The sequence below is a fragment of the Lissotriton helveticus genome, chromosome 1_1 (assembly GCF_964261635.1).
Source record: "Lissotriton helveticus chromosome 1_1, aLisHel1.1, whole genome shotgun sequence".
NCBI classification, from domain to species: Eukaryota; Metazoa; Chordata; class Amphibia; order Caudata; family Salamandridae; genus Lissotriton; species Lissotriton helveticus.
In genome coordinates, this window is record NC_136057.1 from 1,602,966,453 (window position 1) to 1,603,254,810 (window position 288,358).

At 46.2% G+C, this 288,358-nt stretch overlaps 1 protein-coding gene across 1 annotated transcript; it reads left to right on the forward strand.

Moving 5' to 3' along the window:
- The first annotated feature begins 47,215 nt into the window (after positions 1-47,215).
- On the forward strand, positions 47,216-194,037 carry PRR13 (proline rich 13). The gene is made up of 4 exons (XM_078687745.1): positions 47,216-47,321; positions 113,050-113,110; positions 113,911-114,413; positions 191,783-194,037. Exons 2-4 carry the CDS (start codon positions 113,092-113,094, stop codon positions 191,816-191,818), a joined length of 558 nt encoding a protein of 185 aa, XP_078543871.1. The 5' UTR covers positions 47,216-47,321; positions 113,050-113,091; the 3' UTR covers positions 191,819-194,037.
- Positions 194,038-288,358: the final 94,321 nt, after the last annotated feature.

Consider the following 288,358-nt stretch of genomic DNA (forward strand, 5'->3'; position numbering starts at 1 on the left):
CTACAAAATACACAGGTCTGTCTTGTACTCGGGCGGAAGAACATGAAAAGTATTGGTTCCTTTCCTAGAACGAGCTGAGCCCGCTTCTCACCCCTCTGGTCTGGCAAGGTTGTCGACGGAAGGAACCTTACCACACAAACATCTGCAATAAGTGTACTACAAACACGGAGCTGCATGAGTGCTTGCTTTGCAGCAAAACAAAAAATCAACTGAAGTTCCATTCTTGCAAAGACTCCAGTCTACCCTCAGCAATTTATCGCAACAGAAGCTCAGCACAGATAATATATACGATTATGTAATATATGCAAAATTTCTATTGAGTATTGTGTGACACTATGCAGTGTTTCAGGTGGCGATGATTTCCGTAAATATATTTTTGACATAAGTAGTACCTTTTTATATCAAATAAATGTGGCCAAATTAACAACGTTTTGCATCGTTAATTTCGTTTTAGCATATTCAGCTCAACCTGCATGTTTCGATTCCATTTCTCATGCAGGGCGTGTTGTTTTTTTCTCTTCTCTAGGAAAGATACTTGGAAGAAATCTAACTGCAAACGCAGCGTTTCAGCAATCAATTGCCCCGAGAGTTAAGCTGAATCGGAAAAAAAGAGCTTTTTGCACATCCAGAGATCAGAGCAATAAACAAGTGCACGCAACATATGGCCCCAGCGCGCCTTTAGACACTGAGGGTGGAGGGGTGGGGGAGAGTGCGGCCGAGAGCACACAGAGTGTTTCCCTTGCGTTATCGAGCAGGGGCACCATCCAAAGCTCGCTCCCGCAAGGGAATCGCCAAACGTGCACATGTTGCTATTGAAAGCAATGCAACGCGTGCACGTTTTTCGATGAAAAAGCGAATTGATTACAAGAGGTCCCCTATGCAGCGCGCTGCATATACAAGACCTAATGAGCAATAGATCTCATATAGGCGAGAGTTATTGGCTTTGTCAATGCTTTTCTTTTGCATGTCTGTATCCTGGTAACCGGAAGCATGAAAGGTAATGCTCAGCAGTACCGGGAATAGAACTGTGGGCAGTGTAGTCTGCATTAAGGTTTCAGTACCAGCCCATCTTGTAATTAGCGGACAGCTGAAGACCTTTGACATTATTGGAAACTTAATGACATAATTTCACGCAAGTGCAAGGGGATGCCATTGTCAACAAGCACTGACAAAGCCAACAGGTCTTGTCTATGCAAGATCTATTGGTTTTGTCAAAGTGTTTTCTTGAGCCATGCTGCACAGCAGTGCAGCCGCTGTGCAACATGGCTGAAATCAAAGAATATAAAATAGCTATTATGCGGCCAACACTGCCCATGTTAAGGCGCCTTCTATTTATTTTTACTTTTAGCCATGTTGTACATCAGTTGCTGTGCAACTTCTGAATGATATTTTTTTTTAAAGCGCTATGATGTAGCAGCGCTCTGCATCACAGCTTTTTATTTTTACGTTAAGCCATGTTACACAACAGCAAAACATTGACAAAGTCGATGGATCTCGCATTGGGTAGACCGATTGGCTTTGCCAATGCTTGCTCTCTTCACTCACCAATTGTGTTGTGGTCTTTATGTGGTTTCACTTTTTTTGTCAATGAGGATTGCTGGACATTTAATACTTTGTCCATAAATTCCATCCTGAGGCTACTCTGTAAGCCATACATAATGTATGTAAACAGCTGTTGTCAAGAGTCAAAAAATAGGCCATGCAAAACATTTCTTCCATATGATAGTAATTAATGTTGCCAAAGTTTCAAAGGACTCCATTGCCCTAGGGGCATAAATGTCACCGCATGTGCGAATTCTCCCTGGGAGATGGAAATCTGAAGATTTGACTGCACCAAGTGTCACACTGAGTTATTTCTGTGCATAGAGTCAGTGAGGATTGGCGTTGTGTACAAGATGAAAACCTACAGGTATATGTGAAACAGATGAGATAAAAAAATAGGTGTCATCTTTTGAATTTTGGGTTACAAATTATACTATCAATCATGCCTTACCCATAGTTTATATGTGGCTTGATTTGTAGGACACTGTACTTTGTACAATGGCCCTCACTAACATATGTTACATGGTGGTAACAGGTAGTGATGTAAACTTATTGGTCCACTCACTGTACATTTTAGGGACAACTAATAGTCAAAATGTAACAAACTACATACTGTTAATTACATTGTGAATGTAATGTCAGTGCTGGAGACTTAGGAGTTGTGGTGCTGACCTAGTGACGCTAAGAATGTTTAAAAATGTAGTGGTCATGATCTACTGTTTACCAACATTGTATCATGATGGGTAGCGTGATGCTAAGGTAATATACTGCACACTCATTCATTCTCCATGTTGCATATGTGATGGACTCAGACCGAATAATTGTAAGTATCTGTGTGGAGTTGTGTTCAGGAATCGAAACAATAAACACATGCATGTACATGTAGAGAAAAATATATTGTATCTGTGTTTGCTGCTACTCATGTGGCAGTGTAGCTATAGGTCTGTCCCACATACACCATGGTGCAAGTCTACCTGTGTAATTACCTGGATTGTTTATGCTCAGAAAGGGACTCCTTCATGCGTCCGACTAAAAAGTAGAAGGTTGTTTCGATTTGTTTGTGTGATGCTGGGATCATCACACATACAAAGTCTAACGTTCACCTATTATTATATGTAACTGTCTCGTGAATATTTCCAGGAAGCATGATAGAACATTGACAAGGAATGAATGGCACTGTTTAAGATGTACATGGTGAACATACACATCTTGTATGTAATTTTCTATAAGTCACTTCCTCTGTTATTCTCATTGATTTCTGGCCTAATCGCGGAGTCTACACCCTGTGTTCCGAGAATCTGCTTCACACGCAGGGGCGTAGGTCCCGAACTCGGGAAGTAGACACCAGAATCGGGCCGAAAAGCATTGAAAATACTTAGGAAATGACATACAAGAAGTTGAAGGCAGCCATTTTGTGTCCATCCTGCTGATCTGTACATCTGTCCTGCCCCCAACATGGTTGAGGGATTTGATGACAAGGCACCCTGCTTCATTGAGTTTGAATTAAGGTTCTGTCTGAGGGTGTGTTTGATAACTACCCTCAGGTTTCTTAGAGCCCAGTTAGCCAATTGAGTAAAGCAATATGTATGGAAATCTGGTATGATATTGCTGCATGCTGCAGTGCAGTGGGTGTGTACCAGCGGCTGGGCAGGATGTGCGGCAAGCGCTTGGAGGACCTGCGACACTGGGCCTACAGCAAGGCTTTTTTATATTATCCCCACATAAGCCCACTGTACAGGAGGGCCCTGAAGACAGCCTGGCCGACTCTCCATGCTCAGTGGAAAACTTTGAGCAGCAGAGAGCTGGTAAGCACATGAACTGCATATGGGCCAGATGTACGAACAATTTTAGCATGCAAAACGGGTTAACGACCTGTTTGCACATGCTAAAATTGTCATGGCCATGTACCAACACAATTTTGAAAGTCGCAAATAAATTGTGACTCGCAAAAAAGTGTTTAGAGACTCGCTATTTGGAAGGGGCGTTCCCTTCCAAATAGCGAGTCTCAAACCCATGTACTAATGTTTTGCAACCGCAATTGCGGTTGCAATACACTCGCAGTTACTACCTACTTCAAGTAGGTGGTAATGCATTTGCAACTGGGAAGGGGTCCCCCAGGGGACTCCTTCCGCTTTGCAAATGCATGCTAAATTATTTTTTAATGGCAGGCAGTGGTCCCAGTGACCACTTCCTGCCCTTAAAAAAATGAAACGAAAACATTTCATATTTTTTTTTTAATGCATTCCGTTTTCCTTTAAGGAAAACGGGCTGCATTTGAAGAAAAAAAACCTGCTTTATTTAAGAACAGTCCCAGACATGGTGGTCTGCTGAGCCCAGCAGGCCACCATCCCTGGGAGGGCCTGGCATTCCCAATGGGCTCGCAAATTGCAAGAGGCTCATTAATATTACTGAGCCTCGCAATTTGCAACCTCATTGGGAACCGCAAACAGTGTTAAATACACGCTGTGAGTGGTGAGGGAGATGTACCATCATGTGTTGTTTCTAACCTTTCACTTTATCTAAGTAATGACTGCAAAACTTATAAGATCTATGCTTCAATGGATCTATTAGGATGCTGTTTTCTGAAGGAATTATGGGACTTTCAGTTTTTATAACACAATTGGGTTGATTTTCATTATATTTGCATTTTTGAGAAAAAATTCTGTTGCAAAATCATAGATTAGTGAACTAAGGTCCCTATAAGGTCCCTATAACGTTTGTATGCTTTGGTGAAAGAATGGACTTGACAATGTCCATTGTTGGTATAGTAGTATTTGTGTGTAGTATGCTGTATCATGCATGTTTTTTGTGTGTGTTGTTTATCATAACTACTAAAATTTAATTGTAAAATAAAGTAAAGGCTGACATTGTGTCACTTCTCTCGCTCAAAATGATTCATACATATCCAGTGTGTAGGGGGCGTGGCCTAACATCGTGGCTGGCTAGTAGTGTTTAACAGGAGCTCCTGCCCCAGGCGATCTAATCCTTCCTCCATCCTTGCATTTCGGTTGTCAACTCGTGATAAAACTGCGGAGGAATACCCCCCCAGTAAGCAGAGTAATTCTTGGGGCTGCCGATGCCGAATCGGGGAGAAAAACTGAGTGAAAGAGTTGCAGCGAGGTGGCCTGTCTGTCCACATAATGGCAGTGCCTGACCCTCGATTCCAGTAATTTCCATCCTAACAGAGCTTCAGCAGTGGGGGAGCCACGACCGGGGGCCCCGTGCCGAGTTGTGCCCCCCTGAGTGGGCAGATACTTGCAGTGCTGAGTGGCGGTGTCGATGGCGGAGCCAGGCTGGGGCATCTGTGGCCTGATCTTTGGTGGTATCCTGTGACCCAGAGGTGGTGCGAGAGGAATCCTGGGCCCCAGCTGGTGGGGCCGACGCCGAGGGCCCACGGTGCTGCCCTACAATGGTACACCAAATTAAAGTGTTGTGAAGAGGCGGCCTGCCTGTCCCTAAAATGGCAGTGCCTGCCCCTCGCATAGAATAACTCGCACTCGAGGGAAGTCGGAGGAGCTACGTGTGACTGGTCCTGGGTCTGGGCAGGCGGAGACACCCTTGAGAGGTGCGAGCGAGACCCTACCACTGGACGAGCCTTGCAAGGTCCCCTCCATATGTGGTAGTGCTGCCCCACCGGATTTGCCGCAACAAATGACCTAAGGTACAACAGGAGAGTCCCCAACCATAAAACAGAGGGAGTGAAGACCACCTGGGGTCGGACTCCTCCAGTGTGTGGCAGAAGTAATCCCCACCTCTACAGTAAGGGAAGAGCGCAGGAGACAGTGGCGCAGAGAGGCCCCCTGAACATGACTGCATACTCCTGGGGGCCTGAAATTGAGGGTTCACGTAGAGGCTTCAGGCCGGGGGAGGACTCTCTGACATAGTGATCCCCCCCATCAAAAAAGGAAGTGCAGTGGCACATACCGGCACCCCGGGACTTGGAAGGCAAGGGGTAGACCGCACATAGAGACACCCCCTCAATACAGTGGCCGGTGCAGAGCTTGGATATACGCCGGGCCCGGAAGGGTAGTGCTGGGTGAGTTGTTGTCACTGAACCAGGAGGGAAGAACCGTTCTGACACCGTAATAGTGGCTTCCAGATTAAAGGGTCCTCTATAATCCCGTCCCCAGGCTGCAAGAGGGAGTTTGGGATACGGGCTGTGGCTGAGCATGTTTGCAAAGACAAGCTGGCAACGACAAGCCGACAAGGGGAGCGTAGGCCAACAAGATCGTGCAGTATACGGTGCCAGGCCAGACGACATCCGACCACGTGCTCAGAGACCCTGGACAGGCGCAGCATCACGGGACCATGACGCAAGATAAGGCGGAGATCATAGATGCTATTAGAGATTCTAGAGTGGTGCTAGAAGCAAAAATGGATATTATGGCAATGGATATCAACCACTTGCGCCTCGACTATGGAAAAGTGGCGGACTGAGTTACCACCACACAAGGAGAGTTGGGCACGATGTGAGGGGAGGTCCAGAGGCTGCGCACGGACGTGGCCACGCTCCAGGAGCAGTCTGCCCGTTTGGAGGAAAGAGCCGAAGACGCAGAAGGAAGATCGAGAAGAAATAGCCTCCAATTTCTTGGATTCTCGGAAAAAGCGGAGGGCCCGGCGATGGATCTGTTTCTCGAGCAATGGATAGGGACGGCCCTCAGAAATATCAGACTCTCTAAACTGTTTGCTCTAAAGCAGGCACATCATTCCTTGGGGCCCCTTCCGAGACCGGGAGCACTGCCTAGAGCTATATTTGCTCGTTTATTCAATTTCAGAGACAGAGATATAACTCTGCACCATGTGCGTACTCGTGGCCATCTCAAGTTTGAGGATCGAGACATTCAGATTTATCTGGACTATACCAAGAAGGTACAGGACCTTAGGAATGATTTCCTGGGAGTCAAATGACGACTTAGAGACCGCAACATTAAATACAGCCTAATTTTTCCAGCCTGGCTTTGTGTGCAGCATTGTGGCGGGGTCCATTTTCAATCTACACCACAAGAGGCCATAGACTGATGGACTCAGTAGGTCTTGCCGAGCACGACCAAAATCAAGGCTGGAGGGAACAAGAAAGGATGTCTGGATGGCAGAAACGCCAATGTCGAGGCACTGGAGAAAGAAGTCATATGCCCCAGGGGGCACCTGAGATAGGTCGGATACTAGTAGGCCCGGACGACACCCTGCAGACCGACTTGGAGGAGATACCAACGCACAACCCCTCTCTGCCTGGTACAGGAGATCCAATCGTAAGAAGGGGGGTCCAACCGGCTGAACTGAAAAGGTAACCCTGCAGAACAGTGGAACTATAACAGGGAGTGATGATGTGGACTGATACAGACTCGCATATTGTAAGTATGGGAAATAGCAGAGTGAGGGAATGGCCCAGATGCTGGCTAAATAAACAGGGGGGGGTATTATTGGTAGTCTGCGGCTGGTATGTGCGGACTCGTGTGATTGAATGCTGCGCAATGATGCGTGCAGCCTGTTTGTGTCTCATATGGAAGTGCCACTTCTAGAAGTGTGCCTGTCTGTGCAGTGAATGTGCTGGCGTGTGATTGGCTGGAGCTGGCTGGGGTGCCAGGCTCCATGAGTCATGATGGGTCTGCCCGGTGGTGAGTGTTGAGATTAGCATGTGTGATGTGAGGGAGTGGTGCACCTGGGACCTGAATAGGGCTGGGCTTTCCCCACACAATGCTGGCTCCGCCCCCTGTGGTGCGACTGATGACCCTAGCCTGCCTGGTGAATGGAAAGGGTGGCTGGGGAAAACAAAGTACTCCAAAACCAGCTGCGACTGGTTTCTCCCCCACCCTGCACCTTCAGACAAAGGAATTTACTGTATAAAAAGGGGCTGTGTCTCCTTACCAAATGTTCTTGTTTCTGACTGGAATCTGCCAGGGGCGTGCTGCTGCTTGGGCGCAGAGGAAGGCTTGCCTCCCTGGGCCCTGCCCAGCCCCTGGATGCCTTGAATTGCTGGAGGAATTTCCTTTTCTGGGAGCTGCTGTGCTCCACCTTTTATCCTGGACCTCTGGGACCCATTTTTCCTTTTTGGAAGTTGCCAAGGATTGTTGTAGCCTTCCTGCACCTCATTATGGGGATTGGGCGCTTTGATTTGACCTCCCTGGGAAAGGGAGAGCTTGGGGGCTGAGCAGCGCGGCGCTGCAGCCCTTCCAGAGGGGATCCCCCTTGTAAGGATTCCCCCCTCCTCTTTGTGCCTCGCAGGTGCCCACCCTGCATTGTGCCCGAGTCTCGATATATTTTTATACACGGGTGCCCACCCCGTTTATGGGTGCCTTAGCGAGTGCCCACCTCGCTTCTATGCTTTATTTTAGTACCGAGGGTGCCCACCCCTCCTTTCTGGCCGAGAATCACCGCCTCGACCCGAGCCGCGTTAAAAAAATGCCAGCAAAAACAGGAAGTCAGGTGGCCGGGCGCCTGGAGCGGGGCGGGACTTCCGCTTGCTTCCAGGAAGTCCCGCCCGCTGCCGCGCTGCCGCGCTGCGATTGGCTGCCCGGCCAGGAGAACAGACTGGCTGCCTTAGAGCCCGGAAGGCTCCACACATGAAGTCCCGGTCCCGAGATGGGGGACCGGGTGAAGAGCGGGCGAAGCGGGCGCATGGTCAAGGCGGGGCTCCCATGAGGAGAGAGAGCCCCGCCGAGCGCTACCGCCGCCCAAGGGAGAGGAATCCTGCCCGCAACTGGATAAGTGCAGCCGGGTGCCGGTGTTGGGCTTGTGAGCCCCCGAGTGGGACTCCGACGGCGGGAGCATTTCTTGCGGGCCCCCGAGGGTCCTGGGGGCATTCTTGTGATTCCGAGTCCCCCGAGAGGGACTCCAACGATGGGGGCTTTTTTATTTAAGGAGCTAGGTAGCTCCCCGCCCCCCATGAGTTGTTTAGAGCCCGAGAGGCTCAAAGGGGGCATTTGTTAAAGCCCACAAAGCTTCCAGGCGCATTTCTCTCGAGCCGGTCGAGGCTCCAACGATGGGGGCATTTCTTTCGTTACGGAGCCAGGGTACTCCCAGGCCCACATTATTTTCAGAGCCTAGATGGCTCCTGGGCACAGTTGATTTTCGGGCCTAGGGGGCTCCAAAATGCACCTATGTTTCTTCTAGAGCCTAGAGGGCTCCAAACCTTTTGCGCAGTGTTTTCTCCAGAGGGCCAGTGAGAGCCCTGTCACAGTTTTGCTGATCCTTAGCTGCCCAGCAAGTAGTGGCCAGCTGCACCGTTTAGGTTTCTTTCTTTTAGGGACACATGTACTTTGGACTTAGGAGTGAGGCGCACTCCTTCATCCCTACCTTGGCCCTCCCCAGCTGCGCAGCACTTAGTGCCAGCTGCAGCGTTTAGGCCCTGTTCTGTCTCTGTCCTCAGCTGCCCAGCAAGTAGTGGGCAGCTGCTACGTTTAGGTTTTGGCGCTGTGGCACAACCTGGACTTTGATGTAAGTTCTGTGCTAATGTAATTTCTGCTAATTGTTCTTTGCTGCACCTCTAAATGTGTTTTTGATGCGTTATGTGCCTTGTTCTTACACCTCTGAATGTGTTGTTTATGCATCATGTGTTCTCCTGTGCTGCACCTCTGAATGTGTTTTGATGCATCATGTGCCTTGTTCTTACACCTCTGAATGTGTTGTTTATGCATCATGTGTTCTCCTGTGCTGCACCTCTGAATGTGTTTTGATGCATCATGTGCCTTGTTCTTACACCGCTGAATGTATGTTTATGCAACATGCGTTTTGTTCCCATGCCTATACCCCTAAATGTATGGTGATACTTAGGTGGTTGTTTTCTCCTAGTACAGGTGTTTCTAGTGAGGTCCTGGTTCCATGCGTGACATTCTCCTAAGGTGGTTAGGGTTGCGTAGGTGGTACTTACCTCTTACCAGTGCTTACTGGTTGTGTGCTACATGATTATTTGGTGTTTAACTATCTCCAAGGGCTAGATACTGAGCTTGCCCCCTGACCAGAGTCCCAGGACTAGTGGACTCTATTGTGCCTTCCCTGACAAATTGCTGGGACTTGTCTGATCTCCTTGGGCCGCTGGGGCCTCGCCTGAAGTGTGCCTCGCTCACTCCCCTGCAGCTCGTGCCTAGCCGCCCCCGCCAAGAGCCGCACCGCTCCTTGTGAAGCCGTGCTCTGCTCCGCCTGGGCCGCCCGCATCCTGCACCTCGGCAGCTTGTGCCTGGGCCGCCCTCATGCCTCGAGCCGCGCCACTCTCCTCTGAGCCGCGTCCGCTTCGCTAGGCCGCCCGCACCCTGCCCCCTCCTCCTCTGAGCCCACACCTTGGTCGCCCCAACCAAACGCTTGTAGCGCGCGGGTCGCCACCGCCCTCTCAGGCCTACTGAGGAGATCACTCGATTATATGTTCTATGTTCTAAAATGTTACCTCTAAAAGTACTTATTCCTGACAGTGGTCCAGGTGGCCCTGTCCTGTACAAATCCTCTGTAAATTCTGCCCGTGCCTGTTGGCACATTGTGAAGTGTGTGTTTCTATCTAATGAGTTTTGCAATACAAAGGCTATTTTTACATATACCTTGTGTGGAGTTCCTTTTGTGGGGGGCCTTGGATGTTGTTGCTGGTGGGTGCGTGCGCAAATGCTTTACACATCGCCTCCGAGATAAGCCTGACTGCTCGTGCCAAGCTACCAAGAGGGTGAGCAAGGGTTGTCTTGGCGGGTGACTTCCTTACCCTGACTTAGGAATGGTGGTTTCTGCCTGGCTTTGGCGCAAGCCTTAGCCAACCAGAAATCCCATTTCTAACACCCCTATTTGTGTTTTTTTAGGTGTACTGCCTTGGAACTAATAGGGTTTTTAAAAGAACCCTCACTCTCCTAACTAGTAGGTGACATGCTTCATCATTGGGTTCCCACCCTGGTCGCCAAATGCTTCCAGGTTGTGCTGAGATGCCTGATTACAGCGGAGCTGGGTTTTTTAAGGGAGAACAATGATGGTGAGTTAATTAATGAAAAGTGCAGTTTTAAAATTGGCTCAAGAATTCCAATCAACTAGACATAAATAATAATTAGGGAAGTCTTGCTCAATTTAAAAAAATGTAAAGTGGAGGATATATGTGGGATATTAAATTGATCCAACGTATCCTCAAAGTGGTCTATGGTGTTTCAGCCATTTTCTAATAGTGCCTCTCAGGGTCAGAATGGCTTTTATGAGTACCAAAAGGAAAGGGCCAGCATGTGCGCTAAGGCATGCAGGGAATTTGTGAGTGGATTGTACTTACAACCCACTGATTTATCAGGAATATATCTTCCTGAAAGAGATTATGAAAAACAGGCAGTGGTAGTGATTAGAAGAAGTTATAGATGAGGAACCAGATAGGTACCTTCCCCTCTGGTTGCTTAATGTGACTAATTTGTCACATTATATATCACACATCTTTTTTAGCGTTTATAAAAAAGAGAATACGTATGTATGAGTATACAAGATTTCTGTTTCATAGACAGACCATACAACCAGATAGTGTCTCAGGTACACATACAGATTGGTTGTTTTACGGACAAGACATACAGACAAACAGTATTTCTCATGAGGATTCCAACATAGAGACTGTGCTTACTATTGTTGATGCGTGTCTAGGCTTATCGATAGTTCAACATTTATCTAGACCGGATATTGGGAAAATGTGCTCTATTGTTAGAGATAGTACTTTTTTGCTCAGGTTACGTGCATTAATCCGACATTAGTTTTGTTTCCGTTGGGCCAGAGAAAATTAATTTCAAGGGGGTTCGGCACTAGCGTACAAAATTTGGGCGACAGCGCTGATCACTAGTATGTTATAAAAGAGCTCATTCATCACAGTATTGTTTCTATTTTTAGGAAAATTTAATAAGAAATAGGAACGGACTTTGCGATGGTAGCCTCTTGCTACCTGCGATAGGCCAAGGGGGAGGACCCTCTAGTCACACTCAGTAGGTTTTAAAAGATGAGAAAGCCTTTAGTCAAGGTCAGTCTCTAAGATTTTTAGGTTTCGCCTGGCGTCGGAGCTCCTAGCTCCGCCCAGGAGAAATCTTATGTCCCTACAGTGTAGGGCTTAGTCCCGCCCTCTGTTCCATTGGCTAGCTCCATAAATGGAGGCTAGCCATTGGAACTGCGATCTGTCCGTCATGGCCGGACCAGATTCGTGGGCGTTCCGGGGATTTTTACTCATCCCGCCCCTTTAAGAACATCATTGCGGCGGTGGGCGGGTTTACTTTTTTTTTTCTCAATGTTTGTTTTCGCCATGGCGGCCGGGCAGTAGCTTGTTAAATACTGAATGTGGAACGGGCTGTTCGTAGGGGCGCTGACTCTGCTTCTCGTGAATAAGTAACCCGCTCCCCATATCAGCACCTAAAGATAACTTATTTTGTCACGCTATCCCTCTTTGGCAATTACATGCAAAAAACCCTGAGTCAGAAATATGAGAAATCCAAACGTGAGTCTTACCTTCCACCCCGGGCAAAAGACTTCAAATATCCGACTACCTCTCCTTTGCTTCAAAGCATAAGCAGCACAAAAAGAGATACCATTCCAGTGAGGCAACCAATTGCAGGTTTGGGACGGATTGACAAGCGTGCGAGAGGTCATTTGTTGGTTGAAGTTTCAAGGAACCCTTCTATTGGTTAGAATAACTGACCAGGCCCCGAAAAAAAGAGGGCACGCCCATTGCCCAAGAAAAACTGAAACCGTCGCTTCTGTTGCTGCTGCAGAACCAGAAATGGCTGCTCGCGGCTCTCGGAGGTAGAGCGTGGCGTAGTCAGCCGTCTGCCGTTGGAGTCTGTCCCGGGCAGACACGGACTCTGGGACAGGGCGCTATTCTTCAACAAGAGCAGCGCAGTGCGAGCCACCCGCTGCCCTGTCACTGTCAGCAGTGCTCGTTTGCCAGGCACGGGAGGGGCGTGTCACTTGAGGGGTTGCCAGCAACATGTGAGTTGCCCGTGTTGTGTGATATTTGGTATCCACGTGGGATTTTGTAAGCCCTGCTCTTCGGCAGTCTTCTAAGCTCTGCCCTATTGGCCAGCTCAGTAAACAGATTGTGCCCAATGTATACAAGATAGGGTGACCAGATTTAAACAAGCATTTACAATGCAACGGTTTCGCCTTTGGAAAAGTTAGAGCTATTTGCAATATAAATGACAATGCCATTTATTTATCTGTTTTCAAAACCAACACATAAATACAAATTTTGTCATTTACAATGCCAATAGCTCAAACTTTTCCAAAGGCGAAACTGTTGCATTGTAAATGCTTGTTAATTAGGCTACCCCCGTTGTTCTTTTTGCCTATTTACTTCATCAAGGCACCTCGCCCACCCTAGTACCTCCTTCGCCTCGGTTGTTCCGCATCTTGGGGACTACCTTTGGAGGCTATGCTTTTGTGTGAGATTTAGTTTCTTGCTCCATGGTGATTACGTGTGCCGGTGCTTGTCTTGAGTGGGGCAGGGTTTGACCCTTGCACCCGTCTGCGTGTTATGTGCGAGACATCATCACGTGTCCAGTTCATTCCTACAGGCGGCTTCCGTCTAGATTTAGTTTTCGTGTTGTCATGGATACCAGACTTGATTGCAAGGTGGCAGCATTATGTTACACTTTCTGCAAGGAATGTATATGGTTACAAGTACTGTTTCTAGGCTAATCATAGCCTATGTCCCTATTTATTCACATTGTATGTTATTAGGTTGTTAATATTAAGACCACACTCCGCTCCGATTGTTAGCCAACTTCAGCAGTTGGTTTGACTCGTGGCAAAATGTTTATTCACATTATTATTGGCTTATATAACTGATGTCAGAGTACATGGATGGGCAGGTATCGCATAAGATCTCGTAATGTTCATTCTATATCGGTTTATGGACTTACTACTCCACGATTATTGGTCAGTATGCCACATGTTTAAAAGTGTGCAGCGTTAGGTTTTTAGCAAATTGGATTTGTTGTTTCTTTTTTCATATTGACAGACAAATGTTTTTTATGTCAAAATACGTAGTTGGGCAAGCATCTTATAAATCCAAATTATGAGTATTCCATATCTGTCTATCCACTTTATCCTTGATAGTGTGAAAGTGTGTACTTAACAGAGCATGACTATTGTTTCTGCTGTAATCAGGTGTTGCAGCACACCCTGGAAGTATTTGGCGACCAGGGTGGGAACGCAATGATGAAGCATGTTACCTACTAGGTAGGCGAGTGAGGGTCATTTTAGAAACCCTATCGGTTCCAAGTCAGTACACCTAAAAAACACACAAATAGGGGGTTATAGGTATAGTAGCAAACCAAACAGGAGATCCATTCTTATTGTGTTATTGTACTAATTATTTGGGAAGAGGAATGGGTCTAGCCTTCTTGCTTCTCACTCTCTGATTGATGTTTAGACATACTAGTGCAGCGCACAGTTGTGAGAGAAAACTAACTACAATCCTTATAAAAGAATCCATACACAATAACCTCTGAACGTAAGAACACATCCCAGAAGAGTACCACAGGGACTACCATACTGAATACCCCCTGAGATACTTAACCTTTACACATACCGTGACAGTACCAACAATGACAGACAACCATGGTCTCACGTTCACAGATGATAATGTGGAAGAGATTCTCTCAGGCCCACCGTTATTGGCAGACCTGAACTGAACGTGACCCACACTATTGCACAGACAAAAGATGGGGACACTAACAGAACAGAATAGAAACAGAATCACAAATTTGCTAGCATTCGCGACAAGAATTTGCAATTCTATTAAGGACACGGAGGCGAGGATTATGCTTCTCAAACTTTACTGCATCAACACAGCAGCCAATGAAAATATATTATTTTCTCAAGTAAACAGTAAAATTACTACATTTCCCATGAACACCATGGTTATAGGCACGCCCCCACAGTCCATAAGAACCCCCAGCGTGCACATCACATCCTCTTTCTTTGAGGCGATAAGTCCATAACGTGAACCAAACCAACAGTCCATAACATGAACCAAACAATCCTCCAACGTGGAAGAAGAACTTCAGGTCGTCATCTCGACGTCAGTCGTCTGTCAGTCCGACTTCTTATCCGATCCTGAAATAAAGGAAACAACACCACCGTAATCCTTGCATAAAAGGGTGGGTAAGCTTAATACATACAGTACATTAAGCCGGGTGGGATAATCCTCGCCTCCGTGTCCTTAATAGAATTGCAAATTCTTGTCGCGAATGCTAGCAAATTTGTGATTCTATGGCAGGACCGGAGGCTTCAGATTATGCTAGTTTAACGCTGATTAAATACCACAGAAGTAATGTCTCCCACCGGCTTGTAATAAAACGTCTTAAACGTTGAATCAGAGGACCAATCTGCACAATGCATAATATCTTGGATACTGGATCCTAAACCATATGACTTGGACGCCATCGCGCCCCTAACTGAATGAGCACCAAAAACATTTGTATCAACACCTGCTTCCTTCATAATGAACCGAAGCCATCTAGCAATAGTGGCAGCCGCCACTGGTTTAAAGGGCTTCTGAATAGCAATCAATAATTGTGAACAGCCCTGCGGCCGCAAGGCCTTTGTACATTCCTCGTAGGTCTTCAAACAATGGACCACACATAGTTTTTCATTGTCAGGAAAAGCATTATAAGATATATGTCTAGACATTGTTTTAGTACGACCTGTAATATGAAAAGAAACCCCCTCCGGGGTAAACACTCTACCTGTTACGTCGAGAGCTCTGACATCTGAAGATCTTCTGCAAGAGGACAGACAAAGCAACATGGCTAGTTTAGCCCACAATTGCTTCCTGGACAGGAGAGAATTAACCGGCCATCTGTCGAGCAAAGAAATAACCACCGAGACATCCCACAAACCTGAATATTTGGGTTTGGGAGGGTTGGCCACCCTGATGCCTTTCAACAACTTACAAACAACCGGGTGCATGCCTACTGGTCTACCATCCACCAGGGCATGCCCCGCCGAGAGGGCTGAGCGAAAGTTGTTGACTGAACGATACGCTAGGCCACTTGCCGCCTTCTCGGAGAGAAAGTTCAACACTTGGGGTAATCCTGCCCCCACGGGATCCAGATGTCGTCCCACGCACCAATCCACCCAGTTCTTCCAGGCAGCGGAGTATCGTTTCCTGGTGGAAGGTGCCCAAGCCTGCTTGATAAAGTCAGCAGCCTTGTCCGAAATTCCTGGCATTTGCCACTGTTCCCTGAAAGCCTCCATGCCATCAGGGATAACCTGCCCTCCAACAGCAACGGGTGCTGTTCCTGACGAGGGCCCTGCAACAACCACTTCAAATCCGGCAGTAGCCGGGGGCGGTCGCAGCTCCACTGTAACAACTTGGGAAACCACGCTTGTGATGTCCACCACGGAGTCACCATGACAATTTCCGCCGCTTGCCGTATCACATGAGTCATTACTCTGGGAATCAACAGAAAGGGGGGAAATGCATACTGGGTCCCCTCCGACCAATCTTGGAGAAAAGCGTCCGTCGCTTCTGCCATCGGATCCGGTCTCCAGCTGAAGAACCGGGGAAGTTGATACGTCAACCTGGAGGCGAACAGGTCCGTCTGAAAAGGACCCCAAATCGCCTGTAACCAGAGAAAGACCTGGGGAAGCAGCTTCCAGTCGCTGTAATCCCTCAAGTGTCTGGAATGCCAGTCCGCCACTTGGTTGGCCTGACCCGGGATGTACTCCGCTATGACTGAAATCTGGTTCTGTAGACAGTACTGCCAAAACTCTTTGGCCATCTGGACAAGAAGAGACGACCTCGTGCCGCCCAACTTGTTGATATACCTCACTGCGGACACATTGTCCAGGCGCAGGAGGATGCAACATGATGTCTGCTTCGGGGATAACGTGCGGACCGCGAACGATCCTGCCAGTAATTCCAAACAGTTTATGTGAAGTTCCAGATCCTGAGACGACCATCTGCCGCCTGTGGAAACCTCTCCACAGCGCGCGCCCCAGCCCCATCTGCTGGCGTCCGACTCGATTACCACATCTGGTCGCGACCCGAAGATCGCTCTGCCGTTCCAGGCATCCACGTGGCCTAGCCACCACTGGAGCTCGTGCCGAACTTCGTCCGTAAGCGGAACCGAGTCCGTATACGAGAGACCCTTCTGAAGGTGTCTGATCTTTAGACGTTGGAGGGCTCTGTAGTGCAAAGGACCCGGAAATATCGCCTGAATAGAGGACGCCAGGACTCCTACAATCCTGGCCAGCGTTCTGAGCGAGACTAACTGCCTGTCCAGCAGCTTCCTGATCTCCTTCTTCAAGTCCCTCAACTTCGCCTGTGGAAGAAGCAGCTGCGCCGTGAGGGAGTTGATCGTGAACCCCAGAAAGTCTATTACCTGAGTCGGGGTCACTACTGACTTCGCTAGATTGATCACAAACCCCAGTCCTTGTAACAAGGAAGTAGTCATGGTCAAGTGTTGCTGTAACACTGACCGGTCCTGCGCCGTGATCAGAATGTCGTCTAGGTAAATGATCATGCGCACACCCCTCTCCCTGAGGAAGGCCACCACTGGTTTCATTACCTTGGTGAAACACCAGGGAGCCGAGGAGAGACCGAAAGGAAGAGCTAAATACTCGTACCACTGGCCGCTCCACTGAAATTGCAGGAACCTGCGGTGTGGAGGAAAAATCGGAATAGAAAGATATGCATCTTTCAGATCTAATCGCACTAACCAATCTCCTTCTTGTAACAAATCCGCTAACATGTGGATACCTTCCATTTTGAAATGGTTGTACACCAGATGTTGGTTGAAATCTCTGAGGTTGAGTACAAGTCTGTTGCCACCTCCCTTCTTTTGGACCAGAAAGACATTGCTGGCGAAGCCGCGAGGGCTTCTCTGGCAAAGAGCGATCGCGCCCTTCCTCAGCAAGTCTGCCACCTCTGCTTCTATAAAACTGTGATCTAGTTGGGAAAAATGGAGAGGTGGCGGGGGAAACGCTTGCGCCGGAGGAGAGTAGAATTCCAGCTTGAATCCCTGAACAGTCTGCAAGACCCAAACATCCTGAGTTAACATTTGCCATTGCCGCAGACAATGCTGCGTGCGACCCCCCAAAGGAAGAAAAGACACATCTGTCAGACTCACCGGAACTTTGGTGGGCCTTGAAATTCGCCCTGCTGTTTCCCGACTGGAAACGGCCCTTGTTGAAGCCTCGTCGTGAGGGATAGAAGGTTCCTCCGCGGGTAGAGTCCCACTCGCCGCGGCCGCGGCCAAAATCCCCTCTCTGGGAGCCTCTCTGGAATCCTCGGCCTGACGAGCGACCCCCGCCTCGCCCGGCCCTGTTGAAAACACCCTGCGTGAGGGCGCGTTTAATACCACTCTGGGCCTTATCCAATGCGGTGAAGGTGCCAACATACTTGGTGACGTCCTTCACGAACCTGTCTCCGAAGAGACACCCACCGGCCAGAGGGCCAGGTTCAGCTTCCGCCAGCTCCGTTAAGTTGCTGTCCATGCGCATTAGTAAGGACTTGCGCCTCTCCGAAGAGATGGCGCAATTTGCGTTACCCAGAAAGCAAATGGCGCGCTGAGTCCACTCAGCCAAGATGTCCGGATCTACAGGAGTCGCACCCTCTTTGGCCGCTAAGGCCATCTCTAGGATCTTCGCCAGGGGCCCAATGACATCCAACATCTTGTCTTGACAGCCTCGCCAGGCCCTGTCAAGCCCCCTCTTAGGGTCCTTCGAAAATTTTTTCAGGAAAGTGAGCATACTGGCATCTATCTCCGGTGTGTCCGCGACACCGTCCGGAATATCCGGACGCGGACATTCCGACCGCAGCCGGTTGCGCACCTCTCGAGGAAAGCTCTTACGGAGGTGGCTGTGAATGTAATCAGACACGTCCGCTGGCGGGACCCAGTCCGAAGACCGAGGGTGGATGATGTCTGAAGGGTCAAAGTGGAAGGCCTTAGGGGCCCTGTCCTCCACAGGTTTAGAAGCCGGTCTGGCCTTCTTAGGGGGCGGAGGATGCTCCTCCGAAGTATCAGTATCGGTATTGGTATCAGTGTTAGTGGTGGTGGTATCCGTGTCCACCACCACGGGACGTTTACTTTTCGCCTTGCCGCCAGAACGTGGCTGACTAGCGCATTCCTTAACCGGAAGGGAAGCCAAGGACTACGCATGCGGCCACGACTGGCGCTCCTCCGGAATTGAAATAGAGGTAGACGGAGCATCGCGCTTCTGCTTCTTGCGTTTATCGTATCCATGACGCTTCGCAAAGCCTTCCAACTGCTTACGAATGGGGCGCAGGGCCACTGCGAGTGCTTGCTGCACAGTCTGAGGGACCTTCGTCTCCATGGCTCTGTCAACCGAAGCTTGGACCGAGGCATCCAAAGCTTCAACAATAGTATCCTCTAGAACAGCGTCCTGCTGCCCTTCATTAGTAACCTCCCCATCTGCCTCTTCCTCCTCAGGGTATTTAACCCACTCCTCCATGGTATCAAAATGGCACTGAAATATAAGGGAATAACCCTGGCAGCCTTTGGGGGTGGTGGGGGGGGGTCAGCCCACTGCACACAACAGGTAAATATCACACAAACTGTACCCAAACCCCCTCAGCAAAGCTGTAGTCAGGAAGGCCAGTGACCAAGGTCCTCAAATATAGAGAGCGTGTGCCCACTCTGGACTCTCAATTATCCCACCCTGCACAGGTGATCCAACAAGGGGCAAGCCGGTGTGTAGAAAGCGCAAAACGCGCTTTCCAGGAAGCCAGGGGGACGTGCCGAGGCGCGCCGCCCAAAACGCGACCAAAATACTACTAAAACCAGCCCAAATGGTCAGCGTCCTTGGGCGCGCGCGTCGGCCGTGAGCCACCCGGCCTGAACGCAGGGCGCATTAGGGAGCCTCCGCGCGCCTTCAGGCAGCCGGTAACGGGCCCCAGTGATGAGCGCGGATCGCCCCTTGCCGGTCAAAGACCGTAGAAAACACGCGCTGACAGCCGCGCTCTCCACAACGGAAGCAGCGCGCTGACAGGCGCTCGCTCCAAGGCGGGAGCAGCCCCTTGTAGAAGACGGCCCAAGCAACGAAGCGCAAGGTGAGCGCTCGAATCTAGAAACACAGAAAATCACAAATGCACCAAAAAACGAATATAAATGCCACCAGGGAGCACCCCCGTCCTCAATTCAGAAGCGGAACCACCCGCATTAGGCAATCAATCCAGACTTTTCCCAAGACACCCCCAAAGAGACAAGCAGAGTGAGGGGACAGGGAAGTGGCACTTAACTCTGTCTTGAGCAGCAAAGAAAGAGGATGTGATGTGCACGCTGGGGGTTCTTATGGACTGTGGGGGCGTGCCTATAACCATGGTGTTCATGGGAAATGTAGTAATTTTACTGTTTACTTGAGAAAATAATATATTTTCATTGGCTGCTGTGTTGATGCAGTAAAGTTTGAGAAGCATAATCTGAAGCCTCCGGTCCTGCCATAGAATCCGTACCTTTCTACATGGGGTCATCAGGGGCAGAACGCAGGGGCCCCCTTCGCAGCCAGCAACCACTTACTTCACTGTGTAGTGCAACTACTGCACTGCTTTGATGTTTAATATACACCATCGTCTGCCAGGAGGTGGTTCTGGTCGCTCCGGCCATCCAGGCTGGCTCAGCTGTGCTCTCAGTGGGGCGTTTGCAACATTGTTCATTTTCCGCCCGAGACAGAAAATTAGGTCATAACCTGGGCTGTGCGAGCAGGCGGAAGTTATGTTTGAAAGTTAGTTTCGTTTTTGAACCCGCCAATACTCGCACCACCGCCTGTCTTATCACGGTGCCCTGCTGTGACTGACCGGACCAGGCTACTTGGAGGCTCCTCATCGAGGCCGTTGGTCTAGCAATCACTCTGGAGACCGATGTCCACCTGCCCGTGGAGCCGCTGCAGCTGCTACTATTATGCTGCAAAGGCAAATTAAACGGACGGTTTAGAGGACACACATGCACAGCACTGCTGAAATTCGAAGGCCAGGAACCACGCTGCCAGACAGTCATCCACCCTTCAAAGGAGGTGTGCTCAGAGAAGGATGCCAGCCACATTCATGTGGAATAGCTGGCAAGGGAACAAAGCCTGGCCCTGGAAGACTCGGTCCATCGAGGTCAGGTGAGCTTCAATCATCTTAGATTTAATGCTATTATTATATCTATAGTGTGAACGCATGAGCCAAGCAGTTCAGACCTCCTGCTTATTTGTATCATAGTGCCCAGTGGGCTACAGCTAATATGTCTCACTTACCACTTACTTCATGGCTATGTCATTTTTGGTTAAACCGTGTGTTAGTTAGGCACAATTACGTACCTTGCCATTTGATTGGCAGGGAATATTCACATAGTGCGCAGAGAATCCACTTTGCTAGGAAATAACAGTCTGTGTTTTAGAATAGCGATGTTGAAATTGAGCATAATTGTTTTCTGAACCAATAATAACAGACAATTCTGGGGGATGCATAATTGTATAGGCCACATATCTGCAAAAGTGATTCGGATTAATTGGGCTGTCTTTTGGGTGCATGGAACTAAGTCTGCATTCAGTGCGCTGATTCACATGCGTGCAAGGCTCAAGAGGCGGCACACAATTAAAAGAGGGGAGGAGGTTTTCTTGGAAGGAAGATTTTATAGTGTTGGCTTTTGGCTGCTCCATTTGTTGTTGTTTTTTTGGTGTGCCTGTTGCAAGTGCAGTACTTTCCCAAAGTATGCATGTTACTGTCATAGGTCCTCATATGCGCTGACTTTCTTTGACTGTTTCAGGGACTATTAGGTCTGCTGTGCAGCGCCAGGTTTTACTGTTTATCTCCCTCATATAATTACTAGGCCTGGGCGGTAAATTCCGTTCCGCTCGTGGAATTTGCGGAATTTGGGTAATTTGTGTTCCGCGGAGAACGCGAAATTGCCCAAAAATTCTGCGTTCCGCGACTTCGCGAAATTGTTTGCTTGTTCGCGTTCACAAAATGGGTGTTCACGAGATATTTCTCCCCGAGCATGCAAACACCGATTGCGAACAGTAAAAAAGCATCGCGATCAAGCACTTCCGCGTGTTCGTGGAATTTCTGCGTGTTCACCGAGATTTTTTACCGTTTCGCGTAACGCGATTACGCAAATTCCGCCCACCCCTATTACCAAACCTTGCCCGAAGCTTAAATGAGGGAGTCTCTATCTTGGAAATCAGTGGAGTTAGCGGGCTGCATCTTTCTTTTTCCTTGAAGCACCATCTGCCAGGTCCGAAGGATAGATCATATGACCAGTCAGTGAGTGGGCTAATTTCAATTGGCTGTTTGTGGCTAGTGCACCAGGTATTACTGTTGATTTCCCTCATAATGTAACAAAGATTACTTGTAGCAAGCCTAGATGCATGCAGTCTTTCCTATACATTGCAAAAAACTATAGAGCGTGTCTTGACAAGTTCAAAACTGCTTTGATTTGCAAATGTGGGCTCATTTTAATTTTCTAGTTTGCTAAATGGGGGTCACTTTTAGTCTGCTGCCCAGGTTTATTTTCTGTCCCAGTGATGCCCTGGAGTAGGGGGTGTTTCTTTCCCAGTCTGACTGACAGACACAAGTGAGCTCTCTGATAGCTCAGGACTGGACTGTCTCCAGCTCTTCATCCTATATTACCCTACTACGCCACCATTCAATTTTTTAGCCATATTGTACTGAGAGCCCGAGGCATGCTTTTCTTAATCTCAGTATATTTTCAGACGGACTGGCCTCCAAAATGTACTTGGTGCCTGCTACATAGTGTCGATCCACTATTGATGTCTTATCAGGCTTAGCTAGTGGCTCACAGCCCCCTGCAAACGTCCTTCTAATGTGACCTCATTGCCATGAAAGGCTTTGCCGCAAATGTTTTACAGTATGGTCATCTTATAAAGAGCCTGTAGCTTAGTGAGATTTCATTTCAGGAGTTTTCTATTAGTTTCAAGATATCTTTAGAGCTTCTCATTCTTCAAAATATTGTAATTTCTGATATTTAGTCTTTCAATGCATTTCATTCCATGGTTTTACTGGAGAGAAAGTGTCACTCTAAGTGTCATACATCTGGCAGCTGAATGTTACTCATAAGTATATTGAAACCATTGAAATGTTACACATAAGCAATTGCAAAACTTGGCAGCTATAACAGACTGTGCACATCAGAAATAAAGAGGCTGAACATTGTGCAGTGCCTCAGAAAGGAATGTGTGCTGGTGTATAAGTAAGAACCACGAACTTCAAGAAAACTATGTTGTGCACTGGTGCTTTGCATCAATTTTAAGATTTTAGAGTTTCTCGCTGCTCAAATGGGTGTAATTGCTGATACTTATATGTTTCCCTCGTCTTCATTGCCTGATTTTGCTCGCGAGAAAGTGTCACTCATAGGCGTTGAATGTCACTCATAATTCCACTAAAATTATGAAAATGGCACACATAAGCAATATGAAAACTTGGCAGCTATGTTTATACTGTATTTTAGCAGGGCACTTTGCAAAAATTGAGGGTGCATAATTCAGGAAACATTGACAATTAGATGTGCGATTTCCACTGGGGGCGGCTGGTTTGCGGCCGTGTCTGCGCGGTCTTCACCCTTAGGTTGGAGCATACTATGGTGGGGCTAGTCATGCTCATGCGCATGCCACTCTGCGCAATTTAAAATGCGCTTGAGGTGTGAGGAGGCTGAGAAGGACCATGCGGCCCAGGACGGACTGGTGCGGCCTTAATTTAATTGCCAATGCTAACCTTGCCGGTCATGGGTAATTGCCCAACCCATAATTTCATTGGTTTAAAAGGTTTTCCCTTTTGTCTATAATGCAATGTTATCTTGTTTTTTATTGTTTGTGTTCGGGCATGATCATTACCTGCTGGCTGCCACTAGCGCGCCTTTAGATTGTCTTCTGTTCTCAGATTAAAACCGATGGAAGCTCGGCCACGGCATAGAAACTCATTGCTGCGCTCGAAGTTTGGTGAAGGAATAATCTTCACCAGGTTTTAAATGTTTTTCATTGCGATAGAGGGTTTTGGTGAGGAAATAAGGAAGGTAAAAGGAAACACATTGCAAGTCGTTTTCCTGTGGCTGGCGAGGCGTTTTTCCTTGGCTGATTGCTTACTTGGAGGGAGCCCAATGCAACTACACCCCTGACAAAGAGTTAAACGCTTAGAGAAGTAAAACTGCATTATCAGAACATACTTCAAACAGCAAATATAAATGGAAAGCATTTTTACAGGGCTTCTACATCTGCGTCAATTTTCCCTGATTAGTAATTAGAGGACACGAAAAGCAGGAAGTCATTCTACGAATAAAGCAATACGAACTGGTTTACAGATACTATTTAGTATCATGAAGAAGTTATAATGTGCGAGGTGACCTTTTTTCCCAAAATGTGGGTACAGTGCAGTGTGTGTTAACAGGCATATGCCTTCCTGTACTGCTTGGTCTCATCTGGCCCCCGTATAGTTAAGGTTCACATGCAGTGCTTAATTTGTAAACAATTAGGTTCCAGGGCCCTTGCCAGAAGGCTACTGCAACTTAAACTATCCATTGTTGCTGCCAATGACAGTACCAAGACAATTACTAACCCTCACACTTTTGCAGGTATTACAACTAATAATATTCCCGGCCCCCAAAAGCTCAAAGAATGGCTTGCGTGGCAGGTATTAATCATTGCTAACGTGTTTTCAATTAATGGCCGGCTGCTGTTATGGTCATTCCCATTTCAGCCTCCTGCTCTGCCATGGGGAAGGCGGTCATACCTGTAGGTGCTGACAATTTAGTTCTGGTGCTGAGCACTGGAAACCACAGGCTCAAATTAAGCACTGGATTCTATATTTCGTTTTTCACAGGAGAATGTATATTTAAGGGCTCATTATCAGTTGCTTATATTTATTTAGTAGGGATAATTTAGAAACACATAGCATACCCTTTGAGAACACCAATGGTAATGGGGTGACAGCTCTGGGTGATGAGAAATCACTAAGCCAGTGATTCGATTAATTAGATTATCTGGGTAGGATTAATGTTCACATTTGACCATTCCCCACTTGCTACAAAGTAGGGGCATTTAGACAGACAAGGCGAAAGTTGCTTTTCTGCCGGAGTGTCGTAAAGCACAGTGCCGTGGAGTAGATTGGGTTGTTATGGAGTGGCGTAGAGTCATGGAGTGTGGTATAGTAGAGTTGAGTGGAGTGTCATGGAGTTGCATAGGGTGGACTGGCATAGTGTTGTGGATTGTCATGGAGGTAGTAGAGTGTCCTAGATTGGAAGGGTGTAGAGTGTATTAGAGTGTCATATAGTTGAGTATTGTAGAGTGAAACAGAGTGTCATAGAATGCAGTGGCATTGAGTGTTGTGGAGTGGTGTCAAATGGAGTGGCATAGAGTGTGTTGCGCAGGGTGGAGTACAGTGTTATAGAGTGGTGTAGAGCGGAGTAGATTGTTGTAGAGTATAGTGGCATAGAGAGGAGTAGTGTAGTAGAATGAAATGGCATAGAGTGGAGTAGTGTCGTCGAGTAAAGTGGCATAGATTGGCATGAAGGGTAGTGATGTAAAGTGGTGGAGTAGACTGGAGTGTAGTGTAGAATATAGTGAAGTAAAATGGCCTGAAGTGGTGTAGAAGGAGTAGAATAGAGGGTAGTAGAGAGGAGTAGTGTTGCAGAGTAGCATAGAGTGGATTAGAGCATCATAGAGTGGAGTGTTGTAGAGTTGATTATAGTGGCCTAGAATGAAGTGGCATAAAGTACAGTGGTGAAGAGTAGACTGACAGAGTGCAGTGGCTTAGAGTGCATTGGTTTTGAGTAATTGGCATACAGTGAAGTAGAGTAGAGTGGTGTAGAGTGGTGCAGTGTAGAGTGGTGCAGAACTGAATGGAGTGGAGTGGTGCAGAGTAGACTGTAGTGTGTAGCGTGGACTGGAGTAGAGTGGAATGGCGCAGGTAGTGTCATAGTGTGACGTAGAGTTGAAAAGAGCGTCAAAGAGTGGAGTGTTGCACAGTGGAGTAAAGTGGCCTAGACAGAAGTGGCATTAAATACAGTGGTGCAGAGTAGATTGGCATAGAGTGGATTGGTTTGGAGTAAAGTGGTATAGACTGCATTGACACAGAGTGCATTGGTGCATTGGTGTAGAAAGGGTGATGCAGATTAGAGTTGTGCGGAGAAGTGCAGAGTAGACTGCAGTGGAGTAGAGTGCAGGGGCATGGAGAAGAGTGGCGTAGAGTTTGGGCCATCTACGCAGTAGTTGTAGTGCTCAGCTGCAGCATAGGTCCACCAGTTGCCTCATATCAGTCCTGCAGCTAGGGGGGCGTGGCTTGGCACGCAATGGCGGCGGCAGCAACTGGGTAGAGCTCCGTCCTGAGCTTCCCTTCCCTGGGCCGATTATCCGCCAAATTTAACCCAAATCGTCTGAGACCTGAGGCGGAGCGACATCTGGCCCCCCACTACATCCTCAGAGACTTTGGGGTACATAGCTGGTCGAGAGCCGCCCCGGCGCTGCCTGACAGTTCGTGGCCGTGTGGGCGGCTCCCCGACCGGCGTGCGCAGACACAAAAGGCTGCGGTCTATTTCCCGATGCTAGGCCCACTGGTGCGGCCTGCACGTACCATCGGAGAAGCACCCGGCGCCACGAGGACGAGACCAGGAAGATTGACCCCGTGGCCTGGGGACACGCCACCTCCGCTTGTGACTTGCGGCGCTGCTGGCTGGCCGGTGCGGGATCCGGTGAGGAGGAGGTTTCGCAGGAGGGGGAGAAGGGGCGACAACCGGCCCTGTGAGGCGGCGGCCGCCGGATTGTGGGGGGCTCGCGGACGGAACACTGCCCCCCCCCCACGGTGCTTCCGCTGGGAGTGACTACACCCTGAAGGCGGGTGCAGACCTGCGACGTAGTGCTGCGGCCCCACCGCCTGCCGCAGCGCCCATCACGCGAGGCCCCGTTGGCGCAGAGACGCGGGATCAGCTCTAGCGGACAGCGCTACCCCCCGAACCTTCACCTGGCGACTGCAGCTCTGGACTGGACACCTCCCGCTGCCCTGCGCGCTGCCTACCTGCAGCGGAGGCCTCCCCCCGCCCCTCCGAGGTGCCGCTACTTGCCCCTCGCTTGATGAAAGACTGCCGCACTGCTACAATAAAGCGGAGATGACGCCGACTAGACACCGGCAATCGACAAACCAGCAGGCATTCTGACGCACTGACCACCCCACTGGAGCCTCACTACAACACACTTATCGGTCGGGGACTTGGAGGTGCCGGGTGGAGGAGTGCCACGCCGTTGGCGCTGACGTGATCTGCGGCCGGGGGTGGCTGCCTGGTAGACAACACGCTATCATCCCACGTGTCTGACTCTAGACGCAGTGAAGCGCCGCGCACGTGAGGACCATCTGCCAGTGAGCTGCTGAGTAGACTGATCCCTGGTGAGGTGAGAGACCTGGGCTGGCGAGGACGACAAACGATAGCGCACGGCCCGCTGACAACTTCCTGGGCAATTGACGCAACCAAGGTGCATCACGGCGCAGACGAGGGTGCTCTCCCTAACGGCACGCCTGTGCTTTGGCCCCAGCCGCTGCCACGCGGCCCCCCCTCCTTGCCTATTGCCCCCGTTGGGAGACCGCACGGACAGGCGGAGTAGCGGCATCGTCCACTCAAGCACTGGATGTGACATGTCGCCCCCAAGAGTTCTGCTACCATAATGCGATTAGCGGCGAGTCACTGATGCCTCACACCCTCCACCGCATTTCTGACTGAGGAGCGGCCACACCCCTTTGGACAATGTTCCGGCATAGCCCATCCTGCTACTCCCTAACGCGAAGCAACACAGGTACCCTACCGACGCTCCCACTGCGTCCGGGGCAGACCCCACGAATCGAGGGAGGACTGAAGACCGAGCGGAATACCTGCCCCTAAACTACCACAGGGGCTGCTCCCTGAGACCTGCTTCCCCTGTGAACCACGATCACTCACACGCGCCGCCTTGCTCATGTCTGGAGGAGTGAAGACACGCACCGGAACCGGCGGAACATCTATAAAGGGGAAACAGGCCAAATCGTCACCCGCGATGGATACCGATGTAAAATCCAAACTGGACAGTATGCTGGCTGTGATGGAACGACTGGAAGAATCTCTACAACAGACCCACACCTCCTTGGAGAATAAGATCGACAGTGTGGCAATTGATCTGACCCATCTCAAAGCAGACCACAAAAAGCTACAAGATCGAACTACCGCGCTGGAAACTACGATGGCTGACCTGGGGCCTCGAGTGACTCAAACAGATAAACATGTTCGTGACCTCCTCAACAGGGTTGAATTTTTAGAGGAACGTGCTGAGGACGTAGAAGGACGGGCACGAAGAAATAACATCAGACTGGTTGGCATACCGGAAAAATGGGAAGGAGCGAACCCTGCACATCATGTAGAGGTGTGGCTAAAGGACCTCTTGCCGGAGGGAACACTATCGCCGCATTTTGTGGTGGAGCGAGCCCACAGGGTGCCCACGAGACCCCTCCCTCCGGGATCTAACCCAAGACCGCTGATCTTTCGTATACTCAACTACAGAGACCGCGACGCTATCCTGCGCGAGTCCAGGAAACTAGGGGATGTCCGAATAGACAATGCCACGGTCATGTTCTTCCCAGATTACACCATTCAGGTGCAACGGCAGAGACACTCCTTCTTAGCGGTAAAGCGCAGATTACGGCAAACGGGTCTCAAATACTCCCTCCTATTCCCGGCGCCCGCGAGTGGTGGCGCAGGATAAAACGCACTTCTTTACTAGCCCTGAAGAGGTTGAGGCTTGGCTGGATGGAGGGGTGGGGGAGGCGCCTCGACGAGCGCGAGGTACTGTCACAGCGGTGCGCTCCCGGGGGCCAAGACGGCGACGAAGGCACAGATCACCGACACCCCGCGATTCGCAGGACACGACGGCCCGCTCCCCACCAGCGGAACTAGTCCTACAGGAGCAGCAGGATGCGCTGCGCAGGGTGACGGAAATCAGCAGCTCTCCAACACCATCCTCTGGCCCACATGCCAGTCCGCACGCTTTCCCCAGCGACGACGAAGCAATCTACGGCCTGCCAGACTCCCAACGGTCCGCAGACCCACCTGAAGTCACGCCACAAACAGTGGAATAGCTTGGCCGAGGAGGGGCATTCTGCAACTCTCCAATCACTCATGCAGCGGTGACTGCCACACATGCGACCCCCCTGGTTACCATGAGGTGAGAGTCGCTTGACGACAATGGACGAAAGGGGAACCCCCCTTGCTCTACATGGAATCGTGTCGACGGAACACAGTGAGTAACGCTTTACAAGCAATACTACCGCTTAAACTCTGTCATTATGACCCCATCCCGCCTTTCACTGCGGCGGCTGCCGGCCTGGCGATCCTTGGCCCGGCTTTGTCGGAGGTGGGTGCCACCGCACAGACTTTAACGCAAACTCCTACAATGTGCGGTTACTCTTCCTCTGTGGCGTAACTGCTGATACCTAACAATGCTTGTTAGATACCACCCATCCCACTCCGGCCCGGGGCGGGATATTCCTTCCTTCACGAACATTATTGTTGTGTCGCTACTGTGCCACTTGCACACCACCCCCCTAGAACTGTCAAGTTAGTAGCTTACTTTGACTCGCTTGAGTGTTTGGACGGCAGCATGTTACGCAGCCGACCTTTTGGTATTTTTTATTGTTTAGCCTCTTTTAGGCTTCATGTTTTCCATTTTACCTCCACCCCTTGGACACTGCCTGGGTTGTTCCTTGATGTGAAAGCAGCTATGTCTGGTCTGGACAAGGGGAGGGTGCCGGGGGATCAGTGGGGGACCACACTCAGGAAATCGGGACTGGCTGACACAGGTGACTCCTACACAAGTGACGATAATGGCTGAAATTAGGATATGTACATGGAATGTCAGGGGTATGCATACACCAGCGAGACGTTACCACATTTACTCTTATTTGAAGCGCCATAAATTTCATGTAGCACTGTTACAAGAAACACATTTAAATAAAGCGGAGGTGTGCGCCCTACACCGCAGATGACGCGGACAACTTTATGCCACTGAATATTCTTCCTTCGCCCGCGGGGAGCTTCTCTGGGTCCGACCTGGAACCCCATGGGCGGTCATGAACACACATGTAGACCCAGATGGCAGGTACGTGATAGCCCGTGGTAGACTAGATGGACAGCCCGTAGTAATGGCCTCGCTGTATTCCCCAAACACTGACCAGGGTAGTTTCTTTACCTGCCTCTCGGCGGAGCTGGCGACCTGGCACGGAGTTCCATGGATCCTGGGGGGTGACTACAACTGCGTCCTAGATGCGGCTCTAGATAGATCTTCCCCACCCCCGACCAATGCACCGACACATGCCGCCACAAAAGCTTTGATCAACTGGCCTACACAGTGGGATCTGCACGACGCATGGAGGACACGTAACCCAACAACACGGACATATTCCTACTGGTCGGGCGCGCATGCCCTACATGTGCGTTTAGACAGGTTCATGGTAACCACTGATCTCCTCCCACTAGTTGCTGACACACAATATATGGGCCGCACACATTCGGACCACAACCCACACACTCTGGCCATTGCATGGGAACGTCCACACCCGCCCATCCCCACCTGGCGACTCCAGCCGGACCTCTTGCTAGACGAGACTTTCCGCGACTCCCTCCTCACACAAACTGCCCAATACTTTGAAGACAATATTGGCACGGCGTCCTCACCCCAGATCGAATGGGACGCATTCAAGGTGGTGATTCGGGGACACTGCTTAGGCACACAGGGCCACATGCGACGACAACTGGAGGGTGACCTGACACGATTAGAAACTGAACTACTGGACCACGAGCGAGACGCAATGGGAGGCGCCGGCGACCCCCTGACGGAAGCAAAAACAAAGCAAGAACGCCTCCTGGAACGTTTGCGTAGTCTCAACTTCGCTGCCCACTCTGCCCGTACACATCGCCAGGGCGACAGACCTGGCAAACTGTTAGCCTGGCTGATTGCAAGAGAAGACCGCATGGCCCCAATATCGGCGATACAAATAGAAGGGAGAGGGTTACTCTACACGCAACGCCAAATACATGCAGCGTTCATAACCCACTACACAGGTTTATATCGCTCCCGGCTCAATGACCCACATCCCGACATAGCTGAATATCTCTCACCCTTGCAGCTGCCTCATTTGACGGCGGCGCAACAGGACTACCTTGGAGCACCACTTGCTCCTGAGGAACTCCGGGACGCCATTTTCAACCTGTCGAACGGCAAATCTCCTGGCCCAGACGGCTTACCCGCCGAATTTTATAAGGCTGGCCCGGACATACTCATCCCCCAACTGTTAAAGATGTATGCTGAAGCTGCGGAAGACCTCTCCCTCCCCCTGACGCTCAATGAGGCTACCCACATTTCCTTGCTCAAGCCCGGCAGAGACGGTGAACAATTGGGCTCTTACCATCCCCTGGCCCTCCTCAATACCGATTATAAAATCCTTGCTTCCACCCTGGCCCGGAGACTGGCACCCCTGGTACCGACCCTGGTACACCATGATCAAAATGGATTCGTTCCAACGCGCCACACCTCCTATAACATCCGCCGCCTATTCCGTATACAGGAGTATGCATCACGCCGCTGGCCACGCGCCGGGTGCCTGGTGTTGGACCTAGAGAAAGCATTTGACTCGGTGGAATGGCCATACCTACGGGCGGTCATGGACAAACTTGAATTGGGGGATGGCTACGAGACCATGGTTGGCTTATTGTACCGTAGACCCACAGTTCGTGTCCGCACTGGCACGTTGCTTTCCGATTCCATCGGCGTACCGAGGGGCACCAGGCAAGGCTGCCCCCTATCACCCCTGCTGTTCTCCTTGGCCATGGAACCCCTAGCCGCAATTCTCCGGACCAGAGGTGCGGAGTGGGGAATACCGATGGCGGATGGCCTCCATGTGATATCATTGTATGCGGATGATCTCCTCCTCTATGTCAGAGACCTGACCGATGTCCCGGGGTCCCTCACCAACATTTTCCGCACCTTTGAGGAGATGTCGGGCTTGAGAGTCAACTGGGCTAAATCTGGGGCCTATTCCTTTGCCCCGGACGTACCTGAGAGTGACATATACATCGGTGGCGAAAGGCTACGGTGGTATCCCACGACATTCCGGTACCTAGGAATCCACATCTACCGTAACCCTACAGATATCTTGGAGGGGAACCTGATGCGAGCGCTCGCATCCATCCGGACACAAATTGGATTTTGGAGGACTTTGCCCCTGAATGTGCCCAGCCGGGTAACACTGGTGAAAATGATAGTCCTGCCGAGACTTTTGTACAACTTTGCTAATATCCCGTCCTATGTCCCCAACTGGGTGTTCCGGGACCTTGAGGTCCTACTCAGCGGCTTAATCTGGAATGCGGGCCGACCGCGTGTGGCGCTGTCAAAGTTGTATATGCCCACTGACTCGGGGGGTCTGGCGGTTCCCAACATGGAGCTATACTATCTAGCGGCACAGATGCAGTGGGTGTCGGGGTGGCTGAGTGGTAAAAACCTAGGAGACACCGCCACGGACGTCGCCGCCTGGTCTCAATTACAAGTATGCTCCCTGTTTCATCCACTGGCCCGGACTCATCAGCCCCACAGATGTACCTAGCAGTGGCGCACAGGTGTTTTCTGCGATGCCTACGGCTTACCCGAGCGACAATACCATATGCCCCGATACTCCCTCTGCTGGGCACCCCTATGGCGACGGGGGTACTGACGGACGCACTGCTGGACAGCTGGTCCGCCGCGGGCGTGGACACGCTAGGGGACCTATACACTGATGGTGCCCTTCTCCCCTTTGCGAACCTTGCGGAAGATACAACCCTCCCGAATGGACAATTCCTATTGCACGCGTCCCTCATCCGCACGCTGACTGCCGCCTGGGGTGACATGTCCGAGGAGCTGCCAACACACTACTTCATGCAATACCTCCATGTTATGGGCAATGGTTTCCACATAGTACATTGGCTAGCGCAGGCCCTCCTGATTCACACACAACCCACCACCGCGCAGTTGAGAGAGAAGTGGGCCGCGGAGAGAGGGAGGGACTGGACGGACAAGGAGTGGGCGACGGTGCTGACTGGACCGGTTAACATCCCACGTAACCCCTGATTCAAAATCATACAATTCTACATCCTACACCGTGCCTATCTCACACCGCACAAGATAAATAGATACTTTTCAGTCACAGATACTGCCTGCAGACGCTGCTCCCTGATAGGTGCAGACCTCTTACACATGCTCTGGCTATGCCCCAACATCCAGCCGTATTGGGATGAGGTAACAGCGCTACTTACACACTGCACTTACGAACACGTGCCGAGAACTTGGGAAGCCTGCATTCTGGGTCTATACAAACGCACAAAGCTAAACAAGGTGCAGGCCCGGTGCTGGGACCTCGGGCTGATCACGGCCAAACGACTGCTCACCAAGCGGTGGAAGGCCAACACACCCCCACATATATGGCACTGGTACATGTCCCTCACCAACTGGGCACGAGCGGAAGGCACAGTCTTGCGACGGGAGGAGACGGCAGGACTTAGAAAATTCCCCATTGCACAATGCTGGGACGACATCCTCCTATCCTTCCAACAGAAATGCCTGGAACAGGGGATCACTTGAAGGGATCCGTATCTGACCCCCACACATCTGCCAGAGACACTGCGGAGGGCGCTTATGCCCGCCGCTACCCATGCCCCCTCCCTTCCCCCCCCCACCTGACAGGGTAATACAAGCTGGGACCCACGCCTCTATATATCTGCCATACTGTGCACGATGCACTACGCCTCGCCAGCGCACCACCCGCGCCCCGGAATGCCTAAACCACGTGCCCTACTATCAGCGGCAAACCGCCTATCGCCCCACCCCCACCTCCACATACCAGGCCCTCACTATACAACCTGGACGCGGCCACCCACTGACTGCACTTTACAGACGTCACCAGGGTGCCCCTATGGTGGTACCCCCGCCTATACCAACCAGCTAATTACATGATGCACCCCACTCCCCGACCCCTAGACCTAAACAGATGCTGCAACACTGCCCCCTTTCCCTCAAACACATAGGTACACCCACCCACGCTTTATCTCCCCCTCGTACATACCCCCCCCATGTTAAGGTTTAGATGCTTATTGATGCGCTGGTCCTGTTCCCTGACCGGGCTCTCTTGATTTTGTTAACAAAGACATTGTACGCGTTACAGGAATGACTTTGGATGCCATATTCTGGCCAACATGTCAGCCCCCTCCTTTCCCAGAGCCGACAAAATACAGCAACGCTAGAACACGGCCAGAGGGGAATGGCTGCCGCGCACACTACCTGAGGACGGGCAGATGGATCCGGGTTGTGTTTTCACAAAACCGGCTATCTTGCTCGAACCACCGTCACTGAGAGACGCCACATACATAGGACCACTGAGAGTAACAACCATGACCGTGGCGGCCCTACCAAACGCTGCCGCCGACACGAGCTTCTCCTACTAGGAATAGTAAGCTACATAGACGCACGTCCGTTAACGCACTTGCGATATTGCATAGCACTGCTCTTCAACTTCAATGCCCCACATCCCCATGGGAGTAGAAACTTACTGACACACTTACCCATAATATTCATTCATGGGAGCGGGCTGTTATCCACCTGACGACAATGACGGAACACCACCGTTGCTCTACAAACAGATAAAACCTCACAGGCCTGTTTACTCATTGAGATATGTGGTTTACTGAATGTAAGTGCTACAAAGAAACACATTACGCCGCCGAACCTCAGGGTTGTCGGCCATACGGCTGTGTTCACCTGCTGATATTCCATATGGTTGTTGATCCACGCGGCTGGCCCCGAGGGGTTGTAAGCTGTATGCTGTGTAAGATGCATTTTGTACAATAAAGGTCTTTAAAAAGAAAAAAAAAATCAGTCCTGCAACTAGGCAGCCTGCCTCATAAATTAAATGGTGCGCTTCTGAGGCTCTCAGTAGTGAAGATGGGTAGGCCCTCTCGCCTGTTTACCAGCCCAGCATCATCGTCTTTGTTTTAGCACATTCTGATGACCAAGTTATAGATAGAGCTACACTACTATAGGCGCAGCAATTACGTGTTATGTTACGTTATTTATGTTTATATACTGCATTCTATGAAAAATATGGCCCACGGTCAAAATGCCATGTCTGTGCTTAGTTGGATTTAAGCAAAATGTTCTATTTAATGTGTTATGTTGGACGGTTGTGTGTGTTCCATGCTACTGAAAAGTGCTCTTCGGGGCCACATTGCAGCCAGCTGAATAGTATATCTGCTATGTGGGGGGTATGCAAGGTCTGTCCAGTGCGTTCTGTTCGATGCTCGAATTAGTTTTTTATACTACTTACAATGCTCTTGGGAGTTGCGTGCCATCCAGCTATATGGTATTTCTGAGCTATGTGCTATATAAGCTCTACCCAGTGTGCGCTATTACATGTCTGCGTGTGATGTACATTATCAAAAAGTGTTGTTGGGTGCCACAGTGCACCACAACAGTCAGCTGTATGCTCTATCTGAGGTGCACCGTCAACATACCTTTGTAAACTGGTTACAGAGGCTTAGTTTTTTCTGGTTCCAGTACCCCCTGGGCCCCCACTCTGCCTATTCCTTGCATTTGAAATGTACATTTACTGCTGAAGTTTGAGAATGCATTTCATGAAAAATGCCAGCCATGTGTTTAAAGAGCCTGGAAAGACCTTGTCTTATGACTAAATAGGGTTATAAATTAAAAAGTATGTATTCATTTGTAATGTGACTTTTCTGTCTTTGTTCCCTTTAATTATCAGTCATGGATCTCATTATTCAGGCAGCCCTAGAACACAATAAAAGTTCTTTCTATTTCTATTTTCTGTTGGAAGTAAGCACAGATCCGTGCTGAAAATACAGCTTTTTGTCGGTGGGGCAAGGTGGTAGGTGGTGGGCCAGGCCGCTGGGGGGGCCCCTCCATGTGCTTTGCTAGGGGGCCCCCCTCAAATTTTGTTACACCACTGGGGGCCATAATGACGGAATAGTTAAGAGCAAGCCCAGCACCAAGAGGGCTAATAGATATAAATGCCCCTAGAATTTTCTTAAAAGGTCCAGCCTTTTAGAAAGGATTGGGCGCAAATCGCCTGCCATTGCACTAGAGATTGGCTTATGTTGAACAGCAAAACATCTCTGAGAAGCGATGCTAATTGAAATACAACTCACTGAAACAGATTTAAAAACCACAATCTATGCACACAAAAAAGAAACTGGAAGAAATTAACGAAGAACTGAAAGAATACAAAGACTACTTAACCCAATCTAAAATACAACATTTTTAGAAAGATTGAAAGAAATTTGCCTTCGTGAAAGTCTACCCTTACTCTACACCAGATTTCACCACAATGGAGAAAGAAGGCCATTCGTCAGACAATTATACCTCGGAGGAAGGGACCTGAGATACAGGGAGTTGGTCCAGTGACAATGACAATAGGAATAAAACCAAACACAAACAAAGAGGAAGAAAGTGGCAACAACTATGGCAAGGACAAAACCTATACCTTAAACTAATGGGAGCACCACAACAACCATTTTTCCAACAAGCAATCCCACCTCAATACTTTGGATTGGGCGCACCTTTCCCTAGCACGGAGCCTAACTCCTAAAAGAAAAGACGCTATTATAACTAACAAAGGCGACTTTCTCCACCTCCAACAGAAACGTGACAACAGAACAAATCCAACATACACATGAAATTCATTCCTCTACCCCACTGCGAGAGCCGTCATGGAGAATAAACTTCAGGCCTACAGAAATCGACTAACATAAGAATGAAGCACATAGGCCCTAAGCAAAATTCACATAAACAAACAGTTTTCCTTAAGCATTTCTAAATCATCATGTTACATGAGCACATTTGAATGCGCAAATCATTACTAGCATTCTATGCTTTTCACACATTTAAACTCGAGTTGCCACATCCTTGAGCAGCTTTAATCTGGTGCACGTTTAAACTATACATTACATTATATTACAAATGAGCAACTTCGTTAATCAATTGCAGACAAAACTTATAGGTTACATCATTCAAAACACAACTGCCACGTTATTTCTTTACATGGTACATAATAATCCTAACATTTCAGGTTCACATGTTATTACCAAGTACATCCCAATGACCAAATGTTAATGCAACAAAAGAATAAATGTAGGTGCAGACTACTCATGAATATGATGCACCCCTACAAATGAAAGAGCACCATTGCGCTCCATCAGTCGTATGTATACAATTTTGAGAGCAAATACATACTACATAGCAGAAACATACACAAAGAAAATATACAACTTTGGCAACGATATATAGATGACATCCTAGTGCTATGGAAAGGGGACACGTCATCAATACATAACTTTTTAACCTGGATCAATACATGTGACCCCAACCTAAAATTTACTTACACAGACAGCAAAGAATCCATCACTTTCCTAGATGTCACGATATACGCGGAGAGTGGAAAACTAGAAACAAGAACCTATCATAAACCAACTGATAAAACCACAGTATTGAAATTTGACAGCTTTCACCGAGTGCCCTCCAGGAAAACCTACATTATGGTCAATTTCTCAGACTAAGAAGTAATTGCTCAAAGAAAGCAGATTTTATCACACAAGCAAATGAACTAAAATAAAAATGACAGCATCCCAATTACCCAGAAAGAATCATTTAAAAAACCTGCAAAAGGGCAAACAATCAAAACTGAGAATACCTCCTAGAACCATCAGTCAAAAATAACAATACTATACCTCATATTAACAACCTAATAACATACAATGTGAATAAATATGGGCATAGGCTATGATTAGCCCAGAAACAGTACTTGTAACCATACACATTCCTTGCAGATAGCGTAACACAATGCTGCCACCTTGTAATCAAGTCCGGTATCCATGCCAATGCGAAAACTAAATCTAGACGGAAGACGCTTTTAGGAATGAACGAGACGCGGGATGACGTCTTGCACATAACACGCAGACGGGTGCAAGGGTCAAACTCTGCCCCACTCAAGACGAGCACCGGCACACGTAATCACCACGGAGCAAAAAACTAAATCCCACATAAAAGCATAGCCTCCAAAGGTAGTCCACAAGATGCGGGACGACCGAGGCGCAGGAGGTACTACGGAGGGCGAGATGCCTTGATGAAGTAAATGGGCAAAAAAGACAACGGGGAAGCCTAATTAAAAATCTTAGAGACTGACCTTGACTAAAGGGTTTCTCATCTTTTAAAACCTACAGATTGTGACTACAGGGCCTACCCCCTTGGCCTATCCCACGTAGGAAGAGGCTACCATCTCAAACTCAGTTCCTTATTACATTTTCTTAAAAATAGACACACTGCTGTGATGAAAGAGCTCTTTTTTAACGTACTGGTGATAAGCGCTGTCGGACAAATTTTGTACGCTAGCGCCGAACACCCTTGAAATTCATTTTCTCTGGCCCAACGGAAACAAAACTAATGTCAGATTAATGCACGTAACCTGAGCAAAAATGTACTAACTCTAACAATATAGCACATTTGACCAATATCCTGTCTGGATGTATATTGAATTATTGATAAGCCTAGACATGCGTTAACAATAGTACGCACAGTCTCTATGTTGGAATCCCCATGAGAGATACTGTTTGTCTGTATGACTTGTCTGTAAAACAACCCATCTGTATGTATACCTGAGACACTATCTGGTTGTATGGTATGTCTATTCAACCTATTTAGGAAGTCAAACGGTGCGAATCGGTAAATTCGGCCGTTTGCACTTCCTAAATACGTTTTTGGGATGCATGAAACAATTCGCTATTTTTTGCATTTCTTAAAAATGCAAATGCAATTAAGGAATCGCATTTGTGCGATTCCTTAAATACAATGCATCAATTTGTAAAAAATAGCGAATTTTGAAATTGGAAGTGCAAATTAACACGAGGTTGACCCTCGTGTTAATTTGCGAAAATTTTAAAAAAAAAAGCAAAAAAATGCATTTTTTAAACTTGCATGTTACAGACACACATGTCCTTAGGACATGTGTGTGTGAAACATGCACTTGAAAATACATTTCAGGGGTGCAGGGGGGGGTCCTTTGGACCCCCCTCTGCACCGTTGCAATGCATCAACAAATTGCGAGTGCAAAAAAAAGAAATGCAAAACGGCATTGATTCCTATGGGCCTCTAGGCCCATAGGAATCAATGTAATGCCATTCCTTAATTGCGATTCGCAATTAAGGAATCGCAATTTCCGAAAATTAAGAAATCCTAAAAACTTTTAGGATTTCTTGATGCAAAGGATTTTGCATTTCCTAAATAGCGATTCCTTAATTTTCTCTATTTAAGAAATGCAAAATCCTAGATTGATGCATGTGGGGGTATGAAACATAACTCTTGTATGATCATACATGCGTACTTTCTTTTTTTATAAATGCTAAACAAGACGTGTGAAATATAACGTGACAAATGAGTCATGTTAAGGAACCAGATGGGAAGGTACCCATCTGGCTCCTCATCTATAACTTCTTCTATTCACTACCACTGCCTGTTTTTTGATACTCTCTTTCAAGAAGAAAAACAAACTGTGATTTTCCTGACAAATAGGTGGGTTGTAAGCACAATTCACTCACAAATTCCCTGCATTCCTTAGCGTGCATGCTGACTCTTTTCTTTTGGTCCTGACGAAAGCCATTCTGACCCTGACATGCACTATTAGAAGAAGCCTGAAACATGTAGACTGCTTTGAGGATACTTTGGATCAATTTAATATCCCACTTAAATCCTCCACTATCTATTTCTTAACATTGTCCAAGACTTTCCTGATTAAAATGTATGTCTAGTTGACTGGAATTCTTGAGCCAATTTTAAAACTGCACTTTTCACCAATTAACTCACCATCACTCTTCTCCTGCTCAAAAAAACCCAGATCTGCTGTAATCAGACATCGCAGCAAACCATGGAAGCATTCGGCGACCAGGGTGTGAACCCAATGATGAAGCATGTCACCTACTAGGTAGGCGAGTGAGGATTCTTTTAAAAACCCTATGGGTTCCAAGGCAGTACACCTAAAAAACCCTGAATAGGGGGTTATAGGTATAGTAGCGAACGAAACAGGAGACCTGTTCTCATTGTACTATTGTGATAATAACGTATTACATGGGACAAGAGTAAAAATCAAGTAGTGTCCCTTTATGAACCATATCTGAGCATATGGAGATGGGTGACAACAGGGATTTTTGAAACACACCGCAAACTGCTAACAAATCTTCCTATATATTAGACTATGAGCATTATATAAAGTTATATGTAAGTGACCGTACCAGGGTCTACAATCCGCCCAGTGTGTGGTGCCTTACCATTTGTCACACCCATACGTGCAGCAGAGGTCACTGCAGTATCTGTTTTCTTGGCCAACGTCACAGGGCCTAAAAGGATATGAGTATAATGTAATGATCATTCTAGTTGACACTTTATAACCAACATATACTAGTTAAGATCACACATGTGAAACAAATTATAAAGTTTAAAAAAATATCAATAGGTTATTTGATAATAATTTAGTACCTGGAACCCGCTTCTGGGCATATTTACTTACCAATTTGTGCAAGTGGTAGTAGTTCATCTGCCCCATGACGTTGCCTTCCTGCAATTGCAGGAACATCTGCTTGAGTTGGTGGATCATCTACTCTGGCTGTATGTGGAAACAAAATGAAGAAGTCATCAGACAAATACAACAAATGATGACTTTAACTCGTTCCGTGCGCTAGACGGCCCCCGGCTATTCAATATCACAGTGGGTGTGGGCGTGTGCGGAGGACGGCCATGGGCCATCCGAAACACGCCCCCTCAATAAATCACCCGCACCTCGGCGGAATTGGCGCCGTGGTCAACGGGTTAAACATACTTACTTATACATTTATAATGCAACTATGATATTTACTAATTCATTCACAATTTCACGTGCCTGTCACAAAACGTAATTGAAATCACCAGCAGAGATGGTCAACTGTTTCTGAAGAAGAAATTGGAAGGTAAAATTTGAAATTTTGCACAAACGTAAAGTAATTGGGCCAGATTCACAAAGAGCCTCCACAGTTGTGATGGAATCTTCGCACTGCAGTTTCTCATTGCGGAGATTCTGTCATGAGTGCTGAGGCTCTTTGTGAATTTGACCTATTGTTTAACCATCACAAATTACCTGACATCACAATAAGGTCTGTAAAACAACAGGAGAGAGAATGGGATTTCCACTATGTGGAGGGGAATACTCCTGGTCCCCTTAATGGTCAAATAAGCAAACTATAGGAGGAGTACCACCACAAGACCTGTCAAGGTCTCAGAATGTGGGGAGAAAACTCCATAAAAAAGGAAATTATCAATTTTTAGAAGACCCCTCACTCACCAACCTAGTTGGTGACATGCTTTATCATCGAGGTCCCACCCGAACAGCTGAATACCATCCGGGTGTGCTGCGACGCCAGACTACAGTGGAGCGGGTTGTTTTTTTTGTGAGTGTAGGTGAAAAAGTGAGTTAAAAATTGTCCAGATATAATTCGCTCGAAAAAAAATTCTTCTGGAGCTACTGGACAATGTTAAAAAGTTGCTAAGATACTTGTATCGGTTTAATTGACCATTAGTATCTGTAAAAGGTGGAGAAATAGTGCAAAATAAAACGGTCTACATGTTTCAACCTGTATAAGGAATTGCCAGGTTTTCGTCGGGACCAAGTGTGCGTGACCTGGGCGGTGTACTCACGCTAAGGTGTACCCAACCCTCGATCATAGGAACCCAACCGTGTACAGTGGGTGTCCTTTCGTCTAGTATGAGAAAGGAAAAAAAACCTGCAAAGACAAAAAATACAATCACAAGCAAACAAATTACGTGCCTGTAGCACAGTGTCTGGATGGTCAAGTGCTCCTTGCTCTCCCAGTGTTGTGTAGTATGTAAAGGTGACGAATACACATTTCACATTTCACAGTGTCTGTCTCCTCAGAAGAGAGACAGTTTCAATTTACAATTTGTGCATATTATTCATGTGACCGAATATGTCACCTCAGGAATAGCATAACATCCACTCTTTCATTGGTTATAGTGGGTGATGGTGCACAAAGGGCAGGTCTTCAGTCACAAGCAGCCCATGCAGTAGATGGGGTTGAACATTGGAAAAGACGTCCTTCTCAAGTAGTGTAAGATGGTTACGGGTTCCACTTTGTTCACCAGTGAGAGCTCAGGTCACCTCTATCCTGGAGAACTTCTCATTCACGAGTTTCCTCTCATCCCGTTACTTCTTTTTTATGTCAGTGATGGTACGGACATCCTCCTCCACTGCATTAGCCAACTGCGGCCATAGGGCTGCCATCTGTGTAGGACTGGTGAGGTATGGAGGTAGACCAAAGAGCTTTTTGTAGTTCTCCATTACAAATTTGACTGTCATTAAGGGTCTTCTCTGTGAAGTTTTTTACCCTCCTCACATTCAATATGACCCTTGACAGATGGGCACAACAAGGCAAGGTGCAGAGCAGCCAAGTCAAGAATGTGCTTGGAAAAAAACACCTTAGATGTGTGCTCCTTTTATGTGGTTTGCAGTGCATGGGTCGCAGGTGGCATTAATTGTCTGCAGGTATATGTAATTACACTTTCCCCTCCCCAAGTGCGAACCTTCGGTCCTGAGTGCGGAGGCTCCGCCCTGTGTGTGGAACTTCCGTCTCAAGTCAGGAGATTTCGCACTTGGTGCAGAGGTTCCACCCCAAGTGAGGAACCTACCCAGGAGTAAAGCTATTACGCGTAAGTCTCTTTGTGAATACCCAAAAATAGTAAAGTTAGACTTTTGGTCTAATTTTGACTTTTGGTCTACATTTACCTTTATGAATCGTGCCCTGAATGTGTATATGGTAAAAAGTCAGTCTGCAGTCAGTGCTGAAATAGAATGGAAAGCAGCTTGATTCTGGTTCTAGCGGCTATTCTTGAGCCTGAACAGAGACCGAAGTGCTCCCAGTAAAATTCTCTTTTGTGTCCAAATAATGCGTGCTGACATTAGGTGACTGCGTCCCTGCAGGTCCTTACAAACACTGTTCTGTTTCTAGACCTAGACCTCATGATCTAATACTTTCTGGGTTTGTAGTCTTGTATTTATTCCAGCAAACTAATTTGACTAACTCCTGAAATCAATGATTTCTAGGTCAAAAGCTCAGAACTTCATACATTGTGTTCTTAATGATCTGGAGTGCGATGGTTAACCCAGTTGACAACGGAAAACATTCAGGGTCGCAGGCATGTTCAGTTCCCTTTCCCATGTGGCGCTGCACCTGCAGAAACTGGGAGGTCTTAATGGTCTTTTTGACTTGCATGATAGATAAGGACTTCTGCAACAAACCATTAACTGACTGAGCTATAAAAATATTTTTATCTAGATTTTAACGTGTGTAATGGAAGCTGGTATGCACAAACCATTTTATGTAACTGAACTAAATTATTTTTTTTAACCCGTGTGAAGGATAGTCGCTTTGCTGCAAAATCCTGGGCTGTTTTTACTTAAATTGGACTATGTATTTATTATCTTTCACTGCTTTATAATGGGTCTTTTTTAACCCTATTGAAACTTCTGTTTTATTATCTCTGTCTATTATGATTGTTTATCGAAATAAAGACTTTTGAATTGAATTGAATTGAATTGACTGAGCTATCATACATGACATAGAATATTATATCTATGGCTGGATGTTCCAAATAATAATTTGCGCCTTACATCAACCATTTCAACTATTTTATGATTCAAACCTATGATCAGACACAGACAACTCCAGCAAGGGCAATCCAGCCAGCGCATTAGCCCCACTCCGCTAGTTATCTACCACTATTAAACCATACAGTAGAGTTCGCTGCTGCAGGTACCTTAACCCACGAGTTATCTTAAATTGCAGCCAGTTCGTGACTGGTGAATATAGAAGAGCTGCAGTCTCAATTGTTTAATGTTGTTGAATACTGAAGTGGTAGAGTAATTCCTAAAATTACTGTCAATAAACAGCTCTTAATGACTCCGCCCCTTTGCTGCTGCCAACCTGAGCCCTCAATTTGTTTAGTTACCACTCAAAGTAAATGTTTTCGTTTGTTTACACAGTCTGCAGTTAAGAGCACTAGAGGGGAAGATGCAACATACTGGACTCCACATTGTAAATGTATGCAAATAAATATGGCATACTTTGTGTTGCATGCAAAGAGCAGAGTGGAGGATGGACCGGGAGGTGATGTCAGTCATGACTAGGAGTAGCGAGTAATTTGTGCCCTTATTGTTAGGCTATTATGTTATACCAGGCCTATATGTTCTTTTGATCCCCTTATGTAGAGTGAGCCCGTCCTGCGGGCGATCACAGAGACAGGGCTAGCGGCTGGGGCCCTTGGATGCTTTTTGGACATACAAACTGACCAAGTTGTCTAAATCATAATACTGTGCTATATAATATAATTATTCTATTTCTATGTTCTTTCCACTCACTTCCCACCAATACTCTTTATGCTCACTTCCTCCTAATGTTGGCAGATTATATTTACGCCATTAGTTTTATTTGCACATCTCAGGTACACACCATTGTAACGTTTTCTTTTTAGGTCTCGCCTGTCAATGCGCATGCGAATTGAGCGGAGCGAGACTATAGGGGCTTAAACAGACTTTAACTAGACTGGCGATTTGATGCAGTGCATGTGCGCTTTTAGCTCAATGCGCAAGCGCAATGAGTTAAAATGCACGTGCACAGCATCAAATCGCCAGTCTTTGCCATCTGTTCCCCCTCCCCAGCTGCCAGCACCTCCCCTCTCTCTCACGGCCGCCAGGCCGTGTAATTTTGCTCGCATTTCACACAGCCTTGCTCGCATTTCTCCTCCCCCTCCCCAGCCGCCAGCACCTCCCCTCTCTCTCACGGCCATTTTGCTCGCATTTCTCCTCCCCCTCCCCAGCCGCCAGCACCTCCCTTCTCTCTCACCGCCGCCAGGCCGTGTTATTTTTTCAGCCTCCCCTTTTTTTCAGCCCCTGTTGTGCCGCCCGACTTGTTTCTGTTCGTTTTCGCACCTCCCCTCTCTCTCACGGCCGCCAGGCCGTGTCTCCCTTTATTAATTTTATATGAATTATGTATATCTGAAATGATTGCGGTCATTTTCCCAGCTTGTAATATATGTGTAGAAATGCTTGTAAATGGATCTGAAGAAGCCCGTTGATTACCCTCGCCTCCCTCTTTTCACTCTTGTCCCTGCCATGTTTCCTTGCCTTTTCTCTCACACTTTCATTTCTCTCTCCTAGCTTCGCCCATTTCTCCCAATCACTCTCTTCTCTCACACCTCGCTGTCAGTCTCTACTTTCCCGCTCCATTCCTCTCTTTGTCTCAGTCCCACTTTCTTACTTTTTTCTCTCACTCAAAATGTCCTACTTAGTAAATCATTTATTTCTGTTACACTTGCTGCATTTCTAAATAATTTTTTCTGTTTCTCAGCCTCACTCGTGTCCCACCTTCATCTCTTTTTGCTCCCTTCTCCCCCCACTTTCTTTTTCTTTCTTTCTCCAATCCTCTCTGTCAGTGTTTCACACATTTCCACTCTATTATCTTTCATTGTCTAGCTGAATCGCCCTCTCACTTTATCTCTGCACTATCTCCATTATTTCCACCTAGCCTTCCTTCCCCGGCTTGTGTCTTCCCCCTGCCCTCTCTTTCATATCTCCCGCTCTGTTTCACTCTCCTCCATTTAGCTCACGGTCTCCCGCTCTCTACTTCTCCCTCTCTTGACAGCTCGTTCTGTTACGCTCTGTCCTTTCATATCGCATTTTTCCCTAATATATCGCTTTCATCTTTCTTTTGTCACCTTTCCCATGTTTTCTCTCTCTGTCGCTACCCCCTCTCTCAGTCTTTTTTTATTTCTCTCTGTATCTACACACAACCCCTCTCGTGCGGTTTCTCCGTCTGTGAGCATCTGTTTTCTCCCTCGTCTCTCTTCTATTTCTCTCGATTTCTTTTCCCCTCTCTCCATCTCTCATCTTTCTATCCTTCCTCCTCCTCTCGCCCCTTCTCTCTTTCTTTGTTTCATCCCCCCACTTCTTCCACTATGCCCACTCGTCGCTCGCTCTCTCCCGCACTTACCGTTCCCAGACAAACCTGACTGTCCGCCCCCGGGGGCAGAGGAGCCCCCGGGCTCTGGAGAGTTTAGGAGCCAGCTGTAGTCATTTTATGCAAAGGCTCTGCTGAGAATCTGATAGCAGCTTATGGCCCCCGCTAAGCTCCCTCGGGCGCTGGCCATTGTTTCCTTAACTTGCGTGTTTATCTATATGTAAAAAGAACTTTCTAAATCAAATACAGTATTCCATTTTCTTATGTATCCAGCGATGTTGGTGTTTTTGTCGACTTTTAATAAAAGATGAGTCTTTTTTCATTCGAAGTAGGGACACGTTTATGGAGACGGTGCAAAAATCAGCAAATAAGCAAATTAGAAATAATGTGGCCAAAGTCAGGTTTAAGTTGCTGGGCTCAGTGCAAACTGAGTGGAGCAGCAACTGTGGAATTGTTGGATTCCGTTGTACATAGCAAAAAGGGGGTGTGATCCTTGCAGACGTGTCTTGGGAAGTACAGTACAGGCTTGTGGCATGTGGACAAGCGCGCGCGAGAGCAGGTGCATCTCTATAGCTGTAACATAAAAACACATTTTATCAGCACAAGGTCGCAGCTGATCAGGAGCCCGTCACGAAATATCTTCCATTCTCTAGCCTCCCCACTTGACCCCCCCCACCACTCTCCCACTTTGTCCGTCCACCACTTCTTACAGGTGCCAAAATATGTATCCGGGGAGCCTCCGGCCTGCGCATTTCACCCGGGGGTCTCCAACTTGTAGGCCACCGGTGAACCCCGTGAGGCGGGAGGTGGTTATATACCTATGCTCAGCTCTAAATGTAAACAGAGACCCTCCCACACACACACACACACACCACCGCCACAGTGCCCGAACCTCCAATGCTCGCAGCCTCCATGGTCCAAACACACCAAGCAAATCTAGAGGAGGGAGGTTTTATTTTGAATGACTAAGTGATGTGGCAGCACCCTCTCTTCAGTGTTGCATTCCAATGCTATAGGTGTCACATTCGCGAAAGTTATAACTATTGGCATTGTAAATGACAAAGCTATCAATTTAGCTGTTTTAAAAACCAACAAATAAATAAAATATTTGTCATTTACAAGACCAATAGCTCCAACTTTTCTAATGCGAGACCTATTGCATTTCCAATGCTTGTTGTATTTAGATACATGTATCTGTTTCGTATCTTGTACGTAATTCATGTAATCTGAAGTCATATAATGTAACTGGTTCTATTGTACAGCGCTCTGACACATTCGGGTAAAGTATGCGCAATATAAAAACGAATGAATAAATAAATAGGAATACGATCCTTCGTCCTGTGGCAAGGGAGGGCATACGGTCGGGCACTTCACACCTCTAAATGAAGTTAGTCCCTATTCTCCATGAATTGTGGCAAGTTAGTGAGCATGGTTAGCACATTCAAAACCAAATTATGCCTTTCTGAGGGAGCGCCTGCTTCTGCCCCTCTTTCTTGAGCGACTGCCGACTGGGCTCAGCAGCCAATCAGCTGCAGCAGCTCCACAGAATATCACAACAACTCTTCCGGGATGTGCTGCAAGGGTTGGTCTCTGACGGACGCCTCCGCTGTCCAATAGTTGTCCAGAAAGAGATCTGACGTTTCACGCCGGAGGGCGTGGTTCGAGCAAAGGTTGCAGGAACTGCTCTTCCACTCTGCAAAGCCTGTGACCAAGCCTGGAGGGACATCTCTGAAGGTGAGCAGCGTCCCTTATTCTTGTGTACTGTGAAAAAAGGTGTGTACTTTGGTGCGTTCGAATGAGTTCCGTATGCTTTGAGGGGTCAATTTCTTTGCGAGTTTCTTAGAAGCTTAGTTTTACATTTTGAGGGAAGAAGCTCTTAAATTGCTGTTCATGCTGGACTTGAAAGGGGGAGGGCGCGGCCCCTTCTGGATGCCGTGGCAATTACGAGCGGATGTTGGGCACACCGTTGTCACGAAACAGAACTCTGCTTTACGTGCTCCTGTTTCGTCTTTCCTAAATTCTACGATCATGACAGAAATATAGCTCGGTGGGTTGGGTTGGTTGCAGTAAGGAAGCTTTGGGAGATATGGGACAAGATGCGGCGTTATGGCTAGAGCTGCCATCACTTTGGACCTGGGGAACCAGGTTCGAGACTCGGCGTCTGCTCAACATCCTGGGCAAATCATTTAATCTCCCCATGCCTTAAAAACAAAAATCAATGTGTTCTTGAGTCATGGAACTGGTGCTCAGTAAAAGAAAACTGGTGCTCACGCTATGCAAAACTGCAATAATAATAATGCAACTGAAAATGCTCGTAATTGAAACATCAGTATTGTCATTATTTTGCAGTACCTATTGTAATAATCCATTCGTTATTTAATAATTTCAATTTATATATAACCCTCTAGACTTTAACACATACTAAGACCATGATGCTCGGAAGCCTGGCGGTTAATTGTAGTTCAAACAGACTGCATAATAACTGCCTTCTACTGCTTGATCCTCCTACACTCACACAAGACAGAAACGTTATGGCTCGTGTTCATCACCCCTACCAGTCCATAGCAATAAACCGCCTATCACCAATTGAACAACATGGAATAACTGAAGAGATCCATCACATACCACTGGTGTAATTTAGCCTAGCACTGCTGTCCCCGACCAGTTACATTCTAAGACCACATAACATTTCAAAATGACAATCAGATTTGGGATTTTGAGACAAAGTCTATCCCAGCAGACCTCTCAACCATTACTCCCTTCCTCCATCTTTGCCTGCTTAAGACCATAAACCTTTTTAAACAAAAAACCTGGACAGCCCAATGAAATAAACAGTTTCCTGTACTGCGATCATAAGTAATAGCATTTGGGACCTGCAGGGATGTTTGAAGGTTCCAGCTTACTGAAGATAATAAACTGCACTCCTATCTCTACACTTCTTCATTCATCACACTGCTAAGTGCTGTGGCCAATAACCGCACCTCGGTGGTCACCATGCATGGCATGGAAACACTCCCCACATAGGTTGTAAACAAAGACAACCCCTTTCAACTAAACACCCTACACGATGTAGTATACTACCCATGTAGACAATTGCTTCCGCCCCTTCCCCCCACCCCACACGCGCAGTAAGCGATATATGAATGTTACCGTACAGTGGAAGGTTTATGTACATGTTTCATACTTGGTCACAAGTACCACGCCTAATAGGATTTAGCAAGCTCTTCATTTCAGGAGTTCCAGGCGAGGAGGGATAGCTCAAGGAGTCTCAACTATGCAGATAGGGAGTTCTGGTACCAGTGACTTTGCTTTATGTATGCCGCTTTTGGTCAGCTCTATCACTTGCAGTTTCCCCGTTATACTCTTAATTACCCATAAGTGGAGAATGGTTGAATTAAAAAGTCCCAACATGCACTGTGTACTTGTATAGAAAGAAAGTGCCAATGGTGACACAAGTGATGCGGGCTGCTTGACATCTGCGCGTTATTGCATACGCTGCAGAGATCTGGGAATAGCCTGCAGGCAAAGTATTTAAATCCAGATAGGGGCATTTCAGTCTTTTGTTCTTCTCAAGTAGGTAAAAGAGAATAGATATTTTCGTGGTGTTCCCTTAACTGCAATGGAGCACAGTGACACTACTGGTTGATAATAATACTAAGTAAGAACACGATGAAATGATGTCCAAAAACCCCACCACTGCTCTCTGCTGCTTTTCACGTCATTCGCTGAAGGCTCGTTGGTTACAACTGGCGTATTACAAAAAGAACAACATTTATCTGATCTTATCACACTGAAAATACGTGGATCATTATTTACATGTTTGTAAGAGAGTGTGGCATGTAGTATGTCACTAGGGTGGCAAGTAGTAGACCAGAGTCTAAACCGCGTTTTGTCGCTGCCAGCTCGTTAGTGTTATGGGGTGGAAGGTGGAGGCGAGGCGGGTTAGCTGAGGTGCAGTGAAGCTGTGTTGAGTGCCCTAGAGATCGGAGCGAGAGTATACCTGCTACTCAAGGGTGAGCTCACCATATCATGCTATGACGTAGTATTATGAAACAAATTCAGTGTCTACTAATGCTTTGGGCCTGCAACTGCGACCGTTGTGTAGTTTGTTTTTTTGCCAAGTGGTGTGTATAGGAAACTTACAGCTCTCGGATGCCCACAGTGGGCTTTTTAATTTCTCCATTCTTAATAACCTAAACCCCAGTGCCTCTGCTCTGCCTGGTGTCCTTGTGCCCCTGTCACAGAGTTCTAGTCTTCCTCTTCATATGTCTCATGAGGTCTGGCACAAACCTCCATGCTTCTAAAGTTGAAACTATTGTGTTGGGTTGGATAAGAGGGCGCAAAAAGAGCTAATATGATGTTTGGTGTGACCAAAGGGCACTCAACTAGAAGTAAGATAACACTATTTCAGCCTGGCACTGGATAAGTCGCTGTTTTACACTAGAAGGCTGGATGAGTGCACAGTCTCGAGGAGCGGCGAAAGGCGGCAGTTGCTACTATAGGCAACTACTCTTTTAAAGGCAGACAGAGTATAGTAGAGGGCGTGGTACATGACGTGTGCCACCATGGGTAAATACCAATTGAAAGGCAGAGAGGCCCCACCTTTTGGCCTTATCAGATATGTTTGAGTCACCAGTTTTTGACATAGCGTAGGGCTTACGGTTGATGTGGGTGGAGACGGAAAAAGACAAGAGGGCATTAGAGAAACTAGTATTAGTTCGACATATTGAGGCTACGGATAGAGAGCACGAGGCAGAGAGAGGAAGGAACTGGCAGAAGACAGAGAGGCTGCACTGAAAGATTGGAAAGATAGAGGAAGGTCGGTGCACTGGGGAGAGCAACTCACCGTAAAGAAGGGAGGCCAAACGAGGAGGGTCCAGAGAGATGAAGTGGGAGAGTAAGGCTTTGAAGCAAGAGTATTAGTGGTTAGGAGGAGAGATACGTTGTGAGAAACCGTGCAGAAGAGAGTGATGGGATATGAAATAGATTGTATGGCGACAAAGGTCATGGCTTGTGAAAGATGATGAGATGAAGGCTATGGAAAATAAGGTACTTGAATTTCGAAACAGCAAAGCTTCAAAATGATGGATGGTATGCCCTGGAGAGAGTTGACGTTTTCAGATGTTGAGGGCGAAGGCTAAGAGCGAGACCAAGGTTGAAGGAAGGAAAAGGGGTAGAGGAAGATTAAGTAGGGGCAAGGCATGAGGAGAGACCATGCACAGGATTTAAAATGTCATAAGATCCATAGCATCACTACTTCATGGACAGCAACATGTTAATAACATGTTAAGAAACTGAAATTGTAATTTGGTACATCTTCCAAAGATATATGCTGTTTCCTGTTATGGTCAGAAATTGGAGAGCTTGATCAAGTATTTAATTGGGACATTGAGTCGACAAAATGGACTCCCGACTAATTCAGGAGTAGCTGTACTGTGTATGAGACCCCACAAATTGTTGACCCACACGTGTCAATAATTCATGCTGGAATTATATTGTTAAAACAAAAATTGTTTATTTTCCACCTGGAAACAAATCTGGGTAAAAACGATAATGCCAAGTTCATGTGATACACATGAAGTACTTTACTTAGGATAAGTCAAACATCCCACTGGGACATACGACTTAATTGAGAAGGATCTTATTGAACATTCATTTGCATTTTATTTTCAGGATGGAATTATGCCCACAGTGAAAATATTTTGCTCAAAACAGTGGTCACTTTTTTTTAGGTCGAAGTCGACCAGTTAGTCAAACTGTCTAGTTTGCTAAAGACATATTGCGGGCATTCAGAAAGCTTCCCTGAGAATGCAGTCCGCTCGTTGCTTACCATTGGCTTTGTGGTTTGTTACTCGCATTTCTGGATTTCTATTTGCTGGCTTCATTTGTTTTAGGCTGTCAAGGGTAAGTTTGTTTCTTCCAAGGAACTAAGCCTTTTCACACCAACTCCCCTTGTATTCTTCCACAGTGCTACTTTCTGTAAACAGGCCTGTAAATCTTGTTCTTTTCTTGACACATTTGTTGTGCATTCAAAGACAGAGGTCAAATGTCAAGCTTTGCCTTCAGAGGGAGCTTGGTGTTTACTTTTCTTTCTCAGACTTTGGATTTACGTGACAATCTTGCTGGATACGGGGGCAAGGAAAGGTCTTTTTTTTTTCCGATACCACTTTACTCTCTGTCCTTAGACTCTATGCCACTTCACTCTACCCTGCACCACTCCCACTTCACTCTACTCTGAAACAATCTACTCTATGCTTCTGCACTTTATGCTACTCTACTCTAAACCACTGCACTGTATCCCAGTGCACGGTCCACCAATGCACACTACACAACTGCACTCTGTCACCGCACTCTACTCTGCACCACTGTACTCTACTTCAGTGCACTCTACACCACTGTACTCTACGGCACTCTACTCAGCAGCACTGCACTATCTGCCACTCTACTCTGAAATCACTGCACTGTACGCCACTGCACTTTGCATTACTCCACTGTAGTCTGCGATTCTACTCCACTGCACTCTGTGCCACTCTAATCTGCACCACTACAGCCAGCACCACTGCACTCAACTCTAATTTGCAATGCTGCATTGTACGCTGCTGAATTCTACGCTGCTGCACTCTATGCCACTGCACTCCACATCACTACACTCTGCAACACTCTACACCAGTATACCCTACTCTACTCCATTGTACTCTACTCTGCACCACTGCACTCAGCGCCACTTTACTCTGCCATTCTGCTCAACATCACTCTACGCCACTGTGCTTTACACCACTCTACTCTATTACACTCTACTCTGCAACACTGCACTCTACGGCACTGAATAATGTGCCACTCTACTCTGCGCTACAGCATTCTATACCAATGCACTATATGCCACTGCACTCTGCGCTGCTCTACTATGCATCACTCCACTCTATACCACAGCACTCCACTTTATGCCACTGCACTCTATGGCACTATATTCTACTCTTCACCACTCTCCACCACTCCTATTCACCACGCTACGACCCTGCACTCCATGCCACTGCACTCGGTGTCACTCTGCTCTACTCCACTCTGCACAGTGGGCAAATCCATTTCCCTCTAGGCTTTGCATACGCTGGACAGTTAAATAGCACATGATGTGTAGTTAGATTTGCAGCTAACAAACATAAAGTGCATACAGGTGAATAAGCAGCACTCCTGGTAGAGCCCCATAGTGCAGTGAACAACCCCAGTTCCGATGTGTCATAGCAAAATAAAAATTATAAAGTTTTTGCAAATTGCTGGAGCGAGAGGTCAAGAAAAGATTCATAAGAGGGACGATCCTTAGTAGTCAGGAATTGATCTGGCAGCCTACCAAGAGAGAGAAACTACGAAAAAGACTGGTGTAGATGTACTCTCAGTAACGATTTTTTCGCTGAAGCTTGGAAGTAGCTCTCAGAGAGGAAGGTTCTGACCAGAAGGATCCAAGGTCCAGTTTTTCAAACCATTGGTTGGCGTGTTTGAACCACAGGAAGGTGAGGTCTTTGTCGAGGGCTAGCAGTTCCTCAACTGCCATCCGGTATGGCCTCGCCTCTTCCGTGGTCCAAAGCCTCACCCAATGAAGGAGGAGCCTTTGTGTAGCTACTTCTTGCCCTCTTTTTAATTTGGCATCTTAAAACATTGGTATTAGGGGAGTGCTCAGTAGAAGGTGGAGTAGTGAGTACACAAACTTATTTTCGCTTATGGTGAAAGAATCTTGATTAGTGTATCCCCAAATTTCCGCCCCGTACAAGGCAGCTGATTGGGACTTTAAGTTTTTATAGAGTTCAAGTGCTGGGAGTAAGGTTCTCGAAGCTGTTCCCTGCAACCTCTTGTAAATTGAAGAAGCTTGGTGCTGGATCACAACCTTTCTCTTCTCTGTGTGGAGACTATGACAATTTACTATTGAACATTATACCCAGGTACTCAAATCTAGAAACTCAACCTAGTTTTAAATTTGCCAGAGAGATGACTTGCTTAATTTTTCATGCAGCCTGACAGTCATGAATTTAGTTTTCAAGATATTAATCTCGAGGCCCTTAGATAGACAAAAAGCATTACAAATTATCAAAAGCTGCTGAAGGCCCATCGGGTCTGGGAAATTATATTTAAATGATTGTTTATTGTCTGCAAATTTTAAGGAATCAATTTTCTGAAATAAACTTTATAATAATCCTCCAGTCTGCACCATTGCACTCTATCCCACTACACTCTACTATGTAATACTCTAATTTATGCTGCTGCACTCTACGCCACTATTCTCTGCAACACTCTAAGCCAATGCACTCTACTCCACTGTACGCCACTCTACACAACTCCACATTATGACACTCCAATACACTACACCCTGTGCCACTTCATTCTACACCACTCTACTCCACTCTTCGCCAGTCCACTCTACGACACTCCACACTAATCTCCTCTTCACCACTAACGTTTAGCCATTCTGAACAGCAGCCAAGCTGGTGTACAACCTGGCTAAAACACATTAGCAAAGCCAATAGCTCTTGCATAGTTGAGAGCTTGTTATTATAGTGTGGAGACTTTCTAAGGACCGAGAAGTTTGGTAAGTTACTTATAAACGGTATGTTGTTGTTGAGTGTCTTGATACACGTAGAGCTACAGTTCCAACAGTGTCTTAATGCATGCAGAGATTGTTCTTCTGCTGATTATGGAGTATGAGTATAGGCCTTCAGGTTTGAGGTGTGATAAAATCAATGCTCTTCTGTACAGGTTGGCATTGGCACTGAGAATGTCGGACTCAGAAGAATCTCTTCAGCCCAAGTTCAGTAGTAGGATTTGTGGATCGCTGGCAATCCGAAGGACGTTTATTTTATTTTACAGAGTTTTATATAGCGCGAACTTCAGAGTTCTTTACATAGCACCAGTTGCATTACATGAGGACACATTCATTTTTAGGTCTCGCTGGCGTTGCAGCGCGAAGCGCTGCCGCCAACGAGACTTATTGTCGCCGTGCTTCCTCCCAAGGGAAACAGAGCTGGGCACGAGCCGATCCAGACCTAGGCACGAGCCGACTCAGGTCTGTGAACGCACGGGAACGCCAACGTGCGCGCTCACGGCGTCACGCTCCTGTCCTCCCGCGTCTCTTCCGAGGCGCGCTCCAGGCCGACTTGCGGTGTGTGTGCTCCAGCGTTTCTGTGGCCGGAGGTAGACGGCATGTGGTAAGTGAGGGCCGGGGGGATTTGTTTGCTTGTTTAATACCTTTCCTTTAAGGGTCTGACTCCCGATCCATGGCCGGGATCGGGTTATCATTTGTACAGCTTGGTCTGTCTCCCAGTGCTCACCATCTTCCCCCGAATGCTCCGATTACTGGCAGCGGCTCGGCTTACATGGCTTCATGTGAAACGGTCTCTATGCAGGGACCTTTAAAGCATGGTAGCCATGCAGATGAGCATGTTTCTGTCCCTCGGCCTTCGAACTTCCTGCTGATACGGGGTCTGAGGCCCAGTACAAACTCCTCTTTTCCTGACTGATTTCATCCCTACCCTTCCTGGCCTCTCCTGTTCCACACAGCGCTTTGAGGCAGCATAAATATGCGGGTAAACACTATGCAAACACTAGCACAGCAGGCATTCTGTTCCTTCGCTTCTTTAATCATAACCACCCCGTCCCTTCCCTCTACAGTCCCCTTATTGCTTCTCATTCGCAGAGCACCGGCACTTCTCAGAAACAAGCAGGGGCTCTAGTTTTCTCTCTGTCCGTGAAACAGACGCAACTATTCTTCCATTGTGCATTTTCAGTTGTCCTGGCTACGTTGTGATCACTTTTAACTCTACATTGCCAACTTGAGGTATCAGTAACGTTGTTTCCCTGCAATTGTGGTTTGTGTGTATGTGGATGTGCGTTGCTTTGTGTGTGGAAGTGTGTTTTAGTGGTGTTTAGTTGATGTATGTCTGTACCTGCATAATATATGAGTTAGATAAACCATAGTGTGTGTGGGAATTCGAGGTTGTGTGTGTTTGTAGGACAGAGGAAACAACGCCCTGAGGTTACAAACAAGAGGAAACGGAGAGCGTGGTCAGGCTCAGTCTGTCTTGTCGCGGATATCAGTCTTTAATGGGCATATTCACAGGAATTGTGGCACTGGGCAACACAGGAAGCTAGGGGCGTACTTTGGTTTGTTGATGCATGTCTGTGTTTCTCGGTGCCTGCTTATGTGTTTGTCGTATAAGAGTGTGTAAACACTCACGTTCCCATGTTTAATTTAACGTATTCATTTCTATTGCACATAATATTAGGTTAACATTTGACGAGTCTGAGTAAGACAGGGTGTGAAAGTGATGGCGCAGGAAGTTACCTCGCTTTTCTGTACACTCTTTACCCTGTGCCGGAGATATAACATCATTTGAAAGGGATGGAATTATTTGCAAGAGTGTGCACTAATCGTCTGCCATCGGGCAGAATTTGTATGCTTTGTTAGTGGCGTTAGTTATTCTTCTCAAAAGGAAATCTTTGGTTGAGAACAAAACTTGTAAGCGATCAGGGCTGCTCTAACGATGCACTGCTGGATTTTAATTTAGTTTCAAAAAGGGGGTGGTGATGGACAGAGTATCTGAGTTAATCAGAACACTCCTACCCAGTCAACAGATCAGGGCTTGACCCATCACCGTTTTTTAGCTCACTGCACCATCCCAGTTCAGAACCTGGCTATATGCAAATTAGTCTGTCCCTGGCCCAGTGCATCATGGGAACAGGGCAGACCAAACTACCAAGCCAATTCTTCACTGGAAAGGAAACAAGCTTCCGGGGACCGGTTTCTGGCATTACAGCCGTCTTCAGCCCGGCTTGCTTGAATCCTGATGGTGCAGTGAGCAAGGGACTCATGTCTGAGCATACCCTTCCACACTTATGGTGGCCAAAATATTTTCAAAAATGGGGTGGTGATGGACAGAGTATCTGAGTTAATCAGAACACTCCTACCCAGTCAACAGATCAGGGCTTGATCCATCACCGTTTTTTAGCTCACTGCACCACCCCAGTTCAGAACCTGGCTATATGCAAATTAGTCTGTCCCTGGCCCAGTGCATCATGGGAACAGGGCAGACCTAACTACCAAGCCAATTCTTCACTGGAAATGAAACAAGCTTCCGGGGACCGGTTTCTGGCATTGCAGCCGTGGAAGGGTATGCTCAGACATGAGTCCCTTGCTCACTGCACCATCAGGATTCAAGCAAGCCGGGCCGAAGACAGCTGTAATGCCAGAAACCGGTCCCCGGAAGCTTGTTTCCTTTCCAGTAAAGAATTGGCTTGGTAGTTTGGTCTGCCCTGTTCCCATGATGCACTGGGCCAGGGACAGACTAATTTGCATGTAGCCAGGTTCTGAACTGGGATGGTGCAGTGAGCTAAAAAACGGTGATGGATCAAGCCCTGATCTGTTGACTGGGTAGGAGTGTTCTGATTAACTCAGATACTCTGTCCATCACCACCCCCTTTTTGAAATTATTTTGGCCACCACTAGTGTGGAAGGGTATGCTCAGATGTGATTCTCTTGCTCACTGCACCATCAGGATTCAAGCAAGCCGGGCCGAAGACGGCTGTAATGCCAGAAACCGGTCCCCGGAAGCTTGTTTCCTTTCCAGTAAAGAATTGGCTTGGTAGTGTGGTCTGCCCTGTTCCCATGATGCACTGGGCCAGGGACAGACTCATTTGCATGTAGCCAGGTTCTGAACTGGGATGGTGCAGTGAGCTAAAAAACGGTGATGGATCAAGCCCTGATCTGTTGACTGGGTAGGAGTGTTCTGATTAACTCAGATACTCTGTCCATCACCTCCCCCTTTTTGAAAGGATTTTAATTTAGGCCTGCTTTTTTAAGTAATGACAGTTTTGATTGATCTATTTGCGAAAACCAACTGGAGTTTGTGGAGCCATGTTTTATTTTTCTGAAGAAAAATTTAACTTGCAAGTATGAAGTGGAGAGATTGCAGGGGTAGTTTGCTGAGACATCACATAGGCTGTAACGGAGGACATTACAAATACATTGAAACAGGTGGGGCTAAGGTCTAATGAGTAATGTGTTTTGTGTGGGAGGAGAGAGGGTTTAGCCATTGGGTTTAGAATGTGCAACGCTCTTTGTCATTGCCATCAATTTGGCATAGTGTACACTGTCCAGTAAGAATAGAGGTGTGCCTTTGAGTGAGCCTTCCAGGCAATGCCCTTTTACGTTAGAAAGCCTGTATGTTATGATACTATCTTAAAATTATTGTTTACCGTGAGAGTTTGGTAAGTATAAGTTCTCAAAGAATTATATTGGCTGAAGTTGTACAGCCTCCTAAAGCATCTGAAATAGTCCAGAAAGGTGCATTAGGTGGACGATAGTAGAGCACACTTTTAAGGCATGAGAGAAAACAGATAAATATATTTTGCAATAGTTTGGAGCCTGATGAGAGAGGGCTGGTAAGTGGAATGGAAATATTGATCAAACTTGTCTGCAGTAGAGATGGCTCTGTAATTTCCTCCTGGTCTGTTGATAACTTTGACAAGCATTTGCAATGCAACAGGTCTAGCATGTACATGATTTTGAGCTATTAACATTGTAAATGACATTGCCATTTATTTTCTTTTAAACAAAATAAATGAAAGGCATTGTCATTTACAATGCCAATAGCTTAAACTCGCCCAAATGCGAGACCTATTGCATTGCAAATGCTTGTTTTTGTAAGGCATGGGAAGATTAAGTGATTTGCCCAGAATCACAGGATGTTCAGCGTGATTGCTGAGACTCGAACCCAGTTCCCCAGATTCGAGGTCGACCGCCCTAGCCGTTAGGCCAACTCCTCTCCCTCTCCCTGTTGGACAGTCTGTCGATTTAACAGAACTAACCGATGATTCTTGAATGTTTTGGAAGATACTGGGCTACATGAAAAGGATTCTCTCTTTTTTTTAACTGCATGGAAAGTGAAGCCACATTGTTTTCAAAAACAGGTCTGCTCAAATATAAGGTAGTGTTAAAACATACCAAAAATCCAGTTATCATATGTTTTAGTTATATTAATTGCGTTTGTATAAGATATTTTCAAATTTGTGTGGTCCCAAGGCGTTTTTGGAATCTGGGCTCCATTTATGGTGCTGGGATTTCCAAAATAGTTTGTTTAGTCAGATACATAGTCTAAAAAATGATGGCCTTAGCATGTAAAATAGTAATCTTTGCACCTATGAAGGGATTAGATAGAGATATTGGGATAGAGAGAGAACGGGATAAGAAATGCTACAACAACTCTCCACCATGCTCACTCATCAATGACCCGTCTTTATCGGATAATGATTTTGCTACATATGTTTCTTAAAAAATCTCAACTATAAGATTCACCCTGTCAACACTGTTTATGCTCCACCTCCTTCATCTTTCACCCCAACCCCACTCATCTATACTCATACACTTTGGCACAACATTGTCCAGTGAACTAATTCCTTTAACATGAGCCATTCAATTTTCTTATCATCTGATCCTGTCAACCCTCAAACTTTTAAACCACCTACTCCCACTTCCAGAGTTCATCTGTGTAACTAATTCCGTTGTGTCAGGCCAGTGTTCAATCTTTTTCAAAATAATACTGCTAATCCTTCTTTTCTCAGTTAATGCCTGGTATCTCAACACCCTTATTTTCTCCAAAGGTTTGGAACTTTCGCTGTATCTATCCTCTAACAAAGTACTTCACCCCTTCTCAGAACAGAACATGTACTTTCTAATGTATCCAACTTAATCACCACTGCTCTTCACAATTGCCTTTTGTCTACCCTCTTACTTCTAGATTTACCTCCTACATTCAATACTTTAGATTATCCTGCCCTACAACACTGTCTGAACTTGCTAAGAATCATAAGCTAGCCCACAAATGGCTACCTGTTACCCTTCTGGAGGCTCTTTTTAAGTTGCCCGGTGTTCCAAGATATTGATATTCGTTCTGTTTTCTTTGGGCGCACCACAAGTTGCTTTCCTTTTCCTTCCATCTTGTCTCGCTAAACCACAACCCTTGTTTGGGTTCTCATTCCTTCTTTATGCTGATAGCACCCAAATATGCTTCTCATTTCTTAGTTATTCAGCCAAGTGTTCAATCTTTTGTACCTACCTTTCACCAATATCCAGCACTGGATGTCTCTACCATCACTCGTATTAAATTCTTCTAAAATGTAGGTTCTGTTATTTCCCTCCTCATCAGCATCTGTCTATCTGACCCCGACTACTTGCACCCACTGCCAGAACCCTGGGAGTTATTTTCAATTCATTTATGAAAATGTACATTACAAACTCCCAAGACTGCGGCTGACCCTTAGTTCAGCACCTCAATCCCTGACCATAGGTATAAATGTCCTGTGCATACACTTCCGAAGTCTACCGCAATTAGACTCCACTGGAAACCAGATAATGGATTTAAAAAAAGTGGAAGGTGCACCAGGAAAAGAGTCCAAACGCTAATTGGCAAGTCCTTTAAGTTCCTTTTTATTTCTTGTAGTAAAACATGCAGTCAAACATCAGCCAACGCGTTTCGTTCTTTACAAAAGAACTTCTTCAGGGCAATAGTTAGCAGCTGTCCTGTCTCATTTTAATCACAAAGGTATAATACCCTGGTTACCACTCGGAACCCCACAGTGAAAGTTCCGGGGCAGACATGGTCAGTTACAGTAGTCCATATTGATAGTTCACAGTAGTCCTGTTTGAGATTGAATAGCGAAGGTATAATAACCGGATAAAAACCGGAAAACCTAGTGTGTATAGCAGAGATATTGATCGAAGGCTGTCCCATCTGGGGGCCCCATGTGCGAAGTTTCACTGGATCGATTCAAGCCCGCATATTCCGCAAAGGCTTTGTGATGTCGGTGGCCAGTACCGCTTTCAGAATGTCATGGGACTGCCTTCAATCAATATCTCTGCTAAACAAACGGGAATGACCTTGTAATCTTCGCCTTCGCACAGGGTTGTAACTGCCTCTTACGCTCCTTAATTGTGACTGCAGGGTTTTCCAGTTTTGAACCACTCCACACTGCGCTCTACTCCACTCTGCACCATTCTACTCTGCTCTTTGCTAAAGCACTTGGTGAAATTCTACTCTACACCACTGCACTATTCGCCACTGCACTCTACACCATACCACTGTAGGCCACTCCAATCTACTCTGGACAACTCCACTGTACCCCAATTTCCAACACTGCAATTTATGCCACTGCACTTTATGCCAATAAACTCTACGCCAATGTACTTTACTCTTTAACACTCAACCCTAAGTCCCTGCACTCTGTGCCAATCCACTGAACGTCACTCTAATCTCCACTGCACTCGATACCACTTTATGTCCTTAGACTTTGCGCCACTGCTTTCTACCCTGCACCACTCCCACTTCACTCTACTCTGAAATAATCTACTCTATGGTACTGCACTCTATGCTACTGTACTCTAAACCACTGCACTGTATCCCAGTGCACTGTCTGCCAATGCACTCTTAACAACTGCACTCTATCATCGTACTCCACTCTGTACCACTGTACTCTACTCCAGGGCACTCTACACCACTGCACTATTCAGCACTCTACTCTGCAGCACTGCACTCTACGGCACTGAATTCTGTGCCACTCTACTCTGCAGTACAGCATTCTATACCAATGCACTCTATGCCACCGCACTCAGCACTGCTCTACTCTGTATCACTCCACTCTACACCACAGCACTCTTCATCGCTCCACTTTATGCCACTACACTCTATGGCACTATATTCTACTCTGCACCACTCTCCACCACTCTACTATGCACCACGCTACGGCCCTGCACTCCGTGCCACTCTGCTCTACTCCACTCTGCACAGTGGGCAAATCCATTTCCCTCTAGGCTGTGCATATGCTGGACCGAAAAATAGCACATGATGTGTAGTTTCATTTGCAGCTAACGAACACAAAGTGCATACAGGTGAATAAGCAGTACTCCTGTTAGAGCCAGATAGTGCAGTGAACGACCCCAGTTCCAATGTGTCAAAGCAAAATTTAAAATATAAAGTTTTTGCAAATTGCTGAGCGAGAAGTCAAGAAAAGATTCTTAAGAGGGACGATCCTTAGTAGTCAGGAATTGATCTGTCAGCCTACCAAGAGAGAGGAACTACGAAAAAGACTGGTGTAGATGTACTCTCAGTAACGATTTTTTAGCTGAAGCTTGGAAGTAGCGCCCAGCGAGGCTGGTTCTGACCAGAAGGATCCAAGGCCCAGTTTTTCAAACCATTGGTGGGCGTGTTTGAACCACGGGAAGGTGAGGTCTTTGTCGAGGGCTAGCAGTTCCTCAACTGCCATCCGGTATGGCCTCGACTCTTCTGTGGTCCAAAGCTTCACCCAATGAAGGAGGGGCCTTAGTCTAGCTACTTCTCGCACTCTTTTTAAGTTGGCATCATAAAACATTGGTATTAGGGGAGTGGTCAGTAGAGTAGTGAGTACACAAACTTATTTTCGCCTATGGTGAAAGCATCTTATATAGTATATCCCCAAATTTCTGCCCCGTACAAGGCAGCCGATTGGGCCTTTAGTTTATAGAGTTCAAGTGCCGGGAGTAAGGCTCTTGAAGCTGTTCCCTGGAACTTCTTGTTAATTGCAGAAGCTTGGTGTTGGATCACCACATTTCTCTTCTCTATGTGGAGACTGACAATTTACTATTGAACATTATACCCAGGTACTCAAATCTAGAAACTCAACCAGGTTTACAACACGCTTTTTAAAATTTGCCTAAATTTCCTACTCCTTCTTGTGAAGCTGGTGACGCTGATCATTGGAACTCTTATAAAGAAGCCTTATCACGTCTTGCTAGACATTATGACCAGGAACCAAATATTATGTTGGAAAGACACCATTTTTTTAGGGAGAAAACAACGCAAAGAGGAGTCGGTGGAAGAGTATATCGCGGAATTGAGAGTTTTAGCATCAACCTGCGAGTTTGAAGCTGATCTAGAAATTTACATTTGCGATCAATTTGTGTTTGCTTGTTTCTCAAAGAAGATTCAGGAACGACTTCTTAGTTGTAGGAAATCTTCTCTTCAAGAAACAGATCTATTGTCACATCTAAGGTTCTTCAACAAGAACAATCTATCAATTCTTTCAAGGTTTCCACACAGGATGTTACTATCTCTGTTAATGCTGTTTCTGCACATAGACCAACTAAACAGTTTGTAAAAAAAAGTAATACCCTTTGTTTTAGATGTGGAGCCAAATCACATTTAAGTAATTACCCCATGTGTCCTGCCATTGGAAAAAAAATATTCTTTGCAAGAAGATTGGTCATTTTCAAGGTCTATGCAGATCTGCAAAGAAAACTACCAGAATCAATAGTGTTAACTACTCTGACCCGATTAATGACTGCTCTGATCACTTTCAAGACATGGTAGTTTCTATTGAATGTAATTCTATTTTCACTCCACAATGTGTCAAAGGTCCATTGGGAACGGCATTGTTTGATAATATCGAAATTCCCATCATGGCTGACTGCTTCTCCCATAACCATTCTTTCAGATGTAATGTTCCTCAAAAAACGTGAAGGACCTATTTCCTTATTCCCAACGGATGTCAATCCAAAGGCCTTTGGCGAGTTCGATATAGATATGTTAGGTTATTTTAATTATAGACTTGAATGTTTAGGAAGGTCCATTTTTACAAAAGTGTATGTTGCAGTTAAAGGACGCAACATCATCGGTTGGCAAGATTTGGCGAAAATGGGTTTGCGCCTTAGACCAGGTTCTGACAATCCCATTTCTTTAGGCGATCCTCCTCAAGCCTACATTCCTGCTGGTTCCAGAAAGGATTGTCATCCCAAAACAGACTGTTTATCTCTCACAGACCACTCGTCTGACATTAAAAAGGTTCTAGATAAATTTCCAAATTTATTTCCCAAAAAATTAGGAACTGTTGGAGGTTTCCAACATCAAATTAGTTTGAAATCTGATGCCCAACCTGTTGTTCATAAGGTACGTCCTGTACCTCTTAGTGCCAAAGATGAACTAAAATCTGTCCTTAAAACTTTGTGTGATGAGGGTGTAATTGCTCCATCTGATTTCTCTGAGTGGGTTTCTCCCATTGTTATTGTTCGCAAAAAATCTGGTGAGGTCAGATTGTGTGCAGATTTGCGCATGTTAAATAAAAACATACTTTTTGACTCCCACCCCCTTCCTAAAATCCATGAACTTCTAGGCAATTTGGGAGGTGCACATTTTTTTTCACTCATTGACCTTCGGTCAGGTGCCTCTGACAGTTGATTCTCAAGAGTTTACCACTTTTGTTACACCTTTTGGTGTCTTTAAGTATCTTAAATTACCCTTTGGCCCGGCTTCAGCAGCCAGCGTTTTTCAGAAAATCATGGACAATCTTTTCAAAAACATTACAGGAGTTCAGGCCTACCAAGATGATATCTTGGTATGTGCTGATGATTGGGAGACACATTTAAGCAGGAATGACAATCAAGGTTGAGAAATGCAAATTTGCCTCACAACAACTAGAATATTTGGGTCATACACTCTCTTCCGAGGGTATCAAGCCAAAAACTTCCCTCATTAAAGCTATTAGCCATGCCACTCCTCCGAAAGACAAAGATGCTCTTCGATCTTTCCTTGGGCTTGCAGAATATTATGCACGTTTTGTAAAAGGGTATGCCCAGACAGTTGAGCCATTGCATGCTCTTTTACGCAAAGGTGCAAAATTTGACTGGTCTGAGGAAGTTTCTTTTTCTTTTTCTCAAGTAAAGAAACTCATTGTTGATGCCCCTGCTCTTCACCCTTTTCATGACTCATCAAAATGTTTAATTATGGTGGACGCTAGTCTTACTGGATTAGGAGCAGTTCTTGGCCAATGGGTCTCAGGCAAGGAACACACCATAGCTTTTTCCTCAAGAATGTTAAAACCTTCTGAAACTCACTACAGCACTATTGAGCGTGAGGCTCTTGCCGGTGTTTGTGCCATAGAAAAGTTTAAAAATTACATTTGGGGACGTGAATTTGAACTTTTCACTGATCCTAAGCATCTTACTCCGCTATTAACTGGTAATGGTCTTGGAAAAGCATCATCTAGGTTGGTTAGACTTATGTCTAAGCTTCAAGAGTTTCATTTCGTAATAAAACATATTTCTGGAGGAAGAAATTTCAGGGCTGATTGCCTTTCTCGCATAGCTTTGCATGATCTTTCAGAAATTGAGAATTCAATAGACACAGAATGTGTAATTGAAACTCTTGATGCTATTGAATCATTTTCTGCGGTGCAAAAGGGGGCGTGAGGGGGGTGGTGATGGACGGAGCATCTGAATCAATCAAACACTCACACCCAGTCAAAAGATCTGGGTTTAATCCATCACCGTTCTTTAGCCCACTCTGCCACCCCAGTTCAGACATGGCTATATGCAAATCAGTCTGACCATGAGCCTCATGGGAACAGTCCAGCCCGAACTGCCAAGCCATGCCTTCCCTGGACCGGAAACAAGCTTCCGAGGACCGGTTTCTGGCATTCCAGCCGTCTTCAGCCCGGCTTGCTTGAATCCAGTGGCAAAGTGAGCAAGGGACTCACGTCTGAGCATACCCTGCCACACTTATGGCGGGCAAAAGGGGGTGGTGATGGATCATCATCATTTTCTAGCATCACTGAAGAATCCTGGTAAAAAGCGCGAGAGAAAGACGAGAATCTCAAACTGGTCTTGAATTATATTGTTAGGTTGGCCAGAAAATAGGAAACCTTCCAATGAGTTGAAAGCATTTTCCATGGTTGCTTCCGAGTTATCCCTAGTCAATGATCTGGTCATGAGACATGATTTGTTTGTTCCACCTTCTGATATCAGGAATGATATCATTAAATTTGCTCATCAAGGCCATTCAGGAATATCCAAAACTTCTCAACTCATTAAGTCTTACTATTGGTGGCCATCCTTAGACTCTCAGGTAAAATTTCATATTGACTCTTGTCCTGAATGCTTATTATCTGACAAAAAATGGAAAGTCATCAACACCGCGTTACATCCTGTTCCTTTTCCTACAAAGTTGGTCTTGATTTTGCCGGACCCTATGATTTGTTACCTCATGACATCAGGTATATAATTTTGTTGTTTGATTATCACTCGAAGTGGATTTATCACATGCTTTGTGATGCTCCCACTTCTACTAATACCATACAAATTTAAAAAAAAATCTTTTCTGTGGAAGGATCTCCTTCTGTGTTGGTTTGAGATAATGGACCCATTTCATTTCTCAAAAATGTACTTCATTTCTCACTGATTGCGATGTGAAACACTTTAAAGTTGCTCTTTACTCGCCAACCTTTAACTGCCTGGTTGAGAGAGCCAATAGATTAGTTAAAGATGCCATTCAAACTGCTATCTCCTCTCAACATGATGTCCAGGATTTTCTGGACTCGAAACTTTGGTCTTACAATATCTCTCCGCATTGTATCACAGATGTTTCCCCATTTTCTCTTTTGAGAGGCAGAACTGCTCACACCAATTTGTTTCAAAATTGGTTAATTAACAAGCATGTTAATAATCAATGCAACAAGGAAGTAGCATCTAGAGTTGTTAATAAACAAACTATTATGAAATATCTTCATGATGCAGGCAAACACTTCAATTCGACACACCTCAAGGTTGGTAGTTGGGTTCTCATTAAAAATCCTAAAAAGACACCAAAGGGGTCTTCAAAAGTTTCGCCACCTGTTCAGGTTACTGGTGTCAGCAAAGGGGCAGCTTTCCTTGGGGAAAAAGGAGTGGTGGAATCAAAGATCGCATGTTCACCTTTCTGACACCCAAGCTGATTCTTTGATTTAAGCTCTACAGTCAGGATTTACATGATTCTGATTGGATTCATTTTATTCATGATACTATTCCTGATGATGAAAATGTATCACCTAGATTGGTTCGCAATTTACATTCCAGTCTGGAAAGTGTCTCTGACACCAATTCTGTGGCAACAAATAATGATGCACTTGTCTCATCTGATTTGAAAACTCGCTGTAGAAAGTTACCTTCAAAATATAATGACTGTTATGTCTTAACATTTGGAACATTTTCTTTCTGTAAAAGTATTCTTCCTATTTTGCTTCCTTCTTCATGTTTGTTTCATTTGTTATTCAGTTTACTAATTGCAATTTGTATTTACTTTATTGTAAGGGGGTAGAAGTTGTAATATTGTGAGTGTTAACATCCTCGTGCTTCAAACCTGGAGCGAGGATGTCCTTCAACGCTTTGCATCTTTTGTACCGTGTTCCACGATCCGGTGCTGAACGCGGCATGCCAGGATTCCAACAACGTTAGTCAGTTGTCGGAGATCCTGGTATGCGGCGTGAGCGTCCGGTCGTGGGTGCAGTCGTTACCGGAATTAAAGAAGCCTAAATAATCTTTATTGTAGTCCAATAGTCTTTTTATTACAGACAGGCAGATAGAAGATGCCAGCTTTGAAAGGACAAAAAATACTCAATACATTATTTATTGTTAATACTTTTTTAATATGGTCGTTCAGTTGTACATAATGCTTTCTTGGAGATATATACGTTAACAAAAATGCTTCTGACACTTATTATAACTTTTCAGCATGCTGCAGACTTCTGTACAGCACAGCTTAAAGACATAGGCAAAGTCAATATATCTGGCTAAACACTTATAAGGTCTCAAAGACTAGAACTATTGGCTATGCCAATGCTTGTTTTGTGTGTGTGTGTTTGAGGAGTGCACATGAGTGATCGGGTTTTAAAGCGCTCTGTCCTCCGTCTCCTGTTGCCTCTTTCCCCCTCCCAACCCCAGCCAGATTGCCCTCGCATCTGAATGTAGTCCAACTTGTATATAAGGTTCATGATTTAAAACTAATAATGTTTAGGTTAGAATTTAACAGTCACAAACGGCTCACTCTGCACATTATTGACACACAAACTTGAATACATTTACTTTCAAAATATTACATTTTTAGCTACTCCTACATTAAGAAAATGCTCCTAGCTTATATGCAAAGAGCGGTGCACACACTCTTTGGAGTTTTCATCTATCCTCCTTATGCCAACCCCTTTAGTTTGTGCTCCTCCATTGGTATTTTATTGTGTCTTTCACTCACACGTAAATGCTGCTTTATCTGGGTTCATACGTACAAGGCGCGCAGGAAATCAGTCTTAAAGCAATAAAGATGACTCCGGTCTTCCTCCCCTTGTGGGCTCTGGTACAGCCTGACCCCTTCTCGCCCCGACAATCTACTTTGCCCTCTAATGAAATTGCTGCTCGTTTTTTAGGTCGAGTAATTCATTACTCGAAACCTATTGTGTTAGAAAAAACTCTCTGAACAAGCGGCTTGCCTACAATGCATTTTGTGCACTGGAGCATGAAGCTTCCCCAGGCGCGCGCTTGGCCTCGCGCACCACCATCAAAGGCTTCTGCTCCCCCTCACGCACATCCCATCCCCATATGCTCCTTTCCTCCCTCCCACTCGCTGGCTCCCACGCCCCCCCCCCAACCAGGCTCTTGAAGCGCGACGCTTCACCAGCGCTTCCCTCCCACTCGCTCACATCTCTTCTCCCCCGCCCCCCACCCCCATCCGACTTGTTTGTTCTTTGCGGCCCGGCCGTGCAGCCAATGCTTGTTTATCTTTCTCACTCTTGGTATTTCACTCCCCTTTTAACTTCACTTGAATTTCTCGCTTTTATCTCATCGCCTTTCTTTCCTTTCCTCTGGCCCTCTTCTCTCTCCTTCTCTTTTTTTCCGCCTCTTTATACTTTGCCATTTTATGAATACGAAAAATGCACCGACATGAACAATTTCATAACAGTATCGCGTTTCACATCGAGCCTGTGGCTGTGGTTTCTTCCGCTGTAACAAAGAGATGTTCCTGCCATTACCCAATTTAATGATACGTCATTTATCGCCTCGTCTGGATGAAAGGCCGACATGCCGTGCAGAGCTCGGACCCGGGCCTGCAGGTCGCACCAAATGCCCTAATCTATTGCTTAACTCACCGAGCCGCCCAGAAGTAAACGAGTTACCACTGGCCTAGAAAAATATTCATTTTATTTCTGGCATTTGAAACCGACGGAGCTACTTCAGCCCTCCAAAAAGTAATTTAATTTCTAAACGTAATCAAGCTCCGTCTGGTCTTTACCAGCACCCAAGTTATTTCAGACTTTTATATTTTAGTTACTTATGTCCTCTGGGCGGAAAATGTTTTTGTCTGCCCTTTTTCAAAGTATTTACTTTCCTCGCTGACCGTTTACGTTTAACTATTATTTTTTTTTTACTTTACGTTTTGTTTTATCAAACTAACTATAAGGAAGACCCGTTGCCACGCTGGAATTGTGATGTTCTTCTGAGAAGTTATGTTCGTGTTACTATATTTTTATTAACCATTTCCACTCGAATGATTAGGGTGTGTTGGCAAATCCGAGACCAGAAGCAATATTGTGACATCACGCTCTAATCTCATCCTCTGTGAGGATGAAATTGTGTTCATTACGTGATCTCTAGCTGGTGGTGTGGATAAATTCACCGGAGCAGTGCAGTGTTAATAAGACGACGTGTCCCTCTCGTGTTTTTTAACAAGATGATAACTACAGCCTTTGGAAAGGGCTCCGAGCTAAAACACTACTCAGGCTTCAGAGCAACGTGTTTCTCTCTGTCTTGTGAAGTGTGTAACCCTTGCACAGCGGCTCGCACTGACATGCATATTATAGCTATTGTTAAAATGTGGTAATGAGGGTTTCTAGAGTGCTAAGAAGAGAGGTCCCTGCACAGGGAATGACAGTGTGAAACACACGAGCATCCAGCCAAGCACATGATAATGGGGGGTACGTTTATTGTGCCTTTTCTACTTTTTTTTTTATCTTTCTCACTCTTGGTATTTCACTCCCCTTTTAACTTCACTCGAATTTCTTGCTTTCATCTCATCGTCTTTCTTTCCTTTCCTCTGGCCCTCTTCTCTCTCTCCTTCTCTTTTCTCCGCCTCTTTATCCTTTGCCATGTCATAAATACGAAAAACGCACCGACATGAACAATTACATAACAGTATCGCGTTTCACATCAAGCCTGTGGCTGTGGTTTCTACCGCTGTAACAAAGATGTTCCTGCCATTACCCAATTTAATGAGACGTCATTTATCACCCTCGTCTGGATGAAAGGCCAACATGCCGTGCAGAGCTCGGACCCGGGCCTGCAGGTCGCACCAAAGGCCCTAATCTATTGCTTAACTCGCCGAGCCGCCCAGAAGTAAACGAGTTACCACTGGCCTTCAAAAGTATTAATTTTATTTCTGGCATTTGAAACCGACGGAGCTACTTCGGCCCTCAAAAAGTAATTTAACTTCCAAACGTAATCAAGCTCTGTCTGGTCTTTACCAGCACTCAAGTTATTTCAGACTTTTATATTTTAGTTACTTATGTCCTCTGGGCGGAAAATGTTTTTGTCTGCCCTTTTTCAAAGTATTTACTTTCCTCCGGCCTCACTCTATCTATTGGCCTCACTCTATGGATCTATAGCCCTTATTCTATCTATCGCCCTCACTATCTATCTATCACCCTCTATCTATCGCCCTCACTCTATCTATCTATTGCATCACCACAGCATCACTCATGAGCACCACAACATCACTCGGGGGCACCACAACATCACTCGGGGGCACCACAACATCACTCGGGGGCACCACAACATCACTCGGGAGCACCACAACATCAATCTGTGCAACCATTCAACAACAACAGGTTCAAATATGTTCTCTCAATGTTTCAAGCTTTATTACAAATGTCACAAAAATATATATATTTTTTTTAAAGACCTTTATTGTACCTTATTACCAGTACACAGCATTAGGCCTACAACCCGATGCAAGGGCCGGCCGCAAATTAAATCCAAATTCACATTCCAATCGACTTGGCAGAATAAATGTCGGTAAACAACAGCGTATTGTTACAACAAGTCAACAGTAGTAATGAATGTCATGAATTACCATCATATAGGTTACAATCAGTCTCATTTTGACGCATAACACAGGAACAACTAAGTACCTCAACATCCCCCCTCCCCGAGAGCCCAAAGATCAAGCAGGTCATCAGTCAATTATGTAGCATAGAACAGCAGAGCAAGGTGAAAGTCATTCAAGGCCTAAAGGAGGTATCATAACAATGAGCAATCTGGCTATGAAGTTATACACAATGCAGAAGAGCTCTGCAATGGAAACAGACTTACCACAGAAATCTGAAGGCGGGTCTAGAAGCTACCAATGCAGCCCTACTGTGGATACCTTTCTGATAAGCAGACGCACCCTATGTCATTCACACAACTCGATATTGGTCGTCCAGACAGTCAAATCGCCCATTAAACTTTCCAGCTTCCAGTCCCGTACAGTGTGGGACACTTCAATGATCATCCTGCTTAGATAACATATATGCAGTGTAGGGCCCCCAAACATCACGTGGACGCGAGGCTGCAGGTAACTCTTCATAATAACAAGTCAGTTGATCTCGACAATATGCCATGTCCTGCAACCATTCTTTGATAACTGGCGCTCGTCTTCCACCCCAACAAACAGCCACCTTACGCTTAGCAATCTGCAGCGCCAGTACAACCAGGCGTCTCTGGCCAGCCGGTACTCCAGAGGCCATCCCCAGTAAACACAAGCGTGGGTCAGCAGCAATTGCAGTTGACGTCATTTCAGAGAGTGCCGTCGTTACAGCCACCCAGAACTCATGCACTCTTACACAACCCCAAGCCAAGTGGAGAAAGTCAGCGCCTTCCAATCCGCACCTTATACAAACAGACGATTCTCGTAGTCCATACTTAAACAATTGTACAGGCGTGTAATACCATTGGTGTAAGAACTTATAGTGGAGTAGACGTAAATTTCCATTAGCTGCAAACCCACCAGTCGCAGAACAACATTCAGACCACTCCTCATCAGTCAACGGTTCAGTCAAACAACCATCCCATCGTGCTTTAGCAGCCACCCCACCTCCACCCTCATCTTCTTGCGACGCCCGATACAGGCGCGAGATCAGTTTCACCCGATCCGTCGTTGTATATAGCAACTGTAAGGCACCCAGCACCGGCGGTTCATCCGGGAAAGTAGGATAGAGCGCACGCAGCGCAGCTCGCAGCCAGACATAAACACATGTGCCCATTGTTGTATTAGACACTCGTGCCACCATATTCTGCAACGGTAGAAACCAAGCACCCGGAAAAACATCACCCATAGTGTGTATCCCGGCATCCTGGAGTAGCTGTAAGGCTCCCATTTCACTTGAAACCGATATATCGGTGTGATACAGTAACGGCATTCCCGGGGCAAATAGCGGCAGCCTATGCGAACGCTTGCCTAAGTTCTCCCACGCCTTACTTGTACATTGTACCGTATCTACTTCCCCTTTGTCAAACACCGTATGCGTATTCACGATCATCGCCTTTAAAGGCAATGGGTGTACTGCGCTCGCTTCTAGCGCTACGTGCGGTGTGAATGGCGGCGCCGACAGCCAGTAGCTAGCAAATGAGCCTGGGCGCATAGATAATATAGTCGCATGTCCGGCACCGCAAAACCTCCTAGCTCATAAGGCTTAGTTAATATGTCCCATTTCACACGTGGCTTCTTCCCGGCCCACGCTAACGTAATTAACAAGGATTGCAACTGCGCAAAAAAATGCGACGTCAGAGCGATGGGCACATTCACAAAATAATACAGAAATTTTGGAAGGACCACCATTTTGATCAGCGACACCCGGTCAGCAAACGTAAGTGGCAAGCGAATCCAGCGGGCCACCTGATCCTCCAATTTGGAAATAGCCACACCATAGTTTGCTCTAATCACCTCTTGGGAATCCCTGTGCATCCAGACCCCCAGGTAACGAACAGGTTCCGACGCCCATGCCAGTGGAAATCCCAATGGAAATGGCTGTGTGACATCTGTAAGAGGCAGCAGTATGGATTTATCCCAATTTATAGATAAACCTGAGAATTGTCCAAACCTAATGAATTCTCGCTGTATGCTTTCCAAATTTTTAGCAGGTTCCCTCACATACAAAACCATATCGTCAGCGTACATCGATAATGGCAGGGATCTGAGAGGGAAACGCAGCGCAGCGTCCGCATACCTCTGTCTTAAAATGCACGCCAGAGGCTCCATCAGAATCGCGAACAGTAAGGGTGATAGAGGGCAACCCTGCCGAGTCCCCTCTTCACTGCAAATGGTTCAGACACATGACCGTTCACCCGTACCCTCGCCATCGGTTTGGTGTATAGCAAAGTGACCAGGGACGTAAAGAAAAATGGTACTCCCATGCGATGCAGTATCGTGATCATATATCGCCAGGCAACGGAGTCAAACGCTTTTGCAGCGTCTAGAAGCACTGCTACCGCAGCGAGATCGGGTTTAAGAAGATGTAAAACAGCAAACAGCGCTCTCAGATTATGTGTTGTGGAGCGAAGAGGTACAAACCCGGACTGGTCCGGCAGCACCATATTCGGTAACACAAGCCGCAGTCTAGTCGCCAGTACCTTGGCAATAATCTTAACGTCCGTGTTCATCAAGGACAGCGGTCGATATGACTCGCATCTATCCAGTGGCTTGCCCGGTTTCGGCAAAGCCACCAGCAATGCCTCCCTCATCGTTGTTGGTAATTGACCCTGCTCTAGGGCTTCTTCCAGTACCATCGCCAAACGAGGCAGTAGTAAATCAACATACTCCTTATAGAATTCAGACGGCAAGCCATCCGTTCCAGCAGCTTTTCCATTCGGCAGAGCTGCTATGGCGTCTCGAAACTCCCCCTCCGTGATGTGTTCCATTAAGAAATCTTGTTGTCCCTTGGATAGCCATACCAACGCAATGTCTTCAAGATACTGCGCTATCACTTCCTCCCCAGCCGTCTCTCTATATTCATACATACACTCATAGTATTGCACAAAGCAATCCAGTATTCCTTTCACATTTGTCACGGTGGACTCACCATCCCTAATTTCCTGTATACTACAGTGCTTAGCCCACGGTTCCTTAATTCTGTCCGCCAGTCCGCGGCCCGGACGGCCTCCCTCGCCATAATAGCGTGCCCTGGAACGTTTGGATAGAAATGTAACCTCCTGCTCTGCTAATTCGTTATACTCCGTGACTTTCAGTCGTATGGTCGCTAATGGAGAGTCATCCGACTGTTGTTCATGTTGTCGCTCAAGGCTTAACAACTCACACTCTAGCCTGTCCATGGAACCCCTCAGTGACTTGAGCACCCCCGCCTGCATTCCTATGCACGCTCCCCTTACCGTCACCTTAAAGGCTTCCCATACCGTTCCCATATCATCAAGTTACAATAACTTTTATTTAAGTATTAATTATTTAAAAAATTAAAAGCCATTGTTATTTGCAAGATCAATACATCTAAGTCACGTAAATACAACACATATTGCATTACAAATGCTATAGGTGTCACATTTGCGAAAATGAAAACTATTGGCATTGTAAACGAGAACGTTACTAATTTTGCTATTTTCAAAACCAACACATAAATAAAAAAGTCATTTACAATACCCATAGCTCAAACTTTCCTAATGCGAGACCTATTGCATTGCAAATGCTTGTTTCTGCTTATTTCCTCTGTTCACTTCTTTGACCGTTTGCGGTGCAAGTTTCTGGCACTTGCACAGAAGATGGTACAGCTCATACAATACCCATAGCTCAAACTTTCCTAATGTGAGACCTATTGCATTGCAAATGCTTGTTTCTGCTTATTTCCACTGTTCACTTCTTTGACCGTGTGCGGTGCAAGTTTCTGGCACTTGCACAGAAGATGGTACAGCTCATGAATCCTTCTGACAACCTTCTGTCACATACAGTAACGAGTGGGATCGGAGATCTGAAGCCACCACAGGTTTGTTCTGGATTTCTTTGTGTCAGCTCTAACAAGCAGCCAGGATCCGCTTCCTCCACACTTCCTGTTTCTCTCTGACAAGGTAAATATGGGCGCCTCGCCCCTGCCTCTGGCTGCAACTTTGACTTTGCCCCCATTTGAATCTTTCCAAGGTTCTGAAGTGAGCTGAAACTGGATTTTACAGTGGAGTGCTGCCTAAGAAAACAAGCATTAGAAATGCAATAGGTTTATCATGTTATTGAAGTTCAAGCTATTTGAGTTGTAAATGGCAATGTCTTTCAAGAATATAGAGATATGGAAAATATGCAAGGGATAGAAAAAAACTGAGCATCCCCGGCAATAGCTGTTATTTCCCCAGCCCATCCCCCAGGCCTTAACTACCGGAAGCTTGAGAAGGGGAGAGGCAGGGGCAGTGAGTTAAGCTATTTAAGGAGCTGCTTCAGACCAGAATTAAACCTGTCTCTTTGCCAACTAATCTTTAACATGACATGTGCGCCTACCGTCCACCTCCTGTCTCCGGAAGCCGGCATGGACTGGTTGGGGAATGGGTGGTAAAAGCTAGCTGATTCGGTGGTTGCCCAAGAATCACCAAATGAGAGCACCTGGAGGGGGTGTGTTGAACTTCATAATCCTCAAGCTGTGCCAAGGAGAGCAGGTCGGATGAGGGAAAATGGAGGGGCAGAGGAGTGGGGGGTCGGTCGGTCGGAAAACATGGGTCTGCAGCAGGAAAGGTTTGTACCGTGGGCAGAACTTCACAAAATTCACAAGCTTTTAGAAGTAACACATACTCCTTTTGTTATCAAACATGCTAGTCTGTGACTCTAAAAAGGCACTTTGATTATAGTCGGAGGGGTTGTGGAAAAGTAAATTTTGCCATGTTCTGTGTCCCTACGTGTTCCCCATGTTATGTTATATGTGCACGATTAATATGCATATGTATTCCCCATGATCGATTAAAGACGCAATTACAGTTGTGTCCATCTCTAGTATGCCAGTTCCAGTTCTCGTGAAAGCTACGAGTATTAGGCCTATGTAAAGCTACGTTGCCACGTTTCTCAGTGTGCACGTTATTTCATTGTAAAGTCCCCGTTTCTAGGCCTCAAAAGGGCCCGGACTCAGATTCAGCTCCTGTCTCCTGAACCCTCGCTGAGGAGCGATACAGCCCCCACCTGTATCCCTGACCCTTCACTTACTTCCTGCCTCACAGTGCCCGGCTCGGCCTGGCTCTGCCTCCAGTCTGCCAAGAGTATGTTATGATTCCAGTTATCAGTCCAGCTCTCCTTCTCTGCATTCCTAAGCTACTGAATCGCATCAATAGTTTCAGTCATCGTCTAGCCTTTACGTCTCCATGTAAGAGAAATACTGTATTTATGGTCATTTAATATTCCTCAACACACACTACATGTAGAATAATGCATGCACCAGTCTTAGTGTCTGTTAGCCTTTACCCTGATAACTTTTGGATTCTATCAACATGTTCTCTAAACATCAGATACTAGATAGTGTTTAGGTACATGTCGCTCTGACTCTCCAGACTTTAGTCTCTCCTTCTAGCTCAGAAGTCATAGCCCCCAGCTTCTCCCTGGTAACACGTCATTGCCAGTTTGCGCGCACCACTAGGTTAGAGGTCCCGGCTCCTTAGGTAGCCCCCTCCATGTTTCCGCCCCATTTATGACATATTCTGTTACGTTTACATCACATGTCCATGTACACGCCTCTTGTTACACCTACTTTCACCCTTATCTTTCGCGACTGTTATAGGCCCTGCCCACTGTTACGCCTACTGTATGTATTGTAATGCAATTGTTTTAACTATATATACTTGTGCACTGTTATTAAAAAAGTTATCCCTTTAGCGCGCTCATTCCAGCTCCTGCCCGACAGCTGTCGGGGCCCCCCTGTTGGCTAGCCATCCCAGATCTTGCCCGTGCAGGTTGTCCTGTTCCTGTCCTTTATGCTGTATTAAACCTGCAAACTCCTACTACCTCGAATCTTGACTCTTATTTATTGAGCTATCTGTTATTGTTATATCCAGTCAAAAATAGAGGTATTATTTATTTATTTACCACATAATGGCGCCCGAACAGGGACTTGCCCTTTCCCCCACGCGCCGGTGAAGCCACGCAAGCCCCCTGATCCTCTGCAGCCGTGACGGAACCATACCGTGCACGTGCAGATATTTCTGCTTCAAGTATCCCTCAGGCCCACGGAGGAGACGGAGGTTGCGGTCCAGCATCCAGACGAGGCGGTGGAGGAACGCGGCGAGTCCCGACCAGAGCCCAAGCCGAGAGTCCGAGGTATCCGGAGGCCCACCCGTAACAGAAGTCCGAAGTTCGTCCGTCCGGCGTCATAGCAGTCCAGTCCAGTCCGAGGCCTTCCGTTCTTGCTGCCCGGTGAGTACCGTTGCTGGGGTAGTATCTAGACAGGGTCAATTGCATTGTCTCTGGTCCGTGGGTTTGGGTACGCAGATCCAACACGAAGTATCCACTTAGGTGGATGCGGGTCCTGACGTGTCTCTTTATGAGACCGGTAAGTTTCGTACTGTTTCAGCAGTGCATCTAGTTTCTGTTCTAGTCCGTTCTGTTCTCGAGAAATTCATGTATTCTGTTTTCAGTATTCCAGGTAGTGTTTTGTCCGAACTGTTATTTTAAATGTCATTCATGTATTTCAATGTCGTGGTATGAAAGTGGTGTAATCATCGTGTTCATTGTGTATTGTATTGTGTCTAGACTACAGTTCAGTCATGCCTTTGTTTTCCAAACTACGTCAGTTAAAAACTAGAAAAGGTCTGTTAGAAGAAGCAGTTCCTGTCCCGCCTAGGGACAGTCCAGGTCATTTTATGTATCAAAAGCATGGCATAAGTGCCATATTATATCTAGATTTATGGGTGGAATACACCAAACAGTTAGAAGAAAAGTATAGATGGCCCGTATCGGGTACATGGGATGCCGAGTGCATCATGCGAGTAGAAGAAGTATTATGGAAAAAGAAAGCCAGACAGTCACAGAAAGATGCCATCGAGTTATGGCGCAAAGAATCTCATAAAAGAACCGAAAAAGAAATCAGAAAGTCAGAATTAAGTAGAGAATCCTTAGAAAGAGCCCAAGAAAGGGAATTAATCGAAATAGGTGAACGAGTTAAAACCGAACAGTCAGACAGGCAGAGAAATGCCCTTATTAAGGGTATGTATCCTCTTCTTGCCGAGGGCTTGCCAAAAGCAACCCCGGAAGCACCATGTAATTTTCCGCCACCCTTAGTTCCGACCAAGCTACGTCACAAACAGACCGCAGCTGATATTTTTCTCTCGTCCTATTTGGACGACACAGTCCCAGAATATGCAAATCCTGTTCCGCCAGCTCCTGTAAATAATGTAAATCCTGCTCCTCCAGTCACCGGGGCACCTGTTGCAGTACCTGCTACGGTACCCCCGGTCCAGCCCGTAGTACAAATTCCCGTCACATCAGTCACTCTGCCAGCACGAAGAGTATCAGTTGACGATTCTAGTATAGGGGCCGCAGGAGGAGGTCCTCCTGGTACCCCGCCGCCAAATAGACGTTTAGGAGCAGTCGAGTTACATGAACGTGCGTTACAGCGTACGCCCAAATTTAAGTCCGTTGCAGAAATCAGGCGAGCTCTTACTGAATGCTGTTATGATCCAGTCCCAGGCGAGGATAGCATGGTTATATATTCCGTACGTATAAGGCAGGTGTCCGAGTATTTGGTCACCCTACCGAATATGAAAGAAGATCTAGACAGAATGTATCGTTTCATTCGTACAGGAGACGATCCAGAAAGTATTGGTGAAGTCATGTCTCTCAGGAAAGCTGAGATCCAGTTCATGTTATTAAAGTTTCTGATCAATTGTTTAATACGGGAACAAGATTCCCCGACTAAAGATCCGACCGAAATGAGAATTCTGACAAAGTGGAGTGATAATATAGCCGAGGGTAAGCACAAGACACTCAATAGTATAGAGAGTATGTACAAGAAAATACGTAAAGAAATAATAAGGTTACACGAACAACGCAAAGAAGCACAAGTAAGCGAGAAAGAAAATGACTCTTCTACTGAAGAGGTAGACGACGAGAATCCCGCCAGAATAGCGTATGTAGGTAAATCTAGAATTCCAGACCGACATTTACGCCTAGAACACAAGAAAACTGTTCATCTTCCAGCACCAGAACAAGGTTCTCTAGAACAAGTATTTCAAGCTACCGATCAAATTCTGAAATCACGAATCGGTTATAGTGAATTAAGTACTATGCATGAACAAGAACTAGCCCGATCAGCAGTCCGATGGATTACTGATTCTACCACTTTTCCAGACAAAATAGTGGCACAAATGTTTCTGAAACTGCCCCCAGCCGAGCAGCGACTGGTGGGTATGTATATGATCCAGCACCTCATTACGCTGTATGAGGGTCAACATTCTGATCCAGGTCCGTTACATGATGTCCTGAACGAGTTACTCCAGTATAGATGGAAAGGTTTAGGTACCGATTTAATTAGTGTCATTCTAGAACAGCGCCACAAATACAGAACGTTTCTGAACCCACATTTTGTTCATGTCTCACCTCCAGAAAGTAAACCGTTTTACATAGATAGACAGCATCCGTTACGAGAAGTACACCCAGTTAGGACACCAGATGGTGAAATGCAACGAGTATTTGTTTACACCCCAGTTACAAAGATGGAACTCTTAGAGATGAAGAAATTAATTCCCTGTCACGACAAAGATCCAGCAGGGTTCCACCGAGAATTAAAAGACATGCTCCGTATGGGAGAATACACGTATCCAGATATTATTAAAATGTTAAAAGTCCTGTTGCCTGCAGGCATATATGAAAAACTCAAGGAAAAGGATTGGGAGGTGGGAGAGAAAAAGATCGATTGGACAGCTCTAGAAGCTGAAGATAAGATACGAGTACCAGGTACCGGTCTTGGAGACAAATGTAAAGAATTACCAGAATTATTAATACAAGTTTTACCTAGATTATTAGCCACTAAAAAGGAAGACTGGGATGCAATCTCAGCCTGTAAACAGAAACAAGACGAAGACACTAGTGATTTTTATTCCAGATTTGAGAAATGTTTTATAATAAACAGTGGTTTGAAGACGAGTAGCGAGTCATACTGTTGTAACCTATTCAACCCCTCACCTCCTCCCTCTCCCTGTTTTCCCCCCCTCCTCTTTATACAGTGTTGGTACAATCCATGTGACAGCCAGGCGCTCACTGTGGAATGTTGACACAGTGACCCGGGCTACTATGCTGACAAGCTGACGGCAGTGCTATGTGATTTACTCAAGAATAAATACTCTAGCACAAGAACATTCTGCGTCTCTCTTTACTACATTTTTCTTGGCGACGAGGAGGAGGAGACTGGGCCAGGGACAGTGACTGCCGTTTCCCTGGAAATCATACATTGCTTGTCAAGAAGGAAAATACCTCAAGTAGCCTATGACAAAAGTAACAGGAGCGTTTCTACAATGAACGCGGACATGGGAGCTGTGGAAAACAAGTAAGGTGACACGGCGACTGTGTTTTCTCTGCAAATCTATTAGTCTATAACGAACTCCTACGGGGTCACGTTTTACTCGGATGCCAGGTCGGGCATCGAATGATTAATTGTGACTGGGTTGTGAGTGCGGGAGCGGAGTGAGGCTGGTGGAGCAAGAGTGCCATCGGCCACAATCGGGTGCCGGTCGGGCATCGTTGTTTTTTGGTCTGACGGGGGAGTTCAGTCCCAGCTGTGGGGAGGAGTGCAGCGCTAGATCCAGCATTGAGCGAGCGTGACCGGCGAGCTGAATAATCAGGGCTGCTCGCCTCAGGTCTATCAGCGCAGGTGTCCGCTCCGTTTCCCTTCGGAGTGCGCTATTTAGCACACTACGTCTCCCTCACAGCGTCAGCCCCAGCGCGCTCAGTTACAGGCGATCTGACTCACGCCGAGGCTGTTTTCAAGCAGAGGCTCCTCGCGCGCATGATTGCCGGTGTTCCTACTGCGACGCATATTCAGTCAGCGCTCTCACCTTCTGTCATCCTCAAGGGATTGTGTTTACTCAGCGCTGTGTTCTGGTGTCCAGCCTTCGAGGGAGTTTGACTGGAAAGCCTTATCTTTGAAGCGCACGTCCTGGAAGGGGACTCAGTCAGCAGTCGATGTTTTTCTGACAGGAACTTGGATGAGGGAAAGCCTCTACGCAGGAAGCTCCCGCCAGCCTGTGGAAAGGAGCAGTTCCATTGGGCAAAGTGAAATAAACCCGTAGATATAAAAAGGGGACTGCATGAACAGGGAGTTACTGGGATTCTCCTGTTTTACCATGATTAATGTGTAACATTGGAAAAAAAAAAGGGGGGTTCAGCTTTCATTTTGAGCTTACATGTGTAATCCTTCAGTTTAGACCCACTGCAGCAGTGGGAAAGAATTGCACTTCTTCTGGAAATATCGTGGGTGTAGTTTCATTTAGCAATTCATAGTCTAACAGGATTTTCGTATTTGCATGGCAATGGCAGGAGCAGGAATGAGTCAACCTCCACCATTCCTCAATGAGTTAGGTGAACCTGTAATTCCTTGGAGAAGGTGGGAAGGTATATTCAAATCCTACCTAATAGCTATTGGGGGTAGCAACTACACGAACATACGCAAACAACATATATTGCTACACAATTTAGGCACACATGGGAGGAAAATATATGAAGATATCACAGGGAGATTGATAGAGGATGAGGAAGAAGTGGTGGAGGAAGGTGTCAATGTGTATGAAAGCACACTGAGGGAACTAGCGGCTCACTTTAAGGAGAAGATAAACGTAGTGATGGAAAGGCACAAGTTCTTCAGGAGGGTGCAGAAGAGGGAGGAGAAAGTGAGCAATTATATAGCAGTGTTAAGAGGGTTGTCAGCCACGTGTGAGTTTGGTCAGCTCACAGACTCGTTAATAAGAGACCAACTAGTGAGGTGCACCAATGACACGAAGATACAAGAGGAATTACTGACAAAGAACCCAAATCTGGAGGAGGCAATAAACATTGCTAAGGGACTAGAACACACTGCACGCTGCATGAGGGAAATGAAAGCACCTGAAGGGACTAACAGAGAGAGGGCTGAAGGCAAATCCAGTACAGAGAGTGAAGCAGTTTGCAAAGTAGGCGACAAAAGTAAAGAGGTCAATCGCAGCAAGCCTAGTTCTTCCGTGTGTTACAAATGTGGTAGTCCCAATCACTTAGCCAATAGCTGGAAATGTCCAGCAAGGAATGTACAGTGCAGAAAGTGTAACAGGTGGGGGCATTATTCTAAAGTGTGCAAGGCCCCGGGAAAGGCAGTACATGTCATTGAGGAGTCACCTCAGGAAGAGGAAAGGGAAAAGTCTTACGTGTTTCAAGTGGGGGATGAGGAAGACAATGATGATGATAGGTACCCTAAATGTGATGTTTTACTTGATGGGGTTAAGTTCAGTATGTTCGCAGATTCTTGCTCCCCATACACGTTAGTAGACAAGAAAGTGTTTGATGACAAATTTGCCAACCATCCTGTAAAGTTGTTTCCACCAGACATCAGTCCAAAGGGTTACAATGAAGGGAGGATTCCCCTGGAGGGCATGGCAACCATGAGAATCTCATTTAAGGATAGACACACTGTAGGGAAGGTGTATGTGTCCACGAGGGGATCGACTTTATTGAGTTGGAAGCATCAGAAGCAGTTGGGAATCATCCTTGATCCTAACAATAGAGAGCAGGTGTTGTTAATTGAACCTGAAGGAATATCAGAGGATCTCACCAAAGAGTTTAAAGAAGTGTTCAGTGATAGATTGGGTGTGTTTAAGAATTACATGCACAAGATAGTGTTAAAGGAGGGAGCTGAGCCAGTAGTGCACAAGACTAGGTCCATACCATTGCGCATGAGGGAGCCCCTCCAGCAGGAACTCAAGAGACTAGTCAATGAGGGGGTCATTACAGAAATTGAGAGTTCAGAATGGCTAGCCCCGATCGTCATCATGGCCAAAGATAAAGGGAACAGCATAAGACTCTGCGTGGACCTAAGAGATCTGAATGCCAACATTCTAGTGGACAGGTTTCCTCTTCCCAGGATAGGGGAGATGTTAAGCACCATAAGGGGGGCCAAGTATTTCAGTGTGCTGGACCTATCGTCGGCCTATTATCAAATCAAACTCCATCCAGAGTCCCAGCTATTGACAGCATTCACTACCCCATTTGGAAATTTCAAGTTTCAGAGAATGCCGTTTGGATTGGCATCAGCTGCTGCTGCCTTCCAAAGAGTCATGCAACACGCGTTAAAAGACTGCAGGAACACCATATGTTTCCAAGACGATATACTTATCTATGGGAGTGGTGAAGAAGAACACAATGAAATGGCCAGAAGAGTCCTGAAGAAGTTGAAAGAGGTAGGCTTCACCACGAAACCCTCCAAATGCAAACTGGGAGTAAGCTCGGTGGATTACCTGGGACACACTCTATCCGAAGACGGCATCAAGCCAAAACTGGACTTAGTAAAGGCAGTGGAGAATGCTCCCTCTCCCAAGAATAAAGAGGACATACTGTCTTTCCTAGGTCTGGCAGAATATATGGCCAAGTTTATTAAGGATTTTGCGATGGTGTCGCAACCGCTAAGAGACTTGATAAAGAAGGATAGTGTGTTCGAATGGGGAAAAGAACAAGAAAAGTCCATGAACAGCATAAAAAAAGCAATCATTGGAGCTCCATATATAGGGAAGTTTGATCCTAACGGAGTAACCATCATCTCCACGGATGCAAGCAACAGAGGTATTGGGGCAACTCTGGCGCAGAGAGAAGGCAGCAAGATAAACGTGATAGCTTTTGCATCAAGAACCCTCACGATGTCTGAAAAAAACTACTCGACCATAGAGAAGGAAGCCCTGGCAGTGTATTGGGCAGTGTGTCACTACAAATTTTTCATTTGGGGAGTTCCATTTGAAATACAGACTGACCACAAACCGCTGGTTTCTCTTTTCACCAAAAAAGAACATGGAAAGCATGACGCCAAGGATAGCTAAATGGGCAGTGGGCCTGCAAGCATATAACTTCACAGTGTCCTACATTCCTGGGCAACAAAACAGAGTTGCAGACTTCTTGTCAAGAGCACCCACAGAAGGAGAAGAGGAAGAAGAGAAGGAGGATAACTCAATCCTGGAGGTGCGTCTAGCAGCAGTTGAAAAGGTGTCATGGGAAACACAAATGGAACAGGACGAAGTATTGAAGAAGGTGAGGAGATATATTGTGTCTGGATGGCCCAAGAAATGCAAGGACACAGAGTCAGAGATCCAGCCATACTGGAATGTGAGAGAGGAGTTATCGGTGGAAGGAGATCTCATACTGAAGTCAGGAAAATTAGTTCCTCCAGATGCTATAAGAAACCAAGTAGTGGAACTGGCCCACGAAGGACATCTGGGAAGGAGCTTGTGCAAGGCCAGACTTCGGGCAGACTTTTGGTTTCCTACAATGGACAGAGAAATGGAGGACAAAGTACGAGACTGTTATGCGTGTGCCCTGAGTGATAAGACAAAGATCACGAGAAGAGCACCTCTGTCACCCGTTGAAGTTCCGGGAGTTCCATGGAGCAAGTTAGGATTTGATATTGCAGGTCCCATCCGTGGTAGAGGACCCCAAGACAGTTACCTATTAGTCTTAGTGGACTACTTCTCAAGCTGGATTACCTGCAAGATCGTCCACAGCGTGAGCACTAAGGTGATAGTAGATTTCCTTAAAGAGGTGTTCGCCCAAGAAGGCATACCCGCCACACTGGTGACAGACAATGGTGTTCAACTGGTTTCGGAAGAAATGAAGGAATTCCTCAAAGATTGTTCAGTAACCCACATCCGCACACCACTGTATTGTCCCAAAGCTAACGGAAAGGTGGAGAGAGTCAACCGTATGTTGAAGGAGAGCATACAGATGGCCAACCGGGCAGGGGAGAACATAGAGGAAGCCATAAGGGACATGCTGTGGGCATACCACACCACGCCTAAGTCCACCACGGGATGCACGCCTTTTGAGTTACTGAGGGGAAGAAAAGCGGGCACCAAACTCACACCAGGTTGGATGGGTAGAAGACGTTCAACGGAGATCGAGCACGGAGAAGTCAAGAGGAAGATTGAAGACAGCCAACAAAAGTACAAGGAATGGTATGACAAGAAATGGGGAGTGAAGGAAAGAGAATTTCAGGAAGGTCAAGGAGTCTATGTGAAGAAACCTGAGAGACTATGGAAAGGAGGGGACAAGTTCTATGCCGCCAAGACCATCCGGCGGCCCAATAGAAATTCCGTGGTCATGGAAGATGGGAGGCTATGGAGCCATGATCGAGTGGTACCAGCAGAAGGGAGAGAACATAGGACAGTAGTGAAGAGAGCAGGAGGTAAGGACGTTGGAGAAAACGTCAGACAAGACAGAAGGAGTGTTAGATATAGAACCTCTCCCCAGTGGCACAAACAGTACATAATGAGATAGATGCATACACTACATTCACAGCTTTCCATTCACCGCAAGACAGATTTCTGAGCACTTGTGTTATTTCCCTTACGGGGGATGATGTGTTGTAACCTATTCAACCCCTCACCTCCTCCCTCTCCCTGTTTTCCCCCCCTCCTCTTTATACAGTGTTGGTACAATCCATGTGACAGCCAGGCGCTCACTGTGGAATGTTGACACAGTGACCCGGGCTACTATGCTGACAAGCTGACGGCAGTGCTATGTGATTTACTCAAGAATAAATACTCTAGCACAAGAACATTCTGCGTCTCTCTTTACTACACATACCCTCATCTTTTTGTTACTAAATTAGTCGAGAATTCAAGTCCACAAGTTAAAAATCGAGTTTTGAAAGTCGAAAGTACTTGGCAAGCTAGTACCCCGTCCCAGATGCTCCAAATGCTCCAGTATCACCAGAATAGAATCAGAGAAGAGCAAGAACACGAAAGGAGACGTATGAAAGACACGAAAATGAAAGTACTAGTTGCACAATCTGTTCCACAGGACAGTCAGAAGAGGGGTCCGAATCAAGCCAGTCATCCTGCAGCTCCCGTTAAAGGGACATGCAATTATTGTAAACAGCCAGGTCATTTTATAAACGAGTGTGCAGTTCTGAAACACAACATAGCCACTGGTAAGACTAAAGAAAGACCACGTCCGCCTAGACAAGAACAAGTTTCACAGACTTCTCAGCCACAGAATGCACAACAGACAGTTCCAGCACCGCAGCCTATTGCTGCAACACAGCATGTTACACAGCAGATGTACCAGTATGCACAGACAGAGTATCCAGAGTATCAAGCGTATTCATGAAACAGCCTAGAGAGGGAGGTAGGCTTGCCTCTCATCGAGATTCCTGTAGATCAAGAAGGTCCCTATGTTCACAGTCAAGTATTAGGGAAAGACAGAAAGTTTCTGATTGATACAGGGGCAAGTAGGACTACCATTAGTCACGACGAGGTTCCAGGGGCTCCGCTCTCAGGCTCTAGAAATGTTTCCCTTGGATTTTCAGGAAAGCCTATTGTAAACGAGATATCAAAGCCAGTTACTCTAGAAGTTGGTCCATTGTCCCGAACTACTGATCTATTGCTTACGAAGTCCTGTCCAGAAAATTTGTTAGGTATTAAGACACTGAAAGAATTAGGTGCAGTTATTTGCTGTTCCCCAGAGGGGATACGTTTGTTTTTACGTGACTTCAAGGGTCACTATGTTTTACGAGATTTTGATCCGAGATTGTCTAATGTTCCGCAGCATCTATGGGCACAAGGTCCAACTGATGTTGGTTTTATGCAAATCACACCCCATCGTGTGACTCTCAAGCAAGGTATAGTCCTGCCACAAATCAGACAGTACAGATTGCCACCTGAGGCTGTAGCAGCCTTATCCAAAATTATTGACGAGCTCATTGCTCAAGGAGTAGTTGTAGAAACTGACTCCAATGTATGTAATTCTCCTATCATTCCAGTCATGAAACGTACTGATCCAAATGCACCCCCAGTATATCGATTAGTGATTGATCTTCGAGAACTCAATAAATGTATCATTCCTCAGTACCCAGTTGTTCCAGATATCTCATCTCTATTGACAGCCATTGATTCTGAGGCTACATTTTTCACAGTCATAGACCTCAAAAACGCATTTTTCAGTGTTCCAATTCATCCAGACAGCCAGTACCTTTTCGGATTCTGTTTAAATGGAAGGAGCTATAAATTCACACGAGCTCCTCAAGGTTTCACAGAAAGTCCTAGTATTTACAGTCAAGCACTTAAGAGACAACTAGACAACATTCACATTATTATTATTTATTTTTATAAAGCGCCAACATGCCACATGCCAACTGACACTGCCCTGCTCCAGTATGTCGATGATCTACTGATCACAGCCCGTTCTGAACGTGCTTGCGAGCGAGCATCACTTACAGTCCTGTATTTTCTAGCCGAGATGGGGCACAAGGTGTCCCCTTCGAAGCTTCAATTCTGTGTCCAGCAAGTGATCTACTTAGGCCACTTACTGTCCAAGTGGGGTAGGCAGTTGACACCTGATCGTATCCAGTTAATAGCGAGTCTTCCACAGCCCAAGACACAGAAGGAGGTACGTGCTTTTATCGGCCTTACTTCCTATTGCAGACAATGGATTCCTCAGTATGCATTTCTAGCCAAGCCACTGATACAGTTAACGACACAGGAGGCAGCCGTATCGACTGTCCTCCCTTGGACATCTGAACATACACTTAGTTTCAATGAGTTAAAGAAAGCTTTATGCCAAGCACCCGTTCTAGCTACACCGAACTACAATAAGCCTTTTACACTTTTTGTCACAGAACGTAATGGTACAGCATTATCTGTTCTTACACAAGATCAAGCAGGACAGTACAAGCCCTGTGCTTATTTTTCTAGCACATTAGATCCAGTAGCCCAGGCTCTGCCTGCGTGCCTCAAGTCAGTTGCAGCCACAGCACTAGCTATCAGACAAAGTGATTCCATAGTATTAGGACACTCCCTGACAGTACAAGTTCCACATTCCGTGGAAGTTCTTTTAAACCGAACACAGACTCAGCACTTGACAATTGCACGTTTGACAGGTTATGAACTGACACTGTTCCAGCCACACATAGAAATCAGACGCTGCAACGTTCTAAATCCTGCTACACTGTTACCGTCAGTTATTTCAAATCCTGCCACACATGACTGTGTGGAAGTTGTTAACACTATGACTAAACCAAGACAAGACCTGACAGATATTCCATTACCAGATCCCGACCTGACACTTTATGTGGATGGTTCATGTATGAGAACGAGTACAGGAGAACTAGTAGCCGCGTATGCAGTGACTACTGACACTGAAGTTATTGAAACACGCCGTATTGACACCCTGTCTGCTCAAGCAGCAGAGCTAGTCGCCCTGACACAAGCCTGCATACACGCCAAGAACCTGAAAGTTAATATTTACACAGATTCACGCTACGCATTCGGAGTTGTACACGACTTCGGAGTGCTCTGGCAGGAGAGAGGTTTCATGACTTCTCATGGAACCAAGATTCAGCATGGTCTCCTTATTCAAGCTCTGTTAGATGCAATACATTTACCAACAGCTATCGCTATCATGAAGTGCAAAGCACATACGAAAGTCACTGACATTATTTCCCAAGGTAATGATCTAGCAGATCGAACAGCCAAGCTTACAGCACAGACACCAGACATACCAGTTAACAAGACACCGACATCCACTCTAGAACAGACTACTTGTATGACAGTTAAGGACCCTACTCAAGATATCATAGATATCCAGTTACATGCTACCCCCGAGGAAATTAAGAAATGGTCCGAACAAGGAGGGGTCCAGACAGATCAGGGATGGGTGACGAAGGGAAAAGCCACATGGTTTCTCCCCGACTCTATGGTTCAAGTCATTATCAATACCGCACATAGTCCAGCACACTTAGGAGAAAAAGCCATGTTAGACAGTATCCAGAACATTTGGTTTAACAAGCATTTACGAACTGCAGCCAAGCAGAAAGTCCGTACCTGTATGATATGTTGTCAATTCAATCCAGGTAAAAGTGTCCCGGTGGAACAAGGTGGATTCCAACCCCCTGACCACCCTTTTGAAGTCCTCCAGATGGATTATATTCAGATGGAGCGATGTCGAGGTTTCAAGTATGTCCTTGTAGTTGTATGCGCTTTGTCCAGGTGGACAGAAGCATATCCAGTCCCAGATTACACAGCCGCGACCACTGCCAAGCAGTTGGTTCGTGAATATTTCCCCCGTTATGGACTCCCAAGGGTCGTGTATTCTGATAACGGCCAGCCATTCTCATCTGAATTAATGAAGCACGTTTCCCTTTTGTTAGGGTACCAGTGGAAGTTCCATTGTGTACGCCATCCAGAAGCAGCCGGTCTCGTAGAGAGACATAATCAAACCTTGAAAATCCGCATTGCCAAAATCTGTCAAGAAAAAGGTGTAGACTGGTTAGTTGCCCTGCCAGTCGCCCTGTTCTATATGCGCATGGTCGCACATTCCAGATCAGGTCTGTCCCCTTATGAGGTCGTATTCGGCCGCCCCCCGAACGTGTGGGGTACACCTAGACCCCGAAGTATTACAGATGTTTCCAGTAATATGCTGACAGATTACCTAGCTTCCTTGATGTCTGCCCTACACTCTTGTCGTTCACAGGTTGCCGCCGCATTTCCAGACAATACCGAGGTGAAACCGCATGAAATTGTTCCAGGAAGCTTGGTCCTCGTCCGCAATTTTGATCGTTCAAGTCCGCTGGAGCCTCGCTGGAAGGAGCCGAAGTTAGTCCTCCTGACCACCCGTACTGCCGTCAAGTTGGAAGGCAGGAAGGGGTGGGTGCACCTGTCACACGTCAAGAAATTTCACGGACTAAAAACTGTTTCCAAGAACTTTTCCAAGGATTGTCAAGATTTTAAAGACTGCCGAGATACTATTCTTAAGGACTGTCCCGCAAATGACATTGATTCAAAGCCTCCCCTGTTAGAGAAAACTCCACAGCAGGAGTATAAAAGTAAGCTCCGGTCTAGTAAAATAAAGTCAGCCAGTTTAATTGTCTAAGTCCTCCCCTAGGTGAAACGGTTAGACAGGTATCTGACATGTATGAAATAGACCCCCATAGTGAGAGAGTTAGTCAAAACTCAATCCGATGTATCGTTTTTCTAAGTTTTATATTGTTTTTAAGCTTAATGGTTACCTGCACGAGTTATGCATTTCATTTATGTTTTCCAATTTCTCATGTAAATAAGTCTTCTAATGCTACAGTAGAGCACACGTTTAGTGATCTACCTCCTCACGAACTATCCTATCGTCTTGCTATGCGCAACAATTCATTTATCCGTATGTTACATTATTCACACCAGACCAGCAATGCCACAAATTGTTGGGTGTGTGGTCGACTCCCCCCTTTCCAGACACCGAAGGGAGTTCTGCCACTCTTTCCTTATCCGTTCTCACATAATGGCTCATGTGGAGCCTGGTCCATGTTAGCGTCATCTTCAAATGATATGTCCCTTCTGAACAGTACATGTTTTCCAGACAAGCAAGGTCTTCCCCACAGAACCGGGTTAGATCTAGAAAATGAAGTTTATAATTTGGGTAATTATTCTTCGAATTTCATGGTCCTGAATGTTCAGTCTGATCCTATTCCAGACTTACCTGCTATTTCAGTATTACCAGTCAAAGGCGAATTATGTGTCAGAAATAATGGTTCCGTACATGTAGGACATAGTGATTGTACTACTATTGTCAAGTATAGTGACAGTGGGAAATTTATTTTCAAAGCTTCACGTCATTCTTATTTTGTTTGTGGTCAGACCGCATATGTTCGTCTGCCCCTCGATTGGGATGGAACCTGTTACATTGCCTTCCTACTGCCACCAGTTTTCCTAGCCCCGTCCGATTATCACAGAAACACACATCTAGTACACATTAGACATAGAAGGGAGATCGAGTCCCCGATTGTCGATCAAACTGAAACTGCTCTAGAACAGTATACAGATTTCAATAAAGGTTTCTTTTTCTTTATAGGACCTATCCAGAATAGTAAGTTAATACGTATATTAACCAGAACCCTTGAAGCAGTAGTGAATGAGACTGCCTCTGCTCTAGGTAACTTAACCGAAGAGCAATCTGCTATGAGATTTGTCGTGCTCCAAAATCGTCTCGTTCTTGACGTCATACTGGCCGATAGAGGAGGAGCATGTAGAGTCATCGGATCTAGTTGCTGCATTTTCATTCCAAATAACGCGCCGTCTGTTTATTCAGCTATAACCAGACTTCATAAAATTGCCCATCAGTTACACCAGAATCCAGGCACCTGGACATGGTCCGGTTGGTTTTGGAGTATAATTTCTGCCTGGGGATGGAAAGTATTGTCATTTCTAGGTATTGCAGTAGCGATCATATTCAGTTGCTGCCTCTGTATACAATGTGGCCCTGCGATTTGCGGCATTTGTGCTACCTCTTGTATTCCTAGTCCCAACTCCCGTCCTAAATCCCGTTCCAAGAAATTTCGAGACGAGCAAATGATACTGTATGAAATGATAGATGGTATCATGAATATTGATGTTTCCTGATGGAAACGTAGTGACAAGGAGGGAATGTGGAAAAGTAAATTTTGCCATGTTCTGTGTCCCTACGTGTTCCCCATGTTATGTTATATGTGCACGATTAATATGCATATGTATTCCCCATGATCGATTAAAGACGCAATTACAGTTGTGTCCATCTCTAGTATGCCAGTTCCAGTTCTCGTGAAAGCTACGAGTATTAGGCCTATGTAAAGCTACGTTGCCACGTTTCTCAGTGTGCACGTTATTTCATTGTAAAGTCCCCGTTTCTAGGCCTCAAAAGGGCCCGGACTCAGATTCAGCTCCTGTCTCCTGAACCCTCGCTGAGGAGCGATACAGCCCCCACCTATATCCCTGACCCTTCACTTACTTCCTGCCTCACAGTGCCCGGCTCGGCCTCCAGTCTGCCAAGAGTATGTTATGATTCCAGTTATCAGTCCAGCTCTCCTTCTCTGCATTCCTAAGCTACTGAATCGCATCAATAGTTTCAGTCATCGTCTAGCCTTTACGTCTCCATGTAAGAGAAATACTGTATTTATGGTCATTTAATATTCCTCAACACACACTACATGTAGAATAATGCATGCACCAGTCTTAGTGTCTGTTAGCCTTTACCCTGATAACTTTTGGATTCTATCAACATGTTCTCTAAACATCAGATACTAGATAGTGTTTAGGTACATGTCGCTCTGACTCTCCAGACTTTAGTCTCTCCTTCTAGCTCAGAAGTCATAGCCCCCAGCTTCTCCCTGGTAACACGTCATTGCCAGTTTGCGCGCACCACTAGGTTAGAGGTCCCGGCTCCTTAGGTAGCCCCCTCCATGTTTCCGCCCCATTTATGACATATTCTGTTACGTTTACATCACATGTCCATGTACACGCCTCTTGTTACACCTACTTTCACCCTTATCTTTCGCGACTGTTGTAGGCCCTGCCCACTGTTACGCCTACTGTATGTATTGTAATGCAATTGTTTTAACTATATATACTTGTGCACTGTTATTAAAAAAGTTATCCCTTTAGCGCGCTCATTCCAGCTCCTGCCCGACAGCTGTCGGGGCCCCCCTGTTGGCTAGCCATCCCAGATCTTGCCCGTGCAGGTTGTCCTGTTCCTGTCCTTTATGCTGTATTAAACCTGCAAACTCCTACTACCTCGAATCTTGACTCTTATTTATTGAGCTATCTGTTATTGTTATATCCAGTCAAAAATAGAGGTATTATTTATTTATTTACCACAGGGTGCATAGCTGTTGGGCAGATTCAGGTCGTCAGCAGGGGCCTGTGACTGGAGAGCCAAGTTGTTTTTGAAAAACAATGGTTCAGAGGTGGCCGTAAGGGGCAAACATATACTCACCCTAGGTTCGCAAATCGGGGTACCCTTGTTTTCCCTTACTCTCCCTTGGAGAGCCAAGTTCGCAGAGAGAGCAGGGGCATGGGGAAGCAGAGGCTGCAAAGTGGGAAAGTGGAGCAGAGCTAGAAAATGCAGACGGGCTGAGAGTGGCAGTGTAGGTTGAGAAAAGAAAACCGGGTGCAAAGCGTAAGATAGAGAGAAGAAAACAGAGGCTGTAAAGAGAGAAAGGAAGGGACTTTTACAGACTTTAGCAAGCAAGCACTTTTTGTCTAAATGGACTAAATGGACCTGTGAGTGTTACCAGAAATCACAGGTAATACCGTTCTGTTTTGTAGATAGTTAGACTTGGGTTAAGGTCAGGTTAACAGAAGGAGTAAAGGTGCTCCTTTTACCTGCAGGTGTGTCTCAGGGGGTCGCAAACTGAAATCTCTTGACCTGTTTCATAGCAAGGTTTGAAATTAGTAGTCTGCTTGAGGCTCGACCTCTACAACTAGCCAAGAGGACTACTCTCATTTCTCATTTGCTGCCCTTGACAGAAGATTAAAACAATGCATTATCTGCGTCAGGTCAGAGTTTATGTGGTTGTGTGGCACTCCCAGTTTTCCTGTGATTGTTCCTGTAAGCAGGAAGTGATGATCTTGTCCAGAGTGCTGGGGCCCTGTATCTGCCAGTGGCTCTCAGACTCAGAGCAGGAACAGCAATAGAGCTGACCTTCTGCAAAATATTGTGTGACTAGGCCCACTGCCCTCATCTACTTAAAAAGCATTAAAATGCACTAGGTCTCGCTTTTTATTAACCCCTTCCATGCTGGTGACGAACCCCAGCCGTCACGCTCCACGGTGCTCGTGTGCGGATGACGGCTGGGGTTCGTCACGGCCCCCCCCTGTTCGTTCCCCGGCCGCATACAGGGGGAATCGCGGCCGCACGGAAGGGGTTAAGTTAAAGCCATTTGCTTTGCTATACAATACCATTAGCAAAGCAAATGGCTTTAACCTAATCAAAGGCGAGAACTATTGCATTTTCAATGCTTGTTTGTTTTTCTTGTGCGTCACACGTTGATGGATCCCATGGGACAAGACAAGCAGCGCCTAAAATCAGATGCAGCAACAAAAATAGATCCAGCTCTCCGGTGGGGACAAAGCAAAGATGTTGAATCAACAACAGTTTGGGTGTTACATCAGTAGGTAGAAGAGTACCCACACAGCTCCATGATATGTTGTATTGCATGTTGTACGCAAATGTGAATTACTGATTGTCAGAATTTGTGGCTGGTTTGTAATGGATGTGGTGATGTGTTCAAGGAGTAGGACTAAATACCATTTAGGCACAAAAAAATGCCATGGCACCTTCAATCAGAGCATTTGGAGTGTATTCCATTCAGTGTGGTTAGCTTTGGTGAACTTGTATTAGAAAAATACTTAGTGGTAGAGGGGCGGGGGCACACTGGTTTCAATCAGTGACACCATAGTGTGGAGGAAGGGGGTGGAGGTAGAACTTCCACTTCTGTTGCCGTTCTGCGGATGCAAATTCACAGATGGTGGAGTCTTCTACAACGTCCAGCAGCGGTTTTGCAGAGGACTCCAATGTCACTACAGATGTAGTCTGCAACAGCTATCCATCCATCAACTAGCTACTAGTTTGTGTTGTACCAGAGAGCATAAATTAACAGGATATGGCCTGAACATTAAGTATCCATTAGAGAGAGTCGCCATAATCTGCGACTCCCATCGGGAATAAAACCGTGCACCGTTTCACTCTAACTACTGAAAGGTAAAGGCATATGTGACTCACGATATCTACCCCGACCTAGATCAGACTATGGTTTTGGCTCCATGGGGGCACATCACATCATCTTGGTGTTTACTAATCTTCAGCATGAAAACGATGCACCTGCACTTTCAGCCTTATAAGGCTGCACAAAATTGCAAAAGAACATCGTAACCCGCAATGCATTTATTTTTAAAGCAAGAACGAGAAATGCGAAATGGTGGGTGCGTCGGAAATAAACTCACATGCAGTACATGCACTAGGTATTTAATACGGGCTGGCCCTCCTAATACCAGAGTGAGGAAAATAAACATTACAAGGAGGTGCCAAAAATGCATTGAATAAGAGTCAAGGATATACATACATTACAGAATCTGATTTCTCTTAAAGTTCAGGTCTTAAAATACAATTTCGATAAAATGCCAGTGTCGGAGACACTCCGTTCGGAACACTAGAGCGGTACCACTTTTTGTCTTCGAGCAGAAGGCGCCATAACACAATAATTTTCGACCACAATTTCATACTGGAAGGACGTTAGACACTAACGAGGAAGTGAGTGCAGATCATTGTTGAAAACATTATGAGTAGAGCGCTTGCTTATATTTGCATCGCACTTTAAGTGAAAGCGTGAGGCAAAAATAAGCACATGGCTGCCGTTGCCAAAGGCGACTGGAAAAAAAAACAGTGCCGACATGACTAATAGTGCCCACACCGCCATTCACTCCCGCCCGCCTGTACATATACACAATTCCTCCCCAATGAAACTCTGGAGACATATTTATGGGAAAGAACTGCTGCAGGTTTATTTCATACAACACACGTATGACGTTTTAAGGTGGGTCATCTTACGGGCGATCCAAAGCAGGCAGCCCCTCGCTGTCCCGCATGCCTAAGGAGCCATCTTGCACGGCGAGTCGATGCTTTGACGGTGCAGCACATTACCAACTTCGTTATACTCCCGCCCCCCCTGTCGGGGCGGAGCGGTGTGGCACACCCCCGGTCGGTTCAGGCCCCCCGACCGCCCGAAGGACTAACGGGGCGCCGTCGCGGTTTCCCGGAACCTCCTTCGGCTCCTGGTCCTTGGCTTAGGCACCCTTACTGTGCCAGGCAGAGGTACCCTTACTGTACCCTTCTGCCGCAGAGGTACCCTTACTGTACCCGTCTGCTTCCAGATCGCCCTGTAACTCGGCCTGCAACACAAAGAAGAACATTACAACATTCTATTACTTCGCGCCGCCGCTCAAGCTGCTGGGTCAGGGTTCAGGGTGGGAACAGCGCTTGAGCCGCGGGAGGACTGGGGTGGAGAGAGGCCGAGCCTTGGCCACCGCGGTAGATATAGCGGGTTCGCCCCTCCCACATGTAGGCCCTCCCCTGGCCTGTGAATGGTGGACGCGGGGCGGGGCGCCCCACCAGTGTCGGCTGGAGTTTGCCGGGTGGGACTAAAGCGCTGCCCCGCCCATGTTCCCCTGCGGGTCACGCGGTCAGCGGCATAGTGCCCACACCGCCATTCACTCCCGCCCGCCTGTACATATACACAATTCCTCCCCAATGAAACTCTGGAGACATATTTATGGGAAAGAACTGCTGCAGGTTTATTTCATACAACACACGTATGACGTTTTAAGGTGGGTCATCTTACGGGCGATCCAAAGCAGGCAGCCCCTCGCTGTCCCGCATGCCTAAGGAGCCATCTTGCACGGCGAGTCGATGCTCTGACGGTGCAGCACATTACCAACTTAGTTATACTCCCGCCCCCCCTGTCGGGGCGCAGCGGTGTGGCACACCCCCGGTCGGTTCAGGCCCCCCGACCGCCCGAAGGACTAACGGGGCGCCGTCGCGGTTTCCCGGAACCTCCTTCGGCTCCTGGTCCTTGGCTCAGGCACCCTTACTGTGCCAGGCAGAGGTACCCTTACTGTACCCTTCTGCCGCAGAGGTACCCTTACTGTACCCGTCTGCTTCCAGATCGCCCTGTACTCCGCCACAGCTCTGGAGGAGGCCCCCGTCGATGACAGAGCCCCCCACCCACCTAGCTACTTCCTGTCGCTGTTTCGTGATCTTGTACGTCCAGGAGGAATGTGTCCACTCCCAATCTAGACAAGTGTTCCCTGTCTTTATCATAGTACCCTTCAGTTTTCCTCTCGTATTGGTACTTGCCTAATGAAACCCAGGCTTTCTGAACCACTGCATGCCCTTGATTATGCTACAAGGGCAGGTCTCAATTCTCGCAGGACTAGTTACCATCCCCATCCCCATTCCTTAAGCTTACAGAAAGGCGAGCTCGGCGACCGTGCATAGGAAATAACTTATGGCCTTTCTGTCCGGGTTTTAACTGTAATTCACCACCAGGTGATCAGTATCTTACATGTCGCTCTCGTCTAAACAGGATCAAATTGCACCTTTGCGTGTTTGAGTGGATTTTAACCTGTCATACCCTTCGCCTACCCCCAAATAATTGGGGTCCAGTTACTCCAGGGGTTGTCAGTATTTCTGGTTACCCCCAGAAAGTCGCTTTCTGGCTCTAAAATTTTTACTTAACTCTACCTTGTCCAAGAAAGCAAAGTGATGGGATTATGAAAGTTATCCTGTAGACATAATTATTTACTTGCTGCGTGAGCACAGTAGCTGTAATAATTATGACAATGAATGTCCTGGCAAATCACTGCAAGATCATTATGGTGCTAGCAGGATATTGGTAAACACGGATCTGGGAGAAAATAGATGGGCACAGTTTCTACAGTCGTGATAGTGCAACATGCCTATGGTTACCCCACTTCCTGTGGGCGCCAGTCGAAAGCTGATTGACACGATGACTATTTTACATGCATTGTGCTAGCACAATCGGACCTCACACAATGTTAAGAATATAAGGTTAATGCCTTCAGTGAAAAGCACATCATGTAGCATGCAGATGACTGATTTGTATATTGTAGCTTGTTACTTGCAGCTCACAAACTGGGATCCTTCTGATCTACCACTGTGGACTATGAAGGATGTGGGACTCCGTACCTTGTAACCCCCGCTGCCCCATGTAACACATCATGCATACTGCTTTATTTACCCACTTACACAATGTATTGTCCATGTATAATGTGCATGATACCTAAAAGCGCTCTGCCATCCTGCATTGGGATGCGTGGTGCTATAAAGAAATAAATTAGTGCTATTTAAATTGTTATTTGGGTAAGTACCGGGACAGACAAAGACAACTGGCATTCTTACAGTGCTTGCACTTATATATGGAGTGAACAAAATCAAAGGCATGCCTCTCTTAAGTACCTGTGACCAGATAACAAGCTGTGTCCTTTCGTTTTCCCGTCAGGAACTCGATCAAAAAGATGCCTCATTGCCCCTTAATTGTGGCCCAGCTCCCCTTGCTGCCTATATGCTGCCACAGCGTCCAGGCACTGCTGGAAGTCTCCTTGTTTCTGAAATTACATCAGGCTGACAGCTTTCTTCAGTGGCGCCCCAATTCCTGGCATGGTAGACGGCATCCCCTCTGTGAAAATAGTGGGTGGACGCTGCATGTCTGAGGTACCCCTAACATGTCCCCTGAATACCTAGATACAGCACTAAACAACATCGGTTGTGTGGGGACAGTGCAATACTCTTTACCTTAATACACCTCCAATTAATCGTACAATGGTACTGCCGTTCACTTATTCGCATTGCTATTACATGTGTATCCACGCTGTTTGACACAGGGAGGTTAAGTAATTTATTGGGAGTCCCACTAATTCACTCACTATTGTCAATGTAAAATGACACACTCATCTCCTCCCATTTCTGGAATAAAACTCTATTACTCTCACCTCCCCCATGGAAAGGGAGAATTTCCCCGGTAAGAAAACATGGCGATCTGACCTAGTGGCGTTAATTACCACTGCGCATCACATCCGGGATCCATTACAGAGGCACCGATCACCTTGATCCCAGCTCTACCGTTGTAACTATTTAGTATGCGATTGCAACATCAACCGTGTGAATATTGCGGGTAAATTAAAAGAATTAACTAACCAGAAAGGAAAGTTGTGTAGCACCAACCAATAATATCACGTTTCCATTAGGGCCCAGTTTTCTTGTCCTATGGTTTTCCTTAATTTGCAATTTGGTGCATTCTCGGACTCGTTGTCTTTGTACTTTTGGACCAACTGAGCCAAATAGGGGACTTCTTAGAGGGAAGCCCCATGCTGGAGCATGTTACCCTGGTGAACATATCTGAACGGCTTGCGGTTAATCTTGCACACAGTGATGTGCACACACCGCAGCCCTCGCGTTTAGTACCCCAGCAGGTGCTGGCATAAAAGAAACACCCGTTTCGGGCAACCACACGCTAAACTATTGTATTATGGATTTACATGCTAATTTAGAACTGAGGACGTAGGGGCTCTAATTCTGCCAATGCCAATCTGTATCTGTGGGCTATGCGAGACTCGACCCTTCATACATTATGCCGTAGTTGGGCCTTTATTCTGTGTTACGCGACTGAACACCAATACTATAAATCAAAACACAAGCTCCAGTGTCAATGCCTTACTGAGGTGGCATGGTGTGCAAAATAACGATGGATTGGGATGTGTTCCCAAGTTATTACCAGTGGCTGAGATTAATTCAAGCTTTCCATCCATCCCTGTTGTGTATATTTAGTCACTCTAAGTGGGACGGGTATCCCCAGATGTGGGTCCTATGCACACTGTGTTACAAGAACCAAGCTGTACCCTGCTGATGAACCCATAACTAGGGTGAAAAAGGTCTTGGGTTGCTTATGTTCCAGTTCAAGGAGGACCTGGCTTGGCAGTTCGGGTTGGGCTGATCCTATTGGAACAGGGTCAAGACTGATTAGCATATTACCTGAGTCCAAACATTGGATCAGGGTCAAGTTTGATTTGCATGTAGCTGAGTCCAAACTGAGGTGGCATGGTGTGCAAAAATATGATGGATTATGATGCGGCTCAAGTGATTATCAGTGGCTGAGAGAACTTCAAGAATATAATCCGTCACTGTCCTGTATATTTATTGGTTTTAAAACCGGCTGGCAGATCCTTTAACATGTGCGGTCTCTTAACATTTCAGTAAACTCACTCCGAATTAACGATGGAACCGTTAAAATTAAAATTACAGCAGATGTATGACGGAGTCAGTAACGGTTCTATTCTTAGTTAGAAAGACAAATAAGCTAGCCTGAATTGTCATATACACATCGCTTGCTACGATTCATCATCTTAATTTGTCAGCTCCGTTAGGTGCCAGAATGTTTCCAAAATAACATTAGAAATAGTCTTCAATATAACGTTATCAGTTTATTGACCTACGAAAACAGTGTGTTTTGCAGAGTTGACTACTGTCTATACCGGCATCGTAACGTGCAATTGGGATTCTATTTCCATCCCACCTAAACGGCGATGCCATTTGTCTCCCAGGATCCCTAACCAGGCCCTAACCACCCTGGGGGGAATAAATTTGTTTGCTGATATTGCATGTTGGTACCAAGTTTGCTCTCCAAGAGCCCGCGCAACTAACATTTCTCGTTATATTAGAGCAGTCTCATTCAATGTTCATTAGAGCAGTCTCATTCACTTTTCATTCCATGCTATTACTACTGGGCTCTGGGGTATATACAGCAGACATACACATACACATACACATACACATACACCCTCCTGCCCACTGGGAAGTTGCCAACCTTGCATCTTTTACATATTCTGTTGTACTCTTAACATTAGTTCATTTGTCAGCACGTAAACAGGTGCTGTTGCACTCTAATCGGGCACACCAGAGTATTCTGTAAACCGCCAAAGCCGTCTATATGCGTGCATTCCTTAACCCTCAGAATATCTTCATACTTTTCCTTACATTAAGCCATGTTGCACAACAGCCTACGCTGCTGTACATCATGTCTAAAAACACATTGACAAAGCTAGTACATCCCACAAAGATGAAACCTATTGGCTTTGTCAATGCTTGTTATATTTCCACAGCTCCTACGAACAGTTTGAAGACCCCAACTTAATTTGTAGCCATAATTTCAAATTCCTTCACATTTAAGGAATGTTTTAAAATGTACATTTTGCTTCTTCATTTTAGTACAGTTCAGTTCATAAACTTTATTCAGATAACTTGGTATCCATAAAAGCACAGCATCATAACTGATCAAATAGCAAAATGGAGAATAAAAATACATTGGTGATAAATTAATTATAATTATATGAAACACGACATTATAACAAGTTAGATAACCGATGGAGAGAAAAAAAATCATTAATAGTAAATAGATTATAGTTATATAAAATACGAATTCATCCAGCGATTATACAAAAATGTGTTTGTGCATAATTAAAAGCTCAGGGATTGGACATTATCTTACATGCTCGAGTGGCAATTCTCAGAAATGTGGTTGTACGAAAAAACAACTCTTCATCAGCCAGAGTGAGTATGCACGAATAAGCAGTATCCGAACTAATGGGCCTCCTTTTTTTTAAAAAAGGGGTGTAAAAGCCACTTGATATATTTCATATATTATTTGCAGAAAAACTAAAAATTTAGAATTGATTGGCCACTCACCCCATCACATGGACATGGTACGTTATCAAGATTGGGATAGTAGCGAAGAGGGAAGCGCAATACAAATTTGACAATTTCAGCTCTTAGACGAAATAAAAGGCTCCTTTCCCAATGACTCATAGGTAAGGTGAGATAAATAGGTAGAGGATGGCAATACTGTTCTATAGACATATAACTAAGAACAGAAGATTTCTTAGATTCCATGCTGATCCTTTCTATATTATACAGCAAATAGAGGGCACCTCTGAACTCTTTTTTTATGCAAGGTTGCTGCTGTGCTAGGGTTTGTGAAAATACAGTCTTTGTTACCACTGTACAAGCTTTGGTACACTCCAGACAGCCAAGGGATATCCATCCCTTTCTCACACTTGAAACAATCAGTAATAATCTCTCTAGTTAAAGAGGCAGCCTGATTCTTCCAAACCGATAACCAAAAAAGAGCTGGTCGAGCACGTATAAAGTCTGTTATATAATTTAGATTGAGTTCCCTATGGCAGATGTATTGTGAAGTAGAGATTGGGATACCCAACATTTTCCTGCAGAACCGATTTTCTTCCTGCTGAATGCAGGAACTGTTTGCAATGCCCCAAATCTCAGCCCCGTATGTGGCTACTGGGGCACGTTGCAATAAAAATTGTTTGTTAGATAGCTAAAATAGCACCAGTAGTCTTTTGGTCGGGGAAGGCTAAGGATTGAGTTGATGGCCTTTGAGAACTTGCTCCTGGAGTGGGTAAGATGCTCAGCCCAGGAGTCATTCGCAGCAAAGACCACCGCAAGGTAGGGGGATGTGCAAGTGCTTGTCAGTTTCTGGCTACCCATGACAATGGCGCTGTGCCGGCGTTCCCCGGGTCCATGTAATGTTCTTATCTTACTTCTCTTTCTCTTTACTTTGCCCTTTCTCTCTTTCCTTTATTCTTCTTTAATTCTATGTTCTAGAATCCAGCTTGGATTCATTCCTGCCTTCAACCTCTGATGCGAACAGCCGTTTGCTGTGGGTCCTGATACTTTGTATCTTATTTAGATTAATAAACAAGTCTTCAACTAAAGACCGCTTTCATCGCCTCCTTACGTCGGTACATAATTGGTACCAGGAGTGGGATTGAGAAATTGCTACATTTCTTCCCTCCCACCAACGGGCATCGGTTTCTTTTAAAACTGTCTGTACAGACATCGGAAACTTTGTTTCAGAAGCTACTATTTCCTGGACTGAGTCTTTCCTTTTGATTTGGGACCCGCAAGCATTCAGGTCTGTTTTTATTTACTTTTCTTCGACGGCATTGCTCTTCCCTCTACAACCGTCATTTATTTGCACAAGTCAGCGCGAGTTTGTATGGCCCAGCGTTAGTGTTGCCTAGCAACTGAAGAGCTGTCACTCATTGTACGAGTCAGCGCGAGTTTGTTTATGGCCCAGCGTTAGTGTTGCCAAGCAACGGAAGCGTTCCTCGTATGGGGCAGTTCAGCGCGAGCTTGTCTGGTTTCTTAGCATCAGCGTTGTCAAGCAACTGAAGCCTTCTGAGTGAGTTGCTTTTCACGCTTTGTTACGCAAGCATTACCCAGCAACCTTAGTGTTTCATCATCTGCAAGTTCTGTGTTCAAGACTTGCGATTGACGCATTCCAAACTTCAACGTCAACAATTTTAAACCTTTATCTTGTCGAATGTTGGCTGCCCACTCAAGACAAAGCCTATTATTAAAACTCATGAACATTTTACAGAGAGCTACTTTGTGATGTCATTCAGCATTTCTTTTTGTCAAAAAGGGTAGAGACACAGTTCCATTATTGCTTAAATTTGTACCACCTTGGAGGACATTCTTACTTTATTCAGCTTATCAGCATTCTACTACCACTTTGGAGGATATTTTTTCTTATTGTTCCAGCTGTTCTCAAATATTTGTTTCTTGCTGCATTGTGACTTGGATATTTAATCCATTGTAAGCACATTTAAGAAAACTTGTCATTTTTATTTTAAACTATACAACAGACTATGTTATCTTCGGACAGCGCTCTAAACCCTTCACCATTTCTACAAAAACCGGGCAAACCTGAAATAGCATGGAGACAATGGATTCATATTTTTGAAAATTAACTTTTCGCTATTGATGGAACAGAATATTCTCCTGCAAGGAAAAACACTCTTCTCTACAATCATTTGGGTGTAGCTGCACACATTTTTTTTGATTACACATTTTTTTTGATTAAAAAACAATTTTCAGATGAACCCAATGTTCTTTTGGAAAGACATAGTTTCTTTAAAAGAAAACAAGCCAGCGATGAATCTGTTGAAGAATATGTGGCCGCTCTTCGGGTTCTCACTTCTACATGTGAATTTGAGAATTATACAGAAGTTTCCATTAGGGACGAATTTGTTTTCAACTGTTTTTAAAAAAAAAAATGGAGTAACGTCTGTTAACCTGTCGTAATCCTTCTCTTTCAGAGGTTATTGATATAGGAAAAAGTATTGAACGTTCCATAATTTCTTCCCAAGCTTTATCAGGTCAAGAGGGTCATTCTCCCATTTCTTATGTTTCAGAAAATTCAGGATTTTGCTCAACTATTTCTGCTATCAGAGTTAACAAGGAAGTTAAACGTACCTTTTGTTTTCGCTGTGGTTCTAAAAACCATATTGCAAATTTTCCTTCTTGTCCTGCCTTGGGAAAGAAATGTGGTAAATGTAAAAGAACAGGTCATTTTCAGGAGTTTTGCAAATCCCGTCGTTCTGTTCCAAATGTGGAACTACAATCTCCTTCCACATCAGCCTCTGTTTCTTCTGTCTCTGACTGCACTAATACATTTTCTAATCTTCTTTTATCCATAGATGAACCTTCTGATTCTAGTGATTATGAATGGCCCGTCTGCCAGGCTTTCATTAATGACAAATCCTTACAAGTCATGGCTGATTCTGGAGCTCCCATCACTGTGTTAGCTGATACCACTTTAACATTTGGGGTCATTCCATTCCACTTCAAGCTCCAGACATCTCTCCCAAAGCTTTTGGTGAAAAGGATATTGATCTTCTTGGTTTCTTTATTGGTTCCTTACAAATTCTTGGCAGATCCACTGAAACTAAGATTTATGTTGTAGTCAGAGGCAGAAATTTGGTGGGTTGGGGAGATCTAGCTAGATTAGGCGTTATTTTTAAAACCTGGCCATAAAAATCCTATTGTTTTAGGAGATCTTCCTATTCTTGCTATTGACAATGATTGTTTTGAAAGGTCTTGTCCTATTGATTTATTAAAAAAAAGAATTTCCTTCTGTATTCTGTAGTAACATTGGTACTATCCAAGGTTTTGAACATGTCATTAGACTTGAGCCCAATGCTACACCGGTCACCCACAAGGTCAGATCTGTTCCAATTAATGTCAAAAATGATCTTAAAAAACAATTGGAGAAACTCACTGAAGATGGCATTATTACCACTACTGATTCCTCTGAGTGGGTATCTCCCATTGTTCTTGCTAAAAAAAAAATATTGGGGATCTTCGTCTATGTGTAGACCTCAGGTCCCTAAATCGCAACATTATTGTTGACTGCCATCCTCTTCCTCACATCCAACAAATGCTCTCAAACATTGGTCACTCTAAATATTTTTCGACCATTGACCTTCATTCGGCATATCCCCAAATACCCTTGAATGCTGATTCTCAGGAACTTACCACCTTTGTCACTCCTTTTGGAGCATACAAATACTTGAGGTTGCCTTTCGGCTTAGCTTCGGCAGCCTCAGTATTCCAAAAAGTCATGGATGTCCTTTTTAAAGATGTTGAAAATGTTCAGGCGTTTCAGGACGATATCCTTGTTTTTACTGAAACCAAATAAGCACATTTGGACACATTACATAAAGTTTTTTCCATTTTGAATTCCAGGGGTGTTACTGTTCAACCTGATCAATGTAAATTTGTAGCTGAACATATTGACTATTTAGGTCACACCATTACTCCGGAAGGTATCAAACCCAAATTTTGCAACGTGGAAGCTATTGTCAAAGCTCAACCTCCATCTGACTAAGATGCCCTCAGATCTTTTTTTAGGTCTTTGCGAATATTACGCTCGCTTTGTCCCTGATTTTGCCTCTTTTGTTCAACCTTTGAGATCTCTTCTCAAAAAAGGTACTGCTTTTGTTTGGACAAATGATATTAACACAGCTTTTATTAACATAAAAAATCTAGTCGTTAATGCTCCTGCACCTAGTCCTTTTGTTCATGGTCATCATTGCACTGTCACAGTTGATGCCAGTTTAAATGGTCTTGGTGCTGTTTTCGGTCAACAAAATTTTGGTAAGGATCATACTGTTGCTTTTGTATCTAGATCTTTGTCTGATGCAGAGTCCAAATGTAGTACAATTGAAAGAGAGTCATTAGCCTGTATTTGGGCTGTTTCCAAATTAAAAACCTATCTTTGGGGTAGTCCTTTTACGATATACACCGATCACAAACTTCTTGTCTATCTATTACAAGGAGACGGTTTAGGCAAAGCCTCTTGTTCATCTTGTGCGTATTCTTTCAAAATTGCAAGAGTACAATTTTACTATTAAATATAAACAAGGCGGAAAACATTTCAGGGCTGATTGTCTTTCTCGTCTACCTTTGTCATTAACTGATGACACAGTTGATGAGTTTGATTGCGTTCTAGCTTCTATTGATGAATCTTATCCCTCAAATGGTGTCATATCGGAAAAAGATTGGCTTGAAGCTACTGGTCATGACTTAAAAAGAATTTCCAATTTCATTGTCAAAGGTTGGCCTCCCATTCATAATATGCCTCATGACTTGAAATCTTATGCTCAAGTTTCTTCAGAGTTGTCTTTAGAAAATTATATTTGTACTAGAAATGGTTGTTTTATTCCTCCATCTTCTCTTAGGAATAAACTCATTTCAATTGCACATAGTGGACATTTGGGAGTTACTGCCACCTGTAAAAATCTCAGGGAAAATTATTGGTGCCTTCCCTGAATTCCCAAGTCTCCTCTTTTATCGATTTATGTCCTCATTGCATTGTCTCTGATAAACATTGGAAGACGACGCAGAATCCTCTTCGTCCAGTCTCTTTACCAGACAATCCCTGGATGTAGTTGCTTTAGATTTCGCTGGACCTTTCAATCTTTTACCTAATTAATCTAGATTTTTACTGGTACTCATTGACTATTTTTCAAAGTGGATCAATTTTTCTTTTGTTGAGTCAGCCTCCAATCATTCAGTTTTACAATATCTGAAGAATGTTTTTTCTCTTGAAGGTCCTGCAAAAGAATTAGTCACGGACAATGGGATTAATTTTGTGTCTAATACCATGTATGGACATTAAACATCTTCAAGAAGCTCTATATAGTGCTGCCGCGAATGGCCTTGTTGAGAGAGCTAATCGCTTTCTCGAAGGCATTCAAACTGCCCTTTTTTCTGATTTTGATTTTAGACTTTTTCTTAAAGACAAGGTTAATGCTTATCATAATTCTCCTCATTCAACTACTGGTTTCACTCCTTTCGAGTTTTGAGAGGCAGAAAATGTCGCACTTTACTTCTACCTTCTTGGTTGGAGCGACATTCTTCACTTTCAAACAATTCAAATTGCTCTAAAGATGATATTTTATGCCAATCTGTCAATTTAGCACAAAACAAACAAAAGTTTTATTTTGATCATCGCAAACACGTTTTGACTAAAGATTTTACTTCTGGTTCATGGGTAGTTGTCAAACTTTTTTGTGTTAAAAAAGGAGAATCTTCTTTCACTTCTCCTTACAAAATTGTGAAAGTTGGATTTAGTGCTTGTTTGACGGAAGACGGAAGATGGTGGAACAAAAGTAGACTTGTACCCATCTCCAATGAACAAGCAGTTATTCATTCAAAAACTGCTGTAACTTCTGATTCAGATGATTCCATCTTGTTTGAAACTCCTTGTTTATCTTCAAACATTAATGCATCTGTTGTTCATAATGATGTTGTAAACTCTCCTGTTACTACTTTTTTCTTCTTACAATGATTCTGTTTTACCACCAAGAAGAATTTGTAGATTACCTACTCATTTTAAAGATGTTATGTCATAATTTCTCTGCAATAGGGAACATGTGTGGTTGTTTTATTATATGTTATGTTTATCCTATTTTATTATATTACCTTGAACCATTTGTACATTACTTCCTATTTTAAAATGTTTTTATATTTCTTTGTTTCTCCGTAAAGGGGAAGATGTGTAATGTTCTTATCTTTCTTCTCTTTACTTTGCCCTTTCTCTCTTTCCTTTATTCTTCTTTAATTCTATGTTCTAGAATCCAGCTTGGATTAATTCCTGCCTTCAACCTCTGATGCAAACAGCCGTTTGCTGTGGGTCCTGATACTTTGTATCTTATTTAGACTAATAAACAAGTCTTCAACTAAAGACCGCTTTCATCGCCTCCTTACGCCGGTACAGTCCACAAGACATTAAGAACGATTTTTTTTAAATTAACACATAGATCCAAACTATCCATGTGCTTGACATAAGTCTATACTAGAATACGCAGAGAATTTGGGGTGCGGCCTTTGAGGACCGCATCATCTGCGTATAATAGTACAGGAAGAGTTTTCCCATTAATTGTAGGAACATCTTGGGTCGTGGATTTTAAAGATTTATTCAGCCCATTAATGTAGATAATAAAAAGAAGGGGGGCCAAGACACAACCCTGTCTGAACCCCCTTCCTACCTTAATAGCTCCCGAGACCTCTCCACCAATGCCAATCCTCACCTGGGCCTGAGGATCTTTGTGGAGGTACACTAAGAAATGTACCAAAGGCTCATTCAGCCCGTAGGCCAGAAGGATAGTCCAGAGCTTTGACATGTTGACAAGGTCAAATGCTGAGGACAAATCCATAAAGGTCAAATAGACTGGGGATTTCCACGCAATGGTATATTTCCCAATTACCAGGTTGAGGTTTAGACATTGTTCATTTGTTCCAACGTTGCTACGAAAGCCTAACTGTCAGGACTCTAAAATGCCACTTTCCTCTGACCATCCTAAAATCTTATTGTATAAAACTCTTCCCAATATTTTTAGAGTATTGTCAATCAATGAGATCGGCCTATAGTTGCTAGACTGTGACCAGTCCCCCTTTTTGAAAATTGGAACAATAATACTCTTACGTACCAGGTAACAAATCATATGTTAAGTTATTAAAAACGTTCAAAAGAAGCGGGGCCAGAAGTCTGGTTTCCATTTTATTAGATCTCTTGGTAACCCATCAGGGCCAGGGGCTTTATTCCCAATGCTCTGATGGATAGCTTCTTCTACTTCAAATATAGTTAACGGTATATTGGTAAGTGGGCCAAATTCATGCTGATCTATCTCTGGTGAAGGGGTGGCATAGATTTTTGAAAAATGATTTACTCAAGACTCTCTAGAAATGGTGCAACTAATGGGGGTTAATAGCTGTCCCATGGATCGCAGATCCCTCACAGCAGACCAAAATATGTTGCCCTTTTTAGTAGTGGCAGCCTGTGTTAGGGCTTCCCAGCGATCATTTAGGAGTGCTCCTTTCCGGTTGGTGATTGCCGTGTTATACTTCCACCATGCCATTATCACATCTGAAGCGCACCTTGGATCAGATGATAAAATCCTGCGCAGGTTCCTGTTGGTCTTGAAACACTCACGATCAAATCATCCAGGGCCATGTTTTACCAGAGGAGTGGGTTTCAACAGAAGGGTTTTAGTAGCCAAACAAAGTTTAGAAAAGTCATGGACTACCTCTGGATGCGGGGTTTCAAATGACAGGCAAGAATTAATAAGGTGCATGTTGTCCTTCACAAGTGACTTAAACAATTCGCCACTGCCAGCACCCCTCCATGTCAGTCTTAAATTGTCAGTTGAAAGCATTAGATTTTTAGTCCCACATTCAGAAGAAAACAAGGGCCGGGTGCCAATCTCAATACTATTTTAATAGGATTATGGTCCCCGTGGTTCATAGCAAGGACCTCTGCGGCCGTTAGGTGATCCTCAAGAAGAGGGGAAATAAAGATCAAATCTATTATTGAAGAGCAACCAAGCAAGATTAGGAACGCCAGCCAAGACCAACACATAAGGACATGAGGCGGGGGTAGGCTCAAGACATCAGTATTTGGTCTCAAACGGGCACTCCTAGGACAGGTTATAGTATCCCTGCTTGGGTCATTTACAGCGGGGCGGGGCTGTAACTGATTGTGGTGGCTACTTCCTAAATCTGAGTTTAAATTATTTGCATTATACACTCGAAGCATATCTTGTCTATTCCTCTGTTCAAGAGTGGAGTTCAACACAGGAAGTTCATTTGGGTTATGACAAGTTGTGCGAAGGTTAACAAGAGTAGTGTCTTTATGCAAAACAGAACTCATCAATTGTAGGTCAGACCCGTCTTTGTTAGCCACAGCAATTATAGGAGCCCCCCCCCCAAACATCATTGGCAACACGGTTCACCTTACTTGCACTTAATTTGTCCGTCCATTACAGAGTCCATGCACTTTAATTTCCCCCAAAGTAGGTTAAAGATCGTATCAATCACGTCCGTTAGCCAGTATAGTTTCAAGGGCTTTAATTGTAAGCACTACAAAAGCAACATCCCCAAGAATGTCTGCATTAGTGTTGTTACAAGAAAGATTGAGAGTGGCATCTCCCTGGGTACCTACGGAGTTAGTAAAAATAGCCATGTGATCAGTTGCATTGCTAGCAGATTGGCAGCCTTTTGTGTTTTTAGTTTTAGTCTTAGATGTTCCGACGTTTCTCTTCCTTTTGGTGAGTTGAGCATTCCATTTAACATTCCTTTGGGACTTACCAACCTGCGCCCTAGTGATAATACAGGGCGCACCTAGGACAGCCGTGTTAGATGTATCCAAGCTAAATGGAGGCGAATTTGAGGGAACAGGACAGATCTTTGCTGGCGATGTGTTTTGTGGGGTTAGGTATGTTACACTGTCAGAAGTGGGACCACCTAGTGATAGGCGGGACTGTAGTGTGACAGGGTCCAAGGACAACCGTTGCTCGGTTATTTCAATTTCGTGGGTTAACAAGGACTCTGCCCTCACAGTAAATGCATCTAAAGTTCCGGCTACTCCTCTACGTTTACTCATTTTGTAGTGGCAGAATCAAGTAGCCCAACTACAAAGCCACGAGACAACGCAATAGCAAACAAGGAGTTACAAATGACTTCACATTACCTTAAGGCTGGGACAGTGCGGTGGATGCTAGATGGTCAATGTCAGTTTGGTGGCCCAGCTCCGCCTCTTCTGACCCCTGACGGGCATAGACTGGCCCGCCCTTGGTCCGGGCTTCGTTCGGGCTAAGTCCCGCGCCGCGGTGGGAGAGGCAGCGCTGTAAGATAATCAAGACTGGAGCATGGTTCTGCTGAGGGAATAGAATCAAGACTGTTCCCTCATATAAATATCTAGGCACATGGTTAGACAGTCCGGGGTCGCCATACAGCACACATACTTGCACAGCAGGCAGCTGCCAACTCCCTAAGTTGGGCTTTTTGCAAACTAAAAAAATCTATCAAGAGTTCAGTCACAAGCACTTCGAGTGCCTAGCAAACTGCTATCTACCATCGCTTACGGTGCCAGTATTTTCTGAGGTAAAATGGCCAAATGTCTAGACAGAGTTCAGTTAATCAACTATAGGAAATTATTTGCCTTACTAAACTGTACAACCCATGCCCAAGTACGCTTAGAATTTAATTGTACTTCACAACAGCTAACAAATGCCAGGTTTTTAGCTTATTGTCTAAAACTAAAGCAGCCCCCTCTGGCACATTAAAACCTATCCTATGGGAGTAATACATGGAGAAGAATCAGACTGGTGTCAGTACTTGACTAGCTCATTGACAAATTTAGAAGCACATGATATGTGGGCTGCAGATCTCCAGGCAAATAACACATAGCAAAACTGCTTTCAATGCTAATATTCCGGCACCAAGACATGAAAGCACTGAAAGGAAAGGCTCAGGGTAGTTGGGCCACCAACTTATATGAGCCAGTGTCAATGACCATGTATCTATCCCAAACACTGGCCAAGGATACAAAAACAAATTTAAGGATGATGATAATAATAATAATAATCTTTATTTAGATATAAAAAACATATCTTTAAAAGAATTTACAAATTCACAACCTGACCAATATTAAGATAAAAACTTCTAGGAAATAACAACACAATAGAGATATAAGGATGATAAAGATTCGCCTGATCCCGCTTAAAGCTTACTGGCATGGAGGAAGAGAAGGGGACAAAAGTAGGCTATGTAGATTGTGCTCAGCAGAAGTAGAGTCACTAATACATATAATCTGCATCTGCATCTGCAAACTGCTGCTCCAATAGAGGATATTTTGGCTGTGCTCCCTCCTGCATGCATTAAATGTCCCACATCATGATGTGATGCTCTGCTGTTAGAAAGGTGCATCCACACAGCTGTCGGCACGCGTCTTGAAATTTTTCAGGACCATAACCTGAATTCTACAGGTAGCTGAGGAATAGGCCCTCGACATCCTGCCAGGCAGAAGAGGGGGATAATAGTTTTGTGGTTAATGGATTCAATGCTAAATATGGCAGTGCAGTGGCACAAAGCACTTTATAGCAATTTATTTATTTATTTGTAAAGTTTTACATAGCGCGAACGTTACCCACGAGGGTATCCGGGAACTTTACAGTACACTGTGTAAAACATAACAGGATGAGGTAGTATACAAACATTTGATATTTGTCAATAGTTACAAAAGAGGTATATAGTATGTGTGTAACATAGGGGGCCCGTATCCAGCAAGACATTGCCCTATATACAGTTATTGAGCATTAAGTGGTTGTGATAATAAACATACATATAATAATCTCCTTTTATCAACCATGGGTAGGAGTTATCTGGATAGTATAGTAGACCTGTGGCCAGCTGATCTTTACACTAAATACAGCAATTGAGCATCAAGTGGCTGTGGTAATAAACGTGCATATAATAATCTCCTTCAGTCCACCGGAGGTAGGCAATGATATGCAAAACGTATGGGTGACTCGGTGTTAGCATAGGATTAAGTCTTAGGACATGAATTTCTTCATTAGTAGTATTTTTGCTTCTTTTTTTAATGCGGTAAAGTAAGAGATTCCACGTACCCCTGGAGGTAAGGAGTTCCAAATCTTTGGAGCAATCCCTGAGAAGGCTCTGCAATTGGTTCTCTTCTTGTGGAAGGATTGCGGTTTCAGAAGTAAAGTACTCGCACTTCATAATTGTCTGCAACCTCCCGACCTTTCTAGCTTTAGAGCTAAGTAACTGGGTGTATTGTTATGTAGTGCTTTATGGGTCATGCAGGCAACCTTTAGGTGTTTTCTTGCCTCGTAGGGCAGCCAGTTCAGAGCTTTCAGGGTTGGAGAGATGTGGCTATTTCTTTTTGTTCCTGATACCAGTCTTGCCGCAGCATTAAGTGATGCCCTCAGCGGAGCCAGCTTGTATTTGGGGAGACCGCAGAGAGTGATGCTTCCATAGTCTGATCTTAGTAGCACTAGGGCTTGCACTGCCATTTTTAGGTCTGCCTGAGGGAGGAAGGGTTTGAGTTTCCTTAGTATACTCAACTTGTGATTAGCTCCCTTGGTGGCAATGTGAGGATTGCAGTTGACATGCGGTACGTCTTCTTCCAAAAAGCCAAAAGAAACACTATTAAGCTAAAGGTATTTCCCAGCTACACTGAGATCTGAAGACCAGCAGGTTTTATGTCAGAAGACTCCGGATCAGTAGCACAAAGCAGTATCTCTTAGAGAGGACCATAGTTCACCTTGGACCCTAATGGGGATCACCCCAGAACACTCGAACATGGTTAGACTTTGCTTAAGAACAGGCCCTGAACGGGGAACACTACAGGAATGCCTGCCATTGATAAACTGCTTCCGTGCCCCTCTGTTGAAAATAGTGTCCATTGGTTCCCTCTAAACTGTGGACTTAATGCACAATAATTGTAATGATTTTAAATAACTGTACAATACATTTTTGGATCTTGAAGAATCTTAGATTTCTAAGTCATCGCGGACCCCCTGTGTAGGTGATGTAAATTCAGTCGTCCCGAGACCACAGGTTAATAACCACTGGCCTATAATACTTTCTTAAAGGCTCAGATTATTGATTAGACTTGGATAGGAGTTCAGTTTGCTTGGTTATAGGTTAGGGTTCAGAGTCCAAAAATGTTTGTTCTATTTCTGCTCAGTCACTTTCCTTTCTCAAGAAACTGAGCATTGGGTCACCTGATTATTTCTCAAGGAAGTTACCTTCTACATATACTCCACAGGGTATGCTGCTGTTCTGAAAATGTTCTTTAACTGTGGCACAAGTTTTTTATGATGTAGCCAGATGGTGCGAAGGTGTACCATAGCCCTAATATTATTGACCTGTTCTGGTTTCAATTTCAGAAGAAGTAACAGAACTCTTGCTCTCCACACGATAAAGAAGTCATGTATCCCAGCATGCCAGGTGAGTGGTTCCTGTTGTATGCCACGCAGCGTACCTATGGTCAGCAGAACTAAGATATTGTATTTCTTCCATTGTATCTGGATCTATGCCATGTAATACTACTTGTGTGCAGTAGTTGACCATTTTGTAACTTCTGCACCGAGTGCCTGATACCATGTAGACTCCTAATCAGTGTGCTGGAGAAGTTTGTTGCGTAACACACACTTGATGGTGTTAATTCTTTATTTATAAGGTGTAGCAGTTTGTTTCTATGGAAAGTGTTGACCATGGGATGCCAGAAAGGAAAATGCCCACAGGCCAGCGGGCATGTTTGCGCACACAAATGGCAAAGCAGTAGAAAGCGATTGCAAACTTCCTCGGCAGCTAGCAATGGAGGCGATGAGTGAAAGTTTTTTTTTTTTAGGATAGGCAAGATCAGAAGGGGTTGGGAAGAGAATCATAAAGTGTAGTAAAAGGCAGATAAAGAAGCAAGAGGATATTTAAAAGTCAAAAGAAGCCAGAGGTGTGTAAATAAGAGACTTCCTCAAGCACGATAAAGAGAGGGCATTGAAGAGAGTCAGACGGAAAAGAGATTAAACAAGGAAAGAGGTACATGGAGGATCAAAAAGGACAAAAAGAAAAAAGGAATATGTAGGGTGAAGAAGCAGCAGCATGATGGGCAAAAGAGAAGAGGGAAAAAAAGAGAAGTGTTAAGTATGTGTGAGAGTTCCCGTGTAAGATGGGGAGATACATGAACGGGGTGCATTAGTTCTGAATCTATCTTTGCTTCCCCTAACCTTAATTTTTTATATTAATTTCAGGACAGCCGGGGTATCCTGGAGGGCCGAATCCCGCCTTTCCTGGGGGACAGAACCCAGCATATCCAGGAGGCCACAACCCAGCATTCCCCCCCGGCACGAATCCCGGTTTCCCTCCCGGCACGAATCCCGGTTTCCCTCCCGGCACTAATCCCGGTTTCCCTCCCGGCACTAATCCCGCTTTCCCTCCTGGCACTAATCCCGCTTTCCCTCCTGGCACAGCCCCACCTTGTGCTTACCCTGGTCAACCTGGAGGGATTCCAGGAAACCCAGTGTATCCTCCTGGACAGCCCATGGGGCCCACTTTTCCAGGCCAGCAGCCGGCCTTTCCTGGGCCCCACGGCGGGTCTTATCCACACCCTCACCCAAGCCATCCTGGCTACCCAATGCCTGGGGTTAATCCCATGATGCCCGGAGCTGTTGTAGTGGGACCTGTGGACAAAAAGATGAGGAAGAAGATGAAGAAGGCTCAAAAGAAGGCTCATAAGCAGCACAGGCACAGAAAGGTAAGTGGAATGGGTGTAATTAGCGTAGTACCAAAGAGGTTGAAATTGAGCGTTTTGAATGCGTGCCATAAAACACTGAAGACACAAAGAGGTGTCATGAAGGAAGTTTTAGGCACTATGTGGGCTGTGCCTGGGCAGGAGTTGGAAGGCAGTTGGGAAAAGATAATGTGGGTTGGTTGCATTTATTGAAAGAGGTAGGCAAAGGATGTCAGTATAGAGCGTAAGGTGTGGAGGTCTGTGATGTGCTTCGAGTTCTTACATTTCACCGTACAATTTTTTTTTTTTTAAATTCCTCATATACCAGAAGTGGGTATTCTAGAAAGGGTATCTCTTCCTCTCCTCAATACGATGTTCCGTTCAACTGGACCAGATCTACTATTTTGGCTCCAGGTTGGGAGAGAAGATTAGATACCCCTCCAGTCTCCACTGTGAGCTAGGTCCACTCCATACCCTATAGTCTATACGGCCCTCGGTTGGGTAGGATACCATGCACCCACAGGACCCAGGTGAAATCATAGGAATATGTCTCATCGATTCCGCCAAGCCACCAGGGCCGCCCAAGTTTTGTCCAAGCTAGAATTATCACATGCAATATCGGTCTCACTGATATATACAATATAACTTAAAAAATCTGCAAAAGTAAGAGAGATCTCCGACTTCCAAAGTTTACATATTTCTCGTCTAGCTATAACCATTACATAAAAAATAAATTTAATCCTCATCTCCTTAAGCTGAGATCCAAACTCTAACCCAAAAAAGACGGTCATCGGAGTAATATTAAACCGTATATTGCAAACGTCTATTATAAATTCTTCTATTTTAGACCAAAAAAGAGATAATTTAGGGCACTCCAGAAACATATGTATATCGTCTGCCTTAGAAAGCTTACAACGTGAACAACTATATTCAGTATTCGTAAACTTGGACAGCTTCTTTGGTGAGAAATACGCTCTATATAATGTGAATAAGTGGTTTCTCTTTAAAGGGGCAGATTTAACAACCGTATGCAACATTTCAAAAGAGTCTCCCCAAAGATCTTGTAATTCGCCATGTTGTAGGACTATTGCTTCTCCCCATAATTTATTAAGTTCAGGTTCCGTGACTTGATCTTTCTCATTTATTGCCTCGTACCAAAAGGAAACTTCTTTTTTCCAGCTCCCTTTTCTCTTTACTAAATCAAATTTAGGGTTAGTTGTAAGATTCCAAGTTATAGTACTACACCAGCTGGCTAATTGATAATATTTGAATCTAGTAAGGGTTCCACTTGTTAATCTGGATAATGATTCCCACTCCATTAGTCCTGAGTCTACAATAAGATCTTGCCAGTGTTCAATGCCCGCTGTTCTAAGAGGGATCGATAGTTGGTCCATAAGGCATTCGGGTGTTCCCGGCGAATCCCATATGGGGGCAAGGGGAGTGTAGTAAGGAATGTCTAATTTCTTCCTGACAAACACCCAATTTCTCAAAGCTGTTCCCAAGACCTTTAATCTGACCTTCTTGTAGAACTTCGGGTCTCCGAACTTGAATAAGAAAGTTTCTTTACCTCGAGGGATGTTGTGTAATAAAGCTTGAAATAACTGCCCCAAACAAGAGGTGTCTGATTTGTCGGCCATTGACCTAAAGTTTTTAAAGTGAAAAGCTTGACAATAGTGAAGAATGTCTGGTAGAGCAAGTCCGCCTGTCTTGATCTTCCTTCTGAGTTTTTTCATAGAAATTCTTGGCGATTTGGAGTTCCAAATTAAGGATCCTATCCGTCCCTGTATTTTAGCAATATCTTTAGGGCTAAATGAGAGAGGTATCGAATTGAAAAGGAAGGTGATTTTTGGTAAGATGATCATCTTCAACAGATTCACTCTACCAAAGATGTTTAACGCCAGTCCCGACCAACTATGTAAAAGTGTATTGATATCCTTAAGTACCCTCTCCAGATTAACTTTGGGTATTTCTGTAATGTTCTGTACAAGCTGGATGCCAAGATATCTAATACAGGTCTTTACACCAGGGAACCTAACCTCTTGATTCCATTGCATGACCTCAGTTTTTTCCTTGTTAACTCTGTACCCTGAGACTTCTCCAAATACTTCTGCTTGATGAAATAATTGAGGGATTGATGTTTCAGGATTAGATGTGAACATTAAAAGGTCATCAGCATATAGGGAGAATTTTAAATTTAGCTCATTCAGGCGAAAGGGTTCAATTAGATCATCTGATCGTAATTTAATAACAAAGGGCTCTAAGTATAAATTAAATAATAAGGGGGATAGAGGACAACCCTGTCTAGTACCACGTGTAATTTTGACCCAATCTGTAAGTAAGTTATTTACTGAGAATTTAGCTCTGGGCTCGCAATATAATGCTTTTATCGATGTTATAAAGTTAATCGGTATGCCAAATTTTGAGAGAGCTTCCCAGAGGTACATCCAATTAACTTGGTCAAAAGCCTTAGCGGCGTCTATAGCCACTATACTTAATGGTACCTCCTCCGCTGAAGCAAAATCAATTGCCGCAATAACCTGAAAGGTCAAATCATTTAGCTGTCTACCGGGCATAAATCCCCTCTGGTCCTCATGAACAATGGTTTTAATAACTTTGGCCAATCTCGCTGCTAAAACCCCTGCAAAGATTTTATAGTCTACGTTTAGCAGCGAGATTGGCCTATAGGATTCAACCAATGCGGGGTCTTTATTAGGTTTCAGAACCAGGGTTACTGTGGCTTCCGACCAAGTCGGGGGTATAGGATCCCCTTCTAAGTATATTCCATTAAAAAGGGCCGTTAAGATTGGACCTAAAATTTCCGACCCTATTTGATATATTTCAACTGGGAGCCCATCTGGGCCTGCAGCCTTACCCCTGGCCATCCTTTTAAGTTGGTCATATATCTCCCTTCCTTAATTGGTGAGCGTAGAAATGAACTATCCGTGTCTGTTAGGCAGGGTATACATACTCCCTCCAACCATTGAGCTACCTCTTCCGTGGATATTTTATCGTTACTCCCCATATATAGATTTTGCATATATGTTTTAACTTCACCCAAAATCTCCCCGCTATCTGATGATATATCGCCAGAACTCTGAATCTTCAATCCGGATATCTGGTTTCTTTTTTTTTTTTTTTTGTTCAAAAAGGTTTTTATTGGTTGTTTCAGCAGTAACAAACAGTAATTAGAACCAGTAGTACATCTATGTTCAGAAGTGTACAGTTTGAAAGCGCCACATAATGCGTTACAACAGTAGTCAATGGAAAATTCAAGAGTACGGTAACCAATAACTCTCGCCGGAGGTAACAGAACATGCATCGCACACTCATCAAGCATTTAGAGACAGATATTGTATAGCCCTGGCTACACGGTAAAGGGTACCATGAAAGGCGATACGGTGATGGGAGAATGTAAGTGCTAGTGCCTGTGAAGCAAAAACAGTGGTCGACTATCTTAAGGTGGCTTATGCGTCGTAAAGTAATTATCAAGGGTTGACCACAGTTTTCTCGTGGGGGGACGCCACGGCGTCTGTTGAAGTGCGATGTTATCTGCACCGCGTAGACTGATAATCCAGTTCAACCACCCTGAGAAGTTGGCCTTATTGGTATCTTTCCAGTTACTAAGGACTGTCTTGATCGCCGCCGTGAGGAGGAGGTCGAGTAAGGCCCTATCTTCTATTTCAAGGGAAGGGTCTTGGGTGAATCCGAAAACAAGATAGGGGAGCTCCTTAATCGGTGTAATGTGGAATAATTTTGATATAAATTCAAATATCTTCTCCCAAAACTGTGTTACGCAGTCGCACTCTAAGATAATATGAGATAGATCACCCTCCGCGTGCTTGCAGTTCCAGCAGAAGGCGTCTGTGGTAATATTATGTGCAAATAATCGCGCCGGTGTCCAGAAGGCCTTGTGCAAGAGCCAGTATTTTGTTTGCGAAAGTGTGGGGCTGATTTTGTGTCTCATACAGGATATCCATGTATTGGTCCAATCCATCTCTGTAATAGGCTTGGACGCAAGGTTGTCCCAGAATTGTGTAATTGGGGTAATGAGGCTAGAATGTTGAGGGCGACTAAGTTTATAGAGGGCAGAAACCTGGTGTCCCAGCCTGTTCACCCTGGCTAGGTATGAAGGAAGGGAGGGTGTAGTTCGGGAGAGTTTGGCTTTGGTCAGTGCTGTTTTTACGTTAAGGAAGTTATAAAATTCAATTGGTTAGAGGTCGTATTTGGTTTGTAGGTCACCGAATGGGACAGGGTATGATCCCGTAAACAGCTGATACGGAAAAAGTATGCCTTTTTTGATCCATGATGTAATGTGTAGGGGTTTACCTTTATATAAAATGTTACGGTTGTCCCATAAGGATTCCCAGCGTGATCCTCGAATGCTGTTTTCCAGGAGTCTGTCAAATTTTAGAAGAGCACATTTTGTGTTATGGAATATTGATTTGGAGTGGGTTAGTCTATTCAAATTAGAAGAGAAGGCCGCGCTAGGGGAGATACCCTCTAGAATCTCGTTCTCAATTTCTAGCCAAACTGGAGTATAGTCAGGTGAAGGCGAGAGCCAATGGGCTCCCTGCTTGGCGAGAAAGGCGGTTTCATATCTTCTGAAATCAGGTAGGTTGACCCCACCAGCGGTTTTGTCTAAGCGGAGTTTTTTTATGCTGATTCTGGCTCTTTTCCCTTTCCAAAGGAAGTTTGATATAGTCATGTCTAGTTTGTGGTAGAAGTCAGGCGTAAGAGTAAGAGGGAGCATAGATAGGAGATAATTAACCAGTGGTGATATCATCATCTTAATGGTCTCCACTCTACCCCACCACGTAATGAAGCGAGGGGACCAACCCTCCAAAAGGGTTTTGATTTTGTTTAAGGTTAATTTTTCATTCCGTTGGAGGGTCTCCATAAGGGAGTCGCCGAATTCAATTCCAAGGTATTTCACAAATTCTGTTTGCCAGCAAAGCCCTGAGTTCCCTAGTACCTCTTTGGCTGTTAAAATATTGAGTGGTTTGACCTCAGATTTATCCCGGTTGAGCTTGTATCCCGAGTATGTGGAGTATCTGTCAATGGTGGACATTAGTGCAGGGATAGAGGTATCTGGTGATTCTGTCACAATCAGGATATCGTCCGCATAGGCGGCAAGTTTGACGCACTTATTCCCAAATTTCACACCTTTAATGGATTCGTTGTTTTTTATATTAGCTATTAGGGGTTCCATTGCTAACAGGAAGAGCGAAGGGGAAAGGGGGCAGCCCTGCCTCGTCCCCTGCTCAAGGGAGAAAGGGTCTGATAATGATCCATTTATGGCAATGCGTGCGGTAGGTGAGAGATACAGGGCCATTACCAAGTTAATGAATGTGTCCCCAAGATTAAAGACGGACATACAGCTCTTAAGGAAAAGCCAGGACACTCTGTCGAACGCCTTTTCTGCGTCAAGAGTAATAGCAACTGCGGGGTCTGCGAGCAGTCTGGCTTTTTCAATGACGTGACAGAGTAGTCTTGTATTATCGTTGGACATGCGCTGCTTCATGAAGCCTACTTGCGACGTACTAATTAGTTTTGGTAGTTGCGAATTTAGTCGTGTGGCTAGGATCTTTGCATATATCTTGCAGTCTAAGTTGATTAGGGAAATCGGTCTGTAGTTTTTGGTTAACAGTGGGTCTTTGCCGTCTTTAGGAATGACTATAATGGTGGCTTCACTCATCGATTTTGTTATTCCTTTCGTTACATTAAAGGACTTAAACAGTTTTAAGAGAGTCGGGCTCAGCGAGTTTGTTAGTTCTTTGTAGAAACTGGCGGAGAAACCGTCAGGGCCAGGTGCCTTGTTACCTTTAAGGGTTTTAATAGATGTTGTTACCTCTTGTAGGGTGAACGGAGAATTCAGAGTGGCATTATCCGTGTCATTGAGTTTAGGTAGGCCTAATGAGTTTAGGTACTTATTACACTCTTTCGAGTCAAAGCACAAATTATTTTTATACAGGTCTTGATAGAATGATTTAAAGGTATGTAAGATTAGGTCCTGTTTTGTTTGGACGATATTATTACTATCTTTCACTGAGGCGATATTGAATTGTTTTTGTTTGTGTTTTAAGTATGACGCTAAGACTTTACCAGCTCTATTACCTTCGCATGTCCTAAGAGCCTTGAACTTGTTAACCCAGACCCCCGCTCTTTTGCTGAGTATCGAGTTGTATTCATACTTCAGCTTAGTAAGTTCGTTTAAAATCATATGATTTTGGAGATTTGCAATATGAGTGGCTTCTAGATTTTTAATGTTGACTTCTAGAGTGGTTAAATCCTTGTTCAGTTTTTTATTAGCATGAGCTCTAATTCCTATGATTACACCCCTCAGAGTGGCCTTAAGCGCCCCCCAAACAGTTGCTATGTCCGCGTCATGGGTGTCATTTAAGGCGAGATAGTCTCGGATGGCGTTCTCAATCTTTTGCTTGTTTTCCGGTTCAGAAAATATTTCATCATTGAACCTCCATCTTTTAGGGGGGAGAATGGACCTGGAACCCACTAATTTGGTCTGAATGCTCGAGTGGTCAGAAATCAACCTAGGGGCAATGCTGGTTTCCTCTATGAGGTGTGTGAAGGGGCTATTGACGAGGATATAATCTATCCTTGAGTAGGAATTGTGAGGAGGTGAGTAAAATGTGTAATCGCGGCCGTCAGGGTGTTGGAGTCTCCATGAGTCGTGTAAGTTGAATCTGGAGCATAGACGGTGTAGACTAGTATGTGAGCGGGTCGGTTGGTAGGAACAGGAAGAGTGGCGGTCCGTTATAGGGTCAAGGGGTAAATTAAAGTCGCCTCCCATTATCAGTAATTCTCCCTGAGGTACACATTCTAGGGTCGGGCCCAATGAGTCCCAGAATTCTGGGTCATCAGTGTTGGGACCGTAAATGTTCATGACGTGGATATGGTCATCGTTTCTTTGCAGGTGAGCCATGATGAAGCGGCCATCCTGATCCTGAGTGTGCGATATTACAGAGATGTTGGATTTTTTAGCTATTAGGGTGAGGACTCCACGTTTTTTGCCAATTGCTGGCGAACAAAGAGTGTGTGAGATCCAATGTTGACTTATCAGTTCAGCGTCATCCTTCGATAATTTAGTCTCCTGCAAGAGGAGGATGTCACCCTTGGATTTTGACAAATATTCTAGAACTTTCCTCCTCTTGACTGGGTGGTTGAGTCCTTTAACGTTAAAGGAGACAATGTTAAGGCCCTCCGTGATAGAGGAATTGTGGGTCATTGATAGCTAGGTCGTCGCTCTTGCTCAAGTGGTAGAGCCGTGAACATTAAGCTATAGGATATTAAGTGGATGACAAGTATGGGCGAACAAATTGTTCCCTTAGTATGGTTCTGTCTCGCGTGAGTTTCATCTGTATTGGCTTTCGCAGGATTATCGTGTCTTGAGTTATCGTGTCTTGAGATCATGTTTGATGTGCTACCTTGGTCAATCATAAGGAAGGTCTCGGATAGCATTACTTCTAGAGCTAAAAAGGTGAGTGGAATCAATAACCATAAACATTGAACACATGCTGAAACAATCCAGATTTTTTTTCCCCTTTCCCCCCCTACCCTTCCCCCCCTTTCTCCCTCCCCCCTGCTCTCCCCACCTCCCTCCCCACCCCCCATCCCTTCCAATAGAACTTAGGAGCTGCGACGGCATTGCCGTTCATCTGCAACGCAGGAAGGTTTTAGAATGATAGAAATAACAGGGTATAACATCAGTAACATCAAGTTCTTACTGCGCTTAAGGCGCTTTGTTAAGTAACAGTCCGTTTCGGCTAAACATAATAAGCATGTACACATAAAATTGTGATACAGTGAACCTTAAGGAGGACATAAAATTGCCTGAGAGAGTATATCATATAAGCGCATTGGATAGAAGTAGGAGTTAAAAGGATGTAACTCCATGACTGTTCATTTGTATATACGGTGCAGGATTGGTTCGTGAAAACAGCCGTGCTCTGAAACAAGGTAATCAGAAGAGGATTTTCTGCAGAGAATGATCTTTCTCACGGGTGATCCCCAAAGATCTATATGAAGTAATGATAGGGATCATATCCCAAAACATTTTGTTCCATTAATGGTTTACAAAACATAACTTAACACGTGTATTGAGCTGTGGTCTAGGAGGTAAGTATCGTGATAGGAGGTTCAATGAATACGTCAGTTTACCATGAGTGATCAAGGCTCTGTATCCTGAGTGGTCTTACCTGATGGCGACAAACACACCAGAACACAATGAAACAATGAAACTTGAAACTAAGATGGAAGTGTCTACAAGTGTCTACAAGTGTCTACAAGTGTCTACAAGTGTCTACAAGGAGATGATTTTGCCAAAAGGTAAGTATTAGCTTGTCTAACCAATTCCAGGAGGAAAACCTGGACGCTGTATTAATAAGACAACACGTTTGAGGTATGAGAATAGAACGATGGGATCAGCCATGACCAGAGTCTGAATTCACATTTTCTAACGAGTTTGTCTTGCGTTTATTCGAGGGGTTGTTTGACAAGTTCATGCTTTGTGAAGTGGAGTCTCCAATGAATTGCGCCAATGCGTTTGGGCTCGTGAAGAATTTCGGTTTGCCTTGAATGGTGATTTTGAATTTCGCCGGGCCAGCGAAAGAGTATTGAATTCCTTTCGATCTTAGTCTTTCTCTTTGTGCCAGGAAGCCCTTCCTGATTTCAAGCGTGTCTTTCGAGTAGTCTTGGGTGAAAGTTATAGTGTGGCCCTCCCAAGTGATTTTATGGTTTCGCCGCGCGAACTGCAGTATAGCTTCTGTATGTTGATGCCTTAATGGTTTGCAGATCAGTGGGCGCGGACCTCTGTAGCCATGAGGGATATAGCTCGGCACCCTATGGGCTCTGTCGAGTTCAAATTCGTGGTGGAAGGAAATCCCTGTTATTTTCGGGATCCAAGCTTCTAAAAAGTCCACACAGGAATTTGCGTCTTTCTCTGCATTTTCCGGGATTCCAAAAATGCGCACATTTCCCCTCCTGTTTCTGTCTTCCAACTCTGATACCTGGCGTCTGAGCTGGTCCGTTGATCCCTGAATTTGCCGCATGGATGCGGAGGCATTTTTGGTCTTATCTTCCAAGTCGCTAATCCTTTGCTCAGCTTCATCTATGCTTTTGTGGACCGAGCTCATGTCAGCTCTAATTGCAGTGAGCTCCAATTGCATAGCGTCAGTATTGGATTTGGTTGATTTTGCTAGATCGTGTACTTCTGCCAGTTTTATCAGGATCACTTCTAGGGTACTGTTGACGTCCGCCTTTGCCTTGATGGGGGAATCTGACAGAGAGGGTGCCGGTTTGACCTTTTTTGCGTTCTTCTTCTCGTCTCTTTCCGCCATTTTGAGGGGTTTCGTTTCCGTACTACCAGAAGGTCTGTGAGGTAACGGGGTACTGGCTGATGTTGTTGGTGGCTTCCCGAGGAGGGCTCAATCTTTTGCTTTGGGGCTTTGGCTACCTGTTGCGTCGTGAGGTAGGCTAGTACATCTCAGAATGGCACAGAGGCTTTAACAGAGCTTAACAGAGTTTAACAGAGTGTTTACACCAGAATTATGGCTCCTTTCACCAGACAATTGTAGACGTAGCAGTGTTGAGAAAAGGTAGTGCCATGCGTGTGTATGTGGTAGAGTTCAGTATTTCATAGCTTTAGGCTGTTGAAGACAAGCTTCCCTCAACCTTTCATATATTTCCTACAATCCTCAAACTTTCGCGCCGAAAAATGACTAAATGAACACAAACGGACGCCATTTTTAAGTCAGGCGCTATTGGTAATGATCATGTTCAATTTACAGGCCAGTCGCTGATGGGGGGAGATATCCCCTTTCCTGTGGGGCTTTATTTTGAGGTGTAGGGCAGCCACTTCGATTTTGCAAGGTGAAACGCTTCTTATTGGCAGTGGGACGTTATGTTTTCCAGCGCTCTAGGCGCGAGTTAGGTAGCGGGCGGCCATCTTTAAGTCAGGCGAGCTGCCGGGCTCCGGGGGGGAAAAATCTGAAGCGTTCACTCAGAAGGGCTACAAATGCTGCCGGTATTCAGCCGACACTGTGCGCAAACATCTGGGCTCACCTCCTTGCCGTGTGTGCTCCCGCTGATTCCCTGGCGGAGTCCGTCTTACGCCACGTGGTGAGTGTCCCTTAGTGCCGAACCTCCGCACATCACTTCTCGTGGGTTGTCGGGTTGCGGTATGGGTGTTTCCGTTGGGTGCTGAGTGTACAAAGTTACACCGAGAGTGCTCCAGGCAGTCTGGAGGGAAATCCTTCCACTCCCACTATCGTGGCTACGATATTTCGTCCTTTAGGGCTGAAGGTCCGCTCTCCTGCATCGCAGCGAACGAGCTAGGCGGCCATATCCAACGCCGTCCAAGCCACGCCCCCCATATCTGGTTTCTAACACGGTCTGCCCTGGCCTTCCAAGCTAGTATTCGCCCACATTTCTCCCCATAAGAAAAATTCTGAAGTCTACTTGTGTCCCACCTTAATTTAATGATTTTATCTAGGTTGGCCCGATATTTAATTTTTAAGTTCTCTAAATCCTTTTGAATGAATGTCGCATCCACCCGTTGTTCTAAGGAAGCTTTCTGTAAATCTTGCTCTTTTTGCTTTATAAGAGATAGAAGATCTTCATCTTCCTTTTTTCTAATTTTATTTCTTTTTATCATTTCAGATGTAAGTATACCTCTTAAGAAAGGCTTAAAAGCATCCCATAATATTTGATCTGATACTGTATTCTTATTTAGTTGAAAATATTCAGTCATTTGCTTCAATAAATCAAGCTTTATATTCTCTTGTAGTAATAGAGATCTACCTAAAGTCCATCTCCTAGCTTGTAAATTCTGTGGGAGCTTAAGTACTAGCTCTACTAAGGAGTGATCTGATAATATTGCCGGAATATAAGCAGTGGAAAGGGTCTCGGAGAGAAAACTTTGATCGATAAGAAAGAAATCAATTCGTGAGTGGTGCCTATGTCTGTGGCTATAAAATGAATAATCTCTGTTTTTCCGATTCTTAGTCCTCCAGACCTCTACCAAATTGAAATCTTTCACCGTACACTTAAGGCACTTGCGAAATTCCATAATCTCAGGGCCATGGTAGCTGTTTGACTTGGTCCTCCCTGCAGCCCCCCCCCCAACTTTTTGCCTTCACCCCTCCTATTTTTCAGAATTTATTTCTGTTGCCCTTAGTATTCTGTGCACATTACCACAACTAATCAGAGCTAAAATGCTTGTGCTCACTCCCTAAAACGGGCATACACCTCATTGGCATATTTATAATTTAAAGTTCAAAGTAAAGTCGTTCTACAGGTACCCCAGGACTGTAAAGAAAATGGTACTAGTGGGCCTGCAGCACTTATTGTGCCACCCACTTAAGTACCCTTTTGAACATGTCTCAGCTCTACCATTGCAGACTGTTGGCAGTTTTAAACTGCCAATTCGACTTAATAAACTGCTTGCCAGGCCTGAAACTCCCTTTTTTTAATACATATGTCACCCCTAAGATAGGTACTAAACAGCCCATAGGGCAGGGTGTATTGTAATTAAAAAGTTAGACATGTACATTTAAGTTTTAAATGTCCTCATAGTAAAAAACCCATAAATTCGTTTTTAGGTCAAGGCTAGACAGCGCAAGTGCTCAGCTCAGCTCAATCTGTTGTATGCACTTTATGAGCCAACAGTCCGCCCATTGTCTTTTTATTCATTACTAAGATTGTCCTTTGAAAGGCCTTGCCTGGTTAATGTCCCTTCTTTGTCCTTCCTTATCATCCTTTGTTTCCTCCCATGGAGCAGTGCCTAACTTTGGTCATCTTTCCGCTTTTGTCTTGATCCGTTCATTTTCAGGGGCTTTTGTAACATTATTTTGCTCATCCTAAAGTTGTTGACTGCTATATCCTCCCCCAACCCTGCTTAAACCATTTTATTAGTAAGCACTCCGACTGGTAGGCTTCTCACACAACAGAAGCACTGCTGTTTTCAGTTGCTCGGAGCTCCGACAGCAAGTTTGTATGCCAGGCGTGCATTGTAATTGGATAATAGTTGTACTGTTTGATTGAATCATGGGCATTCATCACATATTGGATGTTTTGTGATGTTTCATGTTATGTATAGCATTTGTATAGCGTGTTCTACTGTTAGTACGGCGCAGTTGTCATGGGTTTTTGACTCGGCCAGATGTGGGCAGCTGTGACTTTCAAATACTGTGAATCACTGAAACGAAAGTGCGTGAATGGAGCTGCTGGGCCCCCTGCTTCTCCTTACAGTGAGCTCAAAAGGGGGTTGGGGGGTCCTGCCCTCCGGCACTCCGCATACTAATCCCCGGCTCACTCTAAGCCCTGCTGCTGGCGTTGAAGAATACCTCGTGGAGGGTTCAGCGGGGAGGCCATGTCCCACACAAGCATCAAAAGACAGGCTGATGTGGGTCAAACTGGTCATGTGCGGCCTTTCCACTGCCAGTACTTCAGCTGGGCAGTGTTTGTACCCCAGGGATGTGACTCTCCGGAAGCAAGACCGGATAATGAACAGTGTTACACAACAGAGTCCACATAGCCCCCGTGCTTCAAAGAAGCACATCTCTTGAACAAAAATAAATGACTGCCTAGTTCATGATAGTAACTGGCCGTTGTTATGGGAGTGTCATTCACTCAGTGTTTTTTCAGCCAATGACAGCCTCTGGGACCTGGTGGAAAGCGTCAAACTGTAAGCCCCGGAATCCTTATTGTTGATGACCAGAAAGCCATGGCTGGCTGAAAGTCGCCATGGTGACATGGGGTCAGTTAAATGTACAGTTTGTCATAGCCTACTTGGTCTGTACAGTTGCCACATTGCCACAGTCTGCTTGATCTCTGGCTCAGCTAGTGCTGCGGGCCTGCAGGGTCTCCAGCTTACTCCCTTCACCTCAAAGCCAGCAACATAAACAAGTGAATTCAGCGCTCGTTGAAATCTCTGTCCGACCTTCGAAACATAGGTTCGAATCCCAGCATTGTCAGCTTATCCATTCATCCATCCAAGTTCCATGACATGGTGAGTATCAGTTTCAATTGGGTAATAAATAGTAGTATTATAAAAATGCATGTAAAGGAGATTCGGATTCACACACTGCGTAATAACAGATTATTACTATTAGTAGTGTTCAAAGTAGCCTGTGCGGTTTTCACAGCCTGGCAGTCTTAACTTGATCTCTGATTCATTCATGTGCCTCCTACTCTTCTTTATCTTTACTTTTCTATTATCTTCCTTTTCTTAATTTTTAATTCTGATTTTTGTTTTCACTTCCAGTTTCTGTCTCAACGACTTAGGCATTGACTTGTATTTCATTCTGATAGTCCAGGCCACGTACCATCTCAGGGTCGCAGAATCATAAAGGGGATAAGGCAGAGGGTGTAGTATCCAGGTTGTGCAGAGAGGAATGCCATACCTTCCCGAGGGACATCAGCCTGTCATTTACACCCGGAATTCCTTTTATCTTTCTTGGTTGGCTTTCAGGTTTTAGCATTTGTCATTCTGTACTCTCATCTATCCAGTTGCCACACGGCATCAACTTCCAGTGATCCCTGGTCTCTGACTCAGGCATGATGCCCCCTGCGTTCTCAAACCAATTACTAATGTATCACAACAGCTTCTTTCTAGCTAATTATCTTGTGTTTTGTGGATGCCGCTACACCCAGGATAATGTGCTGCATGGGTTAACACTTACATGGTCCCAAAGGCAAGATATATTGGCTTTGCCAATGCTTGTCCTTACTGTGAGGCCTACCTCTCCCATAAGATAACATTGGATCACCTTATGAGATTTAATAATAAGTGTCTAATTTTGATTAGGGGCAGGCAGAGAAGTCAGGCTTAGTGTCTAAGGAAAAGTAATTTAAAATCATGTTTAATTGTAAAGTCAGACTTTGCCAAAACTCTGAAAATTCCATTTGAGAAAGTTGCCATTTTCTTGTCCCAGCCATTTGGTGTCTGTGACTGGGTCACATCTAGGTGTAGTTGGCAGTTCGTCTTTGTGTATTACTCCCAAACAGCATCACAGTAGGGGGTCTGGGTTTTGGCAACTTGGGCCATCTCTGACTGGATAGGAGGCCAGAGCTGTCATCTTCCACACTTGCACTTCAGAGGCCTATTGTACCCCCAACGAAACTGGGACCAGGGCGCAGAGGCAGGAAATTCCTCACACCTTTGTAGGGGAAAACTCGAGAAGCTTCTCCTATTTCGTGGGCACCAGGTATAAATATTGCACCCTCAGACCCACTCTTCAGATCACTTCTGGACCTGTGGAAGACTCGAAAGAAGGACTGCTCTTCTGCCTTGCTGTTCTGCTGCAGGACTGCCCTGCTGCTCTACTGCCTAAGAAGGATTGTACCTGCACCTGAACTCAGGAGCACCAGAGTTACTCCAAGGGCTAGGTAGCTGGCCTCCTGATCAGAGCCTCAGGGACAGAAAAGGCTCCTGCCATCTTGAACCCTGCACCTGGACTCAGTCTGCTGTGAGTGTTGACCACCCAATGTGGTACCTCTCCGTTCCGGGACGCTTGGAAGTGGAATTAAATAGCTCTGCCAGCCCACCTGTAGTCCCCTCTGGAACTGGCAGTGTGACTCAGCCCGATGCAGGTCCTCGCAAACGCAGCCCTTGTAGCTCCTCATTGGAACCAACGCAACACCTTATCAGAACAGGACAGCGTGATACAACTTGATGGGGACCTCGCCTCGTAGCCCTCGCAGCTCCTCATAGGATCCAACACAGTGTGACGCTACCCGGCGCAGGACGCTGCATCACTCATCGAACTGCCATTGCACGATGCATCTCAAAGTAGGACCAGCATCACATCTTGGAACTGCCTCTGCCTGGCTCCACGCCCCGCATCAACGATATAAGGTACAATTCTCAGCAGCTCTAACCCAGTCCCTGTATCTGGCCTGCGCTCCAGCAGGGTTTGCCTGTATTTGTGACTTTGACCCAGTCTTGTGCAATGAGATAACCACAGTTGGCTTTTGGCGATTTAAGCACTATTTTTACCGAAACCATTAACCTTGCAAATCCCTGGGTCTACTAATTACATTTTTGTCTTTTTCTTATCAAATAATTTATTGAATCAGTGATCCACATACTTATGTAAAGATCTTTTTGAGCATTTAATGCTGGTTGAGCAGGGGGTGAGAAGTGAAGGAGTGCTAGCAGGGATGGTGAGAGAAAGCTCAAGGGTGTGTGCTCCCTCTGGCCCGCTGATCTGGAATAGGTTCCCCCCCCAATGCTTGCTGCAGTTAAGTTCTGCACAGGACAGTGGTTGCTGGGAGAACTGGGTAGCAGGCAGTGGATGTTGGGCACTCTGCATGTTGAGTAAGTGACGTGTTGAACATCAGAGAAGCAGCTGGGCACTCTGAATAGATGGCGAGGTCTGCGAAAAAAGAGGCTAGCCGTGGTGCAAGGCATAAACTGAGCATCTCAGCGGCAACTGCTAGGGATGCTGGGGGCTCTGCATGTTAACTGAGCAGCAGAGAGGCCACCAAACACTCTGAATGGAGGGAGAGTAACCCCTCTCCGGTGGCATATGGGGTGGTTTATGTATTTGCTAACGCGGGATTACTGGTTACTAATTATCTTACCAAATCCCATTTCCTGTCGACTGAATCGTTGGTACCTGTCTTGAGTAAAAGGTAATCTCGCAGTAAACAATCAATTTAAGAACTTACACCACTCTAAATGACCACTGACCAAAATTAAGTTTTAAAGATTTAATATAAAGTCAAAGATAACTGAAGATACAAACTTCTCAAAATGAGATTAAGAAGATAAATCGGTATCACTATGAACATGAACTTTTTGAATAATCTGAGTCTGAAAAACAGAATAATAAGTACAACTTCTAATAACATGAGCGTTGCCAAAATGAATACAAGTTGCAACCTCAAAGTCATTACAGAAAGAAAAATTAAGGTTAGTCTGTCCCTACACTACACTAAATGACATCCCTACTTAACAAGATCTTAACCCTCTAGGTGTCAGCCGTGGTGATTTCCTAAGAAGATCACGCACTTCTCTTTGTCTCTTCTCTGATAATGGGTCTCTCCTGATCAGCCTATCTGCCTACCCATCCGCTTCCTTAGGCTCCCAAAATCATCTGCTCTGCTCTCCTCCCGGGTCACTTTCCCTAATACCAAATCACATTTCCAATAGAAACGCCCCTTGGGACGCCCCTCACGTGGTACATCTTTGCGCGGCAAACTCCATGATGGTACTCTTGAAGACCCTCGTTAAAGTTGGCCTTGGTTCCCAGGCTGCTTCTTCCGTGCGCTGATACCCCCTGAAATTCCTGGAAACTCCTACAGGCCTGCGCAAGGCGCCACTGAACAAAGTCCCTTTCATTCGAGCTGATTAGGACCCTCGCACCTGCATACAGCTCGTCCTGCAGTGGGCCTCAAATTCCAGACTTCACCATATCTTAGGCCATAAAACACTCTCAGAGCTCCATACTGGACACCTCACGACCTCTCCTCTAACGAGCACATGACGGTTTAAACTACATGACATTATCTGTTCTGGCCTACTTGATTTACATGCAGCAGGTTCCTGCACTCTTAAAACGCTAACTTGATTTAAACAGCAAACATTCTTAACTAGCATACGTTTCTAAAATAACACATCTATAAAGCATATACTTTTAACCCTAAGTTCAATAGTACATTTTGAAAGAACCATGTCAACTTTATCTCACATTAGTTTAGCAGCACGTTCAGGTTTGCTGTGAATTGCCCTAAGGCCTACACAAAATACTGGAAGCCAAAATTACATTTAATTCGGACATGACTCTTTTAACATGAGAACATGAGGTTTTCACATATACTCCAACATTTCTACATTTAATCTCACACCGTTATAATTATGGTTACTCTACTTAACATTCTATACATTTCGCTATTGAATATAAAACACTCGTGTGCAAAACGTTTTTAACTAACTACGTGCTTGTAAATATGGCGTACTTATACATTTTTTCAAACTCGTGCTCTCTCAGTCCCCCCTTTGATGACCTTCAGGGGTCATCATCACCATGACACTAAAAATGTAGAACCTTTAAAGTGAAGACAGGGCAGTACCACTTCTTTTCATACTCTCTAATGCTTTCAGACTCTTATATTGAGTGTCCTGCATCGCTGTCAACTCTTCTTCCTGTTTCTTCATAGCTCTCTGTAACCTATTTGCTCTATACCATTGATACAAACGCACCAATCCCCACAAAGTGATTACACAAATCACTACTATGATGATGGGTTTCAATATGTACCAAACGATACCCTTTCCTAAGTTGGCAAACCAACTTCCAACTTTACCCATTCCATGGCCTACTTTTTCCCACACATTTACCTTTGCCAGGTCCTCAATTTCGTAGTGTATGGCAGTGATGTTTTGTATATACTTCTCTAGAGGCTTTGAATTGTCTGGAATGTAAGTACAGCATTCCTGTACCTTCAAGGCCCTACAGACTCCTCCCTCTTTTGCTAACAGAACATCTAAAGCAAGTCGGTTCTGAAGAACCATTGCCCTAATCGATTGCATCTCCCCTTCTATCAGCATCAAGGATCTTGCAGTACTGGCAGATAGCCTATCTACGACTGTAGCTAACCTCCTGATCTTAATGTCATTCATTATCAATCCTAAGAAAGGGAAGGCAGCACCTATTACATCTCCAACTACTTCTGCTGCACCCAGCCCTCGCTTCCATCTAGTTGATATTTCTTTCTTAGGCGTGTCTAAATTCTCAACATGATATATTTTAGGAAAGACAACAGCCAGATAGCATGATCCGTACCAATTATCTGGTAACTTCACATAGGCATATCTTCCACATACAAAATATACATTTGGTATTGCTTGCATCCCTTTCATGAAGTTCTTAGAGTAGTACTCCAATTGAAAGGCATGTTCACAATTTACTTGTCCTACATAAACGTTTTCATAATAGGAGTAACTCCTGTGAATGCACAGTTTCCCCCGTTTCTCCTTATCCAAAGCAATTGGACCAATACTACCTTTTCGTTGTTGTGCCCTTTCCTCCTTGGTCCAATCTGTTTCCCCTTGTCCTGATGCCTTCAATATCTTCTGCCTCCTGTATCTAGTATCTACCTGAGCTATAAACCTTTTCTCAACTTCTGATATTTGACAAGTCAGATTGTTTATTCGAGCATGTGAAGTATCTAACGTTCTCCATGGAATAAACCATTTGTGTAACCTATCTTCGCTTTTGTAGTAGTCCCATTTGTTCAAATGCTTGAAATTCGGAACCTCTGGCAATGTCGAGTCGAAATTCGAGAAGTAATACTCAAATCCGTCTCGTCCATAAAACATACTTAACAATAAACTGCACGTTATTCCATATGTCAACGGGAGATGATGGTATTTGATACCCTCCTCCACCGAAATTGGTAATTGCATACAGACATAGCAATCCTTTACCTCCATGGCATCAACATATTCATAAAGCAACTTAGCATAAGCATTTGACTTGTAATTCCCCTGTGACTCATCCATGTGTAACCTTTTTACTTCTGCATCTAACAACGCTTTGTCTTTCTCATTGATGTTTCCCTTCTCCTTAATAATGGTAGTTCTCGGTGTTGACACTCCCTTATCCTCTTTAACGGTGGTTCCATCCCCTTCGTGTCCCGCTAGGAATGAAACAGTTACCACCAAAATAATAAGAGAAACCACTACTCCTAAAAATGTAACAGCTATACATTTTGCCCTGCGGTTCGGGTTGCCAGCCTCCATGTTCTCAAACAGTGTAGTTTTCGACTATCTCCCAGCATTCACTTCCTCTTCTTTTCAAACAAAGTCTTTCTCTCTTGCAATGTCTTTCTTGGAACACTTGGAAGCTTGACAATTTGTTTCCGCAAAGCAATTCAAAGTCCAGTAATATAGACAACCCTAGCCCTTCTCCATCCGCTAAAAGGAAACCCCTACCATTTTTCTTCTTCCACTCGGCGCTAGGTTATCTTGCAACAATTTACAATTTCTTTTCAAAAGTCTTATTTTCGTCTGAAGTTATGTATGACTCAAGGAGTGACACTACTTCTTCATAAACGTCCATCCGAAGTATCATTCCCTCAGGTTCTGGACAGTTCGTACCACACCATGGAAAGTCAACTTTTTCTAGGATTATTCTCCTTATTTCGCTCAAGACAAGTGGACGGACGAAATTGAGAGTTAGCGTTTTTTCAATTTCCACTCCTGGTACTATCAGTTCTACATCCACAATTACAAAGGGGTCCGTTCTAATCAAGATCACTTTCTTCACTTTTCCAGATCTGCACCCCCTTGAAGACATTCGCAATATGATATTAGTCCACAACAATAAGCACTCCTAGCATTTCTACTACTCGCTCAAGCATTTCCAAACGAAGAAGAGTTCCCTCCAATATTGGATATCGTGAACAGCAAACTGGAAACTCAACTGTTTCTAAAATCAACTTTCTTATTCCACTCAGGAGAGCAGGATGAACGATGTTGAGTGTCAGCAACCTTTCGGTCTCCGCTCCTGGCAGTAGAAACTTTATTTGCACTGTGATGATCGGGTCAGTTCTGATCAGTTCCACTTCCCTGATCCTCCCTGTTCTGTGTCTCCCAGACATCTGCAACAAGGTAGGTCCAGTCGGGAGTAGAGTATCTTCTGCTAGGCACTCGCACCCTACTTGATCTTCTAAGACCCTCCTCGGCTTGATCCTGGATATCTTCTTCTGGATCTGAGTCTTCGGATATAGGAGTAAGCGTTTCTTCCTGGGCCGACCTCAAACTTAGCCTTCTTCTCCTTGTTGGCCAAGTGGCAGCTCCAAGCCTTATTCTCCTATTCCTTGTCCTCCCACTTGGTTCTTGATCGCTCCGATACGGATCTGAGTCCGAGTCGTATTCACTTCTGCTCTCTCCTTCGGTTGCGTCTTCTGTCTCACTGCCGTCCTGCCTTCGCTCTTCTTCTGAATCCGATGCGTTCCCAACTTCTTCCGACACCCCCTCAGCTGCCTCAATCCCTTCTTGCGACTCTTCTTCCACTTCCGGGCTTTCGTCTGGGATGGGAGCTGTTCCTTCTAGAGGTGCTGGAACTCTTCTAGTATGGGATGCATGGATCCAATTTGGCAGCCCCCCGCACTTCACCGCGGTGTTCGTGATCAGGATTACCTGAAAGGGCCCACGCCAGCGAACATCTAGGCAGTTCTTCCGGACGTGCTTTTTAACCAAGACCCAGTCCCCTGGGTTCAGGTCATGACACAGGTTCCTCGCTGCTGGAACTTCAGCCGCATGCACCTGAAGGGACACAGAATGGATGGCGTCAGACAGTCCTTTACAATAATCCAAGATCAGATCATCTGTAATATTCAATAGAGCAGTAGTTGGAACTGTAGGAAGTCTCATGGCCCTCCCCATCAGGATCTCGTGGGGAGAGAGACCTGTCCTCCTATCAGGTGTGTTGCGCATGCTCATGAGCACCAATGGAAGAGCATCTGGCCAACTCAAGGATGTGGATGCCACTACTTTAGCCAATCTATTCTTCAAAGTGCCATTCACTTGTTCCACAATTCCTGAAGCTTCTGGTCGATAACTACAATGCAGCTTTTGATCGATATTCAGTGTGGAGCACAACATCTTCACTATTTCGCTGTTAAAATGTTTTCCTCTGTCCGATTCCAAAGAGGCAGGCACCCCGAAGCGCGGTATCAACTCCCTGAGCAACAATTTAGCCACTGTGAGTGTATCGCACCTACGTGTAGGGTACGCTTCAACCCATCTGGAAAATACGCATACAATCACCAACACATACCGAAGGCGATTGACTCTTGGCATTTCGATAAAATCTAGTTGCATTCTATTGAAAGGCCCCCCCGACCTCCCAATGTGACTCAGTGTGACTGGTGTTCGTTTGCCTACGTTCAGCTGTTGGCAAGTAACACATCGTTTACATACTGATTCTGCTGCTATTCTAAATTTAGGGCAATACCAAGTTTGCCTAAAAACTCTCATCATAGCATCCCTTCCTAGATGTACTGGACCATGTATTTCTCTTGCCATGGGATTAGCTAATTCTTCAGGTAACACAGCTCTCCCATCTGCTGAAACCCAAAAATCCATTTCACTTCGCACACAGCCTGCTATTTCCCATGCCTTTTTCTCTGTTTCAGGTGCGTTCTCCTGCATTATCCTTAAATCCTCCCAAGTGTCTACTGTTTCCAACATCATACTTAATTCAGTCTTTTCTTCTGCACCTTCTATTTCCACCTTTGAGAAAGAATAACTTTGTTCCGCACAATAGCGTGCGACTTCATCAGCATATCTATTACCTTGTGACACAAAATCTGTATTCTTAGTATGAGCTACACACTTCACTACTGCAATGTCAACAGGACCTTGTAATGCTTCTATCAGCAATCGCACAAATTCTCCATTTCGAATGGGCGAACCAGAGGAGGTCATGTAACCCCTCTGAGACCACAACTGCCCGAAATCATGAACCACACCGAAACCATATTGGCTGTCCGTGTAGATGGTGACTCTCTTTCCATTTCCTGCTATGCAGGCACGAGTTAGGGCAATAATCTCTGCTACCTGTGCGGAATGTACTCCTTCCAGGCAAGCGGCTTCCACAACTCCAGTAATGGTACAAACAGCATAAGCTGCTCTCAACCGACCAGTATCATCTCTTAAACATGAGCCATCAACAAAATAAATTTCATCGGGGTCAGACAATGGCTCATCCACAATATCTGGTCTGGGTTTCGTGCATAGTTCAGTCACATCAAGGCAATCGTGGTCTTCACATCCTTCGCCTTCTATTACAGTAGGTAATGGCATCAAAGTAGCAGGATTCAAGACAGAGCATCTCCTGAGAGTCACGTTTTCTGCGGCAAGTATAACTTGCTCATAACGCGTGAGCCTGCTATTGGTCAGATGCTGCGTCTTCGTCCTGGTCATTAACAATTCAACTGAATGTGGTACATACACCACCACTGGATGTCCCATTACAATACTTTCGCTCCTTTCAATGCTGACACCCGTTGCGGCAACGGATTTGAGACATCCGGGCAACGCTGCGGCTACTGGATCTAATGTAGCCGAAAAATATGCAACTGGTCTACGGGCATTACCGTGGGTCTGTGCCAAGACTGACAAAGCACATCCCTCTCTCTCACAGCAATAGAGTGAAAATGACTTCTCGTAATCGGGCATTCCCAAAGCTGGAGCACGACACAAATCGTCTCTCAGCTGTAAAAACGCCACCAGACATTCTTCATCCCATGGTACCGGATCACTCACCTCCTTGTGCGTCAGTTTCTGTAAGGGCTTTGCTTTCAGTGAAAAGTTAACTATCCACTGTCGGCAGTAACCCACCATTCCTAAGAACATTCTAACTTCTCTCTGTGTTGTAGGCGCATTCATTTTCATTATCGCCTCAATCCTCTCTGGGGACACCTTACGTTTCCCTTTTTCTAACCTGTGCCCTAGATACTGTACTTCTGTCAGACAATACTGTAACTTGCTCGGAGATACCTTATGTCCATTTTCAGCTAAATGATTCAGTAAGGCAATTGAATCTACTTTACAAGCTTCCTCTGTTTCTGACGCAACAAGTAGGTCATCTATGTACTGTACCAGAACCGAGTTCTGTGGCAGTACTAGATTTTCAAGATTCTTCTTCAACAACTGGTTGAAGATGGATGGACTGTCTGTGAATCCTTGTGGGATTCGACACCATGTTAAAACGCGATCTTCCATTTTAAACGCAAAAAGGTACCTGCTCTCTTCATCCAATGGGATTGAAAAGAAAGCCTGACAAAGATCTATCACTGTGAACCATTCTGCTTGACATGGTATTTGAAACAATATCACTGATGGATTCGGTACCACGGGACAACATGAAACGACTATGTTGTTAATCTTTCGTAAATCCTGAACTATCCTAAACTTCCCACTAGGTTTCTGCAAACCCATAATCGGGGAGTTACAGGGACTGCCCACGATTTCTTTCAGTATTCCCTGCTGTATCATTGACTCGATCACAGGCTTTATTCCTGCAATCGTTTCCTGGGACAATTTGTATTGAGGCGTTCTTGGAAACTCAACATTTGGTTTTACCAGAATTTTTACCGGTTCTACCCCTTTAATCAATCCTATATCTTCTCCTGTGAAATCCCACACCTCTGACGCCACTGCATCTCTTAAGTCTTGTGGAAGATCTTCTACAGTCAGAGTAGGATATAGTTCTACACAGAATTTTGAATTGGCCACCTTAAATGTAGCATCATCGTCGGTAGTCTGTACCTCCACTCCTTGCGGGGTGCAGTATATGGTGCAATTCAATTTGCATAACAAATCCCTACCTAACAGACATACCGGACTCGAGTCACAAACCACAAACTGATGTTCGTTCATGTGGTTTCCAATTTTCACAGACACTGGTTCTGTCAAGGGACTAGTCATTCTTTTATTTGCGACTCCTACCACTTGAATTGTTTCCCCTGACATTGGCAAGTCTGGAACTACCGCTGATCTCAGAGTCGAACGAGTAGCCCCAGTGTCCACTAAGAACGTAGTGGGACACCCTGCCACTTCTGCCTCAACAAATGGCCCTCTCTGATCCACTTCTAGAACTGCCCCGAGGGTACAGTCTTCTTCACTGCTCACCCGTTGTCCTGTCAGTGGATCAATGTAATAACATTTTTCTTCCTCGATAAACAGAGGCATTTGTTTAAAGACCTTTCCTCCAGCTGCTATCTTCGGTGGCTGTGGGAATTGGGCCCGTGGAGCCGAAGTCCCCCCTTTGGCCACCTTACTGCTTGGGACTGTCACTTTTTGCACTGGGTCTTCTTGGACCTGCTCTTCTACTTCTAGCTCTCCGTTTTCAGGGTTAAAGGGACACTCGCGTCGCCAATGCCCCACCTGATGACACAGATGACACTTTGTCGTTTTCTTTAAAGTGGCAAAGTCTATCCTAGGTCTCTGCCCTTCTTCATTATCTTTATTCTGACCATTTGGTTTTCGTCCCATCCCCTGCTTCTGCTGGCCACCCTTCCCAGCGGACTGCATTTGCACCACCATCAATTTCTCCTTTAGATTCTTGGCTTTAGAATCTATCTCGTCACTGCAGTACCTCGCATATCGTAAAATCTCATCTAGTGGTTTGTTCTGCCAACAGATTAAATGTTGCTGTATCATCAAACAAATATCAGGTCTCAACCCCAATACAAACTTTGACACGAACTGCCCTATGTCTTTGGGATCCATTACATCTAGTCCACTGTATTGCTTGAATGTTTTCAACAATCTTTCATAAAACTCGTGAACTGTCTCCTTGGGTTCCTGCCTTGTTCGGTCTATTTTTACCCAATCTATATCCTGTGGTGGTACCTTATCTTTCAGCCATGCTATTACCCTTTCATACTTTCGCATGACAATCTCAGATGGTCCATTTGTTCGAGCATCCCTCAATGGTTCAGCATTTGGCCATTCGACACTAGTCTTACAAGGGGTCCATAGATCAGATGGGACCACGATGTCAAACAACGTGTTCAAATCTATCCACAGTACTTTCGAGATTTTAACGAACCTCTCTACCTGCTTATACCATTCGACTGGATTGTCCCGTAACTTCGGAAATGAGTTGGTAAATGCAGCTAAATCTCCTCTACTCCAGGGCACATGTACATAATTTCCGTTTGATATTTCTCGCAAAGGGAATGCCTCCATCTGCATTACCCTTCCCTCAGGGGTCATCACATTTGTACTTCGCCTAACTGTGCCCTTTTTCGACCACCTTTCCTCCCATTTATCCAGTTCTCTCCACACTCTTATCCCTGTTACCAACTCTCTTATGTGTGTTTTTAATCCAGTAGTTCTCTTCTCATCTAGATCTTGGTCTGCGTACTGTAATCTGTGGTTGCTCTGCAATGCCCTTGTCCTAGACAAATCCACGGCATACTTGTCTGCCAAATCAGTCAGTTTTTCATGAAACGCTCTAGCTTTCCTAGTAATATCCTTTGCCATGAACAATAACTCATCCTGTTCGTACAATTCTATCCTTTCCAAAGGCAAGGTTCCATCTATTATCTCATCAACATCTGATTTTAAACTGGTAACATCAAGCCTTTTTGCCTTTATTTCAGCTTTCAAGACACTCAATTTAGCTCCTCCATCCGCATCTCTCCCATCCCAGCTCCGAGATCTACGTTTAGGTATGGGTGAATTATAAGGAGTCCTCCCCTGTTCCCATCTCTCTAGATCCCATGCCTTTCCGTCTTCTCGGGGTGGGTGGTGAAACACTCCTTCATGCCTCATAGCCCTTCTCTCCCCCTCCGGGCTAGTTTCACGAGATGCAGGGTAAGATGTTCCCTTACTCCCTCTTTCTTCCCTACTTCCCTGTGATTCCTGATTATTCGAGGCGTGGCGGGACCTATCGCTGTTCTCCTTTCTCCAATGTTGAACGTCTTCCCCAAGTGTATGATGAAGGCACCTAAACCTATTCTGAAAAGCCCGTACCGCCTCATCTCCTCCGTTCCCCCAGAGACGGGACATTTCCTCACATTCTACAATCTTAGTATTTTGTTCCGGCTGTTCTCTCTGATTTGTAGGACATGCATCCCCTCTATTCTCTTGACTTTGGCCTTCCCGGCTCTGACTACTCTCGCTGGCCCCACAATGAGATACAGTCCCGTTACCCCTGCTTTCCCACTCTGGTTCCGTTCTTGTCCTGTTACTCGGAGATACTATGGACCCGTCCCATTCCCTCAAATCAGCTCTTAACTCTGAAAAAGATCTTGGCCGCGGTCCCCTTAGATCCATTGGTCCTCTCGGACCTCCCTGTTCTGAATTGGGACCGACAGTTGTGTCTAATGGGGTATTCCATGTTACTGATCCTGGCAATTGTTTCCATGCATTCGTCACATTATTCCTCCTTTCCATCTCGATCCTTTCTCTATCCAATTGCCTTTGTTGTTCCCCTCTATCTCTCTCAGAATTATAGATCGAAACTATGGGTCCTATGGTAACAGGCACTTGAAGAGCGTCTGGCAATCCCACAGACTCAACCCTTTCTGTGGTTGGCGTTTTCTGCACCACAAACCTTCCCACTACACTCTGTACAGTGTTGTTTGGAGGTGTTTCTCCGCCTTTGCTAGGTGTCCATTCCGATATAGGGAGTGGTGTATATCCCTCTATCTCATTCCCATCTTCCCTTGCGAGCCCTCTATCTTCTATTAACTCCACTCTCGGAGGTGGTCTATCCATTAACAATCTGTTTATCAGATTGTCCTCCGACTCGCTTTCCTCGTCTTCTTCCATGAGGTTTCCTCCTCCTGACACCTCCCTCATCGGATACATTTTCTCCACCTCAATAGTCTGGACCCTCCAACGCTTTTCCTCCTCATCCCATTTGGAATCTCGCACTGCCCTTACCGATCGCGTCAGCCTTTGTTGACGCCTGTTCAAATTTCGGTCGTGTGCAGCCTTAATCCATGCATTAAGTGCCTCAAACTGTGTTGGTCTAGGTGAGGGTTTCAATGAGGACATGGTTGCTTTTAGCCGATGTAACACCTCTAATTTAAACGTCCCGTACTTCGGGAACTGCATTTCCTCATTCCCTTCCGTAAGCTTATTCCAAGCCCCAATCCACAATATCGTATGCAGCCCAACATTCGTTGCCATATAATGAGCTGGCGTACCCTCTGGGGGAGCCTCTTCCCCGTAATAATGTTCACTTCGTTTACGTTTAAAAATCCCTTTCAAACACTTAAAACACTTCATGATTTCTCTTTTCTCCGCGTTTGTTTACTTCCTGATGATATTCCACCAATCTCAGCGCCGTTCTCACTAACTGGCCTATCCGTACGCGACTTTCCTCCGACGTCACTCTAGCCGCCCAACCAGAGCGCGGCTCTAGCTAACGTCACACTAACCGCTCAATCACAGCGCGGCTCTAGCCGACGTCACCCGTCCCCCTTCGCAGCAGTTCCCCTCCTTTCTCAGCTCGTCTCCTCGGTCATGCACGCATCCCATTCATACTCTGAAAAATGATTACTTCCGTCCAAGCGATCACCTTTCTTTGACTGTACGCCCACAGTCTTTCTGTAGTTGTCACCCTAACTTGGCGAAATGTCTTTCCGTTTACTTCCAGACAATCGCCTTCTCCGATAGGTTACTCACACGCAGTAACTTTCGACCAGCGTCCGTTACTCATACACTCACTCTTACACTCCCCCTATCTTGGATCCACGGCGGTCAATGGTACCTCGTGACCTCCGTACTATGGTCGACAACTACCCTGGATGTTCGATACACCCAAAACCACTTAAGCTCTGGCCTGAACTTAAGATTTTCACCAGTTAACCCGTTTACCAGGTTACCAGTTTACCAGGTTGCGCGCGCTCACAACCTTCTCTCATTCACACTACAGGCATTCAACTCCGCAAGACATTACAATACAAATACAACACAAAACACCGCAATCTATTCACGCATGACCCTTTTTATACTCACTCTCCGATACTGCTGCTTTTCTCGCACCGTCTGCACCTTTCGGCACACAATTCTTCCGCTGCTCGTCTCCTCGATGTCTAGGGGCCTTGGGGTAAACTAACCTCTCTAGATTACCTTCCTCAAGAAGATAACCATCCTCACTCTGCTACCAACTGCTAACGCGGGATTACTGGTTACTAATTATCTTACCAAATCCCATTTCCTGTCGACTGAATCGTTGGTACCTGTCTTGAGTAAAAGGTAATCTCGCAGTAAACAATCAATTTAAGAACTTACACCACTCTAAATGACTACTGACCAAAATTAAGTTTTAAAGATTTAATATAAAGTCAAAGATAACTGAAGATACAAACTTCTCAAAATGAGATTAAGAAGATAAATCGGTATCACTATGAACATGAACTTTTTGAATAATCTGAGTCTGAAAAACAGAATAATAAGTACAACTTCTAATAACATGAGCGTTGCCAAAATGAATACAAGTTGCAACCTCAAAGTCATTACAGAAAGAAAAATTAAGGTTAGTCTGTCCCTACACTACACTAAATGACATCCCTACTTAACAAGATCTTAACCCTCTAGGTGTCAGCCGTGGTGATTTCCTAAGAAGATCACGCACTTCTCTTTGTCTCTTCTCTGATAATGGGTCTCTCCTGATCAGCCTATCTGCCTACCCATCCGCTTCCTTAGGCTCCCAAAATCATCTGCTCTGCTCTCCTCCCGGGTCACTTTCCCTAATACCAAATCACATTTCCAATAGAAACGCCCCTTGGGACGCCCCTCACGTGGTACATCTTTGCGCGGCAAACTCCATGATGGTACTCTTGAAGACCCTCGTTAAAGTTGGCCTTGGTTCCCAGGCTGCTTCTTCCGTGCGCTGATACCCCCTGAAATTCCTGGAAACTCCTACAGGCCTGCGCAAGGCGCCACTGAACAAAGTCCCTTTCATTCGAGCTGATTAGGACCCTCGCACCTGCATACAGCTCGTCCTGCAGTGGGCCTCAAATTCCAGACTTCACCATATCTTAGGCCATAAAACACTCTCAGAGCTCCATACTGGACACCTCACGACCTCTCCTCTAACGAGCACATGACGATTTAAACTACATGACATTATCTGTTCTGGCCTACTTGATTTACATGCAGCAGGTTCCTGCACTCTTAAAACGTTAACTTGATTTAAACAGCAAACATTCTTAACTAGCATACGTTTCTAAAATAACACATCTATAAAGCATATACTTTTAACCCTAAGTTCAATAGTACATTTTGAAAGAACCATGTCAACTTTATCTCACATTAGTTTAGCAGCACGTTCAGGTTTGCTGTGAATTGCCCTAAGGCCTACACAAAATACTGGAAGCCAAAATTACATTTAATTCGGACATGACTCTTTTAACATGAGAACATGAGGTTTTCACATATACTCCAACATTTCTACATTTAATCTCACACCGTTATAATTATGGTTACTCTACTTAACATTCTATACATTTCGCTATTGAATATAAAACACTCGTGTGCAAAACGTTTTTAACTAACTACGTGCTTGTAAATATGGCGTACTTATACATTTTTTCAAACTCGTGCTCTCTCATATTTGTGTAACTCAATAACCTTGCCAAATCGATGCTGAAATCACACCCGGTACTTCCACGGTCACTCACTCATAGGTAATGAATCCCATGCTAGGTAATGAATCCCATGCACTTCTTGCGGCTGAATGACACAATTGTTGTGTCCTGCTGCACCTGTGTGGTATGCACAAGTGGTGTAGATTCCTCACACCAGGGCACAAGTTCTAAATAAAAAAGTGGGGGATGCTCAAAGACTAGAAGTGATGTCACGACAGGAAGTGACGTCACGAAAGGTAAAACAGAAGTGGGGGGACGCTCAAAGACATGAGTGACGTCACGACCGGAAGTGACGTTACGAAAGGTAAAAAACATAGACTTCTATTAATGGAGGTGCATTGGGGCTGATAGTTCCTGTCCAAGGCAGCGGCGACGCACGCTTCTTAAGAGTCTTGCGTACTGGCCCAAAGTCTGCCCTCTGTTGCAGAGGTAGCAGTAGCGTGCACTCATCTTCTGTGCACCGTCTGCTGTGAGTAGTCTGCTTTTAAAAAGGCTTATGGGAGGTTAGTGTCTTTATATTGGTTATGTTTTTGCATGCAGTTAATGGCAAGAATACACTTTATTCCTCAGCAAGGGCATTTTTGCAGGGGGACGGCGTCCACCCAGTAAAATAAGTTAAAATAAGTGGGGGGACGCCACCAACCTGCGTGGTACCCCGACTCGAGCCCTGCCTCACACCCTCCTTATCTCAATGGACTAGGCACAAACGTGGGCATCAGAGCGATGTACGCAGAGGAACAATTTTTACAGGGCAAACTAAGTTAAATATTGTAAAAAAATTAATGTCTTTTTGTTCCGCACTTGTTTCCACAGAGTTGCAGCTTCGTTGCGCTCTACATACCACGTGTTGCAATTCTCCCCATGTTTTGGACCGTGGAAAGGTTGAAAGACATGAATGGGCGGCACGCATAGATCTCTGCAGCAGCCCACCAACAGAACAAGTCAAGGTCAGGGGTGAAGTTAGGCCGTGATCCATCTACAAATTAACCTGTTGCAGTCTGAAATGGCAGCAGCCTTCCCACGGTGCCAAAAAGCTTGTCACCGGGAAGCACAACAGTTGGGGAGGGCTTATTGGAGGACTTATTTTTCACCATTAGACTTTGACCTACCTAAAGAGATAGGAAGGAAAGAGGACGGAGAGGAAACAGTGGAAAGCAGGGGTGAAAAAGAACACACAAAAACGAGACAAAGAGACAGGAGCGCAGGTTGGTAGAAGAAAGAAGGATAAGGTGGAATCAAGACTAGGGGCCCGATGTAGGTAATTTAATTTTACCACTTCTTAAATACCGAATCATACCGATTCGGTATTTAAGAAGTGGTAAAATGGAGGGGGGGTGTAGGTATTTCAGAATCGGTAAATACCGAATCGTTGAAGCCCATAGGAATCAATGGGCAATACCGAATCTGTATTTACCGATTCGGTAAATACCGATTGCAGCAAGGGTGCAGGGGGTGTCACTTTGACACCCTCTAGCACCCCAAATGCAGACATGCCCTTTTAAGGGCATGTCTGTCTGTCACATGGCATAGGTGTGCATGCACACAGGTGCATGCACACCTGGATTCGGTATTTCACCACCAAATTGGATTGGGTGGTAAAATACCGAATTCTGAAGGCCTTTAGCACTGTAAACAGTGCGACCTACATCTGGAATTTACCGAATCGGTAAAATTATCGATTCGGTATTTTACAGAATCGGTAAATTTACCGATTCGGTAAATTTACCGATTGCGCAAAATATTGGCCCCTACATCTCAATCACCAAATACCGGTCGGTAACGGCCGAATTCGGCCGTTACCGACCGGTAGTTGGTGACCTACATCAGGCCCCAGGTATCTTTGCATTTCATTCACATGTTTCAAGGGGATGGTATCAGCTGCCCGAGGTCACAGGTGCGTCATACCACAACTAAGTAGGTACAATTACAACAGGCCCTCGTTGTTTACCAGCGCATCCCTATTACTGTCCAGACAGATGGAAAAGAGGTACAAAAGGAGTGCCATAAGATGACCGGCTGGCATCAGATCTCGCCAGAGTTAAGAAGAGGGCGCGTTAATGAACGCAGGCAGCTACAGGCAGGAAGAAGGAGGGCAACCGGTGCAGGGAGAGTAAGAAGGAACAGAAGGAGAGAGAGGTAAAGAGCAGGAGCGCTCACAAATGGGAGGACAGGTAGAGCAGGGATGAGAAAGCAGGGGCAGGGGAGAGCAAGAAAGGGGGACTGGAAAGGAACGGATGCATCCGGGGTCAGAGGGTGCAAGCAAAGACCAGAAAGAGCAAGCAAAAACGGAGGCTGGGGGCATGCAGAGGCGGGAGTAAGTTGATTCGGGGAGACCGCAGACTAGGGAATTGTAAGGGGTGACATTCCAATGAAGTACAGGGACAGAAAAGAATGACCGGAGTGGGAGATGTCAAGTAGAGACTTGCATGCAGCCATAGTGAAAGCAAGCAGGGCTTAGGGGACAGAGAAAGCAAGAAGGGGCATAGAAGGGTAATAAGCACTGCCTAGGCATCTAAGTGGTCAATAAGAACAGGAGCTGGAAACAGACACAGAACACCTGTGGCTGATTCTGAAGAAAAAAAACCCAGCAGCCATCTTAGAAGAGAATACGGCAGAACAAATCTCAATGGGATACAATAGTTCACGCAATAAACAAACTAATTCCACAAAAAGAAAAAAAATAGACTATGGAAAGGTCTTGGTAGTCGTTGGTAGTTCCTCAAAAGAAAGCAGACAAACTCCAACCAGAACGAAAAATTGTTAAGTAAAAACCAAACCAAAGCCTGATAAAACTACAGGTATGTCGGCCATCTTGGAGCGATGAAAACTTCACAATGAATGGGAAAGCAATTTAATCTACGCTGTACACCGAAAAAACAGGTGAGTATCCTTACTTTTATTCAACTTTGTAATAAAAAGCCACAAAAAGTATAGAATACTCCTCTCCACGTGCTTTACATTCATTATGTGTAAACCCCAGGGAAGCAAGAGTATGCGCCATACTGTCAGATCAGGGGTGGGGAATTTAATAAAATATCTACTTGTCCATGGGGCAGGTTGCTTCATAAATCTACTTGTCCTGTAACAAAATCCACATGTCCCTTTGGTTCCATGTAGTGTAGCGACAAATTATGGCATTATATAAGAGCTCTGATATAGTCTCTCTTGATTATGCCAGGGCTCCTTCCATAGTAGTGTTTGAATACTTGCAGTCCCCTTATGTTGCCATGTGTCCGCAGTTCTACATACTGGGGCTGAAGGTAGTGGTAAGCAATAGTTCCAGAGTTAGAAAGCCTGTTTGAGTCTGTGCAAACCTATTAACGTGCATGTTTTAAGGGTTTTCAACAACTCCTCTCTAATCTTTTCCCATACTGACACATGTTGGAAATTTACTCCTGACAATGACAGATGTAAACCTTCTTCCAGAGTTGGGAAAAAAGTAGTTGGAGGGAAAGTGAACTTCAAACACTAAGATTTTCACATGAGCAAATCTACACATGCATATTTGCTCATGCTAAAATGCAGTTCACGAATATTTTCTAGGAGTACTATTTTGTGACCTACTTCTGTAAATATTTGGGAATTCACGAAAGCCATATAGCTGCACTTAATGCAAGGACTAATACCATGGGTGCCCTTTTGAGACTTTCTTTAATAATTGGGCCCCTAATTCGGTCTGGTGTTGACCATGACCTTTTGCGTTTATTAAAAGTATGTCTCTCTCTCTGTATTGGCTGGCTTCACTGTGAGTGACAGCATTCTGCTTTTTCAGATGGAGCATATCGCCCCACACAAAGTAATTTTGTTCAGTGCGAGTAACTACTGTGGCAGTGTGTGCTTTTTGAGACCAAAAACAATTTTTGCTTTTGCCAATGTTTGCTATGATGGTGAGGGCCCGGCAGCTCCCACACCAATAAAGGTTTACCAAAACCATGCCAAAACAAGTCACACATTGACAAAACTAAAAGCTGCCCATCAATTTCAGACCTACTGACTTTGCCAATGCTTGTTTATTTGCGTTTCCCATGATCTTATTGGAACTGGTTACAATGATTCTCCATTATGAATATTTTTGGCAAATACTAGCATGCATCAAAAACATGTTACTAAATGATGCTTCAAAGAAATGGTACCAGACATTTTACAGTAGTTTAGCGAAATGTTATTTTTCCTGCTTTCATTTTTTTTATGAACATTTTATTTTGAAAGCAAAGTATCATCAATCTTGCTTTCAAGCTTCATCAAATATTGGCATCAAATCAGAGAGCATTCTAGGAGGATTATACATAGCCTAATATTGCTAAACCTTAAAAAGGTGTGTGCACATTTTTATACTGGAAGCACTGTCAGTAGTGCAGTTAGTGCTTACAAGATTTACTTTGGAAGCTCACCCTAATAATAAAGGTTTTCAATTAATGAACCATAAATACAAGTTTGAACAGCATAAACATATGAACAAAAAGATTACCTTAACTGCAGACTGTGCCCTTCCCTGATCCATAATATGGTAAAGGGTTTGCGCTGCAGGGGTGGGCCTACTTGTCCCAAGGACAAAATGCACATGAAAACTTGTTGCCCTTGACCCCAAACAATATGTCCTGGACTATAGGAATTCCACATCCCTGCAGATGTGGTGCAGCAATCTGTAAACCGGGAGATACTATTAATACCAGCGTGCTTGAGGTATGCTGGTAATAGGAGTGACCCCTGCAAAACAAGGGCCGCACAGGGTGATAAGTTTAGGCATGCATCAGTGGGAACACTGTTGTCATCCAGTGTACTGAGTGACAAGGCGCTGATTGGCCAGCACACGCCGGGCTCCCAGCCAACTGTATCTGTGCATTTCATGTTGCTGGTGAGATGAGAGCTTTGGCTTTGGAAGGGGCTGCCCTGTAGTAAGAACGGCTGAGAGGAGGGTTTTTGTTAGCGCCGCCTTTGTAATGAAAAACAAAGCCCCAAAACACCTAACTTAAGATGCAAGAAGATACGGCAGCAAAGCTGAACGTGCTCCCACAGTGTAGCACAAGCTGGACAGAAATAAAACAAAATAATCCCCAAGGAACAGATAAAAAACAAAGTATAACAATACAGTACTTTGCCCCTGCTCCATGGAAGGAACGAAAGAGAAAAAGCAGGGACAAAGAGGCAGGACTGCCCAAGAGCAAGCATTAATTTTTAAAAAACACTGTAACAAACAAATGAAAGGCAGGGGTAGCTTTAAGCCCACAAAATAACTATATACTAAAGTGTATACAAGAGATCCTAAGTGTTCAACCTAAAAAAGAAGATGCTCTGATCATTGTCCCCTTTAAACCACTTGGTTGCAGATGTTCAGGCCATAAATTAGGTGTCTCTACAGGGACGTGGGTACCTTGGGATTAAACTGTGCAAGTCTGAGATGCGGTCTGCATCCCGCTAGCTACTTTCTACCTTGAAGTATCATCTCATATTAGATAAAGCAACTTCGAGAAAGCAGCAATACAAAGTCATTCACTCCTGCATCAATGCAAACCTGATTCTCTGCAGCTACTGCATGAAGACAAAGAAAGGTGCACTGTGTTTAGAGAGTGCGAGACAACCCGAAACAACCTGCAGCAGGGATGATGAACAACACTGCCAGGGTACAAAGGGATCCTGTCCAAGCCAGGGCTCAAAGTCACTGGTTCCTGGCTCGTGGTTTGCAGACTAGCGGATGTCAGCAGCGGCCATTCAGTTCACAAGGAGGTTTGGCTGGCTCTGTAGTGTCAATCATCACGAACATTCCTTTACTGTACCTCATTAACAATGTAAAATTATTCACTACAAGAGAACTCGTCTTGATCCACGAAAACATTTAACAATGCACTGTAACATTACACTTTTAGAGCATATATTGCTATTAACATGTGGTTCTGGCTGGAGCTAACCTTTGACCCCTGCTATGGGTTTGCGCCGAAGCCATCATGAATAATTCTGGTCCTGCACGCGCTCATTGAGATTTACCATACACTACGATGGTTCCTTGCTAGGTGTGATTCATCTCTGTACAGGGCAGGCTGCTTCAGCCTTTCTCTACACAAGGGCACCTTCCTAGCACAGCCCCTCAACATGCCAGGCACCCGCTCAAAGATGGGTTGAGCCGTGCCAAAGAAGCTTTCCTGTGACATTATTATAAGTTAGCATGTTTCCACTATACTTTCAATTAAAGCTGTTCAGTGCTTTCATGAGGGCCCAAGGTCCGGCCTCCTGCTCTACACAAATGTGTGGGAACAACTGCCCAGGCTCCTGTCCCCCACCCATTCTTTACCCGGGCCACACTCTGGGTTTTGCAGCGTGAATCTGTCTGGATTTACTTTGCTGTGCATTATTCCGCCATCTAGTGGTTCGGTCCGGTAGTGTAGTCTCTTTTCTCTCTCTCTTTTTTTTTTTAACGTGGCCCAGGAGGGCGTGGACATGCCACCATTTGGTGTCCTTCGTGACGTTGACGTGCTTCCTCCGGGAGCTCCCACCTTTAGTCGCCATCTTCAGATTCTTTTTTTCCGCCGTTGGGTCCGCATCGTTACCGAAGAGTTACAGAGATTTGGCAGAGGAATCAAGGAAAACAGAAGAAAATCGACGAAAATCAAAGTTTTCAGCTACACCAGATTACAGGTCAGGTAACCGGGACGACGAGGGAGAAGGTTTTTGACCGAAATCTCGACGTTCAACGGAGAATGCGCGTGCAGGGGGCTTCCTGAGCGCTGGGATGGACCAAACACCTTTCAAGTTTTGCACCAATTGCCACCAAAAATACGCACAGAAGGACCAGCATCCAGTTTGCAACCTCTGCCTGCTGCTCAACCACAACAGCGAGGACTGCAACGCGTGCTCGGCGTTCACACCCAAGACCCTCAGAGTAAGAGAGAGGCAGAGAAGGGCGAACCACACCATGCAGGGGCAGGGGCCACCTCCATCGCTCCGAGACTTGGGCCTCTCCAATGGAGAGGAGGACAACCTTGCCGAAGGACCAGAGGACTGCGCGGTGTAAGGGAGTCGTCGACCCCAAGACACTCGAGGGACACGCAAAAGGGTGAAGCTCAAGTCCCGAGCGACACTCGTAGGAGTGAAGCAAAGTCCTCAAAGGGAGCATTGCAGCCGAAACACTTGAAGGCAACAGCAACCAAGGACAGTCAGCTGAGCGGATCCTTCAAAAAGGACTCCCAGGTGGCGAAAGCCCATGAAAAATCTAGGTCGTCGAAGGTTGTCCTCAAAAAGGACACCTCGGTCCCGAGAAAAGAAGGGCCAAAATCGACTTCGACAGCCTCGAAGCGAAGGACTCCAACCTTGGATGCCGAACATGCCACCGAAGTGGAAAGGAAGAAGAGGAGGCTCGAGGCCGAAATGGTAAGCATCCCTCAGCGGAAAAGGGACTTCAACTAAAAGATGAGCCAAAACACCATCCCGCCGAAACCCGCGCTCGAAGTCGAAAGAGACGACGAGGACGCCGAACCTCCAAAACGCCTGAACCGATCGAGGAACAGGAGGAGGAAGTCTATTATTTCGAGGGCGAAGGCGACGAGGATCAGCTGTCCTATCGGGACTCGACGTCCTCGGAGGCATAAGACTTGGAATGGCATGATCTCAACGCCAAATCGCCGGAAGAAGGGGTAGACACTTACCCTTCGAGGCCTTCGCCACCAGACGACATAGGGATCTACAATATGGTCGTCCAAAAGGCTGCACAGACGTATGGGGTGAAGATGGAGGAGGAGATGCCCAAGGCATGTTTTCTCCTGGAAACTCTGCTGCCTCAACAAACTAGGTACCAGTTCCTGTCCATGCTCCCTAGTGTGCTGGACCAAGGAAGAGAGGCCTTTAAGGAACCAGCAGCATGCAAAGCTGTGACTCAAGAACGGAAAAGAAGTATAAACATTCCTCAAAGGACCCTGCATACATCCAAGGGCCAGTACCATCCGATTCCATAATCACAGCAACGGCTAGGAAGAGGGCCAATATACCCACTAATGCCGGCCCACCTCCAGACAAGGAAAGTGGAAGGATGGATCTCACAGGGAGAAAGGTGGAGAGAAATGCGGCAATCCATTGGTGCATCACAAACTCCAATGCCCTGATCAACAGGCATGCATACCAGCACTGGGAGGAAGTGGGGCAACTCCTAAAGCATCTACCAGACCAGTACCAACAAAGAGGGGCTCACCTGGTAGAAGTGGGAAAAACCATGGTGAACACATGCTTGAAATCGCCCTTGAATGCTGCAGAGACGTCCAGCAGACTAATGATGATAGGAGTGACCAAGAGAAGACACGCATGTCTCAGAATTTCTGGATTCAAGTCAGAGGTGCACAGCAACATTGTGAACACACCTTTTAACGGAGAGCAACTGTTTGGCACACCAGTTGACGACAAGTTAATGCAGCTCAAGAAGGTGAGCGAGACAGCAAGGTCCATGGGAGTGCTGCAGTTCAGAAAGATGAGAAGGGGGTACACCCACAAGAAGACCAGGTGGTAGGGGGGGCAACGTGCCTACCACTTTGCACCAAACGTTTCAGCAAGGCTATCAAGGGAACAACCAAGGCCAGCAGCAGCAGAAATGACAGTACCAGCCCCGGGGCCAGTCCTTTCGAGGGTGCGCAAACGGACGAGGACAGACACGAAGAGGAGGCCAACAACCTTCTTCCAAGTGACTTCACCATGAAGCCAACACCAACCCTAGTAACACCTTGGGGTGGGCACAAAGACATAAGGAAAAGCAGCAACCGGACGTTCCACGGCAAACAGTACCTCGAACACACAACACCAGTAGGGGGCAGAATAAGAGACTTCATCCAGGAGTGGAGGAAGGTCACAACAGACAAATGGATACTAAACATCATACAATACAGATACTGTATAGAGCTAGAGAAGCAACCTCCAAACAGAAAACCAAGAAGCAAGGCACACTCATCAAAGGAACTCTTGCTCTTGCAACTAGAGGCGCAAGAACTGCTCAGCAAGGAGGCAATAGAAATAGTGCCGCACAACCAGAGGAACAAAGGGTCCTACTCAACTTACTTCCTTGTGCCAAAGGTGGACGAAACACTAAGACCTATTCTAGATCTAAGGTTCTTGAACAAATTCATAAAGACTCAAAGATTCCAAATGACTTCCCTACAAGAGGTAATACCACAAATACAACAAGGGGATTACATGGCAGCTATAGATTTAAAGGACACATACTTACACATCCCCATCAACCATAAGCACAAACGTCTACTAGTGTTTGTGATCAACCAAAGTCACTACCAATTCCCAGTACTGGCATTTGGACTCAAATCCGCACCAAGGGTGTTCACAAAATGCCTAGCAGCTGTCGCAGCACACCTACGATGGCAAGGAATACACGTATACCCCTACCTTGACGACTGGCTCGTAAAGGCAAGTTTGTACAGCCAATGCAAACAACACATCCAACAGGTCATACTAACACTGACACAACTGGGTTTCTCAATCCACTGGGAAAAATTGTCAACAGAACCAGAGCAAATCAAGATATTCTTAGGGGCGGAGATCAACATCATATAGGCCAAAGTGTTCCCCAACAGGAAGAGAACATTGGTGATACTGAAGGAAACATGTCATTACCGCAAGGGGCAAGTACTGACAGTGAGGACGGTGAGGAAGCTGATGGGAATGATGGCATCATGCATTCACCTAGTCCAAAATATTCGACTACACATGAGACCATTCCAGGAATGGATACAGCGGCAATGGTCACAGGCAACAGGGAGTTGGGAAGATCTAGTGGATGTCACACACACAGTGCATCAGGAAATAGCATGGTGGAACAAAGAAAACATATCACAGGGGAAACCATTCACACAACCAACTCCAACAGTGACCATCACAACGAACGCCTCCCGCGCGCATGAACAAGGTGAGGGGCTATGGTCGCAGCAGGATACGGTCAAGCACATCAACTACCTGGAACTAAAGACAGTGTTCCTAGCCTTAAAACACTTTCAGAAGGAGCTGTACGCAAACAGGGTGCTGATCCAAACAGACACCACAACCATGTTCTATATCAACAAACAAGGAGGAACACAATCAGTAGCACTATCAGGGCGAGCACAGGAAATATGGTCATGGGCCATTTCACTAAAGATAGACCTACAAGCAATATATCTCCTAGGGAAGGACAATGTAGAAGCCGACACACTCAGCAGGCAGATGTCAGCATCCCACAAATGGGAGATCAACCAAAGGAAATACAGAGAGTATTCCGTAAGTGGGGTATACCTCAAATAGACCTATTTGCAACACACTAAAATCCCAACACTTTGCATCCAGACAACCGGACCATCGATCACAAGGGAATGCGCTATGGTAAATTGGTCAAAGACATTTGCATACGCTTTTCCCCGATACCACTGATAAACAGGATACTTAGCAAATGCAGGATCAGCAACATGTCGCTGATACTAATAGCGCCTCAGTGGGCCAGACAGTCATGGTTCTCACAAATAGTAGAGATGGTGCATGAACCAGCACACAGATTCCCAAAACGAAGGGACCTGTTAACAATGCAGAACCGAAGTGTGCTGCACCTAGGGCCAGAGAGCCTCAGCTTAGCTGCTTGGCTCCTGAGGACCTAGAGTTTGCACACCTCAAACTACCGGTGAGCATAATGGCAGTGCTCAGAGAGGCAAGAACGCCTACCACAAGGAAAGGCTACGTAGCAAAATGGAAAAGATTCTCAGAATGGTGCACTAGGGAGAAACTGCAAAGGAAAATTACAAAGGTGTCTACAGTACTAAAATACTTAACACATCTACTGCAAAGTAAACTAAGCTACATATCCCTAAAGGTACACTAAGCAGCGATAGTGGCTTACACAAGACGAGACACAGGGGAAAGTTTCTTCACCTCCTAAGTGGTAAAAAGATTTCTGGAAGGAGCAAAGAGGATCGAACCTCCAAACAGAATGCCAGCACCAGCATGGAACCTCAACGTAGTGCTAACTCAATTGATGAAGGCTTCATTTGAGCCAATTCACAAGGCTACACTGCGCATGCTCACGCTAAAGACAGCCTTCTTAGTGGCTATCCCATCACTACGAAGAGTAACTGAGTTGCAGGCGCGAACACTTCAAGAGCCCTACCTACAGATACACAGTGGTAGGATTGAAATGAGAACAGACCCACACTTCATGCTAAAGGTAGTGTCACGGTTCCATATCAACCAAACAATCCAAATACCTAGTTTTTTCCAAAAACCAACCACATGTACAGAAAGGGCACTGCGCACACTGGACCCCAGGAGGGCTGTGATGCACTATATACAAATGACAAAGGGGTGCAGAAAAACTAAGCAACTCTTTGTCTCCTTGGCCAGAAGTTTTTTGGGACGCCCAGTTACCAAAAACACCATTGAACAGTGGATTGCACAAGCCATACACTATGCCACAAACAAGCAGGCCAACTGTTACAAGGAGCAGCTCATGCCCACTCAACAAGGAAGAAAGGAGCAACAATTGCCTTTCTAGCTAACACACCAATTCAAGACATTTGCCAAGCTTAAACATGGTCTTCAGTGCACACGTTCACTAAGCACTACTGTGTAGATATCCAAATGAACAAAGTAGTGCAAGTGGGACAGAAGGTCTTACAACACATATTCAGTAACCAGTGCTCATCTTCCACCCAGCCACCACAATAAGGACAAACCGCTACAAAGTCTATGCACAGCATAGTGAATCCAGAAAGATTACCGCTGCAAAACGTATCGTTTCTTACCTGTCGATGTAATTTTGCAGCTTGAAGACTTTCTGGATTCACTAACGAACCCACCCTCCTCCGCCAGAAAGATCAGACAGGAGGAAAGGGATTAAAAAATTAAAGGACTTTAGAAAGTAAGAGGAGAAACAAGAATAACACAAAACAAGAAAAAAGAATCCGAAGATGGCGACCAAAGGTGGGAGCTTCCGGAGGAAGCGCGTCGGCGTCACAAAGGACACCAAATGGTGGTATGTCAACGCCCACCTGGGCCACGAAAAAAAAGAAAAGAGAAATTAGACTACAATTCCGGACCCAACCACTAGATAGCAGAATAATGCTCAGCATAGTGAATCCAGAAAGTCTTCAAGCTGCAAAACCACACCGACAGGTAAGAAACTATACGATATCTGTACTTGATTTCTCTGTGGGCGCATCTGGAGGTACGTTCAAGGAGATTACATGTTTCCTTGCGGTGTGCGCAGGTCCAGGTTCTGAATGCGGCTCTGGCCAGTACCAGGCACCTCTTAATGGCAGGAAAGTGTCAATGGAATAATCCAGTCCCTCTTCGCTTTTTCCTGTCATTGCTGAATATCACCTGTATCTGTGTGTGCCCTGTCAGCATTGCCGCCTCCACTCCGATCCCGCAGTCACTGCACCCAAGGGTCAGCTTCCCGGCCGGCTTCTCCTCTTCCGGCATGGCTGCCTTTGTATTCAACTACCGAAGTCATAACAATGACACACATAAGGACATTGCATACTGTCTCTCCTCTGTAGACCCATGGCCTTACGAGCCACCTTCTTCTCTTGCTGTCAACGCCCCCTAAGCCCAGTGCTAGCAACCTTGGAAGTCTCTCTGTGACTAGCCCAGTCTACTGCCTCTCGTCACATCTCCTGGGCCACTGCCAGCTACTCTATGGCTTCATCTGACCTCACCAGATGCAAAGATCCTCTGAATGTCGTCATACTCAAAGGTTAGGACTGTGCCAGACTATGCCAGGGGCTCCGCGCACCACATAAAGATGGACATCAACCACGCTACATCCACCCTCAACTCGCTGCCACCAATGGCTTAACAATACCCGCCGCAGAAGCTCCTAACATGACTGTTTGTGCCAACCTACGGTCCTGCTATTCACCAAGTACAAACAGTGGCTCACTGCTCGCCCATGGCCCTTCTGTCACCCTACTGCCCCAGAAGCTTCTGCGCCACCTCAAAACGGAAGGGTTTCTAGCTTCTGGAGCCCACTGCTGTGACACCACTCCTTCCAGAACACATCAGGCGCCCTGCTAACCCTTCAAAAGGAGCCTCGCACGCCATGTACGGGGCTGAATGGAGCCAAGGGCCGGACCTCCAAGGCTTGACGCTCTTACAGTGACCGTGACCCCTTCTTCAACCTGTCCTCGCCTTGTGCTGTGTGGAGATCCTCATGTCCTTCAGAGTTGGTGCAAGGCACCGCTCACGAATATACCTAGGTTCGAGGCATGTGGGCTGCTGAATTCATATCTATAGCATAGATCGCCGCCTAGTGTTGGGTCCGGATGATTGCACATTGTTGTCCTGGAAGAGTCTGTAGGAGAGTAGGGTCTGCAATCCTATGATCACCCAGATTTTTGCTTTTTGCTTCACTGGTTTACGACTTTCCCTGGCTGTGGGCCTGCTAATCAGACCCACAGCCTAGCTGTTCTCTCTATTCCAAATTGTACCCAGGTACTGAATTGGCACTGGGCCCTCTCTTGAGTCCCTGTACCCAGGGCAGAGGTGCACCCAGAAGTCTCCCAGGGGCTGAAGCATGTATTATGCCACCCCTGGGCTGACTAACTAAACAGACACAACTGGCTGCTTGACAGCTGGGAGCAAGGTGGTGTAATCACCCTTTGCTTTAGATATAGTATACCTATATCTAAACCTAAAATGGGCACACAGATCTCCTATCAGTCACTCCTATGGCAGGCCTTAACAATCCTGGAGGCAGAGTGCTTGGAATCGTGTGAGATGGTGCTCTGGCATGAGCTGAGCCTGTCTGCGGCTTTCGGGATCTATCCCTTAGCCGTTTCCATGATAGCGTCAGACCATATACTCTTAAGTGCCTTATAATCCTCGCGGTTATGGTAACTTTGGTCTGACAATATCTAAACATGTCGTGTAAGGTGTCATACGCTTTGGAATACTACCCCCTCGCCAGTTCTGGCGACGGGGGTAGCATTCCACCCCTCTAGAGGGAGAAGACATGTTGGTAGCTGTAACCCTGGTTAAAGTTGAACATAGCCTCAGCTCCACAAAATGGATGCTGCCACCGAGACACAAGTCTGCCCTCCTGCTGCTGGGAGTCCTTCCAGCGCGGGAGGCATGGACAAAGGGTTTCCTGTCAGGGGCGGTGCCAGCACCAATCCAGACAGGATTTTGTGTATCCCAGGTAGGCAGGGCTAAGAGGAAGGTGACTGCAAGTGGCACCCCGGTGCTCACTGTGCATATGCCGGCTCAAACCAGTTCCAGGGGCACACCAGCCCCTGAGCTGGGGAGAGACCGGACAAAGGAGAGGGGTGTAACCACCCCCCTCCTGGTCCCACCCATGGGCAGGACCTAGTCGCGTGCCAGCCCCCTTTTTGAGAATAAAGGTAGGAGCAGGCCCCCTTCCCAAATTAGATAATTCTGAATCTTGACTACTTTCCACGAAAGAACTCTTGAACATTTCTGAAGACTCTCCCTTGTGGCTAAGGAGTAGCCACCCTGCACCAGCGGGCACCACCTAAGCGCATGCGGTTTGCTGTGAGTCCATCCTCCGGATCAAGACTGCCCAGCTCGACGAGACCCGGATTCCCCGCCATCTCTGACCTCTACCTGCCTCTACAGCTCAGCTGAGATTCGTGGGTGTGACGAGACCTGAGGGACCGGCCATCATCAAGACCTGCACGACGCTTATCCAGCACGACCGCCGAGGGATCCTCGAGTGAGTGCTTTGGGGTTTGAGAAGCCCTAACCCTGAGCAGCTCCAGCACCGAAGTCCAGCCTCCCAGCATCCACGAGATCTGCGTGGGGCCCTTCTGCTCTTTGCTGCTCACCGCGTTGTCCGGCTACTTGCCTGCTGGCTTGTGGCCCTCCTGACGACGAACCACGACACTTCCTTTGCTGGTCTGGTTGCTCCAGACTGGCCCTAGCTCCCCTCCAACAGAGGAGCACCCCGGACCCTCCTGGTCCACTCCAGACGCCATCTTGAGTCCACCGCGTGGGCTTGCCTTTGCCAAGGCTTGTTGCTCCAATCCTGGTTTCAGCAGCGCCGACAGCAGACACCTTCGTGGGACAGCTCGCCCCTCCATCCTGGTCGCCGACAACGCCTCCTGGTCCGAGAGACTGCAGAGCCCAGCGTCGCCCACTCACCTGGTCGAGGTGACTTCATCCGGTGCCATCCTGGTGCCCATCTAATCACTACAAAATTGTGGCAATACAACCTCGTGTATCACCTCCACTCAACAGTGTGAAGATCTTGCCGCTTTTTTTGTAGATAAGGTGAGGAAAATCTATAGTGCCTTTCCACAGGCTTCACCCGATCCTACTAACCCCTCTAACAACCCATTTGTCATCGACACAAAGCTGTCAAATATACCGGCGATTTCATACGATGATCTAGCCAAACTCTGCAAAAAGGTTAAGTCCGGCTCTCCTAACGATCCTATGAGACTGGCTCAATTTCTTGAGTCCCTAGATTTTTTTCTCCCTTCCCTTGTTACGCTACTCAATCTCTCCTTCTCCTCGGCTGTTGTCCCTTACTGCTGGAAACAGGCATGGGTTACTCCCATTATTAAAAAGCCCACTCTGGATCCCACTAAACTGGAAAATTTCAGACCCATCTCGCTGCTCCCCTGGGTATCCAAGCTAGCTGAAGCCCACGCTAACAACGTTCTGTCCCACCACATGGCCACGAATAACATCTTGGACCCTTCCCAGAATGGGTTCAGACCTGGCCATAGCACCGAGTCGGCCCTTCTAGCTACCATCGAACACCTCCGTAGGATACTGGATGCCGGTCAGAGTGCTGTGCTGATTCTGCTTGACCTCAGCGCAGCCTTTGACACGGTGTCCCACAGCATCCTGCTAAGACGCCTTGAGGCTATTGGGATTTGTGATCTCGCACTTGGCTGGTTTCGTTCTTTCCTGATGGATAGATCCTTTCGGGTCTTAGCTCCTCCGTTCATCTCCCGGTCCCACTCCATCGGACAGGGAGTTCCCCAGGGCTCTGCACTCAGCCCGTCCCTTTTTAATCTTTATGTTCAGCCCCTAGCTGCAGTAGCCAAAAAGTGGGATCTCACGCTGGTGTCGTACGCTGACGACACACAGCTAGTTATCACTCTTACCGAGGCCCCCTCGAACTTGGCTACAAGATTCAGGGATGGCCTGGCGGCAGTTGCCCAGTGGATGGCGGACAACTGTCTCCAGTTGAACGCAGGAAAAACGGAGGTGCTACTCCTCGGAAGGAACTCCAGTCTTTTGAGCGACCACTGGTGGCCTTCGGTGCTGGGCCCAATCCCACCCCCAAAACCCCTGGTGAAAAACTTGGGTGTGTGGCTCGATCCATCGCTCAGCTTTCAGGCCTGCTGAGGAGCCTCAACCCAATTCTTGGATTTTTTGATTCAAAAACACGCCAACTGATTATCCAATCCACTATATTATCCAGGTTGGATTACGCTAGTGTCTTATTCTTGGGCGCTAATAAAGCGGAGATAGCCCGCCTGCAACGGGTTCAAAACTCAGCAGCACGGGCTGTGGTGGGCCTTCCTCGTAGGTGCTCCGTTAGAGCTACCATCCAAAGACTTCACTGGCTCCCCATTGAATCCAGAATTAAATTTAAGACCCTCACCATTGCCTTTAAAATTCTTAAAGCTGAATGCCCTGAACTACTGCGTCCCCTCCTGGAACCCTATATCCCTCAGCGCGCTCTGCGCTCTTTAGGCCAACATCTGGTGACTGTCCCCCGAACGAAACTGTGTCGGGTTGGAGGTCGTTCCTTCAGAGTTCTAGGGACTAAGCTTTGGAACTCCCTTCCACCTTCTATTCGCTCCATTAACAGCCTGTCCGCCTTCAGAAAGGCAATTAAAACCTACTTGTTCCCACTATGCTAGGCCCCTGTTCCCAGTTCCCTTCTCTCCTTAGCAGGTTTACAAGGTTCTCTAGCGCCAGGACGCCTCTTTACCGGGCAGCTGTTTGCGCTTTACCAAAATAAACATAACATCAAGAACTGAGTCCCCTCTGCTTTCAGGTCATCTTCAACTCCGATCCAGGCTTGGATCCCATCGAACTTCATCACTGGTCGCCTGCCAGCAACTTCTTCTTTCAGGCTCCATAGACTGTAACGAGGATCCCCGACGTCTTTTGAACCCTATGCAGCCGCAGCCCCTGGGCTAGGTAACTCGAGCATTTTGGTGCTCCAACGTAGGTTCACTATCTAAGTGTCCAGATCCTTTTTCGTTTTCAGCCTACCTAGTCGGATTCGTCCGATAACTGTAACTTTACGAAATCTAGCATCCATAGTCTTCTTCCCGTATCCCGCGTGAGAGTGTACACTCTGCACCCGATCTCCCTAGGCCTCTTGCTTGTAATCTGAAGGTTCAGTAGTGTAGTCCTAGCGATCCTGAAGCCTCTGGATCTTGTTACTTACCTGCTAGTATTTCGCATTCCACTTTTGTAGTATATGGTTTTTCGTGCCCTCGGGCATTTGTGTAAATTGTGCGACTTAAAGTATTTTCTTAAGAGTTTTGTGTTGTGCTTAGCTCCCTGACTCATAAAGAGTTCAGAGTAGTACTGTTATAAATAAATATACTTTATTTTCATAACAACTTGTGTGGTGTCCTTTCACTTGGTGTTCAAGGGGTAAATGTGATGGTAAAACAGCTGGCTTAACACGCCCTCTAGAGTTTAGCCTAAAGACTGCTCGTGTCCATGCTACTAGGATAGCTGGTCTATCAGGTTGACTTACAACCAATCATCAATAAGGGTTGTTTGGTATGATACAAAGTGATCACTAGAATAGTGAGCACTATATATCAGGCCAACTTCTCACATTGGTGAGCAGCGGTTGGGATTTGAGCTTGCTGTTGTTTTACCACACACTTATCCTAAGAATATCATTTGAAAGATCACATAGGTACATAGGTACATATAATTTAACTTAGAATACTCTGAGTTCTACTGAACCAGCTGTTGTAGTGCATTAGGGCTTAGCACACCCTAAACTACAACTCTAGCAAGGGATCAGTAGGTAAACCCATAGTGTAGGTAGGTGCATCACTTACACCACACTAGAAGCATGTCTACCCGTGGAGAGTCTTCAGAGACTCCCCTAGTGGCTAGTGACCCTCCACAGGTCATCTCAAGATATGCAGCTCTCAGTTTCCAGGAGATGAGACAATTATGTACCTCCAGGAAATTGAAACAGGGTTCTAACCCTACCACTCCCTTTCTGTTAGGTCTCTTAGAGACATATGATGCTAGGAAAGCTTCTCATACAGATGGGAACATGCCAGCCTTAGAGGGTACCCTTGGTGATTCAGACCTCCTTGACACTGAAAATGTAGCTGAGGAGGAGGATGAAGAGGATCCTTCTGGGGATGAGGCAGACAACAGGCCTGAACTAGTCAGCAGACTTACTAGGGCCAACTTAGACCTACTTAGGGAAGGATCTGGGGGACCCCCAGTACTGACCCTAATGAGGCCTAACCTTGGAGTTAGAAGAGATAGATCTCTTTCTAGGGACTCCAATAGATCTGTGCACTCTCATGTCTCTTCCCAGAGGAGAATGATGTCTCCCCAGAGGAGACTGACTTCTCCCCTGAGAAGAGAACATGAAGCAAGGATGAAACAGGCTAATCTGAGGATCCAAAGGGAAGAACTTGCCCTTGCCAAAGAGAAGCTTGCCTTTGCTAGAGAGCAACAGTTGAGTGGGGTAGTCCCCACTGGTGGCAGCATTATCCCTAGAGATAAAGAAAGGAGTTTAGACACTAAACACCTGAGTAAGATAGTGCCCCCCTTTAAACAAGGGGATGACATCCACAAATGGATGGCTGCTTTGGAGAGGGCCTGCACTGTCCAGTGCATCCCCCAGAGTCAGTGGGCAGCTATATTGTGGCTCTCCTTTGAAGGCAAAGGTAGAGATAAGCTCCTCACTACTAGAGTTGAGGATGCTAACAACTACCAAGTCCTGAAGAACACACTGGTTGATGGGTTTGGCTTAACCACTGAGCAGTACAGGTTGCTGTTCAGAGACACCCAGAAAACTCAGTCTCAGGATTGGAATGACTTTGTTGATTGTGCCACTAAGGCTTTGGAAGGCTGGTTGCTGGGTAGCAAGGTTACTGATTACACAGGGTTGTATAATCTTATCATGAGAGAACAGATTTTAAATAACTGTCAGAACCAGTTGTTGCACCAGCACCTTGTTGATTCAGATCTGACCTCTCCCCAAGAATTGGGAAAGAAGGCAGACAGATGGGTCAGAACAAGGGTCAAGCAGAACCAGACTCAGAACCAAGGTGGTCAGAAGAAGCAGACCAACAAGAGTGAAAATGACCAGAAGTCTTCAACAGGCCCCCAACAAACCAAAGAGGGTGGGGGGCAGGCTTCACAGCAGAAAAAGAATACTCAAGAAGGCCAGTCAAAAAGGTGGTGCCAATACTGTAAAAGTAAGACTCACTGGTTTAGTGAGTGCACCAAGAAAGGAGGGCAAACTCCTACCACTACAGCCCCTAAGGCACCTGCACCCCCTAGTACAGTCAGTAGTGGTAGTGCACCTCCCAAGGGATTAGTTGGGTTAACCTTGGGAACTGAGGGGTCTGACAACTTAGTTGGCACACTCACTCAGGCTGTCCTTGTCTGTACAGGGGATGTGGATATATCCCCTGATGCCAGTCCCAATACTTTGGGCAAATACAGGCAGACACCTTTAATTAATGGAAAGATGGCTCAGGCCTACAGGGACACTTGTGCCAGTGTCACAATGGTGACACCTAACTTTGTGTTCCCTGGACAGATCATGCCAGGTACAGATTACCTGGTGACCAATGCCAGCAATGTCACTACCAATCACAGTATGGCAATTGTTGATTTCTCCTGGGGAGGGGTAAGTGGCCCAAAGAAGGTTGTAGTTAGTTCAGACCTCCCAGTAGAATGTCTGTTGGGCAATGATTTGGAAACATCCCTATGGTCAGAAGTGGAGCAGAGGACTCACATGGAAATGTTAGGCTTGCCAGCACATGTCCTTGCTGTGACTAGGTCACAGGCCAAAAGATGCCCCACTGAACAGGTGCTGGATCCTGGAACAATGGACCAGACACCTCCCAAGAAGAGGAGCAGTAGGGTTAAGGCATTGCCTTACCCCTTGCCCCAGGTTGTGGATCAAGTCTCTGAGGAGGCTGATCTCAAGGAACTGAGGGAAACTGAGCCTAAAGAGCTTAAACTGATCAGGTTGAGTTTCTGGGCTCAGGGGGACCCTCCAGAGCAGACCTGGGGAAGGCACAGTTAGACTGCCCCTCACTTGAACCCCTCAGACAGCAGGCTGCTGCTGAGGCTGCAGGGAACGCCACAGGAACCCACAAGGTATACTGGGATGATGGACTGCTGTACTCTGAGTCAAGAGACCCCAAGCCTGGTACAACCAGGAGGCTGGTCATTCCTTTGTCTCAGAGGGGTTTCCTTCTTACCTTGGCCCATGAGATTCCCCTTGCAGGACACTTAGGCCAGAACAAGACGTGGGGCAGACTTGTCACACACTTTCACTGGCCTCACATGAATGAAGATACCAAGGAGTTTTGTCGCTCCTGTGTCACATGCCAAGCCAGTGGTAAGTCAGGTGGCACAACAAAGGCCCCCCTCATACCACTACCTGTGGTGGGGGTACCCTTTGAGAGAGTGGGGATTGACATTGTTGGTCCAATGGAACCCCAGACAGCATCAGGGCACAAGTTTATACTGGTGATAGTGGATCATGCCACCAGGTATCCTGAAGCTATTCCCCTTAGGACCACTACAGCACCTGTTGTGGCAAGAGCCCTAATTGGAGTGTTCTCCAGAGTGGGCTTCCCTAAGGAAGTTGTCTCTGACAGAGGTGCAAACTTCATGTCAGGATATCTGACTGCAATGTGGAAGGAATGTGGTGTCAACTATAAGTTCACCACACCTTATCACCCACAGTGCAATTGGCTTGTTGAGAGATTCAACAGGACCCTTAAAGGGATGATTCATGGACTACCTGAACCACTCAGGCGGAGATGGGATGTCCTGATACCCTGCCTCTTGTTTGCTTACAGAGAGGTCCCACAGAAGGGGGTTGGTTACAGCCCTTTTGAGCTTCTGTTTGGGCATCCTGTAAGAGGACCCCTTTGTTTGGTAAAGGAAGGATGGGAGAGACCTCTCAAAAAGCCTGGAACAAACATTGTGGACTATGTACTTGGTCTCCGCTCCAGGATGGCTGAGTACATGGAAAAGGCATCTAAAAACCTTGAGGCAAGCCAAGAATTACAAAAAGCTTGGCATGACCAAAAGGCTGTCCTGACTGTGTACAAGCCTGGACAGAAGGTGTGGGTGCTGGAACCAGTGGCCCCAGCAGCACTCAAAGACAAATGGTCTGGGCCCCACACAATCATTGAGCAAAAGGGAGAGGTCACCTACCTGGTGCACCTTGGAACTCCCAGGAGCCCCCTCAGGGTGCTCCATGTAAACAGGCTCAAAGCATATGTCAACAGGAAGGACATGGGCTTGCTCATGGCCACAGATGAGGGACAGGAGGAGGAGAGTGACCCTCTCCCAGACCTGCTCACTCAGAACCCTGATGATGGGTCAGTAGATGGTGTTGTCTTTTGTGGCAGCCTCTCTGAACATCAACAAAAGGATTGTAAACAAGTTCTTCAATCCTTTAGACATATGTTCTCTCTGACACCCAGTCAAACTAATTGGTGTACCCACGAGGTTGACACTGGAGACAGTCTGCCTGTCAAGAGTAAAATCTACAGACAGCCTGATCATGTCAGAGACTGCATCAAGACAGAGGTGCAGAAAATGTTGGAGCTGGGAGTCATTGAGCCCTCAGATAGCCCTTGGGCTAGTCCAGTAGTTCTAGTGCCAAAGCCTCACACCCAGTGTGGTAAGAAAGAGATGAGGTTTTGCGTAGACTACAGAGGTCTCAATGCAGTCACTAAGACTGATGCCCACCCAATACCAAGAGCAGATGAACTTATAGACAGGTTGGCTTCTGCCAACTACTTAAGTACATTTGACCTGACAGCTGGGTATTGGCAAATCGGGTTAGCTGAGGAGGCCAAGCCCAAGACAGCATTTTCTACCCCTGGTGGGCATTATCAATTTGTGGTAATGCCCTTTGGTTTGAAAAATGCACCTGCCACCTTCCAAAGGCTGGTGAATCAAGTTCTCACTGGGTTGGATGACTTCTGTGCAGCATATCTTGATGATATAGCTGTCTTTAGCTCCACCTGGGAGGATCACCTGGTCCACCTGAGGAAAGTGTTAGAGGCACTGCAGAAGGCAGGTCTCACTATCAAGGCTACTAAGTGCCAGATAGGGCAGACACAGGTTGTATACCTGGGCCACCTTGTAGGTGGAGGCCAGGTTCAGCCATTGGAGAGCAAGATACAGGCCATCAAGGACTGGGCTCCTCCAACCACCCAGACTCAGGTTCGAGCTTTCTTGGGCCTGACTGGTTATTATAGGAAATTTGTCAAGAATTATGGGTCCATTGTGACTCCACTTAATGACCTGACAAGTAAAAAGATGCCAAAGAAAGTTCAGTGGACAGCAAGCTGTCAGAAAGCATTCGATGACCTAAAGCAGGCCATGTGCACAGCACCTATCCTAAAGAGTCCAGACTACTCCAAAACATTCATTGTCCAAACAGATGCTTCTGAGTTGGGTGTGGGAGCTGTTCTATCTCAGCTGAATTTTGATGGTAACGACCAGCCCATTGCTTTTATTAGCAGAAGGCTGACCCCCAGAGAGAAAAATTGGTCAGCTATTGAGAGGGAGGCCTTTGCTGTGGTTTGGGCCCTGAAGAAGTTGAGGTCATACTCATTTGGCACTCACTTCAAGATTCAGACCGACCATAAGCCCCTCTTGTGGCTAAATCAGATGAAGGGTGAAAACCCCAAACTACTTAGGTGGTCCATTTCCCTACAGGGGATGGATTTTACAGTGGAGCATAGACCTGGTACTGATCATGGCAATGCTGATGGGCTCTCCAGGTATTTCCACTTAGAGCAAGAAGACTCACCTGGTCAAGGTTAGCTTATTGTCCCAAAGTTTGGGGGGGGGGGTCATGTAGGAGAGTAGGGTCTGCAATCCTATGATCACCCAGATTTTTGCTTTTTGCTTCACTGGTTTACGACTTTCCCTGGCTGTGGGCCTGCTAATCAGACCCACAGCCTAGCTGTTCTCTCTATTCCAAATTGTACCCAGGTACTGAATTGGCACTGGGCCCTCTCTTGAGTCCCTGTACCCAGGGCAGAGGTGCACCCAGAAGTCTCCCAGGGGCTGAAGCATGTATTATGCCACCCCTGGGCTGACTAACTAAACAGACACAACTGGCTGCTTGACAGCTGGGAGCAAGGTGGTGTAATCACCCTTTGCTTTAGATATAGTATACCTATATCTAAACCTAAAATGGGCACACAGATCTCCTATCAGTCACTCCTATGGCAGGCCTTAACAATCCTGGAGGCAGAGTGCTTGGAATCGTGTGAGATGGTGCTCTGGCATGAGCTGAGCCTGTCTGCGGCTTTCGGGATCTATCCCTTAGCCGTTTCCATGATAGCGTCAGACCATATACTCTTAAGTGCCTTATAATCCTCGCGGTTATGGTAACTTTGGTCTGACAATATCTAAACATGTAGTGTAAGGTGTCATACGCTTTGGAATACTACCCCCTCGCCAGTTCTGGCGACGGGGGTAGCATTCCACCCCTCTAGAGGGAGAAGACATGTTGGTAGCTGTAATCCCGGTTAAAGTTGAACATAGCCTCAGCTCCACAAAAGGGATGCTGCCACTGAGACACAAGTCTGCCCTCCTGCTGCTGGGAGTCCTTCCAGCGCGGGAGGCATGGACAAAGGGTTTCCTGTCAGGGGCGGTGCCAGCACCAATCCAGACAGGATTTTGTGTATCCCAGGTAGGCAGGGCTAAGAGGAAGGTGACTGCAAGTGGCACCCCGGTGCTCACTGTGCATATGCCGGCTCAAACCAGTTCCAGGGGCACACCAGCCCCTGAGCTGGGGAGAGACCGGACAAAGGAGAGGGGTGTAACCACCCCCCTCCTGGTCCCACCCATGGGCAGGACCTAGTCGCGTGCCAGCCCCCTTTTTGAGAATAAAGGTAGGAGCAGGCCCCCTTCCCAAATTAGATAATTCTGAATCTTGACTACTTTCCACGAAAGAACTCTTGAACATTTCTGAAGACTCTCCCTTGTGGCGAAGGAGTAGCCACCCTGCACCAGCGGGCACCACCTAAGCGCATGCGGTTTGCTGTGAGTCCATCCTCCGGATCAAGACTGCCCAGCTCGACGAGACCCGGATTCCCCGCCATCTCTGACCTCTACCTGCCTCTACAGCTCAGCTGAGATTCGTGGGTGTGACTTGACCTGAGGGACCGGCCATCATCAAGACCTGCACGACGCTTATCCAGCACGACCGCCGAGGGATCCTCGAGTGAGTGCTTTGGGGTTTGGGAAGCCCTAACCCTGAGCAGCTCCAGCACCGAAGTCCAGCCTCCCAGCATCCACGAGATCTGCATGGGGCCCTTCTGCTCTTTGCTGCTCACCGCGTTGTCCGGCTACTTGCCTGCTGGCTTGTGGCCCTCCTGACGACGAACCACGACACTTCCTTTGCTGGTCTGGTTGCTCCAGACTGGCCCTAGCTCCCCTCCAACAGAGGAGCACCCCGGACCCTCCTGGTCCACTCCAGACGCCATCTTGAGTCCACCGCGTGGGCTTGCCTTTGCCAAGGCTTGTTGCTCCAATCCTGGTTTCAGCAGCGCCGACAGCAGACACCTTCGTGGGACAGCTCGCCCCTCCATCCTGGTCGCCGACAACGCCTCCTGGTCCGAGAGACTGCAGAGCCCAGCGTCGCCCACTCACCTGGTCGAGGTGACTTCATCCGGTGCCATCCTGGTGCCCATCTAATCACTGGCTAGTGATCAAGAACTGCGTCCCCTCTGCTTTCAGGTCATCTTCAACTCCGATCCAGGCTTGGATCCCATCGAACTTCATCACTGGTCGCCTGCCAGCAACTTCTTCTTTCCGGCTCCATAGACTGTAACGAGGATCCCCGACGTCTTTTGAACCCTATGCAGCCGCAGCCCCTGGGCTAGGTAACTCGAGCATTTTGGTGCTCCAACGTAGGTTCACTATCTAAGTGTCCAGATCCTTTTTCGTTTTCAGCCTACCTAGTCGGATTTGTCCGATAACTGTAACTTTACGAAATCTAGCATCCATAGTCTTCTTCCCGCATCCCGCGTGAGAGTGTACACTCTGCACCCGATCTCCCTAGGCCTCTTGCTTGTAATCTGAAGGTTCAGTAGTGTAGTCCTAGCGATCCTGAAGCCTCTGGATCTTGTTACTTACCTGCTAGTATTTCGCATTCCACTTTTGTAGTATATGTTTTTTCGTGCCTTCGGGCATTTGTGTAAATTGTGCGACTTAAAGTATTTTCTTAAGAGTTTTGTGTTGTGCTTAGCTCCCTGACTCATAAAGAGTTCAGAGTAGTACTGTTATAAATAAATATACTTTATTTTCATAACAACTTGTGTGGTGTCCTTTCACTTGGTGTTCAAGGGGTAAATGTGATGGTAAAACAGCTGGCTTAACACGCCCTCTAGAGTTTAGCCTAAAGACTGCTCGTGTCCATGCTACTAGGATAGCTGGTCTATCAGGTTGACTTACAACCAATCATTAATAAGGGTTGTTTGGTATGATACAAAGTGATCACTAGAATAGTGAGCACTATATATCAGGCCAACTTCTCACAGAGTCTTCGAAGTATCACGAGATAGGTGGCTCCTCCCCTGGACTACAGTGCGCATGGGCATCGACTCAATCCTCAGATTGTTTTTTTCCGGCATTGGGTTCGGATGTAATTTCGTTATCTCCAGTTCGGAATCAACTTAAACTTTTCGAGGCCCAAAGGCCTTTTTTTCTATCCGTCGGTATTGTTTGCGTTCGGTGCCCCGGTTCTGTTCCGACTCAGTTCCCGAGTTGGATTTCCAGGGAGTCGAGTGACTCTCGGTGATCGAGGCCCAGTCGACGCAGCAAGACCCTCGACGACATGGAACGGAGCCCGTTCAAAAAGTGTCCCGTGTGTGGATCGAAGTACCCACACATCGACGTCCACCCGGTGTGCAACAAGTGCCTGTCGCAGGACCACAATGAAGCCAGCTGTATGGCTTGTTCAAAGTTTTGTTCGACGAAGACTCTTCGGCTTCGGCGCATGGCGGCCCGGCAGTCGGCCCCGGCACCGGTGGACATCTTCGACGACGAAGAAGCAGACGAACAAGAGGTTCGAATGCAGATTTCACCTCCAACGGTGGACTTCGAATGCGAATACGACGCGGATGTCGAAGGCCTCGATGTAGAAGAAGTCGTCGACGAGGTAGGAGACGACAATGAGGCCTATGGGGCCATGGAAGATAGCTCAGAGGAAGAGCTATGCCCCGTTCGAACATTTACAAAGGCTCAGGTCGAGGGATCGCCACTCGGCCTTACCAAAGACCTTATACCAGCATCCACGGCCCCGCCTTCTGGCCCGGCTACGGACACTTCGGCGGAGCCGCCATTGTCGAAAACGAAACCGAATCTGAAACCATCGGTGTCGACGAAAACAAAAATGGCCGAGGCGCCATCGACACCGAAGACGTCTGCTCCCCCATCAACGCAGTCATCTTCCGAGGTGTCGAAGCGGTCGATGCCGAAGACAGCTGTCGACCCGGTCAAGGTGCCGAAAGTGCTCAAGGTCGTCGAGCCGAAGCCAAAGAAGGCCGCTGACTCGGAGTCGAGAAAGACCGTCGAGCCGAAGTCCAAGAAGGCCGTCGAGCCAACATCCGGCAAGGGCGTCGAGCCGAAGACCGGAACCCCGACGCCAGTAGTCAAGGCCGCCGATCCGAAACCGTCGGCGTCCGCGTCTGCGGCCAAAGACAAGGTCCGTGGCGCACCTAAGGAGAATGCTCCTACGCCTCGCTCAGAGGAGCCGAAGTCATCGACGCTCGGGTCTTCCCCTGGGTGTGGACAGAGGTCGACTGTCGGGTCGACGAAACCGTCCGCTTCCTTTACGAAGCAGGTCTCAGACTCCCTCAAAAGAATTAGGGACAAGGCTTCAGCGTCGGAACCAAAGACACCTTCCACACCGAAGCAAGCTGTCCCGGCGCCAAAGACTTCGACGCCGGTCCTCTTCACGTTGCCGCCGAAGGTGGCGCCGAAGGCCTTCGCACCCCGATCGGTGCCCAAGGACTCTGTGGTATCGAAGCCGATTCACCCGGCTGGGAGTTTGCTGCCTCGACCACACTTACTGGAGGAGCAGAGAGAGCATTTCATCGATGCCGACACCGGGAAGCTTACGCTTTACAAAAGGAAAGTCACGGCATCGCAACCTTTGGAGTCGTATACCATTCCTCTAAAGCGCAAAAGGCCTGCTCCAGATTCCATGGTCTTAGTCGAGCCTATAGTTCCACAGTCTCCAAGAATTGCGACACCCTCACCCACTTATTCTGATGGAGAGGATGCGGGAGCGCAGGACGAGGAATACACTTTTCCAGCCAACACAGAGCCTGATGAACAACAGGACTCCTGGTTTGGGGCAGGTGACCAAGGGGATCAGCACACCGTCCATGACCCTCAGGTGTACAATGTTAAGACCTCTCCCACCGAGGATTCTGCGGCATTTAATGCCTTGATTGAAAGGGCAGCCAAGAACCACGACGTGGACCTACATGCTGACCCTGTGGAAGTGGACTTCCTCTTTGACACTTTCTCAACTGCTGAAAAGACTGTCAAGACTCTTCCTATGCTGAAGGGGGTCCTTAAGCATGCTGCGGACATTTTTAAGGAACCCACACGGTCAAGGGTAGTCAACCCTAGAATCGAGAAGAAATACAGAGCGGCACCTGGCGATCCTACCTACATCAAGGGCCAGTTGCCATTGGACTCTTTGGTAGTTTCTAATGCCCGCAAAAGGGCGAATTCGCAAACCACCGGTGAAGCTCCTCCCCCAGACAAAGAATCCAAAGTGCTTGAGGCATCGGGAAAGAGAGTAGCAGCTCAGGCAGCCAATATCTGGCGTATCTCTAACACGCAGGCACTCTTGGCTAGATACGACAGGGCACACTACGACACACTCGAGACCCTGCTGCAGCATCTACCAGACCAATATAAAGAGGCAGGAGAAATGCTTATCCAAGAAGGGAAGCTCATCTCCAACGCTTCCATCAAATGTGCACTAGATGTTGCGGACACTGCTGCTAGGGCGATCAACCCCAGTGTGATGCTCAGACGTCAGGCGTGGCTTAGGATCTCCGGGTTTAAGCCGGAAATACAAACTACCATCCTGAACCAGCCGGTAAACCCAGACAGATTATTTGGTCCCGAGGTGGATACCACCCTCGAAAAAATAAAGAAAGATACCGAGACTGCCAAGTCCATGGGGGCGCTACAGTCCCAGCAGTTTCGGGGGAGCACTTTTCGTCGCTCAGGCAATAGAGGTGTTACCAGGGGCCAAATGTCACAGCAAACACAATTCAACAAAGGTGGGGCGCAATCCTCTTATACCAAGCAGAATAGAGGAGGATACCGCGGCAACAGCGCCAAGGGCAGAGGCAGGGGCAACAACAACTCCCGTTCCTCCGCCGCCAACAAACAGTGACTCCCTGTCACTGCCCCCCGACCATCCAACACCTGTCGGGGGGGAGACTCCAGCAGTTCCTGCCAGTCTGGAAATCCATTACCATAGACAGGTGGGTCAGGAAACTTATCCAGTTCGGGTATTGTTTGGAGCTGACATCCACTCCACCCAACATACCACCAAAACACCGTCCTATGTCCACAGAGCATTTGCACTTATTGCAGCAGGAGGTTCTTGTCATGCTGCAAAAAGGCGCAATAGAGCTCGTGCCAGTGGAGGAAGAAGGCACAGGGGTGTATTCCCTGTACTTCTTAATCCCGAAAAAGGACGGGTCCCTCAGACCTATTCTGGATCTACGGCCCCTAAACCAGTACATTCTCTCAGAACACTTCCACATGCTAACACTGCAGCAGGTTCTTCCGTTGCTCAATCAGGGAGACTTCCTCGCAACCTTGGATCTCAAGGATGCTTACTTTCACATCCCACTCCATCCATCCCACAGGAAATACCTCAGGTTCACCATTCAACATCAGCATTACCAATTCAAGGTCCTTCCTTTCGGGGTGACCACAGCCCCCAGAGTGTTCACGAAATGTCTGGCGACTGTGGTGGCGCACCTCAGGAGACAAAACGTCCATGTCTATCCTTATCTGGACGACTGGCTGGTCCAGGCAAAGTCAGCCCAGCAGTGCGCCGCCGATATGTCCCACACCATTCACCTTCTTCACGGTCTGGGCTTCTCACTAAACTATCCGAAGTCGCACCTCCAGCCGGCCCATGTGCGGCAGTATCTGGGCGCGACGATAGATACTCTGGCAGCCACGGCTCAGCCGAATTCAGTGAGGATCGACAACATCCAGTCGCTAATCCAGAAGTTCAGACCGCAACACTCACTTCCAGCGAGAGTGTTCATGCAGTTGATAGGCATGATGGCCTCCTGCATCTTCATAGTCCCGCACGCACGGTTGCATATGCGTCCGCTCCAAGAATGCTTGGCAAATCAGTGGACTCAAGCTCAAGGGCAGTTGAAAGACCTAGTGTTGGTGACCGGTCGGGCATACAACTCTCTGCATTGGTGGACTCCACACAACCTTTGCAAAGGCCGACCGTTCCAGGAGCCTGTGCCACAGATTGTCCTGACGACGGACGCATCTCTCCAGGGATGGGGAGCTCATGTGCTCCACTACACGGTGCAGGGACTATGGTCGACGCAGCAGAAAAAGATGCACATCAACTACCTAGAACTGATGGCAATCTTCATGGCACTCAAGTCCTTCAAAGTACATCTGTGCAACAAAGTTGTGTTGATCCGGACGGACAACATGACGGCCATGTACTACATCCAAAAGCAGGGAGGTACGCACTCTTCACAGTTGTCTCATTTGGCTCAGAGCATGTGGAAGTGGGCCATTCAGAGGAACATCTTCCTCATGGCGGAACACCTCCCGGGCAAGGACAATCAGATGGCGGATCTGCTCAGCAGGTACAGCCACCAGATGCACGAGTGGGAGTTACATCCATCAGTACTCCACCCGTACTTCCAGCAGTGGGGTCATCCAGAGATATACCTGTTTGCCACAAGGGAAAACGCAAAATGCCAAAGCTTTGCCGCCAGGTTCCCGCACCCACAGTCGCAGGGCAATGCGATATGGATGAACTGGTCAGGCAGATTTGCGTACGCTTTTCCCCCAGCACCTCTCATACCGCTGGTGGCACGAAAGCTAAAGCAACACTCGATGACACTCATCCTGGTTGCTCCAACGTGGGCACGCCAACCATGGTACACCACGTTTCTAGAACTCTCCGTGGTACCGCATCAAAGGCTGCGCCTCACACCCAGGCTCTTGACGCAGAACCATGGCGACATTCAGCATCCAGACCCGCAACAGCTCAATCTGGCGATCTGGCTCCTGAGGTCTTAGAGTTTGGCTACCTTAATTTGCCCCCTGAATGCATGGGCATCATACGGGAGGCAAGAAAGCCCACCACTAGGGCCTGCTATGCGGCAAAATGGAAGCGGTTTGTCATTTACTGTACTGAACACAACATCAACCCGCTAGATGCATCCATTCCTGATATCTTCTGCTGTTTGTTACATCTTTACAAATGCAATCTAGCATATGCTTCCAATCGGATACACTTATCCGCCATAGCGGCTTATCTCCAGAACAGGCAGCACCTCTCTGTTTTCAGGGTGCCTGCCATTAAAGCCTTCCTGGAAGGGCTGAAGCGGGTCATCCCACCCAGGACCCCGCCAGCTCCTGTGTGGAACCTCAACGTGGTCCTCACCAGGTTGATGGGCCCACCTTTTGAGCCTCTCCAATCCTGTGAGATTCAATTCTTAACATGGAAAGTGGCTTTTCTCATTGCCATTACCTCTCTACGGCGTGTTAGTGAGCTACAGGCGCTCACTGTCCAAGAGCCATTTATTCAAATTCATTCCAACAGGGTGGTGCTGCGCACTAACCCTAAATTCCTTCCTAAGGTGGTTTCGCAGTTTCATGTTAATCAGACCATCGAACTGCCCGCATTCTTTCAAAACCCTGAGACAGTAGCAGAACTGATGCTCCACACTCTTGATGTCAAAAGAGCGTTGATGTACTACATTGATAGGACAAAAGACTTTAGGAAAACACAACAGCTCTTTGTTGCCTTCTCAGCCCAGCACAAAGGCAACCCCATTTCCAAAGCGGGTATAGCCAGGTGGATCGTTAAGTGTATTCAGATTTGCTATCACAAGGCTAAGCGCACTTTAACGGTCCCTCCCAGAGCCCACTCCACCCGCAAGTTGGGGGCCTCTATGGCTTTCCTTGGTAATATCCCTTTGGAAGATATTTGTAGAGCAGCCACATGGTCTACACCACATTCCTTTACTAAACATTACTGTGTAGATGTGCACTCCAAGCAGCAGGCAGCTGTAGGGCAGGCTGTTCTTAAGACACTATTTCAGACTTCTGCAGCTGGCACAGGCGGCCGCCGTTATTGGAGGGACTGCTATGTATTCTATGCTATAGATATGAATTCAGCAGCCCACATGCCTCGAACTGAATATGCTACTTACCAGTATGCATCTGTTCTTGGCATGTAGGGCTGCTGACATTCATATCGCCCGCCCTCCTCCCCGGCGCCTGTAGCGGCTGCAGACTTTTCTTGCATTTACTCTTAGGCATGGCCATCGCTTACACTATTATACTCCATCTTTGCCACAATGGCTAAAAACAATCTGAGGATGGAGTCGATGCCCATGCGCACTGTAGTCCAGGGGAGGAGCCACCTATCTCGTGATACTTAGAAGACTCTTCCAGGACAACAATGTGCAATCATCCGGACCCAACACTAGGCGGCGATCTATGCTATAGATATGAATGTCAGCAGCCCTACATGCCAAGAACAGATGCATACTGGTAAGTAGCATATTCATTATCATGCAGTCTTTTTCCCCGCAGGGAATTACAACGCGGTCGTTACAACGACTGCGTTGTAATTCCGCATACCATTACACCGCAAGTCGTAACAACGACTTGCGGAGGGGGGGCGCTGGATGTTGGAATAGTATAATTTACTATTCCAACTCCAGTCTGTGCGGACAGTAGGGAAGGTGTTGGATTTAAATCCAACACCTTCTCCCCCCTCCGCACGTCGTTGTTCCGACTTGCGGAGTAATGGTATGCAGAATTAAAACGCGGTCGTTGTATCGACCGTGTTGTAATTCCCTGCGGGGGAAAAGTTTCACTGTAAACGTTTACCACCACTCACAGATCTCATCTCCTGCCCTCAGGGGGGAGGGGGGGGGGGCGGGTGGGGGTGTCTTGAAGGAGCATGTGAAGCAGAGCTGCAGCGACCTGACGTCTTCTGTTTTCTTATTTTCACACCAAAATAAAGCATTGCAATGCAATAGGTCTTGCGTTTACGTTAGTAAAAGATATTGGCATTGTAAATGACAATGCCTCTTATTTATGTTTTAAAACAAAAATAAAAGGCATTGTCATTTGCAAAGTCAATAGCTCAAACTTGCATGAATGCGAGACCTATTGCATTGCAAACGCTTGTTTAGGTAAAAGGGCCTGCCTTTCACAACAACAGAACCAAGACTCGCGTGACGTGTGCTGCAAATTAATTAAATAAACAAGCGCGGCTGCAAAAGTGAAAGCGGACCGCGCTGCAAATAACAATAAATAAACAAAATAGTGCTGTTAGCCATGATAATGCAGACCGTGTAGCATGACCAATACAAGGTCTAGTCCTTATGGGCGGTAACAAATGGAGACAAGGCGGTACTAAGGAGGGACTAAAAAGCCTATTTACCAATCAGAAGCCAGCATTTAAGAAGGACAATGACACAAAGTCATTGACAAATATGGGCTGAGAGTGGACAAGTCTTCCACAGCATACCCTACTACACAAAGCGCAGGGGTGTTGCCGCTTGGCTCGACCTAAAAAGCATGGTTCACCATGTCGTCTCACTTCGCCGACAAAATCAGTAAAACACGCAGTGCCATTCAAGAGTATCTGAATTCCCCACCACTTTATTCCACAATTCAGATTTTGCTCTGACAGACCAGCCTTCAATTCCTAGTTTTCTAGTTCTAACCCTGCTCCTCTGCCATCACCAAAACCTATGGGTGCAAATATAAATGTACTTTCCCCAGCAATATCGTGCCAGCCAAAATCCACGGAGTTGCACATCTTTTATAGCTCCACCAATAACGCACATAGAAAATAGCTTGTAAACAGTAAGTATATCCCTCTAGCCATAATCGTGTTAAACAAATACTTAAACAAAGTGACCCCAACTCGGCAGCTATGAACCCATGCTCTACCTGTCCATCATTTGGGAGTGTCTGGAGAGTTGATATTTTTCTTTCCTGTTTTGCATATTTCCAGGTACGCCAGTGACAGTAACTGGAGCAATGAGCAGCTTCTTAGCTGTCTGCTACCTGGTTCTGTGGGTGTTCCACAAGGTTTTGCCCCTCACCAGTTCCCATCAGTGTCTTCATCTACCCTGCTGTGTGATCGTTAGATACCACAACAATCTTTGTTTTTCCAATGCACATACCACACCTATCGGATTGAGCATCATAGTAAATCATAACAAAACTGGGCAAGGGAATGCAGCTTGTCGTCTGTGTCGGTATCATCACCTATCATAGTTTTCTGCCTAGCCCTGTGTGTTTGAGTGAGACTGAAGCTCATATGAGCCCACTGCCTCTTTAACTCATCTGAGAGATCAGAGTTGGTCTTGGTATTCGAGGAGACACTCACATGCACTCCTGTTGTGAGTACAACTAGTTTCCCCTCTACCTAGGCTATGAGAATTGTGGCAGCATCTTTTTTGGTTTGAGGTATAGACCCTTGTATTTGTGCCCATCTGCAGGAGGGGCTTTCCCTTCTCATCCAGATAAAGTCTCTCAAGTCCTATGTAACGGAGGGGTCTTTGCTTTGTGCCCGAATGTTTGGGTCCATAAGAATCCATGATTTTGGGCTGCACAAGATTTTGGTCGCCTTGGTGCTAGTCTTTTAGCATCTAACACAGACATTGAAGTTTGTACACATCACCTGTACCTTTCTCGGAAACTAGTTGTTTGCAAGATGGGAGTGAGTGCTTTCCATAGTTCCTCTGCCGGGTTGAAACCTACCCCTCTCTCTCCCTTCCCTCCCTGAGATCAGCATTCCTGTGTACAGGTCCTTTATGTCTGAATATATTCAAAATGTTACCTTAATTTTTAACTTGTATTAAAGTTGCACCATGTATAGTTTTATATGTTTGTCAAGTACAGTTATGTCAAGTCCATCTAATAAATGCAATTCCTCCTGTATGGGTTTTTATTTGATGAATCACAGCCAACGCGTTTGTTTGACCCTGTGGTAAGGGTGGCGTTCATGGACAGAGAGCGCTGTTAAAGGTTTGCAGACAGGAATGCGTGTTTTCATGCTAATATATTGGTAAATATTTCTGCTGTTTGGTGCCTGTGGCAACAAATTGGTCCACTGTCCAGTTTTTGTGTTTTCAAAATGTTACCTTACCTAACCTAATCAGTCTCAAGGGATGTGTGGTACTGCCTGACCTGGAGTAGAAGTGACAATGTCCTTTCAGGGTTGTAGGGCCGCAGAAGATCAAAAGTTGTAGACCATGCGGTAGGAACATCAGTGGAAGATAAATATAGGCAACATTGACTAGTACATATTTCAGTGACTAAATTTGAAACCAAGTTGGGCCAGTGTGAGAAAAGTGGTTTAATATATGGTGTGGTTGTGCAACTTCTTCCTGTAATACAGACACAATTCATTATCAGGTCTTGTCAGGTTAGTTTGTAAAACCTTACCTCAATTCTGGAAACTGTGGCTCAGATGAGTCAGGCTTCATCATAGGAACAAATGTAAAGCATTAAGAAGTACCAAAACAGTTGAATAGGAAGAAAATGCAAACAATAAAAATCAAACACCAATTTATAAAAATAGGTTGTATGTTTATCTTTAAGTAGATACCTCAGTGGCAAAAATCACCAGAAGGTTCCAGAGATATGAATTAAAATAATATATATATATATATATATATATCACTGATTTTCACTGAATGCAATAAATCTCTGTAATCTACTGCAATCTAGGTTTAGGGTCAGCCTAGGCAGGCAATTTGAAAACTGCTATATGGGCAATCTTGTGGGTATCCGCTCCAATAGGGAGCCAGTCACAGGGACGAGTCCGGTCCAGCTGCACAGTACCCTGTTGGCTTAAGCAGTCTCCAGTCCTGTTCCCGGTCCTATGAGCGAACCACAAATAAAGTTAATGTAGTGGTCCTGATGCAAGGGTTGCTGGATGCAAAAGATGCTCAAAGATGCTGAGCCCTGTTTAGGGTCTTCCTGTTGCCCCCCACCCACGGTGGGGGCAACATTGGCCTCAGGGGTTCATGTCCCATGAATTCCAGCTCAAAACGAGTTGCCACTGGTCTTTGGTTACAGAAAAACTAGTAGTTCCCTTGAACTTGCAGTAACTTCCATGCTGGGTGACCAAACTGCACTCTGACGACTTTTCCGGGTCCAGCAGACTTGGGTGCAACTTTTGAGGGTCAGGCACTCAGTCTCCCACGCTGCACCTCGGCGTCCAGTGGGGGGGTCAAGCTTCTTAGTGCTGGAGTCTCAAGGGTACACTCGTCTCAGATTTTATGGCCTTGTTGCTTTAATAGGGAGTCAGCCAATTGACTCCTGAAGTTACCTACCTTCTCTAGCCTGTGTCTTGTGGCACATTTTCCATGAGTGGAGCACTGTAGGCCCAGACCTTTCTTTGCTGGTCCAAGGTGCAGCATGGGCAGGCCAGTCTTTGATGAATCCTCTCTTTGCTGAGTCCAGGGAACAGCAAGTCAGTGCTTCTTTGGTCCTCTGTCCAGTACTGACATAGCCTGAGGTCTTGGTGGCAGCCATGCCACGTACAGCCTGCTACACGCCTAATATGATGTGGCGACTAACTAGCCTCCCGCACACCTGATGACGACTTCCTGTGAAGTGTTACCAAAGGGGATGATGGACGGAGCGCTTGAGATAAATCAAACACTCACCCCCAGTCAACTGATCTGTGTTTAATCCATCATCATTCTTTAGCTCACTCCACCACCCCAGTATCACTGCGCCTTCTAAGCTGATCACTTTGTCACTTGCGTTGCCACCTTGCTCACCGTATGCACTTGTCACGCACCAAGTACAATTTGGGTTGTATCACTTGTTTATCCACAGTGCTGCTACAACTGTACTAAACCCTGTTTCTTCTACATTTGATAAACATGATGCCCCTGGCACTTTCTACGGATGTATTGAGTTTCCTTTTTTCCTTACAGATAATGCTTTTTGCATATCATGTCTAATTGTTCTATTACTTATACCTGTTGGGATACTATATATATTTTGCTGTCCCAGTTCAGACATGGTCATATGCAAATCAGTCTGACCCTGTGCCTCATGGGAACAGTCCAGCCCGAACTGCCAAGCCATGTCTTCCCTGGACCAGAAACAATCATCCTGGTACTGGTTTCGGGTTCATAACCCTCATCATCCAGGCTATCTTGAATCCAGTGGCAAAGTGAGCAAGGGACCCATGTCTGGGCATACCCTGCCAACTTAGGGCAAACAAAGCGATACCAAAGGGGATGATAGGCGGAGCGCTTGAGCAAATCAAACACTCACCCCCAGTCAACTGATCTTGGTTTAATCCATCATCATTCTTTAGCTCACTCCACCACCCCAGTTCAGACATGGCCATATGCAAATCAGTCTGACCCTGTACCTCATGGGAACAGTCCAGCCCGAACTGCCAAGCCATGTCTTCCCTGGACTGGAAACAAGCATCCTGGGAACAGTTTCGGGTTCGTAACCCTCATCAGCCAGGCTATTTTGAATCCAGTGACAAAGTGAGCAAGGGACCCACGTCTGGGCATACCCTGCCAACTTAGGGCGAACAAAGCGATACTAAAGGGGATGATGGACGGAGCACTTGAGCAAATCAAACACTCACCCCCAGTCAATTGATCTGGGTTTAATCCATCATCATTCTGTAGCTCACTCCACCAACTGTGAAGTGTGAAATCAAGCTAGCCCAGAATGCACTAGTCTGCCCACTTCCAACATGGCAGAACCTTTCTCTCGTGTGTGGTGCTCCCTAGCCCAACCCAGAGGTGTGGCTACCTGGTGGCTACACTCCCCTTTCAAAACCTTTTTGACATTGGATTATTCCTCTCTACACCCAAGATGCCAGCCTACTTACCTTTCCGTAGTAAAAACAAGTTTTTTTTTTTACTGCACGGACATGTAAAGTTAATAAAACACATGCCCTTTTTTCAAATATAATGATCCCTGCCTGCTTTATGGGTGACTTACAAATATTAACATGCATTGAAAAAGCCAATAGGTCTCGCCTTTGCCTGAGATCTGTTGGCCTTATCAATGTTTTTTTAGACATGCTGTACAGCACCACTGGCTGCTGTGAAGCATGGCTGAATGTCAAAAACAAAAGCGCTATGACGCAATCAACGCTGGCCGCGTCATAGCACTTTTTTTAGGTTCCGCTTGCGTAGGCTGCGCATGCGAAGTCTCGCTGGCGAGATTTAATAATATTGAGGTGCTTTCACTAGCGGGCTTTAAGCCCTGCCCCTCTTTCCCATTGGCCGGCGTCACCGTTTATGCTAAATGGTGGCCAGCCATTGGGAAAGGGCTTTTGCCTACGTAGACTTTTCTCTCTGTCAGACGTCCCACTTGGATGGGCTCGTCTGACTTCCTCCCGTCATGAAAGCTTTCTTATCTTTATGGGGCCAAAACACATGGCCCCATTAAGACCAGAAACCTTTCACAGCGGAAGGAAAGCAGATCGCATGTTTATTTTTGCATTGTGCTTTCACTTAAAAAGCGAATGCAAAAATAAACAGTGGCTACTACTCTCTGCTACTCTACTCTCTACTCACTTTCTAGTACTCACTCTCTACTACTCACTCTACTACTCTCTACTACTTATTCTCTACTACTCTACTACTCTACTCTCTACTCATTCTCTACTACTCACCCTCTACTACTCTCTTCTACTCACTCTCTACTACTCTTTCTACTACTCACTTTCTACTACTCACTTTCTACTACTCACTCTCTACTCACTCTCTACTCACTCTCTACTCACTCTCTACTCACTCTACTACTCACTCTCTACTTCACTCTACTACTCACTCTACTACTCTCTACTACTCACTCTCAACTACTCTCTACTAATCACTCTCTACTACTCTCTCTACTACTCACTCTCTACTACTCACTCTACTCTCTACTACTCACTCTCTACTCTCTGATGACATGACATGAGTGACAGTGAATCGGGTACCAGCATGATCGGCCATTGTGGCGCTTTCATAACTCCGGTAGAGGTTAGTGCTAAAAAAAAAAGCATTAAAATTGCAATATGTCTCGCCTTTCATTAAGGTAAAGCCATTTGCTTTGCTATACGATACCATTAGCAAAGCAAATGGCTTTAACTTAAAAAAAAGCCAACGACCTATTGCATTTTCAATGCTTGTTCTTTACTTTCAGCCATGTTGTGTGGCAGCTAGCGCTGCCGTACAACATTGGCTAAATAAAAAAACATTGACAAAGCCAATACATTTCACATAGGTGTGACCTATTATGTTTGCCAATGCTTGTTGAACCTTGCAGTGGGTGATTGCGATGGACACCACAACGAATGTGGAAGCCACATGGTTTATTCATTTCAGTATCAGTCTTTTGTAGACTCAACTATTCATTTATCCAACTAAAAAGGGTACATAACAGAGGGGGTTGATTCTATCCTGGCAATATTTTGCGATTATTCATGCATGTTGGAGGTGATCTACTTTCTTTACAGATATGTCACCCACAAGACTAGGATTGATAATGCAGGTTGTTATGATGAGAAATATATCGGCATTCCACACTAGAAGGAAACTGGCGATTAGCAGGAAACAGATACATTTTAATGAAGTCCTCCTTCAGGTGAAATAGGGTTTAAATAAAAGCTGCTCTTCAAAATTATCTATTTTTATGCTGCACTTAGAGCAAAAGGGTTTGAGTCTCCACATTACCTCAACATCCTGTGATTCTGGACAAATTACTTAATCTCCGCAACATTAAAAAAATATGAATGTGAACTTTTGTAGTGTAACTGGTCTTCAACTAAAGTGTCCCAATACATTCTGGTTGAGTTGAGTTTGGTCTATTTAAAAATGCAAAAAAATAAGAAATAGTACCTCATTCAAAGCCGGAGCAGCGTGTAGACACTAATCAAGTTAAATCAGTTTGTACTTCGTTCAAGCTTCACACAAAGATGCAGGAAGTGGCGCATCGCACAAGCTGCCAAATTAGAAGGCAGCACAGAAGAGTGATAATGATGCGAACAAATGGTAAGACATGGGTGGGCTAAAATACTCCACTCCCTTAAAAAAAAAAAAATAGGTATAACGGGTCATGGCCAGTGACCGCACATGTGTGCTGCCTGCAGGCTCAACCAAAAAGAAAGGTTTGTGCTTTGTCATTGGTTTAAAGTCGAGTGAGCATTTTAAAACGGATCTGCCATGATGGGGGGGATTGGGGGGGGAAGTCATGCCTTGCTATGTCACACTCGTAGTGGCAGAATATGTGCTAAAGTCCACATGAGACACTTAACTTACAGGCCCTAGGTACCACCGATACGATATACTAGGGACTTATAAGTAAGTTAACCTATGACAATTGTGGGTAAAGCATTAGACTTACAGCCTCAGAGCACTGGCATTGAGGCATGTTTTGCAGTACTTGCTGCGCTCCAACTGAAAACAAGCATTTACAATGCAATGGTCTCGGCAATATTATAGGTAGAGCTATTGGTATTGCTCATTATTTTTTTTAATCTTTTTTGTATTCCTAAATAAATGGCATTGTCATTTCTATTGGCATTAGCTTTTTTTGCATATGTGATGCCATTGCATTAGCAGAGAGAGAGTGAGGTAGTGAGAGAGAGAGTGAGGTATTGAAATAGAGAGAGAGTGAGGTAGTGAGAGAGTGGGGTAGATAGAGAGTGAGGTAGTGAGATAGAGAGTGAGGTAGTGAGGGAGAGGGATGTTGTGAGGTAGTGAGATATAAGCATAGAGTGATGTTGTGATGTAGTGAGATAGAGAGAGAGGTAGTGAAAGAGTGAAAGTGAGTTAGTGAGATAGAGAGTGTTTGAGGTAGTGAGTTAGAGAGAGAGTGAAGTTGTGAGCTAGAGAGTGAAGTAGGTAAAGTTTGCGCTATATAAAAACGCATAAACTAAATAAAATACACCGACCTTTCACATCGTCACACCTCTCACTGCCCTCTCTGCGGTTTCTTCTTTCGTCCTTTCGTCACCCGTCTCTCCCCCTCACATTCTTATATGTTCTGTCTCTCGTGCAAAGCCCACTCTGACGTCTCTCTTCTCCAATGTCTTGGCTCTCGCTCCTCCTATCTGCAGCTTTTCACCTCTCTAACGGTACCCCTCGTCTGTCTCTTGTTCTGTGCTTGCTCTCACGTCTCTTCTCTGAACTCGGTGTCTCACGCTCCCTCTCCATGACCTTTCACCTCTCCTCCTGTATTTCAAGTCGGCCACTCTCGTTCACCTGCTCGACTTCAGTGTAACTTCTGGCATGCATTTTTAGGCCGACTCTTTCCTTCTGTCAGAATTAGCCCCCCCCGGCCCCGCGGTGGCCTCGCTCTCTTCTGTCTCTCTGCAACGCCCCCCACCCCTATCTGCTACAGTCTCGGGTTCCCTGCAGTTTCTCTCCCAACCTGTTTTTCTCCTCCTCATATACGTCCGGTGACTATCCTGCTCTCCTATCTGGCTTTTCTTCGACCTCCTTGCTCCAGCCGACCCCCACTGTGGTCGGTCTGCTCTCCCTGGCCACTACCCCCTCTTGCTACCCTCACTGTTGTTTCCCGACCTCTCTTCTCCCGTGCGTGGGGGAGGGGCGCGCCCGCGGCCCTCCCCAGCTGTGTCGGAAAATGTATCCTGCACAAGTTAAGAATGTTCCCAAAGGGACAAACTTCTTGGCAGTGGAGACGGCGTCCACCCTGTTAATATAGTAGGTATCAGATCTGTTCCTTTTGTGAAGCGCTCTGACACCTTCGGGTAAAGTCCGCGCTATATAAAAAACGCATACAATAAATAAAAATAAAATACACCGACCTTTCACATCGTCACACCTCTCACTGCCCTCTCTGCGGTTTCTTCTTTCGTCCTTTCGCCACCCGTCTCTCCCCCTCACATTCTTATATGTTCTGTCTCTCGTGCAAAGCCCACTCTGACGTCTCTCTTCTCCAATGTCTTGGCTCTCGCTCCTCCTATTTGCAGCTTTTCACCTCTCTAACGGTACCCCTTGTCTGTCTCTTGTTCTGTGCTTGCTCTCACGTCTCTTCTCTGAACTCGGTGTCTCACGCTCCCTCTCCATGACCTTTCACCTCTCCTCCTGTATTTCAAGTCAGCCAGCCTCTCGTTCACCTGCTCGACTTCAGTGCAACTTCTGGCATGCATTTTTAGGCTGACTATTTCCTTCTGTCAGAATTAGCCCCCCCCCCCCGCCCCGGCCCCGCGGTGGCCTCACTCTCTTCTGTCTCTCTGCAACGCCCCCCACCCCCTATCTGCTACAGTCTCGGGTTCCCTGCAGTTTCTCTCCCAACCTGTTTTTCTCCTCCTCATATACGTCCGGTGACTATCCTGCTCTCCTATCTGGCTTTTCTTCGCCCTCCTTGCTCCAGCCGACCCCCACTGTGGTCGGTCTGCTCTCCCTGGCCACTGCCCCCTCTTGCTACCCTCACTGTTGTTTCCCGACCTCTCTTCTCCTGTGCGTGGGGGAGGGGCCCGCCCGCGGCCCTCCCCAGCTGTGTCGGAAAATTTCTCATGCACAAGTTAAGCATGTTCCCAAAGGGACAAACTTCTTGGCAGTGGAGACGGCGTCCACGCTGTTAATATAGTAGGTATCAGATCTGTTCCTTTTGAGAAGCGCTCTGAAACCTTCGGGTAAAGTCCGCGCTATATAAAAAAACGCATAAAATACACCGATCTTTCACATGCGGCCCTCCCCAGCTGTATGTAAACAGTGATCTCTGCCGTGCAGAATGTTCTCTGAGATCACACCAGGTGTCAAGGCCCGAGCCCGCAGCTCATGCAAAAACACAGGAAACAAACTAATATGGACGCCGAGGATTGGCGGAATTTTTCAATTTTTAATGAGCAGCATTCAGTTATTTTTGCCTGAACACGATTAGGAAAGCTAACATTCTGCGGGACGAAGGAGAGCTGAGGGAGGGGGGGAGCTGGACGAAGGAGAGCGGAGGGAAGGGGGGACGAGCAGAGCAGCTCTGGAAACCACCCAGGCAAAACAGAAATGCCTCGGAGAAAGCATGGTAATTTTCGCATTTGGGGGCGTGTTTTGCTGTTCTGAGTGACGGATTACGTCACTGTCTAAAGAACAGCAAAACTTACGCCCCCGAAACCGAAAAAGACGGGGCTAAATCGGAGTGACGGCTCTCTCCTCCAATGGCTGGCCTCCGTTTAGGAAGCCAGCCAATGGAGGGAGAGCCAAAAAGAGGGAGGGATAAAGCAGCCCTCTTACTGACAATAAATCTCGGACTTCCGGTCTGCCTTCGGCAGACCGGATATTACCTCGACCTAAACACAGCAGCATCAGTCCAGAGGTTTGGGAGTGAGGCATTTACTTGCATCCAGTAAACCACGCAAGAGAGAAGAACCTAGAGTGAGACTGCTACTGTACCTGTAGGGAGACAGGAAAACATATCTACTCACATGAGGAGGTGGAGTGTGCTTTCTAGGAAGATGTGACGTGGTCCACCAAAAATTGGCTCAGCACACACAAGATGGACAACATAGCCTGGAAACCATTAGGTCACCCCAACCAGGCTGGTTGAGGAACTGCTTGATTGCCTTCACATTCCAAGAAGCATGAGCCTGCATATCATCCACCTCCAACATCCTTGTACTTCTGAGGTGCTCATATGTGCCGCTCAAGCTGTCCATTAGTAGTTTTTAAAAATCATGGCTTTGCCCCTGACCAGGGTCTGTACCATCGTCTGGAATCATCTTCTGAAGTCAAGCATATTGAGGTGTAATCTCCGGGTGCTCAAGATCCCTTGTCCAGCATGGAACCGTTTGATGGTCCTTCGTTCACAGAAAAATCCCAAACGAAACTGGTGGGTGCTGATATACAGACCCCCTGTCCTTCCTGACTTTCTAGGGACACCTAGAGTGACCTGGCACCTTAGCCAGCCACTGTCCCCATAGTAACCTACTGGTCTTTGGACTACTGTGGCGAGGCATTATGTCACCCCTCCTCCCTCAATAGCACCTCCAGACTTCACCAGGAATACCTAAAGAAAACATTATTACTTTAAGATTGGGCATTTAATTTTTTGAATGGTGGGTTCTTTGGCATCTTCTTTTCAGGGATCGGGCAGGTGCTTTGTGTGTTATCTTAAATGTATTTAATATCGCACACAAATCAAATCAGGAGGGGTATCTCGGCGCTAAGGCAGGTTGCAGGCACAAGGAAGACTACTGAGCTAGAACAACACTGTTTTGAGCAGTTTCCTAAATTTAAGATCTGTGCACATTCGAATGTGCCGAGGCAGCTTATTCCAGTAGAAGGGTGCCAGGTACGAAAAAGACCTGCCACCTGCTTGAGACCTTCTAACATGTAGGACAATGAGTAAAGCTTTGTCGCTGGATCTTAGAAGTCTTAACTGGACAATAGTATTTGAGCTTTGCTTTCCGATAGCTGGGGCCTTTCTCCATCAGAGAATTATGAGTAAGACAACAGATTTCTCAAAATTCTTTTTTGGACCGGCAACCAGTGTAAAGATCTCAGCATGGGGGAGGAGGCAAAACCATATGCAAGATTGCATATGAGACTTACAGCTTTGTTTTGAACCACTGGCAATTTCGATATCAACATCTCATTAGCAGAGGCTAGCAAGGCATGGCCATAATCCAGTCTGCTGATGATAAGAGCCTGTACCAAAGTTTTTCTCGCCGAAAGAAGAAGGAAAGGAAAGTCTTTACTCAACAGGCATATCACGTAGAAGCAGATGCTGGCAGTAGATCGAATTCGGTCATTCGTAGTGAGGTTGTTTTTTAAGAAATCCCCTACCCATTGCAGAGATGTCCCATGTATTCTGATCTCATACTGCCTTTGGAGAAGCCCGTTGTGAGACACCATGTCAAACACTGTGGATAAGTCTAACATCACAAGCATTATATGGTCTGTAACCGCTACCAAGGTGGTCTCTGTGCTGTGTGAAGATGTGAACCCAGATTGAGTTGGGTCCAGGCTCTTGTTAGCCTCTAGATAATCTGTGCATTGCTGAGCATATTCCCGGAAGAAATTTCTTCATATTGAAACTAACAGCACTGTTAGTTGTTGTCTTTATTTTACTTCTAGAAAGACTGAGGGTAAAGGAGAGCCAAGCGCGTCCAAGAGGCACAAGCCCAACCAAAACAGTCTCCCCTTGGGTAATATTGAGCTCAATGTTAAACGTATAGTGCCTAGCAGTAAGGAGTTACAAACCCAGTTGGGCTCAGTGTTGGCTGGATTTCAACGTTGATCTGCATCTACTGTGTATTCACCCATTATAAAGTCATATTCTTTGGTTTTGTAAATAACTGTATTGACATTACAATTCATTGTTATTTACAGTATCCTACTGTTACTTTTTTAACAACTTTATTTATTTCAAGTAATTGAACAATGGGATCCATGAGAAACCAGCATTACAGACATTGCAGTTGCTGAGGAGGGAGTATGGGTTTTACAATCAAAAAGACAAAGAGCTGAGGCAGCAAAAGGCTGGAATCAATTACTGGTCAACTGTACAGTTCCTACTCTTCTAGCCATGGAATAAGACATTTGAATCAATCACATTTCTATCGAAGCAATCATTCATGTGCGTATAGAATACAATCAGGAAGTGTCGATCAACCCTGCTGAAGCCAACATTATGCCTCTATATATAGTATCTAGGAATTTAACAAACGCAAGATGGGGGGGGCGGCAAATCTTTTCAAAGTGTAGCATTTTGTCTCTGACCATTGCCTTGAGGTGTTCCATGGCATAGAGATTCCACTCCTTATTCCCCCACAGATTAAGGATGGGCTTTTCAGATCCTTTCCATTTTTGTGCAATTTTCAATCTATCAGGGAGGTGAAGTTGGGAAATGAGTTTACATAACAGGGAGTTAAGAGGGTAGAGACCTTTGTCATCGGCTCCTCCCATCAATATAGTGCAAGGGTTGATTCTAAATTAACCCCTGTGATTTTGGAAATCTGTGCTATCACCTCTTCTTTGAAGTGATGAATCTCTGGGCAGTCCCATTACATATGCAAGTATGATCCTCAACTGTCACACCCTCTCCAACACTTCACCTCCTTGGATATGTGATAAGCGATCTTTATTTAGATACTAACGCAGGAGTACCTTATAGGCACTTGCTTTGTAATGTGTGACTTAGCAGCCCTATGCCATATTGTGATCTACATGATTTTGGATATATCCGTGTCGAAGCCCGTTATCCATTTTGCGATGTTTTGTGAAGTGGAAATCACGAGGCAGTTCAAGATGTTCAAGTGCCCTGTAGATCTGTGATATCCCTTTTCTCTTGTATCCACCTGCACGTATTTCTTTGATATTGGTGAGTTTACTGCTTTCTGGTGAATTGGCGTGCCGAATGTGGGAGTTGTGTAATCCTAAAAACATTGTCCTGACTGAGACACATTACACCCATACCATCAATGTGCAAATCTTTAGGTGTCAAGTCATGACTACTCTTGCATTGCAAAAATATACTACCCTGCCCTGTAGAAAATCTAGCTTTCCCATTATAGTAGAGTAAAGGGAGGGGTATGTCGTGACAGAGTGGGCTGCCTCTCGTCAGTGGAATAGAGTAGTCGTTGTGGAACAATACAAAAGTCTCAACAGTTTGAGGGATCGTAGCAGGAGCCACATAAGATGCTTTAGCAGAATTCTACAAGGAAGCTTTTTCATCTGTTCCCAGGGATTCGGGGTTGATTGGGGCTGCCAGGACACACCTAGATACATCCGATACTCCCAACCACCCTCCCATGGGGTTCTATATAACTCCGATCTTGATGCTTGTGACCTTATTATTCCTGATATTCGGCCACAACTTCTTTTGAATGATTTTAACAGTATCTCTTGGGAGTGTCATACTGTTAATGAGTTTTTAACCCCCACCAACTCCTGGAGTAAGCCTTCACTGCTTCACCTAAGAGTCAAGTGCTAAAATGGGGCACTTGCTCTTTGGAATGCAGCAATTTTGTGACACCAGCGATAAACACAATAACTGTCACAGTTCAGGCCGCTTAACCCCTGAGTGCCCTTGGAACCCCCAGGAAAAGACCTCAAAATCTTTAAAACAGAATTGTGATTTCTTAACAAATTTAAAAAAATGAGCGTCCTTTCCTCCCTCTCCAGCACTCAATGGTCAGATTGGATTAATTGTTAGTTTCTTCCACTCTGTATGACATTTAGTTAAGTATTCCTAACGAGCATAAACCTGAACCTCCAGCACAATACATGCTGCCTTCACCTCGATATGCCCCAAAAAGCACATTTGCTGTCTCGCAGTTCACCAGAATGCTACACTCAGATAAGTACCTGAAATACTGGTAATGGAACACCTTCCTCATACTGTATATGTCACACTTGACATTAGCATCTTGCCACTTGCCCTCAAAAGTATTCATGAAGTGAACCCTACTACTTCGGGCAAGAGAATAGAACATTAAGCGATGGGCTCGCCTCTCCGCCAAACGGATTCCATTTCACAGCCTTTAAACACATTGCACCTTCTCATATGGTGTAGAATTCTTGTTAAGACTCCTGTTGTGACTTGACGTACGCTGCGGTCGCGCCCCCGCGCCGCAGTGGTATGCGCCAAATGCTGAACGTTCTAAGGTGAGCGCCGCTCGTTGACAGTCAGTGACCTTCCGCTGGCTGAAGACGGCGGGCGCGCTGTTGAAATTACTTAAATAAACTTAAATGAACCAAGTGATGTCTTCGCCTCTTGATGTGATTACAACAACTCCCAGACATTAAAGTGTGTGCATTTTTTACATCCACTACAGATAAGCCACATAGCCTTCATAAAAAACGTCTGAGTCCATCTTAAACTGAGATGGTCTCTATGGTTCATCTGCAAAGCATAAATAAAATATGTAATATACAAGAGTGTCTCAAGTCTCTCCATACGTGTATCCTCTGCCGTCGGCTTCAAAAACAACCAACATTTCATCTTTCTTTTAGGTAAGACTTGTGAATTACAGCGGAAGTTCCACGTACTACGTTGCTTTGTTGTCTACTGTGGGTACATACACATGGCTGCACCACATAAAGTGACAAAGCAACATGTAACTCTCTTTCACTGTAAATGTACCAAAGAATAGTAAGCTGGAAGAAAGATGATGGCTGACCAGTGCTAATCTCAGGAAATAGTGAAAGAAGTTAAATGGCAAAACAAATGGGATGATTGTGAGATTCTGTGTTGTGGACCATTCAGTTGGCAAAAGAAGTGTTTTTTTGTCATTGTTGTAGCTGCCTTTGACAATATCACATGAAATTGTCTATGATACTATTTTTAATGTTGTGACTAGAAGATATAATTAAGACAGAGTAGAGCTGTAGACATTATTAATCTTTGGAACACAGTCTGCATAATGCCCAGACGCTCTCAGAGTTATTAATAAAGCCTCCTCAAAGTTCTTCCCAAATGCCTGACTCATTTAGCATAAGGCGTATACTGCAATCAAATGCACATACAGATATTGGAGATACAGGGGTGGACAATAATAACTCAATTTCATTTATTTGTATAGAATATTTTCGTCTTATTAGTGGAATTCTTGAGAAGGGAAATCGGTAGGCGATAGTGAAGTCTGGAAAGTACTTTTCTGAGATAGACAAGTGAGGCACAAACAAAGGCTTTCACTCAAAAATGCAGTGTTGTGTACTTGGTTGGTGGGAGCGCATGATTTCTCCTGGTATGGTGGGGAGGTTTGTTCAATGTTACTCTCTTCTTCCTGCATTTCGCTGACGTTTTTTTTTCTTTTCCCTTTTCTACAGTCTTCATCATCCTCCTCCTCCTCCAGCAGCGATTAGGACCACGAGACTGCCTGGCAAGCTCCGCAAAACATACCATACCGTATGAAGCTTCCAGATATCGCTGCCGTGTTCAGTATCAATACCTGCATGGGTCAAAGGAGGCTCCTTGGTTGCGGCATTCCGCCCTCCACCCATTAATCTTGCTTTGTAATTGAAGGCCAAGGCTAGAAACATGCTGTAACCACATGTTCCAGATTCTTGCTTTCTAATGTGTATTGTATGCATAGATCCGAAATGGGAACCTTGTATGTGTGTTCCTTTTGACCCAAGGTGACAAAGTACCAAATATTGATTAAAGTAGAACTTGCCCACAGTAATCCTGCGGCCTGGAAGCATTCCTGGACCAGTCAGTAGTCTCTTAGAGCTTTCCTTTTTACAGTTCCATACATGCAGATAAATATTTAAAATACAGCTCCAGAGACCCTCTCAAAAATTGCTTACATTTGTACATAGGTGTATCGTATATAATACTAAACATTATCTTATTAAACTTCCACTTTGCTTGCTTCTATGTATACTACAAAAATGCTCTGTCTAAAGTTCCCTTCATTTAGTCTGTCTGCATCCATTCCTTCTAAACCGACACTCAGGTTTTGAGGTCACTGAATGTGTTGCAAGACTCCCAGCAAGCCCTTTGCCAGCTGGATCTTGCTTTTGGTACCTCCCTAATCTTCCAATGTGATCCTCTGCTTGTCTACCCATGTCCTCAGTAGGTCTAGGAGGAAATCCACCCCCCCCAAAAAGAACAGCTACGAGTGTGCCTTTTTGTACAGATGCATACTATCCTGAGACAACTTAGGTGAATGCAGGTTTTGGAGGTGGAGAATAACATACAGATGTGGCCAGCGAGCATGGCCTTTTTCGAACAGTGATAGTCACATCTTAGGAAAGGTTATTACACATGGCTCACTGTGTTTACCAGAACAACCTACCAGTTCCGAAATGAACTTAAAGGAGCTAGAGGAACATATTGCTCATAGTTTAGGGTTCAACAAGCCACACTGGAAGCCCCCTAAGTCACTTGCGGCAACAGGACTATTGGTGTTCCAATAGAAGTTCTAAGATCCAGACAGTTCGCGAAGCTGGTGTTTACTGATCTTGTACGGAGGTTTGGTTTTGCAGGTTGGAGCAAACCTTGTATTGTAGCCGATTCACATTAATGGAACAGACACCATACACCAATTACAAAATTGCTGGTATAGTAAATGTATTCTTTTGAAAGCATCACGAGTGAGCCTAACAATAAAGCAACACAAAATGAAATGCAGATCTGCTGTCATCAGCCAAAAGACTTCCATGATTGAGCCTGACTCAAGTCCTCAGAGAGTTACTTTGTACATAAAGATCATTAGGTGCAGAGCGAAGTGTTTTAGTTTTATTCTAAAACATCACTGGATATGTCCCGCAAGCCTTTAGACATCAAGCTGTTAGGCACCAATATCCCATGATTGCTTTTCACTCTTAATAAAAATAAAAGTGGACTTTAACTAACGACATAATAGGGTATCAAGATCTTAAATCAATACAGTGGGTGTGTAAAGGCAACAATACACTATTTAGAAGATTTCTAATTGTGCAATTGCTGTGTTGAGAGTGACATGTTGTTTCTTAATTGCTATTCAGCTTAGAAGAGCACACACTACTTTAATATTTTAATGTGCATGTACCCTCAGGTTATCCCAGGCTCTGTCAATGTTCGTCATTTATGATTTCTTTCCCTTTCGATTGGTATGTAGTTCGGTGTTAGGAGGCTTACTTTAACTCACAACTCCTGGCTAGCACACATTTCATTTCTTTAGAATTTCTATGTGTATGTTCTTGAGCCTTGTTTCACTGCTGTAAATCCTGAATGGTTGTCAAGTGGCCTCCAGGACTTCTTAATTCCAAGAAAGGAAGACCATTTTGTAACCTACATCTATAGGAAGTGATACTCTGTAGTGGTTTAGCCCACAGTGACTTTGAAAAGTAGTTGTAGCAGCTGAAGGCCTGTGATTGCAAACTTTAGCAGGAGAAAATCATGCCAGCAGCAGAGGGTATCTAGGTCTTATTTGGCAGAGATCGTAGAACTGGAGAGGGTGGAGGGAGAGCTGTTTCCACTCTTTTAAAACAGCCCACGCAGCCACAAATTATTGCTTGGCCTTTGTGCACTGCTATGTTGACCATCTCTGATCTGGGATACGTTGACTTAATGATTAAACATAATTTTTTAATTTTGATTTCATTACTGTGTGTTGTTTTCTTTGGATGCCTGTTTCTTATGCCTGCAGTGTAGGAGTAAAAACTTGTGTGTGTCCAGGTACTAAGTGTGGTAACATGGTAAAGTGTGAGTGAGTGGTGGATTATGGAATGGTTGGGAGTGGATTATACAGTCAGCAGTTGGTTTTAGGTGATGTGGCAGTTGGCGCTTCCCCCTTTTCCCTGGAACATGTGCATTTCTGTCGTACTAAAGAACTGTGCTGTGTCCTTGGTAAGGAAAACCCCGACACATGTTCCAGGTATGAACAAAGTGGGTTTAATAGAAACTTCAGAGCAACACCAAACAGGTCCTTCCCACTCCTCAGCCACCATCCAACTGCCTCACTAGCCTCCTAACATTCTGCTCAGAACTCCATGACATAAACAAACTCTAGTGAGGCAAAGCAAACAAAACACAACACATCCCCTTTCCCAAAAGAGCAAAACAAATACAACAAAAACAAAAAACTATCTAACATGGAACCCCTTTAAAAGGAACTATAAAAAGAGAACAATAAAAGAAGAGTGTAAATGTTATGTCATAAGATTACACTACGCGGTCTGTAAACAAATGTAAATAGAGAACTCAAAAGTTGCACTATTAAAGTTACAGTTTGCAGTAAAACCTCCACACAAGGAGGTAAGCACAAGAATAGTCCATGTCCACACACTATTTAGAAGAACACTAACTTCTCACAGTAATCTTTCATCCACCCAGGGGCACGTTTGACTCTGCATGGTCTAAAACAAACCTTCACTCCGGATGCTTCCTTTAATATCACAACCATTTTTTCAGCCATACCATCATAAGTATTGCCCTCTCTCACACCACCATCCGTTGGACATACCTTTGCCAGCCTTGACATGCTCCACCACTCTCCGGTATGTACACGCACCACATTCAATTCCACCTCTGTGATGCAGAATGGTCCAAAAATATCCACATCAAACCTTAGCATGAAACCTTGATTTCCAGATCCACACTTCATCACCCACTGACCACTTGATGTGCTTCAACACAATGTTTCATGTCAAATCTCTCCTTATACTTTCCTTGATTCCTGGCAATCTTCTCTTTCACATCCTTACTCCACTCGTTATTTTCCAGTACCCCGCCTTTTAACCAGCGGGGATTCATCTTAGTGACAGCTCTTCTCCCTCTCAACACACTAAAAGGCGTAAGATTAATGATGGGATTGGGTGTAGTTCTGTGTGCCCATTGCTTTTTTTGTTAAAGATTAATAATCGAAACCCCACTACACACAGCCTGCTGACCACACCCTTTTACTAATCTATTTATGCTTTCCACCAGGCCATTGGTGAGGGGAGAATAAAGTTCAGTTCTACAATACTTGAGACACACCTTTTTTAAAAATTCCATCATTAGAGATGAGACAAACTGCACTCCATTATCGGTGACTAAGCACTCTGGTGCTCCTTTCACAAATTCATCCTTCAAAGACTCTTATCACTGTCAGAGTGTTGAGCTTGGATGTGTTGTCAACCAGAATCAAAAGGTATCTTTCTGCTTGGGAAAGAGAATTAACCGGTCCCTCGATATTTACCGCCACCTTATACCACGGTTTCTCAGGTACCTCCACAGGTGACAAAGGAGCCGTTCTGGTCACCTTGTTCTTGTCACACTACACACTCTGAACAGATACCTTCACCACTTTTTCAACCATTTGGTCCATGCAAGGCCACAAATAGCACTCTCTCAAAAAACATTTTGTCCTAGTCCCACCCAGGTTCCATTAATGTGCCAAATTTTCTAATTTGCTCAGCCCTTCTGTTGGCACCAATCTGTCCCTCGCACAGGAACCCATTAGCAATGGATAGTTCCTCACATATCCAAAAATCATTCATATCAGACTCCAAAAGCTTCTTCTCAGGCCAACCCTGAACCACATATCCCATCAACAACTTCAATGTCACATCCTCCTCCATCTTTTCATACCATTCTGGTTCCAAGAGTGCTTGCTCCTGCACCCAGAACACACCAGCTTCCTCGCGTTCCTCCCCATAATCCACAACAGGCAGGCGGGACAAACAGTCCGCAGCCATATTACAAGAGCCACTCAGATATTCTACCTGACACTTGTAATCTCTCACACCTTCCATCCACCTGCTAATATGAGGTGTCGCTTTCTCTTACCCTTACAGGTGAACAAAATCACAAGGGGCTTGTGGTCCAACCTCACCACAAACGGTAGCCCCCACAGATAAAACGAAAAGTGCAAAACGCCCCAAGTGCACGCAAGTGCCTCTCTTTCCACCACAGAATAGTTTTCTTCAGCACCTCTTGCGAATGCAACCACCTTCTTCTCTCCATCCACAACCTGGGACTATGCAGCCCCCAAACCTTTAAGGCTTACGTCAGTAGTTAAAATGGTTTGCCTGAAAACATCAAAATGCATGATCGTAGACCTGCTCCCAATACTTTTTTTTTACCAACTCAAAGGCATTCTTTTCACTGTCCCCTCCAAACAAACTTCTCACCTTTTTTCAACAATGACCTTCTAGGCTGGACAACAGCTGCAAAGTTCTTAATAAATGAATGGTAATATTTGGCTAGCCCCAGATAAGAGCGTATCTCATCTTTACTGGTAGGTTCAGGGGCATCAACAATGGACTTGGCTAAATCTGGCTTGGGACTAATCCCATCACTGGAAACCGTGTGCCCCAAATAAGACACTGAGGTTACACTGAACCTACATTTCTCTTTCTTCATTGTTAACCCACACTCACCCAACTTTCCAAGAACTTCAAATAACCTCCGGTCATGGTCTATTCTGTCCTTACCATAAATCAATATATCATCTTGAAAAATCTTAACATGTTCAATCCCTTCAAGTACTTTCATTATTATCATCTGGAACAATGCAGCTGCTGACGCCAAACCAAATGGCATCCGGACAAAACAATAAGCTACCAGAGGTGTGACAGAAGAGGTCAAATGTTTTGGCTCCTCACTTAAGGGCACCTGGTGATAGTCGGGCAAAAGGTCTATTATACTGAGCAACTTTCCCCCCTCTATCAAAGTCAATTCTTGACTAATGTTTGGCAGAGGTTGCCTGTCAACCCAGATATCCCTGTCCGATCCCTCAAATCCATACATAACCACACAATGTTACCATTGTCCTTGGGTGCCAGAACCACCAGTGCAAGCCACTCTGAGGCTTCAATTTCCTCAATAACACCCAACTTTAATAGCTTATCAAGTTCTGTCTTCAAAACGCCTAGTATCAAATGTGGCACCTTCCTTACCATGTTTACAACCGGTCCTGCTCCTTTAAGCATGATACGTTGTTTGAACCCTTCCAATTTCCATAGATTCTCTTCAAAAACTCCAGGAAATCTTTACACAGTATAATGGTTCTCCTGTCCACAATCCACCAGCATCAATTGCTCATGTGCATTGGGATTGAGGGTGATGCTCAATTGCTCATGTGCATTGGGATTGAGGGTGATGCCCAATTCTATTTGGTGCCCCCACCCTAACAATCCCCCATTTTAGCCACATACACCTTACCCCATGTCTTTCTTCCCTTGAAATCAATCAACATAGATAGGCACATACCCCAACATATCAATCATGGCACAGCCATACCTGAAAGGTTTGATTAGTTCAACCCCATCCCTACCATACACTTCCTCCCAAATGCGATAGCCCACCAAGGTGTAAGGTGAGACAGAGTCCCAATCACTGATTTGCAGTGGGGCATGCTCATACCATCCCTGTCACACAACACTTCTATGGAGATCACATTTTCCATTTTCCTTTCCATGACAGTAAGGACCAAAATGCTAAACCCTTCACTGACTTCCTCAATCTGATGCATCAGTTTACTTTCATTAGAGGATTTTTAAGAACTGAACCCTTTGCATACACGATTAAAGTGTCCCCTTCTTCCAAACTTGCGACACACCGCATTCTTAGCATAACAATTTAGGATAGATTGTTGTGTGCTGTCCACTAACTTCCCCGAAATTGATATAAAAGCCTCTCCAAGCTGCTCCACATCCTCACAGGTCTCTTAACTCTAAGACTCAGGAGTCAAATGGTCTTAAAGTCTGCTAATTGAACACCTGCTCTATGGTGAGACACCAACTAGAAATATTTCAGCTTTTAGATTCCGAAAAGACAGACATTCTCCTCCTCACTGAAACGTGGTTTACAGAGGAATCTGCTCCTGATATACTAGCAGCATTACCGGCTAATCATTACATCCTGCAGGCCAATCACCCCTCAGGGAAGGCTGGTGGTGGGGTTGCAGCCATTATTCATCTGGATCATCAGTTCACCACTGTGAGGGTCACTGGCCCACCTTCAGGTGACAGCCTAGTCCTGAAATTTGAATCCCCTCTGTCATCTTTTATTTGCACTCTTTTTTTATAGACCCCCCCCCCCCCATCACATGCCTATGTTTCCTCAGGCACTGAGCAAAATGATATCCCACCTTGTTATCGACCATGCTAGAATCTTGATAGTTGGTGATTTTAATTATTGGCCCAACGATGCTAGGGAGAGCTCCAGCTCGGTGGAATTAACGGACCTTTTAGTAGGGATAATTTGTACCCAGCATGTGAGGGCTGCTACACACATAAAAGGTCATATCCTAGACCAAATATGGACAACTAACCTGGAGATCTCCATTCCTGTGATTTCCCCCTGTATTTGGTCGGATCATTATATTATAACTTTTTCCCCTCTCTGGTGCTCCCGCCTCCAAACCCCAACGTAAAGGGGATCTATTGTCAAGAAACTGGAGACGTGCGAACATGGACCTTTTTAGCTCACTTCTAACTGATACCCCCGCCCCCCGATGCCCCCTCCCGCCCCCCCCACAGGAGGCATTTCAGACACAGGCAGAAAGCATCAAGTTGTGGCTTGAGCGGGCAACTTAAAAAACAATAAACTTGCTTTAAGACAAGCAGAACGCAGCTGGAGACGTCACTATATTACTGACAAGAAGGCCATATACTCAACCCTCTTGAAAGATTATAAAAAAAGAGATCCTTCATACTAAGGAATAATACTTCTCTAATAAAATTCTTAACTCGACCAATAAATCAAGAGAGATCTTCTCTATAGTAAATGAGCTCTCTAAACCAGATAGGGTCATGCTGAAGGCAGCCCCCTCACAGTCCCACTGTGACTCTCTTAAGTCATATTTCACTGAGAAAATTGCTGCCATCAAAGCCAGCTTCTCCTCCTCTACCCTTCCCACACCCGATTCAAATACCTGTCAGAACTTCGCCCGGATGGATTTAATCCCCCGATCTCAAAGGAGACCTTTCTCGATCTACTGAAAAAGGTTGCCTTTGGCTCTCCTATTGACTGCTGTCCTCCTTACGTACTTCAAGAAGCTTTTACCATCTGTCCTGATCCCCCCCCTTTTTTCTCTTAAAAATTCGCTTAATCTTGGCATTGTTCCTTATATATTTAAGAGTGTGGAAATCCTTCCTATCTTGAAGAAACCGGGTGCGGATCTGTCAGTTCTTAGTAACTATCGCACTATCACCCTGCTGCCCTATCTGGGTAAAGATCTCGAGACTCATGTGGCACACTGTCTCAGCTCATTTATTGAACATTCCCAAGTCTTAGATTCCCATCAGGCAGGGTTTAGACCTGCTCATTCTATGGAATCTGTCATTCTGACTGTCTTGGATGAACTTAGAAAGGGAGCAGACAATGGTGTTTCCCAGGCCCTGGTCCTTCTGGACTTGTCAGCTGCATTCAACACGGTCGATCATGACATTCTGATCAACCGTGTCAGAAATGCAGGAGTCCAGAGTCTTGCGTTGAAGTGTCTCTCTTCTTTTCTTAGTAACCGGCAGCAAGCGGTGCGACTTGCCAAGTTTTCCTCCAACAAAAGGGAATTGACTTGTGGGGTTCCCCAGGGCTCTTCTCTTTCTCCGCTCCTTTTTCATTTGTACCTTCTCCCTCTAATTCGTTCTTTGAGAGAAAGAAAGATAAGAACGTTCAACTATGCTGATGATCTTCAATTGATGATCGACATCAACTCAACATCCTCAGCATTCAACTTTCAAGTCACCATGATCTTTATAAGTGATTGGATGAACAATAACCAACTTAAGTTGAATCCTGATAAAACTGAGCTGATTCTTACGGGTGGCTCTGCCAACCCATGGCACTCCAACTTTTGGCCATCCTCTTTGGGCTAGTCCCTGGTGCCAGTCAGTTCTGCCAAAAGTTTGGGCATAGCGATCTCCAACGACTTGTCATTGAACGCTCAGTTCGGCTCAGTGGTTTCCGCCTCTTTTTTTCAACTGCGGAGAATAAGGAAGATCAGCAGATTCTTGTCCAGGGAAGCTCTGACCCTGGTTATTTTAGCTCTGGTTATCTCCCGATTGGACTATGCCAATTCATTGTATGTTGGTACAAAAGGGGGTGGTGATGGACGGGGCATCTGAACCAATCAAACACTCACACCCAGTCAAAAGATCTGGGTTTGATCCATCACCGTTCTTTAGCCCACTCTGCCACCCCAGATCAGACATGGCTATATGCAAATCAGTCTGACCCTGTGCCTCATGGGAACAGTCCAGCCCGAACTGCCAAGCCATGCCTTCCCTGGACCGGAAACAAGCTTCCGAGGACCGGTTTCTGGCATTACAGCCGTCGTCAGCCCGGCTTGCTTAAATCCAGTGGCAAAGTGAGCAAGGGACTCACGTCTGAGCATACCCTGCCACACTTATAGCGGCCAAAGTGGTACAAAAGGGGATGGTGATGGACAGGGCATCTGAACCAATCAAATACTCACACCCAGTCAAAAGATCTGGGTTTGATCCATCACCGTCCTTTAGCCCACTCTGCCACCCCAGTTCAGACATGGCTAGATGCAAATCAGTCTGACCCTGTGCCTCATGGGAACAGTCCAGCCCGAACTGCCATTGTATGTTGGCATCCCAGCCTACCAAATGAGACGCCTTCAGTTGTGTCAAAATCAAGCCGCCAGACTTATTTTCCACTTACTTAAGTGGGAGCACGTTAGACCTCTTTAAAAAAAATCTACACTGGCTACCTGTGGCCGAAAGGTGTGCTCTTAAGCTGGGATGCACTATCTTCAAATCCCTTTATGGCAATAGCCCAACCTTCATTTCTACCAGGATCCAACTCTACATCCCCTCTCGAGACCTGCGATCCTCCCACTTGAACCCGTTGGTGACTCCCTCTTTCAAACGAAAGAAGCATTGAGGCTCAAGATTCGCCGTCTTGGCTCCACAATTTTGGAACTCCCTCCCCGTGAAGATGAGGTCGGTCACCTCCTATGCACAGTTCAGAAAATTGCTTAAGATTCAGCTGTTTACTCAAGCTTATGGTGACCTAATCTAGTTTCAAGTTGTCCTCCTCTCCGCCCTCAGCGCCATGACACCGCTTGGTGTACGTGCGCTCTACAAGTGCTTTTAACATAACCAATAACATTTAATTTTGCTAGCATCAAAACGCATCTTTTCTTCCTTCACACTCTTATCTTTCTTAACCTCCCTCTTTGTAACTGAGATTTTGGAAACACCCCAAACATCTCGATCATCCTTCTGCATATCCTTAATCCAGCCCGCTGTGTGTTCAATACTTTTAATAATGGCAATAGCTTCCTTCAAATTAGGATTTTTGGACAATAGCTTTTGTTGCACCTTCACGTTGTCCGTGCAATGCACCAATTGATCACGGAGAAGTGAGTAGGTCAATTCACCAAGATCATCCGTTCTAGCTAGATTTCTCTCACGCTACATAATTACCAATGTGTTTCATCTTTGCCTTGTTGACGGGCAAAGTACTAGTAACGCTCTAAGACTACATTTATTTGCGTACCAAAATGCAGTTCTAGCATTCTCACCGACATATCATAAATGTCTTTAGGATGGCCTTACACTTTTCCCACAGGTATCTCATCCAGGCTTTCGTATATGTTCCTCTCTTCAACACCCATATTATGCAACAAAATACCTTGTTTTCTAGATGTTGAACATTTTCACCTCCTAGGGCAACTAGGTAAGAATCAAAAATGTTCTTCCATCTGACCAACGGCAAAATAGGTTCTCCCATCTCACTCAAAAATTGTGGCGGCTGCATCATAGCCATCACCCCTGAAGTAGCCATCACACCCTTCTGACACACAACAGTTAACTTATCTAAATCAACTAATTATTAATCAACAAAACAAACAAAAACAGGAAGGAAAGCTACCAGCAGCAGAGCATTCTTCTTCACCTCCAATTCAGCTCGCACCAGTCAGTAATATTAGGGACAGCTTTCATCCAATGCAAGGAGAAGTTATGCGACGTAAAGAAATACCATCCAGTACTAAATGCCCTGTGTGTCTGGATGCTGTTGTACTGCATACCACCGTTTCCAAACGTGCGCTACACAAACGTACCAATAACGCGCTGGAATGGGCAAAACCGATATAGAATCCAGGTAATGTGGTGCTGAAAGCCCTAACCAAGATAGCGACTCACCGTGTTGTTCATGTGATGATGCTTCACACCTGGTTGTCCCGAAATCCTGACATTGCAGGAACCACCACGAGCTACGCACACAATATTCTCCAATTCGGTGTCTACTTGTCCTGTGAGAATCTATGCACAGGAGCTGACGAAGTGAGCGTCACAACGTCCCATTTGATTTACTGCTCGCTGTAGTCTTCATCATGTCGCGACATCCCAGTCGATTCAACTTACTTGCTCTAGTGTTCACCACTTTTACCAGACTGGTCACCACACAGCGCAACAGTATTTCACTCAGGGCTGGACTTTGGTTGTGCGGCAGTCTTCACCATGCACAGTGCTGTTCACCTCACGGCAGCTGCGCATTCCATCCCCATGCACTGGTAAACGGTTGACCATCCAGTACTATAAATGTACTTCAAAATCACCAATACTTGCTGCAGTTCGAAAATTTCTACAATCTGGACAGTCCACACGGTTGGCTGGAAAAGTTGATCAAACACACATAGTACCAATAGGGATCAGTGTTGCTCAAAACCTGCCCCCGTCCACAAGTCATCGCAAACATTTCTTATGCTGTGTCCTTGGTAAGAAAAACTCGAGACAGGTTCCAGGTTTGAACAAAGTGGGTTTAATAGTAACTCCAGTGCAGCACCAAACAGGTCCTTCCCACTCCTCAACCACCTTCCAACTGCCTCACTTGCTTCCTAACATTCTGGTCAGAACCCCATGACATAACACTCTAGTGAGGAAACGCAAGCAAAACATAACTAACTGTTCACTTTTTCTGGCTTCTAGGGTGATGTTTCCTCAATGGTGACAAGGACAGAGCAAGGAGGGAAGATCTGCTGATGACCGAAATTATCAAGACGAGAGAGAACCTGTTGTATTGGGACTGGAGCTGTTTCGCTTGTAAGGAATCGGCTTATAGCATATGGGAGTTCTAGAAAGGTCCACAGTCAGTGACCCATTGGTGCAGCACATTAATATCTGCTTGTAGTTTGGAGTGGCAGTTGTAGTCCATGCGGAGCTCTGGTGCAAGTGACCAACAAGTGCTTAGACATTGCAATGGTGGATGGAGATTCTTGGCAGAACACATACATGCCCTAGACGCTTAGGTTAGGGACTGCATAGTAGGAGTACACCAGCTTTCTAGATTGTTTTATATGCTTGCATATATTCACTGTATTAGCATGATGGTTGAACCTTTTATTCTGTTCACTGTCTTGGTATTTCTAATAACTTTCATCTGCTTCTGTCTATTTATCATTGCAGAACATATTCTGTACAAGAATAACGTGGGTTCAATAAACATTGAAAACGTCCAGCTGTGTATTCCTTGTATATTTCTCTGAGAATAAGAGAACGCGAGTGACTGACCAACAGGGTTCTAGATCTGTCACCACAACTCCTGGGGGGATCATGGCTGTCATGTTCAGTGGTTGCCATAACCATTTGCTACTTGTCTAGGTTTAGGGGTGCTTATGGTGGCACTGTGAGCCAGCTGGCCTATAGGACAGCATATCCTGAGGGGGTGCATAGAATCAATCTGGCTCCACCCAAAGGTTATGTCGTCGACAAACGTGCAGTTCTTACCATAGGGTGGAAACTACATGACAGCAGTACTGAAGACCCTTCGTGGTGGCCATTTTTGCACCAAGGAGTGTTGGAAAATGAGGCAGAACATAAAGAAGATATTTGTTTGTCGCTTGAAGGAGGAATTTACTGAAGTAGTTGGCGAGTGTCTATGAGAATACTAGGGATTCAAGCATAGAATTATATTGAAAGATGCCACTGTCCCTATAAGGCATAGGGTTATGCACGTTCCCATTACCTACAGTAGCAACTAAAAGGAGATGTGCAGGATGTGTATAGCAAGGGTGTCATAGAATCCATAGAATCCACTTCATGGGTATCTCCATTACTGTGATTGCTCAAGTTACTGGAAAGCACTGCTTTTCCATTGAGCTTCGCAGTTTAAATGAGGCTGAGAAGCTGCCCAACATTAACAAACTAGTTTCTGGGGGGCGTGGCCAAGCATTGATCCATGATGGCCGCAAAGAGTGAGGCTCCGTCACCCGTTCTTTCCCCACATCTATCCTGTTCTCCGATTCATCTGACAGTGGTTCCGTGTATCGGAGGAGTAACGGATACAAACCCGCCCATCCCAGTTCGCATCTGACATCTTGGGCCGGAGATACGGAGCTCGGGGAAACGAGGCCTGCCCGCTGAGCAGAGGCCGGGACCCACAGTGCCGCGGGAGACCTGGGGAGTGGCTCGCCCGCTGCGGCGCTGGACCCTGTGAGCGTAGCGTAGCCATTGGCGGTGGAGTCCCTGTGCTGGGACTGAAGCCCGTCGACACCTACAACAAGCGGAGATCCGGTGAGCAGGCACAGTGGGGCAGGAGGGGCCCTGACATCGGCACTAGCCTCGTGCATAGGGCCGAAAATCGGCAAATGTCGGTGCTGCGCCATTAAGACCTGTGGTGCCTCGGTCTGCTCCCCCACCCGCGGCTATAATCAAGGCCCTTGACTGCCGGGCTGTACCCCCTCGGGGCCCACCCATCGCGCTGGAGGTGTGACCTGTGGTGCTGCTAAGGACTGCAGAGGGACTGCAGCAGGGCTAATAGCCCCCCGGTGTGCAGCGGGACGTAACGTATTGTACATGACCGGGAGAGGCGGGCGAGATCCCCCCTGGGCGGACCGTGAGGGCACACGGCCATACACTAGAGACAGTTTGGAAAGGAGGGCCTGTCAGGACTGGAAAGGCTCGATTCTCTGTGCCAGCACTATATCCGCAGACGGAGGCTAGATTGCAGTGGGGTGGACATTCCCCCTGGGGGGAATTGTGTGGGTTCCCCCGGTATCCAGACTTTGGAATCTGCAGAATCTTGGACCCGCCTACCGGGAGAGTGCGGTGAGAGGTTGTACCACTGCCTGCCCTGTGTGACCCTAGCAAGGGTCAGAGTGGACACCTAGTGGCATAATGGATCGCAGTAAAGGCTCAGGGGCCCGGGGGATAAAGGTGACACAAACCAATAAACGGGACCGCTACACTGTACCTAAAGATGCGCAATAAAATCGGTTGTCCAGAGATACCGCCTAAGGTGGCTTGGGTGACAAGGAGCAGGAGTTATCGCTGAAGGATGTAATTGACGCTTTCACCAAAGTAAAAATCTCCCTAGAGCACAAAATGGATACTATGGCAATTGACGTGAATCTTATCAGGGCTGATCTGGCGAAACTAAAGGAAAAAGTAAAACAGGTAGAGATCACTGCCACCAGTCTCATTGGGAATTTCACGCAGCTTCAAGAAGAAGTCCACGAGCTCCAAGATTTCTGTAAACTCGCGGACCTAAAACTGGACGACTATGAAGGCCGTCTCCAGTGCAACAACCTCCGCATTCTGGGTGTTCTGGAGAAATCGGAAGGACAGTCCCCCGACCTCTTTGTTGAAGAGCTCATTCTCAAACATTTGCAGCCTAAAGGCCTCAGTAAATTCATTGTTATCAAACGAGCGCATAGGGTCCCAGGCGGCCGTCCCAAGCTGGGCGTTCCCCCGCGGCCAATGCTGGCTAGGGTCTTCAACTACCAAGACAGAGACATTATCCTTCAGAATGTCAGGACGGGAGCCCCCCTTCGTTGCGAAAACGCTGACATATCCTTTCGCAGAAGGTACAAAGGCAGAGGAGGTCGTTCCTCTTGGTGAAATGAGACCTCGGGGAAAGAGGACTGAAATACACGATGTTATTCCCAGCACGTCTCCGGGTTGAAGAGGAGGGAAGAGCATGGTTCTTTGAACATTCGAAAGCAGTGGCGGAGTGAATTGAACATCGTGGAGTGCGGAGCCCAAACGACCGCAATGGCAGGGAGTGTGTAGACAATCAACCTGCCTGAGGAGGAGGCCTGGCCTGCAGCTGAACCTGAACTGAGTAAATGGGGCCTGGAGCGGGGTGGGCTTGGGAGGGGGGAAGTTTTTTGTTTCTGATCACTTAAGGTGGTGGACTCTTTTGGACTTGACGCATTGACCTATTTGGGGATGTACATTTGACTTGGTTGGGGACAGGGAAACGGAGTGCTGTATCCCCCTTTTTATTCTACCTTTAGTTTCTTACGAGGGCAACAGGCACTCTGCAAGTTTTCGATGGGCAGTTCTATGCCCCGAGTGCAGGGCAGCGGGGAGAGGGTTTGTTGGGTGGGGGTGTGTTGTTTGGTTTTAGTTGTAATCATTACATCAGCATCTTATACTGTATTTTCCATGGAGGACATAGAAACACGCGCTGCAACTTCCTTAGAGGAAGTAGTCATATTCAAATTTGTCATGGGTCCCCCGTGGGATGGTGGGATTAAGATTCTGAACTGGAATGTTAAAGGGTTGGGAGACTAAATCAAGCGCAGTGTTGCCATACAATACGTCAAGCGTCAAGCCCCAGCTTTTGTACTGCTTCTAGAGACGCATCTCATTGGTAATGCCTGCAAAGCCTTACACAGAGGAAGTTACATCATGTTGGCTCATGCGGGATTCACTTCTAGCTCGCAAGGAGTGGGTATTATGATGAGAAAATCCTTTCCTCTGGTGGTACAGGCAACCTGGACAGATGACCGGAGTAGGTATATTGGGGTCTCGGGTACATGGGATGGGCACCCCATCACTCTTCTATCAGTTTACGTACCGCCTGGCTTACAAGCCACCACCTTCAGAGACCTAGGAACTATCTTGCTTGCTATTCCAGAGGGCCTGCTAGTACTTGGAGGTGATTTAAACTCTGTAGTCTCGGGAGAACTAGATCATCATCCCCCCAAGAGGTGGGCCCTTCAGCGTGTTGGCTTCCTGAATTCCTTGAGACCATGGGGCTGGTGGATGGCTGGTGGAACTATCACCCAAACACAGTGCAACACACCTTTCATTCCGGGGCCCATGGCAGCCTTTAACGCATAGACTATGTTTTAGTTCCCGCAACTCAAGCCGCACACATTCACGAGATTAAACACCTGGCATGGGGTATCTATGACCATTCGCCAGTCTGGCTTCACATAGTTCTTAACTATAAACAGGTGGGAAGGGTAGCCCACATCAACCCATGGTATTTCCGGAATCCCAAAATTCGTAAGGAACTTCTCGCAGCTATAGATAATTACTTTATTGACAATGAGGGATCAGTGGACTCCCCGCAGACGCTATGGGAGACCTTCAAGACGGTGATTCGGAGCCAGGCCTTGTCTTTGATCTCTGGAACGAAAAAAGACCACCAGAGAGAGATAGTCGCCATTGAGGCCGAGATTCACCAATTAGAAACTGACCTGGAACCAGATGTCACACCGGACAAGCTCCATTGTCTAAAACTCCGACAGCAGGAGTATAGGGCACTGGCGACCGACCAAGCCAGGACCTTGGGAGGGCCATGTAGAGACGGTTATATGATGTGGGAGATAAAGCGGGGAAACTACTAGCGTGCGGACAAAAAAAGAGTGGGCAAGCCGGCTGGTGCACGGATCTTTGTGGGGAGGGGGGCACCCCCCTCACAGATCCACAATGCATTGTTGACAAGTTTGCGGACCATTTTGGCACTTTTTACTCTTCTGTTGCTCCCTATTCCATAGAGGACTCCCGTCAACTGTTAGTGGACATAACGCTGCCCAAGCTCCCAGTGGAGGACTGTAACTTTCTAGATAGTTAAAAAACAAGAGGTCCCAGATTAAGAAGGCTAAAGTCCTTAGGAACACATTTGGATCTAAACAATTACCATTAACAAAATCAGGTGGAAGAGCAGAGTTATGTCAGCGAATAAATGTAAAATTAAAACAGTACCAAACGGTTTAAAAAAATATATTCGTGTCTATTTATTACATGCACATATTATAAGAAGAAAACTTTTCGCAAGCTAAAAACAGTTCATACAATTTAAAAACAGTTCATACAGTTTGTACAAAGAAATATTTTATACATTCAATAAAAACAACAATAAGAAGAAAACAGGTCGACGCAGCGTTTCGGTGATTCAGTTGATTTTCACCTTCATCAGGACAGTTTTCTTTCACAAATTAGGGGTTTTAATTCCTTCTAGTCTCGATGTCACCGTATAGATTACAACGGGGAAAGGTGAAATTTTACGCTTTCCCTTTTCATGTTGATGTGCACTGGTTAAGGCTTTGAAAGAGAAGGACCTTCGTTGGAGCCACCGTATTGTCAACAAAGAACATACGACTTATAGAAGGCTGTCAAGAAGCCTAATATAGGTCAACTCTACAGTCACGTCTGGATGTAGACTGGGCTTGAAATCGGGTGATATGTCCTCTTTTAATTCTTATTGGACTGAATATCGTAGTTATAGTGTTGTGCGGGTTAAAAATACTTGACAGACCTTCGTCGATGGAAACGGCCTCCCTGCATCCAACGCGGTCCCGGCTCAATTGTGGATTGTTGGATGCAGGGAGGCCGTTTCCATCGACGAAGGTCTGTCAAGTATTTTTAACCCGCACAACGCTATAACTACGATATTCAGTCCAATAAGAATTAAAAGAGGACATATCCCTCGATTTCAAGCCCAGTCTACATCCAGACGTGACTGTAGAGTTGACCTATATTAGGCTTCTTGACAGCCTTCTATAAGTCGTATGTTCTTTGTTGACAATACGGTGGCTCCAATGAAGGTCCTTCTGTTTCAAAGCCTTATCCAGTGCACATCAACATGAAAAGGGAAAGCGTAAAATTTCACCTTTCCCCGTTGTAATCTATACGGTGACATCGAGACTAGAAGGTATTAAAACCCCTAATTTGTGAAAGAAAACTGTCCTGATGAAGGTGAAAATCAACTGAATCACCGAAACGCTGCGTCAACCTCTGTTTTCTTCTTATTGTTGTTTTTATTGAATGTATAAAATATTTCTTTGTACAAACTGTATGAACTGTTTTTAAATTGTATGAACTGTTTTTAACTTGCGAAAAGTTTTCTTCTTATAATATGTGCATGTAATAAATAGACACGAATATATTTTGTTAAACCGTTTGGTACTGTTTTAATTTTACATTTATTCGCTGACATAACTCTGCTCTTCCACCTGATTTTGTTAATGGTAATTGTTTAGATCCAAATGTGTTCCTAAGGACTTTAGTCTTCTTAATCTGGGACCTCTTGTTTTTTAACGTGTACTTACCCTGTCCCTATCAGAAATAGTAGGGTTACTCCCTTTCTTTCTCTATAACTTTCTAGATAGTGACATATCCAACGATGAAATAGCGAAAGCAATCAGGTCCCTAAATTCAGGGAAGGCCTCTGGTCCTAACAGACTTCCGATCGAACTATACAAACTCCGGCCGGATAGACTGGCCCCGTATCTCCGGTCCATGTTTGAGGAATCCAGGAACAAGGGGTTCTTACCGATAGATCAGAGGACAGCCACCATAATTACTATCCACAAGGAGGGAAGCCGAAAACTGACTGTGGGTCGTACAGACCGATTTCCCTTTTGAATGCAGAGCCCAAGATTCTGGCTAAGCTCCTGTAATCGGGACCCTAGTCCATCCGGACCAGTCCGGTTTCATTCCACATCGTAACACAGCTCTCAATTTGCGTAGGGTGCATGGAGTATTAGGGAGAGCAGCCTCCATCCAAGAGCCCGCTGTTATAGTCTCCCTTGACGCTACCATGGCCTTTGACACCATTGAATGGACGGATCTCTGAGCAGTCCTGGAGAAAATGGGGTTTAGCCCGAAATATATCCAATAGGTGCAGCTCCTGTACGCTAAACCTTTAGCACAAGTGGTGGTTAATAATAAAAAGTCGGCCACTTTTGAGCTGTGTCGAGGGACCCGGCAAGGATGTCCGCTTCCCCCTCCTGTTTGCCCTAGCATTGGATCCATTGGCAGCCTGGATACACAGAGACCCGATGATACGGGGCATACGCTGGTCCCCAGAGTGGCAGGATCGCATCTCACTCTATGCAGACGATATCCTACTTTATCTGACCTCTCCCAAACGGTCCCTGATTGTTGTCCTGGATATCCTTTCCATCTTCGGTAGATTTTCAGGTTATTCTATTAATTGGAGCAAATCCCTGCAGTTTGTTCTGGCAGGAGAGCCTCCAATTCCACTGATCGGATGCCCGATACAAATACGTACAGGGGGTTTCAAATATCTCTGAATCTTTCTCTCCTTAGATCCAAAATTCCGTTACACCCAGATCCTGCTCCCGCCTTTAATTAGATTGAGGAAAGACATAAACAATTGAAAGTTGCTCCCCCTTTCATTACTGGGAAAAGCGTCTTTCTTTAAAATGATATCCTTACCTCGGTTTCTATATGCCCTGCAGAACTCTCTAGACCCTGTCCCTTTGTCCTATTTCAGGGAGGTAGAAGGCCTTCAGCGGAACCTGTTATGGGATGGAAAGCCACGTATCGCTCTCAGTAAGCTCACCCTGAATTGGTACGACGGGGGCATCAGCCTCCCTGATATTAAAACGTATTACTGGGCGGCTCACCTGACTGCCATCAATCATGGCACCTACACTCATCCCGGGGATCCAGGCTATAACATGGACAGATGGCTTCTCTCTGGTGGGAACTAAAATAGAGCCCTTTACTCCAAGTCCCAGCGTTTCAGCCTCACGGGCCCCACCAAACACTCGGTGCAGGTTTGGCACACTGCTACTAAAAGCCTTGGGTGGGATCGCAGGCTTACACTAGCGACCCCATTATGGGACTCGGAGCAGCTGGGCAGCCTATGGAAATGCAAGGGGTTTGACAAGTGGGACCTTATAGGAATCTCGTGTGTAGGTGATCTATGGGACAAGAAGGATGTTAAATTATTTGCCGCCTTACAACAATTCGAACTAGTGGACACTGGATACTTCCGTTATGCACAGGTCCGACATGCTTTGCATTCCCATTTGCAGCGTGGTGTCACTCTGCCCGAATCTTCCCAGTTGGAAGACAGGATACTTGATGGGTACATCCCAGACAAAACTATCTCACTGATATATAAAAAATTATAAATAATATGCCAGACCCTCTTCATTCACTTCGGGAGAAATGGTCAGAAGGTGAAATTGAGATGGCTGATGAAGAATGGCAGGAGGCCATTTCCTCTCCCAGAGTAGTGGCAATTCCAGCGCGACTCCGACTAGTCCAACTTACATAGGGTGTATGTGACAGGACCCCAGCTGGTGCGGATGGGGAGAATAGGTGAAGGGGATTGTAGACTGGGATGAGGCCAGATGCGCACTTTTATGCACATAATTTGGGAATGGGACAGTATTCAATCCTATTGGCATAAGATACATGATGTCATAAACACAGTTCTATCCACCTAACTTAGCCTTGAAGCTCGTAGATGCTTATTGAATATTTAGGAGCCGACAGACTTGAATGGTTGCACGACACAATGGGTCACTCTGGGGCTTATGCTCGCTAAGAGGAACATCGCACCGCTGTGGGGAGCGTCGTTTCCAACCACACTGAAAGAGAAAGATCTGGATTGGTCCATGTTCAGGGAGAAGGCGGTGTATGTGGCCCGGGGTTGCCCTAAGAAGTGGACCCGTATATGAGGCTTGTGGAATTCATATTGTGTGGACATATGTCAGCCGCCCCTCATTGTCAGTTGTGATGACCCCCTTCACCCTAGATCTTCCAAGTGACGATTTGTATTCGCTCGCAGTAGCTGTTGTTGGACCTTAGCGATTCCTGGACCCTTTTATTACCGCTGGCTAAAGCTGCCCCTGGACTCTGGTGCGACGAGAGGTGTGACGGGACGGGACTGCGAGGACCCGCAGCCCCGTAACCTTGTGCAGCTGTGTGCCTCTTCCCGCCCCTGCCTGATTGCTTCTGCCACTTTAAAACTACTCGCGGCCCCCGCTTCGTGGGAGCCGCTCGCAGTAGCTGTTGTTGGACCTTGGCGATTCCTGGACCCTTTTATTGCCGCTGGCTAAAGCTGCCCCTGGACTCTGGTGCGACGAGAGCTGTGAGTGGACGGGAATGCGAGGACCAGCAGCCCCGTAACCATGTGCAGCTGTGTGCCTCTTCCCGCCCCCTGCCTGTACGTATATAATTGGACGTGGCCCCCGCTGCACGGAACGCGCGCGGGCACGCGCCGGGAGAAGCCCGGGACAAGGGCGGGACCGTCTGAGGCCGGCAGAGGCCGATTGAGGCCGGGCTGGGCCACCCCCCTAACCCGAGATCTACAAAGTGAGACTTTATGATTTTTTAACCTTCACATCCTATAACTTCCAGTATGTATCATTGTAGAACTGGATGATTATTTGATTAGCCGCTTTCTCACTTCTTACTTATAACATTTTCCCTTAGAGTAAATATTAAATGGCGCTTCGTTCAGGGAAAGGGAGGAAGGCTACACATGGTACTATCGGGGGGTCAGTGACCGGAACTCTAGACCAGTTCATAACTAGAGCTGCAGTTGTACTAGAACATGAGATAGCACTAACTGTAAAAAGACTATCACTAGAACCCTTGCTTTCTAAGCGATCATCACTGGGCACTATCAGGACAGCTGTAACACCAGAGCAGCCTTTTATCCATCAAGCCAATGGTGATCCCTGTTTGGGAAGCAGTATAGAATCGGCTGGGTCTGAAGGGTCTGCTGTCTGTACCTCATTGAACACAACTAAAGATAGTACATCATCCACAGGAAATAGGCGGGTAGAATTGAATATGTCCACCACACCCACTCTAACCACCATCAATGTAACCACTGAGCCAAAACCTAGGAAGGGCACTAAAGCCCAACCGACAACTGACAAAAGAAAGCGTGGGGGTGGTACCCAAAAGGGAAGATGCGCAAAAGTTACTAAAACCACTACGCCAGCCCATTTCCTACCCACAACTGTGCATCTTCAAACCCCTTCCACTGATCAGAGTAATTAATCGGAATACCCAGCAACCAACCCGTTTACCATTGGTTAAACAAATTCCTGATGGCCTCCTGGAACAATTAGAGCGTTAGTGAAATCACTGATGCTACCCCTACTAGAAAGAATAAAATTAATAAATGAGAACCTGGGGAAGTTAGAAAGCGTTCTAATGACGAACTCTAATATATTGGAAAAAGCCGTGGAGAGCATACAGGGTTTTGGCCAGCCAACACTTCCAAGAGAGGTCCCTGGTCTTAAGAGATTTATTACTGATACTCCACAAGAAGTTGTAAGTAGTTCGAATGAACGACAAAATTCATTTTGTCCCGAGAGCTGCATAGAAACAAGAAAGAAAACTCAACATAGTAGAGAGGGAGCAGAAGTGATTGGTAGGGACGTTGGAAAACAGTTAGCAACCTCTGAACAGGTTGGGGAAATACCTAACAAAGGGAAAAATGTATCAGGTAAAGAGGGTGGAAAAATGCAGTTCCCCTGTATTGACCTACCCCCAGAGTCTGTACCCTACACGGTAATATTGACAGGTGTTCCCAGGATCCGAGATGATAAACTGGAAACCCATAGAGTTGAAAAATAAGGTAATCTATTGGCTTAATAGGAACAGATCGCTCCCAGCTTTTACTAACGCAGAGATTCTACATGTAAGAAGGGTGAGTTGGTTGGGTCGTAGAACGAAGGATCTAGCGGGAGACTGCCTAATCGTGAATTTTAGGGACCCTAGGGTGGTAAGGTGTATATGCTATGGGACAGGGACTAGAGGGGAGGGTGGAATCCAAACTTTTGACTTGAATCATTTCTATCCCCGCTTATCTCCCGGCTCGATAACCACCCCACTAAATTGGCGAGAAAAGCAACCTAGGAGACCAAACATCGAATGTTGGCAAGAGTTCCGCCCCCCCCTGTCTAATCGTTATGAGATATTTTCTGGATTGGAGGGGGTGGATTGACTGTGGCATAATCCCAAGGGCATTACCTTGGATCGGTACATGGAAAATGAAAACATAAGCCCGGGAAAGATAACAACTAGAGGCACTATCAGTAGGGAGGAGGGGACTGGAATTGGACTGGAGACCCCTAATAGAGATTCCCCTACGGCTATTGATGGCATAGGTGCTCCCCCTGGGATTGTCACATTGGATGGTATCCCTCTGCCTCGTCAGTTCCACATTAATCCTGGGGAAACTCGTGCTGTGGAATCAGCGGGGGTTTCTCTATGGTCGCTGGTGAATCAAAAAGGATGGATTATGGGTCCCTTGAGTGTGGGTGTATTAGCACGGGTGGGGCGACTACCAAGGACTTTCAACAGGCCAAGGTTCCCCACCAGACTAGTCAAGCAAATGAAATACACATGCTAAAACTTGTCTCCTGGAACATCGCAGGATTAAAGAGTTAAATACCTATAGTCGAGTGGTCAGAATTAGTGGAGGAACATGACATCTTGATCTTCCAGGAGACGTGGGCTGTGGACCCTATCCATCAGCCAGGATACTTAAACGTTTATAAAGCGGCAGTAAGAGGGAAAAAAGGTAGACCATCTGGGGGCCTAACCATTTGGGTTAGGCAATCAATCAATTATAGACCACTCGAAATCACTGTAGATAGCCCGGACATTCTTGTCATAAATCTGCAACGACCAGACCAGCAAGACATCCTCATTGTAAATGTGTATATTAGAGGACAATCTGGAGGGCGTGGTTCCACAACCTTCCTAGATTTGGACACCTTTTTTGACACTGTAAGGCCTGATTGTTACACGATAATAGCTGGGGACCTCAACTGTTCGTTTGAACCTTTAAATCACGAAGGGGAAAATCTCTTGGTTGAGGAGGATGTCCAGTGGAATATTCCTCCTCTTGACTTAAAGCCAATCATGAAGTGGACAGAATCGGCCTTGCAGTGGATGGGTTTTTGCCTGGAGCGTGGTTTCAGGGCAGCAAATGGGCGTTCCGCCTCTGATAAAATTGGTAGGGCAACTTTCGACAATGGTATATACACTAGTCGAATTGATTACATCCTCATCAAGATTGAGTATTGGTCTATATTAGATGATATGACGATTCTGGACCGCCCAGAGAGTGATCATAACCCGCTCTTATTGAGCCTCCAATTAAATGGAGGTCACAAAAGTACCAATCAAACTGAGATAGCCACTGCGGATGCCCTGCTCACTAATGATTTGCGCAGGGTACGTTGGGCTAGGATCATCTATGACCCCGTGGTTCTGGAAAAGGTAAGTTTGGAGGTAATACGGTCTCTGGGTGTTCTGCGATCGCTCCCAACTCAGGAAGATATAAATGGGAAAATAACTGCACTACACAAATCACTATTTTTGGGGCTAAAATCCTACTTTTCCAAACACAGTAAACCCCTAAAGCCCACATGCCAAGCTTCTAGCAAATCATGGTATAATAAATCATGCCGTGAATCTTATGGCTTACTGGCGCTAGCCATAAGGTCGAAAAACATGTCAGATATTAGGAAGGCCAGGCTTAATTATCGTAAAGTCCTAAATTGTGCTAAAAAAGACTGGGACGAGCAACATTGGCAGGAGCTTTTAGAAGCTAGCAAGATGAAAAACCTGACAAAGTTCTGGCACATAGTTAAGTGGGGAAATACCCCCCATTCCCAAGTTCCTGTTAACCATGTTTCTCCTGAGGACTGGGTTGAGTTTTTTGAGACCCAGTTTTTGGGGTTGGAATTGGAAAAAGACTGCTCTCCTTATGACATATGTCCCCTGCTCACTCGACAAGTTCTAACGTTCGACTGCAAAGATGTTGAGGATGCTTTAAAAAAGGTTCCTTGTGGAAAAGCCCCGGGACTGGATTGTATCCCAGCAGATCTCTTCAAACATGATCAACTAACTGGGTGCCCTATATTGTTTTCCTTGGAAATGCCATTGTGAAGGGGGCATGTATCCCGGATTCTTAGCGAGGAGCTGAGATCTTGCCAATATATAAAAAGGGGGATCGCTTCATTCCGGGGAACTACCGACCAATCAGCTTGATTGACTCCATCCAGAAAATTGATGCAAGGATGGTCCTGGCAAAAATTCAGAGCTGGATAGAACTTGAGGACGTACTGTCTCCTTTACAGGCAGGGTTTAGATCATGCATAAGCACCATCGAGCAGGTCTTCAGGTTTTTATTGATTTACTGGAGAGTTGTCAGTTTGGGAGGTAGCACTATTTATGCCGCCTTCGTTGACCTTAAGTCAGCATTTGACTTAGTACCCAGGGCCAAGTTATGGGGGGCTCTAAGCAGTATGGGGATGCCCCAGGAGCTCCTGGATATAGTGATCAAGCTACACGAAGCAAACTTTGAACAGGTTCGCTGGGGAAAGCAAGGGCAGGTCACCAAGAGATTTGCAGTGTCCTGGGGTGTAAGACAAGACTGCGCACTAGCGCCAACCTTGTTTTTGTTGTTCATTAACAGGGTTGTGCAGTTCTTTTCAGCTTTTCCAACTGATGCTCCCTCTTTGGGTGGCATCAAGTTTCCGCTACTTATGTTTGCGGATGACACCCTAATACTTTCAAAGACCCAGAAGGGCCTGCAGGTGGCTCTAAATAAATTTGAGGAATTTTGCCAAGACAATGATTTACAGGTTAATGTAGCAAAAACCAAATTTATGATCCTTACAAAAAGCAGACCAGTGGTCGGCCATGTCACAATGAACGATTCACAGCTAGAGCAGACCAATGTCATGACTTACCTAGGGGTTGTCTTGGAGAGCAAGCTAAGCTGGAAGCCCCAGATTGACACTCTTTCCCTTAAGTTTGCCCAGCTATCGGGGTGCTTAGTAAAAGAAAAGAGATCTTCGCTAACAAAAAGGATAGGACCTGCTCTAAAGATCTATAACTCGAGGATAAGTTCAGCGATTTTGTATGGCGCGGACCTCTGGGGTTTGGCGGATCTCACCCAGATAGTTAGGGTTCAAAACAAATTCTTAAGAAATATAACAGGTCTTCCTCGCTCTAGCCCTTTGAAGCCACTTTTAATGGACTTAGGATGACACTCAATAGATGATGTGGCACGTTTTAAACCTGTGGCTTTATGGAGGAGGATCTGGACTACTCCTGAATTGGCACTCTTCGCCAAGGCAATCCTGGATGTTAGATCTGTTGGGGGTTCGGGTAATATCTTATGGTTTAAAAAAGTAAGAATGGGGGCGTGGCCAGCAACATGGTCGACTAGGTCGAATCTCCCGGTAGCTCCGGCGAGCCGACTCTGATCCGACTACTTACTGATGCCCAGAAGTCCCGTAACCGCCGCCCAGCGCAACCTGCTGCTCCTGTGCACCGGTGGGGACGAAATCGTACTGAGTGCTGTCCCGGCGGCGGCTCTGGAGGCAGAGGACGATCCGGTGCGGGGCTGGTGCAAGATCCAAGATGGCGCCTGACCCCCCCCCCCTCCCCCCCCCCCTCCGGGGGGCCTTTGCCTGGAGCGCTGGGGACAGGGACTGCCAGAGCAACAGAGCCTGTGTGGTGACCTCCGGCAGCGGCGCCTTGCGGGACGGCGGCCTCCTGGAGGGGGAAGCGGACATGCACAGATCTGGATGGGCAAATAGCGATCGAGGCGGTGAGGCCTGAAAGAGTCTGCCGGCTCCCGCGAGCGGAGTTTGGGGCCGGAGCGACCCGCAAGACCCGGTGAGGACCGGGGCCCGGTGAGTGGGGCTGCGGGGACGGAAGACCCGAGACGGATGAGGCCTGCCCAATCCCTGGAGCTGCGAGTGATGTAAGGGTGACCGGGCCTCGAGGGAGCTAGATAACGGTGGTGCCACGCGGCTATTCTGTGGCATAGTGAACTGCAAACCTTGGGGAGGCGGCCGGTGGCAATTTGGAGGCCCATACACAGCTTGGGGAGCCTGGACAGTGCACGGCTGCGAGCTGTGCCCCGACGGAAGGGCCCTTAATTGGAGGCCTGGCTGGAGGACTGTGGAGGGGCGAGCTGGGCCCTGTGTGGACGGAGGTAGCAGCTGGGGGACTCGGCGGTGGGCATTGACCTTACACCAGCGGAGGTGGCCAGGAGTGGCGGTGTGTTGAGCGGCCCGTGCTAAGGGGCTGGTGCTTGCGGCTCTGCGGGGTGGCGGACAGTGACCTCTCACAGCTACCCAGGATGGGGAAAAGGGAGGCACCGGCTCGGACCCCGAAGAAAGGGACCTTGGATAGGTACGCCACTGGCCCACCCGCAGCGGAGGCGGCTACCTCCCTCCCACGTTCGGACACGGCTTTGCTAATGGAGGCCATCCAGGCTTCCAGAGATGACATCCAGGCTTCACGAGCGACCCTTGAGGTCAAAATCGGAGAGGAGGGCTCAGAGGTGACGCTATTGCGTCAGGACTTCCGAAATCTGACAGAGAGAGTAACTGCTGCTGAGACTAGACTGGGAGACGCAGAGGATGTTATCAGAGGGCTCAAGAAGGACGTGGCTGACCTTCAGGCCCCCCATAAAAGCCTCCAGTTCCAGTGGAAAGTGGATGATGCGGAAAACAGGGCCAGCCGCAACAACCTCCGCTTTGTGGGCTTTAGGGAGGGAATTGAAGGGAACAACATGGAGGCCTTTCTACACGCGTGGCTCCTGAAAACCTTCCCGGCGGCGCGCTTCTCTAACTGCTTCATCATAAAGAGGGCCCATCGCGCATTACTCGCAAAACCACCGGATGGGGCCCGGCCGAGGCCCGTGATAGCCCGTTTTTTTAACTTTGCGGACCGTGACACAATTTTGAGAGAGGCCCGTAGACTTGGGGAGATCAGACTGGAGAATGTGTCTGTGACTACAGTCAGGAGGTCCAGAAACAACGGCGTTCCTTCGACCAAGTAAAAGCGAGGCTCAGAGATCTACGGATGCAATACATGCTCCTCTTCCCTGCGAAGTTGAAAGTTATTTTCCAGGGAAAATCACACTTCTTTACTCATCGGATGACGCCTGGCAGTGGCTTGAGGAGCGCCCTCTGCGACGGGACCCGGAGGCCAGGGGCAAGGCCGGGCCGAGCAGGCCGGCAGAGGGGACACAGTAGAGGCAGCAGAGATCCCAGAGGCCCAGGGGATCCCATGGCGCCAGGAGGCAGCAGTCGACTCCCTATCCGGCACATAACACAAACCAAAGGATCTGAAGGAACTCGTCTTGGCCGGTACGGAGTGAGCACACCGGCTCCAGATACAGCTGTCTGGCGCGGAATGCAAGGTCTGAGGGGGAGGAGGACACGGGTGGGCGCTCCTCTGATGACGAGGAAGCACAGACTCCGTCGCTGCATCCCCTGGTGGTGGCAATCAACGAGCTGGAGAAAGAAGCAGGCGGAGGGGCCACGGCGTCCCCAGGCAACCTCCAAGAGTCACATTCCTGAAGTGGGAACTTCTGGGACATGGCTGATGCAGGCTTGAGACCGGACTACACGCAAGTTAGCATACCCCTTCCTGCATTTCCTTCCTTCTTTCCTATTCCTTTGATTCTTTGTTGTGGACAGAACATTGTCTATTGGTGTTAGTGACTAATTGAGAAGGGAATTCGGGGCTCCAAGATTTCTTTGGGGTTGGAGGTCTAAGGGGTTATTTGAGGGTGGGCGACAGACCCTTTCCTCCGGGCAAGTCCTTTTGGTGCCACTAGGCCGGAATGGGACAGACGGGGGAGGAGGTGGGGCGGGGGAGTGGGGATGGGGGAGAGTTGTATCCAGTTTTGGGGAGTTAGGTGGGGAGAGGGTCTGATTGTTAGTCTCTCTGGGAGGGTTGGGAGTTTGTGGGGGGGAACTGTTTTTTGCATGTCATGTCACTCTGGAGGTACTGACTCTATGGGCTCACATCATGGCTCCTTTGGGACACCACACACAGTTTGATGAGATGGGATGATGATAGTTCCATCAGGGGATGACTCATCCACCGGGAGGCTGAAGATCTTGACGTGGAACGTTAACGGCTAGGTAGCAAAATAAAGAGGGGATTAGTAAACAACTACATTAAGAGACTAAAGGTGGATGCGATTCTATTGCAAGAAACTCACCTACAGGGCACTCGTTGTAATTTCCTTGCTAGAGGGCAATATCAGACGCTGGCACATGCAGGCTTCACTTCGGGCTCGAGGGGGGTGGCAGTCCTCTTCCGGAAGCAGCCTCCGTTTCACATTACACAGACATGGGTGGACCCACAGGGGACGTATGTGGGGGTGAGAGGGCGATGGAGGAGGAGAGACTACACGCTCCTTTCGGTATACGCCCCACCCAAATTGCAAGCAGGCACATTGAAAGCTGTAGCGAGACCGCCCGGGACATATTTAGGATTTGGGCTAATATACTAGTATTTTGTAAGACCTCCTTCTATCATCCGAAACTTCGGCTGTGGGGAAACCCGGGTCTTCCGAGGATTTTTAATGATGGCACGGCCCTTAGATGGTCTAGGCAGGGAATTAATCTTTTGGGAGACCTATACGGTACACAAGGGTTCTTAGACTTTTACACACTCCAAACTTTATACGATTTACCTGAAACAATGAGATTTAAATATATACAAATTTATGACTTTCTGATTAGGAAAAATCAACTTTACGATATCTCAGATTGTGATATTTGGAACTGTTTATACTCAAATAAAAATAAGTCAATTATAAGTGAAGCTTACAGGCATCTCTGTGCTTTTAAAACTGATGATTGTACAAAACTAGCTGAGAAATGGAGCAGTAAAATGGGTTTAAACATAACAACCAAACAGATAACATGCTCCTTATCTAATATCAATAACTCGGTACGATCATCTAGCTTAAGGCTGCAACAGTTTAGAACAACTTGCATGCTATATTACACACCGGAAAGGATTTCTAAATGGTCCACTAACAATACACATAGCGATCGTACGAAATGCCCTAAATGCTTAGCTGAAGCTGCAGATTTGGAACACATGTTGTTTTCCTGTCCTAACCTTAGGGACTTCTGGGGGGAAGTTTATAAAGTATTGGAAATTAAGAAGATTCAGCTGCCTTCTATCACTGCTCTATCAGTACTACTTGACATCCATCCTGCCTCCTTATCCCGTCACGCTCTGGTGACGATTCTTATATCTTGTGCCAAACTAACACGGGCTGGAGCCTGGATATGCCCCGAACCGCCTAACATCTGGGAATGGTGGTCACTAGTAACTGAGATTTACTCTATGGAGCTAGCCCTCGCAAAACTTAGAGGAGTCTGATCATTAAAAAAAATTGAGAAAATTTGGGGTAACTTTACTATTTGAAGACTGTATACATAGTGCCTTATTTCTTTTTTTATTTTTTCTGTTGCTCTGCCGTCCTGCACGCAAAAAAAAATGTACTATGTTATAATGTGTTCCAAGTGGAAACTGTACTAAGTCTTTTTCTGAGAATGATCTATCTTTATTTTGTAAACAATGGCTGTCTTTTTTTTTCATGTATATTGGCACGTCTTTCTCATCTGTTTGTCAATAAAAAATAAAATAAAAAATGAAAGCTGTAGCGGATATCCTAGTTGCAATGTCCGACACGATCCAAATCGTGGGGGGAGATTTCAATGATGTTATGGACCCCGCTAGGGACAGTACAGGAGGGGGGATCAGACCATCGACTACTACATTGCTAGCGAGGACAATGGCAACGCTGGGCCTCACAGATGTGTGGAGGTGGCGACACCCAGAGACGGCGGAGTTCTCTTTCTTCTCTGGGGCGCATAGGGTCTACTCCAGGTTGGATTATATCTTTATGGCCAGGGGGATGCTGCAAGTCACAGACAAGATAGACTACCAAGAGAGGGGCATATCGGACCACTCCCCTCTCTTGGCCGATATTGGGGCAGGCCGGGGGAAGCCGAAGTCGGACACGTGGCAGTTGGCGGCCTGGGATCTCCAAAATGTGGACATCGTCCGTGGCCTTCGGGCTGACGTGAAGGTGTACTTAGCCAAGAACGAGGGCTCGGTGCAGTCCCGGGTGATACTTTGGGAAGCGCTTAAGGCGGTTCTGTGGGATAGGGCCCAGAATAGGGTGGCAGGTGAGAGGAGGAAGGCAGAGGAGGAGGTGACCGCACTTGAGGAGCGGATCCGGGCTCTGGACTCCCAGTACCGCTCCGGGGGCGACTCGATTGTTCTCCGACAATTGCTGGATACGCAACGCCAGTATAGGCACCTAGTGACGGGCGAGGCGAAAGCGCAGGTCCTGGCGACGCTGCATCGCCTGTAGGACGTCGGAGACAAGTCTGGTAGGTTGTTAGCATGGCTTAGCAGGAACGAACGGGATACACGGTGGGTAGAGAAAGTGCAGGATGGCCTGGGAAACTGGGTGCAGACAGACGACCGAATAGCGGAGGCCTTCACGGACTATTATGGCGCCTTCTATGAGGCCAGAGCATTGGGGTCGGTAGAGGATGCGCTGCAGTATATGTCCCCTATAGACCTCCCGGAACTTGACGAGGCGGACCAATGTAGCCTGAAAGCAGACTTTACTATAGAGGAGGTCAGAGAGGCGCTGTCAAGGCTTCGGGTGGGGAAATCTCCGGGTCCCAATGGCTTCCCGGCGGAATGTTTTAAGAAGACGGCGGACCTGCTGGCCCGTCACCTGCTGGGCCTGTTCGAGGACGCCGTGGAGGAGGGTATACTACCGTTGGACCTCCGCCAAGCCACGATTGTCCCTATCCATAAAGAAGGCAGACCTCCGGAGGACTGCGCGTCCTATAGGCCCATCTCCCTACTGAATGTGGAGGTCAAACTCCTTGCGATGCTCTTAGCTCTTCGCCTCCGGGGGGTTATCTCCGGGCTGGTCCACCTGGACCAGACGGGCTTCCTACTGGATAGGGCAACCCGGTATAATCTCAGACGGACGCACAATTGGCTGATGGAGGTTTGTGACCGCGAGGACCCCCACCTTTTCTTGTCCCTTGACGCCGAAAAGGCTTTTGACGCCGTCCACTGGCCCTTCCTGGAGGGGGTTTTAGTTAGGTTTGGGTTTGGGCCAAAGTTTAGGAAATGGGTGAGTCTGTTGTATACGGACCCCAGAGCACGAGTCAGGGTAACCGGAGTGTTGTCTACGGACTTTCCTGTTAGACGAGGCACTAGACAGGGGTGCCCTTTATCCCCTCTATTGTTCGCTCTGACTATAGAGGTAATCGCCTGTGCAATTCGCCAGAACGAGGGGATCACAGGGTTTTGCCTGGGTGGGGGGAGCGTCACGCACGAGAAAATATCCTTGTATGCGGATGATATCCTTCTTTATATCACGCATCCGGAAAGTACGATCCTAGCGCTGTTCGCGGAGCTGGCCAGATATGGAGCCCGGGCAGGATACCAGCTAAACTGGCACAAATCGGTCCTGTATGACCCCAGGGACAGAGAGAGCTGGCCTGCCCTTCCAGAGAAGCTCCAGACGACAAGGGAGGGCTTTAAGTATCTAGGGGTATTTGTGACCACAGACGGTGCCCTCTCCTATGTTAAGAATATTAAGAGAGCGTTGACCAGCTTCTCGGCCGACGCTACACGGTGGAGACTGCTCCCGTTGACGCTCTTGGGCCGAGCGGCCATGTTTAAAATGGTCACTTTGCCAACATTTTTATATGCCCTCCAGAATGAATATTTCCCCCTTCAGAGACAGGTTTTCCAAGACCTGCACGCGAAAGTGCGTGCGTTTCTGTGGCTGGGGAAGCAGCCCCGAGTAGCATTGTCTACCTTGCTGAGGCATCAATACTATGGAGGTATATCTCTGCCCAACCTAGAAGCCTACTACTGGGCAGAACATTTGACCCCAATAAATGAATGGATACATGCACCTGCACATCACCCCACTTATGCCCTGGAACGGCATTCGATGGGCACACATACATTTATGCACTTCTTGTATGGGGGCAGGGGTAGGGACAGGCTGCTTTCGGCCACGCAGGTCACTCTGGGGGCGTGGGCTAAGGCAACAAGGGCTACGGGGTGGCAGGGCAAACCTACTCGTCAGACTCCCCTGTGGAAGTGTGCCTGACTCAAGGATTTGAATAAACTGAAGGGCTTTGGGGCTTGGGATGCAATAGGTATCACTACTCTGGGAGATGTGATGAAGAGGGGAGAGCTGCAATCGTTTGCGGAGCTGAGGAGGGAATATGGTCTTGGTCCCACACATGCTTTTAGGTACGCACAATTGAGACACGCCTGGAGGGCGGAGGCGGTATTGGCGGACCCACTCCCGGAATATGCTCCTCTGGAGGGTCGCCTCCTACAGGAACAGATCCCACACAAGGCAGTCTCCCTCACATACAGGACGTCAATGAATAACATGCCTATTGGGCTAGTGAAATTGCGGGAGATTTGGGAGAGAGATGTGGGTGATATGGATGAGGTAGATTGGGGAACGGTACTAATGCATCCACGTGAAGTAGCGATTAAATCTCGCTTACGATTGATACAATTCAAGGTGCTCCACAGGACGTATTTTGACAGGATGAGATTGCATAAAATTGGGAGGGTGCCTGACCCTTGTTGTTTGCGCTGTGGGTTTGAGAGGGGAGATTTTTTCCACACTATCTGGTCATGCCCGAACATCCAGGTTTTCTGGGGTGAAGTACTCCGTGAATTGGGAGCGGTGCTGGAGACCACTCTTCAGCCAGACCCTAAGTTGGTCCTACTTGGAATGACACTCATTCACTTGGTGTCCCTCACTCCCTGGTCCATACCTTTCTATGAGGGTTGTCAAACTGACTCCTTGTTATCTTTCTTTCCACGCACGCCTGGAGTTGAGGACCTTGGGCCCCGACGACCACGAATAACTTCCAGTCTGGAGACCTATCGAACGCAGCGTGGTAGAAGCACCCTGGAACTTTCATCTTTCCCCAAAGGAGTCAGGACGGAGCCAGACGAGTTTGCTCGAATAAGACAGACTAGTAGAAGGCGAAAAGCTTATCTTAAAATAAAACCGTCTTTAAAAACTATATTCAACGTGTCAGAGTCGCTCCATCCCACCTCTCCTGTTGCTGATCCCGTACAAGTGGTGTCAGAAGTGGGATCATCATCTCAGTCCGTCTGTACACCCAAAATGGGCGCCCTCATACATCATCTAGTGAAGGGACAGGAGAAATTGGAATGGGCGGTGAAGCGACAACTCACTTCGGCGCAAGCCGACCGGGACTTGTTCACAAACACCATATCTGCCCAGCTGGACAGTCTACAGACAAACATGGCGACACCCACAAGCACAGTTGCGGTCGAAAGCCGAGTACATGTCCCCAACCCATCGGGTATAGCTCTACAGAAATACGTACATGGGGAAGACCCTGATGCCTTCCTCATGAATTTTGAACGGGCAGCCAGAGCACTAGGGTGTCCGGAAGAGAATTGGCCCTTCTTTCTTGCCCCTTTGTTAACCGGTGAGGCGCAGTTTGCGTATCAAGTGGCCAACCCTGTAGGCAATGCTCCGTACCCCCTGATTAAAAACGTGATATTGGATCACTTAGGGTTGGACCCTGAGGCGTATAGACTTCTCTTCAGAAAAGAAAAAGGGATACCCGGCGAGAACCCAAAAACTCTTTTCTTTCGATTGAAAATGATGGCAGATAAGTGGTTGAAGCCCGAGGCCTGTACTAAAGAAGATATTCTTGCTAAGATATACCTGGAACAGTTCATGGACGCCCTTCCGTATGGTTCTCAGAGATGGTTGAGACAACACTCAGGCCTCACAGTGGAACAAGCCATCGAGATGGCAGCCAATTATGCGAGAGCTCAACCCCGAGGATCAGGTTGGGAACAGGATAAATACCAAAAGAGCCAACCACCGGGAAAACAGGAGAGAAAACCAAAACAGCCAATGGAACCTTTAAGACCCAGACCGCTTAGAATGGAATCCCCCATGTCTCGTGGACCTCAATGCTTCGAGTGTGGTGAATGGGGCCACATTGCTCGCTTATGCCCACGAAAACATCCCCATGAAGAACAAATGGAGGTGGGCTATCTACCCAAAACCATTCTCTACTCCGCAGAAACAGGAACTTCCTTTTATGTGAGTATACGGATAAATGAACATATAGTGAAAGCCCTTCTAGATTCAGGCTGTAGACAATCAGTAGTACAAAAACACCTGATCCTCCCTAGTCAGTACGTCCCTGATTCTCTAGTGCATGTTCGTTGTGTTCATGGGGACGTTAAACCCTATCCGATAGCTGAGATTACTGTAAGGCCCATAGGCAAAGCGGCAGCTGTAGTGAAGGTAGGAGTAGTGGACTCCCTTCCTGAGGACATGATTCTGGGGGTAGACAATCCTGAATTCGTTGCCCTGTTTCGAGAGACAGTATTTGACCGCCCCCCGACTAAAGAAGGACCCAAGGCAGCTTACATAACTCCTGACCCATGGATGTTGGATCGCAGTTTTCGATTTGCTCAAGCTGAGGACTGAACCCTATACAATGCTTGGGAAGCCGCTCATGCTGCCCAAGATTCGTCCACCTCGTCGTTTCCTAGGTTTGTTATTCAAAACGACCTCCTATACAGGGAGGCAGACATAGGAAAAAGTCCTCAACTGTTAGTCCCCTCAACCTTCCGTGAGCAGGTACTTTTCTTTGCTCATGCACATCTAACGGCTGGTCATGCAGGTAAAGAGAAAACGACTGACAGCATACTGCGTCATTTCTATTGGCCAGGGGTGTACAAAGACCTACAAGACTATTGTAGGAAATGCGAAATCTGTCAGCGTAAGAACACTCACAGACCACCCGCTGCACCGCTCCAACCGATGCCTATTGTCGGCACACCCTTCGAGAGAGTTGGAATGGACTTAATCGGACCGCTGCCCAAGTCGTCTAAAGGACATCAATACGCTCTCGTCATTGTAGATTACGCTACAAGGTTCAAAGAAGCGTTTCCCCTAAGAGCACCCACCACAGCCAACGTGGCAGAGAAGTTTGTAGAACTATTTGCCCGTGGCGGGTTTCCCAAGGAGGTTCTAACCGATCAGGGGACTCCTTTTACTTCCCGCATGATGAGAGAAGTCTGTAAGTCGCTGAACATCCACCACTTGAAGACGTCGGTCTATCACCCGCAGACCGACGGTCTGGTTGAAAGGTATAACCACCAAACCTTGAAAACAACTTTGAAGAAAATGCTATCATCAGAAGGCCAGGCATGGGATCGCCTGCTCCTAGTAGCCTTATATGTGCTCAGGGCTCAGAAGCAGAGCAGCCTTGGATGTTCATCGTTTGAACTGCTATACAGACGTGTCCCACGGTCACTGTTAGAAATCACAAAAGACACCTGGGAGACACAAGAAGCACAAGAACAGAAGTCCCTCCTGGAGTATACTCAACAACTACGCTCTAAGTTAGGGAAATTAAGAAATCTTGCCCATACAAACTTAGAACAACAAATGCACAAACAGAAAAAGTATTACGACAAGGGGACCAAACTGAGAAAACTCGGAGTCGGAGATTGGGCCCTGCTTCTTTTGCCGTCTGTTACCCACAAGAACGAATGGGTTGGACCTTATGAGGTGATTGAGACTATTGGGAACACCACGTATAGACTTTGTCTGTCAGCCAACAAAACCCAAACGTACCATATAAATCTATTGAAGAAATGGATCGGTCCAGTCCCAAAGAGCAATAACCTGGTACTCCCTACTCTGTCAGAAAAGACCTCAACCCTAGAACATCTTGTCATCAATAATGAGCTTCCCGAGGAAATGAAAAGGGATCTTCAAGGGATATTACAACCCTTGTCCAACATCTTCTCTGATCTTCCGGGAAAAACAACTCTGGTAGAGCATTGCATCGAAACTCCCGGTGGGAAAATAGTGAAGCAAAGGCCCTATAGGATCCCCGCATCCAGACGAGAAGCCGTCAAAAAAGAGGTGCTGGATATGTTGAAACTAGGTGTGATTCGACCCTCTAAAAGCAATTGGGCCTCTCCGATTGTAATGGTCCCGAAACCCGATGGTTCAAAGAGATTCTGTATGGATTTCAGGGCCCTGAATGCCATCTCTACATTCGATGCATACCCCATCCCCAGGGTCGACAAACTGGTGGAAAAGTTAGGGGACGCCGTGTTTATCACCACCCTTGATCTGACCAAAGGGTATTGGCAGGTTTCCCTCTGGGAAGAAGACAAAAAGAAGACCGCCTTCATTACAGACGAGGGCTTGTACGAGTTCACTGTTCTTCCATTCGGCTTACACGGCGCCCCTGCCACTTTCCAGCGCCTTATGAACCAGGTGTTGAAGCCATTTTCTTCCTTCAGTTCGGCCTACTTGGACGACGTTGTCATATATAGCAAAACGTGGGAGGAACATTTACAACACCTACACATCATCCTGACGGCATTACAACAAGCAGGCTTACACGTCAACTCGAAGAAATCCCGAGTCGCCTTCAACACTGTCAAATATCTGGGATACGTCCTGGGAAAAGGCACTATTGCGCCTCAAACGGAGAAGGTGAAAGCCATTCAGAGCACCCCCTTTCCGACTAACAAAAGAGAACTGCGAGCTTTCTTGGGGTTAATCGGATATTACAGAAGGTTCATCCACAAGTTTGCTGAGGTTGCAGCACCCCTTACGACCTCTTACGTAAAGATACTAGACTTAGGGAACTACAGAATCCCTCAAAAGAAGCCCGAGATGCGTTCAAGAGCTTGAAAATCACCATAACGACAGCCCCAGTCTTAGAGTCACCCAATTTCTCTAAAACCTTCATACTGGCCACTGACGCATCAGACATAGGGATAGGGGCGGTACTCTCACAGGTGGGCGACGATGGAATAGAACATCCCATTTTATTTACAAGCCGCAAGTTGTTCCCCAGGGAGTGTAGATATTCCACGGTGGAATGAGAGTGCCTGGCTATCAAATGGGCTATTGACAAATTGCACTACTATTTGGAAGGGAGGGCCTTCATCCTACAGACAGATCACGCTCCATTAAAGTAGATGTATCAAAACCGAACAGTGAATGCGAGGGTGCTCCGCTGGTTTCTCTCACTACAACCCTACTCCTTTTCTGTGCAACATAAAAAAGGCACGGAAAACGGGAATGCTGACTTTCTGTCAAGGGTCTTCCCTCTCCCCGATCGGGAGATTCCAGGGGGGGAGGAATGTGACGGGGCGGGACTATACCCAGACACCCACAATGAAGAACTCGGTGTTGATAATGGTAAAGACTGGTGGTCAGCTGTTCCCCTTTCTATTGCCGACCAACAGCCGAACTCACCCTGGCCGGACGACTGGACTCGCGCAGGCTCAGAAGAGACGTGGGGAGCCGAAGGCGAAAAGGAACACGGCTCCTTTAACTCTGCCATCGAGGGAGACGAGACTCCACCCACCTGCAACATCGCGGAAGTAAAAGAAGGTGGAACCTGGAAAAGGACAGACAGCGTTTCCCGAGGAGGAGAAGGCGTACGGAGTTGGAGACTGAGAGCGGAACCGGAGTACGACGGAGAAGAATCTCTGACGAGCCCAGCTGTGGACTACAAGCCAGGAGGCCAACGACCCGGTGACTCGCCCCGCCACGCTCCCGCGGGAGGAGCGTGCCTTGCAAAGGTACGGGGCAAAGTGGCGGGCTGCGTTATTCGTAATAGTTCTGTAAACGAGTGAAACGACTAGTGTATATAGCGTATAGCCTCCTTTACACTTTTCCCTCACGAGCACTAAAGGCACAGGAACTTACGTATAATATACACTCATTCACTTGGTGTCCCTCACTCCCTGGTCCATACCTTTCTACGAGGGTCGTCAAACTGACTCCTTGTTATCTTTCTTTCCACGCACGCCTGGAGTTGAGGACCTTGGGCCCCGACGACCACGAATAACTTCCGGTCTGGAGACCTCTCGAACGCAGCGTGGTAGAAGCACCCTGGAACTTTCATCTTTCCCCAAAGGAGTCAGGACGGAGCCAGACGAGTTTGCTCGAATAAGACAGACTAGTAGAAGGCGAAAAGCTTATCTTAAAATAAAACCGTCTTTAAAAACTCTATTCAACGTGTCAGAGTCGCTCCATCCCACCTCTTCTGTTGCTGATCCCGTACAACTGTGTTATTCCTTTGTGAGCAGAGATGTGGGGTGCTGGGGAGTCGTGGGGGGGCTCTGGGTTTGGGACTGTGGAGGAATAATGCCTGTTCTATTGTTTTGCACTGAAAATGCCTATGAAGATATTTCCCAAAAAAAAAAAAGAAAGAATGCTTTTAGAGAATATGGGATTGAGCAATCTGTGGATAGATCCTGCTAACAACCCTTTTCCACCAAAAAAAGCCTTTAAAGATCTATGGGCTAGATGTAGGTAATTCTCATTTACCGACTCTAGAATACCGAATTTTACCGATTCGGTATTCTAGATTCGGTAAATGAGATGTAGTTAAAAATTCGGTATTTTTTACCGAATCTGTAGGATTCGGTAATTACCGAATCAGTAATTACCGATTCGGTAATTGTCATTGATTCCTATGGGCCTTGAGGCCCATAGGATTCAATGTCAATTACCGAATCGGTATTTACCGATTCGGTAAAAATACCGAATTTGCAAGGGGGACAGGGTATCACTTTGACACCCTGTTGCACCCCTGATTTTGGCTTGTGTGCCATGTGACACACATACATGCCCTTAGGGCATGTATGTGTGCCACATGGAACAGGTGTACATGCACAGATGTGCATGTACACTGGAATTCGTTATTTACCATGCAATAGTATTACATGGTAAATAACGAATCGGCAATGGCCTGTGTCACTGTTTGAAGTGCCACCTACATCTGTATTTACCGATTCGGTAAATTTACCGATTCGGTATTTTACAGAATCGGTAAATTTACCGAATCGGTAAATATACCGATTCTGTACATTAAAGGCCACCTACCAATTGCAGAATCATCCCTATCCAATTGCACCCCGGTGGTTCCGACAGATCAACTCGGTCTTGGGCCGCTTTCTATGGGCTGGAGGGGCGACCAGAGTGGCATTGCGTACATGCTTCTTGTCCACTTACTTCGGAGGGCTGGCCGTCTCGGGTCTACTGTCCTATTACCAAGCCGCTCATCTGCTAATCCTGAACGAATGGTGGTATGGCGACGGCGGGGATCCGGCCTATGCCCTGGAACGCACAATGATGGGCGACAATACGCTCCACACAATCCTCTACTCAGCCCGTTTGCGCCGGAGGCTGCCGGGGGTCACAAGACTCGTCTTTGCTATATGGCGACAGGCCTTGCGCCGCATGGGCTGGTGGGGTCGACTGACCTCGGAGACACCGCTGTGGCATAACGGCCTGCTACCCGAACTGTCGGCCTTATCAGGATTTGACGGTTGGGACGCGATCGGGATCTCACAGCTGGGACATGTGATGTCCGGGACAACGCTCAAGTCCTTTCAGGCGCTTAGCACCGAATTTAATATGCCCCAGTCCCAATTTTTTAGGTACCTACAATTCAGACACGCACTAATGCCCAGTATTGCCAACATTGACTCGCTTCCTGAATTTAGTCCAATTGAGGCGAAAGTCTTTATGGGTGACCTGGGGGATAAGAAAGTCTCTCGTATATATCAGACGATGGTCACTCATTGTTCCTCCACCCTTCTTCCATTAAAGACGACTTGGGAAGCCGATATTGGCCCCCTTGATGACGATGATTGGAGAGAAGCCCTGGAATCCCCTAGGGGGGCAGCCATCGCCATACGGTTTAGACTAATCCAATTCAAATTTCTCCATAGAGTCTACTACACCCGTGAGCGTCTGTGGAAAGCAGGCTTGATTGGATCCCCGGAATGTTTGCGCTGTGGTGTTGCGGTGGGCACTTTGCTCCACACGGTATGGTCGTGCCCTAGGCTGGTTGGCTTCTGGAGGGGTGTGTGGGGCTGCCTATCTGAGGTGCTGGGTTGGACTCTTCCTCGCACTCCTCGCCTGGGCCTACTCCACATCCTAGAGGGGGTTGGTGGAAACATGCACAAACGTCATTTGTTTCTCCTGGGGCTAGTAGTGGCCAAAAGGAACTTGGCTCGGGCTTGGAAGGATGTGAGGGCCCCCCCCCTGAGTACATGGAGAGCCGGAATGGACTTTTGTATGGGTCTAGAGCGACCAATCTTTGAAGCACGAGGGTGCCCCCGCAAACACTTTAAGGTGTGGAAAAGGTGGGCTGATTATAGGGGGTTGACACTGGACCCTCCGGCGGAACTAGAGGAAGATCTTTAGCCCCCTGATGTATGCAAGTCCCTGCAATATGCCACGAATATCATGTCACGATTAAACACCGAAGCCGATTGTACACATGTGCACGGGGTTAGGGTGGGGCACAGGGGAGGGTGTGGGAGGGTTGGGTAGTTGGGGTTGGTAGGGGTGGGGGAGGGTATAGTTGAGTTCTTTTACAAATGCTTTCTCTTGACTCCTTGATTGGACGCTTGGTCCTATGCTGAAACTGTACCAAAATGCTTGGTGGTGTTCTCCTGATTGTGGGGAGCCACGCGTATTACTTGCCCGATCCTACAAATAAAATTTGTTGTGAAAAAAAAAAAAAGGCCACCTACATGTCAAATCCCAAATACCGGTCGGTAACGGCCGAAATCGGCCGTTACCGACCGATATTTGGCCACCTACATCTGGCCCTAGATCCCTTCTGGATGATAGTGCTGCCAGTGGTGACTGGTGACATTTGGAAGTGAATAGGTTTAAAAGTCATGGATGAGTGTTAAGTTGCCAGCAAAGCGAGAGAGCCCGACTATCATTAGGGAGGTTCGGGGAGTTCCCTAATGATTTTTTTTTAAAGAGTGGGCAAGCTCTTTCCTGTAGGATTACAAGGTGCTTGGTTCTTCTTCAGAAGCTAAGGCCGTAATGGAGCGTACTTCAATCCGGCGACTAGCACCCTCTAATCCACCCATCCACCCCCCAGAGCGACCCAGACTTTGATGCCGTGGCCTCAGTATCCGAGCTGTCTTGTATTTACACTGCTCTTATCCTCCAAGATGACGATGTGCCGGTCACTAGAGACATGATCAATGCCCTGATTAAGGCGCAGGAGTGTTGATGGAACCTTTCTGGCCTGGTCTCTTTGCAAAGGCTCTTGCTAACATTGACACCAGAAGCCTGATCAGCAATGTAGGAGCTGGTGGTGGAGGTGCCCCGGCAGCTGGTGCTACAGCTGCTGCAACAACTGCTGCTGCTGCTCCTGCTGAGGACAAGCAGAAAGAGGAGGAATAGAAGGTAGGGACTGAAGAATCGGATGATAACATAGGCTTTGGTCTTGACTAAATGGACAGTAATCAGACTTTTAATTTAAAAAAAGAGTGGGAAAATTATTGCTTTATAATATTAGCAGTAGAATTGCATGATTATGAAAATGTAATGCCCCTTTCAGTGGAAATGTGCTATTTGAGAATGACTGTGCGCTTCTGCACCATCCTTTAATAATAATAATAATAATAATAATAATAATAATATATTTGCAACAGTGTGCCCCAAACTTCATGACCACCAGTTACATACTACACCCTTATGGATGACTAGCGAGAACCTTGTGTTCCACAAGATTTGTTTCATTTCATTAATAATGGCTGGTTCACTCTCCTTTTGGGATTACACTGCTTAGGCAAAACTTCTACTTATTAAAGGGTAATATAAATAGGGGGGAAAAAGAGATGAGGCGCTAAAGAAATAAAGTGTCTTTCTTACAATTGCCGCTTGTCAGTTCCTGGTCAAAACAATGTATTAAACTGAAGAGATGACAGCATGCGACTATACAGCGATAGCCTCGCCTAAAACAATATAACACATTAGCAGTCCAGGATTTTAAGTAATGCCATCATCTTAATTCAACTACATGAGTTTAGGAATGGAGTCAGAAAGATTGACTGCCTTTACAAATGACAGTAATTATAAGAGGAAAGTACTTCAAAATGTGTTCTGGAGCAGTCTTAACTTCCAAGGACTGATAAGGCTCTGGGCTAATAGCAGCTTGCAATTACACATGGAAAGCCCAGGCTTCTAGGGCGCTCAGTACAAAGAGGGTGCCATATAATGTATTGACCCAGTGTTAGAGTTCTGCAGCTCCTCAATAAACAAAAGAAAGATCTGTGGACCTGCCGTACAACTTAAAATCGAGACCTATATGGTGCCAGTAGTTGAAGAAGACATGGAGGAAGCAGAGAGCTTTTCGAATGACTTGAAGTATTCCGACCATGAGCGCTTTCCAAAACCACAATGGCAGGGGCGGCCTTAGGCATGTGCAAGCTGTGCACCTGCACAGGGCCACCACACCCCAGGGGCCACCACGCCAATATATATCCTTAATATAATAATCCTCTGAGGATGGATACATATTTGCATGGCGACCCCTGCCGGGGATTTGGTGGCCTCCGGCTCTGTTCCACTTCCAAACACCCTGACCCCCCCACCCCCCCTCTTCACTGGCCTCTGCGCTCCGCCCTGCCCGGACCCCCTCTTCCGGGGACCCCTACCTACGCTCCCTGCACAGGGCCACCATGAGCCTAGAGCCGCCCCTGACAATGGCCTCCATCACACGTACAGCAAATATGAAATGCTTCCAACATCCCCCTGCTTCCATTAAGAATTTCACTTGAAGCAGCTCAAAAAGAAATATACAACACCAGTCCCTCAACCTGTATTTTCTCTTTTTGACAGTTTTTTTTCATGAAATTGCATTTATTACGATTGCTGATAGCCCTCTGTCTGAAAAAGTATTGATCCGATCAAACACCCACACAAGCTTGATCTGACTGCAGGCAAGAGCACATTCATTAATGTACCCTACAACTTTGAAAGCATGCATTCTGCAGTAGAAATCCATGTCACTGGAACATGCCTAGCAAGAGGGAGGTAGACACAGCCAATAGGCAATGTAAAGATGGCCATATATTTTCATATTTTACATGTGCGCTGTAGGAAAGTGGCTCTACATATACTGGACCAAAGTAAGGTACAGTGTGTATAGAGTCCCCAGAGGTTTGGCAGAGGCTAAAGTTAGATATAACTTTACTCTCTTAAGTGGTAGCTTGGTCGAGCAGTAAGGCAGTATCAGAGGACAGTGTAAAGCATTTGTTGTACACACAGTCAGCAAATGGTCTCACACACTCAAGACCTGAACTCTAGGCCAATGGTTTTGTATCAAAAGAAATAGTTGTTTTATTTTAGAACCAAGAAGGTATCAAAATATACGTTCGCAGGATGAGTTACTTTAGTTAAATACTTTTCAAATAGGCAACAGACTTTTTGAATGCAATAGTTAGTTTGTTGCAATAGGGAACACACTTTCAAACACGATGCAACATTGAGCTCAATGGGAATTTCTGGTTAAATACAACTAGTTACTTTGTAGATTACTTTTCTAACCACAGGACTGGATCCTAGATCCAGTCCCGGGACATGAGCTGTAAACAGTTAAGTAAAAGGGTTTTGGTTACAGTAGTGATTTTTAAGGAATATTATTGTATTTTAAAAGTTGACACAGAAACTTTTTCAGTTGAAATTACCAATGTTATCCTACAGAAGGAAATTCAATTTGCAGGTAAAGTAGTTTCATGTTACTTTTGTAATCCAGTACTGGACCCCTAAGTTCAGCACTGGGACCTTTATCTAAAACAGGTAAGTAATTACGCTTTGGTGGTTGGTACGATTTTTGAAGAATATTTGTAGTTTGCAAAAAATCGACAAGAAATTTCACAAAAAAACAGCCAATGGTTTCCTATGGAAGAAAATTCAGGTTACTGGTAAGTACGGTTAAAATTACTTTTCAGGGTTGGTGCTGGGCTAAAATGTGCAGCACTGAGGTCTGTCCTGATAACAGATGAGTAAATCGGACTTTATTGTTCGGCTGATTTTAGGTGAATATTTTAAAATTCCAAAACTCCACACTTGGAAGAATTTACAAGTGAAACCAGTCAATGTTAGCCTATAGAAGAAAAGCGAGTTATCGGCTTTTAGGTAAGTACTCGACTGGCAGAGTTAAGGTTCTGGGCATAGACTCAGGGGTCTCCCAGGGTCAGGTAGGTACAGTTGGTACACCCTCAGCGGCACAGGGGCAGCCGGGTGCAGAGGTAGTTAGGCCCAATGTTATTAAATAAGAGGCAGGGGTCCTTCGGTTGGTGGCTGCTGGCTAGCAGGCCACGTGGCTGTGGGAGCTGGGCTCCAGGTCACTTGCTCAGGGCACATGGGGAAGTAGGATAGGACACAGGTTGCACTTCCTGGGGCACCTGGGCGGCTGGGTGCAGAGTGCTTTTGAGCCGTCGGGCGCTCAATGTTATTCAATGGAGATCTTGAAAAGGGAACAAAGGCTGCAGGCTCGGGAACTGTGGATCTTTTAGAGCGGCCAACACTTTGAGGGGTAAGTTGGGATCTTGGAGGGTAGGTAGGCACCCCGGAGTTGGGCACAGGAGGCCGGGGGGCGCCGGGTGCAGGGGTGTCTTTGGACGTCGGGAAATCTTACCCTCGGCTGGTCGCGGTAGGAGAGGTCCTTGGTTCTGAGTCTGCAGGCGTCGTCTGCGTTGTCGAGGAGGGTCCTTGGTCACTGGATTCCAGGTCAGAATCACCAGGGGGATGTCCTCAGGGTCTTTGTCCACTTGGGCACAGGCCAGGCTTGGCGGGTGCAGAGTGGGCTGGATCCGAAGTTCTTGGCTGGCACCAGGGGTATTGCTGCTTGAGCAGAGCCACTGCTCGTGGGAGTCCCAGTCTCTAAGAGGGTCAAGGCAGGCAGGCCCTCCGGGGTTCTTGAGGTTGCTGTCCACAGGATACGCCGGGATTTAGCAGCAGCAGGTTCTAGGATCAACAGGCCTGTAGGGCTGGGGCCAAGTCAGTTGGTGTCGTCCACTTGTTAGCAGCTGCACGGCAGGTCTCCTTCTTCTTGGTCTTATTTCTTGTTTCGAAATCGGGATCTGAGGAAGGAAGGTTCAGGGTACCCCTAGGGGCGTTACAGGTAGGGGAAGGGCAGGGACCAATAGGTCCCTGTCCTGGGGTGAGTACACCCCCTATCCAGCTATTCTCCTGTGGGAGGGGGCAGAAGCCTATTTCTGATTGGGTAGGGCTCCCCATCCTCAAGATCGCCGGATCCCGGAGTTGTGCTTCACCTCGCCTTTCCCACCTGATGGGTGGAGTTGGCACAGGCTGGCACACCCCCTTTCCTGACGTAGGGTTTCCCGCCAGTCTTCCCACCAGAGTGGGGTCAGAACTGGTGGGGGCCAGTTGCTGAGTACAGCAAGTGGTCTGGAGAATCTCACAAAGGTGGTATGCCTTTGAAGCTTCCCCCTGCCCATCCTGGGGGAGGAGGCCTAGCACCTCGCCCCAGGATGTGCATTGTTGCAGGCCCAGAAGAGCAGGGGCTCTCCACCCAGGGTTCCAGCAACATGTCTGCTGTGTGGCAGCCTAGGCAGCCTCTCAGACCAGACGTGGATTGTAGGTTAGGTTTCAGGGGGCATCTCTAAGTTGCCCTCTGTAGTGCATTTTACGTTAAATCCCACACTGGCATCAGTGTGGGTTTAATGTGCTGAGAAGTTTGATATCAAATTTGTCAGTCTGCAGTGTAGCCATTATGGTGCTGTGGAGTTCGTAATGACAACCTCCCAGCACCATATACTCTTAATGGCATCACTGCACTTACAGTGCCCAGGAATGGTCCTGGGTACTGTAGGGGCACAGGGCTCATGCACCTGTGCCCACATCACTGATATAGGGCACCCAGCTAGAGGGGTGACTGATGTATGCCATGGCAGTGGGTTTGTAGGCATGGCACACAGGGATGTGTGCCATGTCGACTCTTTGTTTAGGTCTGCACCAGGACACTCAGTCTGCCAAGGCAGGGTGTGGGTGTCAGGGTGCAGAGCCCCTAAGGGTGGCACAATAAGTGCTGCAGCCCTTAGGGGTCTTTTCTGGTCACAATGCCCTGGGTACCTAGGATACCATTTACCTGGGGCTGACATGTGGCCAGAGATGCCAATTGGGTTTCAGCTTCAATACAGTTTTAGGAAAGAAACAGAGGCCCTGGGCACCTGATTGGCAGGAGCCCAGGGCACACTCAATCAAAGCACATCAGCAATTCAGCAAAAAGTGGGGGCATACCATGCAAGAAAGATGGCACTTTCTCACATGCGCTTTGAAACCTATAGCATTCATCTGTATATTAGCCTGTACATGCTTTAATGTCATTAGGAAGATAGCAGTAAACGGCACAGAATGAGAATCACATAATAAAGAGACATTGCCACATGGTGACAATAAAGCGTAAGCCACCTTGAGAAAAAAATAAAAGACATGTTTGCCGTGCACAGCAAAGTAAAATAAGAGATCACTTTCTGCTGGTGTTTCAGCTGCTTCAGAGGACTAAATGTAATTTTCCAGGAAGCACTGCGACTTGCTCCTCATGAGTAGTGTGGAGGGGTGCAAAATGTGGCATTACAGCCACTTGGAACTCGGGAACCATGGGTTTGGCTAACCATCTTGTGATTCTGGGCAATTTATTTTCTCCCCGTGCGTGAAAAAACATTGTGTAATGTCTCTGGTGCAGTGCTTTAAATGGGCCGGTACTCACAGGTGCTGAGTACCGGCACTACTTATTTTTATCACTCTGTGTACCGGCACTTCTCTGCAACCGTAGGCGCATTGGTTGCTAGAGTTGGATATCGGTCTGACAGCCAAGGCACTTCTGTAGCAGTGACTGGTGAGCTGAGCCCCTGCTGAACAATTCAGCGTGGGCTCATTTGCATAACATCTTTTGTTCACTATCATGCTGAGTTGCAAACACAGGAATCGAGGCAGCCCGGTGACAGAGCAATTAAAAAAGCCAAAGAAGGTAAGAGGTTAAAATGGCTTTAATCTTACCTGATACTTTTGCATGAGTGTCTGCCTCTGTCTGTTTACCTGTGGGTGTTTTTGTGTGAGGAAAAAGGTGAGGGAAAGGGGGGAGATTTGAGACACTTGTGAGAGGTATATTAAAGGAAATGTGTGGAATGCTTTGTGTGCACGTCTGCGTGTTTCTTTCTGTGTGTATGTGCACACTCGAGAATATATAGTATTGTGCCAAGCAACAGCAAATAACAGTATGGAAACTTCAAATATTATAAAACAAGGAAATGTTAAAACATCACTGCGTTAAGCTTTCGTTTTGTGTTAGGAGTTAACCTGTTATGCCTATAGAAACGCATTTCTCATGTGTTTCGGTATGTGCTGCAACCAGTACTGAAGTCAATAAGTATCAGCATGTCTTGCTCTTAGCCCCGCCCCTAGCCCTGCCCACTCGCCCCATTTAAATGAGTACCTGCACTATTTTTTTCCCATTTAAAGCACTGATCTGTTGCTTATGTAAAGTGTTTCAACAACTTCAGGACGAGTTTGCTCAAATATAATACTGCAAAAACAAAGAAAATGGTAGCAACACATTCAGTGTTGCCCATGTTTGTAGTACTACCTTTTCTGCTCTCATGGAGATGCGTAGAAATAGTCACCAGTAAGCAGCCACAGGACCTCATGTATGGAAAAGAAAATCTAAAACATGTGCGAGGATTGGGTAACTGCCAGGAAAAAACTGGCAAAATATAGTAATAAAAATGAGGAATAACTGCACCCCGATTTAAGCCAGCCATAGAATAGTTTCAGCACATACAATACAGATCATTTTGGTTTTCTTTTGCGCTCTCTTTAAAGCGTTAAGAGTAGGGATTAGCTCAATGTGGGCACTATATAAAATTGAAATGAAAAAATATGAATTCACTTACTGACTCAGTGTCAAACTGACTGACTGACTCATTAACATTCCTGTTGGACTACCTAAATGTCTAACTAGCTTGCCCATCCAGCTTCTCACAATTCCTCTGCCCATCTATTCGATGCACATTCATTTGCCCTGGATCGCCGTATCCATATTAATCCAACAAACTGGTGTCAGCAAGTCCTAGGATTTTCGGGGATCTGGGAAAAAGGGAATGTGTGAGGCCCCTGAAATTTACATAAGTGATACCTTCTGATCTCGGGGAAGCTGCTTTGTGCAGACTCCAACTGGGCTGCAGCTCCTCCTCTCAGCCACTCAAGCACCTCTTGTACGGCTCATTTCGGACTGAAGGTGTGAGAATTGCTTGGGGTCTGAGCTAAACCTGTGTGGGCTAAAGTGCTGACAATGGGAGCCCTGTGGAGTCTCTGAATGGGCAGCCCGAGAGGTGTCCCCCTCCCCTAGGCCTTCCCACACCATCCCTTAAAGGCCCCAGGAGGGCCACCCCCCCATGAGCCCAATTGTAAAGAGACGCATTTCCTTCACTTTGATCAGCAGGGGTACACGATTACTAGTGGGGTGTTGCCATTGTGCGGGCCCCCATCCTGGTAGGCAGAGTGAGAGGCCCTGGGCAGCTGCCCACAATGCCCATGCCTAGCGCCGGCCCTGGGTGTCAGTTATAGTGTCCGAAATAAAATGTTAATTTAAGAAACAGTTACAACAAAAGAAAAACATAAGAAGCCCAGTGTATTTAGAGGGGAGGTTTACAATTTTAATCTCAGGCCAACGTGTGTACATATCCATGCATACCAACACATACCTATCACACGTATTCCTTCTTACAGGGCCCAGAATGTCTATGGAAATTTCACTCCAGGGTCCGTCAGACTGTTTCCTTTCAACCATGGGCTGCGTCCTACTTTTTAAAATCCTATCACTGCCAGCACACTCAACACAACTTCTCACGGCCCATTCTACATGAGCATCAACTCCTGGTCACCAATACGCTTCCCTTATTCTCTCTTTGGTCTTGACAATTCCCATTTGACTGGCATGAGCACTCACCAGTAAATGTTCCCAAAGATCAGAAGGAGGAACTAATTTGCTGCCCCTCAAGAGAAAACCATCAACCACAGTTAACTCATCCTTGCCCTGCCAGAAGCCTTTAAGTTCATCTCCGCAGTCCTTTTTAACGCACCACCCATTCAAGACCATCGAAACGACATTCTGCAACATATCATCCTTAGTTAGCAACTCCTTCCATTCTTTTTCAGAAATTAAACCCTCACTGATGAGACACACATCAACTTCTTCATCAAGTTCCTCACCACCAAAACATTCACCTTCACCCTGAACAGCAACCTCTTCTTCACACATATTCCCTAATCTAGACAAACAATCAGCTAAGGTGTTACTCACACCAGGAAGATATGAAACAATGAAGTTAAACTTCTGTAGAGCTACTACCCATTTTCTAATATGGTGAGACACCAAATCTATACCTTTCCTGAAAAATACCTCCTTTAAAGGCTTATGATCTGTCAAAACCGAAAACTGACAGCCCCACAGAAACTTACGTATCTTGTGTATGGCCCAAAATATGGCAAGCGCCTCACTCTCAATTACAGAATATTTGAACTCTGCAGCTCTCAATGGGCTGGACAAAAACAATATGGACTTCTCCTCGCCATCAAATTTCTGAAGTAATACAGCTCCTTCGAACTAGCATCAGTCATTAGATAAGATGTCTTTTTGGGGGTCAAAGCTACCTAGGTCTGGAGCTTTGTTTAAGAGAACTTTTAAATTCAGAAATTCTTCATCACATGACTTGCACCAAACAAACTCACACCCCTTTTTCAAAAGATTTATTAAATTTACCGTAACTCCTGTAGCGGGTAATAATCAACCACCACAGCTTTGTTTAACTCCCTCAACTCCACACAGAGGGGTCGATTAGGATGGCGGACGGACCTGCGTCCGTCCGCCACCCCAGAGTAGGAGGGACCGTCCGCAGGGGCAGCGGCGGTCCCTCCTGTGCAATTAGGATGTGACCGCCACCCTGGCGGTCACATCCTGTATTTTTAACATTGCGGCGGGTGCTGCTTCAAGCAGCACCCGCCGCAAGGTTAAAAATGAAAGCAGTGCATTTGCATGCACAAAGCGGCAGGCACCTCGAGGTGCCTGCCGCTTCGTGCACGCTAATGCAGGGGGGTACCATAGGTACCCCCCATGTGCACCCCCCACCCCCACTTCACCCCTGGGGGCCCGCAACAGGCCCCCAAACAAAAGTCCGTGTGCCTTTTCACGGCGGAAATACCGCCGTGGAAAGGCATAGAAATGCTGACATCCTAATATGCCTGGCGGTGTCGGATAGACACCGCCAGACATGTTAGAGCTTTTCCGCCGCGGTCGGAAAGCGACCGCGGCGGAAAAGCTGCGGACGGTCTTCCTGACCCCCCAGCCATCCTAATCTGGCGGGGGGTCTGTGAAGGCTCCGCAGCGGTTTTTCCGCATCCTCCGGGCCGGCGGACTCTTCCGCCGGCCCGGAGGATGCGGAAAAAACGCTATCCTAATGAGGGCCAGAGTCTGGACTCACCATTGGCCTTGTGGGCCATAACTATAGGAGAAAGCCACTCCGAGAATAAAATTCCAAATGATCTGTACAGGGGGGACCCAACTATCTGTGGTTAGTACATTAACATGTTAACGAATGGCTTTACATTGGGCATAGATATTCCACCATTGTGGGAACTAGCTGAAATAGTGCCAATTTAGAAGTAGGGCGATGGAGCTGACCCTGCTAGCTATAGACCTATAAGTCTTATTGACTCTCTCCAGAAGGTTTTTTGCAAGCAGGTCCTAGAAAAAATCCAAGATTAGATCATAGAGACCAGTATCTCAAGCTACTATCAAGCTGGGTTCCGTGTTAATATTAGCACGGTGGACCAGGCTTTTCCCTTCCTCTGTCTATATTGGAAGGAAGTGATTATTAAAGGTTGGAAATTATATGCGGCCTTTGTTGACCTGCGGTCCACATTTGACCTAGTTTCCTCAAGCTACTCTCTGGAGAGTGTTGAAAGAAATGGGTTTATCACACAATCTCCTGGATATCCTAATTAGATTGCATATGTCAAATGCAGCCCAAGTGAGATGGGGCACGAACAGCCAACTAAAGAAAAAATTCCCAATCAAACGCGGTGTGAGGCAGGGGTGTGTGCTCGCGCCCCCGCTTTTATAATTTTTTATAAATGGGGTGGTTGAATTTTTGGATAGGGACGGGTGTGATGCCCCCAAAATAGCAGAGAAAAGAGTCCCAGCGCTCCTTTTTGCAGACAATACTTTATTAATTTCCAAATCCCCCCAAGGCCTCCAACTATTATTAAATTACTTTCTAAGATTCTGTAACGAGCAGGGTCTGGTGTTAAATGAGGCCAAAACCAAATATATGTTTTTTACCAAACGAAATGTAAAACTTTATTTAAAAAAGGCTGTTTGTAGGAAGCACCCCCTTGGAGCAAGTATCAGCTTTCGACTACCTGAGTATCTGCGTCACACCTAGCCTAAATTGGGCACCCCATATTGACGAAGTAAAGGTAATGTTAATCCAGCAGACTGCCCATATTTCCAAAATACAGAAAAAAAGGTGTCTAGAAAAGTGGCTCCCACACTAGAGATTTATAACATCAAAACTCTGGGAGGAATTCTATGTGGGGCATAACTATGGGGTGGTGGGTATACAAATTGCCTTATCACTGCAGAAAATAGCTTTTTAAGATCTCTTTTAAACTTACCCCTTTGATTCCTTTATACCTGGATTTTGATCAGAGAAAACTAACTTACACTAACTTACAAGCTTGATTATAAAGCGCTTATGTTCTGTCATCGCCTGTGGTTTGTTGAAGAGTTAGTTTCATATAGAGCAGCATTGACTGGACTTTTGCACTATCCCCAGGTAACTCTGATCCCCTGGTTTAGTTCATTGAAAGGCCTACTCTGGCAATTAGGGCTGGAGTCTTATTGGTTAAACCCGGAAAGTATATCTTTATTAGCAAAGGCAAGAGTTACATCGATCTATTGGGAAAAAATCATGAAGAAGGAAACATCTCATCTGCTGGGTTCCTTGACCAGGGTTTTTTTCGATTTTAAGTAATCCGCAAGTTATGAAGAAACAATTGATGAAATCATGCCTCCTCTTGCCCACAAACTATTTGTACAATTTCGCTATAAGACTCTGCCAACCAAACTGTTTTGCAGTAAATGGAGCTGTTATGTTTCTTCAGATAACCTTTGCCCATCTTGCAAATTAAGTGCAGAATCTATAGTCCACTTGCTTTTTTTGTCCCCATTATTAAAACCTGAGGGCCAAGTGGATTATTCCACTGTCCAGACTGGTTGCTCCCGGTCATTATCTTGAGGTGCTAAGAATTTTGACTACTGAGACAAGCAGGTTAATTGTTTTTTCCCTGGCCAAATTCTGGTATGCTCTTTGCATTAAGCGCGCCAAATGCATTGTATGAACAACACTTATATTTGTATTGTTTTGTATTTATGAAGTGCTATGTACTTTTTAAGATCTGCATGATCGAAATAAAGTTTGATGATGATGATGGAAAGTCATTCTATTTTATGACGCCAGTGGAAGCCTGGGACTGGTTGGAGGGCTGGAGAGTGGCCGGGTGAGGAAGGAATTGTGGAAAAGTGGCATTCCGCGGGGCAAGCTCACAGCGCTGCACCCTCCCCATTCCGCCTGGCCAAAAGATAAACTCTGACACGAGATGAACATCCAGTGCAACAGGGGACTTCTGGTACTCTTTGCCTCAGGTTTAAGTGGAAATAGGGTGGGAGAAGGTGTGAGAGGAATTGCATATAAAGCTTGCATTGAGTAACTCCTAGAGGGGGACTACGGTATAGTTGTATATTGACTGTTATTGTGCCCAGAACCACCAGCCTCCGCATTGTGGGGTGGGGCGGGGAGCCGTCCGTTGTTGGGTGGGGGCTGGTGTATAGTCGGGGGTTGGGGGTGCGGGTGTGGGCTCTAGGTCCTTCTTGTTTGAGGAAGTTTTTGCGGAGCCAGATGTATCTTTAGTATGCACGGGGTCGTACGGGGGGCTGGGGGGGGGGGGGGTGGCTGGAGTTTTTGTGGTAGTGTGGGGGTGTGATGGGTAGTATGGGGTGTGTGGGGTGGCTGTGTACGTCCTGGCACCAGCAGGGGAAGGGCGGGGTGACTTGTTGGTTTGTTGCTGTCATCCTGCTCGTGGGTGGGGGTGGGGGGATATGTTCTTTAACAGTTATGCAACAGGGAGATTGGTGGGAGGGGGGGGAGTTTTTGAATTACTATGTTGTAGGCATCATGTGTATCACCGTTCGGACCCCTAGGAGGTGGTGTGTTGACAGTAGATTGCATGGCCCGGCTGGGCGATCATAGGGATTATGGGGTACAAATTCCTAACATGGAACGTGCGTGGGTTGGGAACCTGCACCAAACGACACAGAGTCCTGTCTTTCCTCCGGAGACATGGCATCTCTATCGCATGTTTGCAAGAAACGCATCTGAATGAGGAGGGTGCGCAGAAACTGGCAAAAAAGTCGCGGGGGCAGCTGTTTCATTCCTCCTTTTCCACATATGCGCGGGGGGTATTGATCTGGGTGGCCCCCGGGATCCCCCTTGCGGTGCAGTATGCGGAGGCGGACATTGAGGGCAGGTACCTGCTGCTGAAAGTGAAGCTGAATGGGAGGGACCTTACACTGCTCAATTCATACGCGCCCAATGTAGATGACGCAGCCTTTTATTCACAGGTTCAGGAGGTCCTGGTGTCGGATTTGGACAGCCCCCTTTTATGGTTTGGGGATTTTAACTGTGTTTTGGATCCTGTCCTAGATAGATACCCTCCCCGTGCAGGAACGAAACCTCGCATGACGGCAGGGCTGCGAGAGGTGATGTTTAATCTGGGGGCGGAGGATATATGGCGCCTGGGTCACCCCTCTCAGAAACTGTACACCTGTTATACACCTACGCACAACACCCATAGCAGACTGGACAGGGTCCTGGCAGCGAACATGGATGCGTCGTTTTCATTGACGATTACACATCTGGCCCGATTCCTGTCCGACCACTCCCCGGTGCAGTGCGCCATGCAGGAGGTGGACCGGCCTTGTCGCCCCCGCACGTGGCGAATGCCCATGGACCTTTTACAGGACCCGGTGGGTAGGGATCAGGTGCAGACGGCCCTAACGAACTACGTTGATCTGAACTGGAATGGGGACGGCATACCCCTCTCGACGAAATGGGACGCTCTGAAAGCTGTGATACGGGGTGAATGTATGGGGCTTACTTATGGGGTCAGGAAACAACTGGCTCGTGAATTGCAGACGGCAGAAGACACCCTGCTGATCAGCCAAGCCTCACCAGACCCTGGGGAACCAGAATTGGCGGCGGAGCGCGAGGCCCGGGAACGCGTACACGATATACTTACCCGCCTAGATAAGTTCACCCTGGGTCAATTTAGACAGCGTCTACACCGAGAGGGGGACAAGTCCGGCCGACTGTTGGCCTGGATTTTGAGGAGAGAAACGGCCCCGGCACGTATAGTTGCCCTGAGGGGCTCCGATGGGGTTACGGTGCATTCGGAGTCGAATATCCTCCATGTCCTCCAGACCCACCTGCAGCAGGTGTATCGGGCGGATCCCCTGGTCACGGACGCTTCGTATCGGCCTTACCTCTAGGGACTGACCCTTCAGGCCCTCTCGAGAGAGGAGACAGAGGAGTTGGGTGGGACGCTGACGCTTCACGAAATACGAGTGGCAATGGCTGGTCTGCCACGGGCTAGATCCCCGGGGAGTGATGGGTTCCCTTCCGAATTCTACCACACGTTTGGGGATATGCTCGGCCCCCTCCTCCTCCAGGTCTTCCTGAGGGCACTGGATGACGGATTCCTCCCGCCCACGATGTATCAAGGGGAAATCTGCATGCTCCTGAAGCCGGGCGGTGATGGTTGTGATCCCGCGGCCTTCCGCCCTATAACGATGATTAACACGGACGTGAAGGTCCTGACCAAACTGTTGGCCGCGCGCTTGGCACCGCTTATGGCCCACCTAGTACACCAGGACCAGTGTGGGTTCATCCCGGGCCGCAACACCGCAATGAACTTACGACGGTTGAACCACATCCTACATGAGGTGCGCGGCGGGGAGGATCCCCAAGTCCTGGTCTCGATTGACTTAGCCAAGGCGTTCGACACTGTTAGCTGGGAGTACCTGCTTGAGGTGCTCCGACGGGCCGGACTGGGACCCGTGTTTTGCAGGTGGGTCCAAATTCTGTACCGAGCGCCTCGAGCCCGGGTTAAACTTGGGACCGCACGTTCCGCGGACTGGGCATTGGGGAGGGGCACTCGTCAAGGGTGTCCCCTCTCACCGCTCCTGTTTGCCCTGGCGATTGAGCCACTAGCTGTTGAGGTCCGGGCCACGATGTCCCAATGGGGGATCAAAGTAGGGAACACGGTGCACACGGTTTCCTTGTATGCAGACGATGCTCTGTTTTATTTAACCTCTCCGCGGGAGTCGCTGCCGGTCTTGCTACGACTGCTGGACCGATTCGGGTCAGCCTCGGGCCTGCGTATTAACGCTGGCAAGTCCCTGATCTTCCCCCTTGCGGGATACGGCGCGGCCGGGCTTGGGGACTTGCCGGACCTGGGACTGCGCTGGGAACTGGAGGCCTTCCGCTATCTAGGGGTTCAAGTGGCACTGTCGGATGAGCAGTTACTGGCCCGGAATGCGGATCGGGTGATTACATCTCTGCAAAAGTCTGTGTCCTTTTGGAACACGCTGCCTCTCTCTTTGATGGGACGCCTGGCGGTGGCCAAAATGGTGATGTTACCAAGGGTGCTGTACACCTTGCAAAACTCTCTGTGCCCACTTCCTCAGCGGATATTTCGCACCCTTGATACACTCCTCACGTCTTTACTTTGGGCGGGCAAGCGTAGTAGGGTTGCCCTGCACACGGTTGTACGGAGCTGGGATGAAGGGGGACTGGAGGCGCCAAGGTTTGACTTATATTACTACGCAGCCCAGTTATTGCCGGCTGCCAGATGGTTCGCGGACTCGGACAACTGGGAACTACGGCTCCTGGCGGGTAGAGCGGACGAGAGGGCGGTACAATTGGCTCTTCTGCGCGGGAGAGGTGCGGATGAGGCACTGCCATTCATAGTGCGACACACGGCGGCTATCTGGCAGCGCTTCGTGGAGAAAATCCTACGCAGGGCCCCATTCCATAGGGAACGGCAGTTCCATAGGGAACTGCCGTTATGGATTCTGGCCCCGGTGGTGGCCATGGAGGAACATATGCCGTTTCAGGAGTGTAGAGCCGGCGGTTGTGAGCTACTGGCTGACCTTTACCCGGATGACACGTTTCTATCTATTGAGCGGGCAACGGAGACGTTCGGGCTCAGCGGGGGCCAGTACCTACAATATGGGGGCCTTCGCGACATGGCGCGGGAAACCTGGCCTCAATTTCCTGAGGCACCCCCGATGTCCCATGCCCTCAATGTTATTCTCTCCTGTGGTAGGGGTAGGAGGTTGATAACGCTATTGTACTCGGCTATGAGGCAGGACTCCACTCAGCCGATCCCTCCGGCCTGGGCAGCGTGGGAATCTGACCTGGGACTGGACTTGGAACCGGGACAGCGCAAACGCATAGGCGCCCTCACACGAAAGGTGTCGTGTAACGCGAGGTTTAAATTGATCCACTTTAATTTTATGCACCGCACATATGTGACGCCGGTTACCCTGAACCGTATTTCCGAGGAAAAAAGTGACGCTTGTCCTAGATGTGGGGTGGCGGGAGCGGCCTTTCTCCATCTGGCCTGGGACTGCCCGTTGGTCAAGACATTCTGGCGGTCGGTGGTGGAGCGCATACGTACGATTACCGGGCTCAGGCTGGAGCTGACTCCCTTACATTGTTTGTTAGCCTTGGTCCCCAAACCCAGGAAACGTAACCTGTCCTATAAGATGTTACAGCTGCTGTTGGTGCTGGCAAGGAGGAGGGTGGCGATTACGTGGATGGGACGGAGGGCTCCGGAGGTGTCGCAGTGGCTTAGAGATGTGGGTGAGTGGACCCTAGCGGAGGAAACTTTCATGCAACAGGTGCGCAGGGATGAGAGGCTACAAGATGACCTGCTTGCGTGGAGAATGATGCGTGTGGTAGGAGCGACTGCTGAGGACTCGGAGGGCACGAGTGCGGAGTTGTTCACCCCTGAGGGCTCGGGATCAGAGAGTGAGGGTGGTGGGGCGGGGGAGGGAGGGTACTAATTTGGAGTAGGGCCTGGCCCAGCACGCACGTATATGCTTACTCCTGCTGATACTGTGTTTTGTCTCAGGAGAGAGTTCTTCTTATTCCTTTGGACAATCGTTGCTGTCTCTTCGGCCCCTAGGAGAGTCACACTGAGGTGAACGAACTGTACACGCTTGGGTTAATTCCCGTTAGATGCCAGTTTTTTTTGGGGGGGGGGGTTCCTTCGGGGAGTTGGGGGTTAATCTAAATGTAGTAGGAGACAAAAGCAGAACGAATTACTCTGCCGTACAGATGCATTGTTGTGTTCTCTATTTGCTATGACGTGTTACCACCTACTGCCGCCCGGCCTTCGGGATGTGGGCTGATGGGCTGTGTGATATTCAATCATTGGTTTGACAGTGGAGAAGTGTGGCTCACTGGTTAGAGGAGGCAGACCTGGAAGCAGAGGTCAGCCAGGGACCAGGGTTCAATTCCCGGCTCGGCGGGGTCTTGAGTCCTAAAATGTCCATGGACTCGACAATTCTCGCTCCGGTGCCTACTCGATTCACGGGTTCACACTCTGTGACTCTGGGCAATAGCTTGCTTAATCTCCACAACGGCCCCTCGCGGCGGGATGCCTGGCTTTCACCTTGCGGATACCCTGCTGGGGTTATCTCACAGGGGAATACCAGGACGGGTTCCCTAAGCAAGCGCTTAGAAACCGCTTGGTGATTTGCGCTATATAAATTCCTGCACATTTACATTTACATTTACCTGTAATGCATACGGATAGCACTGTCGGCATCTTTGTCTTATTGTTTGTGACATAAATCTGCAACAAAAATAAAGTTTTCAAAAAAAAAAAAAAAAGCTTGCATTGGCCGTTTCTCTTCATTTCATTGGCCTGAGAGACTGTCCAAGCCCGAAGAGATTGTTTGACCTGCTTCTTCTTATTTTTGTAGGTGGGCTCGAATAACAATTGATAACTATCCGCCCAGTTCACTTTGGTGGCGGGAACACCATCCCAGTGTTTCATGCACACGTTTGGTTGACAGTCACTCTGCAAGTTGGGGAAGTGGGAGGTATGTAACTCACTAAGCAGGGATGGAGGGAGGGGGGAGTTTATGGGATAGTTTGATTCTCTTGTTATGTTGAATTGTTTTGCTAATCAATGTCATAGCCTATGTGCAGCGCAAACACACAGAGTATTCTATGTTAGAAGGTGGAGGATCACTTACAAATTACCTATACACTTATGACAGAGACATGACATACACGCATGCGTATATGGACGTGGAAAGAGAATGGGATAGGCAACAAAATGAAACGTACCCTTGTCCAGCAACAGATAAAACACCACTCCCCGAATATCATACTTTTGCAGGAGACGCACCTTAGAGGAAATCACTATAAAGCTCTGGACCATTTTGAGTATAAGCTTGCATGGCCATTATGGGTACTCCACCGACTTCCAGGGTGTAGGCATCCTGATTAGAAGTCTGTTGCCTTTTACGATAACTAGCATATGGTGGGACTCCCATGGATGTTATGTGGCCTTGATGGGCATCTGTGAGGGTTGCTCTGATAATCTGTTTTCCCTGTACATTCCACCCAAATTCCATATTAGAATCCTGCCTGAGCTCAGTTCTCCTCTCCTGGAGTTGCCCGATGGGATCCTCCTCCTGGGAGGGGATATGAATGCGGTGATGGATCCTGCTTAGGATCAGTCAGGTGGAGCAAGAGGACATACAGGCGGGGGGTTCTCCCAGAATTTATGTCAGCAATGGGAATTGTAGATTTATGGAGAGCCCGTAACTCTCACCTGAAACAGTATACATGCTACTCAGCCCCACATAGGTCTTTCTCATGCCTTGACTACCTTTTTACACACCACGCCCAGGTGGGAAACTTTGAGGGACCTAGACACTTTGCGCTGGGAATTTCTGACTACCCCCCTGTGGGTATTGACCTTAGGGGACTGGTTGCCAACTTTGCCAACTTCCTTAGACTGAACTCATGTTATTTGAGGGAAGGGAGCCTTCGAGACAAATTGCACGCAGGGACGAACTTATATTTTAAGGAAAATAAAGGGCCAGTATCGTCCCAGTGAATCCATGAACCCTGTGGAAGGCCTTCAAGACAGTAATCCGTGGCCAGGCTCAGGCACTGATTGGTGGGAAAAAGAAGGAGGCAAAGGCAGAGATGAAGAACATAGAGCAGGAAATTCTTGCCTTGGAAAGGAGAATAGCTGAAGAGGGAGGGGTAGACCATCACCGGCTATTATCGCGACAACACGATCTCTGAACCTTGGCCAACAATGTAGAGCGATTGTATGCACTGGCTACACAGCGTCACCTGTACGACGTTGGGGACAAAGCCTCCAAACGAATTGTCTGGCTTGATAATAGAGATATGGACAAGTTGTGGGTAGTGGGGGTGAAAGATATGGCAGGAATCCAACAGACGACGAATTCTGCTATGGGCTGCTTTCTACTTTTGAGCAATTGGCCTACTTTCAAGTCACTAAACAATTATTGTAAACCCTTACTTTTAGATTCCAATAAAAAAATTACTTTAAAAAAAAAAACGAGCGCTTCACTGCAATCTTCAAAAAACGATCACAGGACCGTTAAGAAGACTCCAACTGGATGGTGGATTCTCTTTCAACACTTCATTAAATGTGCTGCTCGCACCAATTCAACTTCACATTTAAGATTCCAAACCGATGGTGGATTCCCGTTTAAAACATAATTTAATATGCCATTAATTTGCTACGACTTAGCTCTTAAGACTTTAACCGGATGAGGGTTTCTTCCTGTTAAGTCATTTCGCGCAATATTGACCGGACCTTGGATTCCATTTAAATGATTGCCACTTGACGTCGCCCAATATTTTCAGAAGCTCTGCTGTGTGATATTTACCACAGTAAGATTTGGTTGTTCACATCTCTGTTTTCAGTCCTGAGGAAGATCCGCTATGACGCGTGTTGAACTGTGCATACATCTGGGTTGAAACGTCGAAGCTCTTTCTGCTCATGTCCACCAGTTTCCTCACCTTAAGGACTTAAAAATATGATAGGGTGGTTCTGAAAACATGGGATATAAAAATATGAAAGGACAGACCCACACTGATTTGTAGGATTTATTTGTGCTATTTGTATGTTTCTGTATAGCTTTCACTCATGATATCACTTTATCACCTTACTAGCAGCCCGCCCCAGCGTTGCCTGGGGCAGAAAGGGGCTGGGGGCAGCATTTGAGGCTTGCGTGCACTAAGGGCTCCCGCCCGTCCCTCTGTACACACCCGCTCCCGCCCCGACCCCCTCCCACCCCGACTCCCTGATGAGAAGTGGGTATACCGGGAACCATCAACCGGGAACCCCCTCGGGTTGTTCTACCGTGAGGTACTCTCTCTATCTTTCACACTTTTTTGGGTGAATGTTCTGGTCCTGTGTGATTGTATTTTGTTAAAGAACACATCCAGACCCTTGAATTTATGTTATTGGACATATTTCAGGTAGCATTGAAAATTCACTTCTACCCGGTCCACGTTATATATGGATGTGATCAGGTGGGTGAGGCATTAACTGTTTGAATACTGTTTGAGTGGGGGGCTGCCTCGCCCATTCCCTTCCCCCTTTACCCCTTTAGATTATGCAGTATTAGATTGGAAACTGACTGCGCAGAGTTGCTGTGAGATTTTACCCTCCCGATGCTCACTAGAGAGGTAAGAAGCACCCTTGATGCTGACCTTACGAAGAATGAACTAGTGACGGCCCTCAAAACCTGCAGGCCTGGAAGGCGGTGGGGCCCAATGGGTTACCAGTTGAGCTGTTTATGTGTATGTCCAGCAGGATAGCAAAGCTGATGTTAGAGATGTTCCAAGCGGCGAGGGAGACTGGATGCCTTCTGGAGAATCAGTGAACAGCTATGATAGCAGTTATACATAAAACAGATAAACCCCCAGAGGAATGAATTTCTTATAGACCGATCTCTCTTCTGAATATGGAGACAAAGGTACTGGCCAAGATCCTTGTGACCCGGCTATCGGCTGCACTTCCATCGCTCATCCATGTGGACTAGTCCGGCTTCATGTGCGCAGGAGTACTCAGCACAATCTACGAAGATTATATTGGATCCTATACATGACAGGGAATTTGCAGACTTCACAGACTGCGTTGATGGCGCCAGATGCCTCAGTGGCGTTCGATAGCATAGAAGGGACCTACCTATTTGCTGTATTGTCCAGATTGGTATTCAGACCAACATTCTGTGACTGGGTTAAGCTTCTATATCAAGCCCTGATAGCTATGGTGAGGGTCAATGGAGTGATATCTAAGAACTTCCCACTACATAGGTGTACCCGGCAGGGGTGCCCTCTCTCGCCCTTGCTGTTCATCCTGTCGCTTGAGCCGCTGGTGCTCCTGATATGGGGTGACCCGCTGATATGGGGTATTCCATCGTTGGGCGGATGTGAGGAGCGTATCTTCCTATACGCTGATGACATAGTCCTCCAGATCATATGTCTCAATCGCGAGTATTCTCCACATCTTTGAGCTCTTTTGGAGCTGCTCAAGTTACAACATAAATTGGGCGAAATCGATGGTGTTTCCCCATATCGTGACCTCCCCGAGATTTCCGACGAGATGTGTGACCCCTATTGTAACTGAAGGATTCAAGTAACTCGGAGTCTTCAGGACCAGGATCAACAGCTGTTTATTCAGAGGAATATCGGCCCACAATTGGATAGACTTTGCACAGACGCAGCACATTGGCACACCCTCCCACTGTCTTTAATGGGTAAGGCGCCTTTATACAAAATGATGGCCCTCCTTTGCCTTTTGAACGTCCTTCAAAATACGCCCTACCCTGTCTCACTTACCTTCTTCAAATTAGTAGGGAGCTTCGGAACTTACTATGTCACGGGGGCTTACCAAGTATTGCCTTGGAAAAATTACAGAGAGTGATCCATGACGGTGGGTTGACAATCCCTCACATTTGAAAATACTATTGGGCCTCACAGCTCCCAGTGATCAATGACTGGGTATATTCAGAGTGGGGAGAGTAGGCCTACAGGGTTGACAGAGCGGCAAAGAGAGCCAATAATCAAGATTCCATTCTATGCATCCGCCCGCCGAGAGAGGGTGAGTTTGCCTGTACATCCGGTGACTGTTGTGAGGTGTTGAACTGAGGTGAATCACTGTCTAGGAAGGCACTCTAAGCTGATGGCCGTGATCCCCCTGTGGCACAGCGAACAGCTGAGGGAGGTGTCCAATTTACAAAGCTTCTCGCAATGGGCAAAGATATATGTATTGAGCATCGGGTGACGTGTGGAGGAATGGAGCACACTTGACCTTTGAAACCCTAAGTCAGGAACATGAACTGTCGGCCATTCAGAGGCTCCATTACTTTCAGCTTGGGCATGCCCTCAAGAGGGTGAAGACCTCCTGATTCCTCCCCTATAGAGGACCATTTACTTATAGACCCCATTCCAGACAAAGGGATCTTGGTAATCTATCGGATATTCATGAATAATTCCCTGACCCCATGGGTTCTCTTAGGCATGCCTGGACAGACGATATAGGCGGCATTGATGATGAGGAATGGGTAGAAACCCTACAAAGTCCCCAATACATAGCGATCCGTGCCAGATTCTGGCTGATACAACTCAAAGTCTTGCATCACTCTTATTATTTACGCACTCTGCTACATAAACTGGGGTCGGTAAGGACATCACAATGTGTGAGGGGCTGTAAGCAGGACTGCTCTTTCTATCATATCCTGTGGGACCGCCGTGTGATCTGCAGATATTGGCAGGGAGTTACCAATTTAATGTCCAGAGTCCTCATGGGTAAGCGTTCCAATGGATGTTAAATGGATGCTTTTGATGATCCAGGGTGAGGAGGGCTGGCATTGATACAATAGGCTCTGGTTGGCACTAGCGGCAAGAGTGACAAAACTCAATATAGCAAGGCAGAGAGGGCTCCTCTCTCCCATCGGTGGCAGAATGTGAGAAAGATATAGACTGGTGCCAGAGCACAGAAGAAGTGGTTTATAAAAGCATAGGGTGCCCTAAAAAGTGGGAGAAGATATGGGCCCCTTGGTGAGAGTATAGGGGTGCATCGTTGTAGACTTGATGTACCTGGATGCAGGGTCTAGGGCCTTATACTAAGATTGAGAGGAAAGTAGGTAGCCCACACTCAATACTACACAATATATTGTTGTATAGTCAATGAGCCATTCAGGAGTTGTGATTCAACAGCTTCAGAATGTACTACATATGATGAACTGCAATTGTGTGCTCACAATGAGATTTCAGGATTTGAACTGTATGATGAACTTATTTAGTAAACATATTTCAAATAAAAAAACAGAAATGGTTATACACTGAATACTCACAGAATTTTGGGCAAGGCTTGCTGATTAGTGGAGAAGCGTGGCTCAGTGGTTATAGGCGGCAGACCCGGAAGCTGAGATCAGCCGTGGACCAGGGTTCGATTCCCCGCCTCGGCGGGTCTCGGGCTCAAAAATTCCACGGACTCGACAATTCTCGCTCCGGTGCCTACTCGACTCATGGGGTCACACTCTGCGACTCTGGGCAATAGCTTGCTTAATCTCCACTACGGCCCCTCGCGGCGGGATGCCTGGCTTTCACCTTGTGAATACCCTGCTGGGGTATCTCACAGGGGAATACCAGGACGGGTTCCCTAAGCAAGCGCCTTGAGACCCCTGGGTGATTAGTGCGCTATATAAATCGAAATACATTTACATTTACATTTACATTAACACACTTCAAGCCTTGGTAATTAAGATGGAAGAAAATGGTGGGCATCGGCTGAACTCCAACGGGCTGGTTGCAATAGCAGAGAGGCCCTGCACTCTCACTCATTCTGATTGCCACCACCAATGAAAACATTGTCGCCGCCGGGCCGCCCCATGGTAAAAACAACCCTAAACTAAATTATCTTCTTCTGGAGCCTGCAGTACTGAAACCGCAATCCTAAATATCCTCGATGATCTACACATGTCACTCGACTCCAACCATTGTAGCCTTCTCATTCTCCTTGACCTCTCGGCTGCATTCGACACAGTAGACCATACCCTCCTACTTAATGTCCTCCGAGAGAGAGTGGGCATCGAAAAGACAGTTCTAAAATGGTTCTCCTCCTTTCTTAACAACCGCACTCAAATAATAAAGATCAACCGTTTCGAATCAGACCCCTCCCCCTCAGCAGAGGAGTCCCCCAAGGATCAGTACTCTCCCCGCAACTCTTCAACATCTACATGGAACCCCTCACCTCACTTCTAAGGAAATCCAACATCCCCTTACACCTTTACGCGGACAACACTCAAGTCTATTTCGAGTCCACCTCCATCGCAGACATTCACAGATTAAATGCCACACTCATGGAGGTCCAACACTGGCTCTCAGCCAACCACCTCAAACTGAATGAAGAAAATACGGAAGTACTCCTTATCTCGAACAAAGATGAAAACCCACAAATAGTGGAATGGCTCAAAGTCTTAAATGCCCTCAATGTCTCCATAACGCCAACGGACTCCGCAAAATCCCTAGGAATCACTCTCAACCCCAAACTGGCCATGAATAAACACATCTCTAAAACCGTCAAAAGCGCGTTCATGAACCTGAAATTTCTCTATAAAATTAAACCCTTCCTCCCCCCCCAAAGATCTGAAACAAGCCACGCAGGCACTTGTGCTCTCCAGAATTGACTATGGCATCGCTGTACTGACTGGAACAGCCAAGTCGCACCTGGGACCTCTCGCCTCCACCCTCAATGCAGCAGCAAGAATGGTCACAGGAACAAAGAAATATGACCACATCTCTCCAGCACTCAAAGAACTGAAATGGCTCCCGATTGACCAACGAGCTAACTTCCGCACAGCCTGCCTCACACATAAAGCCCTGCATACAGGCAAACGGGCGGGTCAATCCAGGAACCTCAGAAGCTCCAACACATTACCACTCATCCCTCTGAAATCACAGAAACGCATTACCTCTAATAAATCCTTTGCGGGGAACGCTCCCAGGATATGGAACACCATCCCCCCCATATCAGAATGACCGCCTCCTTCCCGCAATTCAAGTCGCTACTCAAAGCCCTCTTCCTTGAACGCTCCGGTGCTTAACAAGAACCACACGCCGGATGGTGAAGTCCGATATTTCTCTGAACCCAGAGTTGATTGACTCGCTCGTGAACTCCGATCCTTGCTGCTGTTTTACAGACTCTATTTCCTACCTGCTGTTCCTGATTCCTGTTTCTCTTTTTTTATTTTCCTTGCTACCGATCTCTATTTGCTGTGAAGCGCTCTGATACCCTCGGGTCCAGCCAGCGCTATACAAAACTTCAATAAATAAATAAATTTAAAAAAAATGAAGGGTAAAGGATAGTCTTGCATGGTCGCTCATCAATGTGTGTCACACTTGGAAATTGCTAGCCCAAATAAAATGCTGTGTTCATATCCAAATATATTCTATAAAAGAGGCACAGGAGTTCGTTGATTGTGTGCACGCGGCAGGTTGGTCAATAGAAGGTGATTTCACAGGTATGAAACTTTCTCCACTTCAAAGTAAATCAGAGAAGTCCCTTTTTCCCTCTTACTATTCCCCAGATTTTGGCATGTATAATGTGGTTACTATTAGGTATGCCTTATCTTATGCAAAAATGCAACATCTGACATAAAACCACACATTTCAAATTTGGTATCATAATTACTTCATTGGGATTAGTACTGGAGATTTAACAGCAAATTCAAAATGAGGATTTAGTGTAGTGTTACTGTTAGACCTAGCATCATTGGCGTGGGTCTCCCTCCCTCTTTTCGCTTCCTATCTATTATGTTGGCTGGATTTAGATGCTCTGGGCGCCGTCCCACTGCTAATCAGTGCCACAGCGCGAAGGCTCCCTGTGTAAAGGTGACTTATGAATTAGGATAACCTTAATGCCTAGATCTGTGTAGCATGTTCTAATAGCGAGTTACCCTCCATTTCACTGTTACTATTGTGAAGCTACCTGTTCTCATAGGCCAGAATGGGCAGTTTGGGGATTACCTTCTATAATCCTGTCTGACCCCAGGAACCTGATAGGAACTTCAAGTTTGATATGTTTATGCTCAGGACATTTAGATACACCTTTTAGTAAGGACCATTTATATATCCCATGTTCGAAAATGCCTCTTCTGAAAATGCGGTATTTTCTTGCCTAAGCTTTCCTGTAGGCTTTGCTAGTATTGTATTGGCCATCTGGTTTTGGAGCAACAGGGCCAGCTGGGTCAGACCTGGCTGGAGAGAAAGATCGATATTCAGAGCACCAGGAGTGGTGACTCTTTGATCTGAGCAAGGCCGTGCCTGGCAAGGTGAATGATGGCTCCACCCCCCATGAGGCGTCTTAAAGCAGATCGCCTCATTCTGAAAGAGCAGTACAAAAGGGGGTGATGATGGACGGAGCATCTGAACCAATCAAACACTCACACCCAGTCAAAAGATCTGGGTTTGACTCATCACCGTTCTTTAGCCCACTCTGCCACCCCAGTCCAGACATGGCTATATGCAAATTAGTCTGACCCTGTGCCTCATGGGAACAGTCCAGCCCGAACTGCCAAGCCATGCCTTCCCTGGACCGGAAACAAGCTTCCGAGGACCGGTTTCTGGCATTACAGCCGTCTTCAGCCGGCTTGCTTGAATCCAGTGGCAAAGTGAGCAAGGGACTCACGTCTGACCGTACCCTGCCACACTTATGGCGGCCAAAAGCAGTACAAAAGGAGGTGGTGATGGACGGAGCATCTGAACCAATCAAACACTCACACCCAGTCAAAAGATCTGGGTTTGACCCATCACCGTTCTTTAGCCCACTCTGCCACCCCAGTTCAGACATGGCTATATGCAAATCAGTCTGACCCTGTGCCTCATGGGAACAGTCCAGCCCGAACTGCCAAGAACTGTCTGAACTGGGGTGGCAGAGTGGGCTAAAGAACGGTGATGGATCAAACCCAGATCTTTTGACTGGGTGTGAGTGTTTGATTGGTTCAGATGCTCCGTCCATCACCACCCCCTTTTGTACCGCTTTTGGCCACCATAAGTGTGGCAGGGTATGCTCAGACGTGAGTCCCTTGCTCACTTTGCCACTGGATTCAAGCAAGCCGGGCTGAAGACGGCTGTAATGCCAGAAAACGGTCCTCGGAAGCTTGTTTCCGGTCCAGGGAAGGCATGGCTTGGCAGTTCGGGCTGGACTGTTCCAGAAACTACCCGAAGGCCTCAATTGAGAGCGCCTCCTGCTGAAGTCTCAGGGACATTAGACTTCACCCCATCAGCCGTTGGAATTCCTGCGCGAGGAATTCTGATTGCAGGTGAGGCCTCCGTCGAGTGATCCGGAGCCTCTAGTTCTACTGTAAGGAACACGGACTGAAACCCTTCGCTGAATCTGTGTGGGCCGCTGCAGCTAAAAGAGAGCTGCCACCGCTGAGAGCCCGCCCGAATTTGACCTTTTAAAAACCCTTGCTGAATCTGTGTGGGCCGCTGCAGCTAAGAGAGAGCTGCTGCCGCTGAGTGCCCGCACTTTTGCCAACTTTGCATCATCGTGAATTGTCCTATGGGCTGCCGCAGATAAGAGAAAGTTGCTGCCGCTGAGTGCCCGCACCTTTGCCAATTTTGCATCATCGTAATTCGTCCTGTAGGCCGCCGCAGCTAAGAGAGAGCTGCTGCCGCTGAGTGCCCGAACTTTTGCCAACTTTGCATCATCGTGATTTGTCCTGTGGGCCGCCACAGCTAAGAGAAAGTTGCTGCTGCTGAGTGCCCGCACCTTTGCCAATTTTGCATCATTGTGATTCGTCCTGTGGGCCGCCGCAGCTAAGAGAGAGCTGCTGACGCTGAGTGCCCGCACTTTTGCCAACTTTGCATCATCATGATTTGTCCTGTGGGCCGCCACAGCTAAGAGAAAGTTCCTGCCGCTGAGTGCCCGCACCTTTGCCAATTTTGCATCTTTGTGATTCGTCCTGTGGGCCGCTGCAGCTAAGAGAGAGCTGCTGCCGCTGAGTGCCTGCATCTTGTTCACCCCAATATCGAGGATTGTCGCTATCGTCACATAAGCTGCCGCAGCTAAGAGAGAGCTGCTGCGCTGTGAGCCCACCATGGAGCTGCAAGACGACAGTCATCGCCACCACCAGCCCGGGCTGTCGCAACCATGTGCTGCTGCTGCTGAGAGCCCGCCTGTCCTGAGTGCCCGAATCATTGTGGGTGCACGCTGCGTACCCCTGCAGCCAAGACTTGTGGTCGCTTGGGAGTCAGCCTATTACTGTCTCTGCTTCTTCGAGAAGCTGCATGCTGTGTCCCCTTTCAACGGCAAGTATCTGGTGCGCACTGGGTCGGGTAGGCCCCGGACTTAAACTCAGTCACTGTCACGTTCTGGTGAATACGTTCTTGCCTTTTTGAGTCCCTATTGGTTTAAGTGCACTGTAGCTTGCTAAAACGCTTTGAGAGTCTTGAGTTAAACCATAGATAAAGATATTCTTTTTCTATACCTACCTGAGTTGTGTCCTTTTGTGGTGTTGTTACTGCCTTATTGTGTATGGTCATAAATGCTTCACACACTGCCTCTGAGATAGGCCTAACTGCTCGTGCTACGTTACAACAGGGTTGAGCAGGGGTTGTCATAGGGGGTAGCCCACTTGCCCTGACTTAGGAAGGAGGGTCCCTATTTGGACATGGGCGCCAGCCACTGCCAGCTAGAGACCCCCATTTCTAACAGTTACCCATTTGAAGCTGATTTGTATTGATATTGCTTTTCAGTGGACATGGCAAAATTATATTTGATTTGGTGGTCTTAGCGCCTAAGGCAACGCAAGGCTGCTTTAGGGCACTCTCTGAATGAATGAATGAATGAAGAAAGAGAACACTAAAACAACTACTATAGGATTTGAGTGGTTTTAACCATTTGACAGTTTTAATAAAAGTATGATGTTTTTCAGATGCAAGAATGATATATTTCAATTTCAGGATGTGTTGCTTACCACATCAATATAAACAATTAGTCAGTTTGAGAGATACATGGTTTGGATAATTTTCACTCTGAAAAATAAAGCCTTTTAAGCATTCTCACAAGCAGTATCGAAATGCTATATAAATATCAATAAAATAGGATAATAAATGGATTACTGTAAAGTAACACGCTCTGACGTAAGTGCACGATTACAAGCAGCACTTGATAAAAGTATTAAATAAATAATTACTTATGAACTAGTAATAACTTGAATTTAGTGCTTAACATGGCACAACTGTAGTAAGGAGCTATATATAAATATGTAATTGTATTTCTGACTTCACACTCATTTAGCACAACTCAGCTTCATACCACAACAAGCAAAATGCCCCATAGACCTCAATGGGATCTAATGGATTGAATTGAATTTATATAGCGCTTATGATGGAGCAGGGTTTTGATCAAATAAAACCTGCTCGAATTAACGCCCCTGTAATATTTGCTAATAGTGTGCTGTGTATTTATTATGCACCAACATGAACAATGGGAAAATGCTTTGCGCATGCGTCCAATAATATGAGACTAATGCATGTTAGACTAGGCCGCACTTTTGCGTTCTACTTCTAAAGTAAAATAAAATAATGCTGCTTTTGCACATTAATGCTTTTGCTAGAGACCTAAGATGGGAAAGTGCAATGGTGGGTGGTAAACAGTGAGATAATATGTTTTCGTGAAATTAATAATGTTTGTGTTTCATTTATTATAGAGAAATGCATGGACCTATGATTCTGCATGATAATAACGGGTTAATGGGAGAAATTCATTAAAATGCAGAAAAATCTAATTTTGAAAGAGAAATTGCGGTGTCTGAAGCTAATAAACTTCGCAAGGCTGTTGTATGTCTGCCAAGAGACTGAAGGATGGCCATGAGAAGCAAAAGAAATGTATAAACTTCTTCCGTAGAAAGCGTCTATTGAGAACAATGAATGGGTATTAAACTGAAACATGATATGAAATCATCGGACGTGGATAATGTGGTGTAACTTGTGTAAACAAAGAATGATAGAAAAATACGATTGTGACTATGGTGGTGTGATAGAACACCCCCCGAATTAACCAATGAGAGACTGATTTTTTGCAAATGTTTCAACTATCGTGGGTTGGATGTGTAGGTTTTAGGGTATACCTGGGGTGCTCTAGGGGGTGTGGTGTGGAGTGTCGTTGGCAGAAGCTTAGGGGGAGATCATCGCTGTCCGTCGGTTTGCTGAGGCCTACCTGTTTTCCTGATTCCTATCTTGCATCAGTATTACTGTAATCTTTGTTCCCTGAATCTATTTCAGGGGACCTTCTACTATCTCCATGGCCAGGGGGTGATACCTCAATATTTCCTTAGGTTAGTATTTAGCTAAATGACCTGTACTTTGCATAATTATTTGCAAATGTATTTTATCACTGAAACTTTTGTCTCTTTGCCTTGTTGTGTAGCATTTTAGAATCCAAGCGTAATTTACTGATTCATGCCCTTATATAGGTATAAATCACATTACCCTTATATAGGCATAGAAATCATGCCCATATTTAGACATAACCCATCCAGTCCAAATACAGGCATGGATACTTCCACTAGTTCCAAAAAGCCACAACGATTTCTTGGAAAACTCGGCTTCAGCAGTCAGGGAGATCCCCTTGCTTGAATATTGATTTGGCCTAGAAATCATGCAGTTTTCAAAGAACTACCATTCCCTTGGGGTTCTTTGATGACGTTATTATGTCCGAGTCTACGTCAAACTAGGCACCTTCAAGGTATAAATATGCCTACACTTGCCCTAGCAAAGACACAGTGGTTCGGAGCAGCTCAACTATCTACTTGCCCGACGCAGCTCTCTACAGCAAGTTCCGACGGAAGCCGACCCTCCAGCGGACGCACTGATCGAGAGGCTGCCTTTCTCTCGCTGAGAATCCAGCTCCAGTGTTTCCAAGTTCCCCTCGCGGGATGTTGGGAAATCGAGTCCCGAGACAGAGATACCAGACCTCCTTCATTCTAAAACCAAGGTACGGAGCTGATTAGACCCTAAGAGAAATCTTGGTTAGATTCTTGGCAAAGAAAAACTAAACCTATGCTACTACTCACTTACTTCTTCCCGCGTACTAGACTTAGGTTAGGTACATTAGGGTAGGCGTATTTTAGAAGCACCAGTTGAATACTTTTAGCCTTTGTTATTTATGTATGTATTTATCTATGGTTTAGGAACCATACAATGCTTTTACAGTATTATTTTATAATACTCTTCTTACTGTACACATTATACTTTGCAACCAGTATTACGATTTTAGCCGTTCACTTTACTTGCTTGAGAAAGAAGACTGTTCAATAAATCCTTTTATTGAAAACGCACGTCTCTCTATTTCTCTCCACCTCTGATGGAACGAAGCATGCACGATTGACTGAGTAAAATATCTATCTATTGTTTCTACGACTCTGAAGTTCAGTTTTATTCTTGGGAAAACAAAGTTGTCATGTTTATGCGATTGTCAGAAATTAATCCCTTCTTGTTTATTCGAGAAAGTTTCTAGTGACCTCTGAGCTAGCTGGCACTCACAATTAAGTGTAATATATTCGATAGAGACCTACTTAACCTAAGTCCTACGTCATATCTATAGGATATATTATTCCAATGTGCAGAGCCTATTGGGAATATAGGAACTACACTACATGGCGCCCAATGTTTGGTAAGGCACTAATTTACCACTAGATACTAGAGTAACTTAGTTGTGCTTTTCACAGAGACCCCTTTTTCCCGTAAAATTCTTCAATAGACGTCTGGAGTGGGTAAAAGGATAAAATATCGGCCATTACTGATTAGGACGAAAATCCTATGTATTCGTTTTTGGTTTGATTCAACGTTGAAGGATACAGTGTTCCAAAATATTGTGCACCTTATCTTTGTTTCCTTGAAAATTGCTCTGCAAACTTTCAGTCAACAAAATGAGTGACCCCGAGAACGGTGGAGCTGCAGCAGCTGCAGCCCAACTGGGTTTAAACATTACAGGTTTTCAAGAAACCGACCCGGGTGCTATAATCATCCCGGAAAACCTAAGGAAAACCATCGCTATAAAACTTATAACAAATGGCCTATCACCTAGAGGTGGTAGGGTAATTTTTGTCATAGAGGCACACGAATATCGGCAGACAGAGGTATTCTATTCATGGATAATCTTCCCTGAAGCAAATGCAGTATCGCATGTGTTTCACTTCTACAAAGTAGAGGATAATCCAATGGAATACGTTCCTTTCGAGGACAATGAAATTCCACTAACTTACCAAGAGCATCAGCTCTGGTTTAAAGGCGCCCTACAACATCAAAATCACATTACCAGGCTCGGTCCACTAGGTAGACCAGGAGCAACATGGCCGGTATTAGCCAGCTATACACCACATCCTGACATTGAAGAAATGTTGAGTGAAAAACTATTAGTTCAACTAAAACAACTAATAAAAATACATAGACAATTGGTCCAATATGTCAAGCGGACTCTAACAGTCCAACCTCCTATAAGGATTCCACAACAAACCCCCCACTAGGGGAACACAAATAAAATCACACCACAGACTATACAATCAATCATTGGTAAATTACCCGCAAAACGGGAACAAATTCCATTCTGGATAGCTAAACAAATTACTCAAATCGAGGCAGTATTTCCTGACAATACACCTCATGAGAAACACAGAATTTTAACAATCTGTTTACCAATGGGGATCGCACGACACCTGGAGGACTGGGACACTTGGGGTACAGTCTTTGCTGCAATTCACACAAAAACATATGGTGTTCCGTCTATGGCGGTGATACCAGACGTCCTGAAACAGATTCAAAATGAATTCGGGACAGAGCATGCTTTAAATCTGTGAATGAAATTACTGAAAGATTTCAAACAGGTCTCAGCTATAATATTAGCTAATATTAAAGGTGAAGCAGCATCCATGGCGAACCGCCCAAAAATAAAAGAAATTGACATAACTGAGCAACCATATGAACTGGCCAGAATAATTGAAAACTCCTACGAAGAACTAGGAAGAGATAGTTCGGGTGGGAAACCAGTAAAACCCCAACTAACAGGAAATCCTAAAAGGTCTTTATTAAAAACACTCTCACTACTCCTAAAAAGAAGTGGGAAAATACTAAACAAGCTTCTAATGAGAAGCGTTCTCAGTCCAGAGGAAGGTCTCCTCAAAAGGAGCCCTCTGAAAAGAGGTATAACCTCAGGAATAGGGATAATTTTAGAAAACCTGATAGATATCAAGATACTGATACACGTTCCTCTCGTACCTTTCAGACTTCCTCACAGAAATCAGAAAGAAGAGGACGGTCAGAACACAAGTAGGAACGCTTGAAGTTCAAAGACGATCAACAAGTTCCAAAAAATAAGAAAACCCAATTCACCAAAAAGAAGGTAGCAGGTCTAAAGATCAGACATGCCGAGGATCTTGAGGACACAACTCAAGAACGGGAGTGGGCTCAGACAATGCTGGACAGCGCAGCAGAAGTCACCATAGCTCGCAAGATCTTGAAAGATCATCTGGAAACAGTGGACTTGAATGAGTACATTCAAGTGGAAACAGCTGATACCAGGGTTAGTGTACCCCATAAGTTATATGAAGTAACACTCCGGATGGAGGGGGACATAACTAGGAAAATAAGAGCACTCTTTTGGGAGAAGCTCTCTAAGGGTTATGACATTCTTCTAGCTGAAAAATACTGGCCACCAAAATTTGTCAGGGAGTGCTCACATGGCGAAGACATCATTATGCCAGCCTTCTCAAATCATATTCCAATTCACTTAAAATATACCTATGCCAAAAAATGGGCTGTAGTCCAGGCTCCAGCATTATATAAAAATCATGTAGGATGGGATGAGGATTCTCCTCACCATAACATCCAGTTAAAAACTCAACCAACTGCACAGAGGCAGTATCCAGTTAAGCAAGAAGCTAAAAAACAGGTCAAGGATATCTTAGATCAACTTGAATACCAAGGGGTGATTGAAACATGCACCTCGTCAATGAACAATCCTTTGTTTCCTGTTTCCAAACCAGACAATACATATCGTCTAGTTTTGAACTACAGACATTTAAACTCTTGTTGCAAAACCTTTGCAGTACAAAATGCACACAGTGGAGCATTAATGAATAACATTGTGCGTAAAAAATATAAAACCACATTAGATATTTCTAACGTTTTTTTCTGTCAAAACATTGCACCTGAGAGTAGGAACATGACCGCTTTCTCAATTATGGGGACACAACGTCACTTCTGTCATCTCCCCCAGGGATTCAAGAATAGTCCAGGGTTACTTGAACAGAGTGAATACCATTATACTTGGATTCGCCTCTGAAGGGTACAAATTCAACTTTAAGAAATCAAGAATTGCTCACCTCAACGTCCCTTTTCCAGGATATAAGTTATCAAGTGAAGGCAAAAGCCTGGAAGCCAAATGTTTAGAAAAGTGTGCGCTGCTCCAACCTCCAAAAACGCTGAAAAACTTACAGTCAATGCTAGGTTTCCTGAATTTCTGAAGAACATACATTCTAAACTACGCAGAAAGGGTTAAATCTCTCTACGAATTAATCAAACCTGATTTCAAAACTACTAATTGGACTCAAAAACACACAGAAATGTTGTGTTTAGTGCAAACAGACATGTTAGCAACATCACATTTACAGACACGCGTAAACGTACGCAATCTTGTAATCAGAATAATCCCAGGAAGATGCGGATTCACATACTTAACCTTTAATGATGGTGAAAAAGTACCAATTGCTTACAAATCACACTTGTACACACAAGCTGAAATGAAATTCACTTCTACAGAAAAAATTCTGACAGAGGTTCAAACTGCAGTAGCAAAAGAGAGAACTCTCGCACAGGGTAAACGCATAATGGTCGTTACTCCTGTACCTGCTTTAGAGGCAGTGACAAAAGCAAGAGTTCCAAATGCAAAGGCATTACATCCAAGATGGATACAATGGGTTAACTCTCTTGCTGCAACAGACGTTGAATACGTTTTTGACCCCTATTTGAAAACTCAAGAATTTCTACAATACGAACAAGAATGTCCTCTGCCCACTGAGATTCTACCTCTAGAACAGTACGAATGTATAATTTATACAGACGGACCAGCACAGGCCGCAATTGGGGGTAAACAAGCTTATAGTACTGCGTGCGCGATTGTTAAAGGTTGCTGGCGCGATGGTAAATTCCGACCTATGGTCACAAAAACACAATTTCTCGGAGACTGTACAGCTCAGCGAGCTGAACTACAGGCTTTCAAGATGGCGCTTGAAAATACCGATTGCGAATTCCCCACACTCATAGTGTGCGATTCGTAGTACTGCGTTCAATCTCACAATGAATACTTGCAGAACTGAGTTCAAAACGGTTTCAAAGATGCAAAAGGTGGCACAATCAAGCATAAATTGCTTTGGGAACAAGTAGTTCAATTACAGAAAGAACTACAAAGGACTCACGTGATCCATACACTGAGTCATCAGCGTGATGGCGTTCACGTTGCAGGGAATTCATTGGCTGATGAAGCCGCAAAGGCAGCTGTGCAAACGGCTTCCATAGCTGCAATCACTGGTTCAAAAACAAAAATAGACAGCAAAATAATGCAGGCTGTCGCCGCTTCCAACAAAGACAGCGGTAAAACGTTACCAAAAGGCTTTCCACTCAAGTACTCATATATAACTGATGCAAATAAGGTTCCTTTTGCTTGAATCCCTGGAATGGGGGATAGAGTAATTCCAAACATGGAACATAGATTAGGACTAATCTTAGCAGCACATGAAGGGCTTGCCTCTGCAAACGCAGGTGTTTCCGCTACAGTGTCATTATTAAAGCAAAGATACTGGTGGCCGCGCATGAGGAAACAGACCAGAAACTATGTTTTGGAATGTGAAATAAGCCAGAAAATGAAAGTTTCAACAGTGAAACGCGCAGCGCAGCCGCCCCTTTTAACTTCAGATAAACCATTAGCTTGCGTTTACCTGGATCACTGCGGTCCCTTTCAGAGGGATGGTAACTACAAATATATCATGGTCGCAGTAGATTCCTGCTCAAGATTCATTTGGATGTGGCCTCAGTGCTTAGCTGACGCCCGAACTGTTATGAAAGATTTGCGAGTCTTTATCGGCACATAGGCAGTCTGCACGCTACATTCTGACCAGGATCCTGCGTTTAGCTCCGAAGCTTACAAGGAGGCCATGGCCAATCTGGGCGTTGCATTGCGGTATTCAAGTCCATTCCATCCTGAGGGAAATTCTGTAGTGGAAAGAAAAAAACGGGACATAAAGCAATCTATAACAGCTAGGGTATTAGGCTCGGGTGATGGGTGGGTCAAATATCTAATAAGTGTCCAACGTAGTTTAAATAATCTTCCAAGAAATTCTCTGGGTGGAATCACTCCATATGAAATCCTTTTTGGTACTAGAATGCTTGTCCAGGACCTTGATCGTCCCACTTCAGTGGTAGAACAAAAACCCTTTGATATCAAAGACCGTTTGGCAGTTTTGCAGAAAACGAGAAAAGAAGAAGTCAAAGCAACACAATACAGAAGCCAACGACCACTGAAGGAGAACCACCTGTCCCAGCAAGGCCTGTCTGGATTCCAAAGATTGGGGATCTAGTCAGAGCAAAGATCGCGGATAAGAAGGAATTTGGGCCTTCTTACAGAAAACCAGAACCTGGGCTAGCAATCCACGGATCAAGAACAGTGTTACTGTGGCCCCTTGCTGGATGAAAAGAGAACAGGTTCGTATCTATCGACCTGGTCAAACCACATCATGTGGCCGATAATAAGTAGTAGGCCCAGTGGACTCCAAAGGTGTAGCAGAAGACCAAATCTTGCTACTATCCAAGAGGTTCAGACTGGGAGACTGATAACATTTAAAGACTCTGCAAAACAGAACAAAGGACTAAGCAATAAAGCTATGGAACTTGTGCCTCTTGAGACCCAAACAACAGTTTGTCAAGACACTCCTGTCTACAATGATGTAGCATCTGACTACACTAATATGACAAAGGATCCGGTAGCCCCAGTGATTTCAAGTAATCCTGACGCAATACCTACAATTGACAGAACTGCCTCTGGCTATTTCATTAACTTTGATACGTTTTCTGAGGATCCCAGTGAGCCTGAAACGACGCCAGCAAATAAAACTTTTAAAGATCAAATACCAGAACTTTTTCAGCAACTTGAAAAAACGTATCTGGTTCTATGGGTTGAATTTTGGATTGTACTAGGCGTACTTTTTCTCCTACTTTGGCTAATCCTGGTATTAACTTTGGGAATGCTGATAAATGGAAGATATAGTAAAATGGACACAGCAAGTAAGAACATCAACTTGCTCCTAAAGCCTCACAAATAATCTCATTGTGAATAAATAGACTTGACATCAGTGAACATCACAGCCGTTCCTATACCTGGGGGTATAGCGTGGGACAGAACTGATTATGACATCTATGGCCCTGCAGAGATGTTGAAGATTTCACATCAATTCAAGGTTTCCTTGAGTGACTTTGTTTCACCCAGCACGTTTTCTGATGATTGGGACTTTGAGACTGGTAAAAATATGATGTCAGATTTAGAGATGTCTGCTAAATTCACAAAACATGACTACTTGGAAGGTTCATCAGATTATGCACAAATCTACTGTTATAATCATTATGGTCATCATTACTTGCACAAATCTGCAAACCCTAGAAATATTTATACTTTCAATCAATGGGAACACTGTCCTACGCCACCAAAGGGTAGCTCAAAAACATTCAATGAAAAATGTCAATACTTCTCAGGTTTTAATGACTTAAATCCGGAAACATTTTACTTTAAAAATGTTAATAAGACAGGAATGAAAAGTATGTTAACCAATACAAAGCAAATTTATTCAGCAACCTTTTATGCCCAGCTGTCCTCGTTAGGTTTTGACATTTGGAGCAACAACATTGAAACAAAAAATGTCTGGGGCACAAAAGACTGGCAGGTGCAGGGAATAGAAGTTTTATTTCGAGCCTGCATTATCCCTGAACAAATAATGTTTTTGAACGACACTGTGCAACAGACATCCTGCCTTGGCCTAGCCAAGATAAATAATTTGAACAAACCATCCATACCTACACCTACACCTGATAGTAAAAACACTTCAGAGGGAGGGGTTGACGTAAAATGTATTTTTCTAAAAAACAACTGATCCTGATTGGGAAAAATGGTTAATCTGACCCACAGACACGAATAACTGTCAAGATAGATTTCTGAACAAGACACAAGGGTTTACAGTAACTAGGCTAGATCCAAGATATGTCCGGAGACAACAACCAGGGATAGTAACAACATACAGTGTAGGAAAACTGTGCCTAGAGTGGCTACAAAAATCTACAGTTACAGAGGTTAAACAACACTTATCTTTACTTAAAGATGGCGTTGATATAAGGGACTTCTTAAAAGGTCCGGCAAAACGACATCATAAACGTTTCATATACGCAGGTATAAATGCCATTTATAATGAAGCTTGGAACGTGACACAGGCAGAGACTGCAGAAAGAATACGAGAAATTGATAGTATTCATTTAGAGAAAGCACTCTCTGTAGTTGACAATGGGTTAACGACCCTGTCATCCAGAATTTATTCTTTGGACAGCATAGTATCCTCTGCCATAGACATAATGGAACAGGACTTGCTCATGCTACGGCATGGACAGTCGCAATTACGTTCTATAATGCTTTTAGGCTGGATGTTGCAAAATCTTCATTCTGGATATGTGCCATGGCGTCTAATCAACACCACGTTATTGTTTTCTGTATTTAACATTACAGAGAAACAAATCACTTTGGCACAGACAGGAGCAGACCATACGGTGCTGAGCATTGAAAAACTGGAAAGATTACCATTAACTGTTTCGGAAAAACCTGCAACAGAATGGCTAATACACAGGATAATCACTCTGCCTGTCACCATTTTCAATATTGTTTGAAACATATACCAGTTGCCGTGGATGAAAGGTTGGGTAAGGAATACATAAAGTCAACCTGGGAATTACCATACACAAAATGTATTACGTGGTGTGTGGCACACTGTGCTTCTCCGAGTTTCACTGTACGTTCAGTGGATAGTTTCATTCAGTTTAGGGTTTATTATGAGAGCCAGTAGGTAGATCCCCCTGACCTTGGGGAGTAGGAAACTATAGATAAACAAAGTGCAATGTCACCTAAATGACACTGTGCCCAGTTGGCACTCCTTGAAGAGACTTTCAGCCAGATTCATCATTGTAAAATCGGCTCGCAAAGGGCCAGATTCTGAGAATCTGGCCCTTTGCAAGCGCAATTTTTGCATTTGAGATTCATCACCCCAAATGAAAAAATCGCAAATTGCGAAATCGCTAAATTGCAAGGAATTGCATTTAAGGAATTTCTATTTGAGATTCCTTAAATGCAATTCATGAACCATTTTTGAATTGCAAAATCGCTATTTTTGGCCGCTATTTACCGCTAAGTCTGACTTCGTGGTAAATAGAGAAAACTTAGAAAAATGCACTTTAGTGCATTTTTCTAAGTTGTATGTTACACACATATGTCCTTTGGACATGTGTGTGCGCAACATCAGTCTACATTTACATTTCAGGGGTGCTACAGGGTGTCCTTTGGACACCCCTGGCACCCTTGAAATCGCATCCTTATTTGCGATTAGCAAATTGCTAATCGCAAATAAGGAATGACTCCCCATTCATTCCTATGGGCCTTTAGGCCCATAGGGATGAATGGGGAGTCATTCCTTATTTGCGATTAGCAATTTGCTAATTGCAAATAAGGACCCTGTAGAAATCGTAAATAATATTGCGATTTCTACATGAATCCCGTTTTGCGAGTCATTAATAGCGATTCCTTAATAATCGCTATTAAGGACTCGCAAATCGGGACATTGATGAATCTGGCTGTTAGTCTCCGTGCTTTCGTTCACTTGCGAGAATGAAATAAGTACAAATAAGCGCTTTATACTCCTTTTTTTGGTTCAAATGTCCCTCTTCAATTCATTATTTTCATCCATTCATTCATTCCATTGTTGAAAGTTTGTTTGTGTATATACAAAGATATATCTCCTTAGTGTCCATTGATCTAATTCACAAGAATATATCCCTAAGCATTTTGGGACAAACACCCTTCATCAGGGCAATTGCATTAGATCGATTTACCATACACACACAGATGTTGGAGTGGGTGAAAAGAAGTATTTCTTAGTGGTACACAATGTAAAAGCGCACTGAGCGGTACACTTTTATGCCAGGGTATTAATTTACATGGAGCCTGTGAAGGTTCTTCGAACAACTTATCCTGCCACCTGCAAGGTTCTCCAGCAGCAGTGATAGATCCAATTTTTAGGCAGCTTTCTACCGGGAGCTATATCATTTTGAATGATCACAGCTGTTGTGGAATGATGCCAGGAATAGCCTATCTCGTAACTGTGTCAGCCAGGGTCACTTGTTGTCTGCAAGTATTGTTTCCTAATGTAGCGATCCTAACCTGTAGTAGACATACCCCTAGGCACACACACATCAGTAGGTACACATGTGTAAATGGGCGGAGGTGTAAATGGGCGCACAAATGGTCTCACTACATCCCTCAGAAGGCCGCTGTACCAAGCCAGGACACCACCATATAAGCACTTCCTACACAGTGGGAGGGTGCTTGACAAACTAACCCGAAGCCCCGATCAGCTGCGGACACTTTCCTTCCCGCTGGAAGGAGTTTCAAAAGACGCCGCAATTCCGCTTTTGTTTCTCGTTCCGCATCGGGCACTTTTGCCTTTATCGCAAACGGAGTTCGGGAGACACCACAATCCGCTGTTTGTCTCCATGACTGGGCGGACGCTTTCCTTCCCGCTGGAAGGATTTCTATAGACGCCGTAAAGACGTAGGTGGCTTCCGACCTGAAGCGGACGCTTGCCTTCCCGCTGGAAGGAGGTTTGAAAAAAACCACGAACAGATCCCGTTTGGATTAGCGGTCCAGGGTCTTTCTTGCTTGAGAGGCTCTCTGGTGACTCGCATAGGATTCCTTTCTAATAGATCGTTTTCCAGGTATCGTACAGGGGTTTTACTTTTTCATATTCTTTAACCACAAGAAACGTTGGAACCTTTATTTTTTGTATCAGCCTCGCGCTAATGTATTTCCAGAGCTCTCCAGTACCGCTAGGCTGATTTCGCGACTATATAGCGGTAATGGCTATGACTTTAAGGTTAATTTGAGATTAACGATTTAATGCTGTGATGTTAACAGCATAAGTATTATTCTGTTCGGCTGTTCCGCTGCTCATTTAAATTACTTACAGGTGTGGATAAACCTGTTCCTTCTTTATACTGCGCTCCAGTTTGTCTGAAGGAAATAACAAGGTTGTTATTTCAAAACAACGGCTGCTGGGCTCCTTGTGAGTAATTGCTATGTTTGTTTATGGTGATTGACTTTGTATGTGTTTAGTGGTAGTTTAACTCACACATATAACTCTCTTTTATTTTCTGATTCAGTACCTACCATAAGAAGAGATTACAGACACCTAGACCAGACCTAGGAAGCAAGCCTTCCCGACAGCACCCTTTGTTATTTTATCCACTTCCCTTTTCCCCGGGGTGCTGTTTTCCATAGTTGTGTGTGCCACACTGTGGGGAGCTGCGCTCTGGAGAATAGGGGGGCTTCTCGTCTGGCTATCGGTCCAGCTGGCTGCTGAGCAGAGGTTAGTGGCTGTTTTTCTATCTTGTGCGACTGACACCCTGACACCTAAAGCTAAGACAGACGGGGAGTCGCCGTTATGGCCTTCACTGAACATCTCTTCTATTCAAATTGATACTTTAAGCAGAATGAAAGCCATTCTTTTACAAAACACTGTGCCACTGACCTCGTCCAAAGAGATATATGAACTACAAGTTGCAAGGTCCTCTGCAGAGATACATGCCCTTTTATCCACAAACTGCCCCGTACATTTCGTAGAAATGTTAGGTCGTATCTTAAACATGTCTGATACCAGTGGTATTGTACATGTATTTAAGACAGTTTTTTCGGGACTGTAAGCACCATTTGAAGCAGCCCTCTGCATTTTTCCAAACTTCGTGCACTCTACGTTTGGCGGACTGCCTCTCTTTTTGGGACTCGTAGCAGGAATACTATTCTTGTTCCTTCTGCTCAGATATGGCATGTCCGGTCAGCAGCGACACCCAGATTACCATAGAGAACAGGCACCTGGCAGTGAAGTGTCGTGAGCGCATGACACAGATCCTGGGCCTGGCTCGGGTAAGAGACCTGAATACCACGTGGCTCCTATCATTCCGACCAATCTGGCAAGATTGCATCTTACCTGTCTACAATGCCTGCTATGTGGAGAAGAATGTGTGTTGGACATCTGTCTAACACGTCCAACAGCACTGCCAACGGATGTTGATACCTTGCTTGATTCAGTAACGGCCCATGCATCGTGTTGTCCCCAGCGACTACCAATTCTGATGATGGCATTCATTGAGATCTCACAGACGCAATCTGCTGACGGTGAGATACGTGGATCGACAGGCACACAGGTACTATCTCCATCTCCGACGAACGTTGCTAATGCGGCCAACGCTGACAGCGATGCTTCACACTTTTGTGCAATCGGTTTACTTAATGAAGTGGTGCAACTTTCACCTACTGTGGTAGACGATTTCTTTGCCAGCTTAGAAGATTTGCAGCCAGATTCATCAATGTCCCGATTTGCGAGTCCTTAATAGCGATTATTAAGGAATCGCTATTAATGACTCGCAAAACAGGATTCATGTAGAAATCGCAATATTATTTGCGATTTCTACAGCTTCCTTATTTGCGATTAGCAAATTGCTAATCGCAAATAAAGAATGACTCCCCATTCATTCCTATGGGCCTAAAGGCCCATAAGAATGAATGGGGAGTCATTCCTTATTTGCGATTAGCAATTTGCTAATCACAAATAAGGATGCGATTTCAAGGGTGCCAGGGGTGTCCAAAGGACACCCTGTAGCACCCCTGAAATGTAAATGTAGACTGATGTTGCGCACACACATGTCCAAAGGACACGTGTGTGTGTAACATACGACTTAGAAAAATGCACTAAAGTGCATTTTTCTAAGTTTTCGCTATTTACCACGAAGTCAGACTTCGTGGTAAATAGCGGCCAAAAATAGCGATTTCGCAATTCAAAAATGGTTCATGAATTGCATTTAAGGAATCTCAAATAGAGATTCCTTAAATGCAATTCCTCGCAATTTAGCGATTTCGCAATTTGCGATTTTTGCATTTGGGGTGATGAATCCCAAATGCAAAAATTGCGCTCGCAAAGGGCCAGATTCTCAGAATCTGGCACTTTGCGAGCCGATTTTACAATGATGAATCTGGCTGTTGATGTTTTCTCCTAACAACGAGAATGACTTTTGAAGTTAGCACACAGCGTTCTATGGAACTCTGTATTCGACCTTCACTTTTCATAACAAAACTTTCAACTTTAAGAACTCTATTTTTTCTGTGATTCGACTTTTCCCAAAATTGAACTTTTTTTTGGCACAAAGTAATCTGCTTAAAGTAGAACTATTCTTAGAGAACAAGAATTCTTTGAAACACTTCCAAATTACAATATTTGACCTTGTCCACAACCTACACAGTTTATATATTCTGTCATGGGATGGTCTCGACCTTTCTTCTGTATTTGAGAGCCATTTCATAAATGTTATTTCATGCCTCATTCTGATAAGCATATTCCAATGTCACATTACATGCTTAAAATGAAAATATTGCTTTTTTAAATGTGTATAGTACAAATGCTCATCTTTCATGTACAACCATTTCAAATGCATTTTATGTATTTTGGGAGGGATTTTTACACATTATGCCTTAGATATGTTTGAAAATGCTTAGAATTTAGTAATATCGAACATAATAAAGTGGAGTGGGTGTTGTGTAGCATTTTAGAATCCAAGCGTAATTTTACTGATTTCATGCCCTTATATAGGTATAAATCACATTACCCTTATATAGGCATAGAAATCATGCCCATATTTAGACATAACCCATCCAGTCCAAATACAGGCACGGCTACTTCCACTAGTTCCAAAAAGCCACAACGATTTCTTGGAAAACTCGGCTTCAGAAGTCAGGGACATCCCCTTGCTTGAATATTGATTTGTCCTAGAAATCATGGAGTTTTCAAAGAACTACCATTCCCTTGGGGTTCTTTGATGACGTTATTATGTCCGACTTTACGTCAAACTAGGCACCTTCAAGGTATAAATATGCCTACACTTGCCCCAGCGAAGACACGGTGGTTCAGAGCAGCTCGACTATCTACTTGCCTGACGCAGCTCGCTACAGCAAGTGCCGAAGGAAGCCGACCCTCCAGCTGACGCACTGATCGAGAGGCTGCCTTTCTCTTGCTGAGAATCCAGCTCCAGTGTTTCCAAGCTCCCCTCGCGGGGTGTTGGGAAATCGAGTCCCGAGTCAGAGATACCAGACCTCCTTCATTGTATAACCAAGATACGGAGCTGATTAGACCCTAAGAGAAATCTTGGTTAGATTATTGGCAAAGAAAAACTAAACCTATGCTACACCTCACTAACTTCTTCCCGCGTACTAGGTACATTGGGGTAGGCGTATTTTAGAAGCACCAGTTGAGTAATTTTAGCCTTAGTTATTTATGTATTATTTATCTATGGTTTAGGAACCATACAATGCTTTTACAGTATTATTTTATAACACTCTTCGTACTGTACGCATTATACTTTGCAACCAGTATTACGATTGTAACAGTTCACTTTACTTACTTGAGAAAGAAGACTGTTCAATAAATCCTTTTATTGAAAACACCCGTCTCTCTATTTCTCTGCACCTCTGATGGAACGAAGCATGCACGATTGACTGAGTAAAATATCTATCTATTGTTTCCACGACTCTGAAGATCAGTTTTATTCTTGGGGAAACATAGTTGTCATGTTTATGCAGTTGTCAGAAACTAATCCCTTCTTGTTTTTTCGAGAACATTACTAGTGACCTCTGAGCTAGCTGGCACTCACAATTAAGTCTAATATATTCGATAGAGACCTAGTCGACCTAAGTCCTACGTCAAATCTATAGGATATATTATTCCAATGCGCATAGCCTATTGGGAATATAGGAACTACACTACAGCCTAACCACTCCTTCATATGCATTTTGTTAATTTGATATGAGTTTCATACTGTTTCATTGATAAATGTTTTCTCTCTCTCTCTGTGATTAATGTACTGTTTGCTTTGTAAATCTGTACATGTCGAGTACTTATTTACTGCAATATTTGATGATAAACTTTATTAACCTTATATCAAGTGTGTGGATATTTAGTAATAAGGATAGATAGACAGTTAGTTATTATTATTACCATCCACTGCTCACCTTTATGTCCATTGACCAGAGGAAAGAAGTTGGTATGCAGACTCAGTTATGTATTTAGTGTGTAAGATACTGTAAGAAAGTGAGTTTCTGTGGCAGTACCCCCCCCCCCCCCACTTCTTGCCTGATACCTGATGCCCTTTTCCTTGGTGTGCCCTGGGTCTCTGCCAATCAGGTACCCAGGGCCTGTGTTCCTTCCCTAAAAACTGTACTAAAGCCTAAACACAATTGGCATCTCTGGCCACATGTCAGCCCCTAGTAAATGGTACCCTGGCATTGTGACCAGAGAAGACCCCTAAGGGCTGCAGGACTTATTGTGCCAACCTTAGGGGCCCTGTACCCTGACACACACACACACTGCCTTTGCAGGCTGAGTGTCCTGGTGCTGAACTAAACAAAGAGTCGACATGGCACACATCCCTGTGTGCCATGCCTACAAACCCACTGCCATGGCATACATCAGCCACCCCTCTAGCTGGGTGCCCTATCCCAGTGGTGTGGGCACAGGTGCATGAGCCCTGTGCCCCTACAGTACCCAGGGCCATTCCTGGGCACTGTAAGTGCAGTGATGCCATTAAGAGTATATGGTGCTGGGAGGTTGTCATTACGAACTCCACAGCACCATAATGGCTACACTGAAGACTGGCAAGTTTGATATAAAACCTCTCAACACAATAAACCCACACTGATGCCAGTGTGGGATTTAATGTAAAGTGCACTACGGAGGGCATCTTAGAGAAGCCCCCTGAAACCTAACCTACAATCCACGTCTTGTCTGAGAGGCTGCCCAGGCTGCCACACAGCAGACATGTTGCTGGACCCCTGGGTGGAGAGCCCCAGCTCTCCTGGACCTGCAGCAATGCACATCCTGGGACGAGGTGCCAAGCCTCCTCCCCCAGGATGGGCAGGGGAAGCTTCCAAGGCATTCCGCCTTTGAGAGCTTCTCCAGACCACTTGCTGTACTCAGCAACTGGCCCCCACCAGTTTTGACCGCCACTCTGGCTTCCCGCCGACTGGTGGGAAACCCTACGTGAGGAAGGGGGGTGCCAGCCTGTGCCAACTCCACCCCTCAGGTGGGAGAGGCGAGGTGAAGCACGACCTCGGGCTCCGGCTATCTTGAAGATGGGGAGCCTGGCCCAATCCCAGCTAGGCTCCTGCCTCCTCCCACAGGAGAGGAGCACGCTAGGGGGTGTACCCATCCCAAGACAGGGACCCATTGGTCCCTGCCCTTACCCTACCTGTAACACCCCTAAATTTAGTATTTAGGAGCACCCTGAACCTTCCTTCCTCAGATCCAGATTACGAAACAAGAAAGAACAAGGAACAAGAAGACCTGCCGTGCAGCTTCTAAAAAGAGGAAGACACCAACTGATTTGGCCCCAGCCCTACAGGCTTGTCGACCCTCGAACCTCCTCCTGCTAAACCCCGGCGTCTCCAGTGGTCAGCAACCTCAAAAACCCGAAGGTCCTGACTGCCTTGTGACTCTGACAACCTGGGTCTCACACGAGTAGTGGTACAGTTCAAAGCAAGTAACAAGCCCTGGCATCATCCCTGAACCGCGAATCCTGCACACTCTGCACCCGCCAAGCCGGGCCTGTGCTGGAGTGAATCAAGACCCTGAGGATGTCCCCCCGGCGATTCTGACCTGGAATCCAGTGCCCAAGGACCCTCCTCGACGACCCTGATGACGCCTGCAGCCTCAGGACAAAGGACCCCTCCAACCGCGACCAGCAGGTGGAAAGATTTCCCGACCTCAAAAGACACCCCTGCACCCCTCGAAGTGTTGGCCGCCCCAGAAGATCCTCCATCCCCAAGCCTGAGCCTTTGTTCCCTTTTCAAGCTCTCCACTGAATAACTTTGAGCGCCCAACGGCTCAAAAGCACCCTGCATCCAGCCGCCCGAGTGCCTCTGGCAGTGCAACCTTTGTTCTATCCTACTTCCCCATTTGCCCTGAGCATGTGACCAGGAGCCCAGCTCCCACAGCCGCGTGGCCTGCTAGCCAGCAGCCACCAACCGAAGGCCCCCTGTCTTTCATTGGATCACATTGGGCCTAACTACCTCTGCACCCGGCTGCCCCTGTGCCTCTGAGGGTGTACCAACTGTACCTATCTGACCCTGGGAGACCCCTGAGTCTTTGCCCAGAACCTTAACTCCACCAGTCGAGTACTCACCTGAAAGCCGATAACTCACTTACCTTCCATAGGCTAACATTGATGGGTTTTCACTGAAATTTCTTCTAAGTGTGGAGTTTTGAAACTTTTAAATATTCATCTAAAATCCGCCGAATAACGAATTCCTAAATACTCACCTGTGATCAGGAGAGAAGCTGGTACTGTACTTTTTAGCCCAGTACTGAACCGCAAAAGTAATCCTAATTGTACTTACCAGTAATTTGAATTTTCTTTCATAGGAAACCATTGACTGTTTTTCTCTGAAATCTCTTCTAAGTTTCGATTTTTGCAAATTAGAATGATTCCTTAAAAATCGTACTAAATACTAAAACGTAATTACTTACCTGTCTTAGGTAGAGGTCCCAGTGCTGAACCAAGGAGTCCAGTATTGGATTAAAAAAGTAGCGAGAACCTACTTTAACTGTGACTTGAATTTCCTTCCATAGGATAACATTGCTAGTTTTTCACTGAAACGTTTCGAAGTGTCAACTTTGAAAATACATTTATAATCTTTAAAAATCACAACTGTAACTAATATGCTTTTACTTAACTATTTACAGCTTAGGTCCTGGGACTGAATCCAGGATCCAGTCCTGTGGTTAGAAAAGTAATCCTTAAAGTAATCAACTGCATTTATGTAGAAAAACCCATTGAGCTCAATGTTAAATTGTGTTTAGAATTGTGTTGCCTCTTGCAACCACTGTAGCTATTGAACTTACAAAGGCTATTGTCTTTCTGCAAAGTGATCACCTAAAGTCTCTCATATTGAGAAAAGTATATTTTGATACCTGTTGGTTCTAAAATAAAACAATTATATCTTTTGATATAAAAACAATTCGCCTAGAGTTCAGTTCTTGAGAGTGTGAAACCTTTTGCTGACTGAGTGTGTACAACAAATGCTTTACGCTGTGCTCTGATACTGCCTTACTGCTCGAACAAGCAACCACTTTAGAGAGTAAGGTCATATCTGACTTTAGCCTCTGTTATACCTCTGGAGATGGGGACTCTATACACACTGTACATTACTTTGGTCCAGTATATATAGAGCCACTTTCTTACAGATACGAGTCTGTATAATGAATAACTGATTTTGAGTTTTCATTGGTCTTGAAACTCATCCCAGTGTCAATTCAGCGGATGTCTGAGTTGGAAACGTTTTTTTTTTTTTGTTAAATTTTTTATTGAAGTCCTTTAGTGTCAATTCCGAATAACATTACAACATCATTTCATCAAATATAATCACAATAAACTATCGTTTTTCTTTTCCCCCTGTAAACACAAACGAAAGAAATATATCCCTTCAGGTACAACACAAAATTGTCACAACATTGAAAATAATAATTTTTAACTTCCATCCTCACTACCCCTCCTGAATTTCAATCAAAGAATGACCCCCAGGTCTTATTCAATCTTCTTTCCCCCCCGACCAGCAATGTGTAAATTTGTTCACTTGTCTTAACTCTCCGCATCTTTTGTAGCCATTCGTGCATGGATGGAATCTGTTCTGACCGCCATCGCTGTAGTACCAGTGATCTTGCTACTGCCATAGCAATGTACAGTAATTTGACTAGCTGATTGGAGAGCATAAGCTCGATGTCAAAGCCATATAGAATTAATTTAACATTGACAGAAATCATAAGATTATACTGAGTGTAAAAAAAGGCGAAAATTTCCTCCCAGAACTCCACAATCTTGTCGCAGTGAGCCATTACATGAGACCAATTAGCTGGAGAGTGATGTAAACATCTAAAACAATGTGGTGAGTGGTTAGGGTACATTTTAGAGATGGAGGTAGGTGTACGGTACAGCAACCATTTGCTACAAAATAGCATTCTGCGCCAATTGGCGCCCCGTAAAGTACTAAAGTTCAGTTTATTGATATAATTGTCCATGTATTCACAGACAAAGAATGGTTTTCTTGCTCCTGCCATTTTTAATTGCTTTTTGATTCAAATCCAACCTCCTGCTCTGTGCTAAACATCGCTTCCAGGCCCCCGGTTTTCTATCAGTTCGGCTAACTAGAAGATCATTGATTAGTTGACTTGGCTTAGCTGTATAATATCAAGTTGCACCAGAAACTTATAAAGCGTATTATAGGACCCTAACAACATAAAATTCCTATGAATTAAATGCGACATTTCCTATAGTTGGGTACGTTTTTGTCGTATGGGCCTGTGTGTATTTTTATTAATCGATTAGTGATCCCTGATTAGGGCTGGATCAGTTTTTGGTAGCATTGGATGGGTAATTATTGGTTAGTTTGGTAATAATGATTGATTATTGAATATTTGTTTCCTAACATGAAGAGTTAGTGTTTTATTCTATGTTGTCTAGAATAGCGGGTACGGCGTTACCTGAGATCCCAGGATATTATGTATTAGCCTGAAGTAGGCAGAGGAAGAGTGTGGATAAGTTATCACACTACAGAAGTACTCTGTTGTCATAACACTGAACAGTGAAAGGCTGTAGGTGTTATATTAGGGACTATTCGTATGAGAGGAGATTTTTGTGTGTTATAGTGAAGGGTCCACTTCCAAAACTCTGGCCTTATACCCAGGCGAGTAACAAGACCTCTTTAATAAAGTCCTCTTGTGAAACATTGGCCTCATCCCTAGAGGAGTATCATGTCCGCTGTAGCTTCTTTGGGTGTAGAATAGTGCTCGTCGTTGTTTTACTCGAAGTGTAAGAATCTCTAGTTTGAAGTAAAGACTGCATTGTTTTATGTTGTTATTAATAAGATTTGGTTAAAAAAAATAGAAAATACATTGCCGTATTATTTTGAAAAGGGAGGGTCAGTAGAAGGAGTAATACTGACGTCAGAAAAAGCTGCGCTGGCATTGGTCAGATAGCGGGAGCTTAGAGAGCCGTGATTGGTTGACTCTCGTTGGCTGTGTTGCTATTGGTTGAGATACTGATTACGTAGGAGTGCTCTGATTGGTTGGTGTGAGTCACGCTGGTATTGGACAATCGCTAGCAAATAGAAGTTACAGAAGTACGAAGAGTTTGTTGTTTATACACTAGTAAAGAGACTCGGAAAAATGAAGTCGATTAATAAGATAAAAAGTTTCTTTAAAAAGGACAAACCAATAATGACTGGAGAGGGGATTCCTATTCCATCTCCAAAAATGCCTACTTCCTATATAATGTTGGAATGTGGTTACCATACCTGTACCTGGTTAGAGAATTGGATGAAATACACAGAAGATGATGGTGTTTAGGTTTTTCCAGAACATGGTACATTTAATGTAAGTATTCTACAGAATCTAAGAGGACTAATTAATTCTTAAGAACCAAGACCTAAACCTACTCAGTATGAAGCGCTTGCGGAATGGGAATATGAGGCATTTGAGCGAGAGAAGTATAAGGGCGGATGAAGATACAGGATTTTAATAACTAGATTTCCTTTTGAAAATCAGGAAGAAAGATTGAAAAGATGGAGGAGAGCTGTAGTAACAGAGGGTTTATATCCATTGTTAGTTGCTGAGGAATCGACTGGAGGCAAATGTAAGAAGAAAAATAAAAATATAGAGACATCGGGATTGAATTTTGATGATCTGATGATGAATTGTTAGATGATATTTTGACTAAAAGACCTCCACCATATCAAGAAAACTCGAATGAGTCTGTTCCAAATGGTACAAAAGGGGGTGGTGATGGACGGAGCATCTGAACCAATCAAACACTCACACCCAGTCAAAAGATTTGGGTTGAATCCATCACCGTTCTTTAGCCCACTCTGCCACCCCAGTTCAGACATGGCCATATTCAAATCAGTCTGACCCTGTGCCTCATGGGAACAGTCCAGCCCGAACTGCCAAGCCATGCCTTCCCTGGACCGGAAACAAGCTTTCGAGGACCGGTTTCTGGCATGCACCATTAATGGGAACCCACTAATTCCGCAGGTCCCACAAGTTCCGGTGGTTACTAGAGTAGTAAAGGAGAGTGAAATGGAGATGTTGAAGAAAGCATGAGAACAGTTGACTCAGACAATTAATCAAATGAGTCTGAATGCAGAAGCATTGACAGTACCAGTAACGATTGGTCCTATAGTTCCATTGTATGGCGATAAACAGTACATCTCGAGAGCACATGCATTAAAAGTCCCAATGAATAGTGTTAGAAAAGAAGTAGTGACCGTAGTTGATCAGGCTGAACAAGTTGAAGCAAATACTTTATTAATTGATCTTCCAGTTTGTGAGAGGATAACAGAAACCCCAAAGAGAAATGCACACATAGATCCAAGGAGAATAGTGCCAAATGTTACACCAGCATCAGAGAGTTCAAAAGGTCCTTCACCAGATGAGTTGGATGATTGAATAAGGGGAATGTAAAAGCGAAAACTTCAACCACAACATATAGATGTGAGTAAATTGAGAGTGAATCTGGAGGAAAAGATTATTCGTACAATAAGTCCAGATAGATTGGATACTTATCGAGATGAAGAGTTGCTATTCTTGTGTAAAAATATTACTTGGAAAGCAAGGAATCTTCATGAGAAATTAGCAGAGCTGCTTGTGAATATGGAATAGACATAGAGAAGTCAAAAGTGTTGCAGAAAACGTACAGAATCGATTTTTCTGATAAGGATTTAGAGAGTTTGAATGCGTCTGGCAAAAGAGTGCAAATAAAGGAGTTGATTACCTTGAAGCAATGGGGAGATGTAGAACGATGGAAAGGTAGATGGGCGAGAAAAAAAGGATGGAATGGCTTCTGACAAAGATGCGTCTTTGTTTCCAGTGAGGGATAAAGAACAAGCTGAAAGGGTGTGTCCAATGAGGGAAGTTCCAGGTGGTGGATATGTTCACATTCCTTGGAATAGATAGGATATATTGTCCTTTACACAAATGACTTTCCTAGATTGAGGGAAAAACCAGTTGAGTTGTACAAACAGGTTGAGAGGTTTGTGAAAGTTTTAAAGGTGTTGTTGAAAAGATCTAGATGGCCTGTTTGAGATTGTTGTTCCAGCAGATTTGACGACTGAGTGTAAGATCCCTGTTGATTGGTTTAAAGCGGAATACCCAAGAGACCCAAAAACAGGCTGTTAGATTTGGGGGTCTCTAGTTGGCACAAGTAGGTACTTGTGACAAATAGGGACCCTTATTTATTTATTTGTGAATTTTATATAGCGCACAGCTACAACTGGGTATACTAAGCTGGATCAGAAACTGGGAAGAAGTTTTTAGCAGAAAAGGAAGGTTTTGAGCGCTCTACGGAAGGGGAGTTCTTCCTGTATCATCCGAATGGAGATGGGAAGTCTGTTCCAATGAGAGGAAGCGGAGACTTGGAAGGTTTTCCCTCCAGAGCGTGTTTTTTTTAATCTAGGTGTGGCGAGGAGATGTTTAGAGCTAGAACGGAGAAGGCGAGCATTACTGTAGGGGCGGAGGCAGAAGACAAGATATGCAGAGCCCTTTCCTTTTTTTGCCCTATGGGCGAGTGTGAGGGCTTTGAATTCTGCTCTTTTTTGGACTGGCAGCCAATGTAGTTTTTTCCGGTAGGGAGAGATATGCTCTCGTAGGGAGATGCCACAGACCAGGCGGACTGCGGCATTTTGGACTGTCTGGAGACGGTGGAGTAGGCCAGAAGACAGACCTATGTACAGGCCGTTGGCGTAGTCTAGATGTGACGTGATTAAAGCTTGAACAATTGTTTTCCTCGTATGGCTGGGAACAAAATTGATACATTTTTTCACCATCCTGATTTTGGAGAAGCATGCTTCGGACACCGTCTGGACTTGGGACTGAAATGTAAGGCTAGAGTCCCATCTGACTCCAAGGTTTTTGACAGAGTCCTTGGGTATGGGGGCTACACTGAGGTCCAGGGGCCACCAAAGGTTGGAATCCAGTGGCGAGGGCTGCTGAAAGAAGAGGACTTCGGTTTTTCCGGCATTTAGCCGGAGGAAGTTGCTGTCCATCCAGCGGGCGATGTTGCGGAGGCAATCTTTTAAGGGATCGAAAGTGGTCTGGGAGACGATGTCATAGGAAAACAGAAGCTGAATGTCATCAGCATACGATGTGGCCTTGATTCCTGACTGGGCAATAATCTCCGCCAGAGGGGAGAAGTAAACATTAAACAGAAGGGGACTCAGGGAGGAGCCCTGAGGGACTCCCCACCTGAGCAGACAGCTGTTGGAGGTAAACGGGGGGGTGAACACGGCCTGTGTCCGATTTGAGAGGAAGGACGCAATCCATTCCAACGCCTTGCCTTGGATTCCTTTTGCGTGGAGACGCTCGAGCAGGACGGGGTGGGAGACGGTGTCAAATGCCGCCGACAAGTCGAGCAGCACCAACACCGCCATTGATCCCTCATCCATTTTCCACCGCACTGAGTCTGCCATCTCAATGAGTGCTGACTCGGTACTGTATCCGGGTCTGAACCGGTGCTGTGAGTCGTGAAAAGTACCATGGACTTCAAAGAATTTGGCCAGTTGCTGTTGGACTAGCTTTTCAAGCACTTTGGCAGGTGCGGGGAGCAGAGGGATGGGTCTGTAGTTGGCTGGTTCGTTAGGGTCTGCATTGGGTTTTTTAAGGATGGGAACCAATCGAGCGTGCTTCCAGGATTCGGGGTAGATGCCTGTCTGCAGGGAGTCGTTCCAGATGTCATTGAGAACGGGGTTGAGCAGGGGTGCCAGGGATTTGTACTGTTTGGCTGGCCAGGGGTCTGTGGGGGAGCCAGATTTACACTTTAATAATTCCGCCAGGGAGCGATCCCGGGGAATTGTGTCAAATTTCGTGAGGGTGTGGGCGGGCTCAGCCTGTGCTCTGTGTGTATTGGGAGTGTCTAAGCATGTCTTGTTGGGGAAGGAGTCGTAGATTGTTGCAATTTTGTTTTCAAAATAATCAGATAGGCGATCACAGAGGGTCTGCGACACCGGGAATTGTTGTGTAAGGGCCTGAGGGTTAGTGAAGGTTCTGACGGTATTAAAAATTTCTCTAGATGAGCCTTGAGCTTTATTAATTTTCTCCACTAGGTGGGTTCTTTTGTGGTCAATAATTCTCTTCCTGTAATCCTTTAGGGCAGATTTGTACTTAAGTTTGCTATCGGGTGAATAGGATTGTCACCAACGTCTCTCTAGTAGTTTGCAAGCTGATTTGCATGTGCGGAGTGTATCCGAGTACCACGGTGCGGAGGGGGCCGCTAGGAAAGTTTTTATAGGTCTGACAGGAGCAATTTGGTTGATAGCAGAACAGATCCAGCTGTTGAAGTTGGACAGTCTGGTATCTAAGTCAGACGCTTCCTGGGAAGCAGCCGAGGTGAGGTGGGCCGCTAAATTATCTGGGGAGATTTTGCTCCAATTGCGACCAACCGTTCTGGCCGTGAGTTTAGGGAGGTCATGGCGATGCAAGGAGAAGGAGAACGGGATAAAAAAGTGATCCGACCAGATCACGGGGATTGGATCATTAATAGTGATGTTGGCCAGGTTGGTGCAGATGAGGTCCAGGGTGTGACCGGCTTTGTGAGTGGGGCCGGAGATGAGTTGGCTTAGGCCGCCATCTGCTAGGGTGGATAGGAAGTTAAGCGTGCTGGGGTCAATGGAGGTATCAATGTGTAGGTTAAAATCCCCAATAAGAGTGAAATTTGCATAGCGGACGGTTGCCTGAAGGACATAATCAAGAAAGGTAGGGAGATATGTAAGCTTGGATTTCGGAGGGCGATAGGCTAGTAAGCCTGAGCAAGTGAGATCGGCTTCCAGTTTTATACAGAAGGGTAGGGCTTCAATACATTCGATTTGGGTGTAGGGAAAGGAGGATATGGTCCAGTGTGATCTGTATATTATTGCTACTCCACCTCCTGGATGGGAGCTCTGTCTGTTGGCACACATAATTTTATAGCCAGGCGGGATAGCGAGGCAGAGAGCAGGGTTGGTTTCATTCCCTAACCACGTTTCGGTAAGGAAGAGGAGGTCCCAATTGTTGTCCTCCAGAGATTGCGCTATGACAAGAGAGTGTTTTACTAACGATCGGCAGTTAATCAGGCCCGCTTTGATGGCAATGTTTTTGTTGATAAGGTGAGTTCGGGGGGGAGTCTGTGGAAGAGGGCAGTATTTACAGGGAGTGTCTGCGTTATCTCGCTCGCTACATTGTATGAAGGGAGTGAGGGAGGGCCAGACAAAAGGGTTGATGTAAAGGTACATGTCTTGGGTTTAAAACTCAAGAGCGCCTCCCTACCGTGAGGAATGAAGGGGGGGAGGCCTGGATATGCAGGCTTTCCTGCGGCTGCCTCTAGTCAGGACAAGGGGATTACACTCCTAAAATAATCCCTGCTCACACCCTTGCATTCCAGTGCTTATTTTTGAAGCTGTATGTAACCTTTGCTTATTTTGCCATGATAATATGTATGTTATTTTATGTGGCCCTCAATGAGAGCCAAATCATAATCAATAAACTTTGAAATCACTTTGAAATCACACCCTTGGAAGCTTGGCATGAG

Bases quoted from the DNA above. Each gene is read 5' to 3' on its own strand.
- PRR13 (XM_078687745.1), top strand. The intron at 114,414-191,782 runs GTAAGTGGAATG...CCTTTTCTACAG, and splicing joins AGCAGCACAGGCACAGAAAG to TCTTCATCATCCTCCTCCTC.